The sequence below is a fragment of the Canis lupus genome, chromosome 23 (genome assembly GCF_003254725.2).
Source record: "Canis lupus dingo isolate Sandy chromosome 23, ASM325472v2, whole genome shotgun sequence".
Classification (NCBI taxonomy): domain Eukaryota; kingdom Metazoa; phylum Chordata; class Mammalia; order Carnivora; family Canidae; genus Canis; species Canis lupus.
Window position 1 is genome coordinate 3,925,825 of NC_064265.1, and position 220,825 is coordinate 4,146,649.

At 43.1% G+C, this 220,825-nt stretch overlaps 2 protein-coding genes, 1 long non-coding RNA gene and 1 other non-coding gene across 12 annotated transcripts; all 4 read right to left on the minus strand.

Annotated features, from left to right (window-relative positions):
• Window positions 1–30,903: 30,903 nt before the first annotated feature.
• TRIM71 (tripartite motif containing 71) lies at window positions 30,904–102,585 on the minus strand. The gene is made up of 4 exons (XM_025461413.3): window positions 101,210–102,585; window positions 53,840–54,007; window positions 40,952–41,086; window positions 30,904–37,714 (listed from the first exon to the last, which is right to left on the minus strand). The coding sequence occupies exons 1-4, from the start codon at window positions 102,059–102,061 to the stop codon at window positions 36,263–36,265; spliced, it is 2,607 nt and encodes an 868-aa protein (XP_025317198.1). The 5' UTR covers window positions 102,062–102,585; the 3' UTR covers window positions 30,904–36,262.
• Window positions 102,586–113,792: 11,207 nt separating this feature from the next.
• On the minus strand, window positions 113,793–120,278 carry LOC118352072 (uncharacterized). Of its 2 annotated transcripts, XR_004808565.2 has the most exons (4): window positions 120,200–120,267; window positions 115,674–115,770; window positions 114,405–114,477; window positions 113,793–114,010 (listed from the first exon to the last, which is right to left on the minus strand). It is a non-coding gene; the product is annotated as an uncharacterized LOC118352072 (long non-coding RNA). The 2 variants fall into 2 exon arrangements; XR_004808568.2 differs by lacking the exon at window positions 115,674–115,770 and having other exon boundaries at window positions 120,200–120,278.
• Window positions 120,279–126,961: 6,683 nt separating this feature from the next.
• Window positions 126,962–202,040, minus strand: CNOT10 (CCR4-NOT transcription complex subunit 10). 8 transcript variants are annotated; one of them, XM_049099652.1, is made up of 19 exons: window positions 201,737–202,040; window positions 186,589–186,683; window positions 185,138–185,299; window positions 179,652–179,802; window positions 177,267–177,409; window positions 176,352–176,438; window positions 174,377–174,460; window positions 172,659–172,776; window positions 167,652–167,801; window positions 166,000–166,202; window positions 160,967–161,088; window positions 158,349–158,525; window positions 156,871–156,948; window positions 137,822–137,935; window positions 134,638–134,768; window positions 132,645–132,680; window positions 132,310–132,437; window positions 128,610–128,685; window positions 126,962–127,471 (listed from the first exon to the last, which is right to left on the minus strand). In XM_049099652.1, exons 1-19 carry the CDS (start codon window positions 201,756–201,758, stop codon window positions 127,320–127,322), a joined length of 2,229 nt encoding a protein of 742 aa, XP_048955609.1. In that variant the 5' UTR covers window positions 201,759–202,040; the 3' UTR covers window positions 126,962–127,319. The 8 variants fall into 8 exon arrangements, with proteins under 8 accessions (XP_048955609.1, XP_035560902.1, XP_048955608.1 ...); XM_035705009.2 differs by having other exon boundaries at window positions 156,871–156,951; XM_049099651.1 differs by having other exon boundaries at window positions 156,871–156,951; window positions 186,589–186,722.
• Window positions 193,406–193,514, minus strand: LOC112668934 (U6 spliceosomal RNA). The gene has a single exon (XR_003141958.1). It is a non-coding gene; the product is annotated as a U6 spliceosomal RNA (small nuclear RNA).
• Window positions 202,041–220,825: the final 18,785 nt, after the last annotated feature.

Sequence of the window (220,825 nt, forward strand, 5' to 3'; positions counted from 1 at the left end):
GTCACTCCAAACTCACTGTCACATCCTCATCTGCATACTAGGACCTCATTTGGGTGGTGTGCAAGCAGTTTTTAGTTCAATCTTATTTTATATCTAACATTTAGATCCAGAAGTTCAAAATGAACTTGGAGGACCCAAAGAATATTACCATTCTTAAGATGTGTGGAAAATTTATATATGAAAATATATTCCTTCTCAATGAAACTGAGAGCTAAGTTCCAGAATTCCTACAAATGATCACCAACAATACCAAGAGGATCATCAACAATATCATTCCCACATACTTTATGGCTTATCAGTCATAGTTTATTGTGACAGAGCTTGGACTATTTGGGGAGAAAAATCCTACTGTAACCTAAAACCTAGAAAAATTCATATAATTAGTTTTATGATAAAGATATTATTCCAGCTGTTATATCATATGGCAGATCTTTATTACTGTGCTTGCCCCCAAGCTAAAATATAATGCTCCCATTTTGGCAGTTATTTTAAGGGCCACAGTCTGATTGATTATATACATGTATAGCCTTATCATCACTGAGTTCTGAGTTAAAAACAGATATAACGTACTCATTTAAAATAAACTGAAATTTGGGATGCTGGGGGTCTCAGCTAAGTGTCAGACTCTTGATTTCAGCTCAGGTCACAATCTCAGGGTTGTGAGATTGAGCCCCATGTCAGGCTAGGCACTGAGAGTAGAGCCTGCTTAAGATTCTCTCTTCCCTCTCCCTCTCCCAACCACCACCATCCCCCAATCCCCACTTGTGTGTATGTGTGCACGTGTATACGTTCTCTGTCTCTTTCTCTCTAAAAATAAAGGAAGGCACTTGATGTAAGTGATATATGCAACTGATGAATCACCAAATTCTCTCTCTGAAACTAACTAACTAACTAACTAACTAACTAACTAACTAACTAAAATAAATTGAAAGTCATTATGAAAGCTAAAATACTGATATTGAGTTGGGTCAAAAAATGTATGTGTGTGTGTGTGTGTGTGTGTGTGTGTGTGTGTGTGTAGTACAGTGGTTTCCAAAGTGTGGTCCTAGGATCCCTAAGGGGCTCCAACATTCTTTCAAGGGGTTCAGTATTTTTATAATACTACTAAGTTAAATAATTTTAACCTTTCTCCAAAAAGTATACAGTGAGGGGCACCTGGCTGGCTCGGTTGGTGGAGCACGCAACTCTTATTCTTTGTGTCATGAATTGGAGCCTCACACTCGGTATAAAGATTATGTAAAATAAATAATTTTTTAAAGGATACCACCACAAAATTTAAAAAAACAACCCACAGAATGGGAAAATATATTTGTAATTCATGTATCTGTTATAAGACTTAAATCTAGAATACATAAAAATGCTTATGACTCACTAAGAAGACAACCAAATTTAATATGGAGAAAGAAGCTAATACACATTTCTCCAAAGAAGAGATAAAAATAGCTAATAAGAAACACATGAAAAGATGTTCAACATCATTAGCCATTAGGGAAATGCAAAACATTTGATTTACAACTTCACATCCTCTAGGATGCTTACAAACAAACAAAAAAACAAATAGTAAGAAGTGTTGGCAAGGACTAAAGAAATTGGAACCATCGTATATTACTAGTGGGAATGTAAAATGGTGCAGCCACTTTGGAAAACAGTTGGGCAATTCCCGAAACAATTAAAAAGAGTTACCGTATGATCCAGCAATTCCACTCCTAGGTATACACTCAAGAGAAATAAAAATATATATCCATACAAAAACTTACATATGTTAACAAAATCATTATTCATAATAGCCAAAAAGGTGTAAACAATCTAAATGTCCATCAAATGATGAATAGATTAAAATGTAGTATATCCATACAATGGAATATTATTCAACTATAAAAAGAAATAAAGTACATCATGTACTTTAAAACATTATGGTAAGTGAAAAAAGTTGGCCCCCCAAAGACCCATTATTACTCCATTTATATATGTCCAGAATAGGCAAATCTATAAAGGTAGAAAGATTAATGGTTACATAGGGTCGGGGCAGAAGAGAGTGAGAGAATGGTGAGGGACGACAGGCTCTGCAGTGAGCGAGGATCCTGCTTGAGGGTTCTCTCTCCTCTCCCTCTGGCCCTCCCCTGACCCTATTCACACTCTCTCCCCTTCTTTAAAATAAATCTTTAAAAAAATAAAAAAAGAAAACAATGCAAAGACAGAAATGACTTTATGCGAATAGATGATCACTGCAGTTTGGAGGCGCCTGGTGGCTCAGTGGCTGAGTGTCTGCCTTCCACGTGTGTCATGATCCCAGCGTCCTGAATCAGGTACCACGTCGGGCTCCCTGCAGGGAGACTGCTTCTCCCTCTGCCTCTCTCTCTCTCTCTCTCTCTGTGTCTCTCATGAATAAATAAATAATATTTTTTAAAATGATCATTGCCGTATTATGTGGAATGCCAAAACAATGAAAGCAAATGAAATCTCCAAAATAGTGAAACACTTAAAACTGAGGAACAACAACTATATTTAGTTATTAAAATTATGTTTCTAAGGCACCTGGCTGGTTCAGTTGGTAGAACATGTAACTTTTGATCTCAGGACTCTAAGTTCAAGCCCCATATTGGGTGTATAAGATTACTTAAAATTTTTTTAAAAATCTTCTTCAGGGGATCCCTGGGTGGCTCAGTGGTTTAGCGCCTGCCTTCAGCCCAGAGCATGATCCTGGAGACCCGGGATCGAGTCCCACGTTGGGCTCCCTGCGTGGAGCCTGCTTCTCCCTCTGCCTGTGTCTCTGCCTCTCTCTCTCTCTCTCTTTCTGTGTGTATCTCTCATGAATAAATAAATAAAATCTTAAAAATATATATATTTTCCTAGAAATTCAAGGTCTAATCAGTTCTTCTACATAGGAATTCATTTTCATTCACTGATTTAATAACTTATAGTTAGCATCTCCTATAGGATTGGCAGTGTGTTGGACCATGGGGATTTAAAGATGAATATTAATTAGTTCAGGGTAAAAGTTCATAGATTTGTGGAGGAAATAAAAATATGATAATACAGTACTTGAAACAGAGTTGGATAGAATTTTGTCCTACAGTAGAAAAGTCGCTATTTGTTGGAATGAACAAGGCTTCTGAGAAAGCTGGTACTTGCTAGCTATATTTGCCAGACGAAGAATCCATGAGCTAAAGACTATATCCCGGGCACCTGAATGGCTCAGTCGGTTAGACATCTACCTTCAGCTCAGGTCACGATCCTCGAGTCCCAAGATCAAGTCCTGTATCAGGCTCCATGCTCAGCAGGGAGTCTGCTTCTCCCTCTCCTGCTGCCCCCTCCCTGCTAGTGCTCTCTCTCTCAAAAAAATAAATAAAATCATTAGAAAGACAGACTGACTGACTATACCCCAAGGTAAAGAAAACCATGGGGCCAGAAGCAAGGAGTGGAGACAGGACAGATGTCGGGTCAAAGATCATAAAAAGTTTACTGTGGCAGAGCATAATAATGGTAATCGAGAGGCTGAAGTTATTGCTGGTCATCAGTATCCTTTTCAAATACGAAAAGCCATAATCTAATCAGTCCTGGTCTCTCAGATTGAGATGATAATACAGACAGGATCCTAGTAGGTGAACTACTGAATGTTCACTGTGAGAGACCCTCTCCTGAGCACCCATCTACCGTCCGTTTCAGCCCCGTTTGTTTCACCATCTTCCCTATGTTGACAGGGAGGCTGAGACACAAACATATTAGCAGTCATGCCAACATCACAACACTGCTAAGTGATGGACTTAAGATTAACACCCAACACCTGAGCTATCTTGTCTTCACATCAGCTCAGGCTGAATTGTCAGCCCATATCACGTAAGCATGGTACCATGGGTCCACAAAGAACCCCAGCTTCTCCTGAGAACAAGTACTGAGGCAGTAACAATCTGGCTGGACTGGAAAGTAATTATGCTGAAAGGTTACAAACTGTAGGATGCCATTTTTATAACAGGCTGGAAATGGCAAAATTGCAGAGTCTGAGAACAGGTGAATGGTGGCCAGGTGGTAGCCCTTAGGAATCCTCTCTGAGCCGGTCAGCCCCCCTCTCCTCGAATCTCCTGAGCTCCCCCGAAGGTTTTCTTCCACCTCCAAAGCCAGTCTTCCTCTCTTCCAACGATGCTGCTACAGCTCTTTCTGGGAGCTTCATCCTTCTCATTGAGTCAGGATAGGAGACACCAATTTTCTCTCTGCACCCAAGGGACCTTCTACAGACTAACACTTTTCCCAAACTCTGAAGAACCAAACGTGCATTACTTTCTAGCTATGAACAAATGCACCACACGAAGTCAAGAGGAAGCCAACATATCCATCAAAGAGCAAACCCGAGCACTGCAAAGTGATCGATGGCTGATGGATGATTTAATCCCCTCCATAAACATCGACGCCAGCTGAGACCCAGGTCCCCAGCCTGCCTGCCCCAGGTACAGCAAGAGACCCACTGAGGTGGGGGGTGTGGCACAGCTCAGGGTCAGCCCTGGGGGAAAAAGCCCAGCATTCCCAAACCTTGACCTCATGACCTCATGATGAAGGTGTTTGTCAGGAACACCTTCTCCCACCCACTCCTATGTCCTCTACCATTTGTCTCAGTGTTTCCTTCACTTTCAACGTAGAAGTAATAAATACTAAAATCTCACTATCCCCTAAGAACACTGGTGCTCACTCTATCTCCATCTCTATCTCAAATAAATAAATAAATAAAATCTTAAAAAAAAAAAAAGGAATTTAGAGTAGCCGGGGAAAATGTCTAAAAAGAGAACACCCCAGCATTGAGCAAGCCGGGTTCTGTATCAGCCCTTATTCATGCTCCCCACACTCTAATCATCTCTGGAGTGGTGGTTCTTTCTCAAACACTCCTGCTTCTAAAGAATTTGGAGGAGAAAAAAAGATGATCTCCTTGCTGCTCATTTCCCATTCCCATCATGTCCCCGTTTTCCTCCTTCAATGCCCATCCCCTCTGAAATGCAAGCCATCAGACTCCTACCTCTGTACTGCAGTAGGATCTACCCACAATTAGCCAATTCCTTCATTCACTGAAGACTCTTCACCTGGCTTAGAGTCTTAATCCTTCATGACATTACTCTCCATCATGCATTTCAGCTGTGGTCACTGATTATCACTCTAGTACCTTGGACCCAGTTCCTCAACCTCATTTTCAATAACCCTTTCTGCATCTTACCTGGTCATTGTCAATTTTGCCACTTCCCACATGTCCACTTCAAGCATCCTACTCTCCAAAAACCACTTTCTATTTTCTTTTAAAGATTTTGTTTATTTATTCATGAAAGACACAGAGAGAGAAAGGCAGAGGGAAAAGCAGGCTCCAGGCAGGGAGCCTGATGTGGGACTTGATCCTGAGACCGTGGATCATGCCCTGAGCCAGGGGCAAGTGGTCAACTGCTGAGCCAACCAGACATCCCTCTTTTTTCTTACCACACATCTTAATAGTTCTTCTCCAGTGATCCCTCGGCCCCTTTGAGGCCTCCATGATTGGTTCACTTTTTTTTTAATAGAATTTTTTATTACTTTTATGTACAAAAAATTCAACAGTTTAGCCCAGTTTGGTGGCCAGTTCTTTAGCCTTCACCCTTTCCAGCTCGGCAAGGTGAGCCACCTACTTTGTACCTAGGACATTGCCTCCCTAGTGACAGCAGATCTCATCATATCTGTCATGGAATTGGTCCTGATAACTTCCACCAGCTTAGCCAAAGCTTCTCACTGTTGCAGCCGGATGCAGCAGGGCCTTTTGACAAGATGGGTGAAGTCCCTTTTGGGCTGGATGTCCTATCCAATGCTAAAATTATTGGTCCTTTTCTCAAACAGGGGATTGACCACCTTCTCAACCTCTAGCTTCTTCACAGCAATAGGGACAGGGCCCACCTTCTTCCCTTTAGCCTTCTTTCCTTTTGGAACCTTGGATGGCTGGAGAAGAGTGGCTCACCACTCTTGCTGCCCATAACCCACTTTGTTTCTTCGCCTCCCTTCCACCTAGTTACAATACTGTGACCCCATCACTATAATAATTCACTTCAGTAATCATCAACTCCCTATCCTTTCTGTACCCCAACCCTAGTCGATTTAACTCTACTTATTCGTCACTTGAATCTGAGCAGCTTAATGTGGTGGAAGGAAAAAACCAAACAAACTAGATGTGTGTAGACTGATCTCACATCTAGTTTCTAATCGTGAATCTTATTTGGCCCTTGGCATTATCTAGCAGTCTTACTAGATTTCTCCCATCAGTTTACTCCTCCATTCTCTGAAATATCATATCGTACCTCCTTTTATATCCGAATTCCAGCATTCCTCTCATTTCAGCTTTGACCATTTCTTGATTTACTGAAAATAGAAGAGCCGCCTCACTTTCCAAATCTTCCAACCTGCTTGCACTTCATCCACATCATGTCCTGGTAAAATGCATGGCCCTCCTCTGCTCTTACTAAGGTCAACAACTGCTCAGTCTCCCTTCTCTGCTAGTCACTCCCATATATAAAAAACCTTTTCTTTGACTCCATGGTCCACTTCCCCATGTTCCACAACTACAGCTAGTTTCTCTGCTTTCCTTTATTTTCCTTTATAGCAAAATTCTCCAGAAGAACCGTCTGTGCTTGTGATCCCTGAAAATGCCACTCTCTCTATCCAGTTCAGTCTGGTTTTATCTCTACAACTCTATGGATTGTGTTCTTGTGTAAATCACCAACAACCACCATTTTTCTCCAATACAAAACCAATTTCCAAATAAGTAAAATTACAAATTTTGGTTAGCAGAATTGGAAAGCACAATGAAATCTTAGCTTATGAGAAGAGTGAAAGAAAACTTATGGTAAATGTTCCATCAAACACACTATAATAGTGCAACATCTGCCTAACAAATTGGCAGATATTCTTAAAATATGCAAATTCTCATTGGTAAGGAAGATATAAGCAGTCGCTCATATACCGAGAAGGCTGGGTCAGCCTACTTATAGGGAAATTTGAGAATATATATTAAAGGCCAGACACATGTACTGCTTGACCCAAGAATTCTACTTCAAAGTAATTTTTCTAAAAAAAAAAAAAAAAAAAAAAAAAAAGTAATTTTTCTTTTGGAATGAATTAGAACTAATCATTAAAAATTAATGTAAATAATTGGTGCCTGGGCAGCTCCGGTGGCTTCAGCAGTTTAGCATCACCTTCAGCCTAGGGGATGATCCTGGAGACCCGGGATCAAGTCCCACGTCAGGCTCTCTGCATGGAGCCTGCTTCTCCCTCTGCCTGTGTCTCTGCCTCCCTCTCCCCCCCCCCCCCTCTCTCTCTCATGAATAAAATAAATAAAAATGTTTAAAAAAAAGAAAAAAAGAAGAAGAAGAGGTGCCTGGATGGCTCAGTCGGTTGAGCATCAGACTTTTGGTTTCAGCTCAGGTCCTGATCTCCGGGTCGTGGAATCAAGCTCCCTTTCTGCTCTGTGCTCAGCAAGGAGTCACTTGAGATTCTCTCCCTCCCCTCTGCAACCCCCCCCCCCACTCTCCCTCTCTAAAATAAAATCCGTTTTTTTTTTTTTAAGATTTTACTTATTTATCTGACAGAGAGAGCACAAGCAGAGGAAGTGGGAGAAGGAGAGGGAAAAGAAGGCTTCCCACCAAGCAGAGAGCCTGACGTGGGACCCGAGCTGAAGGCAGACACTTAAATAACTAAGCCACCCAGGCACCACTAAATAAATTCTTTCTTTAAAAAAAAAAGAGTAATGTAAAGGAAAGTCATAGCAGCAGTATTAAAAGAGTGATAATTGTTAATAATCTAAAGGCCAGGCCAAGTAGTATGAATCAATTGATTATGGAACACTCACAATATAGAATATTATAGTCTTTATGCTACTGATTTGGAAGACTCTTAAATGAGAATATTCTCCCAGGTATGACAAAATAATGAGTATATTCCTATAATAGATATATAGTATGATTCTAATTTTGCATCATGTTTCTGTATATACAAAACATTGGCTCATTATTATTTTATATACATACACATTTACCGATTATATGTAGAAACGAAATGATGATAATATCCTTGTAAATCCTTCTTTAAAATTTCCTTGTTTTTTTTTTTTTTTTTTTAAATTTCCTTGTTAATAAAGACCAAAAGAAGTAAAATAAATAGATAAATAAATAAATAAATAAATAAATAAATAAATAAAATTTCCTTGTTTTTCCTTCTTTAAAATTTCTTTTTAGATGTTCTTAGATACCTGAAAATGTCAGTGATGATATGTCACTGGGGGAAATTCCCTCCAAGCTCATGTCTACTCTTATCTGTTGGGGTATCTCAGTCCTTCCTTTCATTGCCAAGTTATTTGAAATAGGAAGCCATGCTCACGGTACTCACTTTGTCCACCTCCATTCACTCCCCTTGGCAGGGTTATTTCCTCATTCTTGTCCTAATATTGCTATCAAGGAGAGTCTTGGTCTCCTAATTTTCTTTCTTTTTTTTAAGATTTTATTTATTCATAATAGACATAGAGACAGAGAGAGAGAGAGAGAGAGAGAGAGGCAGAGACACAGGCAGAGGGAGAAGCAGGCTCCATGCAGGGAGCCTGATGTAGGACTCGATCCTGGGACTCCAGGATCGTGCCCTGGTCCAAAGGCAGGCTTTAGCTAAACCGCTGAGCCACCCAGGGATCCCCCGGTCTCCTAATTTTCAAATCAGATTTCCACCTCTAGGTTCTTACTTGAACCCAAGGCATTTTACACTGCATTCCATCATTTAATTTTCCAAAATCTGTACTCATTTGCTTTCTGTAGCAGTGACCACTCCTGGCTTTTCTTGCAGCCCAGTGCTTGCTTCTTCAGTCCATCCCATTTAAGTGGGTCCATCCATGCTCTTTTTTCTTCTCATGTTGCACACATTACCTGATTTTTTTTTTAATATTTGTTTATTCATGAGAGACACAGAGAGAGGCAGAAACATTGGCGGAGTGAGAAGCAGGCTCCACGCAGGAAGCCTGATGCGGGACTCGATCCTGGGATTCCAGGATCATGCCCTGAACCAAAGGCAGACACTCAACTCCTGAGCCACCCAGGCATCCCTTTTAGATTTGATTTATTTATTCATGAAACACAGAGAGAGGCAGAGACACAGGCAGAGGGAGAAGCAGGCTCCTTGGAGGGAGCCCGATGGTGGGACTCGATCCCCAGACCCAGGATCATGACCTGAGCCAAAGGCAGATGCTCAACCGCTGAGCCACCCAAGCATCCTGTCACAGTACCTGAATTTTTAATTCCAGTGGAAGATTTACCATGAGGCCTATAAAGTTTATCCCTTACGGCCTCTCACTCACAATTTGCATGGGCTCCTTTGAAGGCCCTGGGAAGGAACCTAGTATTTTTTTTAAAGATTGTATTTATTTATTCATGAGAGACACAGAGAAAGAGGCAGAGACGCAGGCAGAGGGAAAAGCAGGCTCCATGCTGGGAGCCCGATGTGGGACTCGATCCCAGGACTCCAGGATCACACCCTGGGTTGAAGGCGGCACTAAACCACTGAGCCATCCAGGGATCCCCAGGACCCTATTATTAAAGGATTTTTTAAAGGTATTAGTATGACTTTCATACAAATATAAAATAAACATGTTAAAGATTTTAAGCATAGTGAGGGAACCAGGCAGATGTTATATCTAGTTCAAAGGAAAAAACAAAGAACAGACACATTTACAAATCAGGAATATTGAAATAAGTGTACAAATGGAGACAAAGCTCCCTCCACTGGGCAGAATTCATTTGCACTTTAACATATAAGAATTATCTTATGTTGCTCTCAGTTGTCTACAATTTAGAGTTGTTAAATGGCTCCATACAATCAGCTCCATACTTCGCAGCTAATACAGAAGACATGTTGTAGGTAAGTTTTCTATGAAGCACAGATTTTTCTCTACAGTGCAGCAGTGTAACATGATTACAGCTTCTATTTAATAAAACAGACAAAAGTAAGATATCTCGACTGTACTTGGTTAAGGCTGCTCTCTTCCCACCTGGAGTTTGCACATCCCGTGGCAGAGGCTCAGGGCTGGCCATTGACATTTTGGGGGACCCAACTAAGGGAATATTGAGCTGAGAATATACTTAGATTGAACAGGATATATTTCTATGGTCCCTCATCACCTCTGAATATAATTAAGTCATTGCTAACTGTCATGGTACAGAAATGGCAATAGTCTTACTTATCTGACATGAAGCAAATGTGCCGAGCCAGACCCAAAATTCAGGCTGTTTCATGGCAACATCAATTTGCCACCAAGTATCACCAACCTAAATAATATTTAAGATTGATTACTGGATTTACTGGATCCCCAAGTCTTACCCCTCAAAGGAGAGAAGCGTGATACAAGTTTTCTCATATTTGACAATAATTTGACAAATCTCAAGAATTTGCAAGACACATTATAAGGCTTAATGAGCTGTGGTGTTGAAAGACACTTTTCTAATCTATCAGTAATGAAAAAGTTTTGATCCCATGCTAGAGGTAAGATTGAACTACCTCTGTATTCTCTCTGTAGAATACAGAGGCAGAGACCCAGGCAGAGGGAGAAGCAGGCTCCATGCAGGGAGCCCGATGCGGGACTCGATCCTGAGCTTCCGGAATCACACAGCCTGAGCTGAATGAAGGCAGACGCTCAAACGCTGAGCCACACAGGCACCCCTGATTATTGTCACATCTCAAGTGACTGACCAGCAACTAAGCCCTTGTGAACTGTGCTGCAGCCGCTAGGGGTCAGGGATGACACGGGTCCCTATCAGACCAACACCATCCTTACGAGATGCCTCCTGAATGTGACTAAATTACAAACCTTCTACGGGTCAAGCGGTTGTCCCACTGCCAACACCTAGAGTGGGGCAGCCTGTTCCTCAAATAGGAAGCCAGTGTCCTAAGGGTGGCTCCCATCCACCAAAGCTTCAGACGCTCAGTAAAGCCCGTTCTGTTTGTTCATTATTTTACTTATTTCTCACCCTGATCCTGCACAGCAGCTACTAGAATTTCCACTTCACAGTGAGGACTCTGAGATTTGAGAGAGGTGTAATAACCCAGCCAGGGTCACTAATAAGCTAATATGTAGTGATGCCAGGACTTTGTGACCAGTGCTAGACAGGGCCTCTCCTTTCCCTTCATACCAATGCACTTCTCTGTGCTGCAGAACTAGCAGTGACACTTGACACCCAGCGTGTGGCCACTTGCCAGCATCCACCATGCCCTGCATCACTTGAGCCCCAGGGCAGTCCTGTGAGGTAAGGCAGGGCAGGGCTCAGGCCCTTGGTTTGCTCAATGGCAAACCCAGGAGAGGAGATGGTTTTCAAGGAATATCGGGGAGGCCCACCTTCCTAGCATGGAGTAGATGAGAAATGGGAGCCCAGAGAAGAGACAGCTTCACTTGGTGAGGAGGTGGCAGGTCTGAATTAGGGCCTCAGAGAGCTGGCATTTCTGGGCCTCAGCCCACAGAGGTCTTTCCTGAAGGCTGGATGACAAGATCTGAGAGAGAAGGGAGAAAAATTCTCCCTGGATTCACCAGCTCCAAAATAGAGAAAGGTCTTGAGCACAGGTTGAATCAGAGCTCCCTGGGTTTTGGGCTCCTCTCTGACCTCAGGCAAGTTACTGATCCTCTGAGTGACCTCCTGATTCCTCTCCACCTCCAGTTCTACCAATAGGCCTTCCAGCTCCCCACTGCCATGTTTTCCCCTTTAGACCTTTAGATTTCTTGGTTGGAGATATTCTCACCTACCGCTGTCTCCCTCTGGGCCTCTTTTTTTTTTTTTTTTTTTTTTAGATTTTATTTATTCGACAGAGAGAGAGCACATGCGAGGGGAGCAGCAGAGGGAAAAGGAGAAGGAGGCTCCCTCTCAGCCTCAATTCAGGGCTCAATCCTAGGACCCTGGGATCATGACCTGAGTCAAAGGGTAGACACTTAACCCACTGAGCCACCCAGGTGCCTCAGCCACCCAGGTGCCTCTTGATTCCCACCCTCACCTCAGCCTCCTGTACCTGCTGAAGAATGAGGCTCCCAAACTTTGGCCATCCCTGCTCCCTTATTACCCACCCACCAGGAGTTCCCTGTGGGCAGGGCAAATGGGCCCTGAGGGAGGGGGAGGGGTCTTGGAGCTCAGCCTAGTGGCTTGGTTTTTGTGTGTGGGTGATAAGGGAGCATGTTGCTGTGTCCATGTTGTTCATTGTAGTATCCCTAGCACCATGAACAGTGCCTGGCTCATAGAGGCTTTCAAGAAAAATTTGTTCTAGAGCAGACCATAGAGTGAAGTGATGGCACATGAAAGCAAAACCATGACTAGTTGAAATTTATCTTGCTTACAAAATTCTAAATACCTTACATAGATTTATTTGTTCATTTTTCAGCTACATATTGTTTGCTTCATGCTGGACACTTTAGGCACTAGAAATAGGGCAGTGAATAAGCCCAAAGAAGGAGGTGATTTTTAAAAAAATACAAGCCAAATTAATCAATAAGCAAGATAACCTAAATGATAAATACTAATAAAAAATGAAAAAGAAAAAAAAAAATGAAAAAGAGGGATGCCTGGGTGGCTCAGTGGTTGAGCTTCTGCCTTCAGCTCAGGGCATGATCCCAGGATCTGGGATCAAGTCCTGCATTGGGCGCCTTATGGGGAGCCTGCTTCTCCCACCACCTGTGTCTCTGCCCCTCTCTCTCTCTCTCTTTCTGTGTGTCTCTCATGAATAAGTAAAATCTTAAAAAAAATTTTTTTTAAAAAATAAGAAAACGGGATCTCTGGGTGGCTCGGCGGTTTGGCGCCTGCCTTTGGCCCAGGGCGCAATCCTGGAGTCCCCGGATCGAGTCCCACGTTGGGCTCCCGGCATGGAGCCTGCTTCTCCCTCTGCCTGTGTCTCTGCCTCTCTCTCTCTCTCTCTCTCTCTCTGTCTCTCTCTGTGTCTATCATGAATAAATAAATAAATAAATCTTTTTAAAAAAATAAGAAAATAGAAAAATTCGACAAATATCTGGATATTTGACTATTGAATAAACTAATGAATAAATAAAATGGCATTGCCAAAGCCTCTAGTGTATCAGTGGAAGGGTCCATGGCAGGCCTGAGGAGGCTGCTAAGGGAGGCCAGGTGGCAGGAAAAAGAGAATATGTGATCAATTATATAGCATGTTAAGTTTGGTAGTGGCAGAGAGTCCTGGAGACTTGATAAATAGGAAACTGAACTTTTAGATTCATAGTCATATATACAGACACGTATGTATCCAGCATGATCAGGAATGAAAATACTTAAAGCAAAAGAAAAGAGAACCCAAATGAGTAGGGAGTGGCCTTTCAAAACCAGAAGGCGGGGATCCCTGGGTGGCTCAGCAGTTTAGCGTCTGCCTTTGGCCCAGGGCGTGATCCTGGAGTCCCGGGATCGAGTCCCACGTCGGGCTCCCGGTGCATGGAGCCTGCTTCTCCCTCTGCCTGTGTCTCTGCCTCTCTCTTTCTCTCTCTGTGTCTCTCATGAATAAATAAATACAAATCTTAAAAAAAAAAAAAAAAAAAAAAAAACAGAAGGTGCTATGTGGCCTGTGTCCCAACAGAGCAAACTGCCCCACCTACATAAGGCACACACTGGGCCATTCCTCCATCTCCAACACTACTTCCTCCTCTGAGGCTGGCTTCTACCTTCTTCTTGGTCTCTGCCTTGCTTTAGGAAAAATGTCCTGGAGGGAGATCTTTTCAGGGGAGTTGCTGTTGTTGTTTTGTGGGAGGTGTAGCAATGACAAGCGGTGCTGGAATCCTGACACAGCCTGTTTCTCAGGGATTCTGCTGGAGTTGGCTGAGAACCTTGACATGCTGGCACCTGCCCAGCCCTCCTTGCATGAGGGGCACAGGACAGTGTGTTCTGGGTGGATCCCTCACCCTCTCTCTCCTCATTCCCATGACAAACATGAACACTGTGGGCACATTCATAAACTGAGTACCCTGAGGACCTGATGGGAAGTCGCAGTCCAGGTTGGACACCTCTCCTACCCCTTTCTTACTGAGCGCTCGTCCCCGTGTCAGCTTCTCACAGATAACCAGTGACTCATCTGGCAGACCAGTGGTCCATGCTGCTGTTGAAATCCCATGCAGCATAAGAAATTATACTGCCTAGAATACAGTGTAAGAAATTATAAATTACAGATTCAGTGACAGCACAGTCCAGAGAAAATAGTCTGTCTTTAGCCTTCTGTAGCAAGGATAGCACATATTACTATAAACAGAACTCTGGATGTTATATATGATAGCCATTTTTATTCTATTCTATTCTATTCTATTCTATTCTATTCTATTCTATTCTATTCTATTCTATAGATTGTATTTATTTATTCATGAGAGACACAGAGAAAGCGGCAGAGACATAGGCAGCAGGAGAAGCAGGCTCCCCCATGGGGAGCCCAGTGTGGAAGGATCACAACCTGAGCCAAAGGCAGAAGCTCAACCACCGAGCCACCCAGGTGCCCTATGATAGCCATTTTATTTTATTTTATTTTATTTTTTTTTTTTTAATTTTTTTTTTTTTTTTTTTTATGATAGGCACACAGTGAGAGAGAGAGAGGCAGAGACACAGGCAGAGGGGGAAGCAGGCTCCATGCACCGGGAGCCCGACGTGGGATTCGATCCCGGGTCTCCAGGATCGCGCCCTGGGCCAAAGGCAGGCGCCAAACCGCTGCGCCACCCAGGGATCCCTTATTTTATTTTTTTTAAGGATTTTACTTATTTATTCATGAGAGACACACAGAGAGAGACATAGGCAGAGGGAGAAGCAGGCTCCATGCAGGAAGCTGGATGTGGGACTCCATCCCAGGACTGCAAGATTATGCCCTGAGCCAAAGGCAGATGCTCTACCACTGAGCCACCGAGGCATCCGCGATAGCCATTTTAAAACCTGTTGGGAATGCTTGACTGTAAAAGTTGCCAAGATAAGCCTCAATCACTGAAATCAAAGTTGACATCTTTTGAGTGAAACACCAAGAAACTACCCCACCCAAGAAAACAAAGTTGTTGTCAGGCCACCTGTCCTAGCAGGCCCCGAAAGGGCTTAGTTGAGCAGAAAGTACATTCACATCACAGAACCCACCAGGCATAAATGTGTGAATACCCAGTCAAAACCATGTGTCTGTATGACTTTGGAGTAAAAAGGACATGTTCCCATTTCTCAGTGTTGCTGGAAAATTTTGTTCCCAAACCCAGCTCCAAACTCCATACATCTTCCTCTTAAAGGGTTACCCTCTCATCCTCATTTCTTCCAGAAGTACCCTCATTCTAGCATTAGGCTAGGCACAGAGGGTCAAGAGTAAATGTAAATCATAACCCTGCCTTAAAAAAATAAATCATAGCCTTGTGGGGGAAAAGAAGATCAACCACTGGAAATGGTGAGTTAATTGGGAAGACTATAATTGGTTTTAAACTGCCCTAGAGGGACACCTGAGTGGCTCAGTAGTTGAGCGTCTACCTTTGGCCCAGGGTGTGATCCTGGAGTCTCAGGATGAAGTTCCACATTGGGCTCCCTGCATGGAGCCTGCTTCTCTCTCTGTCTATGTCTTTGCCTCTCTCCTTCTCTCTCTATATCTCTCATGAATAAATAAATAAATCTTAAATAAATAGAATAGAATAGAATAGAATAGAATAGAATAGAATAGAATAAACTGCCCCAGACGATGCCTAAATGAAACTACCACTTCCTGAATATGAAGAATTAGAAAGAATAAGCCAACACACCCAAAACCTTTGCAGGTGGGAACATGGCCCCCACTTGAATGAAAAATGCTGCAAGTCAGGCATGAAATTAAACCACAGATGGACTTGGCTTACATCCCTGAATATAGCTCACTTCCACACCATCTACTATTCATTCCTAACTCTGAATGCGTACAGTATTTATGTTGAGGAGAGGGCAATATGAAAGAATATAGCAAGTCCATCCCTATCCAGATGCCAACAGCATTTTTCATAGAACTAGAACAAAATTTCAAAATTTGTATGGAGCTACAAAAGGTTCCAAATAGTGCAAGCAATCTTGCAAGAGAAAAACGGGGGTGGGGGTGGGGGTGACTGGGTGGCAGGCACTGAAAGGGCACTTGACGGGATGAGCACTGGGTGTTATTCTGTATGTTGACCAATTGAACACCAATAAAAAATAAATTTATTAAAAAAAAAGAAAGAGAAAAACGAAACTGGAGGTATTACAATTCCAGATTTCAAGTTATACTACAAAGCTATAGTAATCAAAACAGTATAGTACTGGCACAAAAATAGACACATAGATCAATAGAATAGAAAGCCCAGAAATAAACAATTATATGTTCAATTAATATTTGACAAAAGAGGCAAGAATATGCAATGGGAAAAGACAGTCTCTTCAACAAATGGTGTTGGGAAAACTGGACAGCTACATATGAAAGAATGAAACTGGATCACTTTCTTACAACATCCAAAAAAGAAAGTCAATGGAACAAGGACAGGGGCACCTGGGTGGTTCAGTCAGTTAAGTGTCAGATCCTTGATTTCAGTTCAGGTCATGATATCAGGGTTGGGAGATCAAGCGCTATGTCAGACTCTGTGCTGAGTGTGGAGACTGCTTAAGATTCTCTCTCAGGGTGCCTGGTTGGCTTAGTCAGTTGAGCAACTAACTGCCTTTGGCTCAGGTCATGATCTCCAGATCCTGGGATCAAGCCCTGAATCAGACTTTCTGCTCAGGGGGAGTCTGCTTCTTTCTTTCTTTCTTTCTTTCTTTCTTTCTTTCTTTCTTTCTTTCTTTCTTTCTTTCTTTCTCTCTCTCTCTCTCTCTTTCTTTCTTTCTTTCTCTTTCTTTTAGTTCTCTCTCAAATATATAAAATCTTTAAAATAAAAATAGAACTACCATATGATCAGTAATCATATGACTAGGTATTTACCCAATGACTACAAAAACATTAATTTGAGAGGATACATGCACCTTTATGTCTATTTATGTTTATTTATTTTTTTAAAGATTTTTTATTTTTATGTTTTTACTAGGCCTTTTTTTTTTTTTAAAGATTTTATTTATTTATCCACAAGAGACACAGAGAAAGAGAGAGGCAGATACACAGGCAGAGGGAGAAGCAGGCTTCATGCAGGGAGTCCGATGTGGGACTCAATCCCAGGACTCCAGGATCATGCCCTGGGCGGAAGGAAGGTGCTAAACCGCTGAGCCACCCAGGCATCCCCCCCCCCTTTTTTTTTTTAAGATTTTATTTATTTATTCATGAGAGACACAGAGAGAGAGAGAGGCAGAGACACAGGCAGAGGGAGAAACTGGCTCCACGCAGGGAGCCTGATGAAGATTTTTATTTTTAAGTAAGCTCCATACCCAACATGGGGCTTGAACCCACAACCCAGAGATCAAGTCACACACTCCACCAGCTAAGCCAGCCAGGCATTCCCACCTCTATGTTTATTACAGCATTATTTACAATAGCCAAATCATGGAATAAACCCAAGTGTCTATTGATAGATGAGTGGATAAGATGTGGTATATATACAGGGGAATATTACTCAGCCATAAAAAATGAATGAAATCTTGCAATTTGCAACAACTCAGATGGATCTAGAGAATATAAAGCTGAGGGAAATAAGTCAGAGAAAGACAAATACCATATGATTTCACTCATAGGTAGAATTTAAGAAACAAAACAAATAAAGGGAAAAAAAGAGACAAACCAAAAACAGACTCTTCTTTCTAGAGAAAAGATAGTCACCAGAGAGAAAGGTGGGAGGGGATGGGTGAAATAGGTGAAGGGGATTAAGAGTTCACTTACCATGGTGAGCACTGACTAATGTATAGAATTAAACACCTGAAACCAGTTTAACACTGTGTGTTAACTATGCTGGAATTAAAGAAAGAAAAAAGATATAGAAAGTCCATAAGGAGAAAATAAAGCCTATAGGGACACCTGGGTGGCTCAGGGGTTGAGCATCTGCCTTTGGCTCAGGGTGTGATCCCAGGGTTGGGGATAGAGTCACACATCGGGCTCCCTGCAAGGAGCCTGCTTCTCCCTTTGCCTGTGTCTCTGCCTCTCTCTCTCTCTCTCTCTCTCTCTCTGTGTGTGTGTGTGTGTCTCTCATGAATAAATAAACAAAATCTTAAAAAAATAATAAAAAAATATAAAGGAGTTTGAGAGGCTCCTGGCTGGCTCAGTCACTAAAGCATGTGACTCTTGATTTCGGGGTTGTGAGTTCAAGCCTCACATCTGGTGTAGAGATTACTTAAAAATAAAATATATTTTTTATTTTTTTAAAAAATAAGTTCGACTTTTTTACAATCAATGACATAGCATTTTATACATTTTAGGGGGAGCAAATGGTTGTTGTTGAGGAGTGAGGCAATAAGGAAAGACTACTCTTCTGACCTGCAGCAGGCCAAACCCAAGTCCATCCCATACCTGGACACTGTAACCTCTACTTCAACCACTGAGGGAGGGAGGGCCTTGGCATCTCACCCTGAGTTGTTTTTGTATTTACTTTGGTAAGTGTGATATAAAGGGAAAAACTTAAGACATTTTCCTTTCCTTATTTTGTACTCAAGATTTTGCTGATATTTGTCTGCTGATCAGTGTGTAAACACCATGAATAATTTCAATATGATTCTTAACATAAGCATGAACTTCTAATGTCATGTTAATACAACTCTTCTCTAAAGAAGTATTCTAACCACCTTCCAAGTTAAAATTTAGAAGCAATTTTTCCCCCAAAATGAAAAGCTCGGGCAGCCCAGGTGGCTCAGCGGTTTAGCGCCACCTTCAGCCCAGGGCCTGATCCTGGAGACTCGGGATCGAGTCCCACGTCGGGCTCCCGGCATAGAGTCTGCTTCTCCCCCTGCCTGTGTCTCTGCCTCTCTCTTTGTCTCTCATGAATAAATAAATAAAATCTTAAAAAAAAAAAAAAAAAAGAAAAGTTCAAGTCCTACTACATTAAAATATTGGTAAGTTTTTGGGCCTTTTATGGAGAATTTCAGGAATTAATGAAAGCCAGTAAGAAAGTTAACAGGGAAAACAGAACTGTTCACTATCAAAGAGAACCTCATAGGTTCACAATTCCTATGGGTAAAGCCAAGACCAAATAAGAGTTTTATTTAGGAAAATACTATACTTAAAAATAATAATCTAGGCGATCCCTCGGTGACTCAGCGGTTTAGCGCCTACCTTTAGCCCAGGGTATGATCCTGGAGTCCTGGGATTGAGACCCACATCAAGCTTCTGCATGGAGCCTGCTTCTCCCTCTGCCTGTGTCTCTGCCTCTCCGTTTCTGTTTCTGTCCTGAATAAATAAATAAAATCTTTAATAATAATAATAATAATAATCTAACAAAGAAATTATGGAAAGAAAAAATAGTAACTTTATAGACACCATCTTTATAGACATCAATGATCAAGGTCAGTTGATAAATCATGTTGATAACATGAGCCTCCTGTTAAGCAGTGAGAAAGCAACAACAGCAAGGACAATGAGAACAGCATATGACCTCTGAGATACTCATCCCCAAGACTTCAAAACACCAGTTTAATCGTGAGAAAACCAGACATATTCAAAGTGAGGAAATATCTAAAGATAACCCTCAAAAGTATCAAAGTCATGAAAAATGAAGAAAAATTGATAAACACCACAGATTGGAGCTTATTTGGGAGCATGATGACTAATAACAGAATTAGTCGCAGGACAGAAAAAGTACATTAGTGGCTAAACTGATGAATCAAAAAGAGTCTCTGGTTTAATTAATGGTATGGACTTGATGGGATGAGCACTGGGTGTTATTCTGTATGTTGGCAAATTGAACACCAATAAAAAATAAATTTATTATAAAAAATAAAAATAAAATAAAAATAAAAAACTGTAATGTATAAAAAAATAATTAATGGTATGGTACCGGGATCCCTGGGTGGCGCAGCGGTTTGGCGCCTGCCTTTGGCCCAGGGCGTGATCCTGGAGACCCGGGATCGAATCCCACATCGGGCTCCCGGTGCATGGAGCCTGCTTCTCCCTCTGCCTATGTCTCTGCCTCTCTCTCTTTCTCTCTCTCTGTGACTATCATAAATAAATAAAAATTTTAAAAAATTAAAAAAAAATGGTATGGTACCAATGTTAATGTATTAGCTTGATATATATGTTATAACATTAGCAGACTTTTGGTGAAGGGTATACAGGAACCTTCCATGTAATCTTTGCAAGTTTTCTGTAAATCTACAATTACTTCAAAATAAGTTTAAAAAATAGAAGAAGGAATTCTATATGTTGGCAAATTGAACACCAATAAAAAATAAATTTATTAAAAAAAATAGAAGGAACAAGAAAAGGAGGAGAAAAGCAAAGGGAAGCAGGAAAACACAATTGGCAGGATTGTAAAATGGTACAACTGCTATGGAAAACAGTATAGCAGGCCCTCAAAAAATTAAAAATGGAATTACTATATGATCCAGCAATACCACTCCTGGGTAAATACCCAAAGAACTCAAAGCAGGATCACGAAGATATACTTGCACATCCATGCTCCTTTCAGCATTAGTCCTCATTGCCAAGAGGTAGCAATCCAAAAGTTCATCAGTGGATGAATGAAGAAAGAAAATGTGGTATACACATAGAGTGAAATACTATGCAGCCATAAAAAGGAAATTCTGTCATAAGCTACAGTGGGCCTCCAGGATATTATGCTAAATGAAATAAGCCAGTCATACACAAAAAAATATTGTATGATCTCACTCATATGAAATGTCTTAGGTAGTCCAAATCATAGAAACAGAAAGTGGAAAGGTGGTTGCCAAGGGCTGGGGGAGGGGAGAGGAGGAATTATTGTCTAATGGATATAGTTTTATAAGATGAAAAAGTTCTAGAGATCAACTGTACAATAATATGAACATACTTAACATTACTGAACTGTGCACTTAAAAATCATTATGATGGGGGGTGTGGTGCGGGGGGCTCTGTCTGTTAAGCATCCAACTCCTGATTTCAGCTCAGCTCATGATCTCAGGGTCTCAGGTTTGAGCTCAGTGTCAGGTCCCACACTTAGCACAGAGTCAGCTTGAGGATTTCTCTCCCTCTCCCTTTGCCCCTCCCTATGCTTACACTCTCTTGCATACTCTCTCTCTCAAATAAATAAATAAATAAATAAATAAATAAATAAATAAATCTTTTAAAAAATGGTCAAGATGGTAAGTTTAATATTATAGGGTTTTTTTTTACCACAAAAAATACGATATAGCAGATTAAAATTCAACAACTGAAAAATATAAAAACTAAAAATCAAGAACTCAATAGATGAATTTAAGAGAGATTTCATCAACTAGAAGACAGGTTTTAAAAAAAATCTAAAAATGAAGTTCAGAAAGACAAAAGATGGAAATGTAGAAGCAAAGGTAAGAGATACAGATGATACATGAGAAGATCTAGCATACATTTAATAAGACTCCTTAGAGACAGAGGAAATAATGAGGCAGAAGCAATAAATAAATAATAATTAATAAATAAAAATAAAATAAAATAAAATAAAATAAATAAATAAAATAAAATAATGACTGGGGCACCTAGCTGGCTCAGTCAGTAGAGCATTCGACTTTTGATCTCGGGGATGTGAATTCAAGCCCCACACTGGGCATAGAGCTCAATTAAAAAAATTAAAAAGATACTGAGTGAAATTTTTCCAAAATTGTTGGACAATGACCAGAGGCAATTTCACCGCAAAGCCAGTGAGGTCTAGATAGCTTCTGTCTCCTTCAGGAAGAGTCAGCCTTGCCCTGGTGGTGGTCCTGAAGCTGCAGGCAGGGGAGGCGGTTGGCCAGTATGATCACTATGTCTGGTCAGCAACAAACAACCCACAGTGGGTCTCACTGAGCAAGCACACCATGTATTTAATCCCAAGAAGGATTTATGCTAAGTGCTTCCTTGCTTCCCACTCAGAGACTACCTTCATAGTTACTGCGCCTCATCCAAGATGGGTGGGGATGCAGCCAGGAGAGGAATCCCAGAAGCAGGGGGACATGGACTACCCACTGGGCCACTGTGTGCCATGTGCAGCAGGATCAGGGCTAGTGTTCCCTCAAGGCTTGGCAATCCCTTACTCCCTCCCCACCCCAATCACACTGAACAAGTTAGATGAGACAGACAAAAATGAGCTATGAAGCTGAAATGTTCCTAAATTATCAATAATAAAAATAAAGTTAAATCAACCATTCCAGAGGATTTTTCTTTTCCCTCTGAATAACATGAGATTTTATCTTTTTTTTAATAAGGAAATATATATTTTTTTTAATTTTTATTTATTTATGATAGTCACAGAGAGAGAGAGAGAGAGAGAGAGGCAGAGACACAGGCAGAGGGAGAAGCAGGCTCCATGCACCGGGAGCCCGACGTGGGATTCGATCCCGGGGCTCCAGGATCGCGCCCTGGGCCAAAGGCAGGCGCCAAACCGCTGCGCCACCCAGGGATCCCTAACATGAGATTTTAATATATAGTTGCCTTATGAAGAGGCAATTAAAAGAGTCTGGGGCCAAAAATATATGGCTGGAAAATGTTATAGAGATGTGTTGACAGTTACTAATAAATGTTTCCCTTTAATTTTGTGATAATTATGGTACCCATCAGCATTTTAAATAATTTATTTATTTATTAGACACACACACACACACACACACACACACACAGAGAGGCAGAGACACAGGCAGAGGGAGAAGCAGGCTCCATGCGGGGAGCCCGACGTGGGACTCGATCCTGAGTCTCCAGGATCACACCCTGAGCTAAAGGTGGCACTAAACCGCTGAGCCACCGGGGCTGCCCCCCACATCAGCATTTTAGAAGTTATTAGGGACAACTGGGTGGCTCAGTAGTTGAGCACCTGCTTTCAGCTCAGGGCCTGATCCCAGGGTCCTGAGATCGAGTCCCACATCTGGCTCTCTATAGGGAGCCTGCTTCTCCCTCTGCCTGTGTCTCTGCCTCTCTGTGTCTCTCATGAATAAATAATCTTTTTACAAATCTTTAAAAAAAGGTGGGGGGGGATCCCTGGGTGGCTCAGCGGTTGAGCATCTGCCTTTGACTCGTGGCATGATCCTGGGGTTCTGGGATCGAGTGCCGCATCGGGTTCCCTGCCTGGAGCCTGCTTCTCCCTCTGCCTGTGTCTCTGCCTCTTCTCTGTGTTTCTCATGAATAAATGAATCAAATCTTTAAAAAAAAAAATCTTTTTTAAAAAAGTTATAATTAGTTGTGATTTCTTTTCTCATTCAAAAATTCACTTTTATACCTATTTTGTATTCATAATTTTATGTTTATATTTTTATAAAAAGAGTCTTGAAAGTTGTACAGGCTTCAGTCTCCACAAGTTATAGATCTGTCACTAGTAGTCACTACAAGAATAAGAAAAGGAATGTATAGTTTCAAAGGTAATAGGGCAATAAAGAGTAATTTTTAAAATCCTTAAACCAAAGAAAGTATGAAAGGAAGGAACGGGAAAGGAGCTAGAATAGTAACAAAGCACATAGTGTGCAAGACTGAAACCTACCAGCCACCCCACTTCTGAGAATTAGCACTGAAGATACATCTCTACCAATAAGCAATAGAAAGGCACAACTACTGTCACCAGGTTATTCTCTGCAAAATATTGCAAACCACCCAAATGCTATACACTAGGAGTGGTTGCGGGGACTATGGGAACCACATTGCAGAGTATTATACAGCTGTAAAAAAGAATAAGGATAATCTCTATGAGGTGCCCTACCCTTCTGGTCATTTGTTCAATGAAAAAAGCAAAGTGCAAAAGAGTACAATATGCTCCCTTCGTGCAGAAAAGATGGGAATCTAAGAATATTTATGTATTATGTATTATTATGTATGTATTATGTATTTCTCATTCATGCCAAAAAACTTCAGGAAGGATAAACCACAGACTAAAGAGAGCAATTGCCTACAAGGGGGGTGGGTGGGGCAGGGTGGAAGGAATGGGAGGGTAGGAATGGAATTGTGGGCACGACGGGAAAGTAAGGCTTCTCTCCATGTACCTTTACCTTTTGTTTTTAGCAATTTTTTAAAAGGTATTTATTCATGACAGACACAGAGAGAGACAGAGGGAGAAGCAGGCTCCATGCAGGGAGCCTGATGCAGGATTCTATCCCAGGACCCCAGGATCACGACCTGAGCTATAGGTGGATGCTCAACCACTGAGCCACCCAGGTATCCTTTTTAAAGCAATTTTAAAAGATTTTATTAATTGAGAAAGAGGGAGAGGGGGACTGTAGGAGTCCCCACTGTAGGACTCGATCCTGGGATCCCAGAATCCTCAGGCAGATGACTGACTGAGCCACCCAATTCCACATCTTAATGTATCTTTGTGTATAGCTTTGACTTTTAGAACCTGGTAATGTTTTACATAACCAAAAGTAAATAATTGCCCTTAACCCAAATGTGGGAGAAAACTCAGAAGAGAAAAACTCAGAAGAGAAAAAATAACAAATGAATCTAACTGTATTATAGTCTGAATACCTTGGTGAGTTTGGGTTAGAAAAGAACCTAAGAAGTCTTGGAAGACTGTATTTTGTGAGACTTATTGATAAAAACAACAGTACACAAATATGGTATATTTGTTAATAAATTTGTTTTCAGATGAAAATGGGTTAGCATTTCTGAAACTACTGGAATTGTATTCTAGGATTGGGCAAATGAGTAAATATGTTGTGGATAACAGGTCCTGGATTTCTCTTCCTGTGAAGAAATGGAGTTGCAAATTATAAATGGGAAAAAGCTAGCATGAAGCCTTTGGGGTTGGACTAGAATCCTCACCATCACTATGAACTCATGGTGTTTAGTATATTACAGACAGATGTAGAAACAGAGGAGATGACCGACATCTCCCACCTTGCCCAATCCTCTTTTGAACCGGCTTTACCATTCTTCCATTCCTTTATTAGTGAGCTGAGCAAATCTGGGACATGGGCACACTCTCTATTGTGGGAGTTATTTAACTTCTTGAAATTCATACTTTGTCAGGCTCATCCTGAAAGAATCTAAAAACTAAAGGTCACCATTGCCTGAACTATTATTTCTCTGGTGGACCCACTGTTTGTTGAAAACGGCTAGTCCTGAATCCAATGATTCTATTCAGGTGAAATTCTGGAGGAAGAAAAAGAGGAAAAACAAACAAAAGAAAGAGAAGAGAGAAAACAACAAGGGAACACCTCAGAGCAGTGACTGTCTGGGTTGAGGTTGTTGGAGGGATTGACAAAGTGCCCAAGGATTTGGGGCAGGATGGAGCTTTTTCTAGGTCTTGATCATGGTGCTGGTTACATGTCTGTACATTTATCAAAACTCACAGTAAAAAAAAAAAAAAAAAAAAACCACCTCACAGTAATGTGTATCAAAAACAGTTAACTCCATTTTATGTAAAGCATATCTATATTCCCAAAATGAAAGGTGCTAGTCCCTTAAAATTGAATTCCATCTCAATAATCCACCAGGTTATATATATCTTTACATTGATCTACTCCAGTGTTTACCATCAAATATTAGGTGAATGACATCGCTTGTAGCCTAGGAAACATAAAACCCCTTTTTAAACAAGTCTAAATCTAGCATGAGACACATAGGGAGAAAGAGTGGTCACAGGTAAGCAAAAACTAATGTTCAACATATCTGAGGGAGAGGGGGTGGTAGAGGGGCGAGGTGGGGGCACCACTTAGATCTTTTGTGGAAAGGAGATTTCTTGAATTTTATACTACTCTGTTCTTTCTAGAAATGCAAAGTTCTATCCTTGTTCCTATCTTTCAGTCTTTCAAGTGTCCTATTTTATGAACAAGTTAGAATTTTTACTGGAAGAAAAGGAAAAACAGAAGTTGTAGGATTTTCATCTTCTTGGTCATCCTCCATTTTTTGTAACCATAAGGGTATTGGTTGCTTTTTCTCTTCAGATTCATTCATTCATTCATTCATTCATTCAAGACACAGAAAGAGGCAGAGACATAGGCAGAGGGAGAAATAGGCTCCCTGCAGGTGCTCGATGAAGGACTCAATCCCAGGACCCTGGGATCATGCCCTGAACTAAAGACAGACACTCAACCACTGAGCCACCCAGGTGTCCCCAGATTGGTTGCTTTCAACTTTACAACTCCCTCTAACAAGGAATCCACCTGCAACCCACCAAGCCACTTCACCCTCCCTGAACAAAAACTAAATTGATAACAAATATCTAGCATTGAGTTTTTTTCCCCAAACGTTATGTAAAAGGTACGGTATAAAGTCATTCAGGAATTTGCTCTTTTCACTCAACATTAAGATTTTCAGATATACCCACACAGCTCCCACACATTCATTCTGACTTCCATTGAATAGATGAAATAGGTTCTTCTCTTCCTCCACTAACAAGATCCTTGGTGTGGCCAACACTGGGCAACAAGGTCACTGTGTATGTCCTGCTGTTAATTCTTGAAGGTGAAATGAATGGATCTTTTTTTTTTAATATTTTATTTACTTATTTATTCATTCATAGAGACAGAGAGAGAGGCAGAGACACAGGTAGAGGGAGAAGCAGGCTCCATGCATGGAGCCCGGACGTGGGACTTGATCCCGGGTCTCCAGGATCATACCCCGGGCCGAAGGCAGCACTAAACCACTGCGCCACTGGGGCTGCCTGAAATGACTGGATCTAAGTGTACCCCCTCTGCCCCCGACCACTCCCCATCGGCTTCATCAGCTACACTCTTTACACTCCCACTAGCTGTGGATGCTTCCTGTTTCCCACCAACACTTACTATAATTAGACCTTTATATTTTTATCAAGTTAATGGGCATGAAATTATCTTATTGTTGCTTTAGTTTGTATTTCTCAGACTTCTAGTGTAGGTAAGCCCTGTAAATTATGAAAGCACATCCTTTACCTGCTTTAAAAAATTAGATTATGTTGGGGCACCTGGTTGGCTCAGTCAGAAGAGGATGCAACCCTTCAATAATATAAACACATACATAAATACATTAAAAAGGTAAAAAATAAAAATCAGGTTGTTTCCTTAACAATTTGTAGGTCTTACTTTGCTTTTTGTTGGTTTTTCCAGGTCTTTATTTTGGATATCAATTCTTTGTTAGTTGTAACTTACCCCTATAGTTTTGTTCTTATTTTAGTATTGTTCATTGGACACATTTTTTAGACATTTTTAAAAAAAGAAAAATAGGGCACCTGGGTGGCTCAGTGGTTGAGCATCTGTCTTTGGCTCAGATGTGATCCTGGGTCCTGGGATTGAGTCCTGCATAGGGCTCCTGGCTGAGCAAGAGCCTGCCTCTCTCTCTCTCTCTCTCTCTCTCTCTCTCTCTCTGGGACTTTCATGAATAAATAAAATCTAAAAAAAAAAAAAAAAAAAAAAACCCACAACTGTATGCATTTTGACCATATATACATCCTGGTTGGCTGGGTGTGCTGCCTATGACAGCCTCACTCCCAGATTCTGGCCACCTTCCATTAGAATATTGCCTGTGGCTGTGGGAGGGGCCAGAGCTCTGCAATGAAACAGCTTGGCTAGGAAGTGGCACCATATCACTGCTGCTCACACCCCACTGGGAAGAACTATTGTCACAAGGAGGCCAGAAAAGGCAATCAGCACCTTTCATTTAACATGTTTTCAATGTAGTCAGATGTACTAATTGTTTTTTTTTACCTGTTGCCTGTACCTCCTCATATTCACATATCATAAAACTTACCTAGTTATAAAACCATCACCATTATCTAATTCCAGAATATTTCCATCATCCCCCAAGAAAACCCCAGGAGGATGCTGGTAATGTGGGAAGGCTATCTATGTGAGCAGGGGGAGGCAATCTCTATACCTTCCTCTCAAATAAAAAATGTTTTACAGGGGCATCTAGGGCAGTCGCTTGAGCTTCTCACATCCACATCGGCTTGGGTCGCGATTTTTGGGTCCTGGATCAGCCCTGAGTTCAGTGGGAAGACTGCCTGTTCCTTCCCTCTGCCCCTCCTCAGCCCCCACTTGTAATCTTTCTCCCTCCCTCAAATAAAATCTTTCAAAAAAGAATGTTTTACAAGGGTACCTGGCTGGCTCAGAGGGTGGAGCACACAACTCTTGATCTCAGGGTTCTAAGTTGGAGGCCCACATTGGCAGGAAAGATTACCTACATGATATCTTAAAAAAAACAAAAAACAAAAAACAAAAACAAAAAAAAAAAAAACCGTGTCTTGAGAGCCTGGGGTGGTTCAGTTGGTTAAGTATTTGCCTTTGGCTCAGGTGGTGATCTCAGGTCCTAGGGGCCAGCCCCAAGTCTGGTTCCATCAGGCTCCCTGCTCCAAGGAGAGCCTGCTTCTCCCTTTGCCCCTCCCTCTCTCATGAATAAATAAAAATCTTTAAAGAAAAAAATAGGGTCTTAAAAAAACAAACCCATAGCAGTCACTGCCATTCAACCAAAAACTCCCAGCGCCCAGCAACTAGTGATGTGCTTGGTCTATTGGCCTACTTTGGTTATGTCGCGTAGATGAAGTCATGCCTGGTTGGCTTCTCACATCTTCCTGGTTCATCCACGCAATATCAGTACTTCATCTCTTTGTATGGCTGAGTAATATTCCACCGGGAGGATATACATTTTGTTTATGCAGTCATCAGTTCCCATGTGGCTTGCTTCCACTTTTTGGCTCTTATGAATGTTACCATAAACATTCACATACTGGTTTCTGTGTGGACAAGTCTTTGATTCTCTCAGATATACACCTAGGAGTGGCATTGCCGAGTCCTGCTCAACACTTTGAGAATCTGCCAGGTGGGTCCCAAAATATTTTTTACCACCTTATAATCTCATCGGTAACGTATGTGGGTTCCGATGTGATAGCTGGCCGTTCACTTTCCGGAAGGGCTGGCCTAATGGCCAGCTGCACAGGAAGGCAGTTACCCTCAAGAGGTTTGGGTCTTTCCAAGCTCGCCTCATTCACTGGAAGAGACTGAAGGCACTAGGGTGCACGCCTAAAGATGAGGTCTTGATTTGTTCCAGAGCTTTCCTGCTCTGCCACTTCCCTCAGAAATAGGTCCTTCCTCATCTTTTTAGCCTCATCTTTTTTTTCCTGGGTCTTTCAGAGGATTAAGATTCTTTTCCTTTTTAAAAAAAAAAAAAAAAGTGCAACCATCCAGCTTTTTACATTTTAGAGTGTCTCCCACGGTGTTCAGTTAAAGGTAAGGGGGAAGGATATGAGGGACCTGGAAATGGAAAACAACAGGTACTGGGCTCACTCCCAGCTTGAGTCTTCAGGAAACTGTTGCTCACAATGTGTCACGATTTCAAAACTAAGGTATCAATGTGGCAAACAAAACAAAAAACACTTTAAATGCTCACTGCCAACACAGGATCTAGTGAAGGAAAGCACATTAGGTTCCTTATGCTGGGCGCTGCTGCTGGTTGGCACTTAAACAAGGTGGTTTCTGTACTGGAGGGTACTACTTACCCCCGTTAGAACCCCTGTGAAGGCTCATCACAGCAGGAAAGGGACATGGGACGGGAGGAAAGTTATGGAAGCCGGTGCACTGCTCACCTCTGTCCAAAGATCAAACTGATGCTGTTTGAGACACAGACAACAGGGTGAGGAAGGTTGGGGGACCCTTGGCTCCAATGAAAAATGACAAATGATGTCTTCCAGTAAACTGTGAACACACTGGGCTCAGAAGAGGTCTTGATCCACCTGGCGTCTATGGTAGGTACCCTGCCAAAGAGCAGCTGCTGGAGCGAGGTGCTCACTCTTCCCGGGGCCAAGTCTCCATGAAGGCAGAGGCATCTGTGGAGAAGGGGGCGTAGGTGGCAGAGGACTGCAATGAATGGGAGAAAAACACCTGTCCCTCTACAGGGTCATCTGCTACTCAGGAGAAAGTGGACCTGGGGCTCCCAGATCCCCAATTCCCCCAGGATCCACAAGTCCAAGTGTGACCACATTCAGTCTACTTAATATTTCCTCTATTTTAAGAAATGTTAGTAGCAACCACTTTTTTAGAAACCCTGCATGGACCCAATAGGCACATCCACTGGAATACAACCTCTGGACCATCCTCCTCACAGATTGCCTTTCCCCGGAGCACAATAAACACAAACCTCTTTTATTCTGGATTAAAAAGGATCACACAGACACAGATTTCCATGGAAAAACCCTCTTGTTTATTTGATTAAACAAAAATAAAATAAGCTGCATAGGAACAATTTTAAAGTCCAAAGAGACACCAACTTTGTTTTAAGGCTGCAGTAGCTGATACAGCATCTCCTTGCTACCTTCTCCAGCCTTCTCTGTGGACCACAGTGATACATTCAGAAGCCTTGTTAGCTAACACACGAGTTTTCAAACACTTTCCCATTGGTTCTTCACCTGCTCATTGCCTGTCATGCCTGCACAGCCTGCAGGATAACATATAAGATTTAAAAGTAAAAATTCAGAGGGTGGAAAAACCCACTCCAAACAAAAACCCACTTTAAAGATGTGGGGGGAAGTCTTTGCTCCCCCATTCTTCACTAACTGATGGGGTCTGCACCACCACTGCAATGCCCATTTTTAAAAAGTGTCAAAAGGCAGTCAGCACCCCCAGATGAGCTTGCAGGAGCTTCTGTGGCCCGGACAGTTACTCTGGTGGTGCATATTCCTTACTCCTTACATCAGGTCTGCCTTGGACCAATTAAAAAAAATTTTTTTTAAAGGCTTAACTTAGTCATTTTAACATCTGGCAACATGCCCATGTTAATCTCTCCAATTCTGCATTTACCTTTCCCACAAAACAAAAACAAGTCGTGTTCTACACTTAAAAATTATTTTGCTGACTGGGCATGACAGCTAATGGACAGTATTAAGCAAGATTCATTTAAAAAAAAAAAAAAACTACCCTCCCACCCACCCAATTATAACTAACATGCTACTTAAAAATAACATCCCTTACCCACAACCCACCCTCTCACCTGCATTGATTTTAGGGGAAAAGAATGGGGGTAAAAAAGGAAAGAAACCATACCACCCTAAAAACAAGAACACCCCAGAAATGTGAAAAATCTTCCTCTGAAGAAAAACTACACAGACTGCTAGAAACAAAGAACTATTCCAGAGCTGGTTAAAGAAAGTAAACACTTTGCTACACACGTTAACATTCAGTCAGTGTGCTCCAAGACAGAGCCTTAAGAAAAATACTACCTGAGCTTGTAAGTTAATACAATCATTAAAAGGAGGTCTAAGACCATGTGGATACACAAAACTTTTAGAACCATTACTGGTTAAATGATGGATGGAAAACATCCCACCAGGCTGGCTTGTTAACCCGTAAGATCAGTTTTAAAAATAGACATCACTGAGGTACTGCTTCACCATGACATTTTAAACCCAATCTGCAATCATTACAGTGGTCTTAGGACCCCTCTCGTCCAACCAAAACAAAAAAGAACCAGGGGAATAAGAGAGGCAATACAGTATATCATGGTAATGTGCTTCAACTTCATCAAGTATTTAATTAAGAAAAACAAAAAACAGTAAAGAACAACCCGTCAACATGTTACCTTTGGTAGAAAAAAAAACAACACACAAAACAAAAGAGCAACACACACTTCACCAGTCACTGCTCAGTAAGGTAGTGACTGTTGCAATGTCATGGTGATGAACATCCTGCTGGGTCCGGGAAAAGGTACAGATACAATCAAAGTCTAAAGGATTCTTATTCCCTTCAAATATTTGATGTTTCCAAAAACTAGACCCTCAGAATTGCTCTGAAAAGGGTAAATTTGCAGGCATTCAAAATACAGATAAAATATTTTTCTCTTGAAGAGGAAAAAGAGACCTAAAGGTCTTTCTTTGCAGGTAAAGTCCTCAAATAGGTCAGATGAACCAGTAGTTTTATAATACTGAACAACAAGGTAATGGTGTGCATAATTCCTAGTGGGGTGGAAAGGTCAGGTTGGTTAAGGAATCCTTGGGATTTAGGACTACATTTGCCTGAGTACAGGAATATTTGGTTTCAAAGTATCTTTTTCAAGGTCAATCAAATGTTTCTCCTGAGAGAAAACAGTCCTGCATTTATAAAAGCATTTTCTTCTAGAGGTAGCTTCCCACTCCCCCACCCATGCCACACCCCGTGGATTAATACTATGCTTTTCAGAGACCCATTAGATGCTAACATGAGGTAGATGACTTTCGCCAAAAGTGAGGTAGAAACTAAACAAAAGCAAATGGTGTGGTGTGGAATGCTATGTGTGTCCTGTGCCCCTGGCCTGCAGGAAGCCAGAGAGCTAAAGCCCCAGGAAGTCCTGGCTCTAGGGTATCATCACATGCGACGAAGTACAGGAGTTTGACTTTTATACAGCCCCAGACTGTTGGGATAATCAATGAGTGATGTTTTTAAATAAATACCCTAAATACTTTTTGGCACCACTGGATTTTTGTTTTTAAACAGAAAAACAAGCCTATAACTTTGGCATATCTTCCGCTATCTACCAGAACACAGCAATTGTAGAATCTTCCAAAGAGGAAGCCAAAACATATACAAACAGTATTCTGCTCCTTCAAGCCTAAAAAGACTTCCCTCCTCAAATTATTAAGCTTTGGCTTAACTAGAATAAAACACACTGAGCCAATCTCAAGACATTCTCTTATAGCTCCATCACAAAGTGCCTTAAATCTGGCAACTTTTTTGGCCCAACACACAATTTAGATTCTATTTATGGTACCCCTGTAGGTATTTTCCCCAAATAAGTTAGACTTAAAAGGGCATCTATCAATCAATCAAAGAGTTAGTGCACTTGGGTACTGCCTGGGCCACTGGGCTCCAGCCAACTCAACTCACGTGCCACCTGCCAGCCAACATAAAGCACAGGTTTCTGAGACAGCATTACTTCTTGGGACCAAATTTACAGAGTAGTGATTTACCAAACAAACAAAAAAACCAGCACTTTTGAAACGTTAACTCAGTCAACCAAAAGTGGCTTTTATCTGCGTGTTATTTAGATCTCCTTTAGTCATCTCATACCCAAACTTACAAATCCAAATCCAATTGGCATCTCCAAACATAAACTGACCTCATACCCCCAACGCCACCCTGCCACCTGACCAGATCAGACATGCATGGGGACTTTGTCTGAATACCTCATTTACTTGACAAAAAGTTTATACTCCCCCCTTGCAGCACCCACAACCTGGTCTTTTCACCGTGTTCAAGACTCCCCTCCTCGACCCAATTCCTACCTACCCTAGCATCACCTCCTAACAGGCAGGAGATATCCAGTTGAAAACCCCAATTTTGAACAGCCTCACTCACACCAGACTTCCAAATGTTGGCTTTCCCCATCTTTCTTTGATTTGGAGCATTCCACATGGTACAATAAACACACTCCAAAGTGCTTCGCACCAATCCATGTGGGTCAGGAGTCAACCATGGGCAGCCAGAGGTACCTAATGTTTTAAAAACAAAAGCTTCTCAAGAGTGTGACCATGTTTGTCAAATGGCAGTTTGGGTGCAGAAAGGGGAGGAGACGTACCAGCACTGAGGGGAAAGAGGCAGCTTCCTGCACCTACACACTCCTATCGGGGGAGGACCTTCCAGCTTAGAGCCCGCAAACTTGTCTATTAAGACCTGATCATTTCAGTCACATGTGGAATCTCTGGCTTTACAACCAAATCCACAGACAAATGTTACCTACACAATTTTACATTACCGCTATTCACCAGGAAAATTTCTCACTCAGGTCCCACGATGCCCCCACATAGGGGGACACTGGGAAGGCGGGAGAATCAAAGGTAGTGACTATCTGAAGTAAGTCATCTCAGGTTGCTGAGAACATTTTTGAGAATTTCCAAGTTTCACTTCAATAAAATTTTCTAAGTATTTAAAACCAGTTGTCTTTGGTGTTTCCAGGGTGGTTTGCTGGGGGATGGGGTGGGGAGTGGGGGGGTGGGGCGAAGAGGAGGGTCAGCACCAAGTCATTTCCAAAATAAAAAGTGGTTAATTACACAAACTGTTCACCAAAGAACTTAGAACCTAGAGGCAAATACAAGGCAACTGAATAGGAGTGGGGGAAGGATTCAATCTTAAATGCTTCAATAGAAGAAAGAGTGGTTCTACAAAACAAATTCTCCTGCCTCCTTCTCGTTCTGGAACACAGCAGGTGGAGGCAGCAACTTCACTACTTTCCAATTTTTTGATCGTTTATTGCATGCGGTTCTCCATTATGAAAGGAGTTTTTCCCGTTTTGGTCATTCAGAAATAAAGCAAAGGGGAAGACACAGGGTACCTCCCGTCCTTCAAGGGCCGGACGGGAGAACAAATTTGATTGATTTGCTACACGGCCCCCATCATCTCCTTTCCTTCTGGGATGACAAAAACAAATTCCTCCATGTGTTACTTTATTCTGTTCACTTAAGACTAAACATCTCTATTGCAAGGGGTATTTCTCTTAAATACAGAAACAGAAACTGATGTGTCCTGTCTTTGTTTCAACAAGAGGTTTCCCTATAAGCCATGATCATTGAGCACCTCTCTCCTGAGGAGTGCTACTCTGGAATCTGGTTCTTATTCAGTTATCTGGGGGAGTGCAGGGACCTATATAGCTTCTCACAATCAAGGTATCTGCTATACCTACTTTCTGCCTGTAAGACAGATAATGCCCAGAAGCACAAGGCTTTGTACCCAAGTCCAGCTCACTACAAACCAACCCTGTAAAGTGACAGATGCCAGCCCAGTTCTGCAGCGAGAGCCTGGCTTTAGTTTTCATTCTTTGGTACCGAGACAGAGGTATACATCCTACATTTTGGGTTGGGGCAATTTGGTTTACAAATCTTTTACATTCAAAGGCATTTGGGGGAAAAAAGTTCACGTTAACCACGAGGTCCTACTGCTTGGCTCGGAGCAGAGAGTAGCAGACTACTCTGTAAAAGTGACCCGAGCGGAGAGTGTGCAGGGATGGGCTGTTCTTATTTTCACTTTCAAAAATTCTATTTTCCCTGAACTTCCAAAGCAGGAAAAAATTGTGCTTTTAAAGTAAAAGTTCATTTCTTTGCCTACTCTTCTGAGAAAAAGAAATACCTAGCATTAACAGAATAACATTCAAGCTGGGGTCGGGGACTGACCTCTGCCCTCCTGCAGATTTTGAGGGTAGCCAGTGTCTTTCTCATGCTCTCTGCAGATTACCTTGGCACATGCGTGCCCGCCCTCACTCAAGTCCACAGGCCAGGCAAGTCTGACACCCTCTTTTTGAGAATGAGGTTGGTTTTCTTCTTCCTTCCACTGAACTTTATAACCAATGACAAACTAAGAATACTTAACTTTTGAGAATACTTTTAATCAAAAATCCTAAGCTACATCTATTTTTTAGAAACCAAGTGTGAAAGAAAAGTCCCTTTGGGTGGTGGTGTATAATCTTCAGCTTTACTATTTTGGTGTAAGATGGCTCAGTACACACACACACACACACACACACACACACACACCATCCTTAAAAGAAGCAAAGATTACATACCCTAAAACATCAATAGTCTGCTTTTCTTGGCTAGCAAGCCACAGCCACATCCACATCTTCTAAGAATAAGAAAAGATGCTGAACAGGATGATAAACACACTGAGGTATTAAAGGAGAACACAAAAAAGTTCTCTGTGGCAGCATTAAAAAAAAAGGGGGGGGGGAGATTTCCTAAAAAGATCAAGATAACAACACAATCTAATCCAATAAACAGTATTCTCCAGAACACAAATACTCTATCATTCAGCATTTTAAATCTTATTTTTCCACATTTTATAGTTTTTCTTTTTTTTCTCTTTTTTACTTAGTAGTTCTTTCATGTTTCCTTGGCTCAATCTACAGAACAAAACCCATGCCACACATCCAGTGCCCCCCCCAGCCAGAGACGCCAGGCTTGTGCATATCACGCCCCACAAAGGGTCTGAGGGGACCGTGAACTCCAGAGTGCGGGTGGGGAGGAGGGCAGAGGGCCTGCTGGAGAAGGAAATGTAAAGATTTATGAGGTAGATAGAAATTATCACGTCACAGGCTCAGTCCCTGCAGAAAAGATAAGTACATTCATCTGTAAAAAAATAAAGATGAGGTAGGACTCAAGCAATGTTGTACTCTTCTTGTTCTCTTTAAACAAAAGAAAAAAAGAAATTTCCCTGAGACTGTTTCTTCTTTGAAATTCAAAAGGGGGGGGAGGAGAGGATGGGAGGGAGGAAGGGAGAGAGGGTGGGGGAGAGAGAGAGAGATGCATGCACACACGCACGCCCCAAACACAGAAGCCTAGAGAACGTGATTAGAAAATGAGGATCCGATTGTTGCCAAAGTCCACCACCACGATCATGCCATCGGGGGTGACAGCGATGCCAGAGGGCCGGTCCATCTGCCCAAAGCCACTGCCCTGGGTGCCAAACTTGCACAGGAAGCTGCCATTTGACTCGAACATCTGCACCCGGTGGTTCCTGGAATCGGCCACAATGATGCGCCCCTCCTGGTCCACGGCCACACCCTGTGGGCGCAGGAACTGCCCATTGCCAGTGCCCTCAGAGCCCAGGAAGCGCGCAGACTGGCAATCAGGGTGGATGACCAGGAGACGGTGGTTGTTGAAGTCGGTGACCACCAAGTGGCCCTCATGGTTGAAGGCCACGCCCCGGGGGGAGTCAAAGTGCTTCCAGAGTGCTCCCTCGAAGCCATACTTATTCAGGAAGACACCGTCAGGCCCAAAAAGCTGGATCCGGTGGTTACGGGTGTCAGAGACCAGGATCTTGCCCTCAGAGTTCACCGCCACATCCCAAGGGTAGTTGAACTGCCCATTTTTGGTTCCTTTCTCACCAAACTTGAGCAAGAACTGGCCCTCGAACGTGAAGACTTGGATGCGATGATTGTCCTTGTCTGCCACCACAATCCTGCGGGAGGTGTCGCAGGCCACGCCGGCTGGCCGGTCGAATTGCCCAGGCCGGGAACCCAGGGTGCCGAATTTGTGGTGGAAGGTGCCACATGGCTTGAACACTTGGATGCGGTTGTTGCTGCGGTCGGCCACTACAATGTAGCCTTCCTTGTCCACACTCACGCCCCAGGGCCGGCAGAGCTTGCCGTCACTGTCGCCCTCGCTGCCGAAACTCAGGCCCGGGAGCCCAATGCCCACATAACTGCGACCCGACTTGACCACCACCTTGAAGGGGCTGTTCTCGATGTGCTGGTTGCACATGGTGACTGACACCAGGTGCTCACCCTCCAGCTGCGGCCGGTAGCTGACCACGTAAGTCCCATTCTGCTGATCGCTCACCTCGGCACCAAACAGGTTGCCATCAGGGCCCAGGACCACCGCTGACATCAGGTCACCTCCTGAGAGGCGAGGCTCCCCATCGTGGTCATAGCCAATAACAGTGAAGGAGGCCACCTTCCCCTGGAGGGCTCGCTTGAGGCCATCACCCGTGGCCTTGGTGAGCGGTGCAAAGGCCCCGCTGCTGACGAAGCCAAAGGACTTGATGGCAAGGTACAGTGCCTGGTCGGGGGGCGTGAACATGACGCGGTCATCCTCTTGGGGCTGTAGGAAGCTACGCACGGTCTTCAGCTCCTGCACCTGGGCCAGCATGCGGTCCCGGGCCAGCAGGACATCCAGCGCCCGCCCTTCCTCCAGGACCTGCTGGACAGCGCTGATGGTGCTCTCAAGCTTGTTTAGGCTTTGCCGTAGCTTTTCCACTTGCAGATAGAGGGACTTGGCTTTCACCTGGCGGATCTTCTCTACCTGTAGGGAGAGGAGACAGAGGCTTTGAAGCCAGCAAAACAAAACAAAACACACACACACACACAAAAAAAAACGCCACTACACCATCTGACATGGATCACAGGAAGTTGCCCTTAGACCCATGATGAAAAGGTGGAGGCTAGGGCTCCAGAAACAACTATTCTGCTCTTCAAAATGGCAAAGATCCAAGGGCAATGGGAGCCTGAGGAACTGTACCTAATACAAGAGGTGACTGCTAAAAGAACCAGTATTTGCAGAGCGGGACCATGGACTGGGGGGACACTGACGGACAGTGCTGGTGCACAGTGACCAGGCACAGAGGGATTAGACACCAGCATGGAATCAAGATTGGATTTCCTGCTTTTGAGGAACTGTGATGATGGAAGAGAATACCCTTGCTGAGAGCAAATAAACACAGAAATGTTGAGGGCTAAAGAGGCATCCAGTCTCCAACACGTCACCTTACTCTCCCCTGAATCACATTACATACAAGAGTAGACACAGAGAGAAGAATGAAAAGGGGGCAAAATGCAAATAATCAGTAAATCTGAGTGAAGGATATATGCACCCCTTTTACCATTCCTTTCACTTAGAAACAAAATAGAAAAGCTAAGAACTGAGCACCTCCTCAGCACCTGCTGTTTACTGAGCACCTGCTCTTGTGCCAGGCACTGAAGGTGAATAATGACCAGTACAGAATATGGTCCTTGCCCTCACCAGCAGGACTTGCCCATGGACAAGACTTGCACAGGCCAGTCTTGCGTCCCCCTAAGGGCTGAATTCTCAGCACGACTACAGAGCCTGCCATCTCTTCCTATTCTCCTTTGCTCCACCCCCCTACCTTGCCCCAAGCCCCCACCAAGACAGAGACAGAGAGAGACAGAGAGAGAGATGTGGGGAGGGGGGAGAGAGAAAAGACAGTGTGTGGAGAGAGCGAAGGGATTTGTTGAGATCCTAATTCAAGGTTACAACCTGTACCTCTCCACCCTGCCACACATCCCATCTTCATCTTCTCTGTCCTTCTGTCTTCACAGGGAGCCTAAACCTCAGTCCCCAAATATGGATATAGTAAGTCTTTGGAAACCATTGGCTTGTATAATTTCCAGAGGGGCTCTCAATATCTAAATTGCTGTAATACATAAATCTAAATTGTGACCTGCTCAGATAATTCCCGTTTCTGAGGTTCTCAAACCACATTGCTCTTAGAAATGTGGGATTTTGTCTGACCAATGAAACAGAGCCACTTCTCCATTCTTAAGTATTAAATCTGTACAAGTCCTTCAATTCTAAGTGAGTTCTCCTGTGAAGAGGATAACTGAGTCACCCAGCTGATTTGTGCCATTTTGTAGAGAGAACCAGGACTTCTGAGAGTTCTACTAGTCAGAATGCTACAGAAAGTCTATTTCAGAATAAGGCCCCACTGTTGGGGAGGCCTGGGTTTCAGTTAGATTTTTCCCCTGGGAAGGGGGGTGATGATGTGAGTTTTGACCCATCCATGCTTTTCTGTCCACTCTGGAAGCAGGACCCATGTGCGCAGAGGGCCCATGTGGGGACAGATCAAAGAGAAGCTTTGTCCTTTGGTTTTGCATTGGGCCAAACCTCTGGGCTTTGGTTTGGATTCCTCAGCCAGGTGGTTGCAGCGAGTCCCACTAGGTAGCCAACTCCACTAGAAACCTGTAAGCCACAAGCATGAAGAAGTCCATCTAGATACACAAAATGGGTCACCTGGCACTCAAGTGTCTTTAAGTAACGGGGAATGCAAGAAAATAAGATGTGTAACAAGGAGGTGGCAGGGCAGAGACAGGCAGGAAAGCTTTGCTGCAGGGGGCAGAAAAGTCAGTAAAACAGAGTGGGACTCCCACAGGTTTTGAGCTAAGGTACCATAATAAAAATTAAAGACAAATGGGACTCAGGTGTTCAGAAGGAGTAAGCTTATTTTAGAGGTTATCTGAGAATGAGTTTTTGGAAATGAAGTAAAAACAAAAGTATATTACACAAAGAGACCAACTCTTCTAAATTTGCTTCTCCAAGACTAAAAACTTGCTTTCCAAGCCTTCTGAAAGAGAAGTGCCTTTGGGGAGAGGACAGGAGTCGGCCTCACAGGAGGGAGGGTACCTAAGGTGAGATCTGCAGGAACTCCTATGCACAAAGGCCTTTTCATCAGCAAATCCAGAAGAGCAAGTTTGTGGCAGAGTGCACCAGAGAGCTCTCAGGTTGCATGAAGTGGGCCTCTTTCAGTTATAAGTAACATTCGTGGGTGGCATGAGCCTGGCAGACCACGGGGGCATGTGAATGTCTGGAAGCCATGCCATGCCATGTCCACAAAGGTGCCTGCCTAAAATAAGTGCTGAATTAAATCCTAAGACTTTCTACGCAAGGATTCTTCTCTTCTTGTCAAAAGGCAACTGAGCATATTTCTTGAGGGCAGCAGAGGCAGAAAGCAATTATTTATGAGCTAACTAAATGGAAAAATGCAATGAAAAACCCAACATAGCCTTCCCGAAACAGAGATCCCACCTCTACCTTCACATAGTTTAGAGGATTAAAACGAGCATTCACACACTTAAGTGCACCCTTTAAGTCAGCTATGTATAAAGTCTTATGCATTAAGAGAATGTAATTATATAGCTGAATTCACTTGAGATACTGGTCCCTTCATAGGCACATGCTCCCCTCCCCTCTTTCTGAGGAGGGGGGGATGGTAAGATCATAGAAGAAAATGTTGGGATAAGGACTTGGGTGGGGAAAGCCCACCTACCAGCTGATTTTTACGTGCACAGCACACCAGCACGCTAGGCACTCTTTCCTGCCGCACCAGAAGAAAGGGTGCTCGCTCATTGCCCTCTCAAGTGGGAAGCTGTTTTTCAAGGGGTCAGAAAGTGCAAAATAAGGCAGGACACCCAAAATAAGGATACTTCCTAGCAGCCTGCTTTCATACCAACAGTCTCAATCATGCTCTCGTGTCTCCTTGAGTGTGTGCAACATAAAATCTGAGGTTTCTTCCAGTCCTGGGTACCCGACTACTTCTGAGAAGGCTTCTTGTGGCTGTAGTGCTCAGATGGCATCCACAATGTTATAGGGATCCCTGCACCTGCTGCCAACCAGCTTTATATGTAAAATCTCCAAGTGTTCTAAAGTTAGACATTAGAATCCAGCTAATTAGAATTAGCTGCAGTTCACTGAAAAAGTGCTGGCTAGACCAAGAGGCCCAGGTGGGGGTGGGCAAGCTCCTGTTACCTTCCATAGCAGCTCGCACTCCCGCTCCTCCAGGGCTTTCTTGTGCCTTGCAGTCACAGCTTTGACCTCCGACTGTACCACCTTTGCCTTCATCTCCACCTGCTCCGCCACAGTCTGGGCCTGCTCGATGCTCAGCTGAAAATCAAGAACAAGCTCATGCCATTAGAAGGACTTCCACTCCTCATGCAAAACATTTAAGTCTACTTGTTTCAAATCCAAAAAACTAACACCCTGGGCCCCTAGACCACTTGATCCACTTCCTTGGAAAGAAAGCGGGCACATAGGGAGAGAATGGCATCTGTTGGACATGTAACTGAAGGAGTTGCTGGCAAGTGCTGTGTTTCTTTGTATGGGAAATGGCACCTACACAGTGAATGTCAGGACTATTAAGAGCTGCTCTGACACAGTGAAACCAGTATAGTTGGGATCAATGTGAAATGTACCACTCCCAGCACACGAACCACTTCCCACAGACTTTTCTGGCCTTACTTGTGGCCTGGGAAACCCCCGCAGGCTGGCACAGCGCTCATGTCAAGGTGCAGAACAGCTGCAGGCCAGCAGTTAGCCACCATGTTCCTGTCGAGTCATTACCAACTCAGCTCTTTCCAGCCCGCACCTGCACCAAGCAACACTGGGGATACTGTCTGAGCCACCAAAGAAACCACACGTGCCCTGTGGTCAGCTTGCCAGACTCTCTACGCACCACCACACACCCTACCCTTTACCACCAGCCCTGGGTAAATCATCCAGTTTAATCAGAAGTATTCTTGTTCATAAAAAATTAATCAAGACAGAAGGCCCAGTGTTGTCATTATTAATATTAGATGATGTGTCTTGAAAAGCCACAGGATTTCTTTGATATACTGAGGTATTAAATCAGGGATTCCAAACTGCTGGTGGTGCAACAGTTCTTAGGGTGTATGCTCCAAATCAGGAGGTGCCTAGAGAAGCACAAAGGGTTTGTAACCTGGTTTGAGATCAAGAATTGCTCACGGGTGACCAACCACCAAGTGTGCCCTGGACTAAGGGTTTCCAGCATGTGCAGCACATCTACAACTGAGGCTGTCCAGTCCTCCTAGGAATCAGGCTTCAAACCCTACCTCCACATCCTTTTATCTGCAAGACCCCAGGCAAGTGCCCGGACTTCTGCAATCTTGGCCAATGGGAGAAGATAGAATAATAGATGGAAGACCCAACCTAGCTCGTGTCATACAGGTACAGTCATGTAACTAGGCCTACTCACACTTCCTGACCCATTTTGCTTTTTAAATTGTGATAAAATACATAGAACTAAAATGTACAGTTACTGACATTTAGCACATTCCACCCAGCTCCCAAAAACTTCCATCACTGAAAGGAAGCTTCCATACCCCTTAGGTAGGCCTTCTCCATCTCCCCTCCCTCTCCTCCATTGCAATCATAATGGTTTCTATTCTGGATATTTCACAGAAATGGAATCAGACAATACACTGGCAGCCTTATTTGTATATGAATATGGCTATGATTCGTTTAGCCACTTACAACTAGGAGGCTCCTCACCCCCTTAATTCTCTCAGTCTAGAGGACACGCCAATGGTACAAAAGTCACATCCACATCGCAGGTGCCCCCTCATCACCCATGGTTGCCATAGCTAGGTGCTTATGGTATTCTCTGCCCCATCCCTGTGAATACACGTGTTGCATGGACTGATCTGGAAGGCTCATAGACTATCCATGGGCTGGAATGCCTTCTCTTCCAAATTCACCCGAAATTCTAATCCCAGCTTAGATGCCACTTCCTTCCTGAAACTGGCAATGAAGGACACCTTCCCATGTTTCTGTTCACCTTTACTACCCCAAGTGTCATTACACATCCAACTATTGGGGGGGGGGGGGGCGCGCTACGGGGTTAGGTATATATAGTTCATGATACTTAGCCACTGTTGTAGCAGAAATAATCTCTATATATTTTACACTTGCTCACTTCTACAGCCATAAACATTTATCAAAGCAGTTGTTAACTATATTGTTTTAAACACAGTCTCCCCCAAATTCAGGCTGACTAGTCAAGAGCAGGTCATACCAGATAGTGCAAGTCCTAAATCCAATGACTAAAAATCACGTAAGGTCACATGGAGACAGGCATGTGAAGGGAAGATGGAGGCAGAAATTAGGACTGATGTAGCTAACAAGCCAAGGAAAACCAAGGATTGCTGGAAAAAGCACAGAAAGATTCTTCCCTACAGCCTTCAGAGAGCACAGCCCTGCTGACACCTTGCTTTTGGACTTTTAATACACTAAATTATATGAGAATAAATTCCTATTATTTTAAGTCACCAGATTATAGTAATTTGTTATATCAGCCCTAGGAAACAGTAGCCAACAAACTGAAGCAGATGGAAATACCAAATTACCCAAAGATAAAACAAAAAATTGATCAATCAGTGGATGAATCTAAGCACCTATCCTAATAGACTTGGCAGATTTCAAATGTCTCAGGCAGTCAGGATTGATTTAGAAAACGGGAAAAATCTCATTAGACATATACACAGAGAGGATTTAACGTAGAAAATTGTGGTTGAACAGGAAGTGGAAAACTGCCAGGGCAAAGGGCACTCGCAAGATGAAAGACGGACAGTGCCTGCCATGAACAGCAACCACCCTTGGGCCAGGAGGACACAGAGAAGAGAGGAGGGGTTACAAGTAGAGACTAGGGGTCCATGCCCAGCTCATTCTGGAAGCGGCTGAAGCTGCAAACTGGAACTAATCTCTGCTGCTGGGGTGAAAAAAAATGCTGCTGCTAAGAACAGGAAGCCAAACAAAGAAGGAAGTCCCCTTTCCCAACTTCCGGATATGTGGTTTGAAGTGCTGCAGCCCAGCACCACGTGTGAAAGGGTCGGTTATAATGGAGAGCATAGAAGAAGTGACCCACACATGCTGTCTTCAGATGTGCTGGTAGTAATTAGCACTAGCTGATGTCCAAGTCAATACATGACCAAGGCAACCAAAACTTCGTACACGTATTTCTTAGATTACTCAATGGAAAACACAGGCGGCAAATGCTTTCTATTTATATTGATGCTATATTATATATTGAATGAACTGATTCTCTGTAAATACCAGAAGAAATCAAAGCAACAGGCCTACATTCCTGCAGGGCAAGAACAGGCAGGAGGGTACAGTGACCACCCCCTTGTGTAGCAAGAGGGTCTACACAGCGAATGTCTATTTACCTCCCCCTCCAGTCTCCTAGCCAGGCCTGCTCCCTCGTGTTTCCTGCCAGGTCCCTAGCAGGTCGTTGGGTCTGGAATTCCCGTTCTGCGACAAGAACGGTTTCTTGCATTTTTTAATCAGGTAGAAGGGGTACAAAGCCCTTACTGTGATTTGAGGGATCCCCAAGTGTGCAGGGTTAGGATCATTCCTCGAGTTAAGAGTCATAAGAGCCCTATGTGTGGAGACAAAAAAACAAAGCTTTCTTTTCCAAATCATACGCAGTCAGGCACTGCATTCCAAGATGTATAGACCAGGACCTGCTTAACTAGTTCCCATTATCTAAACAGGGCATTTGAGGGAACCCAGAGGTAGGTGGGGTGTGAAAACAACAGCAGGTAAAAAATGCCGGGTAAATCTCAAAAACAGAAACACAATTTGAAATACAGAGAGAAAATTTAAAAACTACCCACCCAATAAGCACGGGGCTTGAGAAGAAAAATAGAAGTCATCTTTTAGATGTTAATGCTGTGTGCCAGCTGAGCACTGAGTGCTGGCCACTGAGTACAGAGGAAGCAGAGGCCGCCTGGGTTTCACAGGGAAGAGTACGGAAAGTGATGAATGATGTCTGCTTGTGAAAACTGCGGTGGCCAGATGACTGGTGTTGAATACCAGTACGGATAGGGACACACAGGTTGGCTTAGTCTGTTAAGCATCTGACTTCAGCTCAGGTCATTTTCTTTGGGTCCCGGCATGGAGCCATGCATTCAGCTACCCACTCAGTGGGCAGTCTGCTTGTCCCTCTCCCTCTGCCCCTACTCCTGCTCACGCTCTCTTAAATAAATAAAATCTTTAGAAAAAGAAAAGAAAATGTCCTGATAGAACATAACAGAATGCAAATGTCACTCAAAAACTCAGACCACAAAACCACGTATGCGAACTACTGTATTTCACTCTAAAATATAATTTTATCACACTTAATACCCTGAAACTATGATTTATCTTAAGTGTCAATGGGCTTTTCCCTCTGCTAAGTGTATATAAAATAAATGTACATATTACAATCAATGGTGTCTTATGTGTGATAAAGAAATACAGTAATTGGGACGCCTGGGTGGCTCAGCGGTTGAGCATCTGCTTTTGGCTCAGGACGTGATCCTGGAGTTCTGAGATCAAGTCCCGCTTTGGACTCCCTGCATGGCACCTGCTTCTCCCTCTGCTTATGTCTCTGCCTCGCTCTGTGGGTCTCTCATGAATAAATAAAATCTAAAAAAGAAATATAGTAAATGAAAAATCAAGGCACTCTTCGCATGGGCAGCAACTATATTGTTGGTCCTAATTATGGGTATCTCCCCCACCCCAGATCAGTGCACCTTAGGAAATCCTCTAATTACGTTAAGTGGCCAAAATGTTGTACTTCCAAGAAGACTCAAAGTGAAAGTAACAAGATGTTTTCAAAAGCAATAAAAATGAGTAGTCACGCTGAAAACATTTATGAGGTACACTACATCTTTCATGCTTCCTTTGTTGTAGGTAGCTCTGGACCCTCACCAGGATCAATTCTTTTTACAGGAGTAAATAGAAGTAATTGGGAGAATTTACATTTGGGTGCTTTTTTCTAGAACTGAGTCTTTCAAGCTAAATATACACAATAGTGAGTCTTGTAGTCATAACTTAGAAACTGTAGTTCATAGTCAACTGTACATTGGAAAGTTATAATTTAATAATGAATAAATGTCCCTGGTTGAAGAAAGGGACTGGAGGTCCCGAAAGTATTTTCTAAACAAAAGCTAGTTAAAGGAAATGAAAACATACAAATCCCAAGTTGTACTGAGTTCAGATATATTGTAAAAGGTCACTGATACTCAAGGAAGGTGGTGTAAAGTTTCTAAGAACTTATATCTGCCTGCAGATTTGGTCTGGCGAGTGTCCTTTAATTTTGGGATATGTCCACGCATTTTCATCTGGTCCAAAGGAAGCTCCAATCTGTGCTACCCAAGCACGGTGCCCAAGGAGAAATGAAGGATGCCAGGCCAATCAAGAGCCCTTCCCTGAAATTTTACAAATGGAGGTGCCAACCTCTCCCTCCACCCCAAAAGAGGAAAGGAGAGGAAAAAGGAAAATGCTTCCCTGAGGAAGGCTTGCTTGAACAATGCAAGACTGAAGAGATATCCATGTATGCCAATCATGTTCAATAGCAAGAATGAGGTCACCATGGAGAGAGGCAGAGTTAAGTGACAGAGTACTGGCATCAGGGTCTGAGTCCCTGGACACCTGAAGCCTGATCCATCTATATTCTCCTACCCAGTCACCTGAGACTATTCATCTCCTTTCATTCAACCACCACCAAGCATCCTAATTAAGAGAGCATGGGGGAAACGTTAATTAGGTCATGGCATATTAAAGTTCTTCAACCATTTTTCTTCACCTTTCCATACATTTATGTGTGAATGTACAAGAAGGGAGGGTAGGTGTGAACTGCGACCCCAAATGAGAGGTAACCATCAGTTTTGGATTCAAACCGCAATTCCTCTACTCATTGTTAGTGTGACTTCTGGAGGGTTACCTAATCTCTTTTAAGCAAAGTTTTGCAAAATGGAAAGCATGACACCCAAACCCCAGGCATTATTTACAGAAAATGCCTGTTGCAATGTGCTCAGTAGACAGGGACTCTTAATTCTTGCTGATGAAAAGAGAAGGCCTATGGTTAAGTTAATGAGATCTGGGATCTTAGGCACAGCAACTAAATTTTGTGCTTCCATTTTCCTATCTGTAAAAGTAATTTCTAATAAAAACAATGTCTTCTTGATCTACTTCCTGGGCTGGTTTACATTAATTCATATAAAATAGACATTCTCCGCATTCCTCATGGCAAGGAGTTCCTGCAGGTTACGTGGTCAACAAGTGATCAAACAAAAAAAGTCAGGGAACCAAAGTAGTGCAGAAAGTCTAAAAGTAATTTACATTTTCATTTACAAAACTTAAGAAAATTATGCTTAGTCATCAACTCAGCACTCCTAATTTTTAAAAAATATATATATTTATTTTTTCATGAGAGACAGAGAGAGAGAAAGAGAGAGAGAGAGGCAGAGACACAGGCAGAGGGAGAAGCAGGCTCCATGCAGGGAGCCAGATGCGGGACTCAATCCTGGGTCTCCAGGATCCCGCCCTGGGCTGAAGGCAGCGCTAAACAGCTGAGCCACCAGGGCTGCCCAGCACTCCTAACTTTTTGCTAAATGGTACAGTATCACTCTTGTTTAACATGAAGAGTTTTTTTAACCAGGTAAACAACTTACGTTCAATAAGGGACTCGTCACCCTTATCATTATTATTTACTTTATACTAATATCAGATGAAAAGTAACAGAAAGGTCGATCTTATTTATTTTTTATTTATTTATTTATTTATTTATTTATTTATTTATTTATTTATTTATTTATTGTCTATCTTATTTAAGGCTATAATGAACATGGATAAAAACTCCCCTGAAAATGGCTAAAATAAATACCACAGGAAAACAACGCTGGTTAAGATGTGGAGAAAGGAAGGGGAACCCTCTTAAACTGTTGGTGGGAATGCAAGCTGGTGTAGTCACTCTGAAAAACTGTATGAAGGTTCCTCAAAAAGTTAAAAATAGGGGCGCCTGGGTGGCTCAGTGGTCTGCCTTTGGCTCAGGGTGTGATCCTGGGATCAGGATCAAGTCCCACATCAGGCTCCTTGCATGGAGCCTGCTTCTCCCTCTGCCTATGTCTCTGCCTCTCTTTCTGGGTCTCTCATGAATAAATAAATAAAATCTTTAAAAAAACTTTTTAAAAAGTTAAAAATAGAACTGACCTATGATCCAACAATCCAATTCTAGGAATTTACCTAAAAGAAAAATACAGGGAACCCTGGGTGGCGCAGCGGTTGAGCGCCTGCCTTTGGCCCAGGGCGCGATCCTGGAGACCCGGGATCAAATCCCACGTCGGGCTCCCGGTGCATGGAGCCTGCTTCTCCCTCTGCCTGTGTCTCTGCCTCTCTCTCTCTCTCTCTCTCTCTCTCTGTGACTATCATAAATAAAAAAAATTAAAAAAAAAAGAAAAATACAGAGGGTACACATGAACCCTGAGGTATATAGCTGCATTATCAACAATAGCCAAATATGGAAAGAGCCCAAATGTCCACCAACTAATGAATGGATAAAAGGTGTGTGTGTGTGTGTGTGTAATGGAATATCACTCAGCTACCAAAAAAGAATGAAATCTGGCCACATTCAACAATACAGATGGAGCTAGAGTATGTCATGTTAAGTGAAATAAGTCAAAGAAAGACAAATATTGTATGACTTCCACTTAAATGTGGAATTTAACAAAACAGATGAACATAAAGGGGAAAAAGGCAAACCAAAAAATAGACTTTTTTCAACATTTTTAAGATTTATTTACTATTTGTTTGACACAGGAGACAGAGCATAAGCAGGGGAACAGCACAGGGAGGAGAATCAGACACCCTACTGATCAGGGAGACTGATGCAGGGCTGCACCCCAGAACCCTGAGATCATGACCTGAGCCAAAGGCAGATACCTAACCAACTTAGCCATCCAGGCACTGAAGAAACAGACTCACAGAGAACAAACTTGAGGGTTGCTGAAGGGGAGGTGGCTAAGAGGATGGGCTAGATGGGTGATTAAGGACAGCACTTGTGGTGTGGACTGGGTGTTGTACGTTAAGTGATGAATCACTGAATCCTAAACCTGAAAATAGTACTATACTGTATGTTAACAAACTGGAACTTAAAAACTTGGAAGGAAAAAAACAAAACTCCCCCTTGCAACTGATGTGGAAGACTGGATTTGGGCCAATGGATTTAAGTGTTGTGCAAGCCATCTGGGAATACTCAATAAAAGGTGGGAGAATGCCTGTTTCCTTTCAATGGTCCAGAATATAGATGTGCTATCTTGTGTTCCATCAGCCATTTGTGGCCATAGGGATGAATGTTAAATACATTTCTATTTCCTCTCATAATCTTTTTATGCATTGTTTAACTGTTTTTTTGTGATTTTTCCTGAGCTAACTTCAGGGTTTGCTAATTTTGGTTAACACTGTTTTGTAATGTGATCACAAACATTTTATAAGTTTAAGGGGCTAAAAAAACCCCAATTCCTGTTCTTGACCATCCATGCCTTGGCCTTGCAGATTCCTACAAGAGGCCCTTCCATATGTGAAGTTCCAGATATTTTTCAAAACAGGTTAGCCCACCCACAAAGATTAAGCGTGGTATACATACTTACTTACCAAAAATAGAACTCTCTAGTGTCTTTTTAATTGGTTTAACTGCTCAGTTTGCATTAAGTGGTTGGACTGTCCTTTGGAAGGTGTTTGCATCTCTTTCATTCCTTTATCTGCTTGTGCTTTCCTTCCTAAAAATAGTGCTTACCTATTATGATCTTCTCAGAACAACTATTTCTCTACCCCATTTCTACTTTTTACTTTTTTTTTTCCCCCCTTAAAGCTGGTCCCATGCTGGGCTCCAATCCAGGACACTCAGGAAGATTGACAAGGAGTCAGGCACTGTGGCTCAGGTCGGGATTCAGGGGTCCCTGCAAGGAGCCTGCTTCTCCCTCTGCCTATGTCTCTGCCTACCTCTGTGTCATACATACATACATACATAAAAATCTTACCCAAAAAAGAGGCGCTTAACCAACTGCCTTTGGCTCAGGTCATGATCCTGGAGTCCCAGGATGGAGCCCCACGTGGGGAGTCTGTTTCTCCCTCACCCTCTCCTCCTCCCACTTGTACTTACTCTCTCAAATAAATAAAATCTTTTTAAAAAATGGTAATAATATGCCCAAGTTCTTGGGGCTCCTGGTTGGCTCAGTCAGAAGAACATGAGATTCTTGGGACACGGGGTGGCTGAGTCTCTGTCTTCAGCCCAGCATGTCATCCTGGAGTCCCAGGATGGGGTCCCCCATCAAGCTCTCGCCAGGGAGCCTCCTCTCTCAGCCTATCTCTCATGAATAAATAAATAAAATCTTTAAAAAGAAGAATAAGAACAGCAAAAACAACATCATCATGAGAATCTTGATCACGGGGTCATGAATTCAACCCCGTGTTGGGTATAAAGGTTACTTAAGGTTACTTAAAAATTTGGGGGGAAAATGCACAGGTTTCTTGTATCCCATATAATCTTAGAATGCTTTTGCGTCTCTGGGTATTTTAACATATATATCCACTTTCAGTTTGGGTTTCTCTTTTGTTTAAATACTGGCCCCCTCCTTTCCATGCAATATTCCTTTAACCTAGTTTGGTTTTTATTCTGGTATTTGCTACAATTTAAATCTATTTTATATATATATATATATATATATATATATATATGCCTTTATCACCTCTTATTTAGTGTGATGCCTTCTTAAGTTATTAGCAGAAGTAAAGCCTATTTCCAGGATATATACTGTTTCTTGGATCTGCCAATTTGCCAATACAAACAAGCAGCACCTAAAAGCTCCCGAATGATATGTTTATTCAGTATTACTATTTTTTTTTAAAGATTTTTTTATTTATTCATGAGAGACAGAGAGAGAGAGAGGCAGAGATACAGGCAGAGGGAGAAGCGGGCTCCATGCAGGGAGTCCGACGTGGGACTCGATCACGGGGCCCCGGGATCACTCTCTGAGTCAAAGGCAGACGCTCAACCACTGAGCCACCCAGGCGTCCCAGATTACTATTTTTTTATTATTATTCAGTATTACTATTAAGAGTAAATGAACAGGTTGAGGACAGTTTCTTAGACCAGTGACTTCCGACTCAAACTTGTGATTTAAATGTTCCTTGAAAAGGAAATCAGAATCTCTTTTTACCCTGTGATCAGAATTATTCTGTATTTTGGTTAAATGGATTTAGTGATTTAAAGGGTGGAGGAGGGCTGTGTGGCACCAATTATATGTATTTTTTAAAATAACTTATCACTCCCCCAAAATTTTATTGTAATTGCCTGTGTTCCTCCTTCCTTCCCCAGTTTGCAGAAACCAGTCTTCTGATATATTCTTTAATATAAAAGCTATAAATGGCAGCATAAAAATTATATGGTTGGGTCCTTTACCTCATTAACATTTTAATCAACTGCAAGGGAAAAAAAAAAAAAATCAAGGACCTGAAGCACCATACACTCAAAGCTGTGTCTGTTCCTGGCATTTCAAGGTCACTTCTTTACCCTGTGGGGAACCTCTCAAAATCTCAGAATTTGTCATCTTGAGTGACCAAAGGAGAAAACACCTGTGGATTCACATACAAGTCTTATTATCTCTTTATATCAATAAACAAAAGCGTGCCCTGTACTAGATGGTGGCTGTCTTTTCCAGTGTCTTCTAGATGGCTTTTAGAGGAGTCCCTGAGACAGAACTCTACACAACCTTTCAGAACTGTATTATCCCTTAATAAAGCAAAGGCTCAGTTAAATATTCACTTAACACATGCAAACTCCTCTCCATTCTCAATGAGTTTCAATGACACACAACTGAGTGTCCAGACCCCTAGAAGGAATCCATTTGCAAAACACTAGCTCACAATGAAAAGTGGGTCATACCCACTCTGACTTTGGAGACAGAGCTTGTTTCTAAGGCTCTCATGGGAACAAACTGGTTCTTCAGGCAAGGATTTTTGAGCAAAACTAACTTGTTCTCAATCTTTACTTCAATTTCTCTTTCCCCACAAAGGCATGTGTTGGCATCAGAGTGAAAGCAGAGGGAAAGAAGGCTGTGTTTTTTCTATCAACATCAAGAGGAGTTCCTTCTTAACAGGTACGAAGGCCTCATTAGAGGGCCCCCAGATAATCTTAGGAATGGTCAGTGTGTTGAGAAACTGACAAGAACACCCAGACAGAAATGGGTAGCCAATCATGCCTTAATCTTCAGATCATTGGGCGAATGTAGGTTCTGAAGAATTATAACCAAGAGCCACAAAAGAGTACCCTTCCTGCCTCCCACACACTCTTAATTACACAAGGACTTCTAGAAGTTAATTCATAACTGATGCAATTGATGTTCAGCAGATGTAGCTGGATGTGGCCATACAAACTGAGCCTTCCACCTCAGCCCAGGTATCCCACCTGCCACTTGGCTCCTCTACCCATCAGGCACAGTACAGTAGTACCAACTGACATTTGAGTTTCATCCCAAGGTTCTTTTCACTACTCATACGGCAGACCCTCAGCTAACACTGACTGTGTTTGCTGTAGAAAGATAAGCCCTGCAGACAAATTTTCTGCACGTCTACTTTCTTTCCTCTCCACAGAAAATTGAAATTTCTACTTCCTTGAGATTTCATCATTTTAACCACAGATCTCTCCTTAAGCCTCTAGCAATTCTCTCAAACACGTTTTAGAGACCCCTGAGTGTTCTCAACCTCCAAGGACAGAAAGGGGTTAATAACATTATACCACAACCTGGGTGGCAGAACTCAGACACAGCAGGTCTTTAAGCTCACCCAGGTGATACTGACAGCAGCCAGAGTCCAGGAGACACCAGCAGGGTAAGGCAATTAATCGACGAGTCCTAATGGTAGTGGGAAGCCATAGACCATTTCATCCACGGGGACAAGTTCACCGAAATAGAACAGAAATAAAATAGAACCATGCACTAGCAGGGATGCTGGCAAGCAATGATTTAAGAGCAACCAAGAGCCACTCTAAAGGCATACAAAAGAAAGCAGACAACTCTGGCATAAGAATATGCCAGAATTAGTCACTGCAGAAACAGATTCTCAAATCTCTAATTATATGACTTAAATATCTGATGGTCTGACTCTTCAGAAAGACTACTTCACTATCATGCATAGGAATGTGATAGTTGCTGAGAAACTTGCTAACACCCAAAACCATTCATCCGCCCCTTCAATAGAACACAGGATCCATTTTTCACCATTTCAAAAAAAAAAAAAAAAATCTTATTTTTTTTAAAAACAATTCACATATTCAAATACTCTTCAGAATGTCATTAGCAGTTTCCCATTCAATTTTTCCTCTAACGATTAGCAATGTTTCCTGGCTTTCAAGCTTTATCCTAGGAGACAAAAACACATCCCATGATTTTTTTTCTTTTCCTAAAACCCTGTCACCTGGACCAGACAAGAAGATTGTAAATGAATTTAGTCATGCCATCACTTAACTGTAAAAGAACTCTGCTATGTCCCAAAGTTACACCTAACCCAAAACGGATGGGGACTCAACAGAAACACAAGGTCTCAGTTACCAGGTGGTGGCTTTATTACTTAGAAAGAATTTGAGATAAACTTCTGTTGCTCACTGATTGCTCACCTATAAATAAATAAATCTGAGCAGCAGAGATATCTCTCTTGAAAGCATTAAGTAGCCAGTCTTCCTGCAGTCCCGGCTGAGGTATGCTGATGCCCACCTCTCTTGGGGAGAGGTCTGGAGGAGAAGCAGGCTGATGGCGTGGTGGGGGCCCAGCCTCAGTGTCCACAACAAGCCCTGACTGGCTAGTCACCTTCAGCCACACCCCTCTCATCTTCGCAAACCCTCCACCTGCCCCCAAGGGATTACTGCTGGGTGGATGTCACATGAGCTCATTGGTTCATTGTTCCATGGCCCCCACACACTGGAACCTGCCCAGTAATCTACACATGCCATCTGAAAGGGAGTGGGAAAGGTTTTATGTGCAAGAAAGAACAAGGAAAGCAGATGAAAGGCAGAGAAACACTGACCTGGATTGCCTGGCGGCCCTGCTGTGCGTCAGCCAGCAGCTGGATGGTAAGTGCCCGCGAGTCCTGCAGCGCCTCCTGGAGGTAGATGAAGCTGTGGCCCCCATGCCGGCCCATTGTGCACTCACGACAGATGGGCACTGAACAAGTGTCACAGTACAGGTGCAGCACCTGCGGACCAGAGAGGAGACAGGCATTATTAATCAGAGATTTGGGACTAGTGGGGGGGGGGGCAGCCATGGGGGTGCTCTGTGGATTCCAGAGCCTCAGCCAACTGCTTCCAATTTAACAAACACACCCCTACAGAAATAGGGAGCACTTCAATGTGAGCACAGCATGCCCTCCTTCCCACCCCCTCTGCCCCAAAAATCAAAGAAAAAAATAACCAATTCCTCTATCCACTCCAGTTTCGTTCAGACCTATAACTGAGACACTCCAAAGGCAAAGAGGAAACAAAACAATTCTCCTGGCATAAGAGATTTTCCCTATATCTCCCATTAATTACCTAGAAAAGTTTTAAGGTTATATTTCCCTGGTCTGAGATTGGTGGCCCAAATGAAAGAATACACCAGAAAAATCTGTCTTGCCACCCGTGTCTGATTCTGTGAAAGGAGGTTAGGAGCCAGTATTAATCACCCTCACACCACAGCGTGCAGCCACCCTCCAATCAAGGAGATTAGTGCAAAGTGCAAACCATGGTTCTCCCAGGCACTCAAGCTACAGGCTTAAGCTTCTGGAAAGAAGGCAAAAAGCTAGTGGTAAGGTCAGCCAGCTTCTTGTCTTTCTTCTTCCTGCCAAGTCGTTCCAAGGAGTTGACCCTGAGAGGCAGCCCATGCTGACAGACCGCTTTATGTGATGTTCTGTATTTCCTGGGGCCCAGCATGCTGGGAGGCAGAAGGGTTGGCACAACCTCCACCTGCTGATAAATGAGAAGCTCTTAAGAGTGAAAGCTCCTTGGCACAGAAACTGTGCCAGTCTGGTTGCATCCCTCCAGAGCAGAGCACTTAGCACCACTCTCTGTAAATGTTTGCTGGACTGCTTTCAAGAGCAGGGCTTAAATTTGCTGCTGGTATACCTGGGTGTGAGCAAAAGCCAACCAACATGCAACAGGCAGAGAAGCGGTGTCCAAGGGGCAGTTTTCCTATACAGAATATGCTTAATCCCCAGAGGAAGACAAGAGGTCATGTCGTCTTAGGGCCACACAGCAAGCAAGGGCAGAAGTGGGGGGCCAACATAAGCCTTGTGGAGAGCTGGTTCCAAGATATGCCTGACACCAGCTCTTCACCAGAGCACTAAGCACCTTAACTCAGTAAGGTGGAATAAGTCCTGTATGGGAGACTTGAGGCAAGGTGATTCCATGTCGCACAGTAGAGGAGCTCACCCTGGCCCAGGAGCAGACAGTGTTACAGGACACAGAGATGGGGAAGGAGGGCTCCAATGTTTCCAACAGGAAGACCCACACAGAAAGGGCCCTGGGTAGAAGTGAGAATGTTGCATCTCTTCTCTTCAGGTTATTTTAAAGATTTATTTATTTGAAAGCATATGCTAGCTCAAATAAATGAGTGGGGAGAGAATCTCAAGCAGATTCCTCATTGAGCAGAGCCGCAACGAAGTGAGATCACAACGTGAGCCCAAACCAAGAGACAGACGTCCAACCAGCTGAGTGACCCAGGTGCTCCCCATTTACATTATCTTATTAACTAACCAACACATTGGAAGAGAGCGTGTCCACTAGAAAATAAACTCAGGGACACCTGGGTGGCTCAGGGGTTGGGTGCCTGCCTTCGGCCCAGGGCCTGATCCTGGAGTCACGGGATCGAGTCCCACATGGGGGTCCTTTCAGGGAGCCTGCTTCTCCCTCTGCCTGTGTCTCTGCCTCTCTCTCTCTCTGGGTCTCTCATTAATAAATAAATAAAATCTTAAAAAAAAAAAAAGAAGAAAAAAGAAGAAACTCAGAGCTCAGTCAGGGAAGCAGGCCTACTCCACTCAGGGTTCAGGGCATTCAAAGTGATCCTGCATGGGTTAGTCTAATTCTCTGGAACTTTTGGATTCACAAATAGGGGGAAGATTTAGGATATGATGTTCCTATTTCTAAGAAATGGTTCTGATATGGAAAAGTTTTATGGACCCTGTTTTATAGGAGGGAAATGGGACCAGGTTTGTGACTGGACTCGGACCCTTTGTCCAATGCAGTGCTTCCCCAGGAACCTTGGGAGACTGAAATTTGGGGATGGTAATTTGCCTTCAAGACCAATAGTGTTTGGGGGAGGGAGAGGATCTTAGGCAAGCTCCACACTCAGCCCAGATCCGGCCTGCTGCTGGGCTAGATCCCATGACCCTGAGATCATGACCTGAGCTGAAATCAAGAGTCGTATGCTTAACCAACTGAGCCACCCAGGGGCCCCATGACCAATAGCATTTTAAAATAGGTTCACCTTTTAGAGATGATCTAATCTTTCTAATCTGATAAAGCTAAAATTCTCAAGCTAACTTTCAATGCTAAACTGGAAAAACTTAGGAGAAATTCTTAGTCTCTTTTCATAATGTGGTGCTAAAGCAACCCCTGCTCCCGTTTCAACAACTCAACCTCATGCTTCCATCTGTGCAAGCATAACCACTCTCACTTATACAGTGAGTGGGAAGAACCTGAGGCTGTTAGCCCCAGCTTGGCACCATCTGGCCACGAAGCCATCTATCCAATCACCTGACTGAGTTTGTCTCATATATGAAACACAAGGGTTCTGGCTAGGTGCCTCAGGAGACCACTTTCATCCATAAAATCCCAGGAACCCTATTCTCAGGAACCCAACACCAGAAACCAAAAGGCTTTAAAATAATCCTAGGCTAAGCAAGGAAGCCAGGCACCAATTGTGTAACTACAAGGGACAACGGTAATTTTTCCAGGTTTTAGGTTTTTATAATCCAGAGCCTGGATGATGTTGTACATAGGAGATACCTTGCAAATAGTTAAGTTTTAAAGCATTCTGCAGAGGAAGTAGCCAGAAAAGAAATCCTGGTCATAACAGGTAGCAACAGGGTACCCACAGCCCCTGGCACTGGGCCACTCTCAATACCTATCCCTGAGAGCCCAGATATCTCCAAAGTGGGCAGTGGGGTCCTCTGGATGCAATCCTGCCTGGCATCACTTCACAGAGGATTGATGCAGCTCTAAGTGCCTAGAACACTTACAACATTATCACACTGTAATTTTGGAGGTGCCAGTACTCTGCAGTTCCAGGAGGACAACAGGGTCATCACAGAGGTGCTAGGGGACACCCACATAGTTGATAATAAAAAGCTATGGGTGAGTAAAACAGCATAGTCCCAGTAGTGCTTATAATGAATAAACGATGAACTTTTTAAATAAAAAGGCCCTAAAACTGAAAATATGGCCAATTTTTATACACCGTCTAGCTAAAGCTGGCATAAACCTTTGGGAAGATTTCAAGTTCTACTTAGAAACTCCACATCATCTACGTGCAATTTCTAAGGTCAAAAACCCACAATTTTAGAGCCTGTGATAACACAGATAATAGGTAAGGGTGCACGTGGGTGCAATTCTCTCTGAAATAGCTGGAAGATTATTTGTTTATTTATTAAAGATTATTTATTCATGAGACACACACAGGCTTCCCGTGCGGGAACTCGATCCCAGAACTCCGGGATCCCAGAACTCCGGGATCCCAGAAGTCCAGGATCCCAGAACTCTGGGATCACATCCTGAGCCAAAGGCAGATGCTCATACGCTGAGCCACCCAGGCATCCTGGAAGATTTTTTTTTTTTAATTTTGATTTATTTATGATAGTCACACACAGAGAGAGAGAGAGAGAGAGAGAGAGAGAGAGAGGCAGAGACATAGGCAGATGGAGAAGCAGGCTCCATGCACCGTGGGATTCTATCCCGGGTCTCCAGGATTGCACCCTGGGCCAAAGGCAGGCGCTAAACTGCTGCACCACCCAGGGATCCCTGGAAGATTATTTTAAATGAAAAAACTGGAACCCACGTCCTCCAAAGGGCTAGAAATGTGGCAGAGGCCATGAACTGCAGCTCCGGAAAGCTGGGGAAGGAGTGGTCCTCTGGCGGCAGGAATTCCAGGGCCTGGAGCTGCCTGTTTGGGGCTTCCCAGGCAGATGCACAACACGCCCCCCTCCATCCCCCCCTCCTCCTTTGCTTGGCGACAATCTGGCTGCCCCAGCTGAAAGGAGCAGGCTGACCTCTGACCTTCCAAGTGACCACCCTCTTCCCTGCCCCCAGCTTTCAGAAAGCCCCACCCACTGCCTTCCTCTCCCATAATTTCTAAAATACCAGGCAGAGACAAAGACCTAGGAATGTGGGCCCAGCAGGAGAGGAAGGAGGGAGGTTAAAGAAAAAATAAATAAATAAAAATACCAAGCAGGCAGGTTTACCTTAGCCAGGATCTAAATAAAGTGCTTTATTAATGAACAAGACTGTGTATGTGTTTCTGGAATCTACTTTTTATACTACCTGAGATGAAACAAAGAAAACACACACACACCCAGGGGACTCCTATTAGAGCACCGTGCATCTGAAAGAATGAGCTTCCAGTTTAAAATACAACTAACCACATCACTAAAGAATGTAAACTGAAAGGATGGAGGGGCTACTCCTCATCGAAATGCCCCAACAAACCGAAATGTATCAACTGCTGTACATTTACATTGGAGATTTCTTTCACATCCCTTAAAACAACTGGGGACATATGGCCTCCCACAAACTCAGGCCTGAACAAAAGGAGGTCACCACGCACGCAAAGGGGGTTCTAAGCCTCCCACTACAGAAATGAATTGGAGGATGGCGGGTGACAACCAAAAGCCTTACCTGCATAAGCCACCCTGCATGCTATTAAAAAAAAAAAAAAAATTAAACCAACTTCAAGGAGTAGAGTCGAGCCAGTCTGAAACTAAGCCTATTCAATAACCTCAAAACCAGCTTTTACATGATTTAGGGAAAATATACAGAATGCCAATGCTCCAAAACCAAGTTCAAATCTGGAGTCCCCCCTGCATCTCTGGCCACGTGCTGATACAGAGCTGTGACCTGGGGGCCATGGAGAAGAGGGGAACGAAAGAATCTCTACCAGCTGCACGCACAATCACTACCACCACCTCAAATCGGCAGAATCATAGCTGAGGATGAGTTAATGTGGCCGGGGCGGGGCGTGTGCTGAAGCATTTAAAAAAATGTTTTAGGGGATCCCTGGGTGGCGCAGCAGATTGGCGCCTGCCTTTGGCCCAGGGCGCGATCCTGGAGACCCGGGATCGAATCCCACGTCGGGCTCCCGGTGCATGGAGCCTGCTTCTCCCTCTGCCTGTGTCTCTGCGCCTGTGTGTGTGTGTGTGTGTGTGTGTGTGTGTGTGTGTGTGTGTGTGTGATGACTATCATAAATAAATAAAAAATAAAAAAAAATGTTTTAGGAGGGTGCCTGGCTGGCTCAATTGGTAGGGCATGCAACTCTTGATCTCGGGATTAGGAGTTCTAGCCCCACATTGGTGTAGAAATGACATAAAAATAAAATCTTAAAAAAAAAAATACTAGGGAACACATATGCATTTTTAGTGCAAAACGATGTAAGTACAAAGTTTTTTTTTTTTACAAATAGTTTTTAAAATCTCCCAATTTCTCACTTGTTTCTTTTTTATGTAACCATCTAAAAATATGTTACATTCTATGCATATGTAAATTTTTAAAAATTTTTTATTTATTCATGAGAGACACACACAGAGAGAGAGGCAGAGACACAGGCAGAGAGAAGCAGGCTCCATGCAGGGAGCCCGACGTGGGACTCGATCCCGGGACTCCAGATCATACCCTGGGCTGAACGCAGGTGATAAACCACTGAGCCACCCAGGCTGCCCATATGTAAATTTTTAAAAAGACACAAATAGGAATATATTTTGTCAGCCTTTTTCACTTAACTATATTTACTTGGAGAATGTTCTGGGTCAAGCTGCCTGTTTTATAAATGGCTGCATGGTATGTTGCCTGTGGATGTACCACAACTTATTTAATTCGTACCTGCTAAGACTTTTAAAGCCATTTCCTGGTTTTAAAAAAAAAAAAATCACAAGCAATGCTATGTTGCATTACCCTTGTTCTTTATACACCTCTATTCCAATTTGGCAATATATATAAGATTGCTACATCACTTGAAGTATGAGAAGAAAAATATACTTGCGAGGGTGAATAACAAAGATTTTCGAACTTACTAACTTTAAATCTCATCAACCTCCACACAGGTGAAAAAAGGTTGTCAAGGCCCAGTTTCTGTTCCTGACAGGATCAAACATACACAAAAAGCCAGCAGGGGGACACCAGATGAGATGGTCAATGTTGGGATTGGGAGTTAAAGTCCATTTCTGCTTGGCTAGAAGGCTTCAGTGGACACTGAGACTAAAAAGAACCAGCTCAGAGGAGCAGCAATAAAGCAAGCCTTGTGTTTTGTATCCTCAGTGGTTGGTAAGGAGATGGTTCCCAAACACAAAGGCATGGGGACAGTGGGGCTGCTAGTTGGGGGTGTCTTTGGAGGTGGATAGCAGAAAGGGTCTGAGGCAATGTACATGGAAAGAGGTGTTAAGAATAAAAACAACAGGGCAGCCAGGGTGGCTCAGCGGTTTGGCACCGCCTTCAGCCCAGGGCGTGATCCTGGAGACCCGGGATAGAGTTCCAGGATAGAGTTCCACGTCAGGCTCCCTGCATGGAGCCTGCTTCTCCCTCTGCTTGGGTCTCTGCCTCTCTCTCTCTCCTCTCTGTGTATTCTCATGAATAAATAAATAAAATCTTTAAAAAAAAGAATAAAAACAACACTTATCAGTCCCAGAGAATATTGTTCGAACACCATGTGAAGCAAACATTGGGGATCCATATGCAAACCCACAATGCCCTTTCTGCAATTCCCAAATCAACAGGCTCTGGAAACCCAGTGTTTATATAAGCTATTTGGCAGCAAAACCCAAACAGGCATGAAAATGATTTATGACTTTTACCTATAGCATTTAGTGTGAGAGTTCATGCACTTCACATGAGAAACACTAATATTCATTATTTTGTGGCATTGTTACTTAATATACGTACACAATATTAACTGTCTAAAATCAGAAATCTTACATGTCGAGGAACATCTGAATGCAAGGACTTAGGGTATTGTCTATCTGGATTTGGACTGCCTATCTGGCCAGTAGTTGAGCAAGATTCATTCCTAAGCTAAACTAAGAAAGAGTCAGAACTACCTGGTGGTGGAGTGGAGTGTCCAAGAACAGCCCAAACTGAGGTCACAGGAACCTACTCAGCTCCAGACCAAAATTTTAGGCTTGGCATGGATAGGACAAATTTTATAAAGAAGGGTTAAAAACAGAGAGGAATGTCATTAAACTCTAACAGCTTCAGGCTGGGGTTTGGTGCCAACAGAGACACATTACTTTGAAGACCCTGAAAAGCCATGTGCTTTTCACTTGAGGTTTCTGTGCTACCCTCCAAAAGCCATATATTGATGTTCTGTCCCCAACCCGCCTTTTAAAGCCAAACTTATCTTCAAGGTGGGGCTAGAACTCACAATCCTGAGGTCAAAAGTTGCATGCTCCTCTGAGCCCAGCCAGGGGCCCCTCCCTTCCCTATTTTTTTTTTGAGAAAACTTCACACTTCCAATGGACACTGAACCCTCTCTTTCCAACACCAGCAAACTACCACCAAACAGGGCCCAGCTCACAAGGTTACCCAACCCTTTAATAGATCCTTCCCAACCCCCTCCCATCACCTGCTTTCCTGCTGGTGAGAACCAGGTTCCAAAGCCCCAGAGCCAGGTATACAGGTCCCCATTTTCTATCCTAACAACGCTGCCACATTATTCCCTGGTCTCAGAGCCCTCACATATACCATTCCTTCTCCCTAGAAGGACACTCCCTGAGCACACAGCTTTTGATACTGATATATACAAAAACAGAACCATTACCCTTTTAAAGCTAAAAACCAGGGACACTTAGGAGGCTCAGTGGTTGAGCGTCTGCCTTTGGCTCGGGGCGAGGTCCCAGGATCCAGGATTGGGATAGAGTCCCTCGCAGGGAGCCTGCTTCTCCCTCTGCCTAGGTCTCTGCCTCTGTGTGTTTCTCATCAATAAATAAATAAAATCTTTAAAATGAAAATAAAGGTAAAAACCGAATAAAAAGAAAATTAGATGAGTAATTCTGCTTTCAAATTGAGTGCTTGAATTTGGCTGGGCTTACGTGCAGATGGGGGTTTTTTAAAAAATATTTTATTTATTCATGAGAGAGGCAGAGACCTAGAAAGAGGGAGAAACAGTCTCCATACAAGGAACCCGACGCGGAACTCGATCCTGGGACTCCAGGATCATGCCCTGAGTCGAAGGCAGATGCTTAACCGCTAAGCCACCCAGGCGTCCCACCTGCAGATTAAAACAAACAAACAAAACCTCAATTTATGGTCCCCAGAAATGTTAGATTAAAAAGTATGAAAGGGACTTTTTGAGTTCATCCTGGAAGAAAACCCCTCCTCTATCAAGGGTTCTCAACGATGGAAACCCCAGAGAACAATGACACCCTGGGCAGCACAGCACACAACGCCTTCCAGTTTTGTCAGTCACAGACAAAATACGTTCACAAATTCTTATGACGGCCACCTCTTATTTAAAGCTGAGGGTACAGCAGTAAACGTGACAAGAAAGGGCCTGTCAGGGGCAGCCCGGGTGGCTCAGCGGTTTGGCACCGCCTGCAGCCTGGGGTGTGATCCTGGAGACCCGGGATCGAGTCCCACGTCGGGCTCCCTGTGTGTCGGGCTCCCTGCGTGGAGCCTGCTTCTCTGCCTCTCTCCCTCCCTCTCTCTCTCTCCCTCGGACTCTCATGAATAAATAAATAAAATCTTTAAAGGGGGGGGGGGGGCTGTCAGAGGCAAAAAATGATGATACAGGCCACGTTTTGGACCCTACTCAGAGAGCTGTGGTTTTGACAGGGCTGGGCAAACCCTCCAGGTGAGCTCTCAGGGCAGAGCTGAGGTGGGAAGGAGGCACAGGGATTTGGAGGAAAACCAGCCTGCATAAGGTCCATACCTCCCACACTGAGCTACAGTCCGCAGTTCTCAGAACCTTTGAAGTCACAAAAAGACACATTTAGTTTTTTCCCCTCTCTTTTTAGAAAAGATTTAAATAATCTCTACCACCAATGTGGGGCTCAAACACAATCTCGAGATCAAGAGTCGCATGCTCCATTGACTGAGCCAGCCAGGTGTCCCTAATTTTATTTATTTTTTTAAAAGATTTTATTTATTTATTCATGAGAGACCGAGAAAGCAGAGACACAGGCAGAGGGAGAAGCAGGCTCCCTGTGGGGAGCCCAACATGGGACTCCATCCCAGGACCCCAGGATCACACCCTGGGCCTAAGGCAGACACTCTACTACTGAGCCACCCACGTGTCTCCACACCTCTAATTTTTTTAAGGTATTAATCATGATGTCACAAAACACTATGTGTGAGACAATATACATAGCAACTCTGGGGGTGAGCAGCTAAGCCTCTTTCAAACGGTTTCTGTTACCTGAAACATCCTCCCTATACTAACAGCTCTCTATCCCTCCTATTCCAGTCAGGCTTTGCAGCAGGTGGCACAGGTGGCAGTGAGGGCATGACAGTCCCGCCCTTGGTAGGCCTGCTTCCATCTTGCTTCCTCCTGCCTCTCACAGCTGCTGATAAACTCCTTCTCCAGCGTCTGCCCCTAGGGAACCCAACCTGTGAGAGCTCCCTTGATTACTGGACTATTTATTCATTAGTCTCCTGGTCAGACTCTGGTTTTCAGGCTGGAGCCTTGTTATCTTTGCCCAACCTATGCAGCCTAAGGCACATTCCCTGCTGACCATAGCCACACCAAGACCAGCAGAGTTTACGCCCATGGCCTGGAGTTCCTCTCATACTCCCTGAAGGCTTTAACAAAGGCCCACAGTCAAGGAGTATATTCTTGTCACTTGCAAGTGACCCACTTGTGCTTGGGGGCTCCTTCAATAGATCAAGTTATATTACATGACACCAAGGGACATTTTAGAACATGCCAGAACTGTGGGGTGCCTGGGTGGCTCAGCCAGTGAAGCATCTGCCTTTGGTTCGATCATGATCCTAAAGTCTTGGAATTGAGCCAGGCGTCAGGCTCCCCGCTCATTAAAGAATCAGCTTCTCCTTCCTCTCCCTCTGCCCCTCCAGGCCCCACAAGTGCTCTCTATCCAAGTATGAAGGGGGGTGGGGGTGGGGAGAACATGCCAAGAACATGCCAGAATTGTATTTTTATTTTTTTTAGACGAGGGGAAGGGTAGAGGGAGAAGGAGAGTATCTTAAGCAAGCTCCATGCCCAGCACAGACCTAACAAACCCTAAGATCATGACCTGAGCTGAAATCAAGAGTTGGGCGCTGAGCCACCCAGGTGCCCCGAGACTTGTGCTTTGGACTACTGCCTACCAAACAGTTTTTAATAAACTTGTTGACTTAAATAAAACTGGAGTTACTTAAAAATTGTTCCACTTCAAAAGCCGAAACAAAACTTCCATATCAGAGAAACAGACTATGGTAATATCTGCACAATTTTTCAGACTCATTTATTTGAAAGGATTATAATTGCTGGAAAAAGCCAAAATAAAAAAATATACTATTTAAGGAGTGCACTTGCTGTGATGAGCACCAAGTCATGTATGGAAGTGTTGAATCACTGCATTGTACACTTGAAAATAAACACTTTATGTTAAGTGGAATTAAAATAACAACTTAAAATATAAAAAAAAAATCTTTTTTTTAAAGGGACAAACTAGGTATTAAAGTATGATACAGAGAATTTCAGTTTTTATTAAGTTATAAAATGCGAATATTTCTAAGACTTTAATAAAAACTATTGTTTAAAAAATTAAAATATACTGCATGATTTCACTTACAACGAAGGCAAAACTAAGGTGAAAATATCAAGAGAAGCTGACAAAAGGGGTGTTACAGAAGTATATAATTGTCAAAATTCAAAATGTACAATTATGTTTATTTTATGTAAATTATGCCTCAAAAAAAAGTGAGGGGAGAAACCCTCCCACCAATGACCTAGTGTGGCCATGATGTGGGGGGATTTGGAGCCCTGACTCAGTGGTGAGGCACTCATCCTGGCTACGGACCTGACAGATACTCATGGAGCTCATGAATGAGTTGCTCTGACAGCCCCACATAATTTACTTTAATAGGTTACTATCATTCTTTCCACAATGTTCCCATTAGTTATTATTTTTCCTTTGCCCTCCACTATAAATATTATCTTAAGTTCTATCTCACAAGAAGCAAGTGTTGGACTAACTCCCGTGAGGTTTTGAAAAAATTAGAACTCTGAGCCCGATTTACAGCGCCACAGGCCATCGGCACTCATACAAAGCCGTATGAAATCATCAGTGTCCCAGCTGCCGCCCCGGCATGCATCTGACCTCTGATGTACTAATGAGTGGCCCAGGCAGCTTCCAGCAGCAAATAAAAGAGATTTGTTCCAACACTGAGATCATTGCCCACGTAAATTACAGATTTTTAAACCAGACATGAAAAGATAGATTTTGACATAGATGCACAGCTTTCCTGTTGCCTCCAAGGTCACAAAAGGCAGAGTTTTAATCTGTTGTGTTCTGGACCAGAGTAGGTGGTGCTGCGGGCTGACTTAATAAAATGGCCAGACTCCGTAGGTGGCCATGTAACTCAGTCCTCACCTCTTAAACAGCGGGCAACATTGTGCACCTGAAACCTTTTCACTCCCTAAACTAGCAAAAGGGGTTTCAATTGCCTCTGTGGCTCAGATCACATGGACAGGTGAATTTTAAGCAAGAAAGCGCACTCATCACCTGGAGAAAAGTGTCCCAGTGAGGGACAGTCGAAACAAAGACTCGGGTAATAACAAAAAGGGTTTTTAAATATTACTAGCCATATTTTCTCCACCCAACAAAACAAAATGAACACTTTCTTTTCCCATTCCAGCAAGTTTTATATTCCTGAGTAGCTGGACTCCTACATTTATTACTCCGACCTGGGTAAAAAAGGTCCAACTCTAGCTTTCCTAATGGCCCAAGGTTCGAGGTCACATCCACTGACAATTTTAAGAGCAGTTCCCTAATAAGCAATGCCTCCAAATCCAGACGTCAACCAAGTATTTATATTTTTTAAAGATTTTATTTTTGGGGACTCCTGGATGGCTCAGGGGTTGAGCGTCTGCCTTCGGCTCAGGGCATGATCCTGGAGTCCCAGGATCGAGTCCCACATCGGGCTTCCTGCGTGGAGCCTGCTTCTCCCTCTGCCTAGGTCTCTGCCTCTCTCTTTCTGCGTATCTCTCAGAGACACAGGCATCTCTCAGAGACACAACCCCTGAGCCATCCAGGAGTCCCTCAACCAAGTATTTAATTGCTGTAGAAATTGTTTTAATCTGGACTTGTTTGCAGCCAGGTATTGGGTAGCCCAGTCTCTTGGTTTTGGCTCAAGTCATGCTCTCCAAAATGTAGGATCAAGCCCTGTGTTCCAGGCTCTGCCTTCCATGGGGCATCTGCTTAAGGTTCTCCCCCTCCCTCTTCCCCTCCCCCCCTAAAAAATGGGTAAATAAAATCTTAAAAAATAAAAAAAACAAACTGAGAAAGAGACCAATCAAGAAAGCAGTGGACAGCCTGTAAGTTCTCTGCCTTCCAGTAAGTGCCCACTCCCCAACAGGAGGCTATGGTGCACATGCCTGGCAGCACCCTTCTTCACAAGGTCCCCAACAAGACAGGCATTCAGGGACGCCTCGGTGGCTCAACAGTTGAGCATCTGTCTTCCACTTAAGGCGTGATCCTGGGATCCAGGATCGAGTCCCACGTGGGGCTTCCTGCATGGACCCTGCTTCTCCCTCTGCCTGTGTCTCTGCCTCCCTCTCTGTCTCTTTCATGGACCAATAAATAAATCTTAAAAAAGAAAGAAAAAAAAAAAAAAAAGACAGGCATTCAATATGAAAAACAGCCAGACAGTATTCATGGCACCTCCTCCTTCCCCCACCAGCACACCACAGGAACCTTTCTCAACAGCTTCCTCTGAGTAAAAGCAGGAGAGCAAAAGGGGGCTTAAGACAGTTCTCTAGTGCCACAGCAGAGGGGGAGGGCACACGAGAAGACCTGAGTTGTGTCAGGAATGGATTTCCTTTTTATTTTTTTTTTAATTTTTACTTATTTATTTATGAGAGAGAGAGAGAGAGAGAAGCAGGCTCCATGCAGGGAGTCTGACGTGGGACTCGATCCCGGATCTCCAGGATCAGGCCCTGGGCTGACGATGGCGCTAAACAGATGAGCCACCTGGGCTGCCCTGGATTTACTTTTTAAACGCTTCACATGGGACACCTGGGTGGCTCAGTGGTTGAGCATCTGCCTTTGGCTCAGGTCATGATCCTGGGGTCCTGGGAGGAGTTCTGCCTTGGGCTCCTAGCAGGAAGGAAGCCTGCTTCTCCCTCTGCCTGTGTCTCTGCCTCTGTCTCAAATGAATGAATTGATAAAATAAAGTCTTTAAATTTTTTTTTTTTTTATTTATGATAGTCACAGAGAGAGAGAGAGAGAGGCAGAGACACAGGCAGAGGGAGAAGCAGGCTCCATGCACCAGGAGCCCGATGTGGGATTCGATCCCAGGTCTCTAGGATCACGCCCTGAGCCAAAGGCAGGCGCCAAACCGCTGCGCCACCCAGGGATCCCGATAAAATAAAGTCTTTAAAAAAAAACTTTTACATGTTAGCAGCTTGTGAGGCAATTAATTTAAGTCGCCCATTCCTTCCTTTCCAACAATAGGAAAACAGGTCCCATAGACAAATGCCACAGGGGCACTGGCTAGCCAGAGCCAGGCCAAGCCAGGAGACCAACTGTAAAGAGCCTCCCCTCCAGCCACCCAGGCTGGTAGCCACCAGAACAGCAGCCGGGGGCAGTTTCTGCCATCCTTGCAGTTCCGGGGGCAGGTCTCCCCTTGGAGATCTCCTATCAGTGACCTCTGGAGTCTGGCAGGGCACAGGTAGGGCAGGGACAGGAAAGCTAGTTAAACAAGACAAGCAGACATTTCAGACTGAGACATTAACATTTCAAGGCCTTTAAAAGAAGGGTGTGGAGAACAGAAAAGAAGCTCTTGAAAGGGTGAGACAAAGAGCCTAGGCAAACCAGCAGGAACTGGTCCAAAGGGAAGAAGAAAGTTGGATTCCTGTTTTAAGTGAGGAGGCACAGTGTAGACTGCCCAGAGTGTGCTGGAACCACAGGGGACAAATAGGGATAAGCCTACAAGTGCAAGGGAGTGAGCCAGCTGCCAAACCAGGGCCAGAAACGGAAGCCCTCGTCCCTCAGAACTCACCCCTCTTTCCCACAAGTGTGCACGGGATTTGAAACAGCTGTGCTCTGGGGGTGCCTGGGTGGCTCAAGGGGTGAAGTATCTGCCCTTGGCTCAAGTCCTGAACCCCGGGCCCAGGGATGGAGCCCTTGCTTAGCGGGGAATCTGCTTCTCTTCTCCCTCTGCCCCTCCCTGTTCCTGCTCTCTCTCAAATAAATAAAATCTTAAAAAAGTAAATAAAACAGGGATGCCTGGGGGGCTCAGAGGTTGAACATCTGACTTCTGGGAGTCCCGCATCGGGCTTCCTGTGGGGAACCTGCTTCTCCCTCTGCCTATGTCTCTGCCTCTCTGTCTCTCATGAATAAGTAAAATCTTAAAAAACAATCAGGGGTATCAGTTATGTCATCTAAAGCTTCAGGAGGAACATAAGGGAAAAGAATAGCCCTTCAGTTGGTCTCTACTTGGTCCTGAAATTCCTAACTTCATCAAACCTTATGCTGTTGGGTTTTGGGGTTTTTTTTTTTTGCAAGTCCCTCCTATTCTGGCTAGCACCTATGTACCAGGAAAACGTGAGCTATGAGGCAGGAGAACTCTAAATACAGGTCACCCTTGAAAAACATGGAGTTTAAGGGTGCCGACCTCCCGCAGTTGAAATTCCACCTACCACTTATGGCTCCTCAAAAGCTTAGCTACCAACAGAGCCTACTGTTCACCAGCAGCCTTACAGATCATACAGTTGATGAACGCATATTTTATATTTATATGTATCATATTATACTATGTTTTTGGGATCCCTGGGTGGCGCAGCAGTTTAGTGCCTGCCTTTGGCCCAGGGCGCGATCCTGGAGACCCGGGATCAAATCCCACGTCGGGCTCCCGGTACATGGAGCCTGCTTCTCCCTCTGCCTACTAGGTCTCTGCCTCTCTCTCTCTCTCTCTCTCTCTCTCTCTCTCTCTCTCTCTCTCTCTCTTGCTGTGACTATCATAAATAAATAAAAATTGAAAAAAAAATTTATACTATGTTTTTACAACAAAGATGGAAAAAAACAAAGATGGAGAGAAAATGTTATTAAGGGAATCATAAGGGAAAATATAGTACTGTACAATATTTATTGGGAGGAAAAAACGTATCAAATGGACCCATGCAGTTCAGATCTGTGTTGTTCAAGGGTCAACTGTAACTGGCTGCAACTGATCCTCAAATTCATGTTTTGAAGTTCTGGCCCATGTGGGTTTTTCCTTCAGCCACATGAATCCCACTTAACTAAAACTACCCTCTCCATAAGAAACTGACCTGGGAGGCTCAGGCTAGCCTGTTGCCTAATGGTCAGCTGTGAGGGGCCTGGGCCTCCTGGTCTCCCAACACTTCCTTCCCTGGGTGTTGGGCTTCCTCTGTTTTATTCAGAGAGGGCTCTTCTACTTGGCCTGCACTCAGGCTGGAGTCTCCTGAATCAGTCTCTGAGGCCACAATACCCTTATATCAAGTGTGCTGTTTAAGTTTTGTTTTTTAAATTCATGAGACAGAGAGAGAGAGGCAGAGATATCCTTGGGGACGTGGAAGGAGAGCTGGGCACATACACGGGGGCCATTTCATATGGAGGAGTCAAAAACCTAGGTTCAAATGTCCACGTGGCCCTGCCTCCTGCAGTTCTGTAGGTTAGGCTGGCTCACTGAGCTCTCTATTCCTACCCATAAAATGGGCATTGTACATCTTATCTCATAGTTGGTAGTTTCCAAGTCATGAGAAAAGGTGCAGGAAGCAAACACGGACCAGCAGTCCTACACAGGACAGGGACGGCAGCCTGCAGCCTGCCCCTGTGGGGGCCAGGCAGTACATAACAGGGCAGCTTACTTGGAACTCTAGGAGTACATCTGTAAGGCAGGACTGGGAATGCTGAACAGCCACGCAAATGGCCTTTGGGTCAGGGCTGTTGTTTTTGTTGGCCCACTGAAAAGAATGTGAGAGATTCCAGTCTCTTGGAATTGGAGATTGCAATAAGCGTATTGGGCAACAACAGACCTGTGGAGGTCTCCAATTTTGTGTGGGGCCATGGGGCTTGCCTCTGGGGCCAGACTCTGCCCTCCACATGTGACCAATCACACTAGCCTCTTTCTACCCCCACCTGCATTCCACATTTACCATGAATTACCAGGACGCACACGGTGCTCAGCACTGCACCCTTGTCCTCAAAGGGGTTTCAGTCCACTAGGAGGAACACGTGCTATTACATTACGGAGGGGAGAAAACCAGGAAACACTGGGCCCAGCATAGAATCCCAGCGGACTTCCTGAAAGAAGGGAAGTCTGAGACTTCAGCCTAAAAGTGTAACAGAAATGGGTGGGAGGAAGTTCCAGACAAAGAACGCTGTTAAGGGAAAAGCAAGATACCTTCTCACTCTACCTTTCAAAGTGGAGATGGAACCGCAGGCACTGCTCAGGATGAGGCTGTTAGAAAGGGCCAGTGTGGGGATCCCTGGGTGGCTCAGCGGTTTGGCGCCTGCCTTCGGCCCAGGGCATGATCCTGGAGTCCCTGGATCAAATCCCATGTCAGGCTCCCTGCATGGAGCCTGCTTCGCCCTCTGCCTGTGTCTCTGCCTCTTTCTCTCTGTCTCTCATGAATAAATAAATAAAATCTTTAAAAAAATAAGAAATTAAAAAATGGCCAGTGTCCCCAACCTCTGGCCGTGCATCCTTAGCACTGTGTGCTGCCAATACCACAGGTTAATATCAAGACACCTGCTCAGCACTGAGCCCCTGCTAGGCCAGCCTAGGCTGCTCAGCATCCCCCACTTCCCTCCCCTGGTAGATCTGAGGTCCCTCTGAGGCCACTGCCCCTCTCAGGCAGGGCCTGTCCGCGGTGTCCCCCAAACCACTTTCCCTGAGCAGCAACCTTTATCCTGGCACAAGGCCCTGTGCAGAATCCCTGTCCCCAGACATTCCTGCACAGGCCACCACTTTTCAGACTGCCGGGAGGCTTGGGACTGGGCCCTTCCCTGCTCCAGAGAGCAAGAGAGAGCGAGAGCGCTTTCCATCAAGTCAGACAGACCCCCGGGGATGCTCAGCAAAGCTGCATGGCACTCCCAGAGGCCACTGCACTCCCGGGGGCCACTCTGCGTATGAGGTTTGGCAGGGCCATCCAGGATCCTTGGCGTTCCTTTAACACAGGTGTATTATACTTGCTGTTCTCTCTGCCTGAGAGCTCTGGCCTCACCCCACCTCTGCAGCGACCCCATATCTGTACCTTTGCTGCTGCTCTTCACGCCAACATATGGAGTCTGTTTCCACTATGCTTGTGTCCAGTCTGAACCTGCCTTGCCCAGTGAGATGTGAAAGTCAGACTATGAAACAGCAGAGGGACAGCCAATGCTTTCGAGTGCCCAGAACAGTCTCAGAACCAGTGGCCACACTGTGAGGAGCCCAGGCCACATAAAGGGGTTAGAACCCAGGCCAGATGAGGGAGCCACCTTGGAGATCCTGCCTCCAATAACAAGTAGGATGAAAGACTTGCTCCACCTACAGATTCATGACAAACAATTGATAAAAGAATTTAGTTTATCTATTGAAGATAAAACAGCATTTTAAGGAGTTAAGAGCTGAGAGCTACAGATTTTCTTCAGTTAATGCCTTCCTTCCTCCTTGAGTAAACCCTACCAAGATGGAATAGGATATTCTAGTTTCCTTCCTCAAACTGTCAAAATTGAATCCAGGGTTGCATTCCAAAGCCATCCATGGTCAGGCAGCAGCCACAAAGGGAAAGCCAGAGGGAAATTACGGTTCCCCAAACCCCAAAAGCTAGTTATTACCTCTCAGGGCCTCAACACAGTGAGTATTAAGTGTCCAGAAGCATCTTTCCATGTCTTTCCGAGGTCTATAAACCAGGTGGTCCTCCAGAAGTAACTATCCAGAAGTAACTATCCAGGAGAATGTGGTAGAAAACAAACTCAAATAAACTCATTAAAAAGGAAGGGGGAAGGGATCCCTGGGTGGCGCAGCGGTTTGGCGCCTGCCTTTGGCCCAGGGTGCGATCCTGGAGACTCAGGATCGAATCCCACGTCGGGCTCCCGGTGCATGGAGCCTGCTTCTCTCTCTGCCTGTGTCTCTGCCTCTCTCTCTGTGTGTGTGTGACTATCCTAAGTAAATAAAAATTAAAAAAAAAAAAAAAAAGGAAGGGGGAAAATGCAAATCCCCAGTAAGCTTCCAAAGGGGTTAACCCTAAGGAATCTTTCCATGGGTTTCCCTAAGCCACCATCTCGCCACACACTTTTGACAAAAAAGAACTCCAGGGGCACCTGGGTGGCTCAGTCTGTTAAACATATGCCTTCAGCTCAGGTCACACGATCTCCGAATCCTAGGATGATGGAGCTCTGCATTAGGCTCCCTGCTCAACAGAGTCAGCTTCTCCCTCTCCCTCTGCCCCTCCCTGTGTTCTCTCGCTCACTCACTCTCTCTCAAATAAATACAAATTTTAAAAGCTTAAAAAAAAAAAAAAACAGAACTCTAGATCTGGGACGCCTGGGTGGCTCAGCGGTGGAGCATCTGCCTTTGGCTCGGTGTGATCCCAGGATCTCGGATCAAGTCCACATCAGGCTCCCTGCATGGAGCCTACTTCTCCCTATGCCTATGTCTCTGCCTCTCTGTGTCTCTCAGAAATAAAATCTTATTAAAAACAACAACACAGAACTCTAGATTTGACCTGCTGTGGCCCAGAACTCTATAATCTTACTTTTCACCACTGACCCAATGTGATCTCAGGAAAAGCTATAACCTCCATTTCTTCTCAGGAAAAAAAGAGGGCATCCTTTCTCCAGTAAACAAGAACCTTCGCAAGCTTTAGGACAGATCTATGTTCAAGCCATCCAGGTAAGAACGAGGCATTTCCTTGAAAATACAGATGATTTATGACACCATATTTGTGATGAGAAGTAAACCAAATGTCCATTAATATGACTGGATAAATAATTAAGAAGAGTGATAATGTAAGGGACCACTGGGTGGCTCAGGGGTTGGGCGTCTGCCTTCGCGTAGGGCATGATCCCGGAATTGAGTACCACACAGGGCTCCCTGCATGGAGCCTGCCTCTCCTTCTGCCTGTGTCTGCCTCTCCGTCTCTCATGAAATAAATAAAGAAAGAAGAATCTTTTTTAAAATGTTAAAAAACAAAGATTACTGGGCAACCATGAAAAAGAACGAGATGCTCTGCACCCATGGAATTATCTCCAAAATACATCACTATGCAAAAAAGTAAGCAAGGAGTTATATACATAGTATTCTAGTCTATCTGTGTAAAGGAAGAAAAATAGGTACAAGTATTCCTTGCTAATTAAACCTTATAGAAGTGTACCTGAATGTGCCTGGATGTCAGAGAATACTACTGTGTTTTTTTTCCTATGCCAAACTGGGGTGTGTTTATGTAGTTACTTAGGACTTAATGATATTGCAAATTTCCTTCACATCCTTAAAATATCTTAAGATAAATTACACATTTAATTACAATTCATATTAAGTAACAACACCCAATAAAAAAGAACAAAATACAAGTTATTTACAATATGAACTTAGTTGTTGGGAAATGAAAGAATACCTTTTTCTACTTCTTTTTTCTTGTTTTTTTTTTTTTTTTTTTTTTTTTTTTTTTTTTTTTTTTTAAGATTTATTTATTCAGAGAGAGCGAGAGAGGCAGAGACACGGGCAGAGGGAGAAGCAGGCTCCATGCAGGAAGCCCAACGTGGGACTCGATCCCGGATCTCCAGGATCACACCCCGGGCCAGAGTCTAAACCGCTGGGCCACTGGGGCTGCCCCCTTTTTCTTTTTCTTGAGAGAGAACACGCATTTGTGAGTGGTTGTGGGGGTGGGTAGAGGGAGAGGGAGAAGCTCAAGCAGATCCCAAGCTGAGCACAGGGCCCAACACGGGGCTCTGTCTCACAATCCATCTCACAACCATGAGATAAAGTGTTGGACACTTAACTGACTGAGCCACTCAGGCAATCCAGAAATGTCCATACCTTCTTTTAAGCCATATTAGCAAGAATGACATATATCAAAATGGTAATATTTATCTCTGGGTTAAGATGATCAGCAATTCTCGGGATTCCTCCCTGAGTGGCTCACTGGTTGAGCGTCTGCCTTCGGCTCAGGGTGTTGATCCCAGGATCCGAGATCGAGTCCCACATCGGGCTCCTTGTGGGGAGCCAGCTTTTCCCTCTGCCCGTGTCTCTGCCTCTCTCGCTCTCTCTGAATAAATAAATCTTAAAAAAAAAAAAAGATGATCAACAATTCTATTTCTAGGTTTCCCCACAGGGCAAACAGGAAGCTTAAATGAAGCATACGGCTCTCTCCCCTGAGGTTCTTTTACTCAAGCTTCGTCAGACCCAGAAAAAGTTGAATAATAACAAATGTTTTTCTAGGTATGCTTTAAGGTCACTTATCCTGATCACAACATTATGGGGTAGCTATTATTATCTTTTTACAGATGAAGAGATGGAAGCATAGATAGTTACTTGCTCGAGAATACAAGCAGAGAGTGGTAGATAGAGCCTGACTCCAGAGTTAACACAGAAACCACCAGGCTTTAACAGTAACAACACTCTCTACCCTACTGCTTTGAAAATCTCACCTCTGTAAACTTCCATCTACCATGCTAGGATCTCATAAAGCCTGTGGCATTTTTATCTGTGTACCAGATAACTGATTCCCAAACTTAATGTACCTTGATGGCTCCCCTATTGCCTAGGAGTCAGGAATAAATTCCTCAATTTTATTTTAGGGGGGAGGAGGAGCAGAGGGAGAGGGAGAATCTTAAACAGGCTCCATGCTGTGGTGCTACATCTCATAAGCCCCTGAGATCCTTACCTGAGCTGAAATCCAGAGTTGGACACTTAACCGTCTGAGCCACCCAGGTGCCCCAACATGCCAGACTTCACAACAGTAACTGCCAAGGCATCTTAAAATGAACCTAGTTGATGAAACCTCTAGCCAAACATATGCTTAGGGACCCCACCCTCCTCTGAACTCTTAGAGAGCCCTCTTCTTCAGTGCATTTATTCCAACCACTCATCTTGCCCCTAATACCTCAAATTTCTATACAACTCCATCAGGCATAACTCAGAAGTGGACACTTGGTGAAGCTGGAAAAGCCTATTTATCCTACCCCCACCCCACTCTGGTCAGAGGGAAGAACATGATCTCCATGTCCTTCCCCAGGATGTGACCCCCGGGGGCTCCAGTTTAGGCCACAACACTGTCCCTGTCCCTAATTTCACTCATGGCCCCACAATCCAAAGGCTACCACTACCCCCAGGGGACCTGTGATCAATTTAGTCCTAGAGTCAGGGCCAATTGTAAAACAGCTGGACCAAGGTGGCAGCTGGTCCAATACAGAGCCTTTGTTGTTATAGGTTCCCTCGGGCATATTCCAGCAGGAAGGTTCCAGGCACTCTCTCTCCTGCTCAACAGTCTCTTGAAAGTGAGAAGTGGACAGAACATTCCTCACTCACTCCCCCAAAAGAAATTAGCTGTTCTATTATGCCTGCATGGTAAAAGGAGCTTTTCTTTTTATTTTGCAACTTTGATATACTCTTCTCTTTCACACACACACACCCACACACACACATTTTGCTACCCTGAAATCCTTAAATTCCAAAAAGTAAATTTTTTTTTATAGCTGGCACATAAGGAGTCTTACTTTAAACCCATCCCTTCCAAAGCTGTCAGCTCTATTATCATTACTAGTCAGAAGGTGTGGATAACACTAGACTTCAAACACTTTACATTTTTAGCTGAGTGTATTAAGTTGAGGAGGAAGGCATTCGGTCAATTCTGCATATGCTTGTCATTGACTCAGCTCTTTTGCTAATTACATCAGCTCTATTACTAACTGTATTCATCTCTATTATCAATTGTATTCCATTCCAACTAGGAGTGGGGGTGGGGAGGGAAACGACACCCATCTCAAAAAGAACTTCTCTCTTTGCCCCCAAGAAACACTGTCAAACAAGGTTTTAAAATATACTGACCTGAAATAGTGACATTTCCAATCACATTTTGAGAAAGGGAACTTTTTTTTAAAGGTCTGTTTCACAAAAGTTCCACTTAAAAAAAAAAAAGTAAGGTGGGGACAATAGCTTTTAAAAATAATTTGAGGGGGGCAGCCCCGGTGGAGCAGCGCCGCCTGCAGCCCAGGGCGTGATCCTGGAGACTGGGGATCGAGTCCCACGTAGGGCTCTCTGCATGGAGTCTGCTTCTCCCTCTGCCTGTGTCTCTGCTTCTGTCTCTGTCTCTATGAATAAACAAATAAATAATCCTAAAATAAATAAGTAAATAAATAAATTAATTAATTAATTAATTAATTTGAGGGACGCCTGGGTGGTTCAGTGGTTGAGGGTCTGCCTTCAGCTCAGGGCGTGATCCTGGAGTCCCACATCAGGCTCCGTGCATGGAGCCTGCTTCTCCCTCTGCCTATGTCTCTGTTTCTCTCTGTGTGTCTCTTGTGAATAAATAAATAAAATCTTTTTAAAAATAAAATAATAAAAATATTTTTAATTAAAAAATAAAAATAATTTGAAAGAGATAAATAGTGTTTTTTATTTACGCCCCTTCCCCCTCACACCTCAGGTTTTTCTGAGGTGAACAGGGTTGTTGGTGGGGGTGGAGAAAGAACTTGAGATTTCGGGATTTGATCAATGCAACATGTTAGGGGCAGAGCACAAGGTCAAAAGGAAATGATTAATCCCACAAGAGAAACAGGCGGATGGATGGGGCAGGGAATGGTTTCCCTACAAAATCCTGACTAATAAACAGGTTAAAAGATACTCTGGTTAGCAAAGTTTTCTCTGAACTTGTTTGCAGTTATTTCATCCTAAAACACATCTTTATGAAGCCCAAAGAATATTAATCTACACAAGCTAGTTTTCCTTATAAGTTATATTTACTTGCTGGCTACACTTCCTTATTGCCAAGGAAGGCCCAGAATTGGGGGGGGGGGGGGGGAATGACCCCAGGCATCTGGAGGAGTACTACATTCTATGACAATTTCCATTACTACAGGGAACCATGCTGATCATTAATGGAGAAGGGGATATTTTAGGCCTACTTAAAAGAAGTTACCAGTCAAGACATACAATATCCCTTTGAAATGCTATGACATCAACACTCTGAAAGTACATAAATAGGTCAAACACAAGAGGAGGGGGAAGGGAAATGCCTTACAAAAATCCTTTGGGAGACAGCTTTCCTCTTAGCTTTTCTCCCTCCCAAAGCCTGCTTGCTTTCAGAAGTGCATGCAAAAATTTGCATTCTTAATTAATGATGCAAATTTCCCTCTTTAATCCCTACTTTCTCATATACAAACCCCAGATTTGCCACACAGCTGGCATTTTAAACAAGCTCAGGGATCCCTGGGTGGCGCGGCTGTTTAGCGTCTGCCTTTGGCCCAGGGCGAGATCCTGGAGACCCGGGATCGAATCCCACTTCGGGCTCCCAGTGCATGGAGCCTGCTTCTCCCTCTGTATGTCTCTGCGCCTCTCTCTCTCTCTCTCTCTCTCTCTCTCTCTCTCTCTCTCTCTGTGTGTGTGTGTGTGACTATCATAAATAAATAAAAATTAAAAAAATAAAAAAATAAAAAATAAATAAACAAGCTCAGAACTCCCTCAACACCATTCTGCCCCAGTGTACCTCTTCCTCCAAAGCAGCACGAATACAGAAGACTGGAAGGCTTCACCACCACTGGCTCAATCTGAAACCATCCAGGCTGGGTGTGGTTTTGTTCTGCTTTTTAAAATTCATGATAACAGAAGGACTATCCTGCTTTTGAAAGGCACCGGAGACATTCCCCCACCAAAAGTGCTTTGAGTCATAAAATCTTTTTTTTTTAATATTTTATTTATTTATTCATGAGAGACACACAGAGAGAGGCAGAGACACAGGCAGAGGGAGAAGCAGGCTCCATGCAGGGAGCCCGACGTGAGTCTCCAGGATCACACCCCGGGCTGCAGGTGGCACTACACTGCTGAGCTACCCTGGCTGCCCTGAGTCACAAAATCTTAACTAGATGGGAGCAACCCTCAATTTGAGTGGAAAACTGTCAGTGTACACATTTTTCTGGGAAGGAAGTATACATGTTAGAGATTTTAAAAAGGTACAGAATCAAAATAAATAAATAAATAAATAAATAAAAATAAAAAAAAAATAAAAAGGTACAGAATCTGCAACCCATGCACTCAACTCTGCCAATTCCACTAGACAACAAAGTGGAAGGGAAGGAGGCCTGTTTATCCAAGTGAAACAGGCACAAGTTAATGTAGGAATAAGGATTAGAATTCGGGGGGAATAAAAAAAAAAGAAAAGAAAACGAGGGGAGGGGAGGGGAGGGGAGGGGAGGGGAGGGGAGGGGAGGGGAGGGGAGGGGAGGGGAGGGGAGGGGAGGGGAGAGGAGAGGAGAGGAGAGGAGAGGAGAGGAGAGGAGAGGAGAGGAGAGGAGAGGAGAGGAGAGGAGAGAAAAAAAAAAAGATTAGAACTCGGGCCCCCAGTTCTTTTCAGGCTCCTGCCTCTAACCATGCTGTTAACAAATTAGTGGTGGGAGGGGATCACAATACCAAGTTTATAATCTAAGGAAGGTAAAAGGACTCAGCTCTGCCTTCCCTATAAAAGCATGTTTAATCACCAAGATTTCATGGTAGCTCCACAAGATCTGGTTCCTTCTGACCATATCCATCCAAACAGAGGTCTACTTTCTAATATACAGCTTTTATTTTTTTTTTATTTTTTTATTTTTATTTTTTTTTACAACTTTTAAATTTAAGTTGTACGGGATCCCTGGGTGGCTCAGCGGTTGAGCACCTGCCCTGGGCCCAGGGCGTGATCCTGGAGTCCCCGGATCGAGTCCCGCATCGTGCTCCCTGCATGGAGCCTGCTTCTCCCTCTGCCTGTGTCTCTGTCTCTCTCGTGTCTCTCATGAATAAATAAAATCTTTTGAATGAATGAATGAATGAATGAATGAGGAAGGTTGTACAGAGACACCTGATGCCTGGGTGGCTCAGCAGTTAAGGGTCTGCCTTTGGCTCAGGGTGTGATCCTGTTGTGCGCTTCGGGCTCCCTGCATGGAGCCTGCTTCTCCCTCTGCCTAGGTCTCTGCCTCTCTGTAGGTGTCTCTCATGAAATAAACAAACAAATTTAAGTTTGCACATATCATGCTTACCACCCTCTCTGCCCCAGCTCTTTGTTTAAGGCCCCTCTTGACTGCCCAGGGCCAGGATCACTAAGAGATCAATTCCTAAAACAAGGAGAATCCTTGAAATTTTTAAAAAGCATCTTAACCCTTTCTCAAACCCAGACACTGTAGTTGCAGGGAACTCTCTGATGGAGGCAGGGATGTGCACCCCATGTTAAGTGGGCTCTGGCATTTCTAGTGGGGCTTGGTGTAACTAGAAGGGGCAGGAGCGCCAACCTGGCTCTGGGTTTTCTTGCAACTTTGAGTCCCAGGGGCTCCTCCACCAGGCACCTTGGTTTGGCCCCAGGCCCAGGTTTCATGCAACCTACCATGACCAGTGGCTAAGGGGCACAAAGGAAAAGGACATCAGTATTTAAGGACTGCCTGGCAAGGGAAAAGGGACCTCAGGCTCCTACGCACGGATTAAGTGAAGTGTATTCTGGAGCCTCATTTCCCAAAAGAAGCGATGAAATAAGCAAATTATTTAGAAATATGAAATGGTGAACGGGGATGCAAAGAATCAGCAAAAACCATCTCCTGTTTCTTTGGAGAGACACCCTCCCAGGACTCAAGTGCCTATCCCTCCAGAGAAGATGAGTGGTATCAGGGACAGAAGTGAGCAACAGACCAGCTGACTTCTGGAGAAATGATAAAGTTTATGGGCCTGACCTTGTGAAACTCCCTTGGCAAGATTCCTCCATCCTGTAGAATCAAGAGGGCAGAGGACCACACCCTACCCCAAGGTGTACAACTGTCAAAACACAAGCATTTCAGATCTGTGCATATAGGAATGAACCTATCCCTATTTAACACATAGGGAAACCAATGCAGAAATCCACTACCTTGCATGAGGTCACTCATGAGAGTAAGTGGCACTTTGCTCTTTGCCACTCTTAAAAAAATTACACCCAAACACATTACTTCCACAGTATGTCCTATCACAACTACAAAGAAAAGGACAGAGCCCCGTACAGAGAGCAACCTGAGCTAAGGCTCTCGGAAGCCCAGTGTGGGAGGGGGCAGACCCTAAGCAAATCTGTTTGGTTGTCAGCACATTCATTTGTCACATGAGGAAGGGGCCGCATTTCACTGACTGCAATGCTGATTCTCCATGTACACTTGCCAAATGGATGGATACAATAGGTCAGGCACCCGGCTGAACGCTTCCCTGTATCATCACATTTCAAAAGCACAACCTAATGAGCCATAGTCCTGTCTCCACTTCACAGATGGTGGAATGTGAAGTTTTGCCCAGGTCATATAGCTGGTAGGCAACATGTCCCAGAAACCTCTTAAAGACCCCAAGGTGCTTTATTCCCTCAAAGGGCTGGGCGAGTTCACATGATTAATCCACAATTCATACAATTGGCTTAAAACCTCATATAATAATGCTCTGTTACCTGGTACCCACTGCTGTAAGGAAAGATCTGTACCTGTGAGTAACTCTAAGCAAACCCTTACCAACCTGCTAGAGTGTGCCAAAGACATCAGTGCTGATTTATGAAAGAGCTAAGTGCTTTATGGGGGAGACATAAAAAGAGGCAGGAGGGAAAGCTGCCACCCTGGTGTGGCAGCAGGAGACTCCCAGCCAAATGAAAGATGTGGGGAGACCTGAGAACCAGCTGAGAATGAACAGCTGCTTTCAGCTTCCATCCTCTTTGCCCCCAGGGATTCCTACATCTTTGCAAGCCTTTTGTTTTGTGGGTCTAGTTCCCAGTCTCCAGTGTTTCCACCACCATGGGCACTGGAGAGCAGCCCTGGATGAGTCTCAGAGACAAAGCCACAAGCCCAACATCTCAGCTTAATCTTAAAATTACTGTATTCCCCACCCCCACACACACAGCACAGCAGCAGTGGTTTTTATACAGTCTTCAAATGAAAACAGGGACGCCAGGGAAAGATGTGTCCCATTTGAACATACCTCCCTACACTTGTCAGAGGCTGCTGCAGGGGAGGGGAGAGAGATTAGTTCAAGATGGCCTTTGCCACTGTAAAGCATTTGTACAAAACAAGTAGACCAAGGGAGCTTATCTACTGACTCAGTCTTTCAAGGAAACACGGAGATAAGAAATAAAAATACTGGGCTATAGCACAATAGTAACATAAATTTTCTGAGAGAATAAAACAGTGTAGCTCTAAGAAAATCTTATTTCTTAAGCCAAAATGAAAGTTAGAACTGCGACACAGAGATGAAGGCCTGGGCTCCTTTGGGGAGTGCTAGGATCATTACCGACTCAGGAGAGGGGGCCACCGTTCCTAAGCTCCCCTAAGATCCTTCTGCAACCTTCTAGCAGCGCCCTGGGCTCTGGGTCCTACAGACAGGTACCTGGAAAGCCTCCAGGTAGCTCCCAAAAGGCTCTATTTGCATGAAGGAGATGCCAAATGGCAGCAGGACCAGGAGCTGAAGACCTGACAAGAGACACAGCTTCACACTGTCCGCTGTGTGGACACCCGGAATTTGGTGCCAGGATCCAGTTGCCAAGCAGCTAACCTAGTTCCAGATGCTTTTATGTTCGGCAACAGTTCCACACGCAAAGTAAGTTATTGTCTTCCTTAACCCAGTTAAACCGGATTTTCTTTCTAATGCCATTAAGACTGGAGAACTCTGGAGAAATAGGGATTTCTTAGAAACATAATGTTCTCCCTGGCCCCTCTTTTTCAAGAGGCTGAGGGGGTGATGTTATGGCTTGAAGATGAATAAACACCAAATAATGATAAGTTAAAGCATAATCAAGGATCACTTTAAATCAGGCCATCTGATGATAAACACCTGTTACAACTCAGGTGCAATCACTGAGACAGAATAAAGGAAATATAGACAATTTATGATTGACAACTGGCGAATTAATATGCCAATACAAAAAAATCGAAACTGCACTCAAGGACTGCAGTGACCTCAAATCCACTCGTCGGGGGCATCATTTAAATCTATTTCTTCAAGGGGCCATCTACATTAGAACCCTGAGGCTTCGGTTTAAAAATGCAAATCTAAGCCCCACCCCAGTTTTAAAGCATCTCTAGGAATCTCTACAAGGGAGGGAGCCCCAGGGTTAAGCAACTGTTAAATAGGGAAAGGCGGATTTAAACTAAAAATTGAGCCTGGATGACAAAAAAGCAAAACACTCGCGTGCACTCATGGTGGGCAGTCGACTAAAAATGCTTTTTGCATAAAATACTTCAAGAAAATACTTCTACTCTAATAGTTTAGGATACTTTTGTTTTTCTTTATTTCACTTCCAGGCACCTCAAGTCCTTAGAAGAAAAAGTCCATTATCTGGAATTATTTGCATAACATAACATCTAGGAGGATTCAAGAAGACCCTCCACAGAGGAAGGCTGAGCTGAGTTTCCGGGGCTGGAGGGCCCAGGTTAACCCTTGCCTATGCCCTAGACGCTTCCTAGTGGATTTCTGGGCTGGCTCTACACCTTCCTAGAATGTAGCAAAATGGGAGAAGATTCAGGGATGTTCCAATGGCCCTTGAGCAAAGAGCCCTTCTCAGAAGGATCCTTGTCCTTGGCTGGACTGGAACAGAAAACTCAGCAGGTAACGGGATAAGCAGGCAGGCGGGAAGCTTCCCGGGGAAGATTAAACACAGTTAATTAAAACCCTGCAGAACGGGAGGCAGGGGATTAGTGGGGGGAACGGGGGGGGGGGGGGGGCCTGCTAGCAGGAGAGTTGATGCCTGCCCAGAGGTTTCCTTCCCAGACCTTTTTTGCAGCTAATCAAGATTAAATGTGCTGTGCACCCCAGGATCCATTCCATTTTGACAGATATCCCAGCCACTCTATAAGCCTGTCCGAAGAGATGGGCAACCCCACATATGTTTGCTGTTATTCCTCAAAAATTAAGTTTACTAACAATTTAAAAATAAAAAATAAAAATTAATCTTACTGCTATCCTAAAACTGGTGAACGAAACACAGAAAACAGGGTGGGATTATCAGCACATCTCTCCCTATGCCCCGACCCTGCGGCAGGCCAGATGTGGGGGACTGCAAGCAGCAGCAAGAGAGTGTCGCCAAGAGAGGGATGCCCTGCCCCTCCAGGACCCTCCTGCCATATAAGTTCAGTACAACCTAGCTCCAACACCTAGGGAACACTTGCTCACTCACAATGCCTCCAGCTCAAGCCACCACCACGGTAATCCTACAAAACCTCCCACCCCACCTTCCAATTACAGAAGACCAAGGGCATCACCATCAAAAAGCATTTATTAACCACCTAAATGCCTAGGGTCTGGGTAAAGATTCATAGGGGCCTGGCCCCTGCCCTGGGAGAGGGTCATTTATGACCATTAAGGCCAGAGTAAGGCAGGCTCCCAGAGGCCCATAAAACTCCCAGGGAAGGAAGTGGGGATTAACCACTTCCTCCTGCCCCTCAAGAAGGGGTTTCAAGCTCTACCAAATTGCAGAGGGTTCCTGGGAGGGGGTGGGGAGACCTGGGTCAGAAGATCCTACATCCAACCAGAGCCTCTGCTCTGCTCAGAGACATGACTAACCCTGGGGTTTCTCAAATTGCTTTCCTACAGATGAGGGCTTTGTCACCCTGCTGCCCTAGCAGCTCTCTGAGGCACATTCTAGCAAGCCTCTCCACCACTCTTCAGCTTGGGTCTGAACTCTGTCCAGGGAGGGACAGAGCATACATGAGGATTATGCACTTGTTTGACAAGTACTATACTGCTACAATGGCTTAATTCTTTTACATATTCATCAGCCAGATTTATGGGAAAACTGTTCCTATCCTAGGGGCTTTACAATCCTCTCATCTTTCATTCAATTTTTATTGAAATGTATTTCAGCAACTTTCACCAAATCTAAGAAAAGCAGCTTACAAAACCAGTAACATGCAGAAACAAGGTTGAGTCAAGAAAGGAGAAGCAGGTCACTGAGACTTCCTGGATTGAGACCATGAGTTTGGCTCAGAGCTTCCTGGCAGTCAAAGCAAAATGAGCAACACTATACAATTATGTCATTGTCAAACCATCAGTTTGAGAAAGGACCAATAGTTTTCCTGGCAGCAAATCCCAAAGAAACAGTAGTGGAACCTACAAGTTTTCCCCTTCTAGGCAACCCTAAATAGAGAGCTTTGAGCCCACAGTATAACCTGCTCGGACCTTCCCTTCTTCCTGAACTGTGGAAATCCCCGCTGGCACGTTACAGGGATGAACGTTCTCGTGCTGGAGCAAAGCAGATGCCCAGATACAGGTGCCCAGAACTAAGTGGGATGCCTCCACAGTGCATGGAGCAAATTCCCAAAAATCTGTACCCTAAAAATTATCTTCTAAAATACCCAGGAGGGCAGCCCAGGTGGATCAGCGGCTTAGTGCCGCCTTCAGCCCAAGGTGTGATCCTGAAGACCCGGGATCGAGTCCCACGTCAGCCAGCTTCTCATTCTGCCAATGTCTCTGCCTCTCCCTCTGTCTCTCATGAATAAACAAAAAAAATTTTTTAAATAAATAATTAAATAAAAAACCCAGGAACTATTCTCCCTATAGTTCTGACCAAACCCTGAAGACAAGACAGTAGTGGGAAGGGGATCTCACTGTGAATGCTCAAAACCACGTTGGGGAGTGGGGGGGCGCAGTACTAAGACCTCAGTGTTTGGCAGCAGAAAGGAAGACCCTCCCTCCAGGGCTGACATTTGGTTTCCAAGGTGAGACTTTGCATCCATCTTCCCTGCCCATCCTTGGCCAGGGCCTACACAAACAGGGGTGGGAAAAATCTGTTCAAGGAAGGTATTGTGTGTCCCCTGTGACAAACTGCTGTCACCTATGGGGAACCTTGCAACAAAGATTTTTAGGACCCAAATGCAGAAAGGAAGGGATCCCTGTGGGGAGCAGTCTTTCAGGCTGGAAATTTCAGCCCTCCCTGGTAGCTTTAAAAGGAGGGTCAGAAGTAGAACTGCCATATAAAATACAGCACTATCCACTTAAATTAATTTCAGACAGACAATACCTAGTATAAGTATGTCCCAAATACTGCATGGAAAAAAGACTAAAAGAATTATTTACTATTTATGAACTGGGCATCCTGAAGCACTGAGGCAGAGCTAAGGACAGCAATCCTGGTAAGGGGCTTAGTGAGTCCTCAGGGACCCAGTTAAGTGAGGTAAACCTGGAATTTTAAGAGAACTCTTCATTGGGTTAGCATGGGGTCTTCTGTGTTTTGTTTTTTTAATGGAGGAGGGGTCTTTAGTTTGTGGTTAGGACCAAAACAGGCTCATTTAATCCATCAGTAGTGACCAAGCCAGGAGATGCACCCTCAACTTCACCCCCATGTGAGCCCTGAGAACTCCCCAGGAGCAGAGACACAAGGCTTCAATGGTGCTCGCCACTCAAGCCTAGGCGATCAACATTCCAGGAGGCAGCTATTCCCGCCCTTCAGGAGGAACAAAGAACCCGGGGAGGAATTCCTGCTGCCCAAGCATGGGGGGTGGGGTGGTAGCCAAACAAACCTGGGCAGAAAAAAAAAGCGCCCCCCAGCAAAGGGTTCTAGAAAGCTCATTCCTTCTGTGTCTGTCAGAGAAATGAGAAGGTCCAAGGGAAGAAAGAGTCTAGTGCATGTATTAAAAGTGGACCCTATAAACATAGAATGTGATTTGGGGGCTGAGTCTCTAAGCACGATGTTAGAGTAAAGGTCAAGAGAGAAAAATCTCTAAAGGAAACAGGCCAAAACCTCTGAATGTAATTATTAACTTTATCTTCAGGGTCTTCTTTGTATTCATGCTATGAACTGGCTTTTACAGTAACCAATGCAAACATTTTACTGTCCTTCAAAACATGGAAAGTGGGTTTTGTTGGCTTGTTTTTTAAACTACAGCTCCTGCATGCATCCCCAGAAATGAGGATTCCAAGCAGATTCCAGTCAGGCAGGACCTTTGGAAGTAGAAAGTAGGTGGGGAATAGGAACTGAGGAAAGCGACCTTTCCTCCCTCCAAAAGCTGGGGCACCCACTTGTGTAGACAGCACAATGGACAGGATCTTCAGATAGCCAGATAGCTTCAAAGGCAGGGGACACTTGGACTTTCAAAGGAGTTTTGGGACAGACTTACAGATTTTTTGCTCTGAGGACAGAGGTGGTTCCAAGAGTAAGGGTGACTGTATTCCCATGAAAGTCCCCTTTCACCATCCCCAATCAATTTTAAATGGGGCCCTACAGCTCCCTGGAGCCTGTCTGAATGAACTCCGTAAACATTGGCTGAACGTTTGCTTTGCAGATAAAGTTCTAATCACCAATGGATTCCTCAGCAAAGTGCTTCCATGTTTTTCAAATGCCCAGATTTAGCTCCTCAAAAGGTTCCCAGCTTTCTTCCTGAAACACAGGTGGTCCTCCCACCCCTCTACCTGGGCACCACCCACCGGAAACCCCCCCAAAAGACCCTCAACAGGTCAGGGATGGGGGTGGGGTAGTGTGTTTTCACGCCTTGCAACCAGGCCCAACAGTATCCAACCCTTATTCAGTTTCAGCTCCAGATCATGACTACCTACACTTCAACAGACCCGGTTCTCCCTGGAGGCTAGAGACCACACAAAGTGTATGAGCTAGATAGGAGGAAAAGTAGAGAAACTATGAATCTCAATAGTGTCCTGCTGTTAGAGACCCCTTCCCCACAAACAACACTCAAATCTATCCAGTTTAGAAAATTTCTAATCTGAAAATTCAATCATTCTGCACAAAGGAAATTGTCTAAAACCTACTGCAAAGTTCTCCAGTTAAAGGCAGTACTAAATGATATATATAACAATTGGTCCATGAACTGCCCTCACCCCATAAGTGAAATTTCCCTTATAAATTCTCCAGGAAGCTCAAAACCAATTTTTTTTTTTTTGTCTTCTCAAAGAAGAGTCTTTGGGAATGGAAGTCACCAACCTGTCACCTCCAACTGACCTGGCAGGCCTGGAAAAGCCATGAACTTTCTCTTAAGTGTTCACTACCAAGGACCTAGATTCCAAGTACAACGCTTAGCTCCCCTATAACCACTCCCTCTGGAAAAACACAGGAAGCTGCCACTCTGCCATTAAGCCTTCACTGCAAACCCTTTGTGAGCCCCTGAATTTAAAGGGGGGGGCATAAAAAACGTTTAAAGTTTAATACCTAACCAAATATAATTTAGTACTTTTTATACATACATTGTTCACCATGGTGCCAAAAAAATCCCTGGTAATTCTATTTCCCATTATACTGATGTAAGGGTCCCCAGAAGGCAACCTCTGTTCTGGTCCTTTGTGTCCTTAAACACCCGGAGAGAACCAGGCACCAGGCAGATGCTCAAAGCGAAGTGTATTGATTGGATGGAATTCACTTCCACGTTTTCCAAGCAATCCTGGAGGAATCTGCCTCCCAGCAGGCATCTGCTCATTGGAAAACAATGTGCCCTGGCCATTTGCATTGTGGCCCTGGAACAGCAAAGATTTAAAAGAGAAAAAGAGACACTAGGGGCTTTCGGAGGCTAAAATGCCTCAGAGGTAAAGATTTTAGGGCATTTTACTGCTATTTTGCATCAGCAATAAACCAAGGCATCAGATATTGCAACTTTCCATCATTAGAGATTCACTCACATTTAAAGTCCTATGGCTTACTCCAGTTTCCATAAATCATCAAGACCCATGACCAAAGCAGCAGACCAAATTCTCCAGAGATTAGCACTAAAAGCTACTGCAGCACCGGAACTTTCTGGGATGGCAGAAATGTTCTGTCTTGATTGTGGTGGTGGTATATAAATTTGTGAGAACTCATGAAGATGTGTGCTTAAAATGCGTGCATTTGAATGTGCCTAAAACTATATCTCAGTAAAGATGAGTAAATGACCTGTGTATTTTTTTGTCATACATGGATATGCCAGATGTATGATCAGATGCAAAAAAAAAAAAAAAAGCAGAATGCGGAACTGCAACTACAGGATACAGATAAATGACACTTCGAAACAGTTTTATCATAAAGATAATGTTATATAGGCCTAAGAAATGTGACCAATGATTCAATCCAAACTATCAGTAGTTACATGTGGGGAGTGGAATTAACGAGTTTTATTTTTTTAGCCACTTAAGAGGGGCAACAGAGCATATCGAAAAAAAAAATTTTAAGACATCACTGGCAAATTGCCCCAAAATCATGAACACTCAGCCAATATATACTGCAAGCCAGTTGGCATTCACAGGGTAATAGCCTTAATATGCCTACTCTTCACCCCCAGCCAACAGCTACATTCAGAAAGGTTTCCCACAAATGTGAGGTTCAGAAAAAAAAAAAAAAAAGGGAAATAAGATTATTTGCTAACTGGCTTTTAGGCTCATATATGTAAATCCCATCTCATATGATACACCAAGAATATATTCTAAAACAGGATTAGAGACATGAAATGTAGACTTACTATTGCCAACCACATAAAAATGTAGAATATCTACCAGGCTAAACTAAATCAAGGAAACATGGACTGGAAGAAATCCTCTGCAGATAGCTAGTACTGTTATTTATCCAAAATGCCAACAAATTGATTTTTTTTAAACCCAGGAGAGAGAGGCCCAGGAACCGAGGCAATTGGGGGAGGAAACACAAATGGCCAATAAACATATGAAAAGACTCGCCTCACAGTATCCCGGAAATGCAAAGTAAAACAACAGGACGAGCCATGAGCCATTTCTCTCCCATTAGATTGATGGCAATGAGGACTGGTGGGGCGGGAAGGAAATGTGACTGGTAGGAGGCAGGCTCTCAGGAGCAAATTAACATTTCAAATGCACCCCTCAGGTCCTAGCAATTCCAGGGCTGGGGGTGGACAGGATCTTCTTTCCAAAAGTACCAGGGACACAGGACAAGCATGGTGAAGGCAATGGACAAATGTAGAGAAAATCCAAATTAGAGGACAGCTAAATAAATCCCACATTATTAACACCAAGTTCAGAGCACTAATGACCAGCAAGTCAGTACAAGAAAACGTCTACATGTTTTTACGACCACATTTCTATAGGCTAATGTGTGTGTCAATGGATGTTAAAAGGATTTAGAAGAAAACGCACAGAAACTGAGATGACACTTAAAAAAGAAGTAGCACTGGGCATACGCTTTTTAAAAATTTTACAGATAGGGCACCTAGGTGGCTCAGTGGGTTAAACGTCTGCCTTCGGCTCAGGTCATGATTTCAGGATCCTGGCATGGAGCCCCTCATTGGGTTCCTTGATCAGTGGAAGCCTGCTCTCCCCTCTTCTTCTGCCCCCTCCCGACACTCAGCTCTTGTGCTCACTTCTTTCTAATAAAATCTCTAAAAAATTTTTTTGCAGATAATCACAACTTAGATATATTCCTGTATTACTTGATTAGAATAACTGATCCAAATCACCTCCTGACAATAGAATACAAGGTAGCCCTGAGGAAAAGCTCAATTCTCCATGCATCCAGCAACTACAAGCTGAGTATGGTAAGTTGGAAAGAATGAAAGGTCAAATACAGTCACAGGCATATACATATTCAGAAAAATTACAACCCCAAATGACAAGTGCTGTGAAATTTTTAAATAATTTCAATGTTGTTAAAAGAATACAATTTAAGGGGGGATCACTGGGTGGCTCAACAGCTTAGTGCCTGCCTTCAGTGCACCGGGCTCCCTGCATGGAGCCTGCTTCTCCCTCCGCCTGTGCCTCTGCCTCTCTCTCTGTGTCTCTCATGAATAGATAAAATCTTAAAAAAAAAAAAAAAAAATACAATTTAAGGGAAGCCTGGGTGGCTCAGCGGTTGAGCAGGGCGTGATCTCGGGTCCATCTCGGGTCCCTGGATGGAGTCCTGCATTGGGTTTCCTGCGAGGAGCCTGCTTCTCCTTCTGTGTCTCTGCCTCTATGTCTCTTGAATAAATAAATAAAATCTTTTTTAAAAAATACAGTTTAAGATTTATTTACTTATCTGAGAGAACAGGAGAGAAGGTGCTCATTGCACAGGCATGAGCTAGGAAGGAATCCTCAAGCAAGATTCCCCACTGAGCACAGAGTGACTTGGGTGGATCACATGACCCTGGGGATCATGACCCAAGTCAAAAACTGAGTGGGTTGCTTAACCTAGGAGCCCTCCAAAAATACAAATTTTTAGAAAGAGGATTACCTCCCCATCCACCCCCCCACCCATATCAAGTGTTTGCCAATGTTCCATAATTTTTATTACATATTCATTCATTTGGGTTCCTCTTTTTTGTTCACTGCGCACAAACCTGTCTCCAGCACCAAGAGCTGATGAGGGCCCTCATACAGGGACAGCCCTTACAAGAGCTGCCCGCAAGTCAAGGAAACTAAAATGAGAAGGGATTGGCAGACTTGACAGGGACCTCCAAGTTAGCTTTGGACTTTTGTTCTCTTATCTGCTGAACCTAAAATGTTTTACCTTGAACATTCTGGGGTTACCCCATGCAATACCCCTCTCCATCAAGATACACAAGATAACTGTTAGGAGCCAACAATGGGGACCTGAGAGCCAAACACCCCATTTCTTTCCCTAAACCTTGGGTGTCTAGTCTCCCCTCTCCTCATCTTCGTAATTTGATCTTGCACACAGTTTCTTAATTTTATTCCCACTTATTTGTTGCTTTTCATGCCTTTTTGAGTGGAGGAGAACTGGTTTTGTATCCTGACAAACATATACACACAAATACCTGAAAGTAAATTATATGGGGCTAGAACAAAATAGGCACTGATGAACTGGGCAGGCTGTTGCTAAATTATTGTGCTTGGTTCTGCAGTAGACCTTATACGATCAAAGGGACAAAAAATAAAAATATGAATGCTAAAAAAAGAAAAAAACAAATATAAACACCAATCTTCCTTGAGAGGGAATTTTATTTTCAAACTTCAAATCTGAAGTGTAACTTTCAGTCTGACATGCACAAATATTTGTAGTGCCTTTCTTTGCATATATTTGTTAGTAATATTTGTATAAATAATTAACAGTATTAAAACACACAATTTAGTAAGCAAAGAGTAAAGCAAAGATGCTGCAGATGAAGATATCTTAGTGTCTTATAAAAGGCACATCTATGTATTGCATCCTACATTTAAAGTGAATACAATTACAAAATTAATAGCAATTGTGGAAAGCCCCAAATGTCTAGAATTAACCACTATCTCTTGCTAGTAGACATTTTGTAGCAGAGATTTTGCTGCCCCTTCAGAATTGCTTTCCAAGTTATTAAGAAGAATAAATCCTAACAGGGACTCCTGGGTGGCTCAGTGGTTGAGCAGCATCTGCCTTCACAGCTCAGGTCGTGATCCCCTTCCCTCTGCCTCTCATTCTCTCATGAATAAAAAAATAATAAATCCTAACACAAAAACTTTCTCCCCTATTAACATTCAACCTACAACTGAAGTTTGAATCTAAAAGGGTAGATTCTTAAACCTTACTTCATCCATACTATGTGGGGATTCTATCCAAGATTCCCTCAAACCTCCACAGACTGGAGTTAGCCCATAGCTGACTTGAGCTAGGATTATTACTTTTATTATTATTATTCCTATGTGGCTTTTAAGTCCAATTACATTGGTAAAACAAATCTTCCTTTTAGAATATGTCTCTAAATCCCTAAAAACTCTGATAAAGCTAACAAAAAAAAAAAAAAAAAGAAAGGAAAGAAAGAAAAGGAAAGAAAGAAAAACCAAGGGGAAATGGTGAAGGGGAGTGGAAGGTCCGGGCTTCCAGTTACAGAATGAAGAAGTCATGTGAAAGGCACAACACAGGGAATATAGTCAATGGTACTGTAATCGTGCTGTAGAACAAGTGGGATCTACATTTTCAGGTAGCACAACATATAGTTGTCCGATCACTCTGCAGTACACCTGAAACTAATGCAATACTGCGTGTCAACTGTACTTCAATTCAAGCGATGGGGGAATTCTGAAGGATTATTTAAAAAGAGCAGCACTGGCAGGTAGTTAGGCAGTGATTCCACTGGCCCCAAATAAATTCCTTCACTTTACACTTCCAAATTTCTTCACTTATATTTATGTACAGGCACACTCCAATTTATTATCAGAAAATACTTCATTTGATTCTCAAAAGTCAGCCCAGGCAGTCTAGCATAAATGTCACCATCCCCCCTCCCCCCAAAAAAAGTCACCATCCCTATAGTTATGGGGACACTGAGGCTCAAAGGCACACAAGGTCACCCACAACACACCTGCTGGATGAGAAGGGGTGCTAGACACTCCAAGACAAGACTGGACCAAATGGACCACCACATTCAAGGCAGCACTGCACATATTCCAGGCAGGAAAGATTCACGATCACAGGAAATACAAGAGCCCTTCAGCTGGCAACTATATACAGTGTGGTACCTCATACGGTGGAAAACTATGCAGCAAGTGGAAAACTCTACAGCAATAAAAAGGGAGGAACTGTGGACACAGGCAGCAGTGTGGATGGCTTGGCTGCAGTATGCCAAGTGAAAAAACCTGACTTGAAAGTCTTCATCTCTGTGTCATTCTGTTCTCTGACATTCTAGAATAGACAAACCCACAGGCCTGGGGAACAGATCCATGTTGCCTGAGGTGGAGGCATGGGACATTTTGGAAGTGATGGAAGCATTTTGACTACGGTAGTTTTCACACCCTGTATAATCTCACCAAGATGGGCAAAACCATACACCTGAAGAATGTGAATCTTACAGTATGTAAATTATACTCAATAAACAAATACCAAAAACAAAAAAACAAAAAAACACCAAAGTAAGAAAGCACCAGAGTCAGGCCTTCTTTCAATCAAAGGTTCTGCAGCATGAACTGCAGACAAAGCATGGGGTTGGGGTGGTGGTTCTGGACATCTTCAAGGCTAAGGAGATGGAGGAAAAGCAGGGAAGGGGGGGGAGGGTTCCTTCCTGCAGCTTCTACTGAGCCTCCCTCCTCCTCACTCAAGATTAGGGCCATAATGGACCAGACAGTCTAGTTCACACCAGAGAGCCAGGAGGCAGCCATCCACAGAAGTCCCCTCTGTGTACCAGCAGCAGCTCCACTTAGGAGTCAGAACCAAATCAAGGCCATTGGGGAAGGCAGGGAATCCCAACCCCTAAACGGCTCTGTAAACTCCATGAGGGAAAGGACTGGAGGCTATTCTGCTGTTTCTCCAGGACCTACACACACACACACACATTTTTTTTTAACCAAGTCACGTCTCATAGAATTTTTCTGCATTCATCTCATTTTTCCTTAAACTGTGTGATTACATCAAGTACAAGGGACATGGGGACACCTAGGTGGCTCAGCAGTTAAGTGTCTGCCTTCAGCTCAGGGCAAGATCCTAGAGTCCCAGGATCAAGTCCCACATCCGGCTCTCTGCGTGGAGCCTGCTTCTCCCTCTGCCTAGGTCTCTGCCCCCCCCCCCCCATGAATAAATAAAATCTTAAAAAAAAAAAAGTATAAGGGACTTGAAAAGATTCGGGAACAGACAGAGCAGTCTCTCCTGGTTAGCACAGAACTGGTGAGAGCTGGATGCAGGGTGGGGAGGCTTGTCGGTAGTGCAACCCGCTGGCAGGAGTCAGCTGTGAGCTAGGTGCAGGGGACATTCACTGCACTGATAGGGACGGCACAGCTAACTCTGGCCAGAACACATTCTGGTTATTAGTCTGAGGTCCTCCCCACATTCCATGAGAAGTTTCATATGGAATCAGGTCAGGTGGTGCCTGCTAGAAGCAATGGCCCAAATGGGACGCCATCTTTCCAACTATATGCTTGCAGAGCCATTGTTGTCTCAGCCTCAAACCCAAACTCCTTGGGTCCCTTCATGACTTTGGGTGGGGGGGAGTGATAGGGACTGAGGAAACCACATCTCTGCTTGGCCTGATGAGTCCCTGGTTAGACTCTGACAATAGGAAAACAGAGGGAATAAAGATGTGCTCAATCTTGTAAGCTTCTGGGTAACAGCATTCAGGCTTCTGTACCCAGCAACATTGGAGCACTTCTAACACTGGAGGAACCAACTTCACCATCCCAAACCAGAGAAATCCTTCCATAGGAAACTACTGCTAAAACTTTCTTTACCACATCCATATTTCTGCTCCACACTTGTCCATATATTCCTGTGGCTACATTTTCAGTACAAGTCTATAGATGATCCTAAGAAAGATCTCCCTCTGACCTTGATCCCAGAGAGGCAGAGGGCCCTGACCCAAATTTGTGGATGTGGTCTAAACACACCCTAATAAGGACTGCCAGCTTAGTCACAATTCTCATTTCAAAAACATCTGTGCTGAAGTAGTGCTCAGAACCATATTCAGCAGCAAAATCTGTGTCTATTTTTTTAAAAGGTTTTATTTTAGGGGTGCCTGGTTGGCTCAGAGAAGCATGCCACTTCTTGATCTCGGGGTCATGAGTTTGTATATAGATTTCTTAATAGCATTTTCATAATTATCCCAATTAGTCAAAAAGAGTATGAAAGTAGTTCCCCAAACCCACTGACATTTCAAGAAAAAACTTTTGAAACTGCAAGTGGTTAAGGCTAGAAGGAAATGGCTGGCCAAGCTTTCCAGAAGTAACAACTAATCGATACAGTTGCTGACACAGGTTTAGGAAGGCACAGGAGCTCCTGTTATTCCCACCCGCTCCTCACCAGCTCAGGGTCCAGGGCTCATTCAAGGGCCCTCAAAATTCCCCAAGGTGTCAGGGCCACAAAAGAATGCCCTCAGTCTTCACAACTGACCTTGACCCACTTCATTCTCTTTTGTGTACACTGCTCTGTTTCATTCAAATTCCATTAATGTTGGCAGAATGTGCTATTCTGCAGAAGTTTGTCTGGATAAATCACAATCAAGAATTATCCCCCTTTTCATGACCAAGCCCAATATTTATAACACTTCATCTGCTAATGCGTTACTGAGAGCAGTAACTTTATCGCTAAAGGTTACCAGTTCCTTAGGGCATCTGTGTGGAAAAAGCTTATTTTTGAACAAATTACAACTGGCTACGAATTGTGGTGCCTTATGGCCATTAAACTGGGATTATCACACAGATTCATTTTAAAAAGAACTCACTTGGTGGGATCTGATGTTCAGGTAAGGAACTAAGATTGGGAGAAACTCCACATTAAGGAGGACAAAACAAAATATTGGCCCAAAGTCTTCAGATTAAATATGGATCTCCCCAAATGTCAGGTGGGTTACAGTAGGAAGTGAAACTCAGAAACTGAGGTCTTCCGGCATTTCACTGCACCCTACCTTCAAAGCCAATGGTAAGCCAACTACCTAAAGCAGGAGGGATGCTGGAGATGGCAGATGGCATCAGAAGGAAAGAATTACACTGGAACAAGGCTTAAGTCCAATAGTGTCTGATATAAGTAGCCAGCATTCAAGCCCCCATCCCTCTCCAATTTTTCTGCAGTTCTTGTCAGTCAATATACTCAATCTGGTTTCAGTCAATGTGGTTTGTGGGTATAGACAAAACCTCAAAGGGAGAGGAATAATTTAGTACTGAACAAGCACGAGGTCACATCAACTGAAGAGGAAAGATGGATCAGGCTTCCTCTTCCAAGTCACAATGCTTGAAAGGTCAAGAGAAGGGGGAAAAGAGTGGGCTGCAATGGGTGGCCATCTTGCTCCCTTTAGGCAACTGTAATTCTTTACCAATGTCTTTCTCTTGCTCTCTTCCAAAATAAGAGATGGCAAAAAAAAAAAAAAAAAAAAAAAAACAGCCTTACTGGGCCAAGCCTCTAACTCTTTGTTAGTGTTGGGGGGGGGGGGGGGGAGGGAACACTACTTTGAAATCGCCTGCATGGTAGGATACTTCTCAACCTTTTGCTTAAGTGTCACGAAGAATGACACCAAAATGGTCCTTTATTCACTAAGAATGAATGCATCTAAAATAAACCCTGCCCTGTGTGAGGAACTGAGGTGGAGAAATGGCAAGACTAAGCAAACCATGTGACTTTTAAGTTAGCACCAGAGAAAATAAAATTGGGGAAGGGAGGGTTACATTTTAAAGGCATAGAATTGATAAGTTAAAACTTCTCTTTAATCAGGAAAAATTACAAACCCTGGTCTCCTGGCCAACTAACCACCAACAAAAGCATTTTAACGATTTCACCTCCTCATTTATAGCTTCCCCCAAAAGCTAAACTTCCTTTCTATATATGTACAATGTTTGTAAAACGACAACATAAAAAGCTAAACAGCTATGCTCAAAATTTTACATACAAGAAATTGTTTCTATTTTAAGTAGCACTTTAGGAAACCATACATTTTAATGTTGGTTTTAGTGTCCCGCAATCTGAAAGGACTCTAAAATAGTATCTATAAGTAGCTAACGTGGGAGGAAAAATTGGGAGTGTAAAAAAGGAAAATTTACTCCTATCTTCAAATCTTTCCAGATTTTAAGATTTTATTTATTTATTCATGAGAGACACAGAGAGCGAGCGAGAGAGGCAGAGACAAGGGATCCCTTCAGATTTCTTTATTCCATGTCTTAGTATTTAACTTGAAAATATTTGAATCATAAAGAATGTATAGTAGTACCAATGGAAGAACTTGTTTTCTTCATAAAACATCTTCACTGTTTCCAAAATATGTGTTTCTGATCATTGGAAATAAAAATTCTGCAGACCAAACACAAGTCTATGCAACCCTAAAACCAGTGCAGTTTAGGTTCTAGGAAGAAGAAATCAAAGGTTCCTCAGACTCCTGATACCACAACAGCCTCGCCAAACTAGCCATGGCTCACTTCCCTGGGATCCACATTGGTAAAGTCCATCCCTATGCACTTTAATGGCAAGCTAGGCACACTCCAGTGCAAATTTTAAGAGTGCACAGATTACATTCAAGGCTAAGGAATTAAGGTATATATATATATAAAAAAGAACACTTCTCTTCCATAAATCTTCATCAAGCATTTTTTTTAATTAATTCAAGAGACTTCAACTTGCTAAACTGGATTCAAAGCATCAAGCTCCAAATATTTCCAAGGTATGTGTGGAAAGTTTGATTATCTGGCAAATAGAGGAGATATAGGTGTTAAGACATACACGGCAAATCTTGTAGAGCAGATCAAAGAAATACTAGAACACAATTTCTATTCATTTTCCCCCTCTTGTTCTTATGTCTTTTGATATACAGTTTATAATTAATCTACATAGCACATACATGGTTTAAACACACACACACACACACACACACACACACACTGGAGGTGCTTGCCTGAAAAAAATTAAGACTCTAGGACTGTAAAATACATTGGTACTAGTACTGGTAATATCCCCACATTCACCATTACTTACTCAAAATAAGACACAAGACAAGAATTCCTTCCACAACCAATTTTAAGGCCGCAAATGGTCTTTCTCAAAGTGGTCTGAGTGGTTTCCTGAGGAAAGACAGTAGTCCAAGCCAAGGATGGTCAATCTCCAGGGATCATACTGGGTTAGAATTCTAGGACATTATATTTGTAGGAAGTCTTTTTTTTTTAAAGCCCAACGCAAGGACTAAATATAAATTATCTCAGCACCTGCACTTCATTTTCCTTCCTGAAGACCCAGGAAAGTAGCTCCTGCTGGCCCTGCCTAACTGGGTACAGTATTGCCATGGTCAGTGGGCTGAGCTACAATGTTGCCCTTGGCTCAAGAGGGCAACTGTGTCACCCCCACAGCCCCACATTGCTTTGACAGGACCTTTCCTGGGGACAGAACACGCTCACACCTCACTCTGCCTCCCACCACTTACCGCATGCCGATGCCCAGCCCTCTGGCACACAACACACACCCTGGCCGCCCCCACCCCGAGGTCTGAGCTTCCAGCATCCCTCCAGAGCCGCAAAGGGCTGGCATCCAACACGTCGAGAATACAATGAAGAGCAACCCTCAGGCAGCTGGAGCAGCCTGCTCAAGTCGCACTGAACTCAACTCTGCCCAAACTGCGTGCACAGCCTTTCCTCGAGTGCCCTTTCTCAGGTGCCCGCGCGGAGAGGAGCGGCCACCGTCCCGCGCGTGCCCACCACCGAGACGGCCGGGGGGGGGGGAACGGACACCACCCCCCGGGCCCCCGCCGGTCCTGACCGCCGCGCCGTCGTCCCCCCACCTCCCCCCACCGCCCGCGGAACCGTCCTTCCCGGCCTGGCTGCGCCTGGGGCCTGCGGCCTTGCAGGCCTTCCAACTGACCCTTGTGGGCACAAAACGAACGGAAAACCCAACCTACTTCTTTTTAAATGAGCCACGAATCTTTTATCATTTTGTAGGAAAACACAATTCACTTGAGGTTTTGCAGGTACATTTTAAATCAAGTTCTCAAAACACCTCCTTGCCAATCCAGGGGGATGCTTAAGAAAAGCGGTGGGGAAAGAGATCCTGCTGCCTGCCTCAGCATCCCTGGGTGTCCCAACTATTGGAGGCACCCTCCCCAAAATTAAATGGGGAGAGAAAGCCAGGGTTCCAGCCTCCAAGGTCAGGAGGCATCACTGTAAGGCAGGGAGGACCCCGAATTATTTAATGGCGCCTGTCGACACAGAAGGCAACTCAGTAAAGAAACACCTTTTGAAAAACGAGGTAGACTCTGCACACAGAAAACTGGGTTTAGAGATTCCATCCATCACAATCAAACAGAAGACAGTCACCTTCCAGTCAGAGGCATGGTTTTTTTTATAAGAAGAGTATTCCAAAGCAGTTGCTGATCACTTTCTTAAAAAGGAAGGGAGAATTTGTGGGTGGGACCCCTTATATGAACCTGGTGCTTTCTCTCCTGATATTTTGGTCCTTTATTCACAGCATTGGTTTCTCAACTTTAAACTAAAAATTTCTAGCATTCTAAATGCAGAGATGATGAAAGGGCCAAAAATCAATTTCCACGTTTTCTTCTTTAAATAAAAGAGGGGAAGCAAAATTCTGCTCAAACAAAAAATTTCATTTTCTAAAGAATTATTTAGTTTAACAACAATGTAACATCTTAACATCTTTGCCAAAATTCAATCTAGTATTGCACAACTTACAAAGTGAATCTTCAGGGCATCCAGGAACCTCCAGGGAGAGGCAAGCCTCACTTCTCACTTTACACTCGCCTACACCGTTTGAATAGTTTTATAATTTTAAAAGTGTATAAATCTTTTACAAGTCTGGCAACGCTGAGCATCTTTTATTTTCACCCAAATAAAATGAATGTGGATCTCTAACGGGGAGTAATTTAAATAAAACCTGACATTTAAACTCAACTGCTGGGAGGGGGAATTCAATCAACGGCCCCTCCCAGGAGGGAAACTGGCGGATTCAAGACGCTCTTTCCCTCCCTTCATTACCCGACCCCCCCCCCCACCCACACACATTTATTTGACCCTAAATCTTCAAGTGATTTGACTCCATCTTTTCATTCCTGGGCTTCAGGATAGGCATTTTAGCTCATTTATTTTTCTAAAAGTGATGAAAGAACTTACTACAAACATTCACCCACGAATGTGGAAACTTCTAAGATGAATCTACTCAAAGCTTAAAAACGAAGGAAAAGAATGCCCCCTAGCCTAATACCTATAAAGGAAACTTAAAATGCGGCACCCACAACAAGCAGATTAGAATTTCAACTTTTTTCCAATAGGAGACGCCGGCTTAAGGCCATCAGGCAATAGCTCCGCCCTCCTGCCCAAATAGCAGGTTAGGAGTGAAAAAGGCTGCGCTGTGCAAGCCTCTGCCGTGTTGGGCACCAGCACGCCGGCTCCAACGCGCGGGCAGCAACTTCCACTAGGATTTTTGAAACCTTTGCCATCTGCTCTCCCTCCAAGGCAAGACCGCGGCGATTACACACATCTCACGGGTCTACAGGTAGATGGCTTAAACTACCGACCCTCCCAGCAGACCTAGCGCCTCAACATTTCTGGTCCCTTCCAGGAATGCGCTCAGGTTAAGTGGAAGTCCTCACATGATGTAAAGAATAGGCAAGGAAGTGTTTATTCGACAGCCAAAAGGGCGAACTCAAACCCCCGGGTTCGAGCCGCTGCAGATGGGTCTGGTTCTTCTCCACCGGCAGCCGAGCCCCGGGCAAAGCGGGATGGAGATACCTCCCCAACCAGGGAAACCAGTTTCCGCGGGGCTAGGAGTCGGGGCAGGCGGGAGCGGCCCCAGGGACTCCCAGCTCGGCGAGGTCAATGGGCAAGGTCTCCCACAAGCGCGCACGTGGAAACCAGGTCTCCAGACACACGCAGCCCCCCCCCCCCCCCCCCACCGCACAGCCATCTCTACCCGAGCTCACGCCCTCCCTAAACGACCACAATCTGCAAACTTGCCAAACAAAACTGAGAACACATGCTACGGGAGAGCCCTCACTACGCTACTCCGGGAGGCCTGTGGCGCGCCCGTACACGGCGACCACGTCCAGACACACTCTTCCATCCCGCGTCTCAACGGATTGCACGTTTCGTCAAACAGAAATGTTAAAAAAAAAAAAAAAAAAAGTCAAAATCAAAATCCACAGAGGAGGTGTTCTCAACCCGAGAACCATCGAGGTAGGGGAGGGGGAAGCCCTCGCGCCCGGAGACCAGCTCTACACACACCCTGTGTGTGCGCCCTGGCTCGCCCTGGCTCGTCCCGGCTCCTCTTACGGGAGACAAGGGCTGCCACAGGGTGCCCTACGGAGGAGAAGGGACTCCCCGTCTTGGAGGTCGCACGCGGTCTCTCGCAGCAAGCACCCCAAAGCCAGCCTTCTGCGCACACACTTCCCAGGGAACGACCTGCCGGGCGGCGCCCGCCGCCCCCCAAAGGTAGAACAGGCAACCCGGGGAGCGACCCCCACGCACACCCCGCTTGCTTTGGCACCGGTGCCGCGGCCCCCGGCCGGCAGGACGCGCGCCCGCGGCGGCCGCACACCCCGCTCCGCCCCCGGGGAGGCCGCCCGCGCGCTCACCTCGTCGTCGTGTTGCTGGCAGAAGCCGAGGCGCTCGGGGAACACCGACAGGATGGAGAAGGGCGCGCCCGGGAAGGGCGGCCCCAGCCCGAGCTGCGGCGCGGCGGCGGCCGCGGGCCCCGGCGGGCCGCGCTCGATGTAGTGGTCCTTGGTGAGGCGCACGCGCTGGTGCGCGCGGACGCAGTTGTCGCACAGGTGCTCCTGGCAGTCCAGGCAGCGCGACGAGGCGGCGTTGCCCTCGTCGCAGGAGCTGCAGCCGTGAGGCCGGCGCAGCAGCAGCGCGGACGGGGAGGCCGCGGGGCCGCCGGGCGCCGAGCGGGAGGGCGCGGGCGGCGGCGGCGCGGGCGGGAGCGGCGGCGGGGCCGAGGCGGGCGCGCGCGGGTGCGCGTGGTGCGCGTGGTGCCGGTGGTTGCTGTGGCCGCCCGCGCCCGCCGCGGCTCCGGCGCGCCCGTTCTTGGGCGGCGGCTCGTCGGCCGTGGCCACCACGGCGTCCAGCAGGTTGCTGAGCAGGAAGGCGGACGAGGGCAGCGCGTCCATGCCCGCCGCCTCGGCCAGCACGACCTTCTGGTCGCACACCGGGCAGCGCAGCTTGAGGGGCTCTCCGGGCGCGCCGCCGCCGGCCGCCGGCAGCCGGTGCGCCTCGAGGCACGGGCGGCAGAAGGCGTGCAGGCAGGGCAGGACGTGCAGGCGGCGCGCCGCGGCCCCCGGGCCCCCGCCGCCGCCGCCCGACGACGTGGACGTCTGCGAGGACGACGACGACGCGGACGAGCTGGAGGAGAGCGGCGCCGGCGAGCCGCACATCTCCTTGCACAGCAGGCAGACCTGGAAGTCGGCCTCGGGGAACGAAGCCATTTGCACGCCGACTGCGAGGAGGGAGGAGACCAGAGAGGAAGAGGAGGAGGACGGAGGCCGGCGGCCAGGCGGGTGGGGGAGCCGCCGACTCACTCACACGCACGCATCGGCCGGGCCGGCGATCCGGGAGCCGGCTCCAGAGCCGCTCGGCCGCTCCCGGGCGCGGCGGGCATCAAATGCCACTCTGCAGGGGCGACGCGGACTCCTCCCGGGACGCGGAGGCTGCGCGCCTTAGGAAGCCGAAGCGCCGGAACAAGTCCCGACACGCGAGGCGCGAGCGGGGGCAGGGGGGTCAGCGGGCTCGCCGGAGCGGCCGGAGCGGCTGGAGCGCGGCCCTCCCTGCAGAGGTTAGTCCCCCAAAGTGGAGTCCGCGGTGCAGTCGCAGTCCCGGCGGCCGAAGCGGAATTTGGCCCCCGAGTGTCCGCTGCGTTGCTTTTCCTCCAGCAGGCTTAGTTCGGCTCTTCTTGGGAGAGGAGAGCGCCCCAGACTAGCAAAGGCGGGAGCGGCGCGACGCCAAGCCCGTGTCCCCCCGCGCGACGCCGGCTGCCCCTCCGCATGACGCGGCGGCCAGGGGCTCCCGGGCGGCCCGGCGCGCGGCGCTCGGGGCCGGCGCGCGGCCGGGCGCGGCCTCCCCAGCAGGGCGGTGGGCCCCGGCGCGGCTGAAGCGAGCGGGGGCCCGGCCGCGGCCGCACGCGGGTGTACGCACGCGCCCCCCGCGCCTCGAGGCTCCCGCGCGCCCGCCCGGCGGACGCGGCCGCCGACACCCAACACGCACGCGCGCCCCACGCGGCCCGGCCCTCGTGCCCCGCCGCGCCCGGCCTCGGCGCCTCCTGCGCGCGCTCCGGCCCCTCCGGCTCAGCCGCGCTGCAGCGCGGGGCCGCAGGTCCCCGCGGGCCGCCCTGAATTATTCATCGGCGGGAAGATATTAGGTGTACCCGCCGCCCGCTCCGCGCGAGCCGTCGTGCAATGCTATCCGAGCTCCGCGCGCGCCCCGCGCCCCTCCTCCTCCTCACGTCCGTCCTCTCTGAAACCTTGGCAGCCAAGGGGGATCACATTTCCTTTGTCATCGGGCCATTTCGCCCTCGCCTCGGTCCCCCTCCGATCCCGAGCCGCGAGGACGGAGCCTCCTCCGGGGCGCGCTGGAATCAGTGGAGCCGGCCCCGGCCCAGCCCGGTGAGCCCGGGAGCCGCGTGGCCAGCGCTGCCGGCCCGCGTCATCTTCCTTCTGAACGAGTCGCCGAGCGAGACTCGGGTGGCCCCGGCCGCGCCTGCCCTGCCGGCCTGCGCTCGGGCGGTGCGCTCCGGCCTCCCGGGGTTTGCACGACCCCCCCCCCCCCGGTTCGGGCCGAGTGCGTGCGCGCGCGCGCGTGCCCCTCTTTCTCTGCTTTGCCGCCTCTTCCTCCTCCTCCTCTCCTCTCGGGACGCCGGTTATTGGGACTGATTGGAATTCGGAATCCTTTTAATCTCCAAAGGAGCAAACTCACTTCCGCCCGAGTGCTGGGAGGGGGCTGGGGGAGGGGACGCAGGGGAGGGGGTTCCAGGCAAACAGGAAACATTAGCCCTCTCGGCACGGCTCGCTTTTGTGTGCTCCCTCCCTCCTCCCTCCTCCCTCCTCCCTCCTCCCTCCTCCCTCCTCCCTCCTCCCTCCTCCCGGCCGCTGGGGAGAAGAACGCCCCCGGGCTTCGGTGCGACGACCTTTGAAACCTCCCGGAGCGAGGAGCGGAGGGCTACTCTTCGTTTATTTAAAAAAGAAAAGATTGCGTTCTGAATCCTAGTTCCACGGAGGCCGATAACCACCGCCAGTGAGGTCTGGGTTCTCCCCCCCACCCACACACACACACACTTTTTTTTTCTTTCCTTTTTACGTTTTCTTAAGGACTCTGCAATAGCAACACCAAAACACACACTTGCGTGCAATTGGATGCGTGGAATTTAACGAATCTGAATTCAGATCTGCGGAGGAGCCAGTTTCCTTTTGAATGTAATGGGGGTTGGGGGGCAGAGGGCAGCTGTTCAGGGAGGCTACCCGGTGATGGCCCCGCGGCCATCTGGGTGGTGTCTCGGGCTGCCTGAGCAGTTTTGAGAGAGGAGCTTGCTTGGCCCTAGAAGGGCTGACTTCGAGGAGCAGAAGAGCCACATCCCAGGATTTAGAGGGTATCTGGTCTGAAGGCCAGGGGGTGGAACAGTTGTCCCCACTGTCAAGCTGTTAGTGACATCTTGGGTTCTACTTGTATGGGCAGCTAACTGGATGAATCTCAAAAACATCATGATAAGAGAAAAAAGCCAAACACAAAAGAGTTCATACTGTGTGGTTCCATTTACAGGAAATTCTAGAATAGTCCAAAACCAAGATGTGAGAATACGAAAGGCATCCCTGGAGGTAAGGGACTTGGACTGGGAAGGGGGATGACAGAAGCTTCTGGCATAATGAAACCAATATATCATTGGTGTGTACATTTGTCAAAACTTGTAAGCCTGCCATTCAAGATCTGTGCAAAATTTCACTGTGTGTAAATTGTACCTCAATAAACAAACAAAAAAACTCGGTATCCAGCTTAAATAACCAAAGAGATAACAGGAAGAAACAAAAAATAAAGGCAACCATATAAACATTCCCAGCTCCTCTGAATTTGGGTTCATCAGGATTCAGGGTGTTTTCCAGGGAAGATCAACATGGAAAGCTCTCAAATCCACCCAGCTGGACAAATGTGCTCAAGTCCTCAGGCTGCAGAAACACCTCCCTAAAGGGACAAATCCATCCTGAGGCCCTGAGATAGGTATTGTCCTGAGATGGGAAGAGCTTCCAGGTGGAGGAAGAGCCTGGCAGGCCCAACATGGAAGGCCAGGTCCTCAGCTGCTCTTAGAAGCTCTCCCCTCAGCACCTGGAGTGAATCTAAGCTCACGGAGCATTCACTGAACTCTGCAAGGAGTGTAAAAATTATCACATAAAACGAAAACATATGTTCATTGTATCTCGATAAAACTAGAAAAACACAAAACAAAGCTCTTCTTTGCCAGTGAAAGAGAAGTAAACATCTTATACTTTAAGATTACGTTGGAGCTTCTCTTGCTACCATCTACTGCCAGTATGAGTTTCTTCCATAATTTGAGAGCTGCATGTAAACATGTACATGCTTCCACATGAATCTAAACACCTATAGAATTTTCTACCATACTGGCGTTGCTCCAGAGGTGTTATATTTCTAGAGTTTGTTTCTTTTCCTTTCTTTGGTTGTTTTTAATTCTTTTTTTTTTTTTTAAACAAAAACAAGAGGAAAACAGATGGGGGAAGAGAATTGCCAGAAGGAAGATGGCCCCAGAGGGTCACAGAAGGGATAGGCGGCCAGCCCTGCTGACACCCAGTTGGTTGGCCCCACCCTCCATCGTCTAAAAAGGTTTAAAAAAAAAAAGAAAGGCCAAGGGAGGAGAAAAAAAAAAACCTCTACAGTCCTCCTGGTCTTAAGACTCTAAGAGAGAGTTTGCAAGTGGACGACCAAGATGAAAAGCCAACTGAAGGGCAGCTCGGGTGGCTCAGCAGTTTAGTGCTGCCTTCAGCACAGGTTGTGATCCTGGAGACTGGGGATCGAGTCCCACGTCGGGCTCCCTGCATGGAGCCTGCTTCTCCCTCTGCCTGTGTCTCTTTCTCTCTCTCTCTCTCTCTCTCTCTCTCTCTCATGAAAAAAATAAATAAAATATTAAAAAAAAAAAAAAAGAAAGAAAGAAAAGCCAGCTGAGACATCCTACATCCTAGAGGAGCAGAAAGGTGTAACTCCAGGAACAGGAATCAAACTTGACAGCGGTGTGTGGGTTAGTTTCCTGGGGACAACTGCTCAGAATAAAACAAAAAGTAAGAGAAGGGAGAAAAAAAAGGTTTTGATTTTTTTTTTTTAAGATTTTATTTATTTATTCATGAGAGACACAGAGAGAGAGACAGAGACACAGGCAGAGGGAGAAGCAGGCTCCATGCAGGGAGTCCAACGTGGGACTCCATCCTGGGTCTCCAGGATCACATCCTGGGCTAAACCGCTGAGCCACCCAGGCTGCCCAGGAGGGTCTTTTAAATATGGTAAATAGATAAAGAACAAATTAGGATTGGACTAAGGCTATAGCTTATTCATGAGAGGAATAAGAGCCACCTATCCAGATGAAAGGTCCAAGACAAGTCCCCTGCTATAAACTAGTATTAAATTTTTCATTGCCACTAGCTAATAAACACCCTTCCTTAGCAAGGGAGGAGCAAGCAACCTTTCAGTTTTCCCTCCACTAGTTAATATTACACAGGGGGTACATATACATTTCTGGATCCTGAAAATAAATCATTTGTATTTTTTTTTTTAAGATTTTTTTATTTGTTCATGAGACACACAGAGAGGCAGAGACATAGGCAGAGGGAGAAGTAGGCTCCTTGCAGGAAGCCCAATGTGCGACTTTATCCCAAGACTCTGGGATCAGGCCCAGAGCAGAAGGCAGAAGCCCAGCCGCTGAGCCACACAGGCGTCCCTCCTATTTTGTTTTCAAAGATGACATTGGGGGATCCCTGGGTGGCGCAGCGGTTTAGCGCCTGCCTTTGGCCCAGGGCGCGATCCTGGAGACCCGGGATCGAGTCCCACATCAGGCATGGAGCCTGCTTCTCCCTCTGCCTGTGTCTCTGCCTCTCTCTGTGTGTGTGACTATCATAAGTTAAAAAAACAAAAAACAAAGATGACATTGGATTGCTGCTCTCTCAGACCTGGGGTGCGGGGTAGGGAGTGGGGTGGCTAGGCTACATTATCATCACCTGCTTTTTTTCTTTTTTCTTTTTTTTTTTTAAGATTTTATTTATTTATTCATGAGAGAGACAGAGAGAGGCAGAGACACAGGCAGAGGGAGAAGCAGGCTCCTCGGAGGAGCCCGATGTGGGACTTGATCCTGTGACTCCGGGATCATGCCCTGAGCCAAAGGCAGACTCTTAACCACTGAGCCACCCAAGCATCCCTATCATCTGTTTTCATCTTGTCCTTTAATTAAATATTTGATGTATCCGCTTGTTGTGATGTCAAAATTGCACCTTTCACCAGCATCCTGAGGGTGCATTTACATAATTTTAAGTACACAAATCAGCAGAGTATTCTCTTTAAACATTAAACAAATATTACACAATTACTATTTTGAGCCATATAGGTAGAGAGGTACCAGCTTCACAGACACTGTTGAATCATTGCCTGCATCCTGCCAGTTGCAAGGGTGCAGTGGAGTTCTACATACCTAGCCAACTTGACTCTACCCTGACTCTGGCCTTGAAATCATTTGACAGAAGTGTGTCAGCTGCTTTCATCAACCCAGAGTTCAGAATAGGCACATCAGGACCATATAACATAAGCTCTAGTCACCTAGAAATTTATAGACTACAGTAGAGATATCTGAACTGTACATGTGAAAGGTAAAAAATCCATAAGCAGATGTGGTAGTTAAAAGTAGTGCAGAGCTCAGCTAGGCTTATATCCCAGCTCCACCACTCTTTACTGTGTGACCTTGAACTAGTTAGACTCCCTGTACCTCAGATTTCTCATGCTTTTAATGGTGCAAGCACCTAGCTCACCAGGGATAAATGAGCTACTAAAAGTACTGTGCTTAGTATAGCACCAATCACATGTAAATACTCAAGCACACATTTAAATATTAGCTTTTTATCATCATTATTCTGCAGTGTCCCTACCACTTAAATGTATCATGGCCTCATCACTGCCTTCCACTGGCCCTCTGCCTCTTGTACAACCAATTGAGTTTTCCTTCCCTCCCTAACAGTTGCCATCTCCTGTCACTCTTCTTCAAGCCCCCAGTGTGGCTGCCTGTGGCCCACTATGTTGAAGCTAAGCTCCCAGCCTAGATTTTCTAAAATGAAATATCTACCTTTCATAAGGGGGCAAATAACAGTAAAGGTGGTTTTTAAGACAAACATAGCAGAAAATCAAAATATGTATAAATCAATACGTACTGTATATCTGAGCAGCTTCTTATTCCAGATGCTCTCTGATTTTGTAGCTGAAAATCTCCATGCCATTCAAATTTCCCTTTTTCGGCCTAACCCAGGCCCTCACTCATTCCACCTGCTCCAGATTTCATGGGCTCCCTCTTACCTAAATTTGACTCAAACTTGGGACACCTGGGTGGCTCAGTGGTTGAGTATCTGCCTTTGGCCCAGGGCCTGATCCTGGAGCCCTGGGATTGAGTCCCACATCAGGCTCCCTGCATGGAGTCTGCTTCTCCCTCTGCCTCTTTCTCTGTGTCTCTCATGAATAAATAAATAAAATATTTATTTATTTTTTTCTCCCCCTCCCCTAAAATCTTAAAAAAAAAAAAAAATTAACTCAAACTGCTTAACCTGACGGCCAAGATCTCCATGCCGGATATCAAATCTCCCTTTCTGCCACTCTTCAACACAAGCCCTGCCCACCACCTGTCTACCTACACCCAAACTCAACTGCTTCAGACCCATTGTCTTTTGCCTGGCCCTGGCTATTCTGACTCCATGTCTCCGGATTCCTTGCCTGTGCTATTTCGGTTGCTATCTCTGTCTCTCTCAAATAAATAAATAAAATCTTTAACAAATAAAATAATTTCAAAATGCAAAGTAAACAAATATAAAAGTAAGTAAAACTAAGCTTAAGAGATAAAAGCTAAAAAAAGGGAGAAAGAAAAAGGGGTGGTATATAGGGAAATAAACAAATGCTTATGTCTGGGGGCAGCCTGGGTGGCTCAGCGGTTTAAGCACCTCCCTTTGGCCCAGGGCGTGATCCTGGAGACCCGGGACCCCCGTCGGGCTCCCTGCATGGAGCCTGCTTCTCCCTCTGCCTGTGTCTCTCTCTATGTGTCTATCATGAGTAAATAAATAAAATCTTAAAAAAAAAATGCTTATGTCTGATGACAACATTTATTGGTTTCCTCCTACCTGATAACACCCTCAGGAGGTGCCAACAGTCTGCTCAGGAATTAGGAATCCCCTTAAGAGAGGACTATGACCAGGCTGGGGAGACCTAAGGCACTGGCTTGTAGCCACTGAAAACCCATGGTCACCCATGCATCCAGCACCCATCATCCAATGAAGAGTCACTGAGGGCCACTGGTGTCCAGACCAGAGCTTGCAACTTAGCCCCCACCTCCAAGGAGCTGGCTCCAAGGAGCTAGTTTTATATGGGAGACAAACACATGAAACTACTACAGTGTGGTTTGGCAGAAACCTACAGCAGCAGGAATGTGGGAGTTTGTGTCTAGATCTGGAGAGGGAACCTGCCAGAAATGAGAGAGAGAGAGAGAGAGAGAGAGGGAGAGGTAGAGACACAGGCAGAGGGAGAAGCAGGATCCATGCAGGGAGCCTGATGCAGGACTCGATCCCAGAACCCCGAGATCACAGCCTGAGCCGAAAGCAGACACTCAACCACTGAGCTACCCAAGTGTCCCTCAAAATTGTGGGTTTTTTTTTTTGTTTGTTTGTTTTTAAGATTATTTATTCATGAGAGACACAGAAGGAGAGAGAGGCAGAGGCACAGAGAGAGAAGCAGGCTCCATGCAGGGAGCCCAATGTGGGACTTGATCCGGGGACTCCAGGATCATGCCCTGAACCAAAGGCAGACGCCCAACCACTGAGCCACCCGGGCGTCACTCAAAGTTGGTTTTGAAGGCTGTGTAAAAGTTTTCCAGTAGAAGAGAATAAGCAGTTATAGAGGGGACAGTCTAACAAGCACAGATGTCGGAGACAGTGCGCAACTCCCCAGCAATGTTTCAGCAAGTGCATGCAGAGCAAAAGCACCGGGCTGGGAGGCTGGACAGCTGAGTCACTGTTGAAAGGCCTAGAGGAGGTCAGGGTTTCTGAGTTGGGATTTTAAGAGGATATTGCCACGGTTGTGTGAAAACTATTACACACAGACAGAGGGAGTGGCTGGTACAAAAGCACAGAGGTCAAGAACGAGCAAATCCCAAGGTGAGGGCTGGTAAACACCTGGAGCCCATGAGTCTGCACAGGTGGGGTTGTGCAAAGTGTTTGCTTCTCACCTGGGCCTGAGTGCTTTCACGTAAGTCCTTAGCCTGTCGCCCCACAGCTGAGGGCAACCAGGAAAACAACATGACTTCACAGATTTATAACAGAGGCAATTTAGGGGAAAGATTCTGTTGGACAGGTAATGGAACCCAGCGGTCAGTGAGAGCAGGAAGCTGCTGCCATTTTTGCCAGAGGGTCAGAGCTCAGGGGTCACCTGCTGGAAGCTGAAACCACAACAGGCCTGAAGCTGGAGCCACGGAAGAGACGCAGCCACAGCTGGAGATAGGAGCTGCTACCCAGGACGGGGAGAGAGGAGGGCAGAGATACCCTGCTCTTTCCCTTCCTCCCACTTTCCAATCCGCCAGCAGCCTCTTCTTAGCCAAACTGGGCCAGAGACCGACTGACTCAGGAACCTTGAGGGTGCAGATGCCAGGATCAGCATGTGCACGGTGGGACACAGAGCCAGGCAGGCAAGGGCAGGAGCAGGTCTGAGGGCACAGGGGTCCACAAGCAGCCTTGTCAGGATCTCTCCAGGAATTGTTTTGTTCTTCCTATAAATTGCACGATCCTTTTGGTACCAGTACCAGCATAAATCTAATCAACCCCCAGGACCACCAGTATCCAGCTGCTCAGGCCAAACACTTTACAGTCACCCCCACCTCTACTTCTTCACTTTTGTCTTTTTTCAAAAAAATATTTTATTTATTTATTTGAGAGTGACAGAGCAAGCATGAACAAGGTGGTGGGGGGATAGGCAGAGGGAGAAGGAGAAGCAGACTCCCCTCTGAGCAGGGAGCTGATGCGGGGCTTGGTCCCAGGATCCTGGGATCATGACCTGAGCCAAAGGCAGATGCTTAACCACCTGAGCCACCCAGGTGCCCCTTCACTTTTGTCTTTCTCTCATCCAATCCATTATGAAATCCACCCCCTTGATCCCTGGGTGGCTCAGTGGTTTAGCATCTGCCTTCAGCCCAGGGCATGATCATGGAGTCCTGGGATGCAGTTCCACGTTGGGCTCCCTATATGGAGCCTGCTTCTCTCTCTGCCTGTGTCTCTGCCTCTCTCTCTCTCTCTCTCTCTCTCTTTCTCTGTGTGTGTGTCACTCATGAATAAATAAATAAAATCTTTTAAAAAAAATTAAAAAGCAATATCTCATTTAATCCTTATAATCATCCAGAAAGCTAGGATCTATCTTTACCCCAATTTTATAGAAAAGGCCTAGAGAAAGATTTTTTAGGTCACCAAAAGTACAATCCATGAAAGAATAAATTGATAAATTGAATAAATTGGACTTCATAAAATTTCTTTATTTATTTGAAGATTTTATTTATTTATTCATGAGAGGCAGAGAGACAGAGAGACATAGGCAGAGGGAGAAAGAAGCAGGCTCCCTATGGGGAGCCTGATGTGGGACTCGATCCCAAGATCCCAGGATCACAATCCCAGCCAAAGGCAGACACTCCACCACTGAGCCAGCGAGGCTCCCCTGGACTTCATAAAATTTAAAATCAACACAAAAGACAATGAAAACAGAACAGATTGGAGAAAAATCTTTGCAAAGCATGTATCTGATAAAGGATTTATTTCCAAGATATATATAAAGCACTTTCAAATAAAGGGAAAACAATTATAAAACAACTTTCCCAAAAAAAAGGCCAAAGCTGGGATCCCTGGGTGGCGCAGCGGTTTGGCGCCTGCCTTTGGCCCAGGGAGCGATCCTGGAGACCCGGGATCGAATCCCATATCGGGCTCCTGGTGCGTGGAGCCTGCTTCTCCCTCTGCCTGTGTCTCTGCCTCTCTCTCTGTGACTATCATAAATAAATAAAAAAAAAAAAAAAAAAAAAAAAAAAAAAGGCCAAAGCTTTAAACAGACACTTCATGATTTGCAAATGAACATATAAAAAGAAACATATGAAAAGAAACATCATTAGGTGTTAGAGAAATGCAAATTAAAACTACAATGAGGGGCACCTGGGTGGCTTAGTCCATTAACAGACTCTTGATTTCCTCTCTGGTCATGATCTAGGGGTGGTGGGATCAAGTCCCTCATTGGGCTCCACACTCAGTATAAAGTCTGCTTGAGGGACACCTGGGTGGCTCAGTGGTTGAGCATCTGCCTTTGGCTCAGGACATAATCCAGGGATTGAGTCCCACATCTGGCTCCCCTGCATGGAGCCTGCTTCTCCTTCTGCCTATGTCTCTCTGTCTCTTTCTCTCTGTGTCTCTCATGAATAAATAAATAAAATCTTTAAAACAAAATGAATAAACAGGGATCCCTGGGTGGCGCAGCGGTTTGGCGCCTGCCTTTGGCCCGGGGCGTGATCCTGGAGACCCGGGATCGAATCCCACGTCAGGCTCCCTGCATGGAGCCTGCTTCTCCCTCTACCTGTGTCTCTGCCTCTCTGTCTCTCTCTGTGTGACTATCATGAATAAATAAATAAAATCTTTAAAAAAAAAAAAAAAAAAAAAAAAAAAAAAAAAAAAAAAAAAAAAAAAAATGAATAAACAGGGATCCCTGGGTGGCGCAGCGGTTTAGCACCTGTCTTTGGCCCAGGGCGCGATCCTGGAGACCCGGAATCGAATCCCACGTCGGGCTCCCGGTGCATGGAGCCTGCTTCTCCCTCTGCCTGTGTCTCTGCCTCTCTCTCTCTATCTGTGTGTGACTATCATAAATAAATAAAAATTAAAAAAAAAAACTAAAAACAACAAAACAAAACAAAATGAATAAACAAAATCTTAAAAACACAATGAGGGCAGCCCAGGTGGCTCAGTGGTTTAGCGCCACCTTCGGCCCAGGTTGTAATCCTGGAGTCCGGGGATCAAGTCCCACCTCAGGCTCCCTGCATGGAGCCTGTTTCTCCCTCTGCCTGTGTCTCTGCCTCTCTCTCTGTGTCTCTCATGAATAAATAAATAAATTAAATTAAAATTTAAAAACCCCACACACACACACAAAAAAAATAAAATAAAAAATAAATAAAAACCCCACACAATGAGAAATGACATGCGTCTATTACAACGGCTAAAATGAAATAAAAACACAAAACTGAGCATACAAAGCTTTGATGAGGACGTGGACAAAACAGAACTCTCATACCTCCCTGGTAGAAATGTAGAATGGTACATGTTTAAGCCATTTTGTAGTTCCTTGAAAAGTTAACAGCCATTCCACTCACAGGTATTTTTCCAAGAGGAAAGATACACTCATCCAAACAAAGACTTGTATATGAATGGTCATAGCACCCTATGTGTAATAGCCAAACTTGAAAACAACCCATTGACCATTAGCAGAGGAATAAATCAACAAATTATAGTATATCCACATGATAGAATATTACTCGCCAATAAAAAGAAATGCATTACTGATTCATACAACTCGAATTAATCTCAAAGTCAGGCTGAATGAAGGAAGTCAGACCCCCACCCCCGCCAAAGTACAAATTGTATAGAAGAATATACATTATGTGGTCCTACCTATGTAAAACTCCAGAAAATGCAAATTGACCTTTAGTTAAAGGCAGAACAGTGGTTGCCTCCGGGAGAGAGGTTCAATGGAGGGATTATTAAGGGGCTCAAGAAAACTTCTAGGGGTGAGATATACTCATCCTCATGGTGTGGTTATGGTTTTGCAGAAATACCCATATATCAACACTGGTCAAATTGTGTACTTTAAGTGTGAACAGTTGATTCATTGTATATTAGTTAGACCTCAACAAAGCTGTTTTATTTTTAAAGATTTTATTCATTTATTCATGAGAGACTCAGAGAGAGAGGCAGAGACACAGGCAGAGGGAGAAGGAGTCTCCATGCAGGGAGCCCGATGTGGGACTCGATCCCGGGTCTCCAGGATCACACCTTGGGCTGAAGGTGGCGCTAAACCGCTGAGCCACCCAGGCTGCTCTTTACCCTTTTATTTCTAATCACATCCTTGTGCATTTCCTAAAAATACAAACATTATCTTATAGAACCAAAGTACAGTTACCGAAACCAAGAAATTTTGCATTTATCGACTCCTATTACCTGATCCATCAGCTGTATTAACATTTAACATGTATTAACATGTAACACTACTCATCCTGTTAGTGGGTAGTGCATCTACTCATCCTGTTAGTGGGTATTAGTTGTCCTAATAATGTCCTTTCTGGACACATATGTGTTCCCCTTCCCAGGCCTGTCGGGGCACATGCTGCCTTCTGTGCCCTCCCTCTCCTGTCCCCGTTAAGCTGGGATGGACCCTCCACCCTCATTGTCTCTCAGGGCCCTGACGCTGCAGAAGGTTCCAGGCCCATTGTTTTGTTTCCTCACAGGGTTCAAATGCCCCCGAAGATCTCACCTCTCACCATGCTGTTACCAAGCTCTTCTTGTCCAGACCCAGGGGAGGGGCTCCTTTCAGAGCCTTGTAAAACCTTAAATAAACGACATGAACAAATTCCACTTTGACCACTATCTTGTTAAAATTCCTTAAAAAAGTTAACTCGTTGGGCCCAAAGCACCTTAACAAAAGCCAGGCTGTACTTCTCCTACTATTCACTGTTCCTCAAAGGGTTTTATGTGCTGTTTAATGATTTTTCACAAATAGTTTTCCTTGCCCTTAAAGTTGGATTAATTGAATTTTAATTCAGTAGGATCACCCTCTAAAAAAAGAAACACTGGTTATGCAGGTTGAGTTAAGGCCACTAGACTAATTGAGACCTTCTCCAAGCAGAGTAGGATTTTTTTTTAAAGATTTTATTTATTTAGGGATCCCTGGGTGGCGCAGCGGTTTGGCGCCTGCCTTTGGCCCAGGGTGCGATCCCGGAGACCCGGGATTGAATCCCACATCGGGTTCCCGGTGCATGGAGCCTGCTTCTCCCTCTGCCTGTGTCTCTGCCTCTCTCTCTGTCTCTCTGTGACTATCATAAATAAATAAAAATTAAAAAAAAAAAAAGATTTTATTTATTTATTCATGAGAGACAGAGAGAGAGGCAGAGACACAGAAAGAGGGAGAAGCAGGGTCCTCAAGGGGACCCCAATGTGGGACTCGATCCCAGGACCCGGGATCATGCCCTGAGCCGAAGGCAGATGGTCAGCCGCTGAGCCACCTAGGAGTCCCGAAGCAGAGTAGGATTTTTTTTTTTTTTTTAAGATTTTATTTATGTATTCATAGACACAGAGAGAGAGAGGCAGAGACACAGGGAGAAGGAGAAGCAGGCTCCATGCAGGGAGCCCGACGGGGGACTCGATCCTGGGTCTCCAGGATCACAGCCCAGGCTGCAGGCAGCGCCAAACTGCTGCGCCACCAGGGCTGCCCCAGAGTAGGATTTTGAAGGGTGGAAAATCCAGCCATGCGGCACCCTGAACACACCTCTCCTTTGGACCATAAAGAAAACATCCCCTGTTCCTTCTCAGAAAGGAAACCTGCCATTGCAACCTTCTTGGGCTGCATCTACTCATCCTGTTAGTGGGTAGACCTAAACCACTCCTGTGGTTGTCCACTTGTCCTGACCATTTCAGGAAGCCACTGTCATTTAAAACAAACAAACAAAGCATTTTTGTTTTGATTAAAATAAATCCTCGAACAGATAAAACATAGTTGGAATTCCCCAAACACAAAAGACTATACCTAGAAAAGTTTAGACTTTCTCTCCGGAATCCCAGCCTCAACTTCACTATTCTCAGCTGTTTCTGCTGGCTCAGGCAGCAGAATCTTTAAATAGAATCTTTAAAAAAAGAAAAGAAAAGAAAAGAAAAGAAAAAAGTAAAATCTTCACTTTTTATTTATACATTTATTTTTTTTTAGATTTATTTATTTAAGAAAATGTATTTATTTATTTATTCATGAGAGACACAGGAGGAGGGAGGAGCAGGCTCCATGGAGGGAGCCCGATGCGGGACTCGATCCCGGGACTCCGGGATCAGGCCCTGAGCCAAAGGCAGGTGCCAAACCACTGAGCCACCCAGGGATCCCCCTATTCATACATTTATTCACACAGAGAGGCAGAGACACAGGCACAGGGAGAAGCAAGGAGGCGGATGCCGGACTTGATCCTGGGACTCCCAGGATCATGCCCTGAACTGAAGGTAGATGCGCCCAACTGCTGAGCCACCCAGGTGTCCCATAGATAAAATCTTTAAAAATATATATAAGCTTTGTAACAGGCTTGTGAGTTTCATATTATTACAATCCCATTGTACAGATAGGGAAACTGTAGCAAGAGAGGAGGAGTTGCCCAAGGTCACACAGGAAGGAGCGCACCTGGGACCAGGACCCAGGTCACTGGGCTCTGGAGTCTGTTTCCTACCTTCTTCCCAGCCAGCTCCAGGAAGAGAGTATACAAGGGGACGCTTCGCAAACAGATGAGAAAGAAAGCAAAGTGGGACAGGCCCCCAGAAGAAACCGGTCTCTTGCCCGGTTTGAGTGACTAGAGTCTCACTGGGAGTCATGCCTGGGCAGTGTCTTCACTGGGCCCTTTGCCAAGCCCGCTCTCCCCGGGGACCCCTTTCCCACGGGCACAGCAGGAATCCTGTCCCAGCAGGCTCCTTGGTCCTACTACTGACTGTGGCAACAGGAGTCATGGGGTCCAAGGACTGGAAGGAGGCTCCTCTCTTTACGCCCCCTCCCATCCCTGCTCTCCCGCAGACTCATCAAGCCCTGATGTGGGGCCTGGGTGGCTCAGCAGGTTAGTCTTCTGCCTTCAGCTCAGCTCATGATCCCAGGGTCCTGGGATCCAGCCCCACCTGCGGCTTCCCACTCAGCAGGGGTGTCTGCCTCTCCCTCTCCCTCTGCTCCTCCCCTGGGCTTGTGAGCTCTCTCTCCAATAAATAAAAACTTAAAAAAAAAAAAAAGCCCTAATGTGAGCTAAAGGTCCCCAAAGATTTGTCGCCACTTGTAGACGGGGTAACCCCAACTCAAGACTGCTGTGCACCAGCATTTGGCCAGATGAGGCTGAAGTATGGGCAGCCACGGCTGGTGGCTCCTCGTCGCGTCGCCCTGGCACCCCCTGATCCCAGCGGGGTTCCTCCCAACAGCCCTGTGGATTGCCCGGGGCCGACTCTCCTGTCACCCACGCTGTTCCCTTGCCAGCGTTCAGGACTAATGAAAACCACCATCATTAAATGGCAATTGAAGATGGAGTTTCTGGACCTGGAAAACGTGCTGTTTTAAGACAGGTAATTTTTTTTTTTAAAGATTTTATTTATTTATTCATGAAAGAGAGAGAGAGAGAGGCAGAGGGAGAAGCAGGCTCCATGCGGGGAGCCCGACACGGGACTCGATCCCGAGTCTCCAGGATCACACCCTGGGCCAAAGGCAGGCGCCAAACCGCTGAGCCACCCAGGGATCCCCCTAGCAAGAGCAGAGAGCTTTGTAAGAAACCAGGGTCCTGGCTTCTGAACAGAGAGGTACTTTCGCCTGGGGCACGGGGCATCAGGAATTAAAACAGTAAGTACATCTTCAACTCATAAAAATGCATGCCTGACCATCAAGAAATAATCAGATAGATCAAGGTAGAAGAAACTTCTCCAAGAACGCTGGCCTGAAACCCTCAAACCTATAAATGTCCTGAGTGACCAAAAAGACTTGGGAGATGTTCTGAGTTCAAGAGGACCTGAGACAAGCAAACGCAGTGCATGATCGTGAAGTGGATTCAGGACCAAGGGGGAAAATGATAGAGGGCATTGTGGGGGCAACTGAGACATTTTTTTTTTTTTTAACTGAGACATTTTAAATATGGATTGTATGTGGGTTTTTTAAGATTTTACTTATTTATTGGACATGGAGGGAGACCCCAAGCAAAGGGAACAGCAGACAGAGGGAGAGGAAGAAGGTGGCTCCCCGCCAAACAGGGAGACCTTGGTGCGGCTTGATCCCAGGACCCCAAGATCATGACCAGAGTGGAAATCAAGAATCAGATGCTTAGCCCACTGAGCCACCCAGGCGCCCCAAATATGGATTGTGTGTTACTAAATAAAATTATTGTATCAATGTTAAACCTCCTGGGAGCTATAACTGTGTTTTGTTACATAGAGAAAGGCCCTGTTCTTAGAGATAGAGGCTGAAGCATTCAGTGGTGAAGTATCATTGTGTCTCCAAAGTTCACTAGACAGTTCAGTAAATAACTGGAGGGGTGTGTGTGTGTTGAGAGTGGAAGCATGCTAGAGCAAATGCTAGCAAAGTGTTAATTGGTGGATCCAGGAGATAAAGGTGTTCATTAAACCACTTCTTTGGGGCACCTGGGTAGCTCAGTTGGTTGGGCATCTCTCTTTGACAAAGGTCATGATCCAGCCTCAGGTCAGGCTCCACAGGGAGTCTGCTTCTTCCTCTCCAGGATCACGCCCTGAGCCAAAGGCAGACGTTCAACCAGAGTCACCCAGGTGTCCCTAATCTTTCTGAAAATAAAAGAGGGGAAGGTGAAAATTTAGAAATGCAATTCATAGAGCCTTCTAGAGAACCAATAGCAAATAAATAGTGACTTAGTTTCCTCTTCTCCAAAAGAATACAGGTCTTTCAGGGGACTCACAAGCACTAAGGCCCTCTATGGAACTTGGAGAATTATAGTGTCTGAGAACTGAGACTTCCCTGACAAAGGACCCCTCTACCTCACTGTATAAACCACCTTCCCTCTAGTACCTGACACTCTCTGCAGTGTGACAAGAGACCTTCTTAACTGGTTTTATTTATCTGGAATTGCCCCTTATGGTTAAGTCACCTGCAGCAGTCTCCTGCCCCTCCCTGTCTCCCCACCTGAAATGAGACTTTCTCCAAGAGGACTTTGTGTTTGAATTCTCTGGTCCTTGTCTACAATCTATTTGGCTTGGAGCCCTTGAGGCTGGGGCTATGTGCTCTGAACCTGACTTCTACCCAGTGTACTTGCCAGTGTGCCTTGCCCAGAGCAGGTGCCTTGGAGTTTAGAAATCTGATTGAGAACCCACAATGAGGGCAGCCCCGGTGGCGCAGCGGTTTAGCGCCGCCTGCAGCCCGGGGCCTGATGCTGGAGACCCGGATCGAGTCCCACGTCGGGCTCCCTGCGTGGAGCCTGCTTCTCCCTCTGCCTGGGTCTCTGCCTCTCTCTCTGTGTCTCATGAATAAATTCTTTAAAAATAGTAACGAAATGGAATCAACGAAATAAAAGTGGTAAAATAAATAAAAAGTAAAGTGAAACTAAATGAAAAACCAAATAAATAGAAGTAAAAAGGAAATTCATCAGATCGACGCCGCAGTCCTCGCAGGAAGCTGTTGGCAAGACCCTGCTCTGCCACCGCATCCCCCGGCTGCCGGGGCCACAGCTGCCGCTCGGCTCCGGGGCGTGCGGGGCCGCGGGGCGGCCGCGCTGACCTCGCCCCCAGCAGGGGGCGCCTCGCGGGACTGCGGGCCCCTCTACCCCTCCACCCCGCGGGCCCCTCTACCCCGCCCCCGCCCCCGCCCGCCGCGAGGGGTCTCTGGGCTGCGCCGCTCCGAGGATGACGCGCGGCGGGAAGCCCTGCCCTGGGCCTGCCTCGACGCCGCGGATGTGAAAGGCTCACCCCACGCCTTCATCCTTCTCGGCCGAATACGCGGTTTTACATGAAATACCTGACAGTGGTACATAAAATGGAAATTGGAGTAGAAAAGAAAAATAAACCTGCCTGGCGCCAAGGAGAAGGATATTGGTTCAGCAGGTTCCGCAATCGGGACGCCCGGGGGGCCCAGCGGGGGAGCGCCTGCCCTCGGCTCGGGGCGTGACCCCGGGTCCTGGGATCGAGCCCGCGTCGGCTCCCCCCGCAACCCCCTCCGCGGGCCCGCTTCTCCCTCCGCCTGGGCCTCTGCCTCCCTCTCCGTGTCTCTCATGAATAAATAAATGGAATCTTAAGAAAAAAATTCTGTACCAGGAAAGCGGAAGTGTCCCCTAACTTAATGCTCAAAGCCTTGATTCTACCTGTTCCGCACCTTCTTGCGCTGCCAGAGCTGCCTGTTATTTTATTCATGAGAGACACAGAGAGGCAGAGACCCCGGCAGAGGGAGGGGCAGGAGCCCGACGCGGGACTCGATCCCAGGACCCCGGGATCACGCCCTGGGCCCAAGGCGGGCACCAAACCGCTGGGCCATCCCGGCGTCCCAAATAAATAAAATCCTTAAAAAAAAAAAAAAAAAAAAAGTTCCGGGACAGCTACCTGTGGGCCGACCGGACTAGGTGAGAGCGCGGCCTTGTGCAGCTCCCCGCGCCGGCCGCCCTGCGGGGGGGAGGGGAGGGCGGGGGGAGGGGGGCGGGGCGGGGCGGGGGGGTGGGGGTGGGGACAGGGACCGGACGGGCCGCTCACATGCAAATGCCGCGGTGACGATCCGGCCCGGCGCCTCCGCGCCTCCGGGAGGCCGGGGCTGGAACAAAGCCCGAGCATTTTCTAGAAGTGAAAAGCCCGCATTCCTGGGCGGGGAGGCCGCGGGGGCGCCGGCCCCCTCCCCATTCACACCCCGGACCACACAGAGAGCCTCTCGCGCCAAATGCTAGAAGGTTCGCTGCAGCTTTTCTTTTGACCCGAGCGATGCATACGAAATGTAGATATTTCCCTAAACGCCGGCTTTGACATTTAATGCGATCCTAAGTAGTCTGAAATGTGGACGGGATTAGGCGGGGGCTTGGGGCCTACGGGGACACTTGGCCAAATCCTCCTAAATCCTCCAGGACGATTGTTTGTCACCGCACGGATCCCCTTTGCCCCAAATGAGGGGGCTAATGAACTCCGCTGCCCCCTCCCTGGCACCCCCACCCCTTCCTGCCTCGTTCTTCCCAGGGAGGAGGGAAGCTCAATGCGTCAACTGCCTGCCGGTTCTGCTTACTTGAGGCTGGGCCGGCGGAGTCTGACCCGTAACCCACCCATCCTGCGCCACTGCTTAAATCTCCCCTGGTGAGGCTCGGAGGGTCGAGGATGCGGACACCCTGGGAACCTTGGGTTATGTGACTAGGCCGCCTCCACCTTGAAAGAAGTGGGTCCTGGGACACTGCCAGGCCTAGAAAGAAAAATCACCAAAAATTCTGTCCAGTGGCTTCTGTTCATCTGGAACAGTCCACACACTGTATCATGTACAGCCCTGTCTTCAAAGTACTCACAGTCCTGGAGAGGGAAGAAAATATGTGACAAGAACAACAGAGTGTGCCTGAAGGCTGGCTGGGCCACCATGGGGCTCAACACAAAGGCTCAGTAGCCCAGAACATATCCTGGTAAGCATGGCTGGCATGAATGAAGACTTGGGGTTTAAGAGAAATGAGTCTCTTTGGGGGTTATGGCTGCAGACAGGCAGTGGGATGGCAAGGATGTTGACATGTCCAAACTGGAAAGGAGAAATTTCTGGGGAGTGGGAAGCAGTGATTCTTTTGGGGCAATGGCAGAGAATCCAGTTTGGCTGACAGCTGGGGTGGGAGGGAGAGGGGAGCAGGGAGCGTGAAGGGCCCTTGCAGGCCTTCCTGAAGGAATCATGGGCAGGACCCAGCCCTGCCCTGTAGGCAGTCACAGGCTGGGCTGAGGAGGGCCCTGAGGCAGGGAGGCCCATGAGCTCTCACCACCTGAGGCCAAGGTGGTGAGGACGGATGAGAGCATGGGAGGCCAGTATTTACCGAACAACTACTACGCCCCGATACTGGTAGTAAAGACAAGACAACAGGCTCCGAATAGAGTCCCTTATGCCAAACATCTCCCCACCAAACTGAGCCTCAACCAATTTACGCTTTTTGGGTCTCCCAATAAATGGAATCTTAACCTAGTTAGTCAGGAATCACCTGACCAGCACTAGTTGAGTAATCTGCCTAATAGATCCCTTCTGTGCAATAACTTTTTTTTCCCCATCATAACTTCCTTGCTCCCATTCCATTCTGCCATCTTTTTTTTTTTTTTTCCATCTTTCATTTCATAAAACATGTCAGGGCTCCTGTTAGACTGAATGATGCCCGATTCGAATCATTTTTGCTCAAATAAACTCTTCAAAAATTTTATTTATTTATTAAGGATTTTATTTATTTATTCATGAGAGACAGACAGAGAGAGAGGCAGAGACACAGGCAGAGGGAGAAGCAGGCTCCATGCCGGGAGCCCGATGTGGGACTCCATCCCAGGACCCCAAGATCACGCCCTGAGCCAAAGGCAGATGCTTAACTGCTGAGCCACCCAGGCGTCCCATCTTCAAAAATTTTAATGCCTGTTTATCTTTTAACATTGGACATACCCAGAGTGAAGAAGATCATTTATCTAAGGAGCACCCCTACTCCTACCACCTACCTGCAAAGCTACTTCAATAACATAATGTGAAATGTTTCCTTAATAAAGCAGGAAACAGTTTTTTTTTTTTTTAAGATTTTATTTATTTATTCATGACAGACACAGAGAGAGAAAGAGAAAGGCAGAGACACAGGCAGAGGGAGAAGGAGAAGCAGGCTCCATGCAGGGAGCCCAACGTGGGACTCAATCCCGGGTCTCCAGGATCACGCCCTGGACCGAAGGCAGGCGCTAAACCGCTGGGCCACCCGGGCTGCCCAGGAAACAGTTTCCGCTTTGATTTCCTTCGTATCACAGAGTAAAAATCATGGAGCTCCCATTTGGAATTCATGGCACTTCCAGCAATAGCAAGGGCCAGGCCCTCACAGCTAGTTCCAACTCAATGAGAAGGTACTGTTACATCCTCATTTTACAGATGAAAGTGCTGAGGCACAAAGCCCCAAAACGACCTGTTCCCCATCAAACTTAGCCCTGTGAGAGAACCATGATGTGAAGCCCATCAGAGTCTGGCTTTGGGTCCATGAAGTCATCATTCACTTTTCCCCAGAAGGTTTCCAAGAAGGGGCATAGAGCAGAGACTGAGAGTGGTAATACTCAGATGAAGGAAGGGTGCAGGATGCTGGGCTGAGCAGGTGGTAGACAACAGGAAGGGCAAAGGAACTCACTGACACTGTGAGTTCATCACCAGGAGCACTATGCAGTCACCACCTCGTTTTAATCCTCACACTTGGGGCACCCTCATTTTATGAACTGATTAAAAACCTCAAGAGATGGAATACCTGCTGGCTCAGTGGTTGGGCATGTGTTTGGCTCAGGTCATGATCCCCGAGTCCTGAGATTGAGTCCTGCATCAGGCTTTCCACAGGGGGGCCTGCTTCTCCCTTTGCCTATGTCTCTGCCTGTGTATCTCATGAAAAAAAATAAAATCTTAAAAAAAAAAAAAAAACTGAAGAGATTAACTCATTGGCTGGGTCATTTGGGTTGAGTAAAGGGCATATATGGCTCCAGCTAACAATCAGACAGTGGAGTGTGAGTGGAGGAGAGATCAGGGTAGGTTATGAAAGGGTGGCAGGATTACAAGCTGCTGGAGGGTGTGGAGTCCGTGCATAGGCAGGTGGAAGTGGCCAGGGTGCCAGTCAAGGACTTGGTAGGGTGGAGCTCTGCAGGAGGCCAGGGGCATAATGCTCCAGCTCTTCTGAGGGTGAGTGCCTTAGTTTGGGGGCCATTTGCAATCACATTCATTTTTTTTTTTAAGATTTTTATTTATTTATTCATGAGAGACACACAGAGAGAGAGGCAGAGACACAGGCAGAGGGAGAAGCAGGCTCCATGCAGGGAGCCTGACATGGGACTCGATCCCAGGCCTCCAGGATCACACCCCGACCTGAAGGTGGCGCTAAACCACTAAGCTACCTGGGCTGCCCTGCAATCACATTCTCATTGGGTCTGTGAATTTTGCCCGTTTTTGAAGCTGAATGCGTAGTGGGGATTAAACAGAAGCTAATGAGGCACTTCTCAAAATTTACCACCTTGGGGGGCCTGGCTGGCTCGCTGCATAGAACATGCAACTCTTGATCTCAGGCTCGGGAGTTCAAACCCCATGATGGGTGTAGAGATTTCTTAAAAGTATTAAAAAAAAAAAAAAACAAACACATACACCCCTAGCAAATAAGATTTAAGGTTGATGCCTACAACACCCACACCTGTTTACAGAAAACCATAGAATAAATTAAATCTTAAAGAAAAAAAAAAGAAATTGGAGACACCTAGGAAAAACTTCAGGCAAGTGGGATTTTATTTTTATTTATTTTTTAAAATTTAAAGATTTTATTCATTCGTTCATGAGAGACACACAGAGAGAGAGAGGCAGAGATACAGGCAGAGGGAGAAGCAGGCTCCGTGCAGGGAGCCCAACGCGGGACTCGATCCCAGGACTCCAGGATCACGCCCTGGGCCGAAGGCGGCACTAAACCGCTGAGTCACCCGGGCTGCCCACCAGTGGGATTTTAAATCTTTTAGTACATTAGGATTACCTCACTTTTTTTTTTTTTTTAAGAATTTATTCATGAGACAAAAAAAAAAAAATTTATTCGTGAGACAGAGAGAGAGGCAGAGACATAGGCAGAGGGAGAAGCAGGCTCCATGCAGGGAGCTCAACGCGGGACTCGATCCCGGGCCTCCAGGATCATGCCCTGAGCTGAAGTTGGCGCTAAACCGCTGAGCCACAGGGGCTGCCCAAGGATTACCTCACTTAACAAACGTGGCATTAACAAATTGGGGCAGGAGTAAGTGGGAAGGCAGCTTCCTGGCTGATGCCTGTCAGAACAGTCATGGGAATGAAGAGTATACATTGCATATGCTGGGGTCTGCGGAGGGCAGGCTGTGAGAGGCAGAGCTTAGCTGATGGAACTTTCATTTGACAACAAAGCATCAGAAAGAGTTCATAGGCTGGGAAAACACTTACCTGGCCTCCCCTCTAGATGTGCAGGGCTACCCTAGCAACTTTAGCCAACACTGTTGGTGACTTCTTTTACAGCCTTCCCTGCAGCTAAGGATGGCTACCTGACAAAGGAGATGTGAAGCTGGGAATTTCTGGGAAAACTTTGTTCCTGATCATTTCCAAGGAGGATGGGCTGCTTTTACCCTCTTCTTGCCTTCAATGCACATGTAATGCTGGAACATCCTGTGACCAGGGACAAAAGCCCAAATGCTATCGACAGTGGCAAGGATAAAGGAAGCTGAGTCCCTGAGGGCATCACTGAACATTAGAACCAAGACCAGCAACTGCCTATGTACCCACCTCTTAAGTGAGAGAAAAAACAATCTTCGTTGAAATCACGAACCCATTGTTTACTACTAGCAGCCAAATGTAATTTTTTTTTTTAAGATTTATTCATGAGAGACACAGAAAGAGAGAGAGAGAGAGGCAGAGACACAGGGAGAGGGAGAAGCAGGCTCCCTGTAGGGAGCCCGATGTGGGACTTGATCCAGGACTCCAGGATCACACCCTGAGCCCAAGGCAGATGCCCAACCGCTGAGCCACCCAGGCGTCCCACTATTCCCACTTTTCCATCAACCAACCAGCAAGCAAGGAAAGTTCTCATTTCCTTTTTTTTTTTTTTTTTTTTTTATGATAGGCACACAGTGAGAGAGAGAGGCAGAGACACAGGCAGAGGGAGAAGCAGGCTCTATGCACCGGGAGCCCGACGTGGGATTCGATCCCGGGTCTCCAGGATCGCACCCTGGGCCAAAGGCAGGCGCTAAACCGCTGCTCCACCCAGGGATCCCCAAGTTCTCATTTCCTGAGATTTCTCCAAAGATATATTGGCCTCAGGTACAATAAACAGGCCTTTATGACTTCACAATACCAAGACCTTGTGGGTCTGGTGACTCACTCTCCAGAAAACGCCCAGGATTGTAGCAATTCTGCTACCATTCTGCAGCACATGAGCAGGTCCCACAGTGCTGCTGCAAGTCTTGGACTTGGAAAAGCAGACTTGGATCACCACTAGGGAAGCTTAAGGATCATTCTCTCATCTGGAAACAGCTTTGAGAAGCCCACAGAAGCAAGGCCACTGCTCTTGAGATCTACCTGGGAAGAATTTATTGTGTAAAAACAAATTGTGGCTCTTAAGAGCAATAGAACCCCCTATGTGCCCACCCCTCCCATGTTTAACTGAAAAAAGAAACTTCCACCTACTCTGAGTCCTCTGTGGGCAATGTCTAGTTGCAACCAAATACCCTGTTATAGTAGATATCCCTATCTAAAGTGATTTCAGCAACAGAATAAGATCAAAGGTAAATTATGTGCTTTGTTATCCACTTTCCTCTCCAGGCAAGAAAGTGAGGAAGCACTGAAATTCAGCTGGTGTGTCATACTTCCCTATCTAAATGTGGTCTCTAAACTAGGGATCGATCTATCTATCTATCTATCTATCTATCTATCTATCTATCTATCTGGATATATATAGGGATATATATATATCTATATATATATCTATATATATAAACTAGGGAGATATAGACAACAAAGGATGCTCCTAAATAGCAAACTTTGATGGATCTACGAAACATGATCTCAACCAGGAGGTCACCCAATATTTCCTTCATTCTTTTCATTCATTTTTTAAAAAGATTTATTTATTTGAGAGAGAGAGAGAGAGAGAGAGCTTCAATCAGATTGAGATCCTGGCATTCTGAGATCGAGTCCTGCTTCTCTCTGCCACTCTCTGTCTCTCATGAATAAATAAATAAAATCTTAAAAAAAAAAAAAAGTCTCGCGGGGGTTAGCAATGAGCCCTGAGCTCCTTGGTAGCTGACTCTAGAACCAGTGCCTCTGCCTAGGGGTACAGGAGGATGAACATGGCCAGTGCCCTGAACCTGGTTTATCTTCATCTATAATCTGGAAGCAGTAATTCCTATCAGACCAGTCATCTCTTCTTAAGCCAATGTTACTGGCCCTATGGGTTCTACTATGCATTTTCTGGTCCTTTTAGTTATAAGTAGGCAGAAAACACATCTACCTCCCCTTCTCTCTGCCCCTAGACGAGGTTCTGGATTGGCTACTCAACTGCTGACAGGTCTCTCATATTTTAAGACTTTAACATTAAACCTCAGAGGTTAAAATAGTCCAACAGTTGCAAGAAAGACAAAATGTACCATATGAGATTGTTCTGATAAGACCATGTTTTAATTGCCTATGACATGGATACAGCACATAATGGCTCAAAATGTAAGATTAAAGAAAAACATGAAAATGAGTTCGTGAATCCTTAATTTTAAGTAAGCTTCCAGCAAAAAAAACAAAAACAGGACCTCCCCCCAAACCCCCCCCCCAAAAAAAAACAAAAAAGCAAAAACCAAACAAACAAAAAAAACCCACAGGGGTTAGAATCATTTTAAAATTGTGTCTTCAAAACTAGCACCTTTCATCATCTGTCTTTTATTCATTTTGCTGTGATACAACTAAAAAGGCCCAAAAGTACTCCCCTCGGTCTCAAGTAACAGTTTTCTGAGAGCAAAAATGTCACTTTCTTTGTGCAGTGAAGGCTGGCATTTGGATGGGCTGGATCGGGTGGACAGGCTGGAACACTGGCTTCTTTCTCATTTCAGACAGTGTTTTCACTGCAGGGAGCAGCTGATTTCTTTTGATGATCTGTAAGGCCAGCTGGGTATTACCTATAAAAACAATTCCCATTAAAAAAAGGCACAAACAATACCACCACACACAAAGCAAGTCATCAGCATCATGAAACTAAGAGGTGGTAAGAGCAGTGGTCTGCAACCTTTGCTAGACACTGGAGCCACATCATGCCTCCATCCCATCCCCAGAAATTCTTACTTAAGAGACCTGGGGTGTGACCTGGGCATAGGCATTTTCCAAAGCCCTAAGGTTTTTCTTAGGTATAACCCAGCTTGCGAACTGGTCTCCAGGTAGACGGCATAGAAGAAGGGCGTGTGGGACCAATGCACTAACCCTAATCACACCTTTTAGGAGGACAAGGCCAGCTGGGTACCAGGCACTTAACGCTATAAAAGAAAACTATCAAAAGAGGGAACTATGTAAGGATCCCCATGATTCCAAAAGGAGGCATGATTTATTTTATTTTTTTATTTTTTTAAAGATTTATTTATTTATCCATTCAGAGAGAGCGAGAGAGAGGCAGAGAGACAGGCAGAGGGAGAAGCAGGCTCCATGCAGGAAGCCTGATGCGGGACTCGATCCCCAGTCTCCAGGATCACACCCCAGGCTGCAGGCGGCGCTAAACCGCTGCGCCACCAGGGCTGCCCAGGAAGCATGATTTAAAACTTTTTTTTTTTTTTTTTAAAGAAAAAAAAACAAAACTTTTTTTTTTAATTTAAAACTCTTAATATTTTAAAAGATTTCTTCCATTCGTGTCTCTTCTCTACTTCATGCTGTCTCTTACATAGGGCCCACAGTCTAATTTTCTCAGAAGCCACATCCTTAAAGGCTTTATGTGCCCCAAAGGTAGGACCTGGATTTAGGTCTGGATAACTGTCAGCAAGAACTGGTTTGCTGTAAAAGTCATTAATGACATTTCTATTCAAAATAATACAGTGTACAACTCTTAGCAACTGGCATTCAGACTCATGTTCTGTATTCAAGTCATTTGGCTGCCTAAGAGAAAGTTTAATTAGTAGGAATTAATTATAATTAGGTGTCAGAGTTAAGTAACCTCTACACCTAACACGGGGTTTGAACTCACAACCCTGAGATCAAGAGCTGCATGCTCCTCCAACTGAGCCAGCCATCTCTGAAGGAATACAGTCCTAACTAGAGAGAAGAATTACTTACCATTTTGCAGTTCAAGGTAGACTGCCAATAAGATGGCTTCAGGCGGCACCTCTTTAGGATGGATCATTGAAGCCGCCTTTGCTCAAAACAAAAAAAGACACCCATGAAAAACCATCAGCTTAAGACACAAACACCAAGTAATGCTGGGAGGCTGGGGCGGGGGGTGGGGGGGGAGTCTACCAATGACAAGTCAGCAGACTTATCTAAGCTCATTCCCACATGACCTCCTAGGAACTACTACCATTCTGTTCTGATGTCCCTCAACTACCTTTGTCCTCATCCCTACTGATTAAACTAGACGTGTAATTTTTTGTTAAATGATTCGTTATTTTCCTTTACCTAGTCCATGAGTTCTTTTTTTTTTTTTTTAATTTTTATTTATTTATGATAGTCACAGAGAGAGAGAGAGAGAGGCAGAGACACAGGCAGAGGGAGAAGCAGGCTCCATGCACCGGGAGCCCGACGTGGGATTCGATCCAGGGTCTCCAGGATCGCGCCCTGGGCCAAAGGCAGGCGCCAAACCGCTGCGCCACCCAGGGATCCCTAGTCCATGAGTTCTTAATAGGGGAAAGCTTTTCTTCCCTCTTGGTTTTCACCTACTTGGGACTCTGCTTCCATGTCTTGGCTCTATTTGGTTTTGAGAAGGGTGATCAGACACTCCTGATTCTAAACTCCAGTCATTGGTCCAGGTCTCTTCACCACATGGTTGCGTTTATATTTATATGGTTGCACTTATATTATATATGCATGCATGTCCATTTGTTTTCCTAATAATGACTCAGTAGTGTGGGTCCCAAGTTCCCAATGTTAGCAATAAGAATTCAAACTTAAAAAAGAAAAAAAAAAGCACCACTAGACATGTTCACTATCTCCATTCTTATGGACTGAAACAGTAAAAGTCTGTCAAATAAAATAATTGTTTAAGCAACATGCTGTTCTTTCCTGGATCTGAGAGTCACATCTCCAGCTAGCAGCTTCTGTCTGACCCAGTCCTGAGAAAAGCAGCCTGGCCTGCTCTGGTCAGCCGTGCCAAGATCACAGGGTTATTTCCTCAGTCTGGGCTCTGGGCTGCAGCCTTTTCCTGCCACCTTAATATCCCCTTGTATTCCCCCACCCAGTTTCAGGAGCTCTGGCTTCCAGGCTGTTCTGCTTTTCCCCTTCATCTTATCAGAAAGTGTACTTGTAGAAACATTTATTAACCAGAGGTGGGTGTGTGGGTAAGACAGGGACTCATCCTGATCATAAACAGGAATGCAAACAACAATAATCCAAATTTACCCAAATGCTAGAGAGAGAAGAGAGTGAAAGTACTGTGAATATGAAGAGAGAAAAAGGTTTCTTTTGAATGGAGAGCTTCAGGGCAAAGGGCACCTGCCTTAGTCCTCTCAGGGTAGACACTGGGTAGGCAGAAAATGGGGAGAAAGGCCTTGTATGCCAAGCTGTGAAGATGGGAGATGTCTAGGGGACCAGACGCTTGCTGCAGGGTCAATTCCCTGCAGCCTCAGAAGAGATTATGATGAGCGGGGACTCTTATCCAGGGCACACACTAAGTTCTTCATGCACGAAGCAGGGAGGCTTTTTTCCTCTTACCACGTCACTGAGGTATAATGACTCAGTTTAGAAAATGAGAGTTTACACTTTTAGGCCAAGCTTTATACAGGCAAGGTCATCTGTACAGCACTTTGTGGATATTAAAATCTCCATTTTGCCTCCCAAGTGACTGGTTAACAGAGGTCATTTATTGTTCTTTGAGCTGACCAAAGTCTGCAGCGTTCCCTAAAATACAGGAATTCACAAGAGCAACTTTTTAAGACTTTTTTTTTTTAAAGATTTTATTTATTTATTCATAGAGACAGAGAGAGAGAGGCAGAGACACAGGCAGAGACAGAAGCAGGCTCTATGCAGAGAGCCTGACGTGGGACTCGATCCAGGGTCTCCAGGATCACGCCCTGGGCTGCAGGCGGCGCTAAACTGCTGCGCCACCGGGGCTGCCCAACTTTTTAAGACTTAATGGTGCTCTGCTTACTGGCTGTTCAGAATGGCTACTGGCGGGCAGACAACCTTGGAAACATCTCCGCGGAGCCCTTTCAAACTCTTCACGTCACTGTCCTGCCCTCCCAGGCAGGGCGGCCTCCCAACTAACAAAGGTCCAGCCACTGGATTAACCTAAAAACCAAGGGACCAAACAAAACAAAACCTCCTTCAGACCCTGAGTCAGGTCTGACCTCGTTTGTCTCTCCCAGTGTGGCAGCTGCCAGGGCCACCTGCTGTATGAGAACCTTGAGCTAGACTGTGCATCCTGTAAATTTAGATCAAACGTCCTGTCTGCTGCAGTCAACTCCGTCCCAATCAACTTGTATAACTCAACCATACAAGTGAGATAACAGCAAGTATGTTTCCCTGGATAGTCCATCACTTAACATTTCTGATTTTGGATCAGAATGCCGACCAGATGCCACTAAGTTAACTAAATATCACTTGTGGTTATTTCCCACATGGTAAGATTCTTCACGGCTATACACAAGGTGGTCTTCATAGGAAGAACATTTCCAGAAGCCACTATCTCTCTTGAGAATAGGTTTAATTTCAATTTCAACTACTGTGACAAGTGTACAGGGACACGGACTCTCTCCTGTGCTGCTGGTGAATCTATCATTTGGCACAAACTTTCCATATTAGAAGACTTAAACCTACAGATGCTCAGAAGACCTACTGATGATGTGCCATTTCAGTGGTAGAATTCAGAGGTGTATTTTATTTCTATGTTGCCAGTGGCTTTCTTTAGTGTATGTGGAGTTTCTTTGGCACCAACTTTCTTCTGAAGTCTCCCGTTTTAGTGCTCCAGCCACACAGTACTTATCCTGCTATCCCATAACCAACGTTGGTGGCTTCTAGCTTTTATAAGCACATACACAATTTTAAAGGAAAGGTATTAAATCTTGGTCTTTTCGCTTAATATGTCTTGGATATCCTATTGTAATACAGAGTTTACAGCTGCACTGTGTTAGGCTGTATGGATGCACCATTATTTAAGTGAGCCCTCATTTAGATGATTTCCAATCTTCTGAAATTCTAATTATTTTTTAAAAGATTTTATTTATTTATTGACAGAAAGAGAGCACAAACAGGGGGAACAACAGAGGGAGAAGAGAAGCAGACTCTCCTCAAGCAGGGGCCCAATGTGGGGCTCGATCCCAGAACCTTGGGATCATGACCTAAGTCAAAGGCAGACACTTAACTGACTGAGCCACCCAGGCACCTCTAAAATTTTAATTATTAAAACCTTTGGGGAGGGATCCCTGGGTGGCGCAGCGGTTTGGCGCCTGCCTTTGGCCCAGGGCGTGATCCTGGAGACCCGGGATCGAATCCCACATCGGGCTCCCGGTGCATGGAGCCTGCTTCTCCCTCTGCCTGTGTCTCTGCCTCTCTCTCTCTCTCTCTGTAACTATCATAAATAAATAAAAAAAATTAAAAAAAAATTAAAAAAAAAAAAAAAAACCTTTGGGGAAAACCCTTCATTAGGTGTCTAGATTCATTTGTAATAGCTGATCAGGTGTTTACCTTACATGACTATTTTTAAGCTTGGAAAAGTAATACTCCAATTTTTAACAAACTGACCAGAGCCTCAAACAAAATAACAAAAGCTACCGTTTGCTGGCTGCTTAACAAGAGGGCTTGGCCCCGCCACCTCCATCCTCACCTGGTGGAGACACTTTCGAGCTTTGTCATATTCACTCCTCAGGCAGTAGGCGCTGCCAAGATTAAACAGCATCACGGTTCTGGCAGAGGTGACCGAACTGGGGTAGCACTGAGGGGCCCGCTTCCCAGCTGGGGAAAAAGAGCATGGACCCTGGTGAAGAGGCCGGGTCAAGGGCAAGAGGGGGAACCCAATCTACCACCCCAGCAGCTGCTCAGAATAAAGCACAGTGCTACTTCTTAGGTTGCCAAATGAAGGACACATCACAGAAGGCTTGAGTCTACATCTATGGGATGTAAGCCAGGCTACTTTAAGTATTTACAAAACTTCTTACTCACAGGATTCCATTGCTTCATTTTCACCTTTGTCTGATCCTATAAAAACATGAAAATAAACCTGAGGAAGAAGGACAACAGAGTATATTTTCTAGAAACCTAATTTTTTCTTTTTATTTATTTTTTTTACAAAATGAAAATCTAGTATCAAAACGATCTGTCACAGTGTTTACTATTCATGCAGTGGAAGTTCTATTAGAAGATATCAGAAGGTACCACCCACCACCTCCCCATGCCTACATAATAATACTGAACAAGGTGAATGCCAGTCTCACTTCCTTAAAAACTGAACCATGATTTAAAACTGACTTCTGAATGCTTATTTCTACTTTCCTCTGACTGCAGATTCCCTTCAAGGAGAAATATACAGTACGAGAATCAAATTTTTCTAACATTATCACAACCTTTCAAAAGTGACAATTTATTATTTATTTAAAAGTCTTTCTTTGGGGATCCTTGGGTGGCTCAGCGGTTTAGCGCCTGCTTTTGCCCCAGGGTGTGATCCTGAAGTCCCAGGATGGAGTCCCACATCGGGCTCCCTGCATGGAGCCTGCTTCTCCCTCTGCCTGTGTCTCTGCCTCTCTCCCTCCCTCTCTGTGTGTCTCTCATGAATAAATAAATAAAATCTTTAAAAAAATAAAAAGAAAAAATAATTCTTTTTTCTTTCATTTTTTTAAGATTTTATTTATTGAGGGCAGCCCGGTGACTCAGCGGTTTAGCACCGCCTTCAGTCCAGGGTGTGATCCTGGAGACCCAGAATCGAGTCCCACGTTGGGCTCCCTGCATGGAGCCTGCTTCTCCCTCTGCCTGTGTCTCTGCCTCTCAATCTCTCTCTCTCTCTCTCTCTCTCTCTCTCTCTCTCTCTCTCATTGGGCGCCTGGGTGGCTCAGTGGTTGAGTGTCTGCCTTTGGCTCAGGTCATGATTCCAGGATCCTGGGATTGAGTTCCGTGTTGGGCTCCCCACAGGGAGCCTGCTTTTCCCTCTGCCTACCTCCCTGCCTCTCACCCTGTGTTTCTCATGAATAAATACATAAAATCTAAAAAAAAAAAAAATGTATTTGAGAGAGAGAGAGCAAGCAAGAGACAGAGCACACCTGTGCCCACAGCAGGCAGAGGGAGACAAAGAAGCAGGGTCCCTGCTGAGCAAGGAGCATGATGCAGGGCTCCATCCCAGGACCCCTGGATCATGACCTGAGCTGAAAGTAGACGTTTACCTGACTGAGCCAACCAGGTGTCCCTCTTCGTTCTTTTCTTTCTTCTTTCTTGTGTTCGTTCGTTCGGTTCTTGCTTCGATTCTTTCTTTCTTTCTTTCTTTTTTCTGCCTTTCTCTTTCTCTTTCTTTCCTTCTTTCTTCTTTCTCTTTCTCTTTTTCTCTCTTTCTCTCTCTCTTCTCCACCCTTTCTTTTTTCTTTTCTTTCTTTCTCTCTCTTTCTTTTCTTCTTCTTCTTTCTGTCTTTTTCGTTCTTTCTCTTTCTCTCTTTTCTTTCTTCTTTTTCTTTCTTCTTTCTCTTCCCCTTTCTTTCTTCTTCTTTCTTTTTCTTTCTTTCTTTCTTTCTTTCTTTCGTTCTTCTTTCTTCTTTCTTTCTTTCTTCTTCTTCTTTTTCCTTCCTTCTCCTTCCTTCCTTCCATTCCCTTTTTTTCTCTTTCTTTCCTCTTTTTGCTTTCTCTTTCCTTTCTTTCTTTCTCTCTTTCTTTTTTCTTTTAGGTAAGTCATCTCTACACCCAACGTGGGGCTTGAACTCATGACCCTGAGATCAGAGTTGCATGCTCTTCTGACTGAGCCAGCCAGGTGCCCCTCTAGAGTGAGCACTTAGACCATGTGATAATCAACTCTTACGTCTACTCAGAAAACAATTATTACAAAATATGTACAGCTAAAAATGTAGAAAGCCAACCTAAAACTTCTTTCCCTTGACAACTATGCCTTTAAATCTCTACACATCCAGGAAAGCAGTGGAAATGGTGACTTGTTCTGATCAAATGTATCCTCACTAACCTTGGTCCTGCTCATTTGAAGAGATCCCTAAGGAAACATCAGTGACATTCTCCGGGTTCAAGTGAGTAATGGCATCAGATATTCTGTCCAGAGAGATGAGGGCTTCTGCAGCATATAAATGGCCCAAAAACCTAAGATGATAAGATTCCAAAACAGGTAGTAGGTTATCACAAAACACCCAATGTATAACAAGATTTGGTGTACACATGCTCACATATTTCATATATTTGAATTGAAATAAAAGTTTACAAATGGATCAATTAAAGGTCACTTAAAAAAATAAATAGGGCAGCCCCCCATGGCGCAGTGGTTTAGCACCGCCTGCAGCCTGGGGTGTGATCCTGGAGGCCTGGGATCGAGTCCTACGTCAGGCTCCCTGCATGGAGCCTGCTTCTCCCTCTGCCTGTGTCTCTGCCTCTCTCTCGCTCTCTCTCTCTGTGTGTCTCTATGAATAAATAAATAAAATAATAAATAATAAATAAATAAATAAATAAATAAATGGTCACTTGAATCTTATCTCTATAAAAATATCTTAAAATATACAATAATTTTTATATAGCTAAGCTGGAACAGGTATCAAGAAAAAAGTTCAAAATTGGCAAATTTACTGTTCTGTTTATGCAGAAAATAACATTAACATAAGATGGGAATGAAGTTCTAAAATAAGAGGCAGGTCCAAGGATGAATCCTCCAGTCTCTGCTGCTGGAAAAGTCAAAAGACACCAGAGTACCAGACTGGACTGGAACAGATTTGGGTCAGATCAACTTTACTTCTATCCCAAAGATTCTCTGCTTTTCAAATAATCTTTTTTATGCCCATTGATGTTTTAGGACAGATATGCATCCTCCTGGCTTATAATAGCCTGCTTCTTCAGGTCTTTTACTTACAGGCCATTTTTCTCTATGATCACTTGATAGATTTTTCAAAATTAAAACAGAATGAGATATATATACCTTTGCTGAAAATCTTAATGACTTTTCCTACCTGAGAACAAAACAAAACTTCTATTTACAGTTTTCCACATTTGGTCCCACTTTTCTATATCCAGTCAATATTCCTACCCCCTCAAAAATTGCTCTGATCCTACCAGACAGTGTCCCGGGCAGGGCACACCTGCTGCTCCCCCGGGGCCTGGCTTTCTGGAGCAAGCCTGGTTTCATCTCCACAAGTCAAAATCTACTCTCCTCCTTTTATTTTAGTTCTTTTTTTTTTTTTTTTTTTTTAATTTTTATTTATTTGTGATAGTCACAGAGAGACAGAGAGAGAGAGGCAGAGACACAGGCAGAGGGAGAAGCAGGCTCCATGCACCGGGAGCCTGATGTGGGATTCGATCCCGGGTCTCCAGGATCGCGCCCTGGGCCAAAGGCAGGCGCCAAACCGCTGCGCCACCCAGGGATCCCTATTTTAGTTCTTTTAAGATTTTATTTTCAAGTAATCTCTATACTCCTTGGGGCATGGGAACCAGGGCAGCCTCTCTCTCTCTGCGTCTCTCATGAATAAATAAAAAAATAAAAAGAAAAAAGAAAATAACTGAGCCAGTTAGGCATCCTCTAGTCCTCCTTTTAAATGGCCAGCTAGGTCTCACCTGCCCCAACTGAATCTGTCCCCATGAATCTCAAATCCTCAAATTTTAGGCTTTATTTATTTATTTATAATATTTTATTTATTTATTCATGACAGACACAGAGAAAAAGAGAGGCAGTGACACAGGCAGAGGGAGAAGCAGGCTCCACGCAGGGAGCCCGACATGGGACTCGATCCCAGGTCTCCAGGACCACACCCCAGGTTGAAGGCGGCACTAAACTGCTGGGCCACCGGGGCTCCCCTTTTGGCTCTTTTCCTTTTTTTTTTTTTTTTTTTTTTAATTTTTATTTATTTATGATAGTCGCACAGAGAGAGAGAGAGAGAGAGAGAGAGAGGCAGAGACACAGGCAGAGGGAGAAGCAGGCTCCATGCACCGGGAGCCCGACGTGGGATTCGATTCCGGGTCTCCAGGATCGCGCCCTGGGCCAAAGGCAGGCGCCAAACCGCTGCGCCACCCAGGGATCCCCTTTTGGCTCTTTTCAATATGACTTTTTAAGGGATTTACAAACACTCAAGGGCTCTTTAATTCTTTTTTCTTTTTTTTTTTTTTTTAAGATTTTATTTATTCACGAGAGACACACAGACTGAGAGAGGCAGAGACACAGGCAGAGGGAAAAGCAGGCTCCATGTAGGGAGCCTGACGTGGGACTCGATCCTGGGTCTCCAGGATCACACCCTGGGCTGAAGGCAGCACTAAACCGCTGAGCCACCTGGGGCTGCCCGGGCTCTTTAATTCTTAAGCAATTTCTTTTAACTACCAGGGGCTGCAATGATCTTTTATTTTGCTTGTCCACCAAATACCCTAACAGAAATGACAAGTTTTTAAAAAATCAGTAACTTTAATTATGAGAAAATATAATTTAAAAATTTAATTAAAGTAGTATCCACAAGCCAGTAACACATAAATTAAAAGCCAAACACATACATTCAAAGAACTACTTCAAAAACAGATCACTTCAAAGGCAAAAAAGTAATTTTACTTTGGAGATTATAGCTTATATACTCACAGGATGAATGAAAAAACAACTGTTCTAACGTTATACAGAGTATTTGTAGTGTTGAATAAAATTTCTAGCATGGGCATCATATAAAGACTCAAAGAATGCTGCATCTCATTCAGTCTCCATAAAAGGAAAGACATGCTTTAGCAGATTGTAGAATGACAATGTCACTAATCTGAAGTTTGAATAAAATTCCTATAGTCTCAATTCTTATTTGCCTATTTAAATTGCATTCCTTGAAGCAGATCTATCATGCTGACTAAAGTCCTTTTACTGTGGGTCTTCTTCCTGAGGACTGACCTTATTTTTGGGACTAATACGCGAAAACACACTCCAGTCTGGCCTAGTAGTGGACACTAGAGAGTGCAAAGTTGCTACCTCCTGATGCTCAGTAGAGTGAACACTATTTCCCTGAATCTCTGAGGTACAGCAAGGCTAAAGAGCCTAACACAGACCTACCAAATTAATGTTTCAATCAGTTGTTGCTTTGTCTAGATAATATATCCCACTGGGGGAGTAAGCAGCAATATGCACCACAAACTAACTGAAAACCTCCAAACAAAACGAACCCGGGACACACAGGGCAAGTCACACTTACTTAAGTGATCCTGACAGCTTGGGCTGCTGAAGAAGTTTATCTGCATGATTCAAAGCCATAAGGTTATCACCCAAAGCCAGAGCCACGTAAGCACTACAGGCAAGTATGGAGCATCTGGAACACAAAAGGGAAGGGTTGAAAACTTGAATTACAAAATGGACAATGGTTGTATCTGCTACTAAACAGGAAAGAATGTCCTAATTATAGCTGTGACAATCTGGACACTGGAAAAGAAGAGAGGAAGCCACAATAGTAATGGTAAGAATTAGGATGACATAGAACTACCATTTGAGGCACAGTGTGGCTATTTGCCTAAACCATCTTTAGCTTCCATCCAACTCACCCCCATCTCCAACAAAACCAAAAGGAGTTACAATATATACTTAGCCTATAAAAAAAAATAACAGGGGAACCCTGGGTGGCGCAGCGGTTTAGCGCCTGCCTTTGGCCCAGGGCACGATCCTGGAGACCCGGGATCGAATCCCATATCGGGCTCCTGGTGCATGGAGCCTGCTTCTCTCTCTGCCTATGTCTCCGCCTCTCTCTCTCTCTCTGTGATTATCATAAATTAAAAAAAAAAAAAATAACATAGTTAATGGCCTAGTGAGAATTTACTTCCCACAGAACATTTAACATCCTAGAAATAAAGCTACAGAGGCAGATATTCTTTCAAACTCATTTCACTAAGAAACACAATTTACTCATTAAAAAATCCATTTAGCTTAAAGTGTTCTTCTCTGAACCTGTTAACTCTATAGTTCTTAAGTAACAGTATCAAGATAAACTAAAAGAATTTCATTCATATGGGTACTATCACCCTAAATGAATATTCAAGAAAGAAACAAGGCTGAATAAATACACGTGAAGGTAAAAAAAATTAAGTTATATTGACTTTGCTAAGGTGGGCTGGAAAGCTAAATTTCTGCTTGGTTTTCTACTTAATGGGCAGCTCATTTAAAACAGGCCCGTGCCTACGTCTTGGGTGTCTTGAACTGTTTAGTGTAAGATGTCGAAAGACTTTTCTGTCGGATTGTCTCAGAGGTATAGCAGATCATTGGTTCAGAGGGAGGCGAGTCTGCTTCAAGGTTGTGAAGACTATTGACTGGCTTCTCTTGAATATTTTAAACTGAATTGGCATTTTCAGTAATAACTGCAATTTCTTTTCAAAGCATTTTATAGAGGGGCTCTTAATTTTCTACCATTAGTATATATATCTTTTTATTAAAGGAAAAAGAACGTTCCAAGAATAATAAAGAATAAAGAAAAAAAAAAAAAAACAGGTCTTGCAAAAGACTTGACACTAATAGATCACCTGAATGTTAAACAACTGCTCCAAAAAGCAATCTTAAAATAAACCTCTGTCAAATAGAAATGAGGTCTGAATGGCCAACCGCAAATGACCCAACTTAGATACAGAGTTTTGAGTTATGTTTACAAATTACAGTACATATGTGTATCATTAAGTGCATTCGGGTTGTAATTTCAGTCTAAGGAAGAATGCAACTCCCATAGCACTGCAGTTTTCTGATAATCCGAAATTCTTATAGAAATGGCCCTTTAAAAGCACAGCTAGGCAAATCCAGAAGTAGCTTGCTGTATACTCTTCACTGGATGAGTTCTGGTTGTTCGGACCTTGGAAAATTGGATTGTTGGGATCTGGGTTGTTGTTGGGATCTACACAGAAAAGTAGACTGGCCAGGGAGGAGACACAAGGAAATTTAGATTTATGGCCTCAGGCTATAATCGTAGGTGCTGAAAGGGTGCCTAATGTGGTCCCTTGTTTTAGGAAGGTAGAGACTGAAACCCAAAGTTATTATAAATATATTCTGTAGCTTAGAGTATGTGATTAGAGTTAGGTCTAACATTTAACATCATGGACTCCGAATTCACTGCCCTTCCCATCCTATTACTTCACTATCAGTTTACAAGACTGCCTGAAAATAAAGTAGAAAGAAAAGATTGTTATAGTTTTTCTAATGCGTATGTAACGGTGTATACAACTGTAGGTACTCAAGCTTGCCTCTTCATTTATTTATTTATTTTTATTTTTTATTAAGTTTTTTTTTTTTAATTTTTATTTATTTATGATAGTCACACACAGAGAGAGAGAGGCAGAGACATAGGCAGAGGGAGAAGCAGCCTCCATGCACCGGGAGCCCAATGTGGGATTCGATCCCGGGTCTCCAGGATCGCGCCCTGGGCCAAAGGCAGGCGCTAAACCGCTGCGCCACCCAGGGATCCCTCTTCATTTATTTTTTAAAAAAGATTTTATTTATATATTCATGAGAGAGAGAGAGATCGAGAGAGAGAGAGAGAGAGAGAGAGAGAGGCAGACACACAGGCAGAGGGAGAAGCAGGCTCCATGCAGGGAGCCTGACGTGGGACTCGATCCCTGGACTCCAGGACCACGCCCTGGGCCAAAGGCAGGCGCTAAACCGCTGAGCCACCCAGGGATCCCTTGTCTCTTTATTTTTAAAAAAGATTTCACTTATTTGAGAGAGGGAGAATAAGCAGAGAGAGCAGAAAGCAGGGAGAAGCAGACTCCCCTGAGTAGGGAGCCTGATGTGGGGCTCGATCCCAGGACCCTGAGATCACGGCCTGAGCTGAAGGCAGACGCTTAACTGACTGAGTCATCCAGGTGCCCCATGCTTGTTTCTTTAAAAGGGAAGAAAACAGAATGAAATCCAAACAAAGTTTAAATTTTCTTACGAAGCCTAGAATTTAAAATCTGAACCCTGTTCACAGGAGTAAGAGCCGGCAAGCAATGTCCTTCTCAAAGGGATTTTTTGAGAAAAAAATCTGGGCTGCCCTGTGGCCACAACCTCTGGGGAGCATCCTCTCTCTGATGGAAGAAGCAAGGGCCCAAAGATGGAAGGCACTGGCTAGTTAGCTCCTTTGTGCAGAAGCTCCTCAGGGTTTAGCTCTGTGTTGTGAGATTAGGATGACTTAATTTCCTCTTTTGGCTTATTTGTACTATGTTAAAATGGCCATGAACACCCATTCATCAGCCAGGTGTGTACTGCTTATGAAGAAAAGGACTTTTAAGGCCTAGGTCTACAGAGGCACAAGACCACTATCAGCTTGGGACCCATATGAATGAAACTCATAAAGTTTATTTATTTATTTATTTGGTAAAGATTTTATTTATTTATTCATGAGAGACAGAGAGAGAGAGAGACAGAGAGACAGAGAGAGGCAGAGACACAGGCAGAGAGAGAAGCAGGCTCCATGCAGGGAGCCCGATGTGGGACTCGATCCCAGGTCTCTGGGATCACACCTGTGGGCTGAAGGTGGCGCTAAACCGCTGGGCCACCGGCGCTGCTCGAAAATCATAAAGTTTAATACTGTTTTCATCTGTGATGTGGCCAAAGGTCAGGGCAAAATATAAGCTCCTTAAAAGCAGAAGCTTTGTGTTTCCTACACAAAGACTAGAGCAATTCCTCAGCATTTGTGCAGTAGGTATTACACAGGTCATCACTGAAGACCACAGCTCTGGATATCTTTTCACTTACTGCTCCAGACACCCAGACCTCCACCTGTCTCAATGGTGAAGCTACCTCCTTCCCAGCTCCCACAGACAGGAGAGTCATCCTGCACGCTTTGGGGCCTATCATCTAGGACTGCCGCACGTCAGGCAGGCTCTCAGGCAGGCTTGCTGGGAAAAGCCTGCCCTGGCCTCTCCCTGACAGTAGGGGGCTATTACTGCTCCAGCCCACTGTCAAGCCCACTTTGGGTCCAGAAATCAGTCATGTAAGATTGCAGCAGGTTCCTGTTATCCAGGAAGTCCAAACTACAGTTACGTACCAGGTAAAAATTTGGTTTCTTCAGCTTTTACCTCTTTTCCCAGAAGGTATCATATCAAATCACAACAGTATAGAGAAGATTCTAATAATAATCTTTCTTTGCAAAAATATTTAAGTATGTGAATGCAGAACTCTGTGTCTGGCATTCTTATCAAGACTGACAGGATTAACCAAGTTTCACTGCACAAAACGAAAACTAACATTTATGGCTCCTCTTCCCTTAGCGCCTCACAACCAACCCCAACCTCTCACCACACTCACCCATCTTTCCTCTAGGAAACAATACTCCATTCTGCATAATTCCTACTGAATGGTGACACCAGAAACACATAGAGCTCTCTCTAGTAAGCCCCTGGAGAAATTACTTTACTTTCAAGAGTTGCTACTTAAAATACTGAACAGCCCCCCCCCCCCCCCCCCCGATTTCTTCGAGTCACTGTCCAATCTGCTTTACCAACCACACAGTGGATCTGACAGTTCATCAGACTGGAAGAACCATACCTCAAGGGAAGAGACACACTAGCTTCCCACCCCTCCCATCCCCCCCACCATGGAGGATCTGACTCAACCCCACACTCTCCTCTCCAAGTGGGAGGAGCTTGCTCTAGATTCACAGAATGCCAACCCTTGGAAAAGAAAAAACAAAAAAGACAGGAAAAAAGAAAGGGAAGAAATGGGGGTGGGGACTTTCCTTAAAGCATCAAATTACAGCAACAAGGCATATAAAACTAGGCATTAAAATCTGTCAAGTCAGATATTCCGTGAGTTACGTGACTCTAAACCAAATGTTTGAAATAGTTTAACCCTTAATAAAAAAGGCTAAAATGGGGGTAAATCTAGTCAATCACCATGTGTCAAAAGAAACAATCTTATGGCAAACATGTTTGAAAAACTGGCCAAAAAATCCAATGAAGCATCTCTTCCAAGATGAATATGGTTACTAGATTATAATTAAAAAAAAAAATCGGGCGCTTGGCTGGCTCAGTTGGTAGAGCACTCCACTCTTTTTTTTTTAGCACTCCACTCTTGATCTCAGGGTCATGAGTTTGAGCTTTATAGTGCTATAAAGCAGAGTCTACTTTAAAATAAAGTCTGTCAACCTATTTCCATTTCTATAATAATCTCGAAAATGTTAAACTTGTCAACTTTCAAATCTTTAGAAAACTTACAAGTTAAATGTTTTTCACTTCATGTGTTTTGTAAACATTTTGCTTTCTAGTAACAGATCTGTGCAAAAACGCTGACAAACACACCCCGAAATCCAAAACAAATAGAAGCCCAACACAAAGAAGCTGAAAAAAGGCTTTTTCAACTAAATCTAGGATCTCAAATGACCCAGTCCTAACCCAGTCCAGCAAATAAAATTCATAAAGTCATAGACAGCATTTTATATACAAACGGGACCTGAAGATCACCCAACCCAATTCGCTTTCTTGACAGAAGAGAATTGTAAGGCCTATAGAGGTTAAATGATTTGTCCAATGTCAGCAGTGGCCGTATGGGGCTTACACAGAATGACAGCACACTGAAGAATTACTCGAACTCTGCCAATTGATGAACATTGTTGATGATGTGAAGGAAGTGCCACACATACAGGTTTTCTTTGGTAGGGTTGATTATAGATGGATACATTTCAGCAGGACCACACACTCATTTATACAAGCAACAGGAGATTCAAAAGATTATTAGCTATAATTCTGTTTTAGGTATGTCTCATGAGCTACAACAGGATAACACTAAAAGAAACTGGATTTCCTAAGTACATGAGGACTACCTATAATATTTATGTTATCAACCATTTGTTTGATTCATCTTCTCTCATAAACACTGGGTCATGGGAGGGCCCTCTTAATTGAATGGGAAATCATTCACTGAGTATTACATCAGATTCTAAATGAACTAATAAAAGTTCTATTATTTATGCTTGTAGAGTAATTTGATCTGAATACTTCTTTTTTTTTTTAAGATTTTATTTATTCATGAGAGACACAGAAAGAGAGGCAGAGGGAGGAGAAGCAGGCTCCATGCAAGAAGCCCGATGTGGGACTCGATCTGGAGAATCCAGGATCACGCTCTGAGCCAAAGGTAGATGCTCTACCACTGAGCCATCCAGGCGTCCCTGAATACTTCTTTTAATCCATTTTTGAGCTTCTTATATATAAAAAAAAGGCAAATAGAAATTTCATTTTTACTCTGTGTGCTATTTTTAATTTTTTTTTTTTAATTTTATTTATTTATGATAGTCACAGAGAGAGAGAGAGAGAGAGGCAAAGACACAGGCAGAGGGAGAAGCAGGCTCCATGCACCGGGAGCCCGACATGGGATTCGATCCCGGGTCTCCAGGATCGCGCCCTAGGCCAAAGGCAGGCGCCAAACCGCTGCGCCACCCAGGGATCCTATTTTTAATTTTTTTAAAAAAATATTTATTTATTTATTTATTCATGAGAGACACAGAAAGAGAGAGGCAGAGACACAGGCAGAGGGAGAAGCAGGCTCCATTCAGGGAGCCCGACGTGAGACTTGATCCCGGGACTCCAGGATCACGACCTGAGCTGAAGGCAGATGCGCCCAACCACTGAGCCACCCAGACATCCCTATGATTTTTAATTTCTAATACAGATATTTCCCATGTAGGCCCCCAAATTATTTCCTACCCTTTTCAAGTTCTGTTACACTTACTTCCGAGTTCTAGAGCAGCCTCCATTTTAGTTTTAGAAATTAAAAGTTCAATTAATATCACAATCTCAGAATGAGTAACAAAGATGTCCTAGAATATGCAATATTTAAGACTCAGTACACACCCAAGCTGGCTATTAAACCACTATGCAACAAGGAAATGTTAATATGTGACTAATCCTATGAACTTATTTCTTTCCTGTTAATAAAGCACTAGTATGGGGGCACCTGGGTGGCTCAGAAGGTTAAGTGTCTGCCTTTAGCTCAGGTTGTGATGCTGGGGTCCTGGGATCAAGTCCCACATCAGGCTCTCTTTTCCAAGCAGAGCCTGCTTCTCTCTCTCTGAACCTGCCCCTGATTCTCGTGAATAAATAAATAAAATCTTTTAAAAACAATAAGGTACTAATACACAAAAGAATTAAGTTGAGCCCTTACTTCATATCATATATAAAAATTAATGGAAAAACAGATAAAAGACCTAAATGTAACAGGTAAAAACTATAAAACTCTTAGAAGAAAACATAAGGGGGATCCCTGGGTGGCTCAGCGGTTTGGCGCCTGCCTTCAGCCCAGGGCGTGATCCTGGAGTCCCGGGATCTAGTCTCACATCGGGCTTCCTGCAGGGAGCCTGTTTCTCCTCTGTGTCTCTGCCTCTCTCTCTCTCTCTGTCTCTCATGAATAAATAAATAAGATCTTAAAAAAAAAAAAAAAAAAAAAGAAGAAAACATAAGGGCCAACCCTTATGACCTTGGATTTGGCAATGGATTCTTAGATAGGACACAAAAAGTATGACCAAGGGGCAACTGGGTGGCTCAGTTGGTTAAGTGTCTGCCTTCAGCTCAGGTCATGATCTCAGGGTCCTGGGATTGAGCCCCATGTCGGGCTCCCTGCTTGGCCAGGACTCCTTCTCCCTTTGTCCCTGCTTGTGTTCTCTCTCTCTCAAATAAATAAATATAATCTTAAAAAAAAAAAAAAAAGAAAAAGAAAAAAGTATGATCAATAAAAGAAAGAAAGAAAATAAAACAAACAAGAAGTGCCTGGGTGGCTGAGTCAGTTGGATGTCAGGCTTAGTTTTAGCTTGAGCCATCATCTCAGGGTCCTCGGATCAAACCCGTGTTGGGCTTCATGCTCAGTGGGGAATCTGCTTGGATTTCCCTCCTTCTCCCTTCACCCCATCCTCCCACCACTCACGTTCTAAAATAAATCTTTTAAAAAAAAAATAGATAAGTTGAACTTTATCAAACTAAAAAATTTCACTTCAATTTTATTTTTTTTACCTCAATTAAAATGAAAAACTTCTGGGACTCAAAGTTTACCTTCAAAAAAGTAAGAAGATAACTGATAGAATGGGAAAAATAATTGTAAACTATGATAAGGGTCTTGTGTCTAGAATGTATAAAGAACTCTTACAACACAATAAAAGGGCAATAACCCAATTACAAAATAGAAAGAAGATCTGAATAAACATTTCTCCAAGGAAGATATACAAATGCCCAATAAGAACATGAAAAGAAGCTCAAAAGCATCAGTCTGTAGGATGCCTGGGTGACTCAGCAGTTGTGTATCTGCCTTTTGCTCAGGGCATGATCCTGGGATCTGGGACCGAGTCCCCCATTCCGCTCCCTGTGAGGAGCCTGATTCTCTCTCTGCCTACGTCTCTGCCTCTCTTTGTGTCTCTCATGAATAAATAAATCTTAAAAAATAAATTTCTTAAAAAAGACAAATAATCCAAATGTCTATAATGAATGAAAGGATAAATAAAATGTGGTGTGTCCATATGATGAAATATTATTCAATAAAAACAAGTATGATACTTGCTACAACTTGGATAAACCTTGAAAACATTCACTATCCTACGTGAAAGAGGCCAGTCATAAAAGCCTCCAACATTGATTCCATCCATATGAAAGTCCAGAATAGAAAAATCTATAGAGCTAGAATAATTAGGGCTGGGGAGTATACTGGGGGCAAAGGGATGATAGCTAAGGGTTGCATGGTTTCTTTTTGAGGTGATGAAAGTGTTCTAAAATTGACGGTGGTGATGGTTGCACAACTATGCACTAAAAACCACTGGGTTGTAAATTTTAAATGGGTAAATTGCATGGTTTGTGAATTATATCTCAGTGTTTTAAAAACATAAGCTATCAGTAGAAAGTAAAAAAATGTTTTGTTAAATAAGATCTTAAAAATATACCCTTATAACTAATCACTGTATAAGAAAATCATTCTCTCTCAAATGCATGTGGCAACATCAATATTTAAATCAAAGCAGATGGCCAAAATATCAATCCTGCATAAGTGTCTCTATTCTTTTTTTTTTTTAAAGATTGTATTTAAGAGAGAAAGGGAGAGAGCGGCGTGCCCATGAGCAGAAGGAGCAGACTCCCCGCTGAGCAACAAGCCTGAAGACAGGCTGAATCCCTTAGGATCATGACCTGAGCTGAAGGCAGACGCTTTACTTACTGAGGCACCCAGGTGCCTGAAGGGTCTACATTCTAATAAGATTCATTTGGAAATCAGGGCTTTTTTTTTTTTTTTTTTTTAATTAGGGCTTTTAAGATAAAAATTTCTCTGAAGAGATGGCTAAAATTATGGCATGTAAGAAAACTGGCATAGTAACAATATTAGACATTTGTAAAAACCATGTATCAACAAATACAAACAATTCAAACAGGGTTCTAAAAACTCAGAGCAGGGGCGCCTGGGTGACTCAGACCCTTAAGCAGTTAAGCATCTATCTGCCTCTTGGTTTGGGCTCAGATCGTGATCTCATGAATGGTTGAGATCAAGCCTGACAAAGGGCTCTGCACTCAGTAGGAGTCTGCTTGAAGACTGCCTCAATCAACTCATGTAAACACGTGCAGTCTAAGATAAAGTAAAAACTCAGAGAGCACTGTCCAATAGAAATGTAACTGGAGCTGTAAAGTGTACTTTACATTTTCTAGTGGACACATTAAAGAAAGTAGAAGAAACAGGTGCATTAGTTTTAACATATTTATTATTATTTATTTATTTTTTAAAGATTTATTTATTTATTCAGAGAGAGAGAGAGAGAGAGTGAGAGAGAGAGAGAGAGGCAGAGACACAGGGAGAAGGAAAAGCAGGCTCCATGCAGGCAGCCTGATGTGGGACTCGATCCCGGGTCCCCAGGATCACACCCTGGGCTGCAGGAGGCGCTAAACCGCTGTGCCACCGGGGCTGCCCAGTTTTGACATATTTAAAATAATCTATCTAAAGTATCATTTCAGGGCAGCCCGGGTGGCTTCAGCGGTTTAGCGCTGCCTTCGGCCCAGGGTGTGATCCTGGAGACCTGGGATCGAGTCCCGCGTCGGGCTCCCTGCATGGAGCCTGCTTCTCTCTCCCTCTCTTTCTGTGTCTCTCATGAATAAATAAAATCTTTATAAAAAAAAATCATTTCAACATATAATCAATATAAACATTACTGATACATTTTACATTATTTTGGTAGTTTTGAAATCCCTTATTGTACCATACACTTAAACAGCGCACCTTTTTTTTTTTAATATTTTATTTATTCATGAGAGAGAGAGAGAGACAGAGAGACAGAGAGAGAGGCAGAGACACAGGCAGAAGTAGCGCTCCGTGCAGGGAGCCCCAAGTGGGACTTGATCCCGGATCTCCAGGATCACACCTTGGGCTGAATGCGACACTAAACCACTGAACCACCCGGGCTGCCCAATAGTGTAACTTTTATGTGCTTAGTAGTGATATGGTAAGTGGCTCTGGTACTGGACACTGCAATCTTGGGTTTAAAGAATGCATGCTATTTTTTTTTTAATTTCTTCATATTTTTTTAAAGATTTTATTTATTTATTCATGAGAGATACAGAGAGAGAGAGAGAGGCAGAGACACAGGCAGAGGGAGAAGCAGACTCCGTGCAGGGAGCCCGATGTGGGACTCGATCCCGGGTCTCCAGGATCACGCCCTGGGCCAAAGGCAGGCGCCAAACTGCTGAGCCACCCAGGGATCCCAGGAATACATGTTAAATACAAATAGGTTTTTTGCTGTTGTTAAGAAATAAAGTTCTTGGGACGCCCGGGTGGTTCACTGGTTGAGTGTCGACTTTGGCTCAGGGCGTGACCCCAGGATGGAGTCCTATATCGGGCTCCCCACAGGAAGTCTGCTTCTCCCTCTGCCTTTGTCTCTGCCTCTCTCTGTGTTTCTCATGAATAAATAAAATCTTAATAATAAATATCATGAATATTATTTAATAAATAATAATAAATATCATGATTTTATTATTATGAATAATAAAATCTTTCCTGTCCCGCCACCTTGTAAGTGATATGTAAGGGAAACTGACCATGTATCAGTCATTAGTAGTTAAATTATATTTACCAAAAGAATATGTTTAAAATTATATTAATTTTTGTAAAATTTAAAAATACTTCAAATTTTTTAGTAATCTCTACACCCAACATGGGACTCAAACTCACAACCTGAGATCCAAAGTCACATGCTCTACCGACTGAGCCACCCAGGTATCCCAATATCTTAAAATTTTAATGAGATATAATTTATATATACTAAAATGCATCACTTTAAGTGTACAGTTTGAGGAGTTTGAATATATACATGTAACCACCAGCCCAATTAAGATACAGAACATTTCTATCACTGAAGAAAGATTCTCCCAGTCAATTCCTCCCAACCACTGCTCTGATTTTTTAATTTTTATTTATGATAGTCACAGAGAGAGAGAGAGAGAGAGAGAGAGAGAGAGAGAGAGAGAGGCAGAGACATAGGCAGAGGGAGAAGCAGGCTCCATGCACCGGAAGCCCAACGTGGGACTCGATCCCGGGTCTCCAGGATTGCGCCTTGGGCCAAAGGCAGACGCTAAACTGCTGCGCCACCCAGGGATCCCTGATTTCTATCAACATAAATTAGTTTTGTATAGTTTAGCCTGTCCTATAAATGGCATAATGGAATGATATGTTAGGTACCTTATGCTGCATAAAAGAATGTTTATGTGCAACAATTTGTTGCTTTTTATGGCCAATAAGTACTCCAATGTATACAGTAGATTATTAGTTATCCATTCTCCTACTAATGGTTACTGGGGCTATTTCTAATTTTTCTATAATGAGTAAAGCTGCTGTGATTTATTGTGTGGACAAGTTTTCACTTATCTTGGTAAGCACCAAGGCTAGCCTCGGTGGCTCAGTGGTTTAGCGCCGCCTTCAGCCCAGGGTGTGATCCTGGAGACCTGGGATCGAGTCCCACATCAGGCTCCCTGAATGGAGTCTGCTTCTCCCTCTGCCTGTGTCTCTGCCTCTCTCTCTGTGTCTCTCATGAATAAATAAATCTTAAAAAAAAAAAGTTTTCATTTATCTTGCTAAGCACCCAGAAATAGAATCACCTTTTATTTTGAAATTTTTAAGTCATAGCACTTATTTAAGGCTGTAGAATGTGTATGTGTGTGTATCTGTGTTTGCTTTCCCAATTGAATGAAACCAATGGCTTTGCAGTGCTCTGAGTGATTCAGGAACTGAACAATATTCTAATAGTGTTCATCTGAGCCTCACAATTAAACTGCTTAGTTGATTTCTGAGATATTTCCTGATTTGGGGCAAATTTGTTTTAATTTTGAGAATATTCTTCTGTAAAACGATTTTAATTCTAATACAGAATCTCACAATTGCTTTAGGTGTCATCTGTCTTCAAAAATATACTTGAAACTTGATTAGAATGAATACTTTTTGGAACCCATCTTCATTTATATACAAATGAAAAAAAAAATCAAAGTATTCAAGAGGCTGTGAATCCATACTATAAGAAGTGGCCTTAGAACACACATGATAATTTACTGCATATTAGTTATGCTGGAAATAGAAAATGAGGTTTTACATTGATGTCTTGGATATTATAGGGCACAAAGGGTCAGATATAATAGTCCATAAAAGCTAAACTATACACTAGTCACAGACCTTTCCAATCACATAAAAGAATTCAGGTCAGAAATGGATGGAATCTCTAAGAATTCCATGATCTTAACAGAAAACCAATCTACTCCGTCTTCTTCCATCTACAGAAGACAGCTGGCTCCTGCCACAGAACTGCCCTTTAACACACCCAACTGCATTATGAGCTCTTATAGCTCTGAAAATTAGGACACAAATCTTTTACTACTCCTTTCCTGCACCATTTGTCTCCACATTACCATTACTACTGTCTTGCATAGCAGTTCTTTTTATAAATCTACCCTAAGGCTCCTTCCATCTTGTTCCATTTCCTTTCTCCCATCTGCTCCATAAGAAAAAAGGTTAATATATACCAGCAAACCCATCTTTACTTCACTTTATGATGATGGAATTCCCTAAGGAGACCCTTTGTCCCTGTCCACAAAAATAGGGAAGTAATTTTATTTTCTCTGAAAATCATCAATCCTCCCACTAGGGCATGTGGAAAGCAAAGAGTTGTGCCATGAAAGGTACAAAACTTAAAGAGGGTGTATGCCACTCTGCACATACCCTTCTCTTTAATGCCATTTTCAGAAGGCAAAATTAATTTTCACAGCTCTGCAGCTGTTCAACCATTACAGAATAATATACTTGTTAAATTGCATAAAGCCATCCTAAGATAAGTACTCAAATAAATTTGTAAAAATTAAACCAAATTTAAAATTGTTTAAAATACTTTATTAAGGATTCTCCTTAAAAACTATGTACAATGATGTTCACTACAGCATTATTTGTAATATCAACGACCGAAAACATAAACAGCTAAATATAAAAGAATGATAAATTATGGCATATCTATATAATACAATTCTATACACCTATCAGAAAGGATGAAAAGAGCTTTGTACCAATACAGAGCAATCTCTAAAGATACATTGTCAAATGGGAAATCTCTTTTAAAGATTTATTTATTTCAGAGCGAGTGAGCAAGCAAGAGATTCGTGCGTGTGCCAGTATGCACATGCCCATACAAATGAGACAGGGGCCAGAGGGAGAGGGAGATGGACAGAAGCAGACTCCACACTGAGCGCAGAGCCCAAAACGGGGCTCAATTCCACGACCCTGAGATCATGATGTGACCTGAAATCCAAAGTTGGACACTTAACTGACTGAGCCACACAGGCACCTCTTCACTGGCAATATGTTACACTATTTTTATTTCCTTGCTATCTTATGACTCATATGATAATTCAAGAAATTTTAATGAACTACAGATTACTGAATAAAACATTTAATTACCTTTGTCAGGCTTTAATAAAACAAAACTTCACTTTCAAAATCTTAAATGACCAATTCCTCATCTAACTAACTTGAGATTTACGATTTTCCTCCATATAATCAGAGCATTAGTTCCTTGCCCTGATAAAACCCAGGACAGAGAAAGCATTAATGCAAGTGAAAATTTATGGTACACTCTGACAGAATAAAATAAATAAATAAAAAGTTGTTGTTTAGGTGAACATGGTGCATAAAGCCCTTTGCCCATGGACAGCAATGCCCTGTCATGAACACACTGATCTGACAGCATCAGAAAAAGGCACATCTTTATTTAAATGGAAAGAAAGGGGGGGGCGGGGGGAAGAGAGAGAAGGGCATGACCAGCTGGCCAATATTCCTCCAAAAACACTAGACATGCAAGGAGGGGCATCACTAACAAGAATGAAATATCTTCCTTTTTAAAGAGTTTGAAAAAACAGATATCCAAAAGAAAATAATCAGTTATTCCACCATGTAGGGATAATCATGAAGGTTTTGACAGATCTCTCTAAATTTTTTTATGCAAATAAACATATACATGCTATTTTATAAAAATGTAATTTTAAATTGTTTAGACAAAATCTCAACATTTTATAGTTTCATACTTTATTTTTTAAAAAATACTTTATTTGTTTGAGAGAGAGCACAAGCAAGAGGAGAGACAAAAAGAGAAAGAAGCAGGCAACCGGGATTCCTGGGTGGCTCAGCGGTTGAGTGCCTGCCTTTGGCCCAGGGCATGATCCTGGAGTCCAGGGATTGAGTCCCACATCGGGCTCCCTGCATGGAGCCTGCTTCTCTCTCTGCCTGTGTCTCTGCCTCTCTCTCTCTGTGTGTGTCTTTCATGAATAAATAAATAAAATCTTTAAAAAAAAAAAAGAAGCAGGCAACCTACTGAGCAAAGGCCCTATAATCCCAGGATTCTGGGATCATGACCTGAGCGCAGGTCATGGCAGATGCCTAACTGATTGAGCCACTCAGGCACCCCTTTGTTTCTTTATTTGAAAATTAAATGAACAGATCTCTATCTTTTTTGCTTATATATAATAAATTCTATTTTTAAAAAGATTTTATTTATTTATTCATGAGAGAAACAGAGAGAGAGAGAGAGGCATAGACACAGGCAGAGGGAGAAGCAGGCTCCATGCAGGGAGCCTGATATGGGACTCGATCCTGGGTCTCTAGGATCACACCCTGGGCCAAAGGTGGCACTAAACCGCTGAGCCACCCGGGCTGCCCTATATGATAGATTCTAAATGAAACAAAAATTTAGATTGGTGCTTGTGACAGTGTTAGAAGAACACACGGGAGAATTATTTTCTAATCTTTGGAGGCAAGAAGGCCTTTCTACACATTAAATGAAATGGACAAAATGTAAAGAAGAGTGATAAATTTGATACTTAAAAAATGAAACTGTTTTACAACTAAATATCAAACAATCTCAGAAATGATAAAGGCCAATTTCTGTAATATATAAGAACTCTAATAGAAACAAAAAAGATGAAAAACCCAGTAAGAAAATGGTAAATTCTATCAAAAGGAGGTTCACAGAAAAACAGGTGCAAGTCATCAGTAAACCTTGTTATCAGATTGAGCACTCTGAGCAGATGGAAAGAAACAAAAAGGTCATATTTTCATTTTTCAGGGTACTAAAATATCACAAGAAAAAAGAGACATCCCATATTTCACCACCTAATAACTAAGCTACTAAATAATATCATTTTTAAAAGATCTTATTTATTTATTTATGAGAGAGAGAGAACGAAGAGAGAGAGAGAATGAGAGAGAGAGAGAGAGAGAGAGAGAGAACATGAGTGGGGAGGAGGGGCAAAGGGAGAGGGAGAAGCAGGCTCCCCACAAGCAGGGAGCCCAATGTGGGGCTTGATCCCAGGACTCTAAGATCATGACCTGAGCTGAAGGCAGATGCTTAACAGACTGAGCCACCCAGGCTCCCTATATCATTTTCTCCTAAGTATTTCCCATTTGCTTTTTTTTTTTTTTTTAAGACTTATTTATTGGAGAGAGAGTGTAAGCAAGCGAGCACGCCTATGAGCTCAGAGAGGGGAGGAGGAGGAGGAGAGGGAAGCAGACTCCCCACTGAGTGCTAAGCAAAGCTCAGGGTTTGATCCCATAGTCCTAAAATTGTACCTGAGCTGAAATCAAGAGTCAGATACTCAACTGACTGAGATATCCAGGCACCCCTCACCATCTGCTTTTGAAGGCAGTGTTTTTTCCTTTACCTCTAATTCTCTTGTACCTTTCACAAGGCTAAGGCTAGCACTGTTTGTTGGAGAAAATATGGTAATAAATGAAATATTTTCCAAAAACAATCTATTAATTTACAATGCTACCAGCAATGAATAACTAAATAAATATTTAAATGTACTTCTGTCATTCTTCTGCAGTAGGCAAGAATTTAAGAAATCATGGCTCTTAAAATAATGGTTCTTTGTTTCCATTTTAATTTAAGTTCTATTATTGAAATCACTCTTAAAAGTAATGCTATACCATTCAGCCTAGTTCCAAAAATAATATGAAGAAATTATGGTCAAAACATATCAAAAGTATTTAAAGATAAATTTATAGAAAGTCAACTAACTCCAAGGCAAGAGTAAAAATGAAGAAAATCATACTCCTCATAGTCTAACTGCTATGAACAGAGCAAACAGAGACAATCTACAGATAGACAGAAAAATACAATGACTATGAACTTCTAATCAGAAATAACAGAGGTTAGGGATGCCTGGGTGGCTCAGCGGTTGAGTGTCTGTCTTTGGCTCAGGGTGTGATCCCGGGGTTCTGGGATCGAGTCCTACATCCAACTTCCTGCATGGAGCCTGCTTCTCCCTCAATGTCTCTGCCTCTCTCTCGGTCTCTCTCATGAATAAAGAAAAACTCTTTAAAAAAAATAACAGAGGTTGAAGATAATGCAGTGACCTTTATAAAGAGCTGAAAGGAAAAATACACTCTACCAACCGAGAGAGTTCTGTTCTCAACGAAAATATCCTCCAAGAATAAAGATGAAATAAAGACAATTCTTGGGCAGCCCTGGTGGCCCAGCGATTTAGTGCCACCTTCAGCCCAGGGCATGATCCTGGAGACCCGGAATCGAGTCCCACATCAGGCTCCCTGCATGTAGCCTGCTTCTCCCTCTGCCTGTGTCTCTGCCTCTCTGTGTGTGTCTCTCTCATGAATAAATAACATCTTAAAAAAAAAAAGAAGACAATTCTAGATTTAAATAGTTTAAAAAAAAAAAACAAACCCTAGGAAAATGACCTGTATTATAAGAAATGTTGAAGGAAGATACTCAGAATGAAGGGAAATGGTATCTTATGGAAACTAGAATCAGCTGAAAGTGCTAAGTATGTGGCTAAATATAAAAGGCTACTTTTTTCTTTAAGGATTTTTAAGTAATCTCTACATCCAGCATGGGGCTCAAACTCACAACCCTGAGATCAAGAGTTGCATGCTCGGGATGCCTGAATGGCTCAGTCAGTTAAGCACCTGCCTTCAGCTCAGGTCATGATCTTGGGGTCCTGGGATATAGCCCTGCATTGGGCTTCCTGCCCAGTGCAGAGTGAGTATGTATGTATGTATGTATGTATGTATTTATTTATTTATTTATGATAGTCACAGAGAGAGAGAGAGAGAGAGAGAGAGAGGCAGAGACACAGAGGGAGAAGCAGGCTCCATGCACCGGGAGCCCGATGTGGGATTCGATCCCGGGTCTTCAGGATTGCACCCTGGGCCAAAGGCAGGCGCCAAACCGCTGCGCCACCCAGGGATCCTGCGGAGTCTGCTTCTACCTTTCTCTCTGCCCCTCCCCCTGCTCATGCTTGCTCTCTCTCAAATAAATAAAATCTTGAAAAAAAAAAAAAGAAAGAGTTGCATGTTCCACCAACTGAGCCCACCAGGCACCTCTAAAAGACTGCTTTAAATTAATTTATCTTTCTTTTCTCTTTTCTTTCTTTCCCTCTTTTAAAGATTTTATTTATCTATTCACGAGAGACAGAGAGAGGCAGAGACAAGGCAGAAGGAGAGCAGGCTTCATGCAAGGAGCCCAATGTGGGACTCAATCCCCAGACCCAGCATCATGCCCTGAGCCAAAGGCAGATGCTCAACTGCTCGAGCCACCCAGGCATCCCTGATTTAAATTTCTTTTACATATGACTGTTCAAACCAATAAAGGCCTTATAGTGTACACAGACAAAAGTATATTTTACCCGAATTGATACAGATGAAATAGAAAATGTGAGGGGCATCCTGATGGCTCTCAGTTGTTAAGTATCCAGTTCACTGACTTCAGCCCAGGTCATGATCACAGAATCCTTGGATTGGAGTCCCACATTGGATCTCACAGTCAGCAGGGAGTCAGTTTGAGATTCTCTCTCCCCTTCCCTTTGCCTCCTTCCCTCTGCTAGCATTCCCATCTCCCCCCAATAAATAAATATTTTTTTAAAACAGGAAAGAAACCTGAATAGTTCTCATCTATCGAGGAATTTCAATTCAGTATCAAAAATTTCCCACAAAAAATTTTTAGGCCAGACTGCTTCCCTGGTGAACTCTATTAAACATTTGAGGAAGAAGTAATACCTATCTCACACAAACTCTTTCAGAAAATAGAAGAGGAAGAAGCACTTCTGAACTCATTTATATGGTCAGCATAACCCTGAAACCAAAGTGTGACAAGAACATTACAAGGAAAGAAAAATATGGATCAACTTTTCTCATGAACCTAGAAGCAAATTTTTAGTTTTTATTTATTTTTTTTTAGAAGCAAATTTTTAGGTAAACTCTACCTCCAACATGGGACTCACACTCATGACCCCAAGAGATCAAGAGTCCCATACTCTACAGATTGAGCCGGCCAGAAGCAAATATTCTTTTTTTTTTTTTTTTTTTTTTTTTTTAATTTTTATTTATTTATGATAGTCCCAGAGAGAGAGAGAGAGAGAGAGGCAGAGACACAGGCAGAGGGAGAAGCAGGCTCCATGCACCGGGAGCCTGATGTGGGATTCGATCCCGGGTCTCCAGGATCGCGCCCTGGGCCAAAGGCAGGCGCCAAACCGCTGCGCCACCCAGGGATCCCAGAAGCAAATATTCTTAACAAAATATTAATAAATCAAACCTAACAATTTGTAAAAAAGATAATACATTCTAGTTAGTTAGATAATACATAGATAATAAACTAGTTAGTGGGGTTTATCTAAGATTGAAAGGTTGGTTTAACATTTGACCTTCCATAAATACAATTCATAATATTAACAAAATAAAGAAGATTAAAAATAACATATATGCAATAATATGCTATATTAATTTTGTTTAGATACTCACTTTAAGTTTTCTAATTCCTGTTTTCTCAATGGAGAAGAAGGTGGAGCTGGAATGAATTTGTCTCCATCATGGCTTTTACTGCTAAAATAAAGATAGCTTCTGAATTATGAAGAGCAAATAAACAATTAAATATAAAATTTTGTTTCCCTATTCCCACTTCCATGCAATTTTTTTAATGCCAAATGTATACATGAGCAAAAAACAATCAATGAAAAATGCTTAGTAACTTGGCATCACCAATGTGTTAAAGCTATACTGTATTTCAGTTTCTTTCCTTCAATACACAATACTGCTTTTAAAAATTTCTAATTGTAAACAATATCTCTACAAAGGAAACCACCCCTATATTTTCACACATTTCTCAGTCTTCTGATTGTTTATCACCTATAATAAAACTTATTAACCCCTGGAGGATAAAACTAAACCCCCCACAATTTTGTTTCAAATTTTCCTTAATAAATATATTTCTTAAAAAAATATATATATACATATTTCTACCATAATTAAAAAAAATGCTAGGATGAAAGACTTGAATTTAAAGGTGCCATGTGTAAAAAGAACTTTATATATAATGGAGCTTTACTATTATTAGAAGCTCTCATAATTTCTAGAGACTGGGATAATACTGAACTTATACTACAAAACTAGAAATTTAAAGAAATATTCTGGAGGTTAATGGTTTACAGTATGTTAAGAGAAAAGGCAGAGATTAAGAAGAAATGATAAGTTTTAGGATTTAAGTATTCATTTTCTTTATGATTTTTTTAATTTTTTTATTTTTTAAATTTTTATTTATTTATGATAGTCACAGAGAGAGAGAGAGAGAGAGAGAGAGAGGCAGAGACACAGGCAGAGGGAGAAGGAGGCTCCATGCACCGGGAGCCCGATGTGGGATTTGATCCCGGGTCTCCGGGATCGCGCCCTGGGCCAAAGGCAGGCGCCAAACCGCTGCGCCACCCAGGGATCCCTCTTTATGATTTTTAAAATAATTTTTAAAAAAGATTTTATTTATTCATGAGACACAGAGAGAGAGAGGCAGACACATAGGCAGAAGGAGAAGCAGGCTCCATGCAGGGAGTCCGATGTGGGACTCATCCCAGAACCCCAGGATCATGCCCTGAGCCAAAGGCAGACACTCAACCGCTGAGCCACCCAGCCGTCCCTAAGTATTCATTTTAATGCAAGTAAAAACAAAGTGCGTCACTGAGTGCAACAAGATTTCTTTACACCTATTCCTCTTGTCAATGAGAAGCTGTTTCTTTCCACTTCTCTTCCAGTGTTCTCTCCTCACTTAGTCTTCGTTTCTCTCTTCCAGAAATACTCAACATTCATATTTTCCTTTCTTATTATTCAAAACAGGGGATTTAGGGAATTCTGACTGGAGATTTTAGGAATTCATCTAAAGGACAAAGAGGCTTACAATGAAGTCCTTCATTCCCGAGGGGCTGCACCAAAGGAGGCCAAAGGGATTAGAATACCTGCAAGTTTCACTGCTTTCACTGCTTTCCGTGTTCCCACCTAACTGATTACTATTTTTAGATCCATTTTCCTGCTTTGGATCTTGCTGTTCTTCGGGTAACAGCAACAAGGCGTTTCTGAGACAAATGGCTGCAAACTCCATACTGGCTACTGGAATGGCTGAAGATTGTCCATCACTTAAAAGAACAAAACCAAATTAGCTAAATAATTTAAAAATAAATAAGACTTTTCAATTATCAGGAATAAAACTGATATAATTATAAATGAAAATTTGCCGATAAGTAGAAATTTGAAAATAAGCAATTATGAGAATCCTAAAGAACCTAAATCCTAAATATTACATATAAAATGTAAAATGTATGAATAATAGATTGCAAGTATATACATCATACAAGTTGTATCTCTAGGAATGGGACTAAGGACAGCAACCAACTTGAAGGTTATCTGCAATGTCGATGTTAATGTAACTGGAGAGTAATAGACAAGTAAAATTGTACTGAGGGCTGGGGCAAGTGTAGAAAGAACTGGAAAGAAAGGAAGTAGATTTTCACATCTGAGCCTTATTCTGTTTTTTTTTTTTTTTAAAGATTTATTTATTTATTTATGATAGACACAGAGATTGAGAGAGAGGCAGAGACACAGGAGGAGGGAGAAGCGGGCTCCATGCCGGGAGCCCGACGTGGGACTCGATCCCGGGACTCCAGGATCGCGCTCTGGGCCAAAGGCAGGCGCCAAACCGCTGAGCCACCCAGGGATCCTTGAGCCTTATTTTGGTTGATCCTTGCTTTCGAAAATGCTTAATTTTTAAGTTTTGTCTTATAATTTTTTTTGAGATTTTATGTAACTTTCTATTGGTTTGACACACCACACTAAACTTTATTAGGGAAAAAAAGTGAAAAGTAATAATATATATATTTTTAAAGATTTTATTTATTTATTCATTCATTCATTCATTCATGAGAGAGAGAGAGAGAGAGAGAGAGAAAGGCAGAGACACAGGAGGCAAAAGCGGGTTCCCCATAAGGAGCCTGATGTGGGACTCAATCCTGGATCCCAGGATCACACCCTGAGCCAACTGCTGAGCCACCCAGGCGTCCCGGAAAGTAGTAATAATTTTGAAATTGTGGGAAATGATTCTTTACCTTAAGTCTTGAAAAAAAAAGTCTGCATTATAAATTAAGACCAAAATATTGTGTGCCAGATACTATTTTAAAACTTTGGGGAAACTTTTATTAATTTTTTTTTTTTCGTTTATTTATGATAGTCACACAGAGAGAGAGAGAGGCAGAGACACAGGCAGAGGGAGAAGCAGGCTCCATGCACCGGGAGCCTGACGTGGGATTCGATCCCGGATCTCCAGGATCGCGCCCTGGGCCAAAGGCAGGCGCTAAACCGCTGCGCTACCCAGGGATCCCTGGGGAAACTTTTATTATAACAATTTTATTTTTTGGAAAAGAAAAAAAATTCAGGAAATTTTTTACAAAGCCTACTACTTTAGAAATAATAGCAACTCTAAATTAGAATCTTTATACAAGATAAAGATGTTCGTACTTAAAAGTTACTCATTTTTAAAAAAAATATTTTATTTATTTATTAATGAGAGAGAGAGAGAGAGACAGAGAGGCAGAGACAGAGGCAGAGGGAGAAGCAGGCTCCATGCAGGGAGCCCGACATGGGACTCGATCCCAGGTCTCCAGGATCATACCCTGGGCTGAAGGCGGCGCTAAACGGCTGAGCCACCAGGGCTGCCCCTTAAAAGTTATTCAATTGAAAGTTTACATGTGACAGCTTTTTAATGCTTTGGTTACTTTTACGGATTAGTACCGTTCTCTCCAAATACTACGAATTAGCTTTAAGGACTATAAGAAAATACATAAATGAGGGACACCTGGGTGGCTCAGGGGTTGAGGGTCAGCCTTAGGCTTAGGGCATGATCCCAGGATCCAGGATGGAATCCCACATTGGGTTCCCTGCAGGGAGCCTACTTCTCCCTCTGCCTATGTCTCTGCCTCTCATGAATAAATAAATCTTAAAAAAAAAAAGAAAAGAAAATACCTAAATGAAAAGCATCAGTGATAAATTGCATAAAAAGGAAACATCAAGATGCCCTCTTCTGGACATTTTGAATAATGGTATTGAATAGAGCAGGGTCTCTTAGGGCATCAACAGTTTCAGCACAGATGTAATAAACTGAAATCCTATGTCAGGTAATATTCACTGCGAACGTATATATGGGCATCTATTTTTTTTTTTATGGGCATCTATTTTTAGAAGCAGTAATAAAAGCCAGTTACAAAGTGGTTTCTCCTATAAAATGGTAAGTCTTAAGTATGTTCTTAAAATTTTTTTTAATTTTTATTTATTTATGATAGTCACACAGAGACAGAGAGAGAGAGAGAGAGAGAGAGGCAGAGACATAGACAGAGGGAGAAGCAGGCTCCATGCACTGGGAGCCCGAAGTGGGATTTGATCCCGGGTCTCCAGGATCGCGCCCTGGGCCAAAGGCAGACGCTAAACCACTGCACCACCCAGGGATCCCTTAAGTATGTTCTTATACAAAAATAACATTTGTGAGACAATATGAAGTATCTATATTTTCTCTTTGCAAAATACTTACTTATATACAGTATTCTGTATGGACTGTGATGCCAAAACTATTTTACGATGATAGCCTTGACCAACAATAGACTGTACAATTCCTTTCTTACTTGGAAGGCCTTTAGTTTCTTGTTCAGCAGTCTACAAAATACAAATGATTTCCAATTAATTTAATACAATTACAAGACAGGATGTGAAAAATGATCTAATATTTCTCCAGTTAAACCAAGGAAGTTTCTAAGATCCATCAATGTGGAGTTTTGGTGATAAAGGAAAACAGGTTCTGTATTGAAGAGGAGTAGTTAATTAGTACATAGAGCTGGACGTCTGTGATGCATGCGATGCATGCTATATTGTATTATGAAGTTTGAGGTTATTTTTTTTTTTTTTAAGATTCTATTTCTTTATTCATGAGATACAGAGAGAGGGCAGAGATACAGGCAGAGGGAGCAGAAGTAGACTCCATGCAGGAGCTTGATGCGGGATTCAATCCTGGAACTCCGGGATCACATCCTGAAGTGAAGGCAGACGCTCAACCGCTGAGCCACCCAGGTGTCACGTTTAAGGTTATGCTCAGGAAAAAAGGCAAATCAAGATTGACTCAAGCATTTACTTAGAATGATTTATTTAGAATATTATACATGGGGCAGCCCCGGTGGCGCAGCAGTTTAGCGCCGCCTGCAGCCCAGGGTGTGATCCTGGAGACCCTGCATCGAGTCCCATGTCAGGCCCTCTGCATGGAGCCTGCTTCTCCCTCTGCCTGTGTCTCTGCCTCTCTCTGTGTCTCTATGAATAAATAAATAAAATCTTAAAAAAAATATTCTACATGCCAGGGTAGAATATACAATGCTGTATATTAAGGGCACTTTGACATCACAGTAAGGAAACATAAGAGAGCCACAAAAAGCGAAAAAGGGAAGCAACTCTGCCTTCTGAAACACATATCTTGTTCTTCTTCTTTTTTTATTTGAGAGAGAGTAGTGAGCTAGTGAGCAAACATGAGGTAGGTAGGGGCAGAGAGAGAAGCAGACTCCCTGCTGAGCAGGGAGGCCAACATGGGGCCGTGATCTCAGGACCCTGAGATCACGACCCAAACCAAAGGTAGACACCGTACTGAGCCACCCAGGCGCTCCAATCTTATCCTTCTTATTGAAAACATTAAATGGTCAACAACGTATAAATTCAGACAAGCTATATGTTAAAATTAACATGGGCACAATTCTTGCCTTCTAGGAAATTAAAATGCTTAAAGCCCTGAAAACATTAAACTGAAAATATACATTTTATGGAATGTAAAGTTCCTTACATATATATAGTATTTTGGGATATTTCACTAAGATGCATCATCTTACTATGGGAACTTGATAGTATCCAAACTGCCTTTATCTTCCCTTTCACTCAAAGTCTTGGAATTGTCTGCAAGTGGATTCCCAACTATCATTTTATAGTCAGGCAGATTCTCATAATGCAGGAATAAACTGGAGCCAATCCATACAAACTTGCAGAGCTAAACTCTGCCCTGCAAAAAAGTCCTTCTCTAAGCACAATGTTTCTGTACTGTTACTTATTGCTCCTACTGTAAGTTTATTATGGTTATACTTCTATTTATGACTTCTAATAAAACAAGGGTTCACTTGCATATTCATTTTAAACAGAAAATATTACATAATGCTTAAAAAATACAACATGCTTAAAAAATACAAAACTGCTCTGTTTGAAGAATTTTAAAAATCTTTTATTTAGGGATCCCTGGGTGGCACAGCAGTTTAGCGCCTGCCTTTGACCCAGGGCGCGATCCTGGAGACCCAGGATCGAATCCCACGTCGGGCTCCCGGTGCATGGAGCCTGCTTCTCCCTCTGCCTGTGTCTCTGCCTCTCTCTCTCTGTGTCTATCATGAATAAATAAATAAAATCTTTTAAAAAAATATTTTATTTATTTGAGAGAGGGAGAAGGAAAGAGAATCTGAAGCAGACTCCACATTGAGCACAAAGCACAACTCGGGGCTTGATCCTACCACTGTGAGATCACGACCTGAGGAGAAACCAAGAGCTGGACACTTAATCCACTGAGCCACCCAGGTGCCCCTCTGATTGGAAATTTTGTGCTGAGGAGGCAGCCAAGCAATATTAATGAAAAATTACAGAAAATGGATATTTTGAACCATTACTGGGAGGGACTTCCATTCTGACTTCTTTTCCTAGTGGTGGTAATAAATTTATAAGGATTCATCCATATATTCTTTCCTCATCCTTAAGGTAACACAAGCTGATCAGATGGGTAGATTTAAAGATGCGACAGATGAAAACAAAGATGGGATGGAACTAAAAATCCACAATAATAAAGTATACTTTCAATAATACACCAATAGGCAAAAAGTGTGTCAGATTAGTCATGATGTAGAATTGCAATTAAAATATTACTTTACAGTGCCATAACAAATAGCACTCAACATATCTGAATTTCAGTAGCCTTCCCTTAAATTGCTTAAATATGCTCCCTACAATTGTCTATATTTAATGATTAGCAGATCTTCTCTCATATATTAACCTAGCCAAGTAAGCATAAGCCCTACTTTTGCCAAAAGCAGTCTGAAGCAATGTGCCAGATAAACAGGACATAAATCATCTCCTTAGCATCACAAACTTAAAACTTAAGTTGGTTCTTTTTATTCAAAACTGTTATTTCTGAAGGTGCCAACTGCTTTGTTCAGTATTCCTTCTTTATTGATGATATACATTTTATGGAATTTTATTTGGAGTTTATAATATAATCTACAATATAATATCTACAATTGGGATTTTGCTTTCTGGTTTTATTCAAGAGTGTTTTGGGGGTTGTTTTTTACTGTCTTTTAGGGCACTTCAGATCCTTTTTAGAAGGAGAAGCATAGACAAAAGCTAATTATTTTTGACAAATTCCTTATTTATAGCACAAATTGAATATTCTGAGATTCACCAAATTATGGCAATCAAGTCATCTTTACCATTTTTTTTTTAAAGATTTTATTCATGAGAGACACAGAGAGAGAGAGAGAGAGAAAGGCAGAGAGAGACACAGGCAGAGGGAGAAGCAGGCTCCATGCAGGGAGCCTGATGTAGGACTCGATCCTGGGTCTCCAGGATCATGCCCTGGACTGAAGGTGGCGCTAAACCGCTGAACCACCTGGGCTGCCCTACCATTTAAAAAAAAAAAAAAGATTTTATTTATTTAAAAAAAATTTTTTTAAATAAATTTTTATTTATTTATGATAGTCACACAGAGAGAGAGAGAGGCAGAGACACAGGCAGAGGGAGAAGCAGGCTCCATGCACCGGGAGCCCGACATGGGATTCGATCCCGGGTCTTCAGGATCGCGCCCTGGGCCAAAGGCAGGCGCCAAACCGCTGCGCCACCCAGGGATCCCAAGATTTTATTTATTTATTTGAGAGAGAGGGAGACTGCATGTGAGCAGGAGGACGGAGAATCCCAAGCAGACTCCCGGCTGAGTGCAGAGCCCTTAGGCTGGGCTTGATCCCATGACCCTGATATGTAGGCAGAAACCAAGAGTTGGATATTCAACCAACTGAGCCATCCAGGGCACCCCTACCATTTTTTAAAAATTAGAAACTTAGAATTCTGGAGAAGAAAATGGGGCGGGGGGGGGGGGGTTCATAATAAAATCCACAGAATGAAGACAATCCTAAAAGTACTATTTCTAAAAATAAGTATTTTAAAAAGAAATATTAAAAACCCTACTGTATTTCTCTACTCTTTGGAAGATATAATAATCCCCTGGTTTCCAGTAATTATTCAAATGAGATGCCTCCAACACTTAAATTCATGAATGGATTAAAGAGAATAAGCGATTTCTAGAGTTCTTATTTTTTAAAAAAGTATAAATACTCCCTAGAACTGTCAGTTAATTTAAGAATTATCCAATAAGAAAGTTGCCTTTTACTTTTTTAAAAAGATTTTATTTATTATTCATGAGAGAATCGGAGAGAGAGGCAGAGACATAGGCAGAAGAAGCAGGCTTCCTGGGGAGTCCGTCCGATGCAGAACTCGATCCAAGGATCTTGGGAACATGACCTGAGCGGAAGGCAGATGGTCAACCACTGAGCCACACAGGCACCCCAAGAAAGTTGTCTTTTAAAAGGCAAATTACAACTAAATAAATCATTAAAGCCCTTCAAAGATACTACTTATCTCTTTCCCTAGTGGTATACCCAAATCATAAACTACTTTTAAGTATCGTCTGAAAACTACCAGGCAAACATACTTCTCAATGGTAGTTTTTGCAGCTGTTTCTCAGGAAGTGCTGTTCAGCAGTAAGAGTGCATAAACATCTATATCATCTATGGCAGGCAAATCTTAGGTGCCATACCTCCCAATCTCTACATGGCCAAAGGTGCAGCAAGGGTGGGGGGTGGGCAGGAAACGGGGTAATACAGGCATCTGGTAATTCCGATACAACCTGTCTCCTACCCTTCACTGACCACTCCCCACTTGAGATTCCCAAGGCTTCCACCAACCATCACATGCAGATATCACATGCAAGGACACCCATGTAAACTGGCCTATTTCTCACAGTCACTGTGGACAAAGGTGTGAGAGAGACAGCCTGATAATCCTGAACCATTCACTGAATCAAAAGTAAAGTGCCTAGGCACTGAAGGAAATGCAGTGTCATACACTTCTTTCCACATTCATGGTGTTAGTATCAGTCCTTCTCTAACTATCTGCGGCATGTACCACTCACACCAGCAGATAGATGATATGGCCCCTGCCCCAGGAGCCAATAGCAGCTAGCAGACCTCTATTCCAGCAGGCACAACCCTCTCATTGGCTTCACCTCTTTAATCTGACTGCTGATACAGGCTGCTATACTTTAAGAACCTAGAACGTTAACAAATGACTTTAAGAAACTAAACCTTTGTCCAACCTTTAAAGAACAGTTTATAAATTCCCTGAATTAAAAAGGGAATGAAGTCTTGTATGTTTCCAAATATTTTTTGCTATGTAACAAGTTGGGGGCACAGTATAGGTTCAAAAAGATACCCAAGGAGCACTCACCCCTTTATTTGCAGCAATGCAGCATTCAGCCAGCCTTAGCCAAAGGCGTGGATTTGCATGATAAACCTGAACAGCTTCAATCAGACACTCAAAGGCAGCAAGAGGTCTTCCAATGTGAAGAAGCTGAATGCCACAGTTATACAGCAACTCATACCTCTTGTTGGTTAGTAATGTACACATAGGTCGTCCTGAAAATTTTTTGCCTAATGATATAAATTAGGTAAGAAAGAAAATCATTAAAGTAACAGTTACATTGAAAACACTTATTCCACTAAATACTTAAATACTATCTTACTTAATACCAATGACCCCAGTGTGAAGTTGTAATAGCTCTTGACCAGTGAAGACCTTCATCCCCAACCTCACAAATATTCTCCAGAGTCATCTCAGTTGTCTGTGCTGGTGTGGCCAGAGATGTCTCTTCTCATTTGCTAGCTCCTCAGGCAGGCAACAATGGTCCAGAAAGGCAAAGAGAGAGAGGACCCACCGACTCCTATCAATCTTTTATTTTTTATTTATTTTTTTATTTATGATAGTCACACAGAGAGAGAGAGAGAGAGAGAGAGAGAGAGAGAGAGAGGCAGAGACACAGGCAGAGGGAGAAGCAGGCTCCATGCAGGGAGCCCGACGTGGGACTCGATCCCAGGTCTCCAGGATCACACCTTGGGCTGAAGGCGGCACTAAACCGCTGGGCCATCTGGGCTGCCTTAGCCAGAAGTATATAGCTAATGTTAGTGAGGGTTCAGGGAACTTTACTATGAAAATAAAAATTAATATACCAATACCCACAATGACTATGGTTCACTTGCTTATTCAAAGTTTCACAGTCTATAATAAAATAAGACTACTTATGATTCTGGATGCATTTTTCATCAGTTTTTTTTTTTAATTTAAAAAAGCTAAATAATTGCTTTTAAGCATTCCAGGTCAAGGATCCATACCATATGAATAATAAATACAGTTATAGACTTTAGGAATTTGCTCAAAGATTGTCAGGTGCAAAAAAAAAGAAAAAGAAAAAAGATTGACAGGTGCTACCTATAGTGAAACCTTGGAAAGAAGCTATAATAAAACTAGGGTGCCCAGCTGGTTCAGTCTGTAGAGCATGCGAGTTTCAGGGTCATGGTTCAAGCCCTAGGGTGGGCTTATAGCTTACTTAGAAAAAAGAAAACCAAAACAAAACAAAAAAAAGTTTAGCACAGTCGAGAAATCTTAGCAACATATTTTGCTGTATAACATTACCATATGTGATTACTGATTTTCAAGTCCATGAAAAAGTGAATGTAATTTAAATTTCCTTAATATTTGAAGTAGCAATTATTTACTAAAAATCTCGAATAAACGTGTTTTTGTTTTGTTTTGTTTTGTTTTGTTTTTGAATAAACCTGTTGATCAGGGTCAATGTTAACTGTAGGTAGGCACATACGGATGCATTTTGACCAGACACTTGATCACTATCTACCTATTTATTCTTTTAGAAAAAATTACTTTTTAAATTCTAGTATAATTTATGTACCATATTATATTAGTTTTAGGTATACAATACAGTGATTCAACAATTTTATATATCACTCAGTGCTCGGTTGCTTGCTCTTTAATATCGTGCTCTCCTCTAGTAGAAAAATATGACTATCCCCCAGCAATGGGCTCACCTGGATCAGTGCTGCCTGCACTGAGCTGTGCACAAACATTGTCATTCTCCTGTAAAGCCTTTTTAAAGTAGAAAATTCCCAGATTGTGCTTGCTCATGGCAAAATGAATGCAACCAAGATTATTCCAGAACATGCATCTCAAGCATTCACCTGAAAAAAAAAAAAAAACCACAAACAAATCTATCCTAAAATTTTACTGTTGATACATGCCACACAAGAACTGGCAATGAAACAGCAATTCCACCTAATCCTTATAGAAAAGTTTACAAGGCACCTGAAATTTGCGACATGCGAAAATTCTGTAAGCTCCTTTACTTTTAAAATCCTTTGTTTTAGGTGATAAACCAACCCTACCCATTGATTTGGTTACCCTGCTTAATATTTTTCCTGATTTAATTTTTTTAAAGATTTATTTATTTATTTATGATAGACAAAGAGAGAGAGAGAGAGGCAGAGACACTGGAGGAGGGAGAAGCAGGCTCCATGCAGGAGCCCGATGTGGGACTTGATCCTAGGTCTCAAGGATCAGGCCCCAGGCTGCAGGCGGCACTAAACTGCTGCACCACCGGGGCTGCCCTGATTTAATTTTTAATAATAGGCAAATGATACAATAGTGCAAAGGACAAAAAATACTTCTTAGTAACATTATATGTATTTTGTCCACAAAAAATATTATCTAGAAACTGGACAGAATAAGTATATATGGACACATTTACTATGGCAACATATTAATGGTAGCAGGAATGCATAAAACAGAATACATAAATTCCTGCTTTTGCTTGTTAAAGTCTCCACTGCTCTTTCAGTTCACACTTCTTTCTTTCTTTCTTTTTTAACTCTTTTTTTTTTTTTAAGATTTTATTTATTTATTCATAGAGACACACAGAGAGAGGCAGAGACACAGGAAGAGGGAGAAGCAGGCATCATACAGAGATGCCTGATGTGGGACTGATCCAGGGTCTCCAGGATCACGCCCTGGGCTGCAGGCTGGCGCTAAACTGCTGCGCCACCGGGGCTGCCCAGTTCACACTTCTTTAAATACTACTATGCGGCAGCCCAGGTGGCTCATCGGTTTAGCGCCACCTTTAGCCTGGGGTGTGATCCTGGAGACCGGGGATAGAGTCCCAGGTCAGGTTCCCTGCATGGAGCCTGCTTCTCCCTCTGCCTGCCTCTCTCTCTCTCATTCCATGAATAAATAAATAAAATCTTTAAAAAAATAAATAAATACTACTATGGCTGAGCAACTATCTTCTCATGTTTATTAGGCATTTGTACTTCTTATCCTGTAATGTACACACTGCTTCTTTCTTTTCTTTATCTATTTTTAAATTTGGTTACAGATGTTTTTCCTGTTGGTTACCTGTTTGTATGTTATAGAAATCTTCTGTCACATGTTTCAAATATTTCCAATGCCATCATGTGATCTGTCTTGTGACCTGCTTCAGTGTGTGTGTGTTTAATGATAAAAAAATTTTACATGATTATGTGGTTAATTTTAGTCGTCTTTTCTAAACTCTATGGTTCTTGCATTTTGGATAATATTTAATCAATCCCCCCAAATTAAGATATTCAAGTTTCCTTTAGCTGCTTTTATGATTGTATATTTCGACACTTCATTTCTCTGGGCTTTCTTATGGAATAATGAAAACAATCCAAGCTTTAGTTTTCTTCTTCTAAACTGCTTCTCAAATACTCCAAAAGAACCTAATGAGAGTCCATCTTTTCCTCAATGATATAAAATGCTGGACTAGACTGACAAAATTAAGACTCAGGTTATCCAGGATGTCTGGGTGGCTCAGTGGTTGAGCAACTGCCTCTGGATCAGGGCGTTGTCCCACATCAGGCTCCCTGTATGGAGCCTGCTTCTCCCTCTGCCTACGTCTCTGCCTTGCTCTCTCATGAATAAATAAATAAAATCGTAAAAAAAACCGCAGGATATCCAAAGCTTAATACTAAAATCTAATTTTCTTCTTATGTGCTTTAAAATTGAGCAATGATTTTTTTTTTTTTAATTTTTATTTATTTATGATAGTCACAGAGAGAGAGAGAGAGGCGCAGAGACACAGGCAGAGGGAGAAGCAGGCTCCATGCACCGGGAGCCCGATGTGGGATTCGATCCCGGGTCTCCAGGATCGCGCCCTGGGCCAAAGGCAGGCGCCAAACCGCTGCGCCACCCAGGGATCCCGAGCAATGATTTTTAAAAAGATCAAAACTAGGCTTCAGGGCAAGATAGTAAGAAATATACTAACATATTTAAAGGAGGTTGCCTCTGGTTGTGGCACTGTCAACAATTTAAGAAACATTCTATTCCCAGAGCTTCTCTAATAAGTGTATTTTATCAACAGCAAAAACTAAATTTTAAATATGAGAACAAGTATTTTAAAATTAATAACTATAAAAATATCAATAATAAAATATATAGCTACTGTATAAAAATCTCCTGTTAGATCATCTTAACTGTTGACTAGTCAACTGCATGTCCTGCTCCTCACTCCACTGTAGAGCTTGACAATATTGATTCTGAAAACTGCATCAAGACAGTCCTAAGCAAAATTTTCTCAAGGATACTGAATTTTTAGCATGAAAGATCATTTCAGTGTTTGGGTATTATGGGCCTCTGAGGGGAAATTATGACAATAAAAATAGCAAAAATGAAAATTCAGCAGAATTAAAAAATGGGTACTCAGACAGAATATCCAAGTAAACTATAATGGAACAAACTGTTTTTCTCTATTTTTACAACCCCAGTGAACAGAACAGGCAAAGGGGCTGGGGGCAGTGGGTATGTCTGCAAGTGTGTTCTTTGTATCTGAATAGAATCTAAAATAAAAATTACCCAAAAACTTATTCATTCTTTGTGTTTTAAGAGTTTATTTATTTATTAATGAATGAGTGAAAGAGAGAGGGCAGGCACATAAGCAGGGGAGGAGAGGTGAAAAGAAGTCTAAGCAGACTCCATTCTGAGCACAGAGTACCACATGGGGCTCAAACTCACGACACTGATACCATTACCTGAGCCAAAACCAAGAGTCAGACGCATAGCCAACTGAACCACCCAGGCACTTCCATTCTTTGCATTTTAAACTTGGTGTAAAGCATTTTCAATAGTTTTACTTCATTTCTTGAATAAATGGATTTTCCTCCTTTCTCTCCAAAAAATAGCAATGCTATGAACTTAAAGCCCCAAATTTTACCTTTTGTTTTTCCAACAGTATTAAGCAATTTTTTAAAAGATTTTATTTATTCATGGGAGACAGAGAGAGAGAGAGAGAGAGAGAGAGAGAGGCAGAGGCAGAAGCAGGCTCCATGCAGGGAGCCTGATGTAGGACTCGATCCCGGGACTCCAGGATTACGCCCTGGACCAAAGGCAGGCACTCAACTGCCGGGCCACCCAGGTGTCCCAGTATTAAGCAATTCATTAAAACTCTCTTTCTTGGGACGCCTGGTGGTCATGGGATTGAGTCCCGCATTGGGCTCCCCACAGGGAGCCTATTTCTCCCTCTGGCCTGTGTCTCAGCCTCTCTTTGTATCTCTCATGAATTTTTATTTTTAAAAACCTTCTTTCTTATTAAAAATAAATAAATAAAATCCTTCTTTCTTTTTTATTAATTTTTATTTATTTATTTTTAAAGATTTTATTTATTTATTCATGAGAGACACAGAGAGAGGGAAAGGCAGAGACACAGTGGCAGAGGGAGAAGCAGACTCCATGCAGGGAGCCTGACGTGGGACTTGATCCTGGGTCTCCAGGATCAGGCCCTGGGGCTAAAGGCAGCAGTAAACTGCTGAGCCACCAGGGCTGCCCTGAGGAGACAGAATCTTAAGCAGGCTCCACACCCAGTGCGGAGCCCAATGTAGGCCTCCATCCAACTATCTTGAGATCATGATCTGAGCCAAAATCAAGATTCAGGTGCTTAACTGACTGAGCCATCCTGGTGTCCCTCATTAAAACTTTCTAATTAGAAAATAAATAATAATTATTTTCCTAACTTTATAGAAATATTTTTTGAAATATTTTTGACATAGTTAATAGTCTAAAAAATCATCATATGCAAAAAAAAATCATCATATGCTCACAGCTTTATGGGAGAAAAGGGACAAGTATAAACATTATCAATTCATTTTCTTTTTTTAATTTTTTTTTTTCAATTTTTATTTATTTATGATAGTCATAGAGAGAGAGAGAGAGAGAGAGAGAGAGGCAGAGACATAGGCCGAGGGAGAAGCAGGCTCCATGCACCGGGAGCCCGACGTGGGATTTGATCCCGGGTCTCCAGGATCGCGCCCTGGGCCAAAGGCAGGCGCCAAACTGCTGCGCCACCCAGGGATCCCTCAATTCATTTTCTTAAAACGTCTCATTTCACAAAGTAAAAGCCCAAGTACCTTACGTCTTGGATCTAATTTGTTAAGCTGGTATTAAAAATAAAATGAGGGGTGCCTGGGTGGCTCAGTTGGTTAAGAATCTGCCTTCGGCTCAGGTCATGATCCCAGAGTCCTATGACTGGGTCCCATGTTGGGCTCCCTGCTCAGTGTGGAGTCTGCTTCTCCCTCCTCACTGTTCATGCTCCCTCTCTCTCTCTCAAATAAAATCTTAAAGAATGAAAGAAGAAAACGAATACAATGAGGGGAAAGAAAAGTAAAAGAAGTGAGGCTTCTTCTAAAATGGAAAACAAATATGGGCACCTGGGTGACTCAGTTAAGCATCCAACTCTTGGCTTAACTCAGGTCATAGCATAGGATGGGCCGAGCCCCAGGTTCTGTGCTCAGTAGGAAGTTTGCTACTCTCCCCCTCTCCCCTTCTGCCCCCTTACCCCTGCTCACACACACTAAATAAATAAATCTATAAAATAAATAAAATGGAAATAATAGAATTTCAGAATTTTTCTGCAGCAGAATAAAACATTACATGTAAAAAATTAGCAAAAATCACACTGAAGAGCACTGTAGGAAACAACAAAAGACAGAAGAGACAGGAAGAAAATACCAGAATTTCACGTTTTCTTTTACCTGTTTTCATGAATCCTGGATGCTCAGCAATGTTTGAACTATTTAATAGCTTCACAGCTTTTCGATAATTGCCTCTTAAGTACTCAAAATTGCTTTTAAGAAACAGAGAGGGTGCAGACTGTAAAGAAAAGGAAAGTTGCTTATATTTTGTTTTCAGATGCCTAATGAGAGATCATAATCATATTGCTATACTGGCATGTCCTGAAGAGCATAAATGAATCATTTAAGTCATGATCACAAAAAACTATAGTCTCAAAATTTTTCCTTGCTTTCACAATCTAAAAAAATTAAACTTATCAGAGAGCACCTTATCAACTGAATTAAGAGTCTGCCTAAAAAAATACATACAGTATATAAGAACACAAGACTGTCTTCACCAATTATACTACTAACTGAAAACCAATTTTCCTAGGCCCTTTATTTCAATTACTATGAGAGACTGGAAATCTCCCATATTTTTTAGGGTACAAATGCACCTTCATTAGAACCCAAAGGGATACAATCATTCAATGCTTTCCCAAATAGGAAAAAAAAAAAAAGGTGTCATTCTATGGATGGAAGTATTGCCTAACAGAATGCCTTATTTTTGGGAGCTAATCTTCCTGTGACAAAAATCAGATTTTGGATGGTAAATCATGTTTCACTTCCCCTAAGCATCCTCCTAGTGGAGGATCACCTGTATAGTTCCTATTTAGAATGCATTTGCCTACATAGATTTGCACAATGAACATCCAACCAGGAGGACATGAGGAATCCTGGTCTCATCATTTATTCACTTTAGCTTAGCTACAGGCTTTTTTTCTAAGTCCCTGTTCTTGCTTTGCTCTGTACCTCCTGATTTAGGTACTACTACTACACTGCATTACAATATTTATTTTCCTGTTTCTCTCTCCCCTGTGACTCTGGCTTCTGTTAAGGCAGGGATCATGTCTTTGTCTCAAAAAAGCTTTGATAATGGTTGGCTGGCTAGTAAGGCTTTTCCCTCTTAGCCTCAAGTCTACCCTCTCAGACCTTACTTACAATTTGTTTTCATCAAAAATCACTTGAGTACTGACCCAGGGATTAATCTGGATCCTGTCTAGGATTTTGAGGGTCAATTTTCCTGAACTATTCCTATTACAAACTGTATCTCTTTATGCCTTCATACTTAAAGTTAACAGTTTTCCTAAAAGCATCAAGAATGTTCACAATTCTGTCTTTTCCTTTCACAGTCTTAAAAAATTACGTATCAGTGGAGGAGTGGGGTAGAGGGAGTGGAAAGAAGGAGTAAGCTTATTTCAAAGAGTCTAGCTTAGTCAAATTGAAGTTATTGTCAAGCCAAAGATCACTGGAAAGGGGCAGGTTTGGGCTACAGCTGAACTGTTCATCTTTACTAAATGTTCTGAGTATAAGCTAAAAAAATCCTGAAGTGTCTAATAGTAAATGTTTACATGAATTATGATAAACTACTCCCAGAATACTAAGTATTTAAAATGGTGGTTTTGAGGACTATATGCCAAGGAGAAATGCTTGGTTTAATTTTAAGTGAGGAAAGTATTAAATTATAGACACAGTATGATCACCACTTCACAACTCAATGTCAAGGTTTGTATCTAGTGGTAAATATACACTATAAGAGACTAAAATAATTTAAAACTGACAAACACTTATTGTACAAATAAGATAGTTTTAGGACATAAAAATTACAAATTGAAAAAAAAAGTCAAAAAGAAACTTACATTTCCAGCTGTGTTCATCACTGACTTGATTTCCCTTTTGCATGCTTTCAGGGACTTCATTTGGATATAAGCTCTCACTTTATACTATCAAAGGAAAATGTGAGTATGTGAGAACTATGATGGATTTTTTAAAAAAAATTTTATTTGTTTATTCATAGAGACACAGAGAGAGAGGGGGGCAGAGGCACAGGCAGAGGGAGAAGCAGACTCCATGCAGGGAGCCTGACGTGGGACTTGATTCAGGGTCCCCAGGATCACACCCCAGGCTGCAGGCGGCGTTAAACTGCTGCGCCACCGGGGCTGCCCTATGATGGATTTTTTAAAAGATTTTTATTTATTTATTCATGAGAGCCAAAGAGAGAGAGGCAGAGACATAGGAAGAAGGAGAAGCAAGCTCCTGTGGGAAGCCCAATGTGGGACTCTGAACCCAGGATCCCAGGATCATGACTGAAGGCTGATGCTCAACTACTGAGCCACGCAGGTATCCCAGGACTATGATGGATTTACACATGCTGAAGCAGTCTTACTTTCTAGTTAAAAGGAAATTCAACCCTATCTGTTTACAACATGGTTATACCAGGTACTGGCAAAAGCAGGTTGTAAATTATCTTAATCTATTTTTATTATACTCTTGGAATACATGTAAAAAACAAAAAAAAATGTGGTAGGATAAAATTTATATTTAAGTTCCACAAAAAATCCTAACAACTTTAAGCTTTAAAAAATTTATTTATTTATTTTTAAAATATTTATTTATACATGAGAGACACAGAGAGAGAGAGAGGCAGAGACACAGGCAGAGGGAGAAGCAGGCTCCATGCAGGGAGCCCAATGCAGAATTTGATCCCGGGTCTCCAGGATCATGCCCTGGGCTGAAGGCAGGTGCTAAACCGCTGAGCCACCCAGGGACCAACCCCCAAATTCATTTATTTTTAATTCAAGTATAATTAATGTACAGTATTAGTTTTAGGTGCACAATATAGTGATTCAGTAATTCTATAATTCCTATCAATTTTTATCTGCACATGGCTAATTAAGAATGAATTTTGGGGGATCCCTGGGTGGCGCAGCGGTTTGGTGCCTGCCTTTGGCCCAGGGCGCGATCCTGGAGACTCGGGATCGAATCCCACGTCTGGCTCCCGGTGCATGGAGCCTGCGTCTCCCTCTGCCTATGTCTCTGCCTCTCTCTCTCTCTCTCTGTGACTATCATAAATAAATAAAAATTAAAAAAAAAAAAAAAAAAAAAAAAAAAAAGAATGAATTTTGGGATCCCTGGGTGGCTCAGCAGTTTAGTGCCTGCCTTCAGCCCAGGGCATGATCCTGGAGTCCTGGGATTGAATCCCACAACAGGCTCCCTGCATGGAGCCTGCTTCTCCCTCTGCCTGTGTCTGTGCCTCTCTCTGTGTGTCTCTCATGAATCAATAAGTAAAATCTTAAAAAAAAAAAAAAAGAATGAATTTTAATAGTCTACAAACTGATTTTATCATCCAATACATTCCCAGGCCATTTCTCTCAATCTCTCTTTTTTTTTTTTTTTTTTCATTTCTCTCAATCTCTTATCAAGAAATTGAAAGATACTGCATTATCATTTTAGGCAAATATAGTCAGAAGAATAAATGTGCTTTTATTTTTTTTTTTTTTTTTTTTTTTTTTTTTTTTTTTTATGATAGTCACAGAGAGAGAGAGAGAGGCGCAGAGACACAGGCAGAGGGAGAAGCAGGCTCCATGCACCGGGAGCCCGACGTGGGATTCGATCCCGGGCCTCCAGGATCGCGCCCTGGGCCAAAGGCAGGCGCCAAACCGCTGCGCCACCCAGGGATCCCTAAATGTGCTTTTAAATTACAATACTTCAAAGCTAAACAAACATACATGCCTCAAATTATTTACTTCTTCCAACGATTTATCACATTCTTTATCATTCATAACTATTAGTAAATATACATGATAATAAAATCTCTCTTAGAGTGTATGCTACCTGATGTATCTTTGATTTTGCAGCTTCTATTAGGGCTCCACTTTCAGCTTTATGATTAAATCCGTCTTTGTTGGTGTTATTACCAGTCTGTAGTGGTAAAACAAAGTTAACCAAAATTAAATATATATATATTTTTACCATTAAATATATATATTTTTTACCATAATTTAAATCAGTAATTTCCAAGGAAGCTAATCTGAATCATCTAGAAAGCATTTTCGAACTACAGAATCCCAGGTCTCACTCTCAGAGATTCAGGTATAATAGTCTGGAATGGGTAACAGGAAACTTACTTTGTTTTGTTTTGTTTGGAGGAAACTACTTTTGAGAAGCTCCCATTGAATATAATGATATGCCAGGTTTAAAAAGCATGGATCGTACTCAGGCAAAACTCAAGATTATCTTTCTGAAACCCAGAACGGATCATGTTCCCTTTTTTGTCTTTTTTAACCTTTTGAAGTCCACGTTTTTCTTTTTTAAAGATTTGTATTTATGTATTTGAGAGAGAGAGAGAGAGAGAGAGAGAGAGAGAGAGAAAAGAGTGGGCTAGGGTCAGAGGGAGAGGAAGAAGCAGATTCTCCACTGAGCAGGGAGCCTGACACAGGCGAGGCTCAACCCAGGACCCTGGGATAATGACCTGAGCTGAAGATAGACACTTAACTGAGCCACCCAGGCGCCCCATGTCAGTCCCTTCTTAAAAACTTTCTCTGGTATAAACACTACCAACATCATATGCTGGATTCCTAGTTATCCTTCGCAATGTCTCTTAGCCACTTTCAAGTATGTAATCCTATGGTATTATTAACAATATTGACCATTTTGTATAGTGAATTATATTTCAATAAAGCTGTTAAAATATTTAATAACCCCAAATATTAACCATAAACTTTAATCTGATCACCTCAGAACACTTACCTCATTTTTTCCATTTTTGTTATTGTTACCCTGTGATATCATTTTTTCTAGGACAGCAAGAAGATGCAAAGCTTTCTCAGCTTGATAGGTTAATATATAAAGGTCTACAAGCAAAAAACACACCGCCTGGGCAAATTTTTCTTCTGGGGGGAAAGAAACAGGAAAAGAAAAGTTATAATCCAAAGTGAAGCAAACATACCAGACCACTCCTCCCCAAAAAGTTCTAAAGAGCAAAGACTAAGTTTTGTTTATGTTTTTTAAGATTTTACTTATTTATTTGAGAGACAGAGAGAGAGGGAGAGCATAAGCCGGGGAAGAGGTAGATGGAGAGAGGCAGACTCCCCACTGAACAGGAGCCTGGTTTGGTACGGTGCTCTATCCCAGGGCCCTGGGATCATGACCTGTGCCAAAGGCTTAACTCACTGAGCCACTGAGGCGCCCCCTAAGAAAAATGGATTTGAATTCTAGGGGATCCCTGGGTGGCGCAGTGGTTTAGCTCCCATGTCGGGCTCCCGGTGCATGGAGCCTGCTTCTCCCTCTGCCTATGTCTCTGCCTCTCTCTCTCTCTCTCTCTGTGACTATCATAAAAAAAAAAAAAAAAAAAAAAAAATTGAATTCTATCTAGTTGGTTGCTATATTCTTTTTTTTTTTTTAATTTTTTATTTTTTTTTTATGATAGTCACAGAGAGAGAGAGAGGCAGAGACACAGGCAGAGGGAGAAGCAGGCTCCATGCACCGGGAGCCTGATGTGGGATTCGATCCTGGGTCTCCAGGATCGCGCCCTGGGCCAAAGGCAGGCGCTAAACCGCTGCGCCACCCAGGGATCCCTAGTTGGTTGCTATATTCTATACTCAGCCACAATATAGATTAATAGGATTTGATGAATTGTTTCAGAAATCCTAAAGACCAGCTTTGTAGGGGGACCCAGCTGGCTCAGTTGGTAGAGTATGTGACTTTGATCTCAGGGTCATAAATTCAAGCCCCTCTTAGGCGTAGAGATTACTTTAAAAACAAAAAAACCAACAAAACCCCCAGCTATATAGAAAAACACATCTGTGTCATCCTAGAAGTAGAATTCTGATTTCTAGCTTCATAGAGAAAGGTCACAATTTATACCATCTTCACCACTGGTATTTCTCCTGCCCAATCTGCCCAGCCACCACACCCACAGTACAGAAGAGGAGTATCTTAAAAATGCCTCCCTAGATCCATAGTAAGCAGCTGTTCAACCAGTTGACAGCAAAGGCGATCCTGTAACTCTTCTAAAGCCCCACAGAGGTGCCATCACACTCTACCTCTTCTCCTGTGGGGACTGATCAGCAATCAGGTATTTATAAATCAGGAACTGGCATTAGTGTTTTAAATGCAAAAGAAAGTAATGTAAGAAAAAGACAAAAATGTGAATCACAACTGAAATCTGACTGATTGTGAGTTGAAAACAAACAGCCCTAACAACCATTTCCTGAGTCAGGCTTTGCTACTTTATTTGCTCCCTCTTTGTTCCTTTGCCTTCACCTTTCTTATTATACTTACTCAAGGATAGTAACTGCAAGCTAATTAAGATATAAAAAAATGCTAAGATAGTCTGTACTATCTATTCTATAATTCTATAATTACCCACAAAAATGTCAGTGAGGCAATGGACAAAAAAAAAAAAAAATTGTCCCTTAATATCTCCGAATACTTCTTAATATATTGCCCAAGTAACAAGATTGGGTACACTAGGTAGTGTAAAAAGAGCAAACAAAAATCACTAAATCTTTCCAATCAGAAACATCATTTTTTTAAAGATTTTATTTATTTATTTACAAGAGATAGAGAGAGAGGCAGAGTCATAGGCAGAGGAAGAAGCAGGCTCCATGCAGAGAGCCCGATGTGAGACTCGATCCTGGGACTCTGGGATCATGCCCTGAGCCAAAGGCAGTCACTCAACTGCTGAGCCACCCAGGCATCCCAAGAGACATCATTTCTAACAGTTGTTTTTAAAAATAGAGTGAGGAGGAAATGCTGAAAGAAAACCTAGGTTCATCTAAAAGTAATGTCATTTTTATCTTTTCTATTAAGAAAATCTGACATAGCTTTTTTCTTTTTTCATAAATAGTAACAAGTAATTCCCTGATTTAGGTTAATTAGGTAAAAGTACCAGAGGCCATTGCAAGTACGAGAAGATACAGAATTCTTTTTTTATAGTGGGAGAGGGGCAGAGGAAGAGATAGAATCCCAAGCAGGTTCCATGCCCACCCAACTTAGGCTTGATCTCACAACTCTGAGATCAAGACCTGGGCTGAGATCAAGAGTCAGGCTCAGTCAGACTTAACTGACTGAGCCACCCAGGTCCCCTGAAAATAGGGAAATTTTCAACGGAAAAATTTTGACAGAACATACCAAAAGGTTCTATGAACTGGTAAAGCTTTTCACCAACTGCTATCGCTTCTGTGTACTGCCGCAGATGATAAAGAATGACTGCCTGATTGTAATACAACATGCTGTTCTCTACATCATCTAATCCATCCATTTCTTCAACAGCCGAGTGGACCTAAGAAACAATCAACAAAGAATATGTTCTCACAACAGTAAGAAAACAAAGAGCAAAAATGAAAGAATCTATATGAATAAATAGAAACAACTCTGAATTTTTCCATTTTAACAGGACCTCTAGATTTTAATTATTCTCACATATTAAAAATTATTTTATTCATAATAAAATTCCATTAGGTAAGACATTTTCATGGACTTCATGTAGTGCCTAGCACAAGGCAAGATAAGTCTCCTCCTTTCCACTGTGAAGATATCATCAATGTTTTAACTGCCAACATGGCTTCCAAATTGGTTCCTCACTTTCTAGCCTCCCTGGGAGTGGGTAAAACTCAAAAGACCTTTCCCATATGCACTGTTTTTATGCACTATGTATACATTAGCTGGATTCCATTTTGTAAAAACTAAAGTAAAATTTAAATGTTAGAGGCGCCTGGTGGCTCAGTGGTTGAGCATCTGCCTTTGGCTCAGGTCATGATCCTGGGGTCCTGGGATCGAGTCCTGCATAGGGCTCCCTGCAGGGCGTCTGCTTCTCCGTGTCTCTCATGAATAAATAAAATTTTTAAAAAAATTTAAATATTAATAAACAATAGCTAACTACTTAGCTATGTGCCAGGCCTACTACATTAAACCTTTTATAAAAAATACCTCATTTAATCCTTATCATACTTCTAGGACATAGATATTATCATCATTTGCATTTTATAAATAAGGAGACCAGCACAAAAAGCTTAATTATCTTGCTGAAGACTTTACAGCTAGGAAGTATATTTTCTGATTTTCTTCTTAAGTTCAGGTTTTTGTTCCCACTAACTAAAAAAATAAAATAAAAAAAGGGCTTTGCTAAAACTAACATTTACATCTAATCCCAGAAAAAAAAATCACAATACTTTGCATTTTAATAGTTTTGCAACCATTCTGTAATTTCATTTAACACTCAAAACTGGAATTCTATTTATATTAAAAGTAATCTTTCTTTGCCACTACTGTGATTAGAATAAATTATTTTCTTAAGGACTTACTTGAGAGTAAGAGACTGAGAGAAAGAGAAAGAGTAAGCAAGAAGGACCTCAGGGGGGAGGGGCAGAGGGCAAGGGAGAGAGTCCCAAGCAGGCAAGGCACTGAGCTCTGAGCCCCTGACCACAACCTGAGCCAAAACAAGAGTCGGATGCCCAACCGTCGTCACCCAGGGGCCACCGAAGATTGGGACAAATTATTGAGCAATATTAAGCAATCAACCCTAAGGCTGACACTTCCCTAAATTAAACAGTGTGACTTTCATATACATGACCAACTTAACAACCTTGGTTTGGCTGACGGCAAGGAACCGGAAGGTCCATGACAGACTGATTTGTAATCAGACATCTGCAGACTTCAGTCATCTACACAGTGAGCTTGACAGGAGTACTCAAGTGTTAACAATTGGTCCTCTCAGACCACAAGCTCTTGCATCTCCATGAGTTTGCACATTCTGTATAATCTTCACTTACCAAGTCACTAAAAACAGTCTCTTTAGAGAAAACTCAATTTCCAAAGAAAGACAATACTTCTTCATAGTAATGTAACAGAAAAAAAATGAGCTAAGAAAGTGTTAATTATTAGCCAGAAAGGGGACAAATTAGGAATTTTGGTTTAAAAAAATGGTTGAGGGGCAGCCCCGGTGGCGCAGCGGTTTAGCGCCGCCTGCAGCCTAGGGCGTGATCCTGGAGACCCTGGATCGAGTCCCACGTCGGGCTCCCAGCATGGAGCCTGCTTCTCCCTCTACCTATGTCTCTGCCTCTCTCTCTTTCTGTCTCTATGAATAAATAAATAAAAAATCTTTAAAAAAAATGGTTGAGCTTATGACATAAATAACAGCCACATTTTCTTTTCCTTTTTTAAAAAATTATTTATTTATTCATGAGAGACACACACAGAGAGTGAGAGAAGAGGGAGAGAGAGAGAGAGAGAGAGAGAGAGAGAAAGGCAGAGGGAGAAGCAAGCTCCATGCAGGGAGCCCGATGCGGGACTCGATCCTGGTACCCTGGGATCACGCCCTGAGCCAAAAGCAGACAGTCAACTGCTCAGCCACCCAGGGGTCCCAACAACCACAATTTCTACAACTTACCAAAAACATCTAGTAAGTACTCTAGCCAGAACAAAAACTACTCATTAAATGAGATAAAACATCAAGAAAAATGGAATAGATTATAAAGCTATGTAACTATGCCAAGGATATGACTCTGAACTAGAAGTGTGATTTAAAGAAAGCTAGGAAAAAAAAATAAAGAAAGCTAGGGAACACAGGTACAAACACTTCTAGGAAATATAGGGATTTGGGTGGTATGAGGGGAATTACTGAACTAGCCTTATTATGAATAAAAGAAAAAAAAGACTCAAGGCTGGTTAAAGCATTTCAAAAACAGCAGTTTTCTTTGCTTAACAGGAAGTTTGCAGGAATCTCTTACTCTAGAAAAGTTTTTTTTTTTTTTCCTAGGAAAGGTTTTTAAGGATGAACTTGTACTCAAAGACCAAATAAATGTTCCCTGGAAGACACAGTCTATGGGGTCATAGGACATGTGTACTAGATATCCACAAACATCATCTTTCCTTTGATTCTGGAGCTCCAGATAAAGTCACGGTTAATAAGACTAGAGAAATAATGAAATGTGAAGTCATATAAATTTGTGAAGACTGGGGTAGTTACAAAAACAGGCTCACAGGTCAGAAGGTCTGAGGGTGCCTGGGAGGCTCAGTCTGTAGAGCATGCAACTCTTGATCTTGGGATCATGAGTTCGAATCCTACATGTAGAGTTTACTTCAAAAAAAAAAAAAAAAGAGTCAGAAAGTCTGGTTCAAATCTTGTTTTTCCCCTTCCAGCCTATGTAATTAAAATTATTAGGCTCCCTAAACCTCAGTTTTACAACTGAGATAACAAGCACCTATCTCAGGATTTTTTTTTTTTTAATTTTTATTTATTTATGATAGTCACACAGAGATAGAGAGAGAGAGAGGCAGAGACATAGGCAGAGGGAGAAGCAGGCTCCATGCACCGGGAGCCCGATGTGGGATTCAATCCCGGGTCTCCAGGATCGCGCCCTGGGCCAAAGGCAGGCGCCAAACCGCTGCGCCACCCAGGGATCCCTATCTCAGGATTTGAATGTGAGGATTATGAGATAAAACATAAAAAGCAGTTAATATGGAATTTGGAATCACATTAAGTATTTGATAAACATTGAGTATTATTCTCATTTTCTCTTTTTTTAATAGTCTCTACACCCAACTTGGGGCTTTAACTCACAACCCAGAGATCAAGAGTTGCATGCTCTACCAACTGAACCAGCCAAGCACTCCTCTTATTCTCATTTTCATTGAAGAATTGTTTTTTGTTTTAAAGATTTTATTTATTTTATTTTTATGAGAGATACACAGAGAGAGGCACAGACACAGGCAGAAATGGAAGCAGGCTCCTTGCAGGAAGCCCGAAGTAAGACTCGATCCTGGGACCGGGATCATGCCCTGAGCCAAAGGTAGACGCTCAACCTCTGAGCTACCCAGGCATCCCTTCATTGAAGAATTGTAATAGGGTATTCCTGTAGGGATGCCTGGGTGGCTCAGTGGTTGAGCGCCTGCCTTTGGCTCAGGTCATGATCCCGGGATCTAGAATCAAGTTCCACATCAGGCTCCCTGCCAGGAGCCTGCTTCTCCCTCTGCCTGTAGCTCTGCCTCTCTCTCTCAGTCTATGTCTGTCATGAATAAATAAATAAATCTTACAAAAGAAAAAAAAAGTATTCCTGTAAAGAATTAGGAAGAGCCTGAACAGGTTACTTATTTCTAACTACACCATGTTTAGGGTGATACCGTAGAGTAGCTTTATTCTTATAAAAAATTACAAAGAGCCTGAAGGAGTGAGTTTTTTTTTTTTTCTTTAAGATTTTATCTATTTACTCATGAGAGACACATAGAGAGAGAGAGGTAGAGACACAGGCAGAGGGAGAAGCAGGCTCCATGCAGGAAGCCCAACGTGGGACCTGATCCCAGAACTCCAGGATCACGCCCTGGGCTGAAGGCGGTGCTAAACTGCAGAGCCACCCAGGCTTCCCGGGGTGACTTATTTCTAAATGTATCACTTATGAGGGAGATACTTTAAAACTGTCTACAGCATGACACAGTAATCAGAAGAATAGGCCATAAAGTCAAACAGGACTGAGTTGATGGAGCTCTTTTCATTTAAGAGCTTTGTGTCTTTGGACAATTTATACAAGTTATGTGTACCTCAGTTTTCCCTCTGTAAAATGAGAAAAATTATAGTAGTTGTTTCATAGGACTACTGGGAAGAATACATGAGATGCTGCATACAAGGTTCTTAGCAGGATCTTGTTCCATCATAAGCAATAAATGTCTGCTATGTGATCCTAATCATCATCATCATCATAATTATTGTTATTAATTACCAGTAACAACTCTCTGGACTATCCAAGCTCTAAATCTGTGATGTTGCTGTTATGACCAAGACAAGCTCCAAACCATACATAAATCAGAATATCTTCTATTTAATCAATTAATCATGTCCTGATCCAAAATGCTAGAACAATCTGACATTATAATCAGGTCTTTTAGAGTTATACAAAAAAAGATAATCTCGGCAGCTAATCAGCCTTTTCATTTATTTCCACTTTATATAATTTTTCTCAAAACTCCAAAGCTCACTGAAATTTGGTATATTAGTCTATTCCGTTCAAGTTAAAAATATAATAGAAGGGGTGCCTAGGTGGCTCAATCGGTTAAGTGTCTGCCTTCAGCTTAGGTCATGATCCAGGGTCCTGGGGTTGAGTCCCACATCAGGCTCTCTGCTCCAAGGGGACCCTGTTTCACCCTCTGCTAATTTTACCTCAAGCTAATTTTAAGGATTTTCTGTATAGATTATTCATAATGTCAGGCCAAGAATTTAAATTATTTTAAGAGAGGCATTTAATTCTAACAAACCAACTATTAGAAAAATTCTGAAACAATCTCTGTTTTTCCTGTCAGAGGTTTAAAAAACTGAAAAGGTATACCTCAGCCAGAAAATAAAAGTTTGGTTTAGTTTGCCACTCCCTCTGCTTGTGCTTTGTCAAATAAATAAAATCTAAAAAAAACCCCCAAAAACCAATAGAAATTAAAGTTATACAACATACCTCTTATTTCCTGGAATAATAATTTCATACAAATAAAACTAATGCCAGGAGGTGCTTTAGATACATTAGAAACTGTGCTATCAATATCAGACATGTCACGTTAATTTTCCTTAAGTATTTCTATTGCAAAATTGAGAAAATACCACCGTATTTTTATAGCTAAATTCATTTGTATATCACCTGATTCTTCAGCTGGTTAAGTGTTTGTCTCAAACTATCTGTTGTTGTTTGGTTATTTTTAAAAAACTCAGCCACTGCTGTATTCAAAATTATTTTATAATCATCTTTGTTTACATCTTGTAGGCAGGCAAGGTGCTGTAGACAGGCATCGTAACTTCCAGCCTAAAACAAAAAACAGATAAAATTACATATTAGCTTTAAAACCATATATTCATTTCCAAATATATTTCACTCTTCATTTGAAAAACCCTTTCAAAAGACCTACAACAAAAGTAAAACAAAAGATTTACAGCTCTCCTAAATATACTAATTGAAGTCACTAGATGAAGTAATATTCTTATCAATTAAGCAATTGAGATATGTCAATCTCATCTTAATAAAGCTAGAAAAAAATTGTAGATATTTATATCCTAAGACTTAAACTCTACTATCAATATTTGTGTAAGACACCTAGACAAGGACGCCTAGGTGGCTCAGTGGTTGAGTGTCTGCCTTTGGCTCAAGGCATGATCCTGGAGTCCCGGGACTGGGTCCCACATTGAGCTTCCTGCATGGAGCCTGCTTGTCCCTCTGCCTATGTCTCTGCCTTTCTCTTTCTGGTATCTCTCATGAATAAATAAATAAAATCTTAAAAAAACAACAACAACACATACACACAGATATATACCTATATATGTATAAAACAACATGATTTATATACACACATACATATGTATATAGGTATTTAATGCTAGTAAGGTATAAAAGCTGAGACTAGTGAAGAAAGGTAATATGATTAGTTATTCTAAATTTTAATTTCCAGTAAATACACTTTGAATACCCAAGTATCAAATTCTTCTGCTTACATGTACCTAACCTGATAATCAAGTAAGGTTTTTTTCCCATATCATTTAATGTCAGAAAAGGTAGTTTTGACAAGAAATCTTTGGGGTTTAATTTTAAAGCATAGTCAAGATAAAAAATTGAACAAAACAGTGAACTGAAAAGACTGACCCACATATTTACAAGTCTAAGTTTTTAAGACCTAACAACAACACTGTAAGAGTTAAAACATGTTTATGAAAACACAAAAACTTGGTAATGGCTCAAATTACTCCCATTCCTTTTAAACTCTAATTTTTTAATTTATATTTAAATAATAATAATAATAAAAAATATATAATAATAAAATAACAATAAAAATATAACAAAATAATAAAATAATAAAAATATATAATAAAATAATAAATAATAAATAATAAATAATAAATTATATAATAAAATAATAAAATAATAATAAAAATATATTTTTTAATTTATATTTAAACTCTAATTTTTTAAATGTTAAAACTAAACCTACTATCTAAATTATTACAGAATAAAAATTATAAATTTAAAAATTCATTGTGAAAAGATTCATATTCGACAGATCCTAAATATGGAGCAGATGGAAAGAAGAAACTACTGCTTACTGTAAAAGCTTGGAAAGCACTGGTAGACAACTCTTTCTCTTGATCAGTGATCCCAGAGGACTGACTTGTCCCTTCATGTTTCTCTGCTCCCTGGTCTGCAAGCACACAAGTTTTACAGTTGTTTAGAAATAAAGCTAAAAGAAAAGAAAAAAGAAAAGAAAAAAGAAAAGAAAAGAGAGAGAAAGAAAGAAAAAAAGAAAGAAAGAAAAAAGAAAAAGTAAATTATACAGCGAACGTCCCCTAGTTTTCTTCTTGTCTTCTTCCTGATGAAGTTGCCACAGTTAGGATTCTCTCAAATAATGGTATATTAGTGTTACACGTGAGTTAGAAGCCACTCCTTCAAAAACTTAAAAAAAAAAAAAAGTTTCCCTTAGCTATGGTCAGGTACAATGAACACCCACATTTATGTAAAGATTTACATTTATGTAAAGATTACAACTCAGTCCATCAGGACATCTGGGCTCAGACTGTTGTGTTCGCTTAAAAATATTAGATCTGCTCCCCAGCAATATACTAATGTCCTACATATTCAAGAAACTATGCGAGGCTTTGGAGACAAAAGGAGATTATAAGTGTATATACAATACTTTCAAAAAGTTTATAATCCAGTTTGTAATCTAGTAACATTAAACAATTAGAAAACTACACAAGAACTCCTAGTTAATTTCTAGGCCAAGAATACTTTCATAGGCTTAGAAATCCAAAAGCCAAGGTTAACATGTTTAAAAAGCTTCCTGAAGGGACACCTGGGTGGTTCAGTGGTTGAGCATCTGCCTTCAACTCAGGTTGTGATTTCAGGGTCCTGGAATCGAGTTCTGCATCTGGTTCCCCACAGGGAGCCTAATTCTCCTTCTGCCTATTGTCTCTGCCTCTCTTCATTTCCCATGAATAAATAAATAAAATCTTAAAAAAAAAAGAATGTATATGGATACTTAATCATGTTAAGGAAGGACATTTATTTACTTTAAAAAATTTTTTTAAAGATTTTACTTATTCGTGAGAGACACAGAGAGAGAGAGGCAGAGACATAGGCAGAGGGAGAAACAGGCTCCAGGCAGAGAGCCTGATGTGGAACTCGATCCCAGGACTGTGGGATCACGACCTGAGCTGAAGGCAGCTGCTCAACCGCTGAGCCACCCAGGCGTCCTTCCATATGCATTCTAAGATTAATGATTCCTGCCCTAGAATTTGGTATTTTCAAAATTAGGTATTTTTTATTTGAAAACCAAATTCCAAAATAAACAAAAATCTCTGCTAAATCAAGTCTAAAACTACGTGGGTATAATACTTTTATTTATTTTTTAAAAGATTTTATTTATTTATTCATGAGAGACACAGAGAGAGAGAGGCAGAGACCCAGGCAGAGGGAGAAGCAGGCTCCATGCAGGGAGCCCGACGCGCGACTCAATCCCGGGACTCGAGGATCATGCCCTGGGCTGAAGTTGGCACTAAACCGCTCAGCCATCCAGGCTGCCCTGTACAATACTTTTAACTGTTCTGATAAATGCTTCAGGAAAAAAAAAAAAAAAAAAAAAAAAGTTTTCTGGGGCATCTGAATGGCTTGGTTGAACATCTGACTCTTGGATTTCAGCTCACATCTCCAAGTTGTGGGATCAAGCCCCTCATCCAGCTCCATGCTTAGCGGGGAGTCAGCAGGAGATTCCCTCCTTCTCTCTAAATGAATAAATAAATTTTAAAAAAGAAACTTTTCTCTTTCACAAAAGAAGAAACATCGATCCCAACATCTGGGAGCACAATTCAGTCAAATGATCTCATTTCTCCTGGTTTCTCTTTCTTAACTAAGCCTTCTTTACATACTGTGGTAGATAATTTATTGGGAGATGAGCTGACAGAAATCTTTCTTTTCCTTGGGATTTGGGGTCTCAATGTCAGGTAAGTGACAAGAACCTAAACCACAAAATCACTTTCTAGAGACAACACGACACTTATCTAGTTTTCACAAACTTTGAAGTTTGCTCTGTAAAATTACATAGCAGTAGCCTTAAAACATAGTTCCCATTCTACAGTAAGAAACATACCTGAGTTTTTAAATCTTTTTTTTTTTTAATTTATTTATACGTAGAGACACAAAGAGAGAGAGAGAGGCAGAGACACAGGCAGAGGGAGAAGCAGGCTCCATGCAGGGAGCCTGACGTGGGACTCGATTCAGGGTCTCTAGGATCACGCCCCGGGCTGCAGCGGCGCTAAACCGCTGCGCCACCAGGGCTGCCTTTTAATTCTTTTTCTAAAGGAAAGGAGAAAAAGTAAATTATAAAAGTTAGTAAGAATAAATACTTCCAGGTAACCACATCTACAAAGCCAATAAAAAAGCAGCATCTAGTGCATCAAAGACCATAAAAAATTTTAAATTCTTTAAAATCTTTCACCCTTTTCACATTTATTAAATGCAGTAATAATAATAATTAAGACTTTGGGAATGGGAATAGCAGGGTGGGGAGGAAAGTGACAGCACCTTGAGAAGGTATAGACAGCTATAATGCTATAGATTATTTTAACTTCATTTAATCTCAAATTAATCATGTTATTTCTTGCTTTTCCCTGAGATACTGAACTCAAAATATAAATTGTACTTACTCTAGATCAGTCTTTAGGGGCACCTGGGTGGCTCAGTGGTTGAACATCTGCCTTCGGCTCAGGTCATGATCCTGGGGTCCTGGGATCGAGTCCCAGATCCGGCTCCCTGCAGGGAGCCTGCTTGTCCCTCTGCCTATTCTCTCTCTCTGTGTCTCTTATGAATAAATAAATAAAATCTTTAAAAAGGGACACCTGGGTGGCTCAGCAGTTGAGCTCTTGCCTTTGGCCCAGGGTGTGATCCTGGAGTCCCAGGACCGAGTCCCACATCAGGCTCCCTGCACAGACCCTGCTTCTCTCAGTATGTCTCTGCCTCTCTCTCTCTCATGAATAAATAAATAAAATCTTAAAAAAAATATCAGTCTTTAGAAACTATCCTCTACAATTTGTAAGTATTTCCCACCTAGAAAACCTTCTTTTGATTTAAAAAACCCACCAATCAGAGGTCCCTGGGTGGCTCAGCGGTTTAGCTCTTGCCTTTGGCCCAGGGTATGGTCCTGGAGTCCTGGGATCGAGCCCCACATTGGGCTACCTGCATGGAGCCTGCTTTTTCCTTTGTCTGTGTCTCTGCCTCTCTCTCTCTGTCTCTCTCATGATTAATAAATAAAATCTTAAAAAAAAAAAAAAAAGACCACCAATCAATTTCTCTATTAATTTTTTGGATCCTTTTATTCTCCAACCCCTCCCCCAATTTTCAATTTAGAAAATTGTCATACCTACAGAAAAGCTGAAAGAATATGCAATGAACACCCAAGGGTGCCTGCTGGTGTAGTCAGTCAGCTGAATGTCCAACTCTGGGTTTTGGCTCAGATTGTGATCTAGGGTCATGATATTGAACCCCACATCAGGCTACCCAGAGTCTGCTTAAAATTCTCCCTCTCTCCCTCTGCCCCTCCTGCTCATGCTCTCTCTCTCAAATAAAATCTTAAAAAAAAAAAAGAATATACAATGAATACCCATATTGTCTTCACCTAGATTGTTTTTTTATGTTAAGCTTTTTAAGATAACTGTCAATTCACATGCATCTGTAAGAAATAATTTTGAGGGGCACCTGGGTGGTTCAGTCGGTTGAGCATTCCATTCTTGATTTCAGCTCAGATCATGATCTCAGGGTTCATGAGACTGAGCCCCATGCCAGATGGCTCCACACTAAGTGGGATATTGGCTTCTTTCCCTTTGCTCCTCCCCCTGCACTTGAATGTGCATTCCTTTCTCTCTAAAATCAATAAAAAGTCTTCAAAAAAAATTAGGGAAAAAAATAATGTTGAGAGATTCTTTGTATCCTTTACCCAGTTTCCCCCAATAGTAACCTCCTCCAAAACCATAGTACAACCAGGATTCTAACAACGATATGGCCAAGAAACACAAATTTCCATCAACAGAAGTATCCTTCCTTTTAATTTTTTAAAAAGAGTTTTTAAAATTTATTCATGAGAGACACAAAGACATAGGCAGAGACAGGAGAAGCATGCTCCATGCAGGAGCCCAATGTAGGATTCAATCCTGAACTCTGGGATCACGTCCTGAGCTGAAGGCAGATGCTCAACTAGAAGCCACCCAGGTGTCCCAGTATCCTTTCTTTTATACTTCATAGCCGCAGTCACTTCCTCTCTGCCTCTCTACCCCTAGCAACCACTGATTTGTCACTCTCCGTTTAAACAGTCATTTCAATAGCGTTATGTAAATGAAGATTCATAATTTTTAACATTTTGCCACATTATTCATTACTTCTTTCTTTCACTGAATCATTTGAAAGTAATATGACATTTAACTCCCCTACTTCAACATGCCTCTCCTATTATTTAAAGATAGTCTCCTACATAACCAAAATAAAATCAGACTAAGAAAAGTAATAATAATTCAATAGTATCATCTAACAAATTGTCCACTAATTTCCATTCAAATTTCCCTGATGGTTCTAAGACAAGTCTTTTAACTTTATTTTTCCTTCCCAATCCAGGGACCAATCAAGGCTTACAAATTTCCTTAAATAGCTTTCATTTATTTTAGTCTAGAACACCATCTTTTTTTGCTTATCAAGTCACTAACGGTTTTATTTATTTTGTTCTTGGGTTTTTAAATTTTTTTAGATTTTATTTGACAGCAAGAGAGAGAGCACCAGCAGGGAAAGTGGGAGGCGGGGAGGAGTGAGGGGAGAGGGGAAGAGAAGCAGGCTCCCCACTGAGCAAGCAGCCAGCTCAATGCAGGCCCTGATTCCAGGACCCTGGGATCATGACCCTAGACCAAGGGAGATGCTTAGAAGGGAGATGCTTAATCCACTGAGCCACCCAGACACCCCTCTAATTGTTTTAAAAAGTCTAAGCTAGTTACCTCATAGAATGTTTCATATTCTAGGGCAGCCCGGGTGGCTCAGTGGTTTGGTGCCGCCTTCAGCCCAGGGCCTGATCCTGGAGACCCGGGATCGAGTCCCATGTCGGGCTCCCTGCGTGGAGCCTGCTTCTTCCTCTGCCTGTGTCTCTGCCAATCTCTCTCTCTCTCTCGAATAAATAAATAAATAAATCTTAAAAAAATGTTTCATATTCTGGGTTTATCTGTTTCTTCATGCATAAAGTCTAACATTTATGGCAAGAATATTATGTAGGTGATATGAATATTAGTCTTTTTTTAATATTAGTCATTTTTAATATTAATACTTTAAGTTGGTTTAAAAATCTGCCTCTCATTTTAAAAAGGTGACTTTTATGTTTCAATATCTCCCAAAGAATATTCCGGGCTTTTTTAGTTTTACTTACCAACAAAAGCTCCATGCATCCATCAATAATGGAATACCAATAAAAAGAAATATGACCACTGCAAAGTATGATGCAATGGGCTGCAAACATAGGCATGCGAGGGTGATGCCACTATTTATGACTCAAAATAAAGAAGTCTTTAGACTATCAAAGTCTCGTGATATTTGAATTTCTTATTTATAACAGGGACTTTTTTTTTATTCCCCAGATAGAATGGTTACTTCTGCCTGGAATCCAAAGACCTCCAAAGCTCAAAGCCAGGTGCAAAATGGGGATAAGAAAACATTTTTTAGTTATTGGGAGGCTTTATTAAGAATATATGTGAAGTGACTGAAATGTATCTGGCAGACTAAGTCCCCATATGTAGCATAATAGTACAGAATTTATTATTTTCAACATACAGATGGGACCAGGTAGCACAGTGAGATGGAGACAATACCTGGAATTGAAATAAGATGGCAAAAACTCTAGCACCGCCTCTGAAATTAAAAGGATGATATAGAAGTGGAACTGGGGCAAATGTCAGTTTCCCTGTTTACTAAAATGAGCAGCTCTATTAGATGACTTCTAGGGTGCCCTCCAACTCAGAAATTCAGTAACCTCAAACAAGTTTATAGAAACAGCTATGTTTGTTCACAAAACAACACTTATATTCAACTAAGGTATCAATGGAAGACAAATTTCCACATGGGGGGAAAAGGCAGATAATCTCATCCTCCAAATTTACTATTCAATAATTCCTACAACCACTACCATTACCACCACCCCAAGTGTCTCAGAAGACATTGTTCACTCCTTAACTCTGGCCATGCAGAAAGGCACAACACTTGCCGGGAATTGTTTTGTTTTAACTGTGATAGCTTGGCTTGTACATAATAAATCCAAGCCATGCATTCAATTAATAAATAACTCAGAGACCACTATGGGTCAAGCACTGTTCTAAGTGCTAGGGATGTAAACATGAACCACACAGACAAGATTCCAGCACTTGTGAAACTCAAAGACTCCTTGGGGAGATAGGATGCAAATATACAATTCCAGATGTGAATAATGCTATGACAATAACAAGGGTGTGTGAAAGAGGAGTGGGAATGGGAGGTGAGTTTGAACCTAAATCAGAAGTCAGGCATGGGAAGTCCTGAGGAAACAGGGCTCCAAATGTAAACTGCTTGCAGCTTTTAAGCATCCATCATTCTTTCTAGCCCCTACTATGCCAGGTTCTAGCTTGAGAAACTGTTTCTCCATCTTACACTAACCTGCAATTTCTGCCTAACTGTAACAATAGCAGCTAACATTTATTGAGCACTCACTCTGTGTTAAGCATGTAAGCACTTCAAATAGGTTAACTCATTTAATCTTCAAATCGATCCTTCAGGAGCCTAGTGACTGCTTCTGGGTCTGTGAGGAGTCATTAAGCTCTATTTACATTCATGATATGGGCTTTTGTTGTTGTTAACGTTCCAAATATATATAAAAATATGGAACATTTCATGAATTTGCATATATCATCCTCACACAGGAATTGTGCTAATTGTCTCTATATCATTCCAATGTTAATACATGTGCTGCTGAAACAAGCATGACGTGAACATTTTTGATAACTATCTAGAAATCTATAGTCCAGGAGCATTTCAAAGAACCAGTCCTCCACAGAGCTGACTCTGGGAGTCCTGGATTGGCACATGGCAGTCAGTAAAGACTTCCAACTTCCCTCTCTCAAGAGGGAAACACGGTGCCATGAAAGCAGTACAAGCCTTGGAATCAGTCACATCTTTGGTCTGGTCTCCCCTTGGCCACCTAACTCTCTGCCTGGAGATGGGAAATACATATTAGCTCCCTTCCCCTTTCTTTTTGACAGAACAACTAACGATTCTTACAGTTTCTTAAAAAATATACTTATTTCTGCACTTTAAACATACAACTTGGGACTCCTGGGTGGCTCAGCAATTGAGCATCTGCCTTTGGCTCAGGATGTGATCCCGGGGTCCTGGGATCGAGTCCTGCATTGGGCTCCCCGTGGGGAGCCTGCTTCTCCCTCGGCCTATGTCTCTGCCTGTCTCTCATGAATGAATAAAATCTTTAAATTAAATAAAAATAAAATGTCTAAAAAAGAAAGTAAGAAAAAAAATACAACTTAACAATGAAATTAGTATGACTTGATTATGGAATAGCTCTTAGATTACTGTGAAATCCCTGGTAGACTACATGTTCTTTTGAGAAACCACTTAACACCAAGAACAAAATATAACTTGTGCTTAAGTGAACTTATCAAAGACTTAAATCCGCTCTACAAAAAAATGGTATTTTGGTATTAAAGTTAGTAGATAAGGAGTGCCTGGCTGGCTCAGTCAGAAGACCATGCGACTCTTGATCTCGGGGTCATGCCCACACTGGGTGCAGAGATTACTTAAATATATAATACTTTAAAAACATAAAATAAATGAAAAAAGTTAGCAGATAAATTAGTATTTCACTTCCACTTCAGTATACAGATAAATAAGAATTGAGTCCTAATAGGGAGGAGGAAAACTAATAGTTTATTAGAGGAAGTTTAAAAGGACACTGTTAGGGGCATCTGGCTGGCCCAGGCAGTGGAACATGCAACTCTTCATTTTGGGGTTGTAGGTTCAAGCCCCTCGTTGAGTATAGAGATTACTTAAAACATGAAAAAAAATTTTTTAAAGGACACTCAAACAGCTTTTTCTTTAGAAAGCCAGGTGACATACATACATAATTTATTTTAAAAAATAAATAAAAATTTTTAAAAAGCCCGGTGATGAGTTATCGTTAACCTATTTAAACACAACATACCTATTCTGCAAAACTTTCAGGTGTATAATAACAATAAGGACCAATTACTTTTACTTCTTTATTATTATTCTAAGATTTTATTTTGGGGGCACCTGGCTGGCTCAGTTGGTAGAGTGTGTGCTTCTTGGTCTTGAGGTTGTGAGTTCAAGCCTCACATTGGGTATAGAAATTACTTAAAAATAAAATCTTTTTTATTTTATTTTTTAATAGTAAAACTGTTTTTTAAAATTTTTATTTATTTATTTATTTATTTTTAAAAAGATTTTATTTATTTATTCATGAGAGACACACAGAGAGAGGCAGAGGGAGAAGCAGGCTCCATGCAAGGAGCCTGATGGGGGACTTGATTCTGGGACTTCAGGATAACACCCTGAGCTGAAGGCAGGTGCCCAACCGCTGAGCCACCCAGGCATCCCTATTTAATTATTTTAGATCCTATGTTCTTTTAAAAGATGTTATTTGAGAGAGAGGGAGAGGGAGAGAGAGAGAGAGAGCATGTGCGCAGGGGAAGAACAGAGGGAGAGAGACAACCAGACCCTGCCCTGAGTGTGAAGTCCTATGTGGGGCTCGATCCCATTACTCTGAGATTATGACCTGAACCAAAACTAACAGCTGGATGTTTAATAGACTGAGACACCCAGGTGCCCCAGATTTTATTTTTCAAGTAATCTCTACTTAACGTGGAGCTTGAATTCACGACCCTGAGAGCAAGAGTTGCATGCTCTACTGACTGAGCCAGCCAGGTGCCCCAGAGCCAATTACCTGTAAATGTGTAAAAATGGGACATAGGATTTTGGGACCAGAAAGTGAAGAGTGCGTTCAGAGTGAAGCATAACCCTCAAACGCATGTACAACTGTCATACAATTTTAACAATGAACACACTTCAAAAATTTTTAGGAAACTCAAAATGTTTACTACATTTATCTTCCCTCATAAGGAAGTACATACACTAAATTTAAAGCAAATGTCAAAATTTCTTAGTTTGCCATCAAGCTACCTCCATACCTTCTTCTAAAATATACCCTCTCTAGGTTACAGTCTTTAATAGGACTTCTGGGCCCAACTGCCGAAGAGTGATTTATAAAAACTTCAAAGCAACGGGAAATAACCCAATAATTCATCAACGCACTGAAGAGTTAAAGCTTCTACTTTCCATCATTATCCTCCAGGAATTGTAAAAGTCCCCTACAATCTTCCTGGGAAAGAGAGAAGCCAACTTTAAGATAAATAAATAAACCAGACTCTAAGGCTTACAAGAGACTCTGAAATTCCCATTTCTAGACATTTCAGAGAACTGAGCTCAAGAATTAGCCTTTTACAAGTTAATCAACCATTATTTTATCTGCATTTTTTACTTCAAGATAAAACTTTAAAAACAAAAGCACTCCCATGGGATTACTATTTTCCTTGTTATCTTTCTGTACTTCTTGAGTTTTCTGTAAGGAATAAGTGTTATTTTCATAATCAGTTTCTTTTTTTCTTTTTTTTTTTTTTAAATTTTTATTTATTTATGATAGTCACAGAGAGAGAGAGAGAGAGAGAGAGGCAGAGACATAGGCAGAGGGAGAAGCAGGCTCCATGCACCGGGAGCCTGATGTGGGATTCGATCCCGGGTCTCCAGGATCGCGCCCTGGGCCAAAGGCAGGCGCCAAACCGCTGCGCCACCCAGGGATCCCTCATAATCAGTTTCTAAAACATTATTTGTAACTTCTGAGTTCTTACCAGAAAGAGCCTGCACATAATTCCACAATGTGTCTTTATTTGTCCAAAAGTAGTCTCCATTGCCAACTGTAAGAGTGTATGGCCGTTCATCCATTAGCTTGACTTTCCTTCTACTCTGGCTTAACGAACATGGTTGACTTTCCAGGCATACAGAGCTCTTAGGCACACAAACCTTGACACCCTTTAAGCCAATAGGCTTCATTTTGAACCAAACAATTTCCTTTAGGTTTGAACTAAGTAGAAAAGAAATACGCTGCTTTTTCAAAACTGAAATAAGTCAGTTAACTGAAAGCACAGACACATTCCAATACAGAATGTTAACAACTGAAATCTGATTGGAGGAGGGTCTTCCACACAAAGTACACTTTTCAAAATACAGCTCCAATGATATTCAAGAAAGACATTTTTCCCCCAAAGGAATAAGGAATGTTAAGGCCTAAGAAAACCTACCAGTAAGGTCACAAAGTAGTGTTGATGCCTTTGTGAAGGTAAGTTTAAAAAAAAAAAAAAAAAAGCAGCATGCCGGTGCACCTGGGTGGCTCAGTGGCTGAGCATCTGCCTTTGGCTCAGGTCATGATCCTGGAGTCCTGGGATCGAGTACCGCTCAGGCTCCCCATAGGGAGCCCACTTCTCCCTCTGCCTATGTCTCTGCCTCTCTCTGTGTGTCTCTCATGAATGAATAAAATAGAATTAAAAGAAAATAAAGGATGCCAGTTCAAAGAAAAATAATTCAGGTTTGCCGAAGTCACCATACAGCTGAAGTTCACAAATCTCACATGTGGTTTTCTATCACTTGGACAAGTGTCTCTGACTTATCAAAATCCTACATATACCAGCTGATTACTACAAAGCTTAGAGAAATATGTGACCAGCAATGCCTGACTTGAGTACCTTGTCCATGAAAAATAGTCAAATAAATCATCCTAAAACACTGTTGGTATTTCCTTGGTCAAAAATGAAAGTTTCACGTTACTTTTATAGTTATATAGGGACACAAACCTTGTAAATCTCCCACTGCCCCGTTGATCTTTGTCTTTGGTTGGTCTCCCATCAACCCCTCCTCTACAATTTGATTGAAATACAAATCAGGGTGTGAGAACTGCTGGCAGATCAGTCACTGAGAAGCCACACAATCCAGAAACACAGGTTACTTTGTTACTCATGGAGTCTTTACCAATTGGAAACAGAGAATGGGAGGAAACTGGACAGATAAATTATCCCTTTTTTCTCTCTCATATGGACTATTCTGAAGTAGTTTCTCCTTGAAACCCTTTCAGAAAAATCGCTTATGCAAGTGACCTGCTCTGCCTCCTGGCTCAAGGTGAAACAGGAGCCAGGTATGTAATATACTGCACCTTCCTTTCTTCTCTCTCTCTCACTTCTACTGTGCCTTTGTACCTTTCAAATAAAAAGCACTTTACCTGGGCTCTGCTTCTCAGAGGAGATGAGCTAAAACATACACTTTACCTCAGGTGATACACCCAAGCTACAACTCTATGAGGTAAATAAATTAAGATGCTATTGGGGGCACCTAAGTGGCCCAGCTGGTTGAACATCCAACTCTCAGTTTCAGCTCAGGTCATGATCTTGCAGTTGCAGGATTGAGCCCCATGTCATGCTCCATGCAGAGTCTGCTTCAGATTCTTTCTCCCTCTTTCTCTTAAACAAATAAATAAAATCTTGAAAATAAAACCTTTTTTTTTTTTTTAAGGTTTTATTTATTTATTCATCAGAGAGAGGCAGAGACACGGACAGAGGGAGAAGCAGGCTCCATGCAGGGAGCCTGACGTGGGACTGGATCCTGGGACTCCAGGATCAGGCCCTGAGTCGAAGGTAGGCACTAAACCACTGAGCCACCCAGGGATCCCCTTGAAAATAAAGCTTAAAAAAAAAGCTATTAGTAAATTAGGCTGGCCCATATGGTAGTGCGTACAACTCTTGGTCTCGGGGTTGTTAAGTTTGAGCTCCACATCAGGTGTAGAGGTTACTTACAAAAAAAAAAAAAAAAGTTAGAAAACTGTTAGGACGCCCATTTTACAAATGAAGAAACTGAGGTTCAACTAAGAACTTTTCCTAAGGAACAAGTTTTTCTGCTCACCTACTACACCCAATCAGTCACAAATTCTGCCAGTTTCACTCCTTAAACATTTCTCGCATCTGCCTCTCCTCACCACCTACCACTTACGCCAAAGTTAATATTATCCTACATTTAAAAAAAAATTAGGGCCTGACATTATGTCATTTTAATCCTTTACTAATGCTGAGACATAGATAATGTTATCATTCTCCTTCTACACAGAGGAAAGGTGAGGCTTAAAAGGTCTTAAAATTTAACCAAGGGGCACCGGACTGGCTCAGCTGGTTAAGCATCTAACTCATTTATATATTTATGAGAGAGAGAGAGAGAGAGAGTGTGTGTGTGTGTGTGTATGTGTGTAGGAGAGAGGGGCAAAGGGAGAATCTCAAGGAGACGCCCTGCTGAGCATAGAGCCCCACATGGGGCTTGATCTTGCGACCCTGAAATCATGACCTGAGCGGAAATCAAGAAACCACTTAACCAACTGAGCCACCCAGGTGCCCCAAGTGTCTGACTCTTGATTTCAGCTCAGGTCTTGATCATAAGTGTCCCTGTTTGTTTTTTTCAGAGATTTTATTTATTTATTCATGAGAGACAGAGAGAGGCAGAGACATAGGCAGAGGGAGAAGCAGGCTCCCTGCAGGAAGCCTGATGCAGGACTCAATCCCAAGACCCTGGGATCACGACCTGAGCCATCCAGGTACCCCCTGTTTACATGTTAATCTGTGTTTCATACTGTAAGATTCATGACTAAAGAGATTGTTAGTGCCTGGCAAAGCGGGCCACGGGTAAATATTTACTGAATAAATTAATAGCACAACATGAGCTGGCTTTAGCTCTTCTCTGGGCTTCCAGTCTTGTTGCACTTAAATCTACCCCTCCCACACGGTGATCAGTTACTTTCTTACCTAATTAAGAATAAGCACACAATACCCTCCATGACAGGGAACTGAGCCCAGGAGCTCAGAGATGAAGCAGCATATAAACAGACTTCGGGGAGAGTGTTTACCAGATAGAGAAGAGAAAGGAGGGCATTACTACTCAGCAGCTCAAAAGTACACAATGCTTTTGGAGAGAGTCACTTCTGGTGTGAAGAGCTAGGTGTGTCGATATAGAAACATCAGCCGGAAACAGACCAAGAAGTTTCACAAATAGCATTTAGGAGTGAGGATTTGAGGCACACAAGATGGTACAATCTTAGGAAGTTTATAGGCACAGGAATGGTATGTTCCAATTAGTGTTTTAGAAATAAAAAGACAGCAGTGAAAAAAAATGGGCTGGATAGAAAGAGAACCAAACAGCAGGGATCCCTGGGTGGCGCAGCGGTTTGGCGCCTGCCTTTGGCCCAGGGCGCGATCCTGGAGACCCGGGATCGAATCCCACGTCGGGCTCCCGGTGCATGGAGCCTGCTTCTCACTCTGCCTGTGTCTCTGCCTCTCTCTCTCTCTCTGTGATGACTATCATAAATAAATAAAAATTAAAAAAAAAAATCTTTAAAAAAAAAAAGAACCAAACAGCAGTCAGAAAGCTGCTTAATGTGAAAGAGACCACATTAAGAGATAAAGGCTAGAATCACAGCAGGTGAAATGGGGATGGACAGGAGAGATTCAAGGGAGCCACATAAAACAGTCATCTACTTAACACAAATTTAACATTACCTAGTTAAGAAGTTTCCTACAATATGGCCAATAAATTTCAACCAAAGACACAGCCCCAAATAACTCTGGACTTTATTCCTCCACTACACGTTTTAGATAGCTACGTTACATGACAATATTACATATGTACTACCAACGGATGTGCCACTATGATAGGTCTGTCTCTCACAGACTGAGCAGTTGGTCCTCAAAGGCAGGGAGTGTGTCATATCCAATTCTTCAACATCCAAGGCAGTGCCTGGTACTCAATCTTTGAGTTAATCAACAGGTAGAAGAATGCTCTTTGACAGGTAGGACTTGAAAACTAGAAGGGCTTTCAGCCTAAAAAGGTTATTCCAGGCAAGTGCAATGATATGGTTAAATAAACCTGGGGAAACAGATACACTGCCTTCAGTTAGGAAGATGTGGGTCCCCTTGATCCAGCCTTGGACAAATCATGCTTATTTCCTACCTGGAACACTCTCCTTATCCATTCCACCCCATTCCATATGGCTCACTCCTTCACTTCATGCGGTATCTGCTCAGATAGCAGCACCTCAGCAGAGGCTTTCTGTGAGCAGCCTACCTAAAACTCTATAGCATACTCCATCAACATCGCTTTGTAAACCTTTTCTCTATTGTTTTTCTTCTCGGATTACTGATGAGATGTTTCAACAATTTCATTCATCTGCACCTATCTTAGGACTAGCTCACTTTCACTTCAAATCAAGTCCGTCTGTCAGTTATCGAGATCAAAACCTACAGAGTATTGAGACTCTCCTTTCTTTCTTTAAAATTTTACTGTAAAAAGTCTAAGTGTTGACCACTTGTAAGATCTGTCAGTTAAGTTCTCCCAACATAACTTGAGATGCCACCGGGAACACTAATTTCTTTACAGGACACCGCAGGCAGACCGTCCCAGAGGCAGGCAGGAAAGAACTGTACATAACGTAATGGAGAAGACTCTAGGAATGGGCCAGTAAGTGATCCGTAAAGAAAATAATCGAGATTAAATTAATTAACCGTGAGGAACTAGGAGAAAATGGGTTGTCAACGCAAGATATCTGAGAGCACACAACGACGAGAGACACTCTGATCGTAGTAGGTCTAGGGAGCCGTTGGGCAGTCTTCACAAGGCTAACTTCACAGTCCGTCGCTGACCACAGGCCGGGGCCTGTGCGGCCAAGGAGCCCGGGCGAGTCCCACCCTGAGCCGGGGGACACAAGGCAGCCGCGCGCTCGGGCCCCGCGGTGGACTCTCCATGTTCTGCTTCCCCGCTGGAACACCGAGAAGCCTGTGAAGTGGCTGGGTAAGTCTAAGTCAGATATTCTGCAGACGGGGGCAAAGGCGATCGCCAGCGGCTTCACGCTGCACTTAAGTGAAAACCTCTCGGACCTGGGGGGAAAGGCTCACACTTGGGACGGCTGGGTGAGGGGACAGGGGAGCGGAATGCACACCCAAACGAAAGTCGCCCTGGGGTCCCCACCGACTCCGCGCCAGGGCCAACCCCCGCGGGCGTCCCACCCGCATCAGCACCCGGCCGCGGGCGCCTCACCTGCAGGCTTGTCTGCAGCCATCTTCCTACCCCAGTTCAGGTTCTTCCCGCAGGTGGCGTGGCCTCGGCTCCAGCTGCCCAGCCGGCTCCGGTCCTGGGCTTCGGAAAACCAGTCCACCCCGGCTCCGGACCCCCGGTTCCGGCCGAGGAGCGGGCAGGCGGCGCGCTGAGGAAGTGACGAAGGCTAGTTCGCGTCGTCTAGCAACAAGAGGCGGCGGCCCCGGCCGCGGAGGCCCACCGGATCCCGCCAGGCGCGCCTTCCGGGCCGCGGCATCCCTGTACGCACCACTTCCGGGGGCCGCCGCGGGTGTGGGAACGCAGCCCGGCCACGCCCCACGCTGGCGTCCCGCGGCGCCCCGCCCCCTACGGCGTGTGCGTGCAGGCAGCGTGCACGCGCGCCCGACCCGCTGGTCACGTGCCCGCTGGGGGCGGGGGCGGGGGCGGGGGGCGGGGAGGGGTCTGCACGCGGGTACCTCTCACCCTGCTGAAAATTCCCCGGAGTCTGCGTTTCCGTCCTGCATTTTACGTAGGATTACGGTAATACCGCCTGGCACCTGCGTGCTCAGCACTGCGGCCTGCGCTTGGCCTGTACGCGGTTCACTCATTTCTCACAACTCTGAGAAGGCACGGTTGCAGTTCCTGTTTGTTTATTTAGTTTTAAATATATTTTTAAAGATTTTATTTATTCATGAGAGACTCGCAGTTCCTGCTTAAAAACAAAACATTTTACTTTAGGGGATCCCTGGGTGGCGCAGCGGTTTGGCGCCTGCCTTTGGCCCAGGGCGCGATCCTGGAGACCCGGGATCGAATCCCACGTCGGGCTCCCGGTGCATGGAGCCTGCTTCTCCCTCTGCCTGTGTATTTGCCCCTCTCTCTATGTGTGACTATCATGAATAAGTAAATCTTAAAAAAAAATTTTTTTAAATTTTATTTATTTATTCATGAGAGACCGACAGAGACAGGCAGAGGGAGAAGCAGGCTCCATGCAGGGAGCCCGATGTGGGACTCGATCCAGGGACCCCAGGATCATGCCCTGAGCCAAAGGCGGATACTCCACCACTGAGCCACGCAGGTGCCCCCAGACATTTTATTTTAGAATAGTTTTGGGTTTGCAGAAAAATTGCGGAGATGTTACATAGAGTTCTTGTATACTCCTCACCTAGTTTCCACTGCTCTGAGCTTCTTAAACGTTGACTAAATGACTATGGTACACCCGCCACATCTAGGAAATCACTTTGATTGGTACATTACTCTGTATTATTTTTATTTTATTTATTTTATTTTGTTTTTAAATATTTTATTTATTTATTCATAGACACAGAGAGAGAGAGGCAGAGACACAGGCAGAGGGAGAAGCAGGCTCCATGCGGGGAGCCCGATGTGGGACTCGATCTTGGGTCTCCAGGATCACACCCCGGGCTGGAGGCGGCGCCAAACTGCTGCGCCACCGGGGCTGCCCCGTATGTTTTTATTTCACCAGTTTCCCCCAAGGCCCCTTTTCTGTTCCAGCATCCTGTCAAGGACGTTGTGTCACATTCACTCATTATGTCTTCTTAGGCTAATCTTGACTGTGATAGTTTCTCAGTTTTTTCTTGTCCTTGGTGATTTTGACAGTTTTAAGGAGTACTGGTCAGGTTTTTTGAAGAATGCACATTTAATTTGATTTGTTTCGCTCATGGTTATGAAGCTGGCATCCAGACATCCATCTTGTCAGTTCAGAACAGAAGCAGTCACGTTGTGTCCAGTCACAGCTGGACCAAACAGAAACACATAGGCCTAGCCTCCAGGGGTAGGAGTGCCTGCTGTATGGTTCTAAGTTAATCAGCACTACCCGAGAGATACTATTTCCAAATATACCTCATGAAGTCATTAACATAAAAAATAAAGGTATTTTTAAGATTCCAAGTCTCTTGAAATGAAAAAGACCTCTATGGAACGGGACAAAGTGGCACCATCCTTCCTAACATGACTTCAGGCCCTCAATCAATGGGGTCTACCTTCTCGGGACATCCCTGCCCTGTTAGCTAGGATGCGGCAGGGGAGTTACTTAGATCAGAGGGCAGAGAGCCTCTGTAGAAGGGAGAAGGCAGAAGGGACAAAAGCAGAGAAGGAATGGGTTTGTTTTGCAGAACCAGCAGTTCCAGCCAAGAAGACTACCCAGCTAGGTGTTCTACCTAATAGCCCCTTACCTGAACTAGTTTGAGCCACACTGGAACTGAGGATCTATGCAGAAGCCCTCCTGAGTTGTCTGGGTTTTGTTTTTTTTTTTTTTAAGGATTTTATTATTATTATTATTATTTTTTTTTAAGAGAGTGAGAGGGGGTGGGGGGGCAGAGGGAGAGGGTAGCTCCATGGCCAGTGCAGAACCTAACACAGGGCTCAATCTCACAACCCTGGGATCATGACCTGAGCCAAAATCAAGAACTGGACACTTAACTGACAGAGCCACCTTGGCGCCCCCAAGAAGATTAAAAAAAAGTTTTTTTTTAAACGTTGCATTTATTCATGAGAGACAGAGAGAGAGACGCAGAAACATAGGCAGAGTGGGGAGAAGCAGGCTCCATGCAAGGAGCCTGATGCAGGACTTGATCCCGGGAATCCGGGATCACGCCCTGAGCCAAAGGCAAACGCTCAACCACTGAGCTATGCAGATGTCCCAGAAGATTTTATTTTTAAGTAATCTCTACACTCAAACGGGGGGTTGAACCATATGCTCTAGCAACTGAGCCAGCCAAGAGCCCTGTTATTTATTTATTTATTTATTTATTTATTTATTTATTTTTCCCCCTGAGTCATCTTGAAGTTGCCTTTAGCCCATTATAATACTAAGATCCCCTCCCACAGTTGGGGTTTGCTGCCATTTTTTGAACATACCTATATGTGCTGGCATGTTAACATGTTAGGCAAGCACAGTTGAAGCAGAGCCTAAGTAATATGTTTAAGTTGCTTAGTGTATATGTGAGCTGCCTGCCCTGCCCGCTAATACAATGAATAAAAGCATCCTGTGTGGGCAGCCCCGGGTGGCTCAGTGGTTTAGCGCCGCTTTCCGCCCAGGGCGTGTTCCTGGAGACTCAGGATCGAGTCCCACTTCGGGCTCCCTGCATGGAGCCTGCTTCTCCCTCTGCTTGTGTTTCTGCCTCCCTCTCCCTCTCTGTGTCTCTCATGAATATATAAATTTTAAAAAAAGCATCCTGTGTTTTGAGAGCTGTCTCATTATATGTAACAAGTAATAAAAAGTTCTTTGCTTTCAACAACTTCTTTAGGTGATATTTAGTTTGATGCACCCAAAGCACAGCACAACCTTGAGTTCAGTTCCAGTTATACCAGGACTGTGGGTTTTTAGGAGGAAAACAACAAAACTGACTTGCCATTCTCATCACATCAAATGAAGCGTACATGCTAGCAAACGATGATGTTAACTTTGCTTACCTGGCTCAGGTAATGTCTGCCAGGCTTCTCCACTATAAAGTTATCTCCACACTACTCTTTGGAAGTGAGTCAGTAAGTGCAGTTCACACTCAGGTTGGAGAGTGGAGGATGTTTTAAACTCTATCTCCTGGGGCACCTGGGTGGCTCAGTGGTTGAGCATCTGCCTTTGGCTTAGGGTGTGATCCTGGGGTCCTGGGATGGAGTCCTGCATCAGGCTCTGCGTGAGGAGCCTGCTTCTCCCCCTGCCTGTGTCTCTGCCTCTTTCTGTGTCTTTCATGAATAAATAAATAAAATATTTAAAAAATAAATAAACTCTACCTCCTGCTGTAAGGAATATGTGTGTCTTCCCTAAGGGAGATTTGTCTCATCCCTGATTTAGTTACTTGTTAAATCATAAATTTTATGAGTATAGACTCATGATTCTGTTGACAACCCAATATTAAGTTATTTTGTTGCTGAAATTGTTTAGAGCTTTGTTAATTGGGGGCTTTTTCAGGTAAGCTCCTATGTCCCTTTAAAGTGGTTGCCCACTTTTCAAAAACCTTTTTTTAATTTTAATTTTTTAAAAGATTTTATTTATTCATGAGACAGAGAGAGAGAGAGAGAGAGGCAGGTAGAGGGAGAAGCAGGCTCCGTGCAGGGAGCCTGACGTGGGACTTGATCCTGGGTCTCCAGGATCACGCCCTGGATCTGAAGGTGGCGCTAAACTGCTGAGCCACTCGGGCTGCCCTCAAAAAACTTTTTTATTCACATTAACGTACACATAGAAAAGTGCACAAATTGTAAGTACAGTTTATTGAATTTTCAACATAACCATAAAACTAACACCCAGAGAAAGGACAACAAACCACCTGCATCTACAGGCGCCCCCCCATGCCTCCTCCCACTTCTTTACAAGGGTAATCACTGTGATGATGGCTAACACCACGGATTAGTTTCACCTGTTTCAAATTTAATATAAATGGATCATACAGCATATATTTATATATTTTAAAGATTTATTGATTTTAGAGTGAAAAAGCACATGGAAGTGTGGGGAAGGACAGAGGGAGAGGGAGAGAATCACAAGCAGGCTCTCCACTGAGCATGAAGCTAATGCAGGGCTTGATCCCACAAACCTGAGCTGAGATCAAGAATTGGACGCTAAACTGACTGAGCCACCCAGGTGCACCCATATAGTGTATTTTCTTTAGAGCCTAGCTTCTTTTGTTCAACATTATGAGATTCATCCATGATGTTGAGTTTGCAGTTCATTTCTCATTGTCATGTAATGTTCCATTATGTGAATTATGCTGTAATTTATGAGCTCATTTTATTGTTGAGTATTGGGGTATTTTGTCTATATTGGTTAAGGCCAATATGAATATTCTAGTATGTCTTTTGATGATTATGTTTGTAGGGGCTCAAGGATAAGCTCTCCCAAGATAGGTCACTTTGGCATGGGAAAAACTTTATTTTCGAAACATCTCTCAGCTTCCTGCTAATGATTTTTTTCCTCTTTGTATCCTCAGACTCCTATCCTTTCCTTAGCTCATATAAGCCTCATGTTACAGTTGTTGGAATTTCCATGTCTGTGTGGATTCATCATATGGATGCTATTAAAGTTTATTTTTTCCCCATTAATGTGGCTCATCTCAGTTTGATTCTTAGTCCAGCTAGAAGATCTTTGAAGGACGGAGGAGATTCTTTCTTCTAAACATGTTGGAGTTCACATAAAAAGATGCCTGAAGTGCTTAATGATCTTGCTTAAGGAAGGAGTCTCTCAATAAAAGGGAATTAGGAGGAACCTCTTAAATAATTTGGATTTATGCTAGATGATTTTTTTAAAGATTTTATTTGCTGGAATGCCTGGGTAGCTCAGTCCCTGAGTGTCTGCCTTCGGCTCAGTTCCTGGGATCGAGTCCCACAAGGGGCTCTCTGCCTCTCTTTCTCTGTGTCTTTCATGAATAAACAAAATCTTTTTTTTTTTTTAAGACTTTATTTATTTATTCATAGAGACACACAGAGAGAGAGGCAGAGATACAGGCAGAGGGAGAAGCAGGATCCACACAGAGAGCCCGACGTGGGACTCGATCCTGGGTCTCCAGGATCACACCCTGGGCTGCAGGCGGCACTAAACCGCTGCGCCACCGGGGCTGCCCAACAAAATCTTTTTTTAAATCTTTTTTTAAGTATCTTCTTTTTAAAGATTTTATAAAAATCTTTTTTAAAGTATCTTCTTTTTATTTTTTTTAATATTTTACTTGCTTTACTTGCAATTTAGAATTTGATTCACTCAGGAAATAGGCAATTTAGTGATTGTCTTAATTTTTATCTAGGAGACAGGAGGATTAAAGCAAGGCTCGAGTTGTCATTGGACAAGGGGCAGCATCACTCATGTTAGAAGAAGGGGGTGTTCCCTCATTTTTATGGTTGTGGAGGTCTTTGTTTTTGTCTTATTCCAAACACAGTCATGATGTAAAGTTCTTTGAACATTGCTCATATTCTGTGATTGTTGTTTGTGTCCATTTGGAAACATTCTGCTCTGAAGGATTGTTTTTATTTTCTTAGTAAGGCCTAGATGTCAGCAGTCATTTTTCACTTTCTCACATGTGGTCACTTTCTTGTTCTTTCTCCTTTCATAGATAAGAAAACTGAGGCATTGGGCAGCCCCGGTGGTGCAGCGGTTTAGCGCCGCCTGCAGCCCAGGGCGTGATCCTGGAGACCCTGGATCGAGTCCCATGTCGGGCTCCCGGTGCATGGAGCCTGCTTCTCCCTCTGCCTCTCTCTCTCTCTGTGTCTCTATGAATAAATAAATAAAATCTTTAAAAAAAAAAAAAGAATACAAAACTGAGGTATAGTTGTTAACTCACTTTCCCAAGTCACAAGATGAGTAAGAGACTATTATCTTAACCACTACATTCAGCTTTGGAGTTTATACAATTTGCCTACACTGAAGATATCTTGGGTCTCTTTTCTCACCTCTCAGTATTGGCAGTTATCCCTTATTCACATATAGGGTGATATCAATGATGGAAAGAAGTCAAATCAGAAGTGAGGGGCACCGAGCTGACTCAGACAGTAAAGCATGAGGCTCCTGATCTTGAGATTGTGGGTTTGTGCCCCACATTGTGTTATTTATTTTATTTTATTTTATTTTATTTTATTTTTATTTTTATTTTTTCCCCACATTGTGTAAAATTATTAAAAAATAATTTTTTAAAAGATTTTATTTATTTATTCATGAGAGACACAGAGAAGCAGAGACATAGGCAGAGGGAGAAGCAGGCTCCCGGCGAGGAGCCTGATACGGGACTCAATTCCAGGACCTCAGGATCATGACCTGAGCCGAAGGCAGATACTCAACCATTGAGCCACCCATGCATCCCAAAAAATAAAATCTTAAAAAGAAAAAAAAAAAAAAAAAGAAGTAGGAGGTGGAAAATCTCAGTGGGACTTTGTTCTGTCACCAACCTTGGCGCTGCACTTTCCCTCCAGTCAGTGAACAGTGCCTTAGACTGGATGTGGTCCTCATCACTTGTGTGAGACTGTCTCCAAGGATAGTTGTCAGCAGTTACTCCTGTCCCAATATGCATATGCTACTCTTCCTCTCCCTTTGAAATTGAGCTGTGACTTGCTCTGACCAACAGAACACAGAAGTGATGTTGAGCCAGTTTTGGGCCTAGTCCTTCAACTTTATGGCAACTTCCACTTTTCTTCTTTTGTTCTCAGCCACCGAGGTGTAAGGAAGCTCAGGCTGTCCTGCTGAAGAGAGACCATATGAAGGAGACCCAAGATGCCCCAACTGATAGCCTGCACCAAGGTTCCAGACATAAAAATGAAGCCTTCTTCTTTTTGTTTTTAAGATTTAATTAATATATATTTGAGAAAGAGTGAGAGAGAGAGTGTGTGAGAGCATGTGCACAAGAGCCAGGAGAGGGCCAGAAAGGGAGGGAGGAAGAAATGGAGAGAATCCCAAGCAGATTCAGCACTGAGCTTGGAGCCTGACACCAGGCTCAATCCCAGGACGCTGAGATCATGACCTGAGCTGAAACCAAGAGTTGGATATTCAAATGACTGAGCCACCCAGGTGCCCCAAGAATGAAGCCTTCTTGAAACTTTCTTTTTTTTTTTAATATTTTATTTATTTATTCATGAGAGACACAGAGAGAGAGGCAGAGACACAGGCAGAGGGAGAAGCAGGCTCCATGCAGGGAGCCTGATGTGGGACTCGATCCCGGATCCTGGGATCATGCTCTGAGCCAAAGGCAGACGCTCAACCGCTGAGCCACCCAGATGTCCATCAGCTTCACTTTTCCTTCACTGTCTATTCAAATCAAGTTTCTATGGCACACACTTAAAGTATGCCAAGAATCATTTGACCCAAATCTGGTGTATTTTATAGGACCCTAAAATGAATCCAAACAGTGCTGAACACTCACTTCAGGTGCAAAAATTTAAGGAAGTGCCAAAAAATTCAGTAATCAAGACAAATCATATTTTAAGGCAATATTTTTAAAAATTAGGTATTAATGTATACATGATGAGCAGTATATCAATATTTTAAGTAAAGGCAGGATTGGTATTATTGATTTTTCTTTTTGCCTTGGGTTTCAATATGTCTCAACACAGCAATGTTAATGGTCCTCTCATACTAAAATTTTTGATATTTTGGTCTTGGTGAATTTTTTGTATTCATTTTTATTTAAAAATATTGTATCAAAAAATTGTATCAATACATTATTTATCTTGATTGCTTACTAAGTTTTTTGGCATCCCATTAAATTTTGCTCCCAAGGTCAGTGACTCACTTGCTTTACCCTATGTCTGGTGCCATATCCAAAGGTTATGTCACCAGATTGCTTGGAACACAATGACATTATCCAATTTTGCGAAATAGTGTTTCCTGCTATCTTACAGATGTACAAATTAGGATAAGTTCTGTTTTTTGTACAGTTGGGTGTATAAGTTAGTTTTGTTTTTAAAACAAGAACAACGAAATAACTCCAAACTTCATTTGGAGTTATACTTGGTATATGGTATACAGTGTGTAAGATAAAATTTTAAGCACAGGACGCCCAGTTAAGTTTGAATTTCAGATAAATACTAAAAATTTTTTGTTATAAATATATTTCAAATATTGAATTGTTTATCTGAAATTCCTATTTAACTGTCATCCTGTGTCTCTCTCTCCCATTCCCTAAATCTGACAACTCTAGGTACATAGGAGTTGAGAACCATTTTAAAAATAAATATAAGAAACAAGAAAATTTAACTATAACTAATTAAGGTTACAACCAGTGGGATGGATCCTCTCTGTCCTCAGGTCTCATTTTTGTCCTTGCCCTGTTCTGCTCTGCTCTGTATCACTGGGCTGACTCCAACAGGTTGTTTCCCAGGCTCCCAGGTCAGATGACTTCTGGCTAAGTCCAGCCGTGGGAGGTATTATTGGAAATCAGAAGGCAAGAGGAAGGGGGAAACCAGAGTGTTTCTCCTCTTCCTTCTCTGCCTCAGGTAGTCTTTCTGGTGAAGACTTCATCCCTCAACAGGCTCAGGGTAGTTCGATTTTGCTCAATGAACCCAGCCCTTGGGCTCCATGAGCACCTCTGGCTTCCTTTCTTTCCTCCCTGTGCCCCCAGAGGAGGCAGTAGTGGTGTCCTGCTCTTGGTAAGGGCTAGGTTGCCTCAACTGCCTTGCCAGGTTCCTCAGCTCCTCCATCCAATTCCCTATAATAGGTTCCTTCTGGGGTTTTCTCCCGTTTTAAATGCCTAGAGTGGTTTCTATTTTCCTGGTTTGGCCCTGACCAATATAAATCCTTTGGCAAAAGATCTAGAAACAACATATTGAGTCAGGTAGTCTCTTCTTATCCCAAGCCCTCCTGAAGGAGATTTTTTATTCCTTCTGGAGGTGTCCAAAAAAGTCTGTTAGCATTTAGGTTTGTGTCTTTATCATTGTTTCTGAACCATTAATATGCAAATAAAAGATATTGTTGATAGAAGTCTTAACAGTATACATGGGGTTTTCTTTTTTTTTTTAATTTTTATTTATTTATGATAGTCACACAGAGAGAGAGAGCGGCAGAGAGACACAGGCAGAGGGAGAAGCAGGCTCCATGCATCGGGAGCCCGACGTGGGATTCGATCCCGGGTCTCCAGGATCACGCCCTGGGCCAAAGGCAGGCGCCAAACCGCTGCACCACCCAGGGATCCCTACATGGGATTTTCATAATTATATCTAGTATCCTTAAAGTAATTATTCTAGGGATGTCTGGGTGGCTCAGCGGTTGAGTGTCGGCCTTTGGTTCAGGGCATGATCGTGGGGTCCTGGGATTGAGTCCCTCATCGGGCTCCCTGCATGGAGCCTGTTTCTACCCTTGCCTATATCTCTGCTTCTCTCTCTGTGTCTCTCATGAATAAATAAATAAAATCTTAAAAAAAAAAGAAAAAAAATATTCTATCACATAGCCTAGTGTTTTTGTGACTCTTTGGTACCATCTCCAGTGGACATTTCTAATTTAAAAGTGAAGAAAAAAATGTACTATATTAAATATACTTTTATTAGACTCTAAAATATGATTTTGAGATTATTTCAATTATAAACATGGGAAAATTAACTACGGTTCTATCATCATCATCATCATTGTAATTATGAGATATTTCAGAACACAAAAAATGAAGAATATGACAAATTTATTTACCACTCAGAATCAACAAAGTTAATATTGGCCACATTTGGTTTGGATAGTCTTTTGTAAACTATGCAAATCAGGGCAGCCCCAGTGGCAAAGTGATTTAGCGCTGACTTCAGCCCAGGGTGTGATCCTGGAGACCTGGAATCGAGTCCCACATCAGGCTCCCTGCATGGAGCCTGCTTCTCCCTCTGCCTGTGTCTCTGCCTCTCTCTCTCTCTCTGTATCTCTCTCATCTCTCTCATTTTATAAATAAATAAAATCCTTAAAAAAAAGAAAAGAAAAATATGCAAATCATTATTGGTACAGATGAGTCCTGGTTTATATTACCTTCCTGATTGCATTTCCTTTACTCCCTTCCCAGTGATATCCACTATGCTAAAGATAGTATGTATCCTTCTAGCCCACGTTTAATACATTTAAATAATACATTCATTCCATTTTACGTAAGTATTGCACAGATGATATTATTCTGAAACTTGCCTTTTTTAACCCAACTTTGTATTTTTGATATTGAAATATATACTTATAAAATACATAGTATTCATATAAAAGTTTATATTTATATAAAACATGTTAAAATATATATTTATATTAAACTATATAGTGTATTTTAAAGGTTCAATATTCTCTTAAATGATTATCACTTCAGTATACTTTTGTAGCATGATTCCTCAGTAAGTCTTTTCTTTTTTTTAAAGATTTTATTTATTTACTTAGAGAGAGATAGCATGAGTGGTGAGGAAGGGCGGAGAGAGAGGGAGAAGCAGACTCTTAGCTGAGAAGTGGGCCCAACATGGCTTGATCCCAGGACCCTGGGATTAAGACCTGAGATGAAGGCAGACACTTAACTGACCAAGCCACCCAGGCACTCCCTAAGTAAAAGTCTTATAAGTAATATAGACATTAATTATCACCTTGATGGAAATCTAGAAGTAGGATGTTCCATTTTATTTTATTTATTTTATTTTAGTTTTTTTTTTTTTTAATTTTTATTTATTTATGATAGTCACAGAGAGAGAGAGAGAGAGGCAGAGACACAGGCAGAGGGAGAAGCAGGCTCCATGCACTGGGAGCCCGATGTGGGATTCGATCCCGGGTCTCCAGAATCACACCCTGGGCCAAAGGCGGGCGCCAAACCGCTGCGCCACACAGGGATCCCTATTTTATTTTAGTTTTAAAAAGATTTTATTTATTTATTCATGAGAGACACAGAGAGAGAGAGAGACAGAGACAGAGACACAGGCAGAGGGAGGAGCAGGCTCCATGCAGGGAGCCCGACATGAGACTCGATCCCAGGTCTCCAGGATCGCGCCCTGGGCTGAAGGTGGCGCTAAACCGCTGAGCCACCCGGACTGCCCAGGATGTTCTATTTTATTTTATTTTACTTTATTTTATTTTATTTTATTTTATTTTATTTTATTTTATTTTATTTATTTTATTTTTTTATATTTATTTATTTATTTATTTATTTATTTATTTATTTATTTATTTTTTGTGGGGCGGAAGATCCGGGGACTTTATTTCCAGTCACCACCCCTTGGATGTTCTATTTTAGATTAGAGATTCCCCGATGTCAGGATTCAATTTGGCATCCCTGGGATCCTTTTGTCTTCTCCTGGTGGTCCCAAGATAACTGCCATAGCTGTGCCATTGCCTGACAGTATCCAAAGGAAAGGGAGGAAGGGGAGAAAAGAAAAACTCTCCTTTTCTAGCCTTTTTTCGTTACAGATAGGTGTCATATTCCATCAATTGTACAGCTCACATTTTTTTAACTACTAAAAACCCCAATTCCAACACTGAAACTGACACTTCCTTATCCCTTAGAATTTTTGTTTTATGCCCTTAAAAATAGCCTTTTTAAACTTAGACATAAAAGTTTTAAAATTATATATTATTCTTGAGTATACAAAATAGGAAAATAGAAATGAAATAAATTGGTTAAAGGTATTTTCAGAATGTCTTCTCACCTTAGTTCTACCCTAAATCACTTTTCAAGTCGATGCCTTCCGTGTCCGTGTTTCCCCCCCAAATGTTACCCCCTGTGCCACAAGGAACATTGGCAGTGCAGCATCTCCTCAAAGTGTGCCACTGTTTTCTCAAGAAGACCCATTCTGCATGTTGTAATTCTAGTACTTTCTGGATCTCACCAAAAGATAGTCACAAGGGGTGGGTTTTCAGATTATGTTTGTGTATACACAGGGTTGACAGACACACTACACCAGCAGTCCAACGACGTTGCTTGTGAGATGCTATCAATTGTGAGAAGCCTGCCAATTTCAGAAATGAAAGAAAGATTGTGTGCCTTGGAATCAAGGAAGTATGGTGGAACTCACTAGACTCTCACCAACATTTCCCTTGGTTCTCATTGGCAAACTTGTTGCCTGCCTGCCACTGCATCAATCAGTGCTAAGAAATGAGATTCCAACACATGCCTTGGATTCATCACACTGCATTCACAAAATATTTCTATGGGGGAATAAATAAAATCAGGAGTTTGTTAACTAGGAGGAATGGGGTATGGCTGCTGATATATTTACCTCTATTTATCTCTTCTTCTATTCACAGACATTGAACTCATCTCTGATTTTCATTTTACAAAGCACAACTCACTCTTGAACATGGTGCACAGTTATAAGAGTTTCTCTAAGATACATACTATACAGTGGGATATAGCTGAATAATGGTGTACCCATATTTTTGGAATTCTTATTGTGAAACTTTCCAAATATGCCCCAAACCAGAAAGTATAACAAACCTCATGTGTCCATCCCCTAGCTTCATTTAACTCTAAACTTGTTTCATGTATCTCTTCCCCCTTGTTAGGTTTTTTGCTGGGTATTTTAAAGCAAATCCCAGACATTGTACCGTTCGCCTCTAAACACTTCAGTATGCAACTCAAAAAGGAACCTCCAAATATTTCCTTGCATGGCTGCAATGCCATTATCACATCTAACAAAATGCAAATAATTATTTAATATCATTCAATTACCAAGCCATACTCAAATTTCCTCGATTGCATAAAAAATTCTTTTTGTAATTTCTGTTTAGAATCAAGATCAAACAGGATCCGTTTTATTTGGTTGTTACGACTCTTGTGTTTCTTATAAGTCTTTTAAGTCTTAAGTTTCTCTTAATCTAGAACAGTCCCCTCCCCTTTTATTTTTCCTTTCATTGACTTGCTGATGAAATTAGAGTCTAATATAAAATCCCTCTTTTGAGATCTTGTATATTGCTTCCTTGTGGACTGCATCCTTCATGCTCAATATTTCCTGTGGACTAGGGGTCAGTTTTAAAGGTTTGATTGAATTATTATTATTATTTTTAAAATATTTTATTTTATTTTTTTAAAGATTTTATTTATTTATTCATGAGAGACACATACACACACACACACACACACAGAGACAGAGACACAGGCAGAGGGAGAAGCAGGCTCCATGCAGGGAGCCCCATGTGGGACTCGATCCCAGGTCTCCAGGATCAGGCCCTGGGCTGAAGGCGGCGCTAAACCGCCGAGCCACCCGAGCTGCCCCAAAAGATTTTATTTTTAAGTAATCTCTATACCCAATGTGGAGCTCGAACTCACATCCCCGAGATCAAGAGTCACATGTTCCACTGACTGAGCCAGCCAGGTGCCTCAGTTTGATTGCATTATGATTCAAAATTTTTTCCTGAGGATCCTTACTAAGTGGTGCTACTATGTAATTTCTGTAACCACATCAGAAGGCATGTACTGTTGGTTGCCCCACTTTTTGTGACATTAAGATTGATCATTGTGGGCAGCCCGGGTGGCCCAGCGGTTTAGGGTCTGCCTTCAGCTCAGGGGCCTGATCCTGGAGACCCGGGATCAAGTCCCATGTCAGGCTCCCTGCATAGAGCCTGCTTCTCCTTCTACCTATGTCTCTGCCTCTCTCTCTCTCTCTCTCTGTGTGTTTCTCTTGAATAAATAAATAAAATCTTTAAAAAAAAGAAAAGATTGATCATTGGGTTTGGATGGTGACAACCTGATTTTTTTTTTTTGACAACCTGATTTTTATACATTTCCTATCAGCTTTTCTTGTAGCTGTTTTGGCAGTATTAATGACTAGTGCCTGAATCAGTTACTTCACTAATGGTTGAAACAATTTCCTAATTTGGACACTCCTGCATTTAACTAGAATCAGGGCTAGGTGAGTGCCTCCTTGAATTTTTCACTCTAGGCAATTGACTCACCTTACCCTCATCCCAGCCCTAGCCAGAATTCTTCTGTACTGAAACTCTTTCCCTTATCCATGGGGATATTAGGCTATACTGAAATTCTATTTATATTAGAAAAGCAGGAATGTTTAGTTCTAATTAACAATTTTCAGAGGAATAAATTGATGGCCTGGCTATCTCTAGGACTATTTCCTTTCTAAAAAATTATTCTGAACTCATGACTTTTTATATATTCAATATGTTTTAATCAACTGCAGTTCTTAACCTTTTTGAAATTAAAATTATTCCATGTGTGCCTGTGGAAGCACACAACCCCAGTGATTGTTTGCTATTATAATTCTTCCATGCTTTTAATCCCTTACTTGGCTGTTGTTGTGTTTGTTTTTAGATACATCCTCATGTTCATCAATTTCTTTGTTTATCCTTGCTTCTTTTTTAAAAGAAATAGCTATTTGAGATATCATTCATATACCATTAAATTCACCCACTTAAAGTGTAAAGTTTGGTGGGTTTTAGTATCTTACCAAGTTGTGCCACCATCACCACTACCTAATTCCAGAACATTTCGTCTCTCCCCAAAGAAACCACCCATTGCTAGTTCTTTCTTACTCCTTCCATGACCTGGCTCCTGGCAATCACTAATCTGCTTTCTGTCCCAGATCAACTATTTGAGGATGTGCCTATTCTGGACATCTTGCCCAAAGAGAACCATACAATGCTTTCTGTGACTGGCTGTTTTCACTTAGCATAATGTTTTCAAGGTTCATCTGTGTTATAGAATCCATATAAAAGCACTCCATTCAGGGGATCCCTGGGTGGTGCAGCGGTTTGGCGCCTGCTTTTGGCCCAGGGCACGATCCTGGAGACCCGGGATTGAATCCCATGTCGGGCTCCCGGTGCATGGAGCCTGCTTCTCCCTCTGCCTGTGTCTCTGCCTCTCTCTCTCTCTCTCTGTGACTATCATAAATAAATAAAAATTAAAAAAAAAAAGCACTCCATTCCTTTTCATGGCTGACAAATATTCCATTGTTTGTAAATACCACATTTCATGTATTAATTTATCAAGTAATGGCCATTGGGGTTATTTCCACTTTAGAACTATTATAACTAAAGCAACTTCGCCTGTTTTAATTTATCTTATCTTTTTTTTTTTTTCAAGCAATCTCCACACCCAACATGGGGTTCTTTTTTTTTTTTTTTAAGATTTTATTTATTTATGCATGAGAGACACAGAGAGGCAGAGACATAGGCAGAGGGAGAAGCTGGCTCCCTGAGGGGAGCCCGATGCAGGACTCGATCCCAGGACCCTGGGATCATGACCTGAGCCAAAGGCAGACACACTCAACCACTGAGTGAGCCACCTGGGCATCCCAACCAACGTGGGCTTCTAACATCAAGAGTCACATGTCCCACCAATTAAACCAGCCAGGTGCTCCTCTTTTCCCATTTTAATTTCTTATTTAAGTTTTAAAAATATTTAATATTTTATTTTTATTAATTTTATTTATTTTCCAATCTGGATGCTTTTTTTTATCCTTGCCTAGTTTCCCTGACTAGAACTTCTATTACAACTTTGAACAGGAATAGCAAAGGTGGACATCCTTGTTTTATTCCTGATTTAAGGGGGGAAAACATCAAGTATTTCACCATTAAATATGTGAGTTGTGAGTTTCTTATAGATGTTCTTTTGTCAGGTTCCCTTCTTGTTGAAGTTTGTTGAGTGTTTATGTTTTTTTTAATGACAAGGTGTTGAATTTTATCTTATTTTTTAAGAAGATTTTATTTATTTATTCATGAGGGACACAGAGACAGAGAGAGAGGCAGAGACACGGGCAGAGGGAGAAGCAGGCTCCATGCAGGGAGCCTGATGTGGAACTCGATCCTGGGACTCCAGGATCATGCCCTGGGCTGAAAGTGGCACTAAACCGCTGAGCCACCAGGGCTGCCAAAGGTATTGAATTTTATCAAATGCTTTTTTGTGTCTATTGAGATGATCATGGGATTCTTTTTTCACTTTAGTGATATGATGCATTAAAATAATTATTTTTCAGATGTTAAGCCAAACTTGCATTCCTAGGATAAATCTTTCTTGATCATGGTGCATCATTTTTGAGTTGCTGCATTTAGTTTGCTGGTATTTGAGTGGCCATGTTTTTCTCTTCACACACTTTAGTTTCTACTTTTATGTTTTAAATTCACCAATAAAGAGTGAACCTGGAAAACCTTAGGCAACCCTCCCCTGACCACAGTAAAGGCAAAACCCCAGGCCTATGCTCTCTCTGTCTGTACCCGATCTCACTGTATGGCCCTGGATGTGCCATGTATCCTCTAGGACTTGTGAGTAATAAACCTTGGGTTTTTCAAAGTTTCCTGATGGTTGTTGCCTAAGGTGCATCTTGCAATCAGAAGAACCACATGGGCTGGTCTGGCCTCAACACTGGAGAAATGGGGAGCGCCCCTAAGAATTTCTAGCCAATAACTTCACTATCTATAGGCTGGACCAACATTAAACAAATGGCTACTTGGAACATTTTGTTGTTAAATCTGACATCTGGTTGCTCTCACTTGCAGTATCTATGGCCTGTTTTTGTTTTTGTTTTAATTTCTTTTCAATATTCAATACTTTCTTTGCATGTCCCATAATTTTTTTTTTTTTGTCAGAAAGTGGACATTTTAGGGGCACCTGGGTAACTCAGTGGTTGAGGGTCTGCCTTCCACTCAGGGTGTAATCCTTGGGTCCCAGATCGAGTCCCGCATGGGGCTCCCTGAATGGCACCTGCTTCTCCTTCTTCCTATATTTCTGTCTCTGCCTCTCTCTCTGTATATCTCATGAATAAATAATAAAATATTAAAAAAAAAAAAGATTTTACTTACTTGTGAGAGACAGAGAGAGAGAGAGAGAGAGAGATCCTAGGACTCCAGGATCACTCCCTGAGCTGAAGGCAGGCACCTAACCGCTGAGCCACCAGGAGTCCCTAAATAAATAAAATCTTAAGAAAAAAAGGAAACGACATTTTAAATAATGTTGTAGTAACCCTTCCTATAGGGCTTGTCATTGTTATTTCCTTATTTGTTTAGTGACTGGCCAGGTTTAGTCTAGTCTATTCTCTCTCCATCCTCCCCTTTCCCTATGGTAATCTTCTAGTGTTGCCTGGGGCTGGGGGAAGCCTGATTGTCCAGGCTTCCTTCCCAGGAAGTCACCCTGGGACGTGCAGGTTTACGTACCCCTCTCTTTGGTATCTCTTCCTTGGACCACACCCCTGTTAGACTCCACTAATTGCCCACTGGTTATTCTATTGTTTTCAGCAAAGCCCAGGTGCAAAAATTGCTCCCCAAATTAAATCAATCCAATTCAGTCTCCTTTGACAAAATAGATTTCTTTTTAATAAATAGTGCATCGCTAATTTTTTTTTAAAGATTTTATTTATTTACTCATAGAGACACACATACACAGAGAGAGGCAGAGACACAGGCAGAGGGAGAAGCAGGCTCCATGCAGGGAGCCTGACGTGGTACTCGATCCAGGGTCTCTAGGATCACATCCTGGGCTGAAGGTGGCGCCAAACCACTGCGCCACCGGGGCTGCCCGACAAAACAAATTTTTTTTTTTTTTTTTTAATTTATGATAGTCAGAGAGAGAGAGAGAGAGAGAGAGACACAGGCAGAGGGAGAAGCAGGCTCCATGCACCGGGAGCCCGATGTGGGATTCGATCCCGGGTCTCCAGGATCGCGCCCTGGGCCAAAGGCAGGCGCCAAACCGCTGCACCACTCAGGGATCCCCAAAACAGATTTTTTAAAAAAGATTTTATTGGGCAGCCTGGGTGGCTCAGTGGTTTAGCGCCGCCTGCAGCCCAGGGCCTGATCCTGGAGTCCTGGGATCGAGTCCCACCTCAGGCTCCCTGCATGGAGCCTGCTTCTCCCTCTGCCTGTGACTCTGCCCCCCTCCCCGTGTCTCTCATGAATAAATAAATAAATAGTCTTAAAAAAAGAGAAAGATTTTACTTAATTTGGGAGGGAGAGAGAGAATGAGCTAGGGAAAGAGAGCTTCAAGCAGATTTCACACTCAGAGCATTGAGCTCGAAGCAGGGCTTGATCTCAAGATCCTGAGATCATGACCTGAGCCGGAACCAAGAGCCAGGCACTCAACTTACTGAGCCACCCAGGTGCCCCGATGGAATAATTTTTTGAGAGCGGTATTTGAGTTGGTTCTGATCCCAGGCAGGCTCCTCGCTCTCTTTCCCAGGTTTTCTAGCTGGCCTATACTTTGCCTGTACCTGTATCATTCTCCTCCCACTTGTGTTTCACCTCAATCTCTTCTGTTTTTTGAGAGAACCTCAGGCTTGAACGTCTCCACATTGATAGCAAATGAAGTCAGTTCCTTTGGGAAGAGAATAAGAGCTGTATTTTTCTTTTTTTAAAATATTTAATTTATTTATTCATAAAGACACACACAGAAAGAGGCAGAGACACAGGCAGAGGGAGAAGCAGGCTCCATGCACCGGGAGCCCGACGTGGGACTCGATCCCAGGTCTCCGGGATCACGCCCTGGGCCAAAGGCGGCGCTAACCGCTGAACCATCCGGGCAGCCCCTAAGAGCTGTATTTTTCATCCCTCTTCCCTTAGGCAAAATCTCTGAGCCGTTGCTCTGAAGAGTGGGGTAGCGTTGGCACGCTTCTCTGAGTGACATTCTTGCCCTAGGAAGTGAGCACTCAGTAGAGAGGGCAGTAACATCACATCTTCTGGGCTTGCCTCTTCCGTGGAACTACTGCTTGGGGAGCTGAGGCAAGGACAAT

Bases quoted from the DNA above. Each gene is read 5' to 3' on its own strand.
- CNOT10 (XM_035705005.2), bottom strand. From the start codon at position 196,669: ATGAAGCCTATTGGCTTAAAGGGTGTCAAGGTTTGTGTGCCTAAGAGC. The intron at 176,439-177,266 runs GTAAGTGTTCTG...TTACCACTACAG, and splicing joins ACAAAAATGGAAAAAATGAG to ACTGGTAATAACACCAACAA. The intron at 134,769-137,821 runs GTAAGTGTGACT...TTATCATCTTAG, and splicing joins AAGCTGTCAGGATCACTTAA to GTTTTTGGGCCATTTATATG.
- TRIM71 (XM_025461413.3), bottom strand. From the start codon at position 102,061: ATGGCTTCGTTCCCCGAGGCCGACTTCCAGGTCTGCCTGCTGTGCAAG. The intron at 54,008-101,209 runs GTGAGCGCGCGG...TCTGGTCCGCAG, and splicing joins GCCAGCAACACGACGACGAG to GTGCTGCACCTGTACTGTGA. The intron at 37,715-40,951 runs GTAACAGGAGCT...CTCTCCCTACAG, and splicing joins AGTGCGAGCTGCTATGGAAG to GTAGAGAAGATCCGCCAGGT.